The sequence below is a fragment of the Falco peregrinus genome, chromosome 2, assembly GCF_023634155.1.
Source record: "Falco peregrinus isolate bFalPer1 chromosome 2, bFalPer1.pri, whole genome shotgun sequence".
Classification (NCBI taxonomy): Eukaryota; Metazoa; Chordata; class Aves; order Falconiformes; family Falconidae; genus Falco; species Falco peregrinus.
The window spans coordinates 47295158-47540055 of record NC_073722.1 but is presented as its reverse complement, the minus strand read 5'-3'; the positions used below and the strand labels follow the sequence as shown (position 1 = coordinate 47540055).

The window sequence follows — 244898 nt, the reverse complement described above, 5'->3', positions numbered from 1 at the left end:
TCCTATCACAAGAGGCAGGCACCTTTCATGGGTGATCATAGAAACGTATCTGTCTGGGGAGGCAATCTCCTGGGGATCTCCCCGATAACCTCCAAGGAGATGAGGGAGTAAGGTCGCAATGCCAAGTAAATGCTATGGATCATTAAAAACCAAAGGGAAAAACAAACACTACACTACAGCACAAAGAAAAGAGTAGGGCTGCTTATGAGCAGTGTTAAAGGCTTAATGATGTTTAACGAGTTGTTCAAGTGTCCCTCAGCAGCCAGCAAGCCAGTGTCACTGGTGAGGCAAAACAACACAAGCTAAGAAGCTCTGACCTGCAGGGTACCATCACATCTATGAATAAATGATCCCTTGATCCTGGTAGGGACTGTGGTAGGACTATGGAGCTCACTGTAGCCAGTGGTGGTGGAAAACTGTGTTATAAAACTCAGATGCTGCCTTATGGTGAGTGTGTACTTGCGAGTGCAAAGCTCAGGAGACCACTGCCACTGGTGCTGGGATCTCTAGAATAACAGAGCATTAAAGTTTTACACCCTTTGGCTCCGCAGCCATCCATGGTTGGGGAGAGTCAGCTGCATCATGGTTCCCAAGCAGCTCTGCCACTGAATGGTTCAATGTAGTGATGCTGAGCTGAGGAGCCATCAGGTCTCGAGATCCCCTGCCTTTCAGGGTTTTGTCAGCTTGCTTGTATGCTTTGGTGCTCACCTAGGCAGCTCTGTTGGACAATCAGAAGCTCCTGTACTGTGGAAATGGTGACTTGCTATTGTGTCTCAAAGAAATTAAGGCAACAGTTGTTCTGATGGGCTGCTTTCCTCTCCAAAGCACCTAGGTCATACCCCTTGGTTCACGGAAATGCAATGGTTACAAATCACGATTAGCATGCATTTAAGAGCTAAATGTTGAAAGTTTTATTTCCATTGACCTGTTTTGTTTTTTGTAGTAAAGTCAGGTTGGGATCAACACTGTTCAAGTGCAGAGACCTGAAAGACCAAACATACTTTCATAGCACAAGTGAGACAGAATTGGCAAAAGCTTGTTGAGTGGGGATGTAAAATGGTTGCTGATGTGTGGATCCTCCCCCTGGGGAGGATGCACTGACTGCATACAGAGGTGTGTTGGTGGCCTAAACCTGGGAAGGCTGAAGTTCTTGCATGGTGTCCAGCTAAGGCAAGGAAATTCAACAGTAAGTACTTATGGTTGTAAAACACCTTTACATGTTGCATCCATCCACAGCAGTTAGGGTTGTTGTAGTAACAAGAACTATCTTGCTTAGCTTTCCATTGCAGTCCATAGCAAGCTATGCCTGTTGGAAATGGGCAGATCTGATGATTTTCCGGGTTGGCCAGGCGGAGAATAGAAATGTAGGCTAGATCTGTCATGGCTGACTTTGAGGTTGGAGGAACTGTGTGAATGGTAATGCTGTTTCTGATCCAGCTGAACCAGCTGTGTTTGATGTGTTTCTGCACAGCTATCCTTGGTGCTGCTCTTTTTGGAGATACCCCAGCGAAAAACAGGTAACAGCAAATTCTACTTTTTAGATGTTTTTTTCCTTTCCCTCGGGCTTGTGCATTTAACAGAAGATCATCACATAACTGGCTTTGGTGAGATTTGCTTGTTTGCTTTTTATGGAGTAAGTGAACTTAGTAGCCAAATATTCTTTAGACGTGTTGGATGTGACATGGTGAGACCAGAAATGGGTTTCATCTTGCATTCCCTACCAGGCAGTTTCCCAGGGAGGCTGACTGCTGTCTGTGCAGCTTAGGTTGGAAACTTTGGGGTGGTGGGAAAAAAAATAATCCCCAAACCGGATTCCCTTCCAGCTTGCCAGGTGTGCCAGGCGCCTCAGCTGACTCACCAAGGCGGAGGTTTCCAGAATGACTAATGACTGAGCAGGCATTGATTTTTGCCTGTCTGATGGGATGTGTCTTACAAAGTCTCCAGTTTCCAGACTGGGTGGGGTGCTTGCCCTTTGAAAATCAGATCCATGTATTGTGTATTGAGTTGGCTGCCCCAAAAAAGAAACTGTAACCTTGAGATCAGGTAAGTGTGTCAGTAGTAGGCTTCAGGCTGCCAACAGGAAGGTGCTGAGGCAGCTACTAAAGCTGCCCTCGCGTGCTCCCATGCTTCACTGTTGACGTGAGTAGGGCCTGAATTACAAACTAGATTTTTTAAAGCCTCATGTTCTGATGTAAAGGGTTAATATACTCTTTAAAATGGAGTTTGTTTCCTCCCACCCCCCGCCAAGGGTAATATTTGTTCTCCTGTTGCCACCTTTCTGCTCTTGAAGAACACGTAAAATTGCCTCATGCTTAGGCCTGGCCGCTCAATGAGGCTTGAAGTTGTTCTTGATCAGTAGCTCCATGTCAGCTCCACAGGAGGCTGGAGCAGACCCTAAGGCTATTGTGAAAACAAGAGCATTGCAACATTATATGTTATTTCTCATGGTGGCTGTGACTGTTTACTCCTGAACTAGTGTCACAGAAGAAATACAGAAGTTAATTAGATGTCTTCCGATGCAGAATGCGCTGTTGAGCACTCACCTGGTTGACAGGAGTGGCATCATACCTGATCCAAGATGAGGTATTCAACTGGTGTAGGATTGGGGAAAGCCCAGGTCTGGCTTGTAAATCTGCTAAGCAAATCTGCTGCCCTACATGGTGATCTCCCCTAAGGAGCACACATTGGGTGTGAGGAGACGTGGCTTTGCATTATTTTTGGCCTTTCTTATATTCTGCTTCGTTATTCTCTGAAACTGATTGTATGCCACAGTGTGCGTGTAGTTTCCCTGCTCTTTGGTGGCAGCCATCAGCACAGAGGCATCCCGCCATCCGGGTTCTCTGCCGTTTCACAGGGCATGGCAGTGCTGGGCTGCCGTGGACCTGGTGGATGCTGTCCTAGGAGATGCGCTGGGAGGCAGGTGGTTTTCCAGCCCCATCTGGGGATGTGTGTCCTGCTTGTGAGGTGGGTCAGTGGGGCTGGGTGCTGCTCCTCGTTTAACCCTCCTTGGGGCATCCAGGAGCAGCTTCTTGGCCCTAAAACATGGGACTATCTCCCTGTGGAGAAGAAACAGGGCCTGCTACTGTAACCCAAGAAAAGGGTCTTTCCACTCCTCTGGACTCACAGTCACCCTGTAACCAGCTGTCCATTGGATTCCAGGGTCAAGTCCTTTTTGGGTGTTTTAAGACTAATTTTTCTGGGTAGGGACAGCAGGGAGAGTTTGGCACAGTCACTGTGGACTGATGATACCAAAGGCATCTAAGTAGCCTCGATAAATATAACCGTGATCAAACCAAGCAGTGTTTTGTGGTCTGTGCACTACACCGGCTACAAACACATTGCTCATCAAGCTCACTTTTTCCTAGGAATAAAACTCCAGTCTCAGGCAACGGAGGATGGAGAGAGCATTAGGCTTTTAAGAAGCAGACTTCAGACACTGCATCCTCAAATTTTCTGCCATTTAGAATGTTTCCCTAAGGTTTTACCACACATAAATGAAATGATAATTACAGTATTTTAATCCAATTAGCTCCCTTCATGATCTGGCAGGTGCAAGTTGGAGATGGATCAAACTTCTTCTTACTGTGGATTATGCCTGGAGCCTCCTTAAAGCTGTTGTCTGCCCCTGTGTGTACATGCTGTACAACGTGTGTTACGGGGGAGACTGCAGCGAGGTCCTAAATTATGTATAGCATATGAATTATTGCTGAAATGCATCACTAAGACTTCACTCATCGAATGTTTCCAGATCCATGTGAGCAGCATGGGAAAAGCAAAGAATTTGCTTGCAGCATGGGCAAGGTTTTCATTTGCATGGATTTAAATGGTGTGTGTCACTGACAGAGTCACAGGTCACCCAGAGTTAACTTAATACATGCCCTTATATCTTGAAGGGAATGTATTTTTCAAGCTTTCATCTGATTAGCATGGAAATTACACTGGGACGTCTCTTTAAAATGGGTGCAGAGTTGAAAAAAGAGATAATCTTGATGTGCTATTTAAAAAAAAAAAAAAAAAAAAAAAGTCTTTGAAGGCCAGTGCAGCTGCCCTTCCACAGGCAAATCTCCAGCTCACATCTGGGAGAGCATCCCCCCTTCCTCCCGCCCACTGAAACCGAGCAGCGAGCCCACCCTCTGCAAGGACAACATGAGGGGGACACCTCTGCAGCCAGAAGAACGAAGGTGGAGGTGGCCTAAGCCAGCAGCATCCTATGGAGGACAGTTTCACGCTGCTTTTCCTAACACCTGTGGATATGGCTAAGCCACAAATGGTGGGAAACTGCCTGTTAAACCCCCAGCTCCAGACAGTGTGCATAACAGTAGGGTTTTCCTCTCCCAGTGCTGTCCTGATGTGGCCGTACTGCCTCAGGGACCCCCACAGCCCATGGAAAGGATGAAGAAATTGTCTCTTGACAAAACCCATGTGACAAAACTGAATGGGGCCATTTTGACAATGTTATATCTCCCATCTCTCAACCTGAGGCAGGAACAAAATGACACCTTTTCTTTTACTGTTTTGTTTTCATTTGTTTTATGGAAGAGACTTTTGATGAGGAATGACTAAACCTCCAAATCAGCCAAGTTATATGGTTCAACTGTCCCTTGAACATATGGGTCTGTACTGGCTGGGCACCCACCTTTTACCACATGGATGCAATAAAGGATAACTTTCTTATCTTTGGCCTATTTTGAGTGGAGAAATATTTGTTTTGCCATTTAGCTTCTGATTTCCCCCTGGAGAACTGCTGTCAGTCTGCACCAAAAGAAAGCTCTTATGGCATTGGAAATCTTCACTTCTTTGAAAAGGACTAAGCAAATATGTGTCAGAATGAGGTTTCTTTCGATAGTTGCTGTTCAAATCCCTGCATGCTGACTGTATTACACGTCCTTTATGTTGCTGTACAGCCATAATCTCCCATCTTCAGGACAGGTGGAAAGGGAATTTAAAGCTGCGTCTCCTTCAGTGTTAGCACCGAGACCCTGACTGCAAAGGCACCGCTTGCCCGTGAAGGAGGAGGAACCAGTCCCAGTGAGATTCTGAAGCTGAGCTGTGAGGGGTGAGCCACAAGTCACATGAAATAATAATTAAAAAAAAGGTACTAAATAGTTTAAAACAAACTGGAGAAAGTGTTTGCACATTAACAGTCTGTGAACATAAGGTGGTAAAATCCTGCCGGCAGTGGTTTAATCTGCTGTCAGGTGTAGAGACGCAGCTGCTTGGTGTGAGAGGGACTGCAGCGGCGCTGAGGCGAGCGGGGAAGAGGTGTGTGTTTGAACAAGAGCTGTACCATTAACATGAGCAGTGGAAATGCTGCAGAAACCCTGGGACAGACAGGAAGGACTGTGCCTTAAAGGCTCTATATAAGTTTATTGCTCAGCAGAACTGTGCACGTAGGAATGTATATTGAGGGGGGAGCGAAGTACCAGCTGGAAAAGATGTTCTGGGGGGCAAAGTGCACCCTTTCATGCTCTGTGGTGCAATATGGTTCTACCTTTCATTTCCAGGGGATGGAGGAATGCTGTCACCTTGAGTCGGGACTGAGATGGGGGTAGTCTGTTACCTGGTTTGACTTTGTGACTTGACGTCCTCTGCTTCAGCTGAAGTTCCCCTGTCTAATGTGGGGGTCAGACTGGCCACTGCTCTGACCATCCAGAGATGAGGTGCAAAGTGGGGATGTCAAGAAGCAATTGTGGCTGAGAAGGTCTTTGCTTCTGCGGGAAGAGTTGCGGTGGTGAATGATCAGATAAAGATTTAGGTTTGCAGTCCTAAACCACCCCATGAGGTTGGTCGGTTTGAGTTCAGCTCCTTATCTCCACGTGAATTTTTTATCACAAAAGCACAGACCACAAGCAGCAGAATCCTTGGCAAACTGAGGAAACCCATCCAGGAGAGAAGGAAAATTTCCCATGGTTGGTGAAACCAGAGTCAACAGAAACTAGGAGCAAGGCAAGGGGCAAGGGAGATGAAAGGTAAGATTGCCTCTAGGTAAGGCCAGTAAAATAGTCAGATTTGAGTCCCATAACCAGTTTAGTGAATTTACTTGATGGCTGCCTAAAAACTCATGTCCTTCCTAATTTTAATTTGAAAATGAAAATGAGGCAGATCTGGAAAAAGCTCTTTTTTTTTTTTTTTTTTTCCCTCTCTGTTTATCACGGTGGTCTATCCCAGGCCTCCTGCTGGGAGGGCCTCTTACCTTCCTGCTGTGCCAGGCTATGAGGAGGTGGATTAAAAAAGCCTCTCCTTTGGGAATAGGTCCTTGTCGAGTCATGCCAGCTGTGAGGTTTGAAGGAAACCTTTTACTCATCCAATGTTTTGAGAGTGTGGAATAAATCTGTTCTTTGGGCAAAGAGAGAAAGAAGTGGCTGCTCCTTTGTTTGCCAGGCGATGGCTTGCAATGGCTCTGCTCATTTGGGGCATCTCCTTACAGACAGTGGCTGAAATGTCACTTGTGGAGTAAGGCACAGCCCGTAAGGTGTGACTGTATCGGGGTCCATCTTCCCCATGTTGCGCGTGAAACAGAAGTGGATGCCAAAATGGTGGTGTTTCCAGGGACCATGGAGATCCCACAGTCACGCTTGCCTTTTCCCCACATCAGTTAGTTAGGAAAGAAAAATAAATCCTCGGAGCCATTTCTGTGGGAGCAGCCCTTTGATAGAGGCAGCTGCACAGGGGGCATCTCCCAGTGATGCCCTCTGAACACGAGAGGCTGGTGGTGACTGTTGGCATGTGAACGTTTGAAGGGCTTCTCATTCCTGTCACAGACCTGTGTTCTCCTGGGAGGCTCCTCCTTTCCTTGCCCCTCCTTACTGCTGCTGAACTGTGCTTCCAGGTGTCACAGAAGGACCAGGACACGGCTGTGGTCACAGAGGTGGAGAAAACACCCCAGCCACTACACCAGGTGAGGTGGCAGGAGTAGTAAGCCCCACGACAACTCCCTTCTGCCTTCTTGCTCTGCTACTTTGCTACCCTGAACATCATGCAACAAACCAGAGCTGCTCTGTGTATGGTAAAACTAATCCTCCCCCAGGCTGGGCAGAGAGCGCTACCTCTGTGCTGACGGGGCAAATTTCTTGGTCGTGTCTTTCGTTTCTGCCTCTTCTCTGAGTTCTCAGGAAATCTGAGCAGTTCGGTGTTTGTGAGGCTGCTTCCTGCGGCGCGCCCCGCCTGACGTCGGCCAGCGTGGGCTCTGACGCACCCCGGCAGCCCTCTCGCAACCCCTGGCACCGGAGGCTGATGCCAAGACTTCTGCAAGGCTCACGCTGAAAAAAGAAACCAGATTCTGGTACCGACCAGAGAAAAGTCGGTTAAGGATGAGGGGTTTTGTGAGGTGCCTGTGGTCACTGGATGGGGAAGGTGGAAGTGCTCTAGGTCCTTGTTCATTTAACAGTGTCACATTAGTGGGGAGAGGGGGGTTAGGGTCCCACCTGGACCTGGGCCTTGGAAAGAAAAGTCCTGAGAATACTTTGGCTGAGTTTGGGCAGCAAGTAACCAACGTGCTCCCTGACTAAAGCCTTAAACCCAGAGAGGCCTCTGGCACAGGGCTTCTGCTTAACTGGGCTGCCAGAATTGCCATCTCCTGACTGTGTGACATGGCTGCATAAATGTCCTACATGACCGGTCAGACATCTCTGGAGCCTGCAGTCCATCTCATCTCACAGGCGCTTCCTTCCCTCCACTGTGTAGGGAAACTGGGGTGCCTCCAGGTGGCAGCCCTGTCCACTCAAAAAGAGGGGTTTGGTTTTCCCTTGAGATGACAAGGAGACATCGGTAGTGGAATTAGCTTGGGATTTAGTCCACCTTAGCAGCATGTTGGTGTGATGATGCTGTATGTGCTAGTAGTGATACTCCCTGCTTTCATACAATGGTCCAGCACCTGTAGGACTTGTACCAAACCAGAAGATGTGGGGTCTGCCAGCCCACGGACAGGGTGGGCAGACTGACCCCCCAGCCTCTGCGGCAGCCTTGGTCCTGCCTGGGACCTGCTGGCAGGAATCATGGGGGCAGAAGAACGAGCATGAAACCAAGCACAGGCTTTAGTAATTGCAGCATTTAATTGACTGGTTACAGACAGGAACCTGGAAATATAATGTAAAAATATATTTAACTAAAAAAACCGACAACAAACCATTGAGAAGTAAAAACTGTGGTGGTCTATAGAAGCGATCGCTGCCACTGGCAAACAGCCTTCTGGAACTGGCTGGTAAGGTCAAAGTCTTCTGTGCTTGGGGCATACCTAGCAGCTATTGGGGAGAGAGGTGGAAAGCTCAGGCTTCAGCCATCTCTGCGCCACCAGGATTTAGGTGGTTGGGCACCACAAGCAGGTTCTTGGTGAGAAGTCAGATATCTACAGGTGGCAGCTGAGAGGCTCTTTGCAAAACCTGAGCTTGATCCCCTTGATCCAATCAATAACACCTTGAAGGACTTCTTAAAGGAGTTTAAAATAGCAATAAGTTGACAGCAGTAATGAAATTTGGGTGTTCCCAATATTTACAGCTCAGTTTCTATTCCCCAAAAAAGGATCAAAATCCAAATGTTTTAAGGATCTATCTAGGTCATTGCTCACAGGTGCTTTATGGTATTCAGGAAAATGCCCTGTTTTCTGACCAGAAAGAAGACTTGTAGGTTGATCATGCAGAATTTGAAGTTTTGCTTTAATGCAGTGAAAAAGCAACACAAAGAGCTGGTGTCTGAATTCTGGTTAGTCTAATGATAGAAGTCCCTTTTATTCATGCTTTTAATTAAGGATGAGGTTTTCTTTCTGTCACAATGCACAGAATTATTTCTAAATTGTATTTGAGGCTTCTAGCAGAAGAGGTTAACTAACGCTGTGAACTCATCCACCCAGGGGAGCTCTGAATTAATATGGTGTTTGAGTGGGGAGATCAAAGCACTGATACCAGATGAAATGCTATTAACAGTTTTGCACAAACAAAAATCTTCCAGAAATTTCAGTGCAAGACATTGGAACTGAGCAATGGCTGTGGATGGGGAAAAGGTGGCTCCATCCCAGTGCTGGCTTTATTTGATGGTCAAAGCAAAGGCTGACGGGAACAAATCATTCACCAGTTGTGGATGTATTGGCCATGGTCAAGTCTGTAATGTATCATCGGAGAAGTTGCACGGCAGGAGCAGAGGCAGCATGCTGTGCTGTCTTCTCCCAGATTCCCTGATGAAGACAAATGCTGAAATGTGTTGCTGTAGTTTGGATGTTCCAGCTTCCCAGCTTGTACTACAAGCCTCCTGCTTATTTTCCCACATTGTATCCCACTAAACAGTTCAGGAAGCTGCTCTACCCAGTGGTCGTTGGTGGAGTTTTTTCCCTCTTTTTAACTAGAAAGCCACCCATCTGGCAATGTTCCCTTCCGTTTGGCGGTTCTGCTGTTGATAGTAAAAGTCAAATTCTTTAAATAAGCTGAATTTGATTGCCATCCTTTCATCCCTTGTTGCTTTGCTAAAAAAAAAAAAAAAAGTGTTCCAGATAGAGACTCTGCATTTTTTTCAAAGCCTGCATATCTATCTTACGCCAATATTTTCCTAACTCCACAACTGAGATCAAATCAACAACTTATAAAGGTAGGCTTAGGCCAGTAATTAAGCAAGTACTCTAGGAAAGAATTAAGTGGGATCTACAGCATTGGCCTGTCCTTTTTCAAATGCCGAGTTTATATACGTGACCATGCATTTCAAATGGGTCAAAAGAGCTTGGTTGTAAGTACCCAACACATTGTTGTGAATTAATATTTAATCAAATGTACAACATAGGGCCGAATATTAAAGCTTATCTTTGATTTTTACTTTAATGATTTTCTTGGGTTTCTAAAACCCTCTGAAAATACTTCAGAGTATTTTCATATTTTATGTTATGTAATTATATAATATTTTAAAGAAACTAGATTTCATAAGTTTTACTCATATGATATATTTCTTAACTGCGATTAAAGCTACTGAGAATGTAAATCTACAAAGGGAAATCTAAGCATGACCTCATCAGCATAAAGTATGTGGGAGACTAATTTAGTTACATCCCTATTAGTAATGGCAAATCAAATTGTTCCTCCTGTTAAATCACTAATATAGCAAGGTTTTGCAACTCAGCACATAGCACACACAATAAATCAGTTCAGGCTGTACACAAATACTGATGACTGCTTTATATCTGGGTTAGTTTCTGCTTCCAAACTACTTCAGTGCAGTTCAGTTGAGCCATCCTAGTTCCCTTAATACCCGGAAAGAAAAAAAACAAAGTTAATCTCTACTCCCATGTACCGTTTATTAAGCTCTCAACATCTATAAGCCTGTAGCTGATGGCTTAGCAACCTCTTTGGGAGGCCCAGCTCACCTGATGCGCTATCGGCAGCTCTGCCGTTACAGGGGAAGCGGGTGGATGAAATGAGGTCAGGCAGTGTAAGCTTACCCCGCGCCGAGGGGCGTTCGCTCCGCTCCGTAATGAAATTAATCAAGGTCGTTTAATTTGATCCTGTTTTATTGTTATAACATGAACCTATAATTTGAGGTAGCTCAGAGAGGCACAGTCTTATCTGTAATTATACCTTTATAATTACATTTATATTTTAAAGTAAACATTTTCATGTATTGCCGTAAATAGACTGTGTATGATAAAGAATAATGTTCTCTCATGCTGCTTTTCAGCCAGAGCTGCCTTACTGAAAACACGGGCTGTAAATGAGATGGGGGAGCGACTGAATTCAGTCAGTTGTGTGCTGTTTAATTTGGTTTCATGCGAGTGTTTTATGTATCTTACGTGTTAAGGATAAAACTGAGCTTAAACCCCTATGCAGGCCCAAAATCAAAGGCTAGGACAATTGAAAGAGACAAAGAACAACTGCTGTTTAGTCACGTTAACTTTTAAAAATTGCAAAGCCAAGGCAAAGAGCTTGTCTTCAGCTGGCAAAGCTCTAGGAGTTTGTGGCGGCTGAAAAACCACGTGCTGGAGACACCTCCAGACAGATGGCTGTGACAGCGGCGAGCAAGCAGCGAGGGACCAGCCCTGCCGATCCTGCAGGTGATGGTGAGGAAAAATTGCATTGCTTGTTCTGTGTTTAGCATCTCACTTGGTGAGACCACGATGCGGGTATGAAAGCATCTTTTGTCTGCACAGCCAATTTGGCTGCCTCCATTCCCCCCTGGGCTCTGCTCACCAGCTGTCTCTGCGGCATGCATATGAGCTCCCTCCTGTCTCCGCTCTGGAGCAAACCAACTGGTTTATCCCAAGAAGAAACCTTGACATAACTGACGGTGCTTTTTTCCAGGGCTGCCCAGACAGAAGAAGCTGTGATGAGCTGGACCAGACTTTACTCTGGACAGTCCTTCAACCATCCCAGGGGACCTCATGCCCACCAACCTCCATGCTCTGCTGCAGAACCCAAAACACCTTCAAATCCTGCTGCAAAAACATGATGCTGACAGGCTGCCACCCAATCCTTTCATTGTTTGGAGAATTTCTAACTTAAAAAAAAAAAAAGGTAAAAAAAAAAAAAAAAAAGGTCCTTGATAAAATAATTATTGACCAAGGGTCCATGGGGCTCTGTAGGGAGCTCAGAGGAGACCCAGGCCAAGTGCTACACAGTATGAAGGTAACCATTGCCCTTCAGAGAGTGCTGGTCCTTAGCGGTGTGGACACATGCCAGCCCATAGCAATGAGCAATGAGTTAATGGTGCCTCCCAGGCATTTTCCTAAGCGGCAGTGAACAGCAGCCTTTGCCAAGTAGCCAACACTCAGCATTTCCTTTCTTCTCCCTGAGATATTTCTGGACTTTGCAAACCTCTTCTTCCCTGTGGCTCGGTGCTCCAGCAGAAGAGCGGTGAGGACTCTGGAGCTGTACAAGTGGGTGCCGCAGAGGCAGGTGATGCAGCAGGTCCACGAGGACAGGTCTGCAGAGGCAGAATAAGGGCACCAAGTGTGGGGAGCCCAGAAGGAGGGAAACAACAAGCCTGTGCAGGAACCAGAAAAATACAGTGACGTTACTGGAAGAAAACAGCTCGGACATGAATCCCAACCCTACTCCATTTTGAAGGGAATCTCCTGAAACATGTAAGAAAACTAGAATTTATGCTGAACAGTTGAAAAGAAAAAGTTGAAATGTTTTTAGCGTGGTAAAAACTGAATTCAGAGATTTAGTGAGAAAGGGGGAGTGAAAGGGTCCTGAGTTCTTTACTTAACAATAACCTTAATGCAGCTACCAGCAATATCTTGAACGTATGTCGCCCTCCGCAAACTAGTGCCAAAACTGGGCGCTAAACTCTGAAGGGCACAGTTGACACCGCCCTCAGGTACCTCTGGCTTAGCTCTCAGCAAACAGACATTTTCCATTTCTCATCTATATTTACTTCATATTATATATATAATTGTAACTAAGCATCTGTCTATACTTGGCTTGTTCCCCTCTCTATTTAAACATGTACCTGAGAAGACTCATGAACAATTTGCAGTGAAGCCAATCATCTGTCACCAGCAATAAAAGCATTGATAGAAAATGTTCCAGTACATCCCTGCAAAATGAATATGTGAACACAGATTTGTAAAAGACGGACTAGAATTGAATGACAAGGGACCCGAGAGGTGCTGCATGAACAAGCCACACAAGAACCTCAAGGCCCAGCCATCAGGTCAGTGTGCCTTCTTTTAGCTTGCCACAGTATTTAGAAGTGACACGGTATTTTTGCAACTTTTATTTTTCAGTTTCTCATTTGTGATGGTTTTATATGAGACCACTGCTATAAAAATATTTGCTCACCTCCAGATAAGAAAAGAAATTGGCTTCTCAAGATGTTTCAATTTGAGCACCCAAAACCAATGGTCATGCCTGAAAATTTTGTCGCCTTCACTTTCTGTGTTGTCCCAGGATCCTTCAGAGCAGATATCCCCCCTCCAAAAAGTTGTGTAAACACGTACAGCCAAGTGACGGGTAACTGGACTCCATCAGAAGAAACTGGAAGGGCTGGAAAAGCTTTTTGTGCCTTGTTTCATACAAAGTCTGGGCTGGTTGGGGTGATATCAGTGGCTTCACTGGCACCACCTCCCAAACTGAAACCCATGGTTTCCTGGTCACTCTTACTCTTCTTCAGCATCTCTGGTAACAACACATCAGCAGCAACCTTGGCTGTTTGAACAGAAGTCTCCTGTCTGCAGTCTGTTATTAAATTCTCTTATGTCTTTATTAGATATCAGATGTGATGAAAGAAGGTGATGTCTCCAGGGAAATCTTGCATGAGGTGTGGAGATGGGATGCTAATGGACTGGGGAAGACAGAAAGTCTATGAGTATAATGATCTACTAACACCCCTGTGAGAGTATCAAGATCCAGATCTCTTTTTTTGGTTGTTGGTTTTTTTCCTCCCCAGTGGAAAAGGCACTTGGGCAGTATATAGAACAAAGTACTTATCTCTCCCCCGCTCAGTAGTGCTCCTTCCTATTTTAAGGATGTTTTGGTGTCTTTGCTTTTTATTATTTTGCCATTCTGCGATCTCGATTCCTTTTATGTCACCTATTGGTACAACCGATGAGTCTTTCTTTCCATGTGACAGCTTCATTTCTGAGAAAAATGGCAAAATGACTGCAGAATCAGCATTTTAAGAAATAGTTGATTAAACAGGAGAGGGAAAGAAGGATCCAGACTGCAGGACTAAACCCTGAGGAGCTGGTGTGTGGGTGCCAGGCAACACTGTGGGGGCCTGCCCAAGGCAGGAGGAGCCAAACCCAGGGTAAAGAAATAAATAGGTTACAACATTGCACTGCATTGCATTTGTATTCCTTAATTTTAAAAATGTTAAAATAGAGGTAGGGTTGAAAGAATGTTTTTTGAATTATTTAAGGGCATGTGCTTAAAAGCTCAGAAAATGCAGAGATAATGGTTAAATCTATATGGTCAGGAATGTTGTGTCTACGTTAACCTCAGCCCCTACCCCTCCTGGCATGTCCTGGATGCATGCACACGTCCTGCTCCTTCCTCCTTCCCAACAGGCTTCTTGTGAAGGTCTGCAGATGTATTTATGATACCGGTAGTGTTCATAAAGGCCACTTTTCATGCCAGAAACTCTCCTTTCTTTCACCATGGCCACAGGCTCCCCCCATGCCATTGGAGCTCACACCAGGTAGGTCCTGCCCCCCCACCCCTTTGCTCTGGGGCTGCTGAGGCCAAGTCCCAGGAACACCACGGCTGTGCTTGGGAGCACAGGGCGAGAGCGGCTGCCTGGGAGAAGGGCCATTCATGTGGGCTTCTCCTTAATGAACCCTTGCAGTTTGCAGTATGGCCCGAAAGATGCCTTTTCAATTGGGATGAACATTAGGCAATGTCCCTCATTCTTAGAAGTCTGGGATGTATTTGAGGATTAAAGTGAATTAAAACACCCTGGAAGTTTAAACTGGGTTTTTCTTTTATTAAATATCCAGGCAACCAAAGGGGAAGGAAAAAAAAAAAAAAAAAAAAAAAAGACTTCTTAAAGATCTCTTTAAACTCATTTTTAGCTGTAAATTAATTAGAAATTTGTGGCTTTTTCTAACCTGGAATGCATTCTGCACTGCTATGCTGCAGCCCAGGGAAGGATGTGCTCTGCTCTGTCTTCTATATACGATAGAAAAAGGATCTTCCCCTTCAGTGCAAATCCCAGCCAAAGCTACATGGGACGAGGACAACTGGTTCTGCAAGAGAAGTCCATGTACTCCAGGATCGTGGCTCACACCCATCTTGTCACACTTTCAGGTCTGGCTCCAGTTTGCTCTCCGTAAGCAGCTTTCCCCTGCGTCTCTCTGGGTGGGTGCACATGCTCACAGTGCAGTTGGATGCTGCGCACACACACACCCCTCCCCTTCTTTGGGAAAGCAAACTGAAGTGCAGTTTGCTCTCAGAATACATCTACATTGCAGCTGTTATTAGCTGGCGCTCGGGCTCTTCTGAGCTCAGCAGTCAGAGGCAGCTGCTCGTTAACTGCACAGAAACCTGTGCCTTTACGAGGAAGGTGTGTTGTCGTTGGCCGGGTGGGCTGTGTTTCTTGGATTGCCTCAAAACTAGTTTTCTGCTTTAACAGACCTGAGTGGCTGGTGATCTTAACATTTTCTCTAATTGCTGTTTAACTTCAGAGCTCTTTTAATGTGTGTAGCAGTAGTACTTACAAAGAAAATATTCTACCAGAATTTAAATAATTAAAAAAAAAAAATTATCCCAAGCCTTTACACATATAGGGAGAGACTTTAACAGGTGCGGAGGTTTTTAGGCACTGGGTTTAAAACAGCATAAGCACAGAAACAACAAAATTGGCCATAAGGGCAAGAAAGGTGGTGTCCTGCGACCCAGAAAGCAAGCAGTCTGTGCAAATTTCTTTTTAATGGATTTCTTAAGGTGTTGAAGGAGACTTGTTGGTTAATCTAACCTAAATCTGAGTTTAATTCCTGGTTTGCTACAGCTTATGATGATGATGATCAGGAGCTGATGTAGGATTGCTGGAAATGGATAAAGTGCTAGTAAACCCCATGACGTTTTAGCTTTGATTTGCCTAAGCGCAGGATCAGTGCGTTGACTGCTGAGCTGCAATTAGGACCTGGCTCTCTTCTTGCAGGAACCGGCGTCAGGGTAAATCTCTGATTCAGCACAGTATTTTGGCACAAGCCGAGCACTAAATGCACAGGCAGGACAGTAAAGTCTCTTACTCCTTTGTAGCCCACTCACACTGCCCGGAGCTCTGTGCACACCTCTCCACAGCTGTCCCTTATGTATGAGGCTTTGCTCTCCTGCCTTCAGACCTATGAAGAGTTGGGAGATGCAGGAGGGGTGGCAGACCTGCGGAAATCCCGGTCCTCCCTCCTGTCCCAAAACCGAGAGGGAGCACCTCCAATGGAGGTGACTGATGTTATAACCCCACAGCAGAACCGTAGGCAGGCACCTTTTCATAGCCTGCCCAGGCTGCAGGTAAGACAATGACCAAAATTGTCCAGATAACATCCAACTGGAGATGTAAGGTTTTGGCTTAAGGAAACTGTATGCCCAGAAGGTCTGCTGGGGAACAAAAAAGCCCAAGAAACTACAAAAAAACGTAGGCGCTCCACGGTGACATAATTGTGTGACTTAGCAACAGGGCTCCCATGGGGAATAAGGAACGCATCCAAGCAAACCAGTCATTTATTGCTGCAAACCCTGGCATGGGCACAGAGAGACCTGCACTCCTGCAAACAACCCCTCAGCAGGGGCAGCTCTGCAAATCTTGTCATCTTCTAGGAAATCAGTCTTGTGTCACGTCAAAAACCCTTCCTTATTCCTGATGCCACAAGTCAGTGGAGGCCAGAGGATGAATGGGGCATTGCTCTCCACCAAAGCATCCCCAGGGGTCTGTGTCTGCTGGGGCTAAGCTGAGCTGTGATCCTGCCCTTCGGGGAAGCGGAGGAGCTCGGATCGGTCTCAGCCTGGCTTACATCTTTTTGCACTACCAAATACATGTATTCAAATTTTCCGTGCTCGGATGTCTACAAAATAATACAACACCCCTCCTCTGCTCGGGTTGTCTTTTATAAGCACTCAAGAACAGCGTAAACAACTACCCCATGCTTACCATGAATCATGCCACAACCGTTCCCCTGCAGCAATACAGATAAGCGCTCCTGCTGCAAGCCCTGAACACAAATTTATCAGCCAAGTTTCTCTCCGTTGGCACGACCCTTTTGTGATATCATACATGAGCCAAATTAGTATTCTTGGGATGGCAGGAAGTGCTTTTTTCTCCAAGTATTTCCGCGAGCAGCCAGGCTCCGGTGGTGCGACCGACCCCACCGAGCCCTGAGCACAAGGAACAGCTTTTCCTGATCTCCTTCATCTGTGGCTTGGCTGAAGGCTGGGGTTGGCAATTGCAGGCATGCTATGCCTTTTTTAATTTATTTTTTTTTCTCTGGAAGAGTTGATTTGGGATCTTGCTTCTGTGTTTTCAGGGTCTCCACATGCCCTTCCCTTTCTGGCCATCAGCTGCCAGCAGGGCTGCAGGAGCTGTCTGAGACACGGACTCCTTCAACAATGGAGCAAAATGATTTTTTCCTAAGTGAAGGCCTACCATATAAAGTGAGACTTACCTCAGCCGCTGAGTTCCCTTGTGTTTTGGCTGGCTTTTAAATGTCTTGGGATGTGTATCTTTATTTGCAAATAATTTTCACTGAGAAATGACTGAGGGCCTCTGGATACAGCTGTTCTCTAAAATCAATGACACTTTTGAGCCATCAACGCCTCCATCCCAACTGTAACTCAGCTGTCCTGTAGCAGTTAAATGTAACCAGGAATTAAAATACTGGGTTTGGGGGGGGGGGGGGTTGTGTGTTTTGGCTTCTTTTGGGTTGTGGGTTTTTTTTTTAAATTCTCACTGTGAAGCACTGAGACTTTATGTCTTTCTATCTTTGAGTTCAAACTAATGCCAAGGGAATCATTCAGTGAATGCTACTAAATATTTGTTCAGGATGGGAACCTCCAGCACTGCTTCAACTGAAAGATTTTCTTCTGTGCAGTCTTGACTGACAGAGTTGTCCTCTCCTTTTGTAAAAAGCATATTTTCATGCTGTTGTTTCAACAAGACTTGAAGGTTTTGCATGCCTGCGGCCATTGTGTAGCTGCTGGAGCTCTGCTCTACTGGCAAACTTTCTTCGCTTACAGGTTATTAATACTTTCTTCATTAGCATTTTAACATTGCAAAATGAAAACCGCATACATCAGTGATGGACATTGGAGATAAGTTTGTGAATGTAAAGCATCATCAGTCATGACAATGAGCAGGTAGCAAATGTCTGCTCTCTGCTCCACCCCCAAGCAGTTGCAGGTGGTCCAGCTGTTCGTCAGCCTGGTTTGTAAAGTACCAGGTAGCGGTATCAGCCCAAAAAGTCTTTCATCATAACATTTAAGATCCTTTCTCAGGTGTGTCTACTCTTTTTGTCACCCAACACCCTCTCCTGATTTGTGTGTGTCTGTAAAAGTGTTAATATGGCAGCTCATACGAAGATGCCCACAGCTTTAAAAATATTTAACTGCCCTTAAGATGCTAGCCTCATTCTAGGGGGGAATCACCTTCTTTTCCGCTTTCTCTTGTCTGTATTTACTCTGTGTGGGCTCACCAAAACCTGTTAGCAGGAGCCATCATCTCAGGAACAAGGGCATGGGAGTGGACACATACCTACGGCTGAACATCTGGCAGAACCTCTGGTGCCAGCTGTGCTGGCTCGCAGGTCCTTCCACCACTGGCCAAGCCTTACAGGGCTGGCACCGCCAGCCCCGTTGTGCAAGGGATGCGGGAACTTGAAGGGGAACAAAATGGAGGTAAACGCCTTGCAGATGTGAAGCAGAGCAATCAGAGCAAATCTTCATGGGGCTGCATCTGTTGGTACCACAGGCCAGCATGAGCAAGTGTTTCCATTTCTCTGCTGGTGTGTCTGATGTTCAGATCTATCTTATGCAGCGCAATGTCTGCGGCAGTGGAGCAAGTATCCACACCTTTCAGCAGAGGGTGTCTAATTAAGCTCGTGAACACTAATTGCTTAGGCTGAGTGCGGATGGTAAGACACCCTTTTGCTTGGGAACCATAGAAAAGTTACACGCTAGGGCTGTGCAAGCTGAGAAATGTGTAAATAGAACAGATAAATTATCCTCTAAGTTACAAATGGGCTCAGAAGCAGAGCTGCGGCCAACCTTTGCATTAGATGGGAACAGCTGCATACACCAAAGCCTCCAGATTTCCATAGAAACTTGGATCAGCCATAGATTATCTTCATTTTGTAAATGTTTTAATTATTATACTATGATACTGTTCTGTAGGGATTGCAATGCTGAAGCCAAGGCTCCGTGGAAGCCACATTTTAAAAGCAGTTTCCCTAGACCATATTTTAAGGAAAGCAATGCTGCTTTAGGATTAAGACTTATGGTTTCTGATAGATTCTCTTTTTTTTTTTTTTTTTTTTTTTTTCATGCTGCTGCATCCACTCTTTTAAATAAATAAACTCCCACTGAGCTTGCTACTCCAGTGGGACTGGATTGAACTTCCCAGGCATGCATGAATTATAAAGTCAGATATATGTTCCTGCGGAGAGGAGAATTACTTGCAGAAACCATCTACTGATGCACGTAGCCTGCCTCAGTCCCTTGAAAAATAAAACCCTGGGTGCGTGCGGGTGCAAAGAGCCAGTGCTGCACCCGGACGGGAACCAGCCCTGCATTGCCCCACAGAGATGTGTCACTCCCCGGGTGTTGCAACCCCTCTGCGTTGTGGCCGGGGAGATGGCCCTGCAGATTGCGAAGGGGTTGACAGGATGTGGCTTCTGCGTGCGCGGCAGCTGCGCCGGCGCCGATGTTTGTAAGATCAGGTACCGCCGTGGAAGCGGAGTCCGGCAGGCGGCCCCGGGAGATCTGGTTAGATCAAAGGCTTTCCCACGGTGAGGGCTGCCGGCACGGTGGCAGCGGTGAGCGTGTCACCGATTCCTCCCCTGCGCCCTGGGGTCTGTGCGCACCCCAGCACCAGTGGGCTGGAGAGGTCGTCTTTGCCTTAGCTTTTGCAACAGCAGCCTGAGGATCCAAGCTGCAGGCGTTGCTGTTGCTTGATGCCGTAAGGTGTATACAGGTTGTCCCGGGGTGGTGCAGACACAGGTGTGAAGGTGCCCGTGCGGCTGGGAGCATGCCCCCAGTCTGCCCTGCCTGCGGAGAGGGGCTGGTTGGCTCCAGCAGTGGGTGCCGCCACCAGCACTGCCCTGCTGGTGCTCTGCCCTGCTGGTGCTCTGCCCCTGCCGGGCTCCTCTCCTTGCCCTTTCCCTGCCTATCTCCCGGGGATGCAAGGTCCTGAGAATCAAACCTACCCCTGTGCTAGAGAAAATGCCCCTTAAATAACATATCTGCCTGGGACAGAGTCAGTCCAGTCTCTCAGACAAAGTGAAGCTTTTTTTTTTTTTTCCCCCTCATAGGGGATAATTTTGCTTGCCTTTCCCTGCGGGGCAGGTGGGCAAGGGGGACCTGAGCACCAAACGCCCAAGCCTGCTGCTTCTGACAGGTTTTGAGCCAACCACAAGTCAGTGGTTCTTCGTGTGCTTTCTCTATAAAATGTTGTGTTTTGCTGTCCTGCATTATAAGGAGCAGAGATGCTGGCGGGTGGGCGATGGTGCAGCCAAGTGGTCACATCCATGTTTCTGCAAGAAGGTTTTTGCCCAAGCTCAGCAAACTGTGAATCAGAGTACAGCTCCTAACAAAACAGAAATCCTCCTAGCCTGTGCTTTGTTAGTCATTGATTGAGGCAGTGTGATGAAATACTTGGCCCTTCTCGCTGTGATAAGCGCTTTATTTTTAGACTACCTTTTAGCATCGCTTCAGCAGCTGGTCCTGCAGGCTGGGCTGTCGCCTCCAGCTCTCAATGCACACGCAGACCCTGCTGTCAGCACGTGCTGGACTGTTGCTGAGCCCTTCCAGCTCCTAATTTACACTCCGGGACAAGATGTCGCTGTAAAACATTTGCTTTGTCTTGCCTTTGTCTTTCTCTCACCTTTTGCTGCCGTGCTGTATCTTGCCATGACTTTTTGCAGAAACAATTTTCTGGTCAGCTCCCCAAAAAGCATCCTACATCTTCACTTTTCTCCAGTTCCTTCCACCAAACTGAATATTTTAGGGGCACTTGAGGGTAATTTGTTAAGACAAGAAAATGCCTGGCAGGATACCGTTCTGTGCAGAGGCAGCCGCGTGTGCAGCGCCCTACGGCTCTGCCTGCGATGACAGAAACCAGCCGGCTGCGTGTGCCTGCTGACAGGGCTCTGGGTGAATGCTTAGGTGTCTGCTCTGGGTATCCCAGGCGATCCCAGTGTGTCCCAACCGAAGCCCACGTCAGCATACGGGGGCTGACCGTTCCTGAAAGCTGCCACCAGCACGAGCAGCTGCAGATCCCTAGCTTCTCCAGCCTGGGATGCTTTGGAGCTTTTCTGGCGGCAGCGCAGTAACAGCACCAGGGATGGGAAAATTTGGGACCGCTATTTTTCTGCTTGGAAATGCCGATGTGTTGAGAAATTAATTCTCTTGTAGAAATGGTTTGAATTGGACAAAATTACATTTAAATAGGAAAAACTGGTAACAAGCAATTTCAGTTTCTATTTTGGAATGGTTTGATTCAATGTCTTTCAGTCTTATAGAAAAAGATAGCATATGATTTTAAAGGCCTATATCAGATTTCATAGGCACCAAACACTTTGATGTACCTGAAGTTAAACAATTTTGGAATTGCATTCCATGGCAAATTCATTACCTGCTTTTGAGTGGAAAACAAATTCAAAACCAGCAGATTTTTCCCATAAAACAAAAAAAAACTTACACCTGTCTCCCTTCCAGCTCCCCATTCAGAACAAAATATGTAGCTCTGTTCCCTGCAGGAACACAGAGCTACATTTATGACCAGGTTCATCCTTTTTGCCCTACATCTCAGGCTGCTGGATTTACATGTGGGATTTCTTAGACATGCCAGGTTGACCAGCCACGTGCTGGGCAGATGCGTTTCACTGGGGCGGTAATTCAGAGGGGTCCAGGACCCAGCAGATTTCCTGAGCCTGTTCCCATCTCCTGCCCTTTCCCAGTGGCACAGCAGTCCCTGTACCTTTGCTGCCCCATGATTTCTGCTGGCACTTTGGAGTGTTTCAAGGTCTGCACCAGCCTGTGAAAACCCCTTGGCAGCAGAAAAGGTCCTTAAAGTCCAGCCAGACAAACTTTCCCAACAGAAAAAAAGAAGTTTCCCTGGGGCGATAACTTAAAGGCATTCAGGCACAGCATCCTCATTAAGCACAGGTGAGGAGAGCAAGTCTACCTTGTACAACACTCACGTTTTCTCCCAAGAGCTTTTCCGTCTTCCCCTGCTATAGCTGGTCTTCCTCCACCCTCTTCTTCACCAGTAATTAGATGTCAGACTACAAAGGTGCTCGTGGAAGGACTCTCAGCCACCTCGCTGCATCCCGCATGCACTGGGGATCATGCTCATCATCATTATTATTGTTATTATTAGTACAGTAGCATCTAGAGAGCTCAGGCATTGTGGCAGGCATTGTGCAGACGTGTAGGAAAATGTCAGTCTTTCCCTATGGATATGCAATCGAAAGCAAGATTCAACAAGAGGGAGGCAAAATTAGAAGGAAGGGTTGGTGCAAGGGATGGGCAGCCAAACCGACCACTGCTGCTCGCTCTTTGAAGCGTTGGATAAGGTCGATAAATGGAAATGGGCTCCATAAAAAGTCATTAAATGTTTTAAAAATTTAGGCTAGTTATAGCCTTTATTTATTTACTTTTCTCAGCAGTACAATTTTGAAAGGCTTTGAAGTCCGGTTTTCTGAAATCGCTTGTGCAACCAAAGTCCCAGAGACTTTCAGGGCGATGGGAACTCCTGGATCCCTTTGCTGCTGTAAGAAGCATCACAGTGTTTCCTCCTTTACATAAAGATTTCTGAATACTGCAGCTGGGGACAAACTTTTAAAATTAAGATATGTATGGGTGGAGAGAATGAGGGTGATGCATCTAAAAAAATCCCAAAACTTTATCTAAAATTTTCAATTTATATGGCATTTATGACTTTTTTCAAAGGTGATGCTGCTAAGCTCTTTATAGACCAGTAAAATGAGAGTTTATGTGAAAATGATTTTGACACTTTAGATATTCTAACAAAACATTTCAGCCTATATAGGTCTCTGCCCAGTTTGTGTGTTTATAGGTATTTTGGGGGGAAAAAAATAGCTGCTTTTAGCAGTATGTGAATCTCTAAGGACCATGTTCACTAACACAGCTTCTGTAATCAGCCACGATGCCCCTGCGATCAGCACCATTCTGCAGCGTCGGTGTGCCAGAAATCCCCGTCAGTGTCCAGGAGGGATGACTAGGAGGGGTTACCGCATGTTGAGCCGCAACTGAACAAGAGCTGAGGTATTTCCTCAGCATGATCTGTAATTCTTACAGAAATCAAAGCTAATGTGTGGACAGGTGGAAAAAACCCAAACCCTCCATGTCTTTGGAAAAATCACCAGAGTGTTCAGGGCCTGTATTGGAGAGTTGTTTTTCAAGGAGCCTTAATGTGGTCCTTTTTTGACAGCAGGAGATGTTCGTGCACATCCTCTTCAAGCGCTGATGTCCGAAATCTGCCCATCAAAGATGCAGTGCTGTCAAATCACAGGAAGCGGCAATAAGTTGATCTCAGTAGGTGGATATTTTCCATGCAACTAAAAGTACGACATGGGAGCTTTGCAGAACTGCAATCCTGAAAAAGCTTGACCGCTCCCATTCAAAGGCAATAAATAAGAATTTTTTATTTTGTCTTTACCACTGATAAAGGGCTCGTGTGCCCCAAGGGAGAAGGAGCAGAGGGAGAAGCACTTGAAAATCTGGCTTCAGTAAGTTGTTCCTTAAATTCAGTGAGTCATGATTTTCTTTTGGTGCATGTGGCGCTTTGTGTATAAACTCCAGCCCAGTCAGAAAAATATCTCTCAATTATTCGTGAGAGCTAGTAATGGTTTCCCAAGGATTAGTTCCTCCTAAAAGATACTGCCTGCATTCCTTTGGAAGATGCCCTCCCACAGGCCCTCTCTTACAGTGCTGCACTAAAAATAGTGCTCAGAGCTTCGTTGCGACAGCTCCATGTTGCAATTTTTATGGTTAGGTAGGTGAAATGACTTTAATTCAGCCAGCTCCATTCACTTAAATTTGCATGATAATGTCGTTAATTATCCATGTATTTCAAACCCAATAATGATTTCACAAAAAGATAAGACAGGGTCCTGTTTTTCTTTCCTTATATTTTAAAAATGCGCATAGACTTTGCATAATTAAAATGCTGCTCTTTTTTTTCTTTTTTTTTTTTTCCTCCCCTGGAATGGAGATTCGTATCTATTGCAGGTTGAAGTGCAAGCTTGTCTGCGTGCTGGGATGCTGTCCTCCAGCTGCTCGCTCGGCATGTGTGCTCCAGCAGATCTGACTCACCGTATCTTGCTGCCACACTGGTGACTGAAGGAGGCTGCTGGGAATGTAACTCTGATCCAGGTTAATCGTCACTGCAAAAGGCTGTGCAAAATGAGCTGCTGCCCGGCTCCTCTGTCACTTCGCTCCAGGGTGGCATTGGTGGTTGGGACGGGCAGCAGATCGCTGCCTGGAGAGCAGATCTTTTTTTTTACCTCTGCGCAGATAAACCAGCTGATGGCAAATGGCGCTTCCTCATGGGCTGCCACTGTCAGCAAATTCGGTCAGTCTTTGTGGCACATTTAGTCCTTACCTTTCCTGTGGTCTGTGTGGATGCAGAGGTTGGGGCAGGCTGGAGCTCCTGGGTGGGAGCAAGTGCCCTCGACAGGGATAGGGCAGGTAGCACTGGGTGTTCCTCAGCCACCGCGGATGTTCAGCCCTTGCCTAACCACACACCCCTGGAGCAAGGCACTGCCTTAGACAGCCCCAAAACCCTTCCTGGCCCAAAGGAATAATGAACACAGGGGATATTTTTCCACCCACCTTTTCTTACATCTCTTTTTAGCGCATCAGCCCACAGCTTCAGAAAACGTAAAGCACTCTGTCTTTTCTGGGTGAGAAAAGAAGCACCTTTTTTCCATTTTAAAAATGGCCTTGTGGAAATGGCGTTGTGCCCCTGCTTCTCGGTGGTATGGCTTGGTCTGAAGTGCGCTTCTTGTTCCTGCTCCAAAAACCAGACAAGATGACCAAGGACAGAGGAGCGCTCCCTGTGCAGGAGCAGGCCAGTGCCTAGTCTGGATGCCAGGTAGATGGTTAATGAGATTATGGCATTGGGGGAACTGAAACTATTTCCTTTGAAAAGGCAAAAGATCAGCTCTGCTGCTCCCTTTCCACTGTTGACTTTGTTTGTTTTGCATAAATGGTTACTTGGCTGGCATGTGGTTGAGTAAAAAAAAGGTCTCTTGGCCCTTCGAGATGAGGAAAGACATCCAATGTTGAAAGGAGGTTGTGAGGGGGTTCAAGAGTTGTCCTCCCCCTGGGAGAGGGAAAGGATGCTCCTGTGGGGACCTGAGTAGTGCCCAGCACTCCCGACGCATCTGAGACAGACAAAGCTCCATGTCTGCTAGTACTTGAACCAATGTTAATTAAAGCATTTTAATGAGGATGTTTTGAGAACTGCATGTTAGTCTGTGCATGCCCTTCGTGAAATATTAAACATCTCTGCCCTTTCAGCAGCGTCCTCCTCCCCAGAAGGTCTTCCTGCAAATGGGGTTTGACGCTCCTGATAATTTCACAGCTAAAGAAACCTGGAGAAATAATCTTCTACAAAAATCTTAATGTGATCTTTGATGTTGCAGTCAAAGAAGCACATGCCAGAAAATGTTTTGCTTTCTTCAGTTCATCCTCTGGTAGTGTTTGTTGTTATTTTCCCGTCAGGCATGACAACAAGCAGCTGATTAACTCATTAGCCAAGAGCATCAAAGTGCAGGGTGAGAGCATGAAATCTGCTCCTGTGTCCTCCAGCCGCTCCTTGCAGCTCGGTGGTTTCTGCAAGGCCTGTCTGAGGCACAAAAAGTTCTCTCAGTTACTCACGGGCAGAAGCATGCCCTGTCTTTCTTGAGTTCCGTCTCCACACTCAGGGACCGTAGCTGTGTCAGAGCATCTCAGCCTCTGTCCAAGAGGACAACCCAAGCTCCAGCCCATGTGTTCATCATCTAGTGGTCAAAGGTAGCCCCACAGAATGCTGCACACACCCCAACCCGCCCCTGAAAAACATTCTACACCCTATGCCAGGAGCTCATCAGGCCACATTGCGTGCAGGGTCCCCTATGGAGAACCACAGCCATGGGACAGTGAGGGAAAGTGCCACATGGTGATGCTCCAGGTTGAGAGACCAAACATCACTTGGTGGGCAGGTGATGTAGAGAGCACACATGCAGTTTTTCAAAACTGCTCCTAACTATGCAGCTCTCTGGAGCTGCAGGAGCAACTGGTAATGTTGAGTTTCTCTTGCAGGTCCAGGTCATGTGGAATCATACTCAAGGCAGTAGTTTGCACCTGAGTGCTGCTGCTTTGCGTTGAAAGCCACCACGGTATTTGCTCCCCTAAGTGGTGTGCTCCATCTCAGTGTGGCTATTGCCCTGCCTTAAAAAGACCAGCAATGCCCCAGATCTTGCTGGTGGAGGGTAAGGTGAACTGTCTGTCATCTGTGTACACCTGCAGCCCTTCAGAAGCAAAGGATCAGCAGTTTGCTGCACTCATGGTAAAATCTTGCAGACCCAAGGATGTCTACGCAAGCCCTGCAAGCGTGGCACAGGAGCACAGCAAGCCCATGGCCTCCCAGAGCGCTCCTGCACAGCAGACACGGGAGAGATCACCAGCAGGACCCACCAGGTACCCGATGTGTCTTGTTTTCTACCTCCTCTCACTCCTACCCCAAGGTTATGGCCTCCCATCCTCTCTCCCCTTCACTTCCAACGCAAACTTCCTTTTACACCCCACCAGCTTCTGCCTCCTCCTTGCTTGCACACCTTGACCCAGCACCTGTCCCCCAGATGTGCAGAGCCCAACAGGACCAAGCCAGCTCTGCCCAGGGGCCTCACCACACTCTGCCAAAGCCTTCTTGGCTTTAGCAGCCTCCTAGAACTTCCACCACCCATTAGGCATGGAGCGTCCACCCCACCCACAACCACCATGGTTCGCCTGGCTTCCTGAACACCTCTTCTGGCAGGAATCACCACAGTCCAGTGGGGCTTGAACGGCGCCCAACACCATCCTGCAGCTGGATGTCTGGGACGTGGGAGCCTCCTGAGCTGAAGAATGGCCAGGATTTATTGGCAAGGCTGGGTTCAGGTCCCTTATGTGTGGCACTGTCACAAAGGGAAAGGACCAGATCTTGCAACTGCAGAGCTAAACGGGACTCACAGCTTAGCACCGTGGGTTTCTCCTCGAGCGAAGGTCTTTGCAAGGACAATGCTCACATTGGCAGCGCTGGGGGATGGAAGCTGTTCCTGGAGAACTCATCAGCAAGGTTGATGGGTTGGCAGTGTAACCAAAGGCAAAATGAAAAAGAGGAGCGTGGCAGGATTAAAGCATTCTTACATGGCTGAATCCCCTGAGTCCCAGCCCTGGCAGCAGTGCCACTGCTGAGCTCCTGGTTCTCCAGTGATGCCCTCGCTCCCACAGCCTAGCCGTCCTGTGGCTTATTTAGCACCAAGCAAAAAATCCAACACTGAGGCCCTTTATTTTGCAAGTCTGCAACACCAACACGCCTCTTTGCAAAGACCAGTGTGCACTTGCACACCCACCACGGGCTTCATCAGCACCTGAAACCCTTCCCTGACATGGTGCTCCACAGGAGGCATAAGGAGATTTAATCCCACATGAAGTGACGCAAGGAAATGGTTATATTTTTTTCCCCTTTACATAAGGAGCTGCCACAGTGCTCCTGAGAAATAGATATCCAACGGCAAGCCGCAGGCAGTGTCAGATGACAGATACATGTTTAAATAATGTCTTTATTCCAGTTCAGCTGAAAAAATAACTATTGAATTTGGGTCTTAAGCCAAGAAGTACCTTTGTTTCTGAGTGCTCATTGATTGAAACATCTTGTGCTTTCAGCTGGGTTCTAATAAAGACATTGCATTACCCTTCACACACAGTATTCAAATAATATCTTTATTTGGGAGGAGAGAGGAATTTAGAGAGTGACCTTAGTGTTTCTTGAGATTTGAAGAATTTCACCCAGCCTAGAGAAACTCCTAAACTCAGGGATTTCTGCTAGAACAGGAAGTTTCTCCCACATTGTTATCCAGCAAAACGAGGTCTGGATTATATTTAGCCCCATTCATTCAGCACAATGAAAAGTAAGACTCCAGCCAATTTCTTTAAGCAAGTTTATTAATAAGTGGTAGCTGTTTGGTGGCTGGTCATTCTAGGTGGCTGGGGAAGAGGATATATGCCGCACAACCTCCCTCCCTCTGGACGAGGTTCCCCATAAATTGGACCACTTGAAGCACTTTATAACCTCTGTGGGTACCTGTGCACGCCTGGCAGCCTGGACATTGTCCCAGGTACAGCTCCCAGCCCCGTCCCACTCATTCCTGCTTGCTGGCCCCTGCTTCACTGGAGCTGCAAACAAACCATCAGGGACAGTTTAGCAGCTTTTAAACTGGAGTTAATCTTCCAGGAGCTCCTAACTAGAGCCTCCAGGTGGCTCTGTGTAGGACTGTTGACCGTGCGGCTGCTGAGCGAGGAAGCCCCGCTCGCTGCAGGTACTGCAGTAACGGAGAGACCCAGCGTATGGGAGCACACAAAGGTCAGGAGCTGGGGTCAGTGAGGGCACCTACAGCCTGGCTGTAAATTCTGGCTTCATCCGTTGCTTTCTGTCTATCCAAAGACAAATCGCTTGGGGTACATCTCGGCTGAGGGCTAGAAAACAGAACTTACGGTAGTTTTATGCACGACAAACTTCATGACCCCATAACTTCACCTCAAAGTATCTGTAGCATGTTTAGGATGTGCTGAGCTCAAAATATCTCCTGCCTGTGCCCAACTAATTTAGACTATGTCACTTGAAGTTTGGGCTTGCCCTAAAGGGCTGAGGTCCTTACCACCTGCTTCCATTTGTAGTCATCAAGGGGAGAGGTCTGGAGCTGAGTGTCCCTGCAACATCTGCAGCAGTGGGATATACTCCCCTTGAGGCCCCAAACAAAATTCAGGCAATACGATGTCTTGGCTTTGCTTGGACCGGAAAAATTAGTTGCTTTCCTCCTACAGGGAGTGATAGTGGAGGCGACCTCTGTGCTTCTGTGAAAGTACAGAAATATGTGGCTGTCCTCTCTCAATCTAGGAGCCATGGTAGCGTGCCTTCACAGGCTATGGGTGCAAGGGAAGAAAGGACCCAGGAAGCAGCCCGTGGCAACCACAAAACAATGCAGCTGGAAGTCAAATGTAGAAGAAGGAGTGGTATCAGTCTAACTTCTCCCTAAAAACCGTAGATGTCCATGTAGAAGAAAGAAAAATTCTCTGGTACTCTGGAAACCAAACATGAGTCCTGGGAAGGTGGTGGTCAGCGTGGTCTTGGGTTCTTTACTGAAACAGCTGGAGCAGTTCATTCCGTCGGTGCCCACCTCACCTTCTTCAGCACCCATCACATCAGCATCATGGCACTGAGACTTCTCAAAGCTCAGCAGTTTGCACAGTTCAGCCTGAAAACTCAGGCACTGCTGTGAGCCATGTTTCAGCCAGATTTGGAAGATCTCGGCCAAAAATACTGCAAATGGACTTAACTATCTCTAAGGACGGCTGACACTGTGTGCCATCAGAGCACGGCGTCTTCAAAATGGGTACAAGGTAGATAGGTAAGGCCACCTAAGCCAGCCAAAAGCAAGTTATAAAAGTACTAAAACATTAAGCCACAGAATTTCTTCGAATTCTAGCAATTTTTATGTATGTGTATGGTTGGCGTTGCTCTGTTATTCCTGCCAAGCACTCAATTAGCACTTGAGTTAATAAGATGTTTTAATGGCTGTTAAATTAATCTCTGACAGTAAACCGAAATCTCTGAAATTAAACCCTGACAATGCTTTCCAGTGTTTTCCCAGGGAAAGATATTCTTTCAGCCCAATTCCTATGTTATCTTTGTCACTAATTATTTGTGTTTATTCTCTTTACTACGCTTATTTGATTTCATTTGAACTTAGATGCAGCGATAGGGGATGTAATTTGGCATTTTCCTCTAATGTGCTGAACAGATGAGGATTAGGGCTCTGTGGCTATGAGAAAATGAGTCCTCATAATCATTTGTTCAAACAGAAATCACGGAGACTTTTTGACGACTGTCATACCCCCTTTGATTTGCTATTCATCAGTGCTTTTCTGAGTGTTTCACAGAAACCTTTGCCAAAATGAAAATATTGCCAAGAGAGGTGAAAACATGGAGCAGCCCAGGAATACCTGGGAAAACGTTTGGACTGACCTGCACCACAGCTGTTTTCTTCTGATGGTCTGACAGTGATCCAGGCAGGAAAAAACCAATATTTTGGGTGTTAGCTCATCAGTCACTCAAAACAGCTAGTGTACTATAAATAGAAGGAAAAATGTCAAGTAAAAGCAATATGCAATATGTCCAAAACCCAGGGTTTTAGATTGTTTTGACCTGAAAAAATCAAAAGAACAAAAGAAAACCCATGATCTGTGGGCAGTTCACAGTTCTCCCCTGGCTGGGGCATGGAGGGTGACGGTCTCCTGCCCAGGCTGGGAGCAGGGTTGGTGCATGGTCGGGTTCTTGTAGGTCTTGGTCTGAGGTATCTCCCTGGCTTCGTTCAAACTGATGCTTCTGCTGTGAGTGGAATAGCCTAGGGCTGGAGCTGTGCTGACAGAAATGAAAAGCTTTCATAAAATTATGTCATGCGCTGAATGTGCCAGCTTGTCGTGTAATAATAGCTAAAACTTTCTGTAATTAAAACAAGTAGCTAGCTATGGTGTCTGACTATGATCAAAGCTCTTTTGTCTGCTTGGACAGTTGGCACGTGAAAGGTTTTGGCTTACATGGAAAATACTGTTGCGGTTTTTCTCTTGGTTTGAAATGGCAAGAAACATACCATCTCGGATTATCCCTAAACTGAAAGAAAACAGTAACGGGAAACTGAGAAGCAGAATGTGCATGACGTAAAATGTCTACGATTTCTGGCAGAAGCAGCCCCCGTGCCCAACCATCATGCCTTCAGAGCGGCTGACCCGCTGCTGCAATGCAAATGGTTGAATCACGCCATTTTACATTGCTGCGGAGATGGGAATAAAGCTCTTCAGAACATTCCCAAATGTCCTGCATTGCCTTTTTAAAATAAGAATTGCTTTCGCATAACAAATATTTGTCTGAATTGTGACCAACCAGTCGTCTCCCCATTAGATTTTTTTCTCATTATTTGGATTGTGATTGTTTTGAGACATTTTATGGAAAAAAGCCACCTTTCTGCTCACAAGAGAAACCTACATTATTTTCCCATATTCATGTCTGGTTTTCCTATTACAAAATAAAGGGCTTGGTGAGTAAATATAAACTGCTTCTGTTCTCAAATTCCTCTTCATCTCAAAAAACCCCCAAACTAATCCAGTATTCTGTTGGCATCTCTGGAAACGTCTACTTCTGCTTAGAAGTCTCTGGGAGGATAAATATGAAGCAAGTTTTGAAATAAAATAGATGGGAACTGATTGGCTGAGGAGCATCAGCCAATAATATAACCTTTAAAATATTAGGTTAGGCAAAAAAAAAAAAATCATCTGAGGGAAGTGGCCAGCAGTGTATGGCTGAGCATTGGGATTTTTTCATCCCTTCTCCTGAAGTTCTGAGGCATATTGTGGGAAGATTTGCTTCTTCCACATCATGTGTGCAATCATGCCTTTTTTGTGTTTCCTGTAATTTCAAGTTATATCCTGTGAACTTGGTGGGCACAGGCTGAATATTGCCCCAAACTGAGCTATGTTTGGTGTGGGTCATCTTCTGTTCTTGGGCACGGCTGACAAAATGGGTTCTACCTTCAAGTGTCACTCTGCATGCAAGAGTGCCTACCCTCTGTCGCTTCTGACCAGAGATTTTTCTACCTTTGCAGCTTATCAGAGACAACAGGCAATCTTTTTTCCTCCTGATTTGGATATCTGGCTAATGAACTGATCATCTTGGGCCACCTCTGTGTCAGAGGGCAGAACTTCACTGTGAATGGTCTGAGTCCACCTCTTCAGCCTGTGTGGTCCTTGAAGCAACTCCAACTCCATGGCTGGCGCTTTTGGACCCGGAGCAGATTGCAGAGCATGCAGGACCCACTCACCCCTGGAGGTTTAGCAACATCTACTGGCAAATCCTGCTGATGTCTGTGAGGATCTCCAGTGGTTTGCATCTTGGTGATGCCCCTTTTTAGACTGCACCTTCTCCGCTTGTCATCTTGGTTCCATATAGTACTGTCTATAGAGCAACCCATTGGTTGCGTGACAATTGGTTGCATGCAAGACAACCTCTTGGGCGCGTGACAATTGCTTTTCTGGTGTATGAGCAGATGCTTCCCAAGCATGGAGACAGCCATCCAGGATGCTAGTAAGATGTGCCCACATGGGCATTTCAGTAGCACAAGATCTTTGGTCACTACAGAAACAAACCTTCATCTCTAACTTGACAAACCACAGCACCGTGCAGGCTGCAGGCAAAGGTGTCATTAACATATCCAGGGACATGGCCTCCAGGTGACGACAGACAGCATTACCAGCGTGTGCAATAGCAACAAGCAATGTGCTGTGACATTCCCCCATCCCTGGCAGGAAGCTGCTGACCTACGGAGCTTTCCTATTAGATTAATTTATACACAGCTCACCTTCAGCAAGTGCTTTTAATTGACACCCTGACTGATCTGCCTCCCAGGGAAGATGAGCGCTGGCATCTCGTAGACTGGTTTCTTGGACTGGAGATATTTGGAAAGAAACACGTTTACTGCAGATGGCAGCGCAGAAAAGTCCAGCCTGCCGTCCTCTAAAAGGAAGGTGTCAAAGGCTGTGGCTGGAGCTGTTTCTGCTTCTGTACTTGGTCTGATTGCCTGAAAGTGGCCACCTTGGTCCTGTGACTGGGATTTCCACTGCCTGTTTCAAAGAGCTCTGTGGAATGCCACCTCCCTTTGCTGCTGTCCCTGTGCAGATCTCTGTATCCAAGCTTGTCTGCAGCTGCTTATGGCATTCGCACAAGGCAGCTCTCACCATTAGGACATGCCTGCTCCTCTCTGCAAAGGAACTTTTCACTGCCAGCAGAAAGGGACAAGAAACATTTACCTGGCACAAAACATTTGACTTTCAGTTGGTGATCTTACATGTTACAGGTGAAAACTTGAGTATCTGCTGCAGCTCAGTTAGGGTCTGTATGCAGCCTCGAATAGATGGAGCATTGATGTCTTTACATCCCTCCAACTGAGATCTCACAAATGGTGATGGTTGTTATCCTTCTGTCTCTGGTACAGACAGGAGGGAAGGGTCCCTCACCAAAATCCCCATCATGCTGGTGGTGTTTGTCTACTCACTGTGCTAATGGGCATGTCGACTATACACATACCTCCAACCTTGCCTACCATAACCAGCCTCTCTTTTTGCATACGCAGACTTCTGTTGAGTTCTCTTGAGTCCTCAGGGATTCATTCCAATTAATGAAAACACAAAAGATTTGTGTTACTACTACTGTAGTTTGAAGTGTTTCTCAATATTGTATCATCTCACATCAGGATATGGTTAAGTAAAAGATGGAAGCTGTATTTTGAGCTGGACTGTAATTTTCATGGTTGCACAAGGTACAGGAATCCACTGTGCAGCTTAGCACCTTCTCAAGCTGAGAAACTCTAAAGCAGAAAGGTTCCCTTGAAAACCAAAAGCTTAAAAAATGCTGCTATTTTGCACCATTTAAATTCTTAGGTGATGTGAGCGTAGTGCGGTTAGGGTGACGCAGTTCTAGCGGGCAGGACTAGGAAAATGGTATCTTCTGTGATGGTAACTGAATTTTTTCTGATATTGCTTTCTATATTGATTGATGCTTACCTTTCTTCCTGCATATATATAATATATATATATAATGCAGCATATATATTTTTTTTTTTCATTCACGCTTGTGTGTATGTATACATGCAGACATAGACAAGTACATATGCATGTGTTTGTTACATGTACACACACACATGGCCTGGGGGACCTGCCTATGTCTGCAGAAATTCAATTTGAAATCTCAACTCTGCTTACATTAATTTTAACTTTCAATGCTGATTAATGGATGTTTCACAGCAGAAGAATGATCTCAGCTCCAGCTCAAGGCATCAAGGACCATCAGCACTGTCCTCTGAGCACTTGGCTTTTCATGTGTCTCTTCTGCTTGGAAAAAAAGAACCGAAAATCTCAAAGCTGAGAGAAATAAAGGTATCAGATCCTACTGTAGAGGGGGGCAAACAGCACCCCCAAAATGAAAAAACTTTGTCTACAACCAGAAGACTGCGTGGAGGCAGGTGAGCCACAGCTACATGCCATTTCTTGAAAGACACCGGTCCAAACCCCTAAGGACTCAAGAAGCAGTAAGTACTCCCGGAAAGGGAAAGGCATTTAGGTATTTATTGGTTTTCAGAAATGTTTTTATTATTTGTTGGACTTTATGAGCATAAAGCAAAGGTGACTTTAAGAAGTTCCTCTGCAAAACCTTCATGTACGTTGATCCGTCACACAAGAGTTCCTAGGAGGGTGAAACTGGAAGAGTCCAGAGGTTTGAAAGCACTGTGGCTCAGGTGGAGCTGCTCGTAACATCCACAGCCTAAGAGTTAGATGGACCTGTTATAAAGGACCCTGTAAATAAAGATTTCTAAAATGAGTAACATTACTTTTAAAGAAAACCAGATGTATAACATTAGAAGAATATGCATTTTAAAAAAGCTTAATCTTTAAACCTCAAAAGCATACTCCCATGGGAGTCACTAAAGTGATTGCAATATAAAACCCCCAGATAAAATAATAAAAATGAAGAATTCCTGCAGGGAGGGATCCTGAGGTGCTTTGCAACTGTAAAGTGGTACAGAAAAGACTAATAATTATCAGTTTGCTGTGAACCTTGAAACCCCTGCAGTGAGGAATGGGGTAGGTTTCCCAGATGTACATGAATTACTGCTGGTTTGATATTTCCCTCCTCCTGGGTGTGCATAGTTTGATAATCTTCTACCAGCTTTTCCAGCAAATCCTTCCTCTGCTACATATGTAATTCAGTCTCTCCTGCTCCTCAGCTGAACCTGGTCCTACTTGCCTGCAAAATGACTAAGTCCTGCAGGTGGCTCAGAAGGCATTAGCTATGCTTCAAGGGTTTCTTTTTCAAAACTTTTGATTAAAATATATATAGTTTACCCAGATAAAATGATGGGGCAGTGGCATAAGGACCTGTAACAAACATGTTAGCAAATGCTAGGCAGGTGTTGTGGTCTACGTTACCTCCTTATAGAAGAATCAGAGTGAAGGTGACGGGTCATGTCTTTCTACCTCTGACTTCCACAGCCAGCTGTACTGTGGCATCTCTCCAGCTTCTGGCAAAACATCTCCCACCCAGACAATTGTGAATATGTTTCATGTGGTCAGAAAGTGCTGGAGAGACAGGCCAGAAATTCACCCTGTTATGCTAAACCCAACAAATACGAAATTATCTGCATATAAATACAGTTTATGCTTTTCCACTTGAAAGGAAATCCCCTTATCAGCTCAGTCTCAGACGAAAACAACCAGGGACACCGTGAGCTGAGCCAAGTGCCCTTGCTGAGAGGAATCAGTGGCCTTCCCTGGCAACCGAATCCATGCCTCTGTGGCCCTTTGGGGAGGCAGTTTTACCATATTGTGTAAAATAAGTTGCCAGACAGAGCTGTTGAAGGGGAAAGTGGAGCATGGAGATAGCACATGGCTGGTTTGCTCAGTCAGATACTGGGAACTGATGCAAAAGCAGGGAAGGAGATGTGAGGTTGGAACACATTTGTTGGGTCAAATGCCATTTTTTTTTTCCTTTTTAAGTATACTATAGGCCTGCTGCTACTGAAATCAATGAAAATGTTGCTATTAAATGTCAAGAATGTAAGAATCATTGAAAACTTTTCCTCATTGCCTGAATCTTCAAATTGTAGTCCTTCCTCCATTCTCCCTTTCTATGTATTTTCATCTCAAAATGCACTAAGACTGATGATGTCCTTCTTATACAGGTGAACACTACGCAGGTATAGGTGGGATAAAGCACTTTATTTAAAAAACCAAAACAAAATCAAAACACCCCAAAGTTCCCTGCTGCAGTAACACAAGGCTGTCTTAAAAATGAAAAAAGCAACCCAAACCCAAACATAAAGACCTCCAAAACCAGTTTCAAGGATTAAAAGGATGGCATGAAGCCCTGGTTAAACCCAGTGCTCAGAAATTCAGCACGACCACATACAGAAGTAGCTCTCTGTGTGTTCATCAAGAAGCACAGCCACCCCTTTAAATCATCCTAGGTCACCTCCAGGAAAGACACATTTTTCCATGTTTTCTGATGGCAAGAAAGGTGGTTTTCACCCCGGAAGATCAATGACGTGGCTGATACAGATAGAATTCAGCAACACCCACCAGTGGTCTCTATGCATGTCTCATACAGGGCTTGAAATGTAAATTTTGTCTGCAGCCAGCGTGGTCTGACAGAGTCAGTATAAGATCAGAAAGTGGGAGCTGCTCTCCTGGAGCTGTCCTGCACCACTAAGCCACCTCCTTCTCGCCAAGGCTGTGCTCTCTGAGGGCTGAGCAAGTGCAGGCAAAGAACAAGACTTACGCAGATTCCCACTGGCCCCATCAGGATGGTTTTTACAAGCCACCATGGTGAGTTGCTCTGCCCCTCTGGGGTGACTCCCATGCTTCAGAGCGATGCCAAGGACCCTGCGCTGGGAGCCCAGCCCTGCACCGAGAGCTGCTGAGCAGGGAAAGAGCAGCAACTAAACAGGACTGGAAGGAAAAATGCGCTGATGGCATGTTCAAATTTCCCTTGAGCTGCTGCCTACAGTTGAGCTATAAGCAGCATCAATCGAGCACAAACGTGCCTTTCCCAAGCAAGGGGAGCTGGGTGCCAGCTCCCCATGGGACTCCAGTGGGAGCCACGGCCCAGCAGCATCACCCGCCCTGAGCACTGACCCGCCTCCAGGTAAGAACAAGGCTCGCATGGCATTTTCACCATCCCTGGTGCCTGCCAAATCCTCTGGGCTGGCAGAGCATCGCTCTCCCACCCCAATCCTTCCCCAACGACCGGAATTAATTTCCCCCAGTTGCAGGGGGGAAGCGTCCGACTGCATGAGCCCGAAGAAACAATTTTTATATCTGGTTTCTGCTGAAACAGAATTGTTTTCCTGATGGCATGAGGTCGGTGAAAGTTCTCCAGCTGTGTCGCAGAGGTTTTTTTCCACAAAAGTGGGGGTGTTAACCGTGGTGGTATGGCACAGCTCCAGCTCAGCGCCCACTGCTCGGCATTCCCCCTGCTCCAGCAGCCGGGCAGAGCATCCCGCACTGTTTGAACAGCTGCCCTTCCATTTGGGAGGGGGCTGCCCTTCAGTCCTGGGAGAAGAGCTCATCTTCGGGATAGTTTGCATAACAATTAGCATTTGTCAGCTGAGATACGCCTGGTGAAAGAACACTGTTTATATTTTTGGGGCTGGAATATTTCTTGAACCACAAAAGCTAAGCTGAGGTGGGGACCAAGCCTGAAGGTGGGCTGATTTCATACGGCAGGTTGAGGAGTTGCTTTTGCATTCAGCTCAGAGGTAGACAAGCAGAGCTGCCGTGCAAGGGGGGATTCTTTAGCTCATAGAGATTTAATTCAGTTGTTCCAATGAAATAAATACATCCGCCTTAAACAATTGAAAGAGGTATTTACTGCCTGTGGTTTAACAACTGTATTAAGTCAAAGGGACCAGTCGACTAGAGCCTTATAATTCTTTTCTAAAGAGAGGATGAGAGAAAAGAATGAGACAACAATGCAGTATTTATAATAAAGATGAAATGAGTGGAACTCAGTGGCGCCAGCAGCCCCGGAGCTCCTGCTGCTTGGGTTAATGCATTTTGCATTAGCACGTCTGGATATCTGGCACTGGAAGGTCCCGAAAATGCTTTTACAAAATAGTGGCATTCTTACGGCAGCAGCATTTCTTCCAAGCACCACCGCTGACTGGTGCAGCTGGGCTGGGCAGCCCCTGCAGCTGGGTGAATCACCAGGAAGGTTTCAGGTGACTTGAGACCTATTTTCCACTTGCCTTCTCACAGCCGGGCTGCTTTTTGCTCTGCTCACCTCTGCATGTTGACAAGTGATTGCACCAAAAGGGCTGATACTCTCACAAGGCACCTGCTCAAGTAGGGGGGGGTATGGGGCGGGGGGGGGGGGGGGGGCTGGGGGATTGGCCCACAAAAGCAGCATCCCTGCCTTCTCAGGTTGTACTGGGGGGCTACTGGGCAGCTAGACATCATGGTGAGCACGCAAACACAAAATTACAGCTGTAAGTAGTTTTGCTTTGCATTGGTTAAGTGAATAACATCTCCGTTACAAGAACCCCTAGATCTGTATCCTATACTACTCCGTTACTCCAACAGTTAATCTTATACTTGCTTCGGAAGCAATACAAAATCCTCAAAGGAATTAATAGCCAGCAACTGCATGTCACTAGAACAATTTATTCTTCATTCTTTCCCCCAACAGACTGGACAGATACATGTCTCTCATTTCTTCCTGAAACCTGGATTTGAAAAACTTTGGGTTGCTGCATCTTCCCCTAACCTGGCAGAAGGGCAACATTAGCAGTAATGAGCAAAGCACAGCAGCACCCCAGGACAAACTCAGGGACAGGTGGAAAGACCACCTGGGTGTAGTGTCATCACAAGCAGATGGCAAGTGGTACCTCCTTTTTAATAACTATGATGATAGAAAGGGGAAATTCAACACCTCAGGGTTTTCTTTTGGTTTTGATATATACAAAAATTTCTTGTCCTAAGAAATAAGTGATACCAGAAACTATTTCAATAATTCTTAAAATGTGGATCTTGGATTTTTGTTATTCCTTCTGCCTAAGCTTCTCTCACACAAGGTTATCTCTGCACAGAAGCAGCACATTGGTCTGGTGCTAGAGGCTGCCAAAAAGTGTGGGAACAAGTCAATGAGGAGCGAGACGGGGAAAACAAAATAAATTTATGAAGCAGTTTTCCTGATGCTCGAGTACAGCTAAGAACAGGAGTTCTTCCTTCCAAAAATAAAGTTAATCTCAGCCGCTGACCCCCAAGTGCTAGAGCAGCGGGACTGGGGTAGCAGCTACAAGCTCTGGCACCCCAATCCCAGCCCATACTGAACCTCATTTTCATGGACACATTACTTTTGGCTTGATTTTTCAGCAAACTCTTTTGTTCTCAGTAGGACATGTTGGCACTTCACTCTACAAAATCTACTCTTAGTATCTTGATTTCATATATGGAAAATACTTATTAGCCCCATAGGATGTGGGCAGGGTTGTTTAGTTATCATAGCACAGTGCCTAGAAGCCATTCAGTGGTGGTAAGCCCAAGCCAAGCTGTTTTTCTCTCCTCACCCGCTCACACACTGAAGGAGAATGAGCATGTTGACTTCACCCAAACTGGAAGGTGAAAAGACATCAACACCTGCCTATCTTTTAAGACAACCCTGATGAGACGTGTCTTGCAATGAGTTCCTTAAACAAAGACAGGCAGAAACCTTCTGAGAGAACGACAGCACCACGACAGAAGCCTGGAGATGATAAATTAGTGAAAGTGTCTTCAAATACCACAGGTGGCAATAGCTCAACACCTGGGATATCAAGCAAAAGGGTAAGTGTCCAAAGCGGGCAGAGATCCCAGGTTGTGACACCCCACATTTAGGCTGTTGAGGCTGGTCAGGATACAGCTTGGATCTGGAGGTGAGGTCTGGACTGAGGTTTTGACTTTACTTGCTGCTAGTCAGAAACGTTCCCCAAGGCAAATGTAACTGAGTAACCTCCTGGTCAGGTTTCCAGTTCGTCTTTGAGTCTTGATTGGTGTCTGGCAGGAATGTGAAGTATTTAGCAGCAGGGAGTGTCCTGCTTCCAGGAGGATGTGCCACTGGCCTCGCTCCACGGGTTCCCTGGGGACGGGCTGAGCTTTAACTAAAAGCTGCTCTAAATCCTGCAGACTATTTTAGAGGAAGATTGGACACCCTGGGACTGCAGGAGGTGCACATCAGGGCAAAGTTCTCCACTTCTTCATACAGAAAAGCCAAAATGTTGGCTCTGAAATTGATGCTAAAGAAAGCAGCTCTCGGAGCCTGTTCTGGGGTCTCAGGAAGCAGGACAGCCCCTCGTGTTCCTGCCGTAACACAGCCTCGGCACAGCTTTCTAGTGGGATGCATTTTAATGGTGTTTTCCAGCATCAGTGCTTTTTTGCCATCTCCCCATCTCCTGCGTTACTACTTCTTTGCCTTCTTTCTAGTGCAACCACTGCCTCAGAGAGTCTGAGCTGGGATGGAGAAATGGCCATGGAGGCACACGGTCTGTGACAGGTTATTCTGATTGATGCCACTTGGTGCTGTCACACAGGGCTTTGAAAACAACGCGTCCCAGTGCAGCCACATTTATTTTGCTGACTGCTGTTCTCTGAAGCCTGGAACAGCTTAAGGCTTGGTACGTAGCCTCCTCCCCTTGGGACAGCGTATCCTGATATTGCTAAAAGGCCTTTTGACAACATGCATTATTATCCTTCCTGTGGGGGATGCTGGCGGCAAATGGTCAGTCACTGGTCCAGGCTGAGTAGATGTGGCAACAGGCTGTGCTGCGGAAGTTTTAGTTTCCCACCTTTGCTGTTCATGGTTACTGGGTGAGCTGGGGGCAGCTGGTTTCCCTTCCAGGCCGTACCAGGAGCAGCAACAACAGATCTGGGAGTGAAAGGTCTTGAGTGTCACTTGCTGTCCCCTCAGCTTGAAGAACAGTAACTCATTCCTTCAGTAAAAAAACAATCCCAAATAGCCCCTTATGATTAAATTGGCCTCGAGATGGGACAGCAGGAAACCCAGTGGTGTGATGGATCTGTCACTGTCCCCAGAAGTGACCCATGTGGATCCCACCAGGGAATGGACATTGTGCAGGAAGGGAAATCTCTGACATGCAGCTCTCCCTAGAGGTTAGAGAATCGCCCAAGGAAGCGTTTTGAAGAAAGCCTAGAAGAGCAGGAGCAGTGGGAATGCTGCATGGGTGGGATGCTGGGGATGGGGCACAGGGAGTGAAAGGGAAAGGTGCAAGATGGCCTCGTGCAGATGTGTGCTCCTACAAAGGAGACCCAAAACGGGGCTCCTGCCTCCCCCTACTTGCTGCACAACACGACTGTAAGCAGCTGTACCCCAGGAGCAGGGCGCTGCCGTGCTCTCAGGGTGTTCCCAGCCAAGCGGCCACTTTGTGAAGCTTTGGCAAGCCAGCAGATCCTGTGTCCTGAATCCTGAGTGGGGAGGCAGGGACTCTGTCCTTCAGAGTGCGCTGTACATGATGTGAACCGACCATCAGAGGACACACACGGTTGTGGGTAGGTGTCGGCTGCGAGGGCAGCCCCAGCTTGGGGTTTCCCTGCTTTGGGATAGGTCACTGTGTTGCCTGATTTGTCTCTTTTTATGTTTTTGCACGTATTTTCATCACTATGTGCTTTGCTAATGCAGTCACGTGTAAAAAACAGGCAGGATATACTACATAAAAACAGGAAAGATCTTTAATCTTAGGGTCATGAGAATGGCACTTGCTCTAGCAAAGCTACTTGTCCAGTCGCTTTACTTCTAACATACTTTTTTTCAGTACTGACAGAGCTTCAAGCCTCTGGATTTCAGCAGTGTCTCCAGCTATGAAGTTTTAGGTGACTGATGGGTCAAAGTAGGTCTTAGGGGACTGCAGTGAACCAACAAATGATGCCATCACAGAAGAGCTTGGGATGTGCTCTTTCTCTCTTTCCATCCATTTCTCCTTTTGTCTTGAAATATGTTCAAGAGTCCCTTAATCAAATTGGTGTTTTTTGGTTCATTGCTCAATTTTGTTCAGCTAGTGAATATTAATTCCCCTATTGGGTGAAATAATTGGAATAATGCAAATAGATCCAAATAACAGCTGCAAACTAAATGATGCTTTAAGCACTTTATAATAAACAGAGCAAAATAAAATGAATACATTCATTTTAACACCTGAATTCATTGTATAAGCAGAATTAAGAGGCTGAAGACCAGAAGGAATGTTAAAAGTCACAATGATTCTAAATCTTGGGTCATGCAATTTGAACTTTGCTATTGGAAAACCGTTGCACACGTATGCTGTGCTTTAAAAATGACACTGATGACCCCGCAAGAACACTCAATGGATCAACTTCCCAAAATTGCATGGTAAAGTCTGTGATCAAAATATATCACTTCAGGGAGTGACTACAAGGCACAGACATCACTTACGGAAGTCTCCAAACCTCTTTAATGGTGCCTAGCCTTTACAAGTGCTTTTACTTCTAATTTACAGGATAGGATCACCCTTGCACAGGGTTGCTTACCCCACTTTGTCCGAGGACCAAGCCAGCTTGCATTTGACACGAACAGGGAATGGGTACGGGAGAGGAATAACATCTACACCCTGCTCTGCTGCCTGCTAACTGCCCGCTCTCACCAAACTCCAAGAATGCCACTTTGCAGTGTCAGACCACATGGAGCTTTTCTAAAGTTGCATTGCAGGTGAGGAGCAGAAACCCCTTGTTTCAGACTGCTGCATTATCAGAAAACTTCTAGAGTTTCTTAGGCATTCACCGCAGTCCCACAATCTGTCTGACCAAGGAAGAATGCCTCGCAAAGAGATCGGGTTTTATCCAGCGCCAGGTATGCTGATAACCCTCCTGAATCAGTCGCCAATCTCTGCCTGGTAAAAGCACTGCCCGTGGTATTTTTACGGAAGCTATTTTTAAACGACAGTGTGATATTTTGTTTTCTTTCACTCGTTTGTCAACTGGCTGTGCCACGCATCTGCTCTGACAAGAAACTTCCAGTTATTTTTCTCCAGCCCATTCCAGCTGGGATGGAGGCAGGGCTGGAGAAAGCACTGGCTGCAGGCAGGGTGAGCCCAGCAGGGAGCAGTGACCCTGCGAACCTCTGCCTGTCGGGGTCCCCCGTGTCAGGCTGTGGGAAAAGCCTTCCAAGTTTCTGCTGATTCTGGTGTTGATGCCGCTTTGGGCTGGTTTTCGCAATTCGGGTTGTGCTATGTTTAGTTGGGCTGCTGCTTGCATGAATGTTTGGATTTTGCTGGTTTCGTTTTTTTTTTTTTCACCTGAATTGCATTAGATTTTCAAGGAATTACATTTTGAGATCTAGGTTCTGAACAGTCTCAAAGCATGAGCATCTAAAAATTGAAAATTAAACCCTGAAATGTCCAAAAGGTGTCATGTGTGGACAATTCACGTTTCATCTCATCAGTTTTCCCAAATGGAGATGTAACTGATTCCACCCCTTGATTCAAGTGCCTGGAAATTGTTGCATGTTCCATAATGGGCTTTACATTTTGTTTCTCTCAATAATGCATTACAGAGTGACACTGGTCACTTTCCATCCCCTGGGGGTTTCTTCTGGAGAAAGGGTATATAAAATGCCTGCTGGAATTTTGCTGATTCCCAAGCCCTCCACCCATAAGCACTGTTGGATCACAGTTGTCCCACAGTTTTATATCAGGATTGTCTAGCCCATCAAATCCAGACACAAATGGCTCACAGCAGATAAAACCCTACTGAGAAATATGGATTGTCTATGTGTGCGCAGTTATTGGATATAAAACATGCCTAATTAAATCCTGGGAAATTGCATCCTCTGGTTTTAAGTCCTCTGTCTGTACATGGGCCCAAGATTTCTGGTTTTACGCCTCTGAGTAATGTCAGGATTCATTCCAACACCTTCTCTTAGATATAGTATGTACAATACTGCCTCCCTGCAGGGCTAATCCCACAGACTACAAAATCACTGCTCAGGTAGCTCGGATACCTTTCCATCTCAGAAATGGTGCCAGACCCCGTCTCAGGCGAGGTGCCTGTCTCGGGGGTCAGTCCTAGGAGCAGAACTAGATCTTTACCAAAATTTTCTGCCCTGATCCAGCAGGTCCAGCAGCTGGAACAAGAGGGGGAATTGCATCCCTGCTTAGCCTGAGCTCTGCCAATTCCCACCAGTTATCGAGGCTGTTCTTTTAATCACAGAATCCAGTAGAACTGGATTGAAACCAACACACTTACTTTCCCATCAAGAATCTGACAGATATTCTAAAATCTCTTAAATTTTCTAGTTTCTAACCCAAAAGCCATTGGGAAGAACAGCTATAGTTTGATGGGGTAGATTTCAAAGACCCTAATAATTTCTTCTGCCTTTGGTTAAGATCCCTGAGGAAATAATAACAGAAGCAGTAAAAATACGTCCTTTATTCATCGTGGCTTTACGTCAGGAGATTACTGCTCTAATCATTAACTAGCCTGCTGCATTATCTATGAAAATTGCTCTGTAATATTTATGAAATGTGACCTTTGTTGATTCAATGTTACAAAGTGTTGGATTCATTCTGTTTGCAAGTGGAACAGATTTCCAAATCACTCTGCAATTAGTACAGTTTGATCTAACCAGCCTATCTCTGCATGGGGTAGCCTTCCACTGAAGCAGCAGGATCGCTGTCAGAAATGAAATGTATTTTCCATACCGCTGAAAGTAAGGCTGTAACACCTGCTTGCACTACATCATCTTTGGCAAAGGTAATTGCTGAATGAATATTCCCAGTAAGGGAAAACAGTAACCAGACTTAGAAAGCTTTTTTAATGAGAAATATTTCAATTAAAAAAAAAAGTACACGGCCAAAAATGTTTGCTATTTGTAATATTGTAAGGGGAAAGCAAAAGGCAATGGAACGATCTCAGGCCGAAATGGGCACTATTAGCCACTCTGCAATAGATACAGGTACAGCAAGTGACAACAGGAGGATTCATGAGCCCAGTGGAGTCGAGATGCTCTGGTGCACAATTCTCTATGTCACTCCCAAGGCCACCATCAGGAGGGGATGGTAAGTCCCTCCCCACCTAAAAACCACATCTCTGTGATCAACCTCATGCTACCATGAATTTCCAGTTCTCACAGCCATATAGGACGAGCTGTACCACTTCAGTGTATGTGGTATTTTGGAGGAGCAAAGTTTCATTGGAGCGACAAATGTGCCGGACGAGCATCACGCAGTGAAGCCATGTGGCACCACTCAGTGGCAGATCACTAGGACTGTGTAGTATCCCTAGAATTAATATCACATTTTTCCATTCCCTGAGCTCTACATGGTCAGTGTCAGCACTCCATTTTCATCACAGGGTAACTGACACTCAATCCAGCTGGGACTGCCTCACGTGACACACCACGTCGTGACACACCACGTCGTGACACACCACGTCGTGAGCAAACTGAGCAGCTTCTTGCCCCTGTGTTTGATCCCTGAGCTTGTTCACTAGTGATGGACAAAATTAGCATTTGGTTTGATGAGCCAGGTTAAGCCCTGATGAAACCCCTGCATACACTCGTAAAAGATCCCAGCTTGGCCCCGTGTATATCTGGTTTTTTTCCCTCTAGCATGACATCCAACTGTGTTTTCCTTTGCAGGAAACAAACATCCTCTTGGATCAAGCAGGGACTGGAAAGCCACAGAGACACCACCCGCACGTTCTGCTCCCTGCGTGGGATGGAGAGGGAGGCTGGGGCCGAGCTGGGACTGGGCAGGCAGCAGGTCCTCATCCAGGACAAACTGGTGCAGCCACCCCACAGGCAGCACGGCTCTGCCAGGCCAAGGGTACTTCTCAGGAGGAAGGTATTCAGGTCCTCACCATGGTCCTGCCTTTCAAACTGCTATTTTAGCACTTTTTTCCCCCACATATGAAATGGAAACCGTACTAACCTACAGGACACGAGCAGTCTGATGTAATGGCAGCAGCACAGGCAGCAGAGAGAAAGTCCTGCCCATGCTCCGCTGCCAGAATCAGTCTTCCATGGTTTATGATTTTGTCCCCAAATTCAAAGCTGCTTGCAAGCCTGGCCAACAGTGCCTGATGAACCTCTCCTTTCCCTGTGACCTTGACGATGTGCTCGCAAACAAAGGAGCTGCTAAGGAAACGAATGCGGGCTGTGCCTGTGAATGACAAGGGTTTCTTGGCATCTGGCCGAAAATTGTGGCACTTTTTCCCAGAACTCGCCAGAATTGGGGAATCCTCCTTCCTCCATGTCACACACATGGGAAAGGTAAAAATACAGACGTTTGAGCAATTAAAGAGCAAAAGAGAAACTAAAGACATGTACAGGCTTTTGTGTTATGGGAATTGGGGAAAAAAGAGGCTCCATAAGCACTGTTACCATGAGCTGCAGCATTGCCTGCTAGCAGGGGTGGGGAGAGGGACCCTGTGACAGGCTCCACTCGCCACCAGCCCACCCCACCCTGCAGGTGTGTTTCTTTGGATGCCTTTTCCATTCCCCAAAATGTGGAAGGGATTATCTCACGTGCTGTGAACCAACTGGCAAGGAGGAGAATATTTGCAAGCAAACATGTGAAACCAGGAGGAAGAGGAAAGAGCAGCTGCTCTGGTGGGATGAGCTCAGCCCCTCCAGGTGTCCCAGGAACACAAACGCGCCCTGCCAGCCATGGCAAAAGCAGTGGGATGGGCAGTGACTGCTGCACTCAGAAGCAGGGCAGCAACAGCACGGGCATAGCTGCCCTCCAGCTTCTTGCTGAGGGTCAGTTACACACATTTATTGCAGTTGCAAGTGCCTGCACTGGTGCAGACTGCGTGAAGTCTTTGGAGGTCTGGTTATCCCACAGCTCTGAGGCAGGCACAGATCCATGGAAAAAGGAAGGCTGAAAGAGAAGAAGTGGTCTGGGCAAAAACATGTCTAGAAATCCCCTGGCTCTTGCTGGAAAGCCCTCCTCTCTCTAAAGGGCACTGCAGTGCTTGCTGACCACTTTCTCTTCCTCACCAATGTCAGCAACATTTTCAAATCCCTTCCTGCATTGCAATGTTTGCCACAGAAGTGTTTTGTTGACTAGGAGGTGTTTTGAACATCTGTGACAAGGAAGACGCATGGTAGGTGTGAGTGACAGTGGTGAGTTTGGTGCTCCCCATCAAGGCTGGTCGTTCCCATTCAGCTTCGGTCCTACCTGGGCTGGAACTGCTGAGCTGGGGAAATGGCAAGCAGGTGGAAGGCATGCTGTAATTCAGCAGCGCTCATTTTTGCAACCCTCGTTCCAGCTGTCAGAAGGCGGCAAAGTTCCTGTATGAAAATGTTTTCAGTTGAATATATCACAAAAGTAATAATAGATATTTCAAGATGTAAACAGTAGCTCTTTTCCTCCAGAAAATAAAAACAAAAATCACAATTACAGCCTTTGCGTGTCACGTAGCTGTTTACTAACATGTAACATAACTCTAGGGATCAAAAGTGGGGGAAAGAAATTAGATTAAAGGAAATGTGTTTTGTGTTTTTTTTAACCTAAAGTGTTCTCCATAAAACTATTATGCTGAGAGGATGACTAATGTAAGCAGTGTGTGTATTGAAGTGTGTCATGAACACTTTTTATGCTTTCTGAAAACACAAAGAGAAACCCCAGGAGAGAATTAATTTACAAATCTGATTAAGCATAGTGCCTAAGTGGCAAAAAGCATCATACAATAAATAGTAGACTCCACAGGTAAGCAAAGCTTTTAAAAAATAAACATACTCTACAAAGAGCCCAGATATGTGCATTTTGCATAATTTAATGTGTTTGACTAGATGTCAAAGGTACAGACAATGAAAGCAGAGGTCATGCAGAGGTATTACCTTTGACCTCTTCATTAAGCCATCATACTGCCTGTCAAGTGTAAAGCATCTATCTTAATTTGGGAAGCGAAGGCAAGCCTGTGAACAGAAGAGTGAGTCATAAAATAGGGGGGTTCTACCTGATGTCAAGATAGACTTACAGTTTTGTCTTCAGCCAGTCACAGTGGAATGAGTTGGGGTGGACCAAGAACCTGCCATCTCCCGGGAATTTTCTCCCCCACCAGACACAACCGATTCCCCCACCGCTGACCCACACGGCAGGGCCAAAGCACCCCAGTGCCAACACTTTCCCCTTGGGTGCAAGATCTGCTGCTTTGCGCAAGGTCCTGCCCCAGCCTTCTTTGGGCACAGGTCCCAGCTACCCGAGTCTCGACAAAAGCCACCTTTGGTATGGGTTGTGTCAGCCTTCATTCTTTCCTATTTATAGAGTCGTTTCTGATAGCATTTCGGAAGTAAGCAATAGTGTTGCTCAGCATTCAGAGTTTACCTGTCTTCAGGGACTTTCTGAGTTCATGGGAGTCCGGATGTTAATTACAATCCCTTCCAGCTGTAGATCAGAGGTGCCTTCAAACTACAGATGGATGTTCATTAGAAGTTAACGCTTTAAGTCTCATCAGTGCACCTCTGAACATTACAGCTGTCTTTTTTATGTACCGGATTATACTTCCACTAATGTCACCCTCCGGGATAACTGCCAATATACGTAATGCTTTTAAACAACCCTCATCATTTAATTCAAAAACGGAAAGGTGACAGGGTGACTTGGTATGACTTAGACATTCCCACGTGCACGAGTGAGTGGTGAAATGCCCTGTCCTAGTGCTGTCATGGCAGTCACCTGATATGGGTCTACCTTCCACCATCCTTAACACATCTGAATGGGAAGCAAAAGTGAAAATCATGCTTGCGTTACATTGGTCCCTGTGGGGAGAAGGAGAACCATTTTGTGGTGAAAGCCCTGAAATAGACTCGAGTTACTATAGGTATCTCATTACTTCTGGTAGTGAGATCTGGGATTTCTCTATGTCTCTACTTCCCTCTGGATAGGGAAGATTTAGTCATAACAATTTTCTCATACCTTTGTCTACTTTTTTCATGTTGACTGTAAGGTCTTCGCATTAAAAAAAAAAAAAAAGCTCTCTCCCTGTGTGTAGATCATCTAGACTAGTGGGGTCTCCTATAGATACCAAGAGCCCAGCAACAATGAAGAAGAGATGAAGAGCTGCCAGTGTCCTGACAAGTTAGAAAAAGGGGAATTCATTAAGTAATGCCCTGAAACTTCTTTTCTGTGGGCTGGTAAAACATACACTCACTTACACAATGCAGACATTGTCAGCAAAGCAGGAAGTTTGTGTCCTCAGCACTGAGTCTCTGTGCCGTAACTGCAGGGAGTCCCACACCTTGGACGTGGCTCAGGCAGAGAATCTGTGTCACACGAAAGGAGAGGAATAGAAACAGCATGAAACCATCGGCAACAAAGGAAGGCGAACAAAAACAGGACAGACAGGATCAGAGACACAGAGCCAAGTACAAGGCAAAAAACCAGACCTGTGGAAAGCTGGAAGGAAAACAAATAAACCAAGTCAAATTCTCCGTCCCGCCCCCCAGCTTCTTCCACCTCACTTGTACCTTGTTACTGAAATTTTCTCCCAGTGCTAAAATTGGTGCATCAACATGAAGGACGTGGCACCCCACATGACACTTGCATGGTAAACATCTGCCTGAGGATGAAGATTGCCCTTTGTAATTTCTGCATTTTGCAGACACCACACTTAGCAGACAACACATTTAGCAAACACGGTGCTGTGTATGTCCCACAAGGCTGGGTCCTAACCACTATGTGCTACAGCATCTTAGATTCTGGTCTCCAGACAGAGCAACCTGAGTGATTTTTTTTTTTTTTTTTGTATGCAAGGCTGCTTTCAGCAAGTTGTGCCTTTTGACACCATTCCTTTTCCCCTCCAGACCATCACAGAAGTGTTTTGGGGTCCTTGAACAAAGATCTACCCTTTGCTGGAATTCAATGCCTCAAGCAAAGCACCAAAATCAACACTCAGCTTGAAGATTTAGCTGGGAAGTATTAATGGGAAGCACCACACACGATCATTGTCGGCTAGACCTACGCAGCCTCCCACACATGATCCATGAAAAAAGTATTCGCTAAATCAATATCATCCACACAGCGATAGCTAGAGTCTGCCAACACTTACATACTCATTAGCATGATTGATTTCCCATTATCTAATTAATTACTGTAGATTTCACATTTTTACTTTACCTCCTTTGCCATTTGTTCAAGAGCAGCAAATGGCCTGTCACCACAAGGTGACGGCACTGAATTTGTCTTTGTCCTGTACCTTGCATTTTCCCCCATATTGGTGCAAAACTCCAATAGGCACTGGCAAGGGAGGTCCAGGAGGTCTCTGGGTACTCCATCCCCTGCCCAAGGCTGAAGCCAACCCTCTTGCAGGTTTCTCGTGCTGGAGGTGCCAAAGGCTCCCCAGGTAACACAGCCCAGTCCTCACTGTCAGAATATCAGACGAGGTGATTGTCCCCCTGCACCTGGCACTGGTGAGGCCACACCTGGAATCCTGGGTTCAGTTTTGGGCCCCTCACTGCAAGAGGGACATTGAGGTGCCGGAGCGTGTCCAGAGATGGACAGCAGGGCTGGGGCAGGGGCTGGGGAACCAGGCTGATGGGGGGTGGCTGGGGGAACTGGGCGGGGGAGGGTGTTAGTCCGGAGAGGAGGAGACTTAAGGAGGACCTTATTGCTCTCTACAGCTACCTGGCAGAAGGCTGTAGGCAGGTGGGGGTCGGTCTCTTCTTTGAGATAACAAGCAATAGGACAAGAGGAAATGGCCTCAAATTGCGCCAGGGGAGGTTTAGATTGGATATTGGGACACATTTCTTTGCTGAAAGGGTGATCAAGCATTGGAACAGGCTGCCCAGGGAGGTGGTGGAGTCACCATCCCTGGAGGTGTTTAAAAAACACATAGATGTGGTGCTTAGGGACATGGTATAGCGGTGGGCTTGGCAGTCCTGCATTAACAGTTGGACTTGATGATCTCAAAGGTCTTTTCCAACCGAAATGATTCTATGGTTCTATGATTCTAACATTTTGCTGATATCTGTCCTCCCTGCTGCAATTAAAATGCTTTGCTTCTTCCTCTCTTGGATGCTGAAAGCCAACAATTTCCTGCTTGCACTAGCTTTTTTTTGCATAAGGAAGAGAGCTTGTTACAGTCATTCTGCCTGATTCTTCACTCGGTTTCCATACTTATACCAGTAAAAGGGAGTGGAAATTGTACTTGCTTTATGTGGAATAACAGACTGTGTAAGACAGTGTGAAATCAAGCCCATAATTTTTTATTCTAAACCATACGTTACATATACAGTTCCTCTAGAGTGCTCATTTAACATTCAGTTTCATTTCTCCATAGGAGTAATTAGCTTGCAATAAGGAAAATCATTTAATTAGGCCCACAACTGATTAGAGCCTGGTGCATAACCCATCAAAATAAAGAAGATACAAATTGATTTCAACATGTTTTGGGTCAGACCCAATCTTCTGGAGCAAATAGAGAGATAAGACAGCATCTGCTGGCTATTCACCTGCCAAGCCGTTGCGCTGATCTCTAATTTTAGGTCCTGCAGGCAACTGTCCAGGTTATTTACCTCCTGGGCTGTTTTGATCTTCTCTCAAACATGTGTATTGATGTACGAGCTCTCTTATCTCTGCCATGATAATACTGGCCCAACTATACTAGCAGTATGAGGTTCAGGATCAATACTGATTCCTTCCTCATTCAACTGAACAGCATTTTATTTACCTGATTACTAATATCTATTAGTGGCCTGAACTGGCAAATCTGGACTAAGCAGTCTAAAATGCGTGAGTTGGTCATGCTACAGAAATACAGAGTATTATCATTGCTGTACAATATGGGATGCACATATGATCTTCCCGTCACAGATTCACTTGGATCCATCACAGCTAACACAAGTAGAATCCTACGGCTGGTAGTAGATTTGCCTCAGACACATTAGGCATTAATTTTTCCCTACTGAAAACAGAACTCAACAATTTTCTTACATACTTACTGTAGGCCTATAAATGTGTTATAGATACCCATTTTGATAAACCAAAGTCTATTCTCCCTTATATGTACGCACATAGCTTGGCTTCTAGAGAATGGCTGTATGAAAAGACATCAGGAGTCCACCTCTAATTTCCATCTCATCTCAAAATCTGATTTACAAAATCAGCTTGCAAGTCAGTTGATTTGGATGTCTAAGCACCCAGGTGAGCAATCTTCCATGCTTAAATTTGTAAATATAACTTTCTCTTTCTTGGTTCCTCATCTGTAATAAATATTGTATAAATTAATGGCTGCTAACTACTCCATTGGCCTCTACCATTGGACGCATGAACTCATTCTTCCACATCTAGATGGATTTTCAGACCAAGGAGCAATACAAATTCCTTGGAGCTTCTTCCTATAAACTCAGCAGACACGATTCACAGATACAGAAGAAGGTAAGCTGGGTAAGAAAACGTTATTTTTTTATGTTCAGAGGACAGATGCCATTGAGACTGTGTTACCACTGACTGATTTTATTCATAAAGCCCCCAGCTGCCTCCCTGTCCTCTTAAAGTGGACATTCTATTTGCCAAAGGCAGACTGGTTTCAATTCCGTTTGCTAGCACGTGTGCACAGCCCTGCTTTGTTTCTCTCTCTGTCCTGGACTGCAATGGTGGTGCTAAGCATCAAAGCAGCTTAGAAGATGATCACAGCAAGATAGAATATGCTTTTAATGCTATATGATGTGCTTATAGCAAAGTTACCCAACAGGAAGACCTGACTGCAAATTTTATTGGACAAAGGAGAAATGTTTAATTTATCAGCTCATTCAAGCAGTGACCTCAGGCAGATGCCTATGCCCCACGAAAGCACGCTAACACAAAGTGGGTCTGAGTCATGGTTTCTTCAAAGCCTCTTTGCACTGCACTACTCTATGTATTTTGTGGAAGCTTAATGCAATACAAATGTACACAAGGTCCCTTTCCTACACCGAGGGAATGTAATGAGGCCATGACATGTCTGAGATTCAGATGAAAAATCTTATAATAAATCCTTCCTCTGCAGTGTATCATAATGACAAACATGCCAGACTGGGGACTGGGACACCTACTTATTCTCCCAGCTCTTCTCCTGCCTTTGCTAAGTGACACTGGTCAGTTGTTTCCCCTAAGTCTCATTTCTTTTTTGTCTTCTAAAAATGAAAGCAGTGATACCATTGCCTTTTGTAAAGTGCTTTGAGCATGGCAGCATCAGAAAAGATTTTTTGGACGATGCTATCCAAAATTGCCAGGCATACGATAGGTGAAATAGAGTTGAGGCAGAGCAGGATGATGGAGAAAATCAGTGTCTCCCAAGCTTTTCAATCCATGCCTCACTTGAACCAGTTAAGAATAATTTCATGCCTGATCACAGAAATGGCTGCAGGGCCTGGCGGCAGGGTACTGCACGTCTTGATGATCGGGCAGCGCTGGCGGAGAGGGACATTCAAGATCTCTGCAGCCAAACTCTCAAGGACGTAAAGGTACAAATGTCGTCTTTCATAATACAGCAATTAACAAGAAATGAACGTTACAAGGGACTGGCATTCGGTTTGGAGTACTATTTTTGTTTCAGATTTGACTTTCAAGCAAGTCTGTTCCATAGCATTCCATAAACCCTCACTAAATCCCAAACAAAACCAGGAGAAATTCAATTGTTTGGGGAAAGCCAGTGATTGAAACAGTGCAGTAAACAACTGGTGTGCTAGTATCACATCGAAAGCCCACCAGCCCAAATGTGTGGGTGTCACTCAGGTCCATAGGACCCCACAGTATCTATACCGTTTCTTTGTTGTCATGGTCCTTGGACAAACTGCCCTCTGAGCCTACACTGAGGGGCATGACAGGTTGAGGACCAATCCAGAAGGCACACTGGATGAGGCTACATAGACCTGACTCCTCCACACTAGAGTCCCTCAACATTGTAGCAGCAACTACTTAACCCCAATACTCCATATACCTTCCTGTCACATAATCTCAGCTTCAAGCTCTGAAAGCAGCTCTCTGACAGGCTGCCACACGTCTTCAGGCCCTTGGAACTTAAAAAGCCCACCCCAGCTAAGAGCAAGCTACACATAAAATAAAGCAATGACAAAAAGCCACATGTACACCAGTAGCAGGCCAAAGGAGACACAGGGCCAAGCAGCTGCAGTGATATCTGCCATCTGAGATCAGGGATGGAGAATGGGTTTTGGTCCTACTTTATTTGGCAGGGCAGATAGAATCAGAGTGTCTGAAACTGGGCTTGGGCACTGACAAAATTGTTACTTCTGAAACTTCTTTCTGTTCAACTTTCAGGTGTTTTGGTTTCTACATCTAGGAAACAGAGTTAATTATCTGAATCACAGGTGAGATGAGAAATTAAATGGGATTTGAGATGTTGAGACAGAGCTGAAACTCGTCAGTGCCAGCTCTGAGTGCAGATCCCCTCCTATGTGGGAAGACAACTAACCCTTTGCTAATTACCCCAAGCCTTGCAACAACCAAGGAAACAGGGGGGTGGACTCCAAGGAACAGTGAAGAAGGTTATTTCTGGACATAGTGATAAGACACAGTAAGGAATTTTAAAAGATGGAAGAAAGAAACATGTAGTAGCTGCAATGAGCCAAATCTGAAAAGCATGAAAAGCATGGAAGGCCTAATTATTTCTTTAAGGCTGTATGTGGGGAATAGTGAATGAAGTTCCTTGAATTATGGATCCTCAACTTTAGAGCTCTGCCCTCACCACAGCTCAGGGCAGTCAGCAGTTCTGGTCTCACTGATCTCACATGCCATGTCATGCCACAGGACAGATTTTTGAAAAGAAAGGCGTTTTAACATTTAAAAACGTAAACACTACCAATCACAAAGTGCAGGCAGTGAAGAAACTGCAAACATTTCAGGTTTTGGGGTGTGGCTGCTGATGGTTCTCCCTTCTGCTTCTAAATATAAAGTTTTTCAAATTTTGCGATAAAGTGACAGCTACCCCTTATCATTGAAGGCCAGCTGTTTCTTTAGCACTCAGCTGCTCCTGCTGCTTGCTCATAGAAATAGAAAATAGCTATTTAGAGACACAAATCTGCAAAGCCTTTGAGCACATGTATATCTTAAAGCCTGTCCTTCAGTTCTCAAAGTAATTTGGTTGATCTTCTTTCACACCCATTTTATACCTCTGCACACACGCTGACACCACCAAAGCTAGTCCTCCTGGTTCACTACCATCAATAAACACAGATCCAGAATGATTCATTCTAGGTCTTTTAAAGTTTTTATTGTGCCTCCTGAGAAGGATTCAGTTGAATTCACTCTAGGAGAAATAATCTTGGTAAAACTACTTGGCACTCTCTAACACATCATTGCACACTGTACAGAAAGCTCCTTTGATGCCACTGCAGGTAAATGTGTGTCAGCACTTGTTTGGTGTGAGCCAACCCATATACCTACCTAAATGCATGTGGATTTACTCCAGATTTCATCTGCAGGGGCTCTGTGGGGTTGGGGGTGTGTGGTGTGTGGGGAGGTGCATGTGTTTACACACATGCTTATAGTTCAAGAAAATTATTAGTTTATGACTTCTGAGGCTGAAAGCCACCATGAACAGAATCAGATGGCTTTTTTGATTGCACTGGTCCCTGTTTTGCAGACCTTAACAGCGCTGCATGAAACCTACTCACGCACACAGTCCAGCTGGCTTCAGTGGCCCTTGTCTTCCCAAAGCATCCCTTCCATGCAAGGAAGCGTGGAAGCACAGGGCCCTGGAAAGTGACAATATCAATGTGAAAATGTGCTTGATCACCTTAAAACAACTGTCTTCAAAATACTTCTGTCCACATTTAAAAGCAGAAAGAGGAATCACATTGAGTCTGATGGCTTTTACCCCAGGAGTGGTTAGAGGTGCTGGGTTTGGGTCCCAAGGAGTGCAGGGGCGGGTGAGGGCAGCTTCAGCCCAGCAGTCAGATTGGACCCAGAGCCTAGGAGTGTCTGGTGAAGGCAGCACTTGGTGGGGTGCGCAGCACGGGCTACGCACCCTGACAAAGCACTGCCCCTGCACAGCGCTGTGCTTGTTTGGAATCATGTGTTTCTAGAGGCAAACAGTGTGTGTTCATGCTGTGGTGGGGAGGAGTGGAAAAACCTTCAGGCCTTCAGAGCCTCAGTAAATCCATACCTGAAGCCTGGCCTTTCATACAAGCATATCCCATTTTCACCCAGGTTCATTTATACACCTAGCACTCCTCTGGACACATGACTGATTCCACAGCGCATATACAAAATGATTTAAGATACATTTAAACATATATACAAAGAAATGTAGGTGCTCTGAAAAGCTGAGGTACTGCTAGATTGCTGTGGCTACAGTAGAGAGCAACGGTGACTTATCTGCACGTCTCTGCATTTTTTTTACTATGTGCCCTATGCATGTGGTCAGGCAAAGGGAACCTTCTTTCCTGTGTGGACAACACAGACCTATGCATATATGGTTGCATGCTATTTCGTAACAGAAAGTGATGTCAAAGTGTCTAAACCTACTTCCAGTTAAGTCAACAGCAAAACTGTCATAGATTTCAATGGGTTTACAGTGAAAGCTCTGTTGTCTCACCCACATGCAGCAGAATTTCAACAGTTCAAGCAGCAAGTGGAAAATGTTACAGTAATCTTTTCACTGTTGCAATCTATGCACCAAATTCTCTTCTGCCTTGCAATTCATGGAGTCAGACTTTTTCCAAACCAATATAAAATTCTCTTAAGTTACAATCACAATGCTCCTTCCTTCATAGCCTTGTATTTTGTCTTATCCCTGATGCCTGGACCAAATGGCAGTAAAATGCGATCTGTGTTTCAGCAATGTTCAAGAGCCAGATTACACTTGCGTATCTGAGGCAACAGAATACAGGCTAATAAATTATCAGGTGTGACGTATACGTAGTTTTACCGCAATCCTCTAAGAAGAGTAAAGCATAATCCTTATTTCAATCTGAACTGCCATTATTCTCTTTAAAGGAAACTGTAGCCGACATCTTTTGCCAAGGAACAAACACACAGGACAATATTCTGCAGCCCTCCTAAACACTGAACAGCTCTTACACAAATAGTTCAATTAAAATCAATGGAACCACTCGTGTGCTTAAGTGCTATTCTGCAGGACTGATTACAGGCTTCAGCATTTTTGGCCTGAAGATGTACCTACCAATGTGTGATCACAGCACAGCTTAAAATGTGCCTATTATAAAAGTACTTGCTCATGTTAAAACCAACCAGTTTTAGGCAACAGCTGTGCAGCAGCTATCTGAGATAAGGATGCGAAGTTAGCAGCACAAATAGGATGGTGTGGACAGGAAAGGTGCTGAGCTTCTTCCTGTTCAGCCTGTATGCCAGGAGGAGGCTATTCTGGTAGATGGCTTCTGTGTATCCAGATGACGAAAGGCAGCTGAATATGCTGGCAAGGGTTGGGAAGCTGGCAGTAACTCTGACTGCACTTCTGACAGCTTTCCACCGTTTCTTTTTTCAGCAGGTTTGACTATTGTTTAGAGTTTAGCAATTCTTTTAAATCTCTGCATGTTTTTACAGTACTGCCATCTTCCTCTCCTGCCTGCACACTCGAAGGGGTCACGGATATATGTGCCAGACACATTTTTACAGCATCACTGGCATCCCATTTCTATTGCCTTTTTCATTCTGATTCATGTCTTGCCATACTTTCCACTATGATAGCAGTCGTCTTTCCCTTCAGTTGCATCCATATGCCAGCATTCCTCTGCCTTACAGCCCTGATGGCAAGGAGAAACGCAACTGAAATCCGCTCGGAACGTGAGCTCGCTGCAGGAAACTCCTCACGCATGGGCGGTGCATGGCGACGCCCAAGGGCCCTTCATTTGGTGACACCTGGGGCGCAGGTGGCATGTTTTGCCCCCAACACCTGCCAGCCCCCCTGGCCAGCGCCACGGAGGCATCTCCTCAGCACCCGCTGCCCCGCTTACTCGCCTGCCTTGCAGCGGGACCTGGGGCTACCAGGGCTCCCCGCGGCCCGGAGCGAGCAGCGCGTCCCTGTTTACAGCCCAAGCACTAACTGTGCGAGACCCGCCCGACGCTGAGGGGACAGTGGGCGCTGCGGCGCGGGCCAGCGGCTGGCACGGCTCAAGGCCGCTTCCTCACCAGCGAGGGGGCGGCGGCGACGGCGGCGGAGCCCGGCCGGCACCCCCTCGGCCCGCCGCTGTTCGGTGAAGCAGGCCCGCGCCCCCCCCCGGCCGGCCCCACCGCCCCCGCGCACATGCGCAGCCGGGCCGGTAGGAGCGGGGCTCCGCCCGCCTTCAGCCCCGGCCGCGGGAGGGACCCTGGGAGGGAGGGAGGCACTGCCAGCGGCCCTGCCCGGCGCGGAGAGGCTGCGGGTCTGACCCGGGCCGGTACCGAAGGGCAGGGGCAGCGCCCTGCGGCCGGGGGCACGCCAGGCCGGGCAGCGGCTCGGCGGGGCCCTGGGCGGGCGGCTCCTGCCGCGCCGAGGGGGCGCGGCTACGGCGGCACCGGGTCCCTTCAGAGCTCGGCGCTGCCCGGGCCCGGCTCCGGCCCTGCCGCCTGAGGGACTTCCAAGCCCCCGGTCATAAGGCACTTCGCTCAACCTACATTTGACACACAGGCCCCCCGCCCCCGCCTCTTCCCCCCCCCCCCTTTTTTTTTTTTTTTTTCGGGCGTTTCTCCCTGTCCCGCGAGCGGCGCCGCTGGCGGCAGGTTCGCCGCTAACGTCAGCGACACCCCCGGCACCGGCCGCCGTGCCCCCCAGCCCTGCCCGCGTTCGGCGCACGGCGGCGTGTGAGCGCAGGGGCGGGGCCGCGGGGGCGGGGCAGCCCGAGGCCCCGCCCCTCGCCTGCCTCTTCCTCACGGCAACGCCGTGCCTGCGCCCGCCCATTGGCTCCCCCTCCCTGCCTCCTCGCCTCCCGCCTCACGGCACGCGCGTCCGACCCCATTGGCTCCTTCCCGGTCCTCATTTGCATGGCATTCCGCGCACCAATCGATGGCCTCTACCTGCTTAACATGCAAGGAGCCGGCCACTCAGCGAGCGCGGGGGCCGGGCCACCACGTGCTGTTGCTAAGCTTCGGCTTCTAAATTGTTACTATAGTGGCCAGCCAATCGGAGGTCGAGATGGGGATCTGTCAACATTCCCTGCCCCAGCCAGAGGAAAAGGGGGGGCGGTCTGGCTGCCGGTTGGCCCGGCTGCTTCCCTTCGTCCTGCCCCCGCGCCTAATCGACATTTCCTATTGGTGGCGAGGGCTGCCCGTCGCCTGTGTGTCAAATGTAGGTTGAGCGAAGTGCCTTATAACCGGGGGCTTGGAAGTCCCCCGCGCGTGAACTCGGCGCGGTGCGCGACGCGGGGCAACGGGGGGCTCTGGGCACGGCACGGCACAGCACAGCACAGCACAGGCAGCCATGGAATTGAACTCTCTGTTAATTCTCCTGGAAGCGGCCGAGTACTTGGAGAGAAGAGACCGAGGTACTGGGCGCAGGCGGGCAGTCAGTCACTCACCCGCAGGCGCTCCCAGCCGCTTTGGCCTTTGTTGTGTGTCAGCGGCGGGCGGCCCGGGCCGGGGGAACCAGCCCCGGGCCGGGGGACCAGCCCCGGGCCCTCACCTGCCCGGGCGCCGCGGGACTGGCCCGGGCTTCGCCAGAGGCACCGCGCTGGGGGAGGAACAGTGCTCTTCTCTTGGCTTTTAATTTTTCTTGGTTTTTTTTTTTTTTTTAAAAAAAAAGGGTTATTTTTTTTGGTGAAGCTCTGGATGGGGCTGGTGCGTGTGCGGCAGCGCTCAGGATCCCTCACACTTTTCTGTGTGTGGCAGTCGTTAATTGTATGGCAGTGCTCCCCTCCCCCCCGCGCAGCGTGACAAGGGTTTGCATGATCCGCCTCGTTTTTAATGTGCACTCCGATAATCCTCCTAATTTCGGCATTTTTTTTCTTTTTTTGGTTTACCGAGTTGTTCTATTATTTACTTTTTTTTGTCTCGCTTCTTTAAGAGATGCCAGAATAAAATCCAAACAAATCAACCGGAAAAAATTCTGTTCTTTACCCTAGTGTTCCTGCAAAGGAGGAAAAAAATGCATGGAAAAAATATATTGCCACTAATGCTGACTTTGTCCCTAGAAGCAGAACATGGCTATGCATCAGTGTTACCCTTCGATAGTGACTATTCCAGAAAGAAAACAAAGGCAGGCACCATGGCCAGAAAATCCCAGAATAACAGGTAATAGACGCACCGCTTTTTCAGAATGAATCGGCAGCTTTTCCGATGTGTCTAGCTTATGTGCAGTGCATACATTTATTAAAAATAATAACTAATCCAGTGTCTTAGTTTCCCCCATCCCGGTAGTCGCCATTTTTTCCCTGGATGGGCTTGGCTCTGTTTTGATCTCTCATATAAACACTGCCACGCGTACACCATCTCCTTAGTACTCACTGCACTTCTAAACCATCCGCCCTCATCGCTCCTTCTGCTCCACGCTCACCGGCAGCGGCTTCTAGTGCAGATCTTAACACCATAATCGCCACCCAGACTTCTCTTTGCATGGCACTAATTTCCCCCCCTGGCATTTATTTATAAACCACAGGCAGCGAACCGACCGCCTCCCCCATCGCAGCCGGAGCAGATGCAGCCTCCGGTTGCAGCGTGGTGCCGGGCTCTCGGAAGGGGAGTGTGTGCAGGGTGGTGGGGGGAGAGCCACCCGCGCACTAGAACTTATGTAGGTATTGAGTGAGAAGGTGCTGGAGTGAACTTGACCTCGCCAGGGCTTCTGCTGCACCGCCGGGTCTCCAGCCTGCCCACCCGCCTGCCGCATGCGGATCCATCAAAGTGCATGACTCGGTTGTTATTTATCGCGATTATCGTCTGCCTGTTTGTCACAGTAGTGGTGGTTTTGTTGTTTTCCCCACAGCCGCTACCTGTGCTGCGATGGCATGAGCGGAGGGCTGCTGTGCGCAGGCTCTCTGCAGCTTTGTTTGCTGCTCGGGCAGCGGCTGTGTACGTGCAGGAGGCTGTCTTACAGGGACAGTGCCGGCCCCTGCCTGGGAGCTCCTCCAGTCTGGTGCTGTGCCTGCTCTGCTTTGCTCTTCCAGGGCTGCTCCGGAGGGGACCGAGGACCGTGCCCAGCTGGGCCTGCTTTGCCCTGGGGTGGCAATGCTCTCCCCAGCACAGGCTCCGCTTTGCACAGTTGTGCTGGATGGTGGCTCCTGTAGAATAGCCTAAAATGAACTCGGTTCGCACGTGACTTGTTTTCCAAACGAGCAGGGAGTCTCAGCAGGCCCGCTCCGCTTCCACTCCTCCAGCGGGCATCCCGCATGGCAGCAGGCAGCTGGGTCTGCTGGCTCTGGGGAGCTGTGGGGCAGGCAGGCAGCAGCTGCTCGTGGGGCACCGGAGGTGCAAACTGAAATCAAAAGCTGACGAGCTGCCTCCTTGAGAAAAACACAAACTGGTGAGTGCCCTGCTCGCGCCTACTGTGGCCGAGCAGTGTGTCTTGGAAGATTAACTGAGGGGGAGCGAATTGTTCCCCTATGCCCCTGCTCCGAGCAAGGCAACCATTTTTGGGGGTATTAATTGCAGTACTACATTTCTTGTAGATGAATTCTTTGTCTCATGTTGGAGCATAGAGGAGACGTCAGTTCATTTTAAAAAAGAAAGTCATCAGGAACGGGAGGCGTGTCTTGTTTCCTGAGACACTTTGCTCCTGAAGATTTTTAATTATATTCTTACAAAGTATGCTCGCTGCCTTTAAAGAAAATACACAGTTAACCGAAGCAGGTCTCCTAGGATTTCCAGCTGTAAACTGCTCCTTGAATTGTGCAGATTTTTTCTTTTCTGTCTTCTTGCATTCAAGAAATCTGTGTTACTTACAGAGCTATTATTCCATCGTTTCTGTTCTTAGGTCTCTTGTCATCCGCTGCAAAATAGTTACTTGTCTGAACCGTAAGCTGCTTTCTGGAGTTTTTAGGAGAGGATTTGTAATCTATCAAATACAGCAGAATTAAAAGATTTCTGCTTACAGATTTGCTAGCATTATGAAAGCTGAGGCATACATGTCTACTTGCAGTTACTTTCCTGCTTTTTTTTTTGACCATAGATTTATATTTACCTGTTCAGTCCTTCACTCTGATTCTCCCTCTGTAACAGTGGCAGCCTTCAAAAATGCCATCCTGCGGTATGCAATGTGTGTGTTTACTTACACTTTCTATTCTTCTAGCTGCAGTGATTAGATGAGGGATGGGTCATTTCTGTTACAAGACTGAATAATGCTTGTCAAGAAATGGTTTCAAGTGTGGCCACCACCGGGGACGGTGGTTTGCCTGGTTGAGCACAGACACTGGGCTGGCTCACTGGTGTGGCAAACAGGCGCATTGCTTTAATGCAGCACCCTGTTATTTCAGGGACGGAGGTATGGCAGCAGGGTTGTGTGGGCACCCCTGTACCCACGTCTGGCAATCGCTGCTCAGGTTTGCCAGTGAGCTTAGATTTGAGGGGGAGAAATTATCCTTAGATTTGAACTTCAGCCTAAAATGCAGGAGGTACACTGGCATCACTGGTTTATTATTCTTTGGAGCTTGCTGAGGCTATAGGGCCAGAGCACCAGACTAGAGTCTGAATTTTTGGTAATACAGTTAAATCTTCTAAGCAACTCAAAGATTAACAGAGGGAGACGACTGGCCAAAGTTCAGAGGATCTGGAGTCGTCGTGGGTGATGCGAACCACTGGGCAAAGTGTTTGTATCGTTCCACTTTAACCACGTTCCAGACATGCTGGGTTTGGAGCATTGGATGCAGGCAGGCACAGTTGCGTCCATGTCTGTATTTTATGCCTCATTATTGCATTGGGGTTTTTTACATCTAAAAATATATACTTAAGATTGGAAGAGTAGGAAAGGAGCAGGTAATCGCACGTTTCAAAACTGCAGGGGCTTTGTTGTTTTCATTATGTATTTTTGTATCCTGCTGCTTGCAGCATCTGATCAGATTAAAAGATATATGTATGTATTTTATTTTTTTTTCATGCTTTGTGAGCTATACATATATAAAAGCATGAAAAACATCTTCCTCCTCATTCCTGGAAAATCAGAAAAGAGGGGAGGAGGAGAAAAGCTGTCAGATGTGAGGAAACCTGGTGTGCTGTACCCTTCTTCTTTGTTCTGCGTTTTCTCCCCCATGTTGCCTGCCTGAGGGGAAGGAAGAGCATCCCCTGTGTGGTACAGGTGTGCTGACCACAGCCTGGGGGACCGGGCAGGGATGGGTTACAACTGCCCTGTTGTTCAGCAAGGGCGCTGATGGACACCTCCTTCCTCTGCTGAGGGGGTGGTGGTGGTGTTCACGTAAGACCTAAGACGTTTTATCTTGAGACCTCCATCCTCTCGTTGAGGGCTGGCGAGGCCCAGACCAGCAGGAGAAGAAGGGGAAGGAAGGCTGCCTGCCCTTTGGACAGGATGCTCAGGTCTGGGCTAAAAGCTTGATGTCCTTCCGACTGTGATTGAGAAGTAATTTTGGGTTCATGCAGGGAAAAGACCAGCAGAATTGCATTTAATTAACAAAAATCTGTAAGACTACTCTCCACCACAGGAATTTAACATTTTTGCTTTGTCCAGTGATAGCTTTGGATCAAAATTGGAAGTGGTCATTAGCAGTTTGTTGCTAAACAGTTTTCTCGGGATTATTGGTAGCAATCAGACATGATTTTGAGCCATTTCTTTTTCACTTCTACATTGCAATTACTTGATTTTATGGGGTTTCTTCTCATTCAGTTCCCTGTGATGTGCCTTTTCCCAAAACAAACCACACACAAACCAAACTGCTTTGTTTTCTCTTTCTGGTTTGCCATTCGTACCATGTCCTCGGCTGAGATTCAGACTTGTTCCCTTCCAGTAGTTTGGACCAAAATCCTCCAGCAAATGCAGCTGGATTCTTGTTTTGCAAAGAGGACGGGAGATTGGAGAAAGGCACAATATTGTAATTAGGGGGGAGGTAAGCCTAGGTCACATATTGTTACACAAATACATTCCAGGTACTTGACCACAGTGTGGTAAACATCTGTTCACAGAGCACTGGCTGTAGTTCCTAAAGCAGTGCCATGCAGTCTAGTAATTCTTGTTACTGTGTAGTTGGAATTAAAGAAAAGGCATAAAACAAACAGCTGGATTTAGTGCAGTTGTGCCTTGGAGATGTTAATAACAAGTATTCAGAAGTCCCCCTAAATTTACCCTAAGTTTGATCCAAGGAAATGGATAGGTAACGTGTGTGCGATGTGCCGGGGAGGAATACGATGCAGATCTGAAATTTGGTGACGTCTGCACACAAGGCAAGGCACTTTGACAGAAAACCATGCTAGCCTGCAGATAACTGGGCTTGCTTCTGCCCTGCCTGTGATGACACTCCCCAGGTGTGGGGTGGCTTGAGCTGTGTGTGGGAGTGAGGTTCATGTCCACCCGTGCACGGAGGAGCTCAGGCAGCCGCTGTGCCACAACAGGGTCAGAAATACAGTAAAATGAAAACTAAAATCTCAGTGTGAGATACCAGTCTACTGAGGTCACAGTTAAATTTACTTGCAGAGAAAGGAATTGGACCTCGGTGGTGCAGTGTGTTTGGGCTGTTAATTTAGAGCTGGTTTGTTGAAGGAGGGGGAGCAAAATAAATTCCAGTTTATAAATATATCTTCTGTATCTATTAATTAATATTTTTGCTCATGTGATATATAAATAGGCTTGTACTTTGTACTGTGTTCTGGTGAAGGGTTATATCTAGAAAAAGATGAAAGCTGCATTTGATGTTTCAAATGAAAACAGAACTTAATGTCTGAATTACTCTATTGATGTTGGCTCATGGTGAGGGTCAACCTGTGACCCTCAGAGTGAGCCCCTTGCTCTCTGCAGATGTTATTCTGTGCGCACACAAAGGAGCTTAGGGATCAGAGTTTGATTTTTATTTTGTTTTTCCTTTTTTATTTTGGGTTTTTGTTGTTGTTGTTGTGGTGGGTTTTGGTGGGAGGCTGAGATTAAAGCCCTGCAAGCCAGACTGTACAGACATGGCTCCTCTGCTTTTTTGCCTGGCTTTCTGAATTTGGTAAGATTCCTTTCAGTTCGCTTTCCTAAAGCTGATGGCAGAGGGACAGCAACTGATATCACTGCACTTGTTTTTAAAACTGATGCATTTTAGTCCTGATAGAATAGATCTCACCAACTGGTCTGTCACCCCTGAGGAACTGCAGTAAGTCTGCGATGCTTGGGAATTGCAGTGCTCGTGCAACTGAGGAAAACAAACTGCCACCGTAATAGAATTGTGTTTGGACCTCACTACTGCAAACGTGTGGCAGTGCAAACTTGAATGAGGTGCTGGAGCCAGAGCTTTGCATCGAGGCTGTGCCAGTATGCCTGGTTCCCAGATCCCATATGAATCTGCAGGGCCGGTTAAATTTTGCTGCGAGGAGAATGCAAAAATAATTTCTAATGGATTAATTCCATACAGGCTCTTTCTTTGACAGGCTGTAAGTGGTGCGTCTGGTTTAAAACAAATGGAAAATACCCCAGTGGCCCAGGAGCAGGGAATACTGGGCAGGATGTGTCCTTATGCTCAGGTTTAGTGTTGCACGACCCCTCATCTCTGGTGATTTGGGTGGTAGGCTGTAATATTTTCAGGTGCATCCCACGGCAGGTTATATATGTCGACAGGGAATTCCCTGGAAGTGAATCGTGATCCTTCCAGCAAAAAGCTGCATAGCAGTCGCATCCAGACAAGGCTGCAGGTGTATCAGTTGCATGCTCTTACATACCAGCACACTTGGGAGTGGGAACTGGATGCAGGCACTTAACGTGTAGCACCTTGTAAAACTTCTTGCTCTGTTTGTTCTTACTCTTCCAGCCTGGACAAAAGTTGAAGTGCAGGCAGCGTAGTTCGCACGTGGCCCTCCAAGTGACATACAACCTGAGGTGGAGTTGTGTCCTCTGCACATGGGTTGTACAGTACCCTGCTGGCCCTGCCTGCACCAGAAAGCCCTGCCGTGGGCAGAGTGCTTGCCACCGTTGTAAGCACTTCGTTGACTAGCCTGCTTTGCTCCCTGTAGCGCTCGGCAGCTGGTAGTGTACTGGGGACTCATGGTCCAGACCTGGCTCCTGTTAGCATCAAGGAAGAAATTTCAGCAGCATCTGAGTTGTCTTATGTCCGTGCTTTTGTCAGGAGCTGTGTGGGTTTCCTGCTGACGAGATGCACCGCCTGGTGGGGCAAACAGATGGAGGAGTTGGGGAAGGTGTCTTAATAATGGAATGGGCCGTGCACCATGCATACAGTGAAATCTCAACCCCGTACACCTGTGCGCAGTTCCTGCTGGCTCACCCATTAACTGGTAGAAAGTGGACTTTGAGGGGCTTGTCTTTTCTGTGTTAGTCTTATTATCTCAATTAGCACCTGTCCTAATTGCTTAGGTGTGTCTGCTGAATGTTGCATCAACCAAATGCTCAAATCCAATAGCTAGAATTCTTGTTTAGGGGAGTGAGGGTGGTGGACCGGTACAGCTCTGGGGATATGCTGTTGGAAGTGCCACAGTTTGCAAGCCAACGTCTGCATTTGCTTGGCTCCTCCCCCTTCTTTCAAATGTTCTTTTGACAATGTATTCACAAGGAAAATTTAACTGCTACTTCATAGCCGGTGAACTTCTCAGCCTTTGCTAAATGGGTATTAGGGCTGTCTCAGGTCAACAATGTGGTCTAAGCAGCAGCGTTCCTGATCTCTTCCTGAATCTATGATTTTGCTCATGGTTTTTTGTTGTTGCCTTTTTTACCTTTATTTTTATCTGAACCTTTTTATTGACACCTTTCCTTCATCACTGCTACCCCCAAACCCCCCACATTTTGCTTGATACAGAACCCAATATAGTGAACTTAAGCTAAACACCAGAAGTCTTCCTTCTCTTGCAGCTTTTGAAGGGCTCCACAGACTATTTGTCTGAAAACGACTGTTGTACATCTTTTTTATATAAATATATACATCCATATATCTTCTTAGTCTTGGCCTACATCTTCTCTCTTACTGAAGTAATAAAAGAGTCCATTTTGAAACAGAAGTAGTGCTTGGGATACTGGTTTGTGTGTAGGCCAGTTCTTACAGGGTTTTTTCCTCACTTTAGATTGCATGAAGAGCAGAAGGGGATGGATATTCTTGCAATATACTGTGCTGTAGACAGTGAAGGAAAGAATAAACAATGGAGAGAGGTTAATCTCTTCTGAAAACAAACCCAGCAAAAAACCTAACCTAGCATCATGCTTGTAGTGGGGTATTTAACTTGCTTTGTAGATGGAGCAACTGTCAGGTAAATGTCAAAATTCTCGGTTTTGGTTCCTGGATAGGGCTTGATAGTTGAGACGTTAGTCAGTGTCCCCGCATCTCCTGAAATGTGTGGCGGGTGCCAGTGTTTGCATACTGCAGGTGTCGATGAGGCTTTTGTGTCCCTAAGAGCTCTGCAAAGAGGCACACGTTTACCCCTGCTGCATTTGGTAGCTGGCATAACCGGGGCAGGCATCTGTGCCCCTCCAGAGCTGGTCTGGCAGGACATATCCCAGGCCAACACCAGGGTCACCCTTCATGAACCAGAGGTGCCTCCTAGGTGTGCTGCATGCAGAAGGATGTCCTTCTACACACTGCATCCTCTCTTAACCCAGCAAAATACTCTGTGCAGGCTGAATTTCTTGACCAGTACTTCTGCTGGTGCAGTGGTCACCACGCATGAGCTCCGCTGCAGCAGGCAGCTCGGAACCGGCCAGTTGCAGCGATCATGTTCATCTTTGGGTATACTTGCTAAAAACATCAGGGAGGCCATGCCGTAGGGATGAATCTAGACCAGCCTGTGTTTCTCTTCTGGAGTGCCCTGCAAACAGTGTCTTTGTGCCTTTGACAGGCCTGTTGGGCGTGTTTACGGAGAATCTTTCCCTCCTGAACTTACTTTTTGTGTGTGTTTTTGTAAATGTTGGCGAATTTGGCATAGTGTTTGTCCCTTTTTATGAACGTCGGTGTGGATAAACGTTCATGGAGAAGAAGTTTGATCTCTTTCTGTGTGTGTGGGGTAGAAAATAAAAACAGTATCTCCTAATTATGGTCAAATGGCAAAGGCAGTAAATCACAGCAAACCCAGCCCACCCTGACCTATCCATGTAGCACAGAATATGTGTAAAACACTTCCAGTGTTGCTGCATTGGTCAGGAGCACTTACATGGCACTGTAGGAATACATACCTTACCTGATTGTGGCTTACTTAGATTTAACATTTTTTTTTAAAAATAAAGAATTCATAGGCTCTTCAGAAAAAGATACCAGGTAATGCTTGACATAGTTGATGTCTAGGTAACAATGCTGGGATGCTTTCCAGTGAAAGTGGATTAGCATCAGTGCTGAACCTTGTAAGCATCTGAGTTTTCCTCTACCTACAGAGGGGCAGTTTGCTTAATTCCTTGTGGGATCTGGAGCTGCATTGTCCTGTAATAAATTGCTTGCGGGTTTGTTCATTGGATATTTCTTTGCATGGAGCTTTGCTTTCTTTTTGCCCTCTCTATGGCTGGAGAGATGCTTTCATCATCAACACCTAGGTATGCTGCAGCAGCGTGCAGCTGCATGCGCATGTGTGGCAGAGGCAGAGCAGCTTGCCACCAGGCAGGTTGTGCATTTGTGGAAGCCTTTCTCACCGTGTGATGTCTGCTCACTCAACAGACTCTGCACCTGTACCTCCACAAAGCTGTCCTGGTCAGCACATCGTGCCCGGATGTGAGCAGGGGTTGCAGCACGTTGTAGAACTGCTTTGACATAATCTGCCAGCCGTAAAACCTGCCACTGCCTTTGTATCTTTTGATCCTTACGGGCTGGACGTGTTTTCAGTGGGACAAAACTGAAAGTCCAGGAAGTTGCTGGTTTTGAAATGGCGGCAATAACTTCATTTTAGGAATGTTTTTTATCTGAGCTGTATAAATAAATAAAATCAATATTTCCAGCTGAATCAATTAAAAAAAATAATCCTCCGAGAAGTTAGGGCTGCCTTCTAATGGCAAAAAGCCTGAGGCATCAGTTGAGGGGAAGAAAAATACCTCGAATCCTAGTAGACTGGAGAGAATAGCATACTGATGTGGTCAGTTCAGGGACTGTGATTTTTTTTTTTTTAATATTTATTTTTTCTGTTTTTAGACTCAGAAGAATTAGGGGGATTCCTCTTTTTTGCCATTAAGATGCAACAGCAACCGCAGTGGTTAGCTGCTGATTTTTCTTTCTGCTTCTTCGTGGGCTTGAAAGCTGGCTTTTTGGGTGCTTTTTATTCTTACCTTTAGACTTCTTTTTAGATCTTCTAACACTTTCTGCCCCCTCATAATTTTTCTTCACAGATAAAAATCTTGTGGGCTGTTTTTATTACTAACCTGCTCAGTTTTTATGTCCAATTCTGTCTCTGAATCTACTGAACGCTAATAAATGCAAATTTATTATAATTACACCCCCCAAACTCATGGTTTACTCATGGAAATTAAGTTGATACCTTGAAGTAACTAAGGGATGTAGAAGTGAACCAATTCAACAGTAAAGCTGTTTTATAATCCTTATAAATACATGATTCAGAGAGCTCTTTTGCAACTTATGCAGGTGTTGGGTTTAAAATATTCTAAATGTTGGTTTATTTATGCTTTTCTCTAATAGTTCTTTTCTCTTTTTAATAGGTCATCACACAACGAACTAGAAAAACATAGGTAAGTCTTCAGAAAAAAGCAAATCAAAAGATGTATGGCTGACAGAATTATAGTGCTTATTGAAGAATATTTTGTTGAAATTGTTTTGATTCTGCACTGAATAGTTTATTAAGTGGGGGCGTTTATCAACTCTAATATGTATAATATTATTTGACTTGTTTTCTATTGTTTGGTATGCTGTTTTTGAAACACCTCTGATAATTAGCTTTGGACTCATTAATGCTGTAACTGGTTAACCATACTGTTACTAATAAAGAATCTGATTGCAGCAACTGTTTGCTAGACGTGTTAAATGCTGTAAGTACAGTTAAAGTATTTTGTGATTAAGGTGGATGATTTTGGGGAGCTATATGTCACACAGGGTTATTCTATGGGATTTTTTAAGTATGCCTAAAGTGCAGTTCATTGTCATCATGCATTTAAGTACCTATAGATACCTTTTTCCCCTCCGTCTGCATCTTGCTGGTACGTGTCCGGAGAGCTGTGTGTGAGCTAGAAACGACCAGCTCCTGAGCTGCAGCTCTGGTTCTGTGTATCCAGTGCTGTGAAAAGCTGTACTTACTTACCAAGGACATTCATTAGACCCTGAAGATCTGATTTTTAAAGAACTCATGTTTGCACAGTTTTGGAGGCAGTGTTTACTAGCTATTGTATCTTCTCAGAGTTTGTTTGCAGGTGGGCTTTTTAGCTGTAGGAAGTCTCCTGGGGCACATGGCTCTGAAGGTGCACAGAGAGAGCCGCTGAGTGCGAAAGGTGCCCGTCTTCACACTGACTGTTGGTTCCCCAGCTGAGCAGCGCTGTGGCACCCTCACTGCAGGAGGGCTGCCTTTCATTTATCGTTCAGGCAGCAGGATAAACTCTTTCGGGTAGTTTTTTGTTCTTTTTCATGTAGCTTGTGGTCTTTTGGGTTTCATGCATCCAGAGAAAGCAAGGGGTGTATGTGTGAATATAACCTAAACCTATTTGCATGCTTCTAAATACATGAAACGTGACTGATGGCACAACAAGATTGGACTAACGGTGGGGTGGGGTGGGGGTGGGGGTTCTGTGTTGTTCTGTGGCCACAGTTACGTAGCAGCTAGACCATCACTTCCCTTGCATGCCTACATGCTTTCCTGTAGTTTAATTGTAATATGAGTAAACTATTGCTCTGCCTAATAGCCACGTGGTCATCCTAGAGATGAGAGGAACTGGGGAAGGCTCAAGCTCACAAACACAGGCCTGGCCTGCAGAATGCAGTACGTTGGCTAAGGCACTGAAATCAGCTGGCAGAAGTTCTGCTGACAGAGTCTTCAGGAAAATAACTTCATGCAAAATTCTGTCCTTTGGTCACACTTCTTTAAAAGTAAAAAAAAAACCGTCTTTAGCCCCAGCTGTGTTCTTTCTCACTCTCATTTTTTTCCATCCTCTTTCTAGATACTCTGTTCCATTGCTCCATCATTACTGACTTGTCATCCAAACTGCATATTCCCCATTTTTTTTTCTTCCAGTTGTTTTTGTAACATGAGCATGGAGTTGCCTCTTCTTCCCTCTGCTCTGCCTTAAAAGGTTCAAGCACCACAGTAAATGAGGTACAGCAGCATTCACAGCAGATGCAGGGGCAGAAGAAGGATCTATTAGTTGTTCAGTCTGTTCTTACTTTCAGTTCTGTGTTGTATCTTTGTAGTAGCTGGACCATATAGCATTTGCCTTGCTACTTTTTCTTTCTCTGCCATCTCAAAGTCAAAATAGGTGAACTGCAAGGTATGTCTTGTGATTATACAGCTAATATTTCTAACTGCTGCTGCTTGTTGTACCTCCTACACTTGGACTATACTTGAAGCCACATTTCTGTTATTCCTGGTGGGAACCTGTGAATTAGTGCAAGATCCTTGTATGTGCAAATGGGTGTTCACAAAAGCTGATGAGGTGTGTACAATTCTAGCTACCTAATGTATTGGTGCAAAGGACTTTTGTAATTGTAATTTTTTTTTAACAGCCTCCTCCTCCAGCTTTGTGGGTGTATGAGCTGATAATACCAATCATACTGTTTCACTCTGTTTTCCTAAGATTGCATTAAAATCCCATCGAGCCTCTTGCAGAGTTTAATGGAAGATTCACAGCCGTAGTGTGTCTCTGTAGCATCTGGTACTTGCAGCAGAGCCTGTCCTCTTACCCTGGCGAAGGCCTGCCCTGCCGGCTGTGAAGCACTGGATGTTGATTTTGGAGGTGTATCCTTTCCAGGACCATGCCTTTTACTCACCACTGCCATGATGCTTCTGGCTGAGACACAACTTGGTTATCTCACAGGAGCCTGTCGAGGAGGAAGAGAGGAGATGGCTGCTCATATCGTTCTTCTTGCCCGGTCCCTCACGTGGTGTCTGTGGGCTGGACTGAGCGCTGAAGGGCAGGGAAATGGCTTCCTCATTTACAGGGCCTTTGTGTGCTGGGTGAGAGTGGCCAGAGCTGCCACTAACCAGAAAGCCACGGTAGCTGTGTGCTGGTACACAGTGCTTTTCAGGTTCTGCATTGGTGTTGCACGTAAAGAGGTTTTATCTCTGGTTCTGACGTCAGTGAGAATGGCAGTGGCTGATCTCACTGTGTGTGCAGACTTGGCCGTTTGGCACCACTACTTCAATTTGCATTTTCTACTGCTGGGTCTCTTTTCTGTATGCTCTTGAGAGGATGCTCAGAGGAGGACAAATGGAAGCAGAGACATAATTCCAACAAAAACTCTCGTTACATGATAGAATTCAGACTACAATTATGGTAGAATGTTTGTCAGCAATTCAGACATAAAATTCCTTTTCCTTTGCTTTAAGTCTCCCTAAAATACCCTGCTCAGAACTTCAATGTGTGTTCATTGTAGTGAAACTCTGTAAGGACTCATCCCTCTAACAAGCAGTCCTGTTTTGGTCCTGTGTAATTAAGCTTTGCATATCAGAACCATGAAACAAGAAACCACCTAAATAAAAAGTAGGAAGGCAGGAAATCTATCCTAAGGGCTGATAAGGTTTTAGAAGGTATTTTAATTGCAGACAGGTCAGTCAGAATGGCGCTCGGATGTAAGTAGTTTATAATGGCAAATATATACATGCATATTCACGTATATATTTTTTTGTTATTATATCCAGCCAGACCGTTACATCAATAGGCTTTCGGAGAGCAATGTAAATAGCGAGTACATTGGTAGTCATGACTTTTTGCAAGGCATTTTTTAAATCAACCTAACCTGACAGCTGTACAGAGGAATTCAACTTCCATAGTGTAAAGAACCCCAAGAATCCATGAGACACTCCAGCTTCTTAAAAGGACACTCAAGCTTCTTAAAAAGCATAATCTAATTTATTTGCATCAATTTATACTAGTTCTGCATTACAATGTAAAAAACAAGGTATATACCCCATGAAGATTGTACTGAGATCTTCATACTACTCTGTGAAGGCAGTGAGTTATCTGCCCTCTGCTATTCATGTGTGGACTTGTCCCCCCAGCATGCACAGGACTGTGGGAGGAAGTGGCACCTCCCTGCCTTGGTCCATCCTTCCTTGTCGGAAGCAGATGGAGCCTTGACGAGGGATGCTGGCACCGACCTGTCAGGGCTCCTTCGGTAGCAAAGTCATTTCGCTCCTGCCTGGTCGTGCGGAGCTCTGCTGCAGGAGGAGTTCAAGATCTTGTCCTTTCTGTGGCAAAGCCTTTGAAAATAGCTTGTGAAACTTACTGAATTTAAAGAATAGCTTTTAAGAATTAGCGAGGAAATTAATAAAAGCATCCCTCCAAATTGGCAAGCCACGTGCTGCTGTCCCTGAACTGGCACCACGTGAGCTGAACCAGCTGCCTTGGCTGGGTGACCATGTTACAGCTTGATCTAGATGGACAGTTATCTTCTGCCTCTGTCAAACCATTTGTATTATTCTTTGTGGGGCTTTCATGGGTTTTTTTCATCAAGAGGGGGGAAGGGGCAGATCAGCAGTGGTAAAAGTTCTCCTGCCTGCATTCCACAGAATAGTAAACTCCTGGCAAGCAGTGGGAGTATAATTAGAATGAGGAAGCTCTTGAATGTCTTCAGGCAGGATGGGCTGGTGATATGGAGCATGGTAGTGCTCAGCACTGCAGCATCTGACTTGCAGGTGTTCTCCTGCTTGGGGGAATTGACAGATCTCATCCAAAGTCCCCAGTCGTAGGTTTGACAAAAGTTGGCGAGCTGAGCCAGGTGGAGGTAAAAGCCAGGTGTTGCTGTTGGGAGAGGTGTGCTCTAGGGGCATTTCCCTGCTTTCCTATGGAAGTTGCTCCAAGAAGCAGTGCCCAAGTGTTTAGCTCAGTCACTGGGTATTGGGTGGGACAGGGAGCAGTTGCATCTTAGTCAGGGCTCACCAGTTGGTATTGCAGCGAGCCGACTGCTGTGGGGATGGCCTGGATCAGTTGAGTGGGACAGCCCTGAGTTTTCAGTGCAAGACCACGATGGGGAATACATGACACCGTGACTTGCAAAACCTTTTAGAAAAAACCCAAACCTTTCCTTCTTCCCAAATGAGCCTAACATATGCATTGTTTAGAGCACTGATCAGGGAGGGACTGAAAGTGTTGCTGTGCATGCAGAAAGTAATGCTGTCCTGAGGTTTGGGTAGTGCTTTGTGTAGTCCTCCTTAAACCTAAAATCTTGCCAGAAGAAGATTGCTACATTACATCATCATGTGTATAAAGTAGATATCTGTACATAAATGTAGGATTTGATGAGAAAAAAGGTATGTTTTGACGGGAGTATTATGACTTACAACATTAGCTGGTAAGTAGAGTAGGTGCCTCTGAAGTGAAGTTCTAATAGTCAAGTTTTCTCATGAAGGCGGTGCAGATGCCAGGAGCACAGTTACATTCAGTGGTACATCAATTTCACCCACCAGAGTTACTTGCAGTTTAAAGTTTATATAAGCTGTGAGAGACTGCATAGATGGATGTCTTGAAATTCTCTCTGTGGCTCTTCATGTTAGCAAATTGCAGGGTTAATGAAAAGCATGTAATTGCCAGTTGCTGATAAACTTGGAAGTTTTGAAACAGAACTGAAAGGTCATTGAAATAACAGCATACCAAAACAATGCTTAATGTTTATTTTTATTATGGGCTGCCTTTTCAAAATCGCAAATTACCATTGTGGTTAGTACTGCTATGCAGCATAAAGATACACTGCATTGATCCATCACGTTAAATGGCTACGGTGCCGCCTGTAGCCGAGGAAACCCCAACTGGTGCTGGAGGTAATAGACTTCCAGGGAAGGATCACCCAGTATGTGTCTCGCTGCTGCGCTTCCATCACAAGTCTAACCCAGCCTGGTTGCACGCCGCTGCCGCCGGGTCCTGCTTCCTGCAGGTGCAGGAGGGTGGGGAGGGAGAGGCTTGCTTCTGCAGCCAGTTCATTTTCCTGACCCAGCTCACTGTCACAGGCATACCCTAATGCCAGCACAGGGAGAGGGTGGGATTGCTTCTTTGAGTGATGGTATTAATTTACAGTACAGAGCAGTACAGTTCACTTCTTGGGCAGTTTAATGTTTCTCCTAAGCATCCAGTTTTGGCTGCTGTTGTCTGGAGAGTGCTGCGCTGGATGGGTCTTACTGACTTGGTACAGATCTCCTTGTTATAATGGGTCTATAAAAACTGCTGTCATTTCCAGGACTTGTCCAGATTATACATCAACCGTCCACATAAAGTGACTCCTGCATTAGTGATGGGAACCACCTCGTCTTACTAGCGGAATTTAACTGCCATATTATGTCTGTTTCTTCTGGTTTTCCCGTCAAGTAAGGAACTTTTTATACCATCTGATTGATGTGGTTTATTGCAATTCCAGTGAATTGCAATAAACACACCTTTGCACTGCTTAAGCAAGGTGATGTCTTTAAGAGTCTGACTTGCCATTTATGAACCGAGAGGCACCGTGGTTTAGGCGTCTGCTCCGCCCCGCTAGCTATGACTGCCTCTTTGAGGGTGCCACCTGTAGTGGTCAGGCAAACGGTGTTGCCTTGGCCAGTGCAAGGCTGAGTCTCAAGACAAACCCCCTTTTGCCTGAAATTTAACCTCAGGTTTCTGACAAAGAAGCAAAGTATATGGTGGCATTTGTTTCTTAAATTGGTGTAGTAAGGTTGGGTTTTTTTGTGGAGCTTCTTTAGCAAAGTCTGTAAAGAACTGGACCCATAGAACTGAAAATTTAGTCCTGTGCTTTTGTTGATATGTCCTATGTTTCTGAGTCTAATGAACCCGTGGAATTAAAGTAATTAGGTTTAAAAATTTGTGCTGAAATGCTATTCTTTCCTCACCTTTTCCCCACCTCTAGGCAGTCAGCAAGTGACCAGACCTGTGGCTTGTCCTGTATTACATGCTGCAATAGCTGCTATAAATGCCCATGCACTGAACTGCTGTCTTTGCAGTGCACACAGCAGCTCACCTTATGATGCACTCCCAACAGAAGTGTCTTCCCACCTAGACTGCTGGTTCGGAAAGGAGGGATAGATTAAGCAGACGAAGCTTGGAAGTTAATCTGCTGGGGAAGTTATTTTCCCGGTGTCAGAGATGTACACATCCTTGTGCTTAGGACAAAGCTTTTATTTGGCAATGAAAAATGGACTGAAATACAGTCTTCAACTAGATTTTAATGTCCTTTTTCCTGCTGAAGTCGGCTTTGAACTGTGGAGTCTTAAGTGCAGTCCTGGGTCTGGGCTCCAGAAAGCCGTGTGCTTCCTGGCCAGCCAAACAGGCAGCAGAAAGCAGATGGGCGAGAAACCAAGCGCATGCGTTTTTTCCACTTGAATTTGTTCATCCCTCTCTCCAAACAAAAGTTCATTGTGTGTCGGCCTCTAATGGACTATGTGAAAGGTGGTTTATGTTCTCAGCATCTGCTAATTGACCTGGCCAGTTCTTACCTGCTGTGGTAGAGTGGGCTGGTCTTATACAAAATGCAGATAGATGGGCTTCCAGGTATTTTCAGACTGTATAGACAACAGCTAGAGGCTAATTTGCTGCAAATAGTGGAAGGGATGCCTGATGGTGACAGCTGTCTTGATCAGAGGAGGAAAAGATTTGTTGAATTAGGTATTGAAAAAAAATGTTTTCCTTTTAAGCTTGCTTAGCTACATTTAGGCAAGTGAGCTGGAACTTGATTTTTTTGGTTTTTTACAGGTATTTAGGCAGCTAATGGGCTTTTAAGAAGTTGGCCTATGCAATGAGTTTTATGTAACACAAGGGGAATCCTTGGCTGAATCCCAACCAGTCAAGCCTGTGGAAGCCCACAGACGGAAACTGGGTATACAGAAGTGGTACCTGCCATGGTTTGAAGAGGTGGCAAATGCACCTGAAAGCCAGCAGTGCAGCTCCAGCTGTTCAAGGCAAGGTTGGCTCTGCACTCAGGATTCCCACAAATCATAGAACCATCTGCAGGAGGCAGGATTATTTTCTCCCACGTGTGTCATGAGCACAAAATGACCCAGTGTCCCTGGTTGGAGTAGACACTAAGGGATCAACTTAGGCTGGAGGAGATGGCTTTTTCTGTCTTCCTCCTCTCCCTGCCTTCATGCTGTATTGGCATCTCTAGTTCTATTTTCAGCGCTGCTTTCTGTGGGCTGCTAACCCCATTTGAGTATTGGATATACCGTGGCCTGATCCCAAATTCAAAAGGTCTCTTTCTGGATGGAACAATGTGTACTTTCCTGTTACAGCTCATGCTGCTTTCCCCTCGTGGTCTCTGTCAACAGACACTTGTGCTTAGATTTACTACACAGAATTCCTCTGCAGGTCAAGTAATGTTTAATCTGTTTTTTCCCCTCGGTACCCATGGTGGTTTAGCATGTGGCAGGCTGTGGGCACAATTCTGCATCCCGCTCAGGGGGTTTCAGTACAAGTTCCACATGCCTGCTTGCAAGCTGAACCCCACACCCCATCCGGACAGCTACAGAGGATGCAGTTAAGGTTCCAGAAACTGTACTGAGCATGAACTTTTTTAACTAGTGGATCATAAATGTGAAAAACCATAATGCTGTTCCTTCACAGCAGTTTAATTTGGGCCTTTTTTGAGAAGAAAAAAAAAAACCAACACAAAAAACCCCAAATAAATAAACTGCAAATGAAAACTCCATGCATGTGATCCAGTTAAAACTGACTTTTCTTGTCCTAAAGAACTGTGCAATTCACAAGAATGGCTAAGATAGCCGCTGCCCACCGCCCTGATATTTGGAAGGAGAGGGTTGACTTGGGACTTCCATAGGGTGCTGTGTTTTGGAATGGATACTGAAACGTGTATACTGCATTATGTACCATCCTGCTAGAACAGAGCAGAGTGACAGGACTTGTCAGAGGACACCAAGTGGCTAGTATTTTTAATTCTAGTTTATGTTACGCAATTTTTTTAAAAATACAAATTAGCGTAACTAATTGTGTAGTATGTGGAGGTTGGCATAGCCAACACAAAAGAGGTGTGGGCTTGAATGTATGTATATGAGGTCATCTGTTGCAGTGCTCCTAACTTGAAAACTAATAACTACATGCCCTACATTAAGAAAGTCTATGTTGGATTCTACCTTATAGCAAGGAGGAGAAGATTTGAGGAACAAAGACTACATCTGAACGTGGTAAAGCATCTCTAAAAGGTTGGAGAGCTACTTGCAAGTCATCTTCTCCTAACTGCCACCTTGGGATTAATGCCTAACAAATTGATCTGCTTTTCTTTCATTGAAATTTTAATTCAGGTAACTAAGTGAAGGTACAAGGTGCTAAGTAAGTGGCCTGCCTGGCATGTAATCGCTGCCAGAACTCAGCAGCTCCTGTTGAAGTTAGGACTAACATCAGTGTTCGCAAATACCGGCTGCACAGACATTCATGTGTCTTACCACATTAGCTGGTATTTACAAAACATAAAGGTAGCAAACCCTGTAATTCCCCCAAGAAAGCTGACTTAATCCCAGTTGGTAAGCACTGTTACGTTGACTGCTGAAATGAACAGCATGGGTGGAGCAAATAATTTCTGCTAGGGAGATTTGGGAGCTTGTTGTGTGTGTTTGGCTAGAAGCAGTTACTGGGTCTAACAGGTATTTGAAATAGACTGTCAGGTGTCTTGGTTCCCACTGCCTGGCTTTACATACTCACAGAGCAAGTGGGCCCAAGCTTGTGGCTCTTCCTTCTATTGCCACATAACCTCAGGACGCTACACTTAAGAAATCTGGGCTGAGTTTTGTGGGAAGAAAGAAGGAGGAAAGAGGGGAGAATTTTGAAAAGCTGTTCCATACCTCTACCCTCCCAAAATGGATCATTTTCAGGTTCTGCTCGACTGCACCCTGTCTGGCGCAGAGACAACCAGCTTTGTACTCTTCAATGGAAAGGGAAATAGGACGGAAATTAAATTATAAACAAGGCACTATCTGTGCTGTGGCAAGCTAAATCTAAACTTTGAGGCAGGACTGTCAGACAGCTGCAACTCTCCATGGTCCCGTGATGCCAAATTTTGTCACTGTTTGAGGGGGAAATATTACGTAAGTGCTGTTCAGCTTTTAATTCATATGAAAGTAAGAGTACCCATTATAGCCTTGGAAAAGACCATCTTTAATTACAGTCAGTGCATTTAATCCTTCCCCTGAACTTGTTTATATATACACCTCATCCTGTCTTTTATATCCACCTCTAATTACAAGGTTTCAGTGATGGAGTTGGAGACGTACAGCAAGGCATTTGGGGATGTGTATCCTTAATTACTTCAGGGTGATTTCTTTTATTCTTTCCCTTTGGTGTTCCACTTGGGATCTGAACCAGCCTTTGGTTGGCTGGAACTGGCACTGCTGTTGTCCCAGGACCCCCCAGCTGTGTCATTGGAGGACATCTCAAGTATCTACAGTGGTAAAAGACAGTAACACCCACCACCTCCTTCCCCTAAAAAGCCAATTAACTTAACTTTGTGCTTGCTCAAGCTGCCACCATTAGCTACTCCCTCTTAAGATGGCCACGAAGCTTGGTAGGTACAGGTGCTGAGGAAGTACTAGCAAAAGCAAAACTGCAAGTAAGACATAGCACTGAACAGCCCCTTCCGATACTTAATTTCCCAGTCAGAGCTTAAAACTTCCTACTTCTGAGAATATGAAAGTGATTGTTGAAGCGCTGAACTGGAGATACAGTTGCATTAATTCTGATGAGGTTGTAGAACTGTGGTGTGAATTGCTGCTGTTCTAGTGTCTCGTGCATGTGGGAATGTGGAGTCCCTCAGCATTTGTCAGGCTAGTTAAATTGGATGCTTCATATTTACTTGGCATTTGGATATAGAGGTACAACAGCGAATGAAACCAGTCTCAGGTATCCAGTACTGCAGATGTTAATGCCTCACACTCTTCATTTAACTTTTTGCAGGAAAAGGCTGCTTAATTCCAGCTGTCTGCTGTCCCAAGGCCTCACATTCAGTGTGTGATGGCAATGCATGTTTTTAATTTAGCTAGAATAATTCAGCTTGACTTGCCTCTCCTTTAATTTGGCATTGTACAGTGGTGAAAAAAAAAATAAAATCTTGAACACATTTCTCCCTTTGTTTGACATATGTATAAAATAACTAGGTCTATAGGGAGGTTTAAAATTAGGCAGAAAAAGCTCACTAGGTCTTGTACTGTGCTCCCTTCACTTAGTGCTTTGCTACAGCTCAACATCTCTAGCCTTCTCTAAGCATTGTAGTCTCACCCCCCCTCACCCACCCCCACCCCTCCTTTTTTTTTTTTAAAGATCCTTCCTGTTGGCAGCTGTCCTGAGACACGATGTTCTTGCATAGCATTTTGATGTGGGGAAACAGTCTGATAATTAAAGCCGGTTTCAAGCCATGAGTTGATTTGTAAGCAGCGACTTGCTCTGGGGTGTTGTCAGTCGATAAATGTGTAGCTTGCATGTGCAGAGCTGCGCTGCACCTTGTGCCTTAAGCACCACGGGAGAGGGACATGTATGCTCCCGGGAGCCGCTTGTGGGGGAGACCGACCGCATCCTCTTCATCCACCTTCTGGTGAGCTGTTGATTTGTGGAAAATTATAGTCACCATCCTGTTCCTGTCTATGTGTAAACCCAGTGCAAACCTGTTGTTACCCAGCTTTTTCTTGTTTAAATAAATGCAGTTCTCTTAGACCTACACTCTACAGTCCTCGACAAATTATTTGAAAGAGCACCATGAAAGGTGGCAGATAAAAACACACCTATTGCAGAATTGCAGATGGATGTTGTGGGTTTGGATTTGTTGTGTAAATTTGCTTTGCGGTGGTCCACCGCCAGCGAGGACCAAAGTGTTACCGCACTCATTCTTGGGGTTTCAGTGGGGAGCGTGTGGAAGTAGTGTGTACATCCATGTAACTTCAAGTGGGAATTAAAACTGCTTGATACTGTAACAGCATGATCTTGCAATGACACTTTTCTTATCTAATTGGGTCTGACACTATTTGGAGGTAACAGACAAACTTAAAATTTTAAGTCTCCCTGCAGTGTAATCTAAGAAACTTGAATGCCAGTAAGACAGATGGGTTTGAAAGGTCTAATTTAGGAGGACTGCTAAGTAGCAATATGTGCGTTTTAACATGCGAAACAAATGGGTGGAAGGCTGGATGAAAGAAGTATTAAATAAGTTTATTAAAAGCATGGCTGATTATTTTTTTGCGGATGCTGTTTTCAAGTGTGTGCAATGGTATTTCCATCATTTGTGTGTTTCCCCACAAGGCATTGTTGTTCATGTGCCTGTGTTGGGTAGGTACTGTGTGATGCTGAGCTTGGGATAGTAGGTGGTACCTCTCTTGCTATTGCTTAAAAGTATTTGAGAGGTTAAAAGACAATCAGTAGATAACAGGCCTAAAAACAGAAGACACCTGAAACAGAAAATCTTTTTCTGTAGGTGTAAGAATTGTTCGTATTTATCTGACATTAGCTTTGAAGATTTAAAATACAGAAAAATGTTCTTTATAGATGAGCAGAACCTAAAGGCTGAAATGCTAAAATATAGGTTGGAATTTCTTTTTTTTTTTTGTGCAGGAGAAAAGAAATCCATACAATGGGAAAAATGTACTGCAGCTGTTTCCATAATGTTTGGTTTCTGTTGCCTCAGATTTTTGCAAAGTTAGAGATTTTATTGCCTCTGGCCAAAGAATGGAGGATCCTATACATGTAAATTTGAGATGGTCACCATCCAGGAAAGACAAATGGTATCCAGCTGCCATTATGTTTGCTTGTGATGCTTCTGGGAATCCCTGTACAGCTTGTAAATTCCTATTGATGTTTCCTGTGAAGCACATCTCAAATTTCTGCGTGTTGCTGTTACTTATGGGCAAGACTCGAGACGATGAAGGACTGTTAAACCTTTTGTGGCTGCTCTTCAAATAAGAGCAGCTTAAGATGGTGGGATGGCTGAAGGCTGGGGAAAGCAGTGAGGGCAAGCCTGGCTGCAGGGAGAAGTCTAGAAAAAAATGAGAGGGGATGAGGGTGGTCACATGGGTCCTGCAGCTCTTAATACTGTGGAGCCAGAGGCTATGTTCCCCAGCAGTTAAAACAGGTACCAGTCAGAGCTGGTGGTGTCCCACCTGCCCCAGAGTCCTCGCTGACACGGTCCTGCCTGTGCATTGCCTTGCGTGAGCGCTCCTCTGCGTGCCTGCCACGAGCCCACGAAGGAAAAAACTGGTTGGAAACAGAGCCCTGTATTGTGGTTTAGTCGTCTTGCTGGGTTGGTCTGCAGGCAGCTTAAGGCACATGGATGAGCATGTGGTGGGGTGGCAGTGGCTGTGGGGACACCTGTGTCACACCTCGTGTGCCACTCTTGACAGCTCGTGCTCACTCTCTGTGGCAGGAGGAGAACCTGAGTGGGTGAAGGTCAAGGAACAATAAGGCAACAGCCACTAACTGTGCCATAGGGATTTTGTTTCTTCTGCTGGCCAGTGTCAAATGTTACTCTAGGACCCTCATCAGCCTGCCTGCTTCTGCTGTCAGATACATGCCTGAAGGGACAGCACGTGGGCAGTCTGGCCAGCCACCAGCCGCTGAGGCTCTGGTCAGGTCTCTCTGTGCTGGTGTTCTCTGAGTCGCTTTACAGGGTCGTTCTACCCCAAAGCGAGCCTCAGGAGTTGCTGTCATTTGCCTGTCTTTGCTGCCCCTGGCTTACAGCAGTAAATGGACCACCACAGCTCACCCTCCAGTGGGAACTGGAGTACGAGGAGCATCAGAGTTGGCTTGTAGTCATTTTGAGAGATGAAGAGACATTGATGTAGCCCAGAGCTGGTAATTTAGGACAAACAGCTGTGATCGCACTCAGCAGGGAGCTACTGGAGTGATGGAGAAATGAGGGAGAGGGAAAGAGGGCAACGTGGGCAGCAAGGTCTGCCAGGCATCCTCTCTGAGAGTCAGCAGCTTCCCTCTCACAGACGAGCCAGGTGAAGACCTGTCTGCAGCTTGCATCCCAGCTGGCTTTCTGCACGCTGCTGCCAAGAGCTAAAGCTGGCCAAAAATGCATACATTTGTGGCACTTATGTTTACTGAACATGTAGGAATAAGTTCTGGTTTCATGCATATGTTTTAAAATGTGAGCAGGACGCAACTTTTGGAAAGTAAAAAGGTAAAGTGTGAAGTCTTGACTCAGCAAGTGGGCTGAAGTGGTACTAAGTGAAAGTAAATAAAATGCATTGTGAATGCTGGCTTCAGTGTGCGTTAATATGTAGTGAAATAGAGAAATATTTTTCAGAGTGATAAAATGCACAGAACATTGAAATGGTAAGCTGTGTAACAGGAAGCAGAGGTTTTCCTCTGTCTTACTTTAGCATTAGGACCAGCACCAGGATATTTCTGAGCAGTATTCCCATGAAAAGTTGCAGATGACTAAGTTCATAGCAGCACTGGCTCTTTGAAAGCTAGTGATGGTAAGATACACTTGCAGCCGTTGCCTTCGCAGGCAGTTGGTATCTTGTGTTTGCATACTTCAGAGGTACACCAAGACTACCAGCTAGCTCCCTGGCTGCTAAAGCTTTCTGGCTGGTTTCAGTTTAGCCAAACAGATCTACAAAAATATTCACACTGAAAATACATATAGAGGATGAAACTCCTAGTTAATTCTAAAATAAATAAAGCAGGCCGTTTGCACTGATTGTAGGGCTGTTGCGTTTAATTCACTAACAACAATCACTGCAATTAGGCACTCATAGCTTTATCTGCCTGTTAGTTGCCACTGCCTTCCCAGGCTTTGCCGATGAAGACATGTGGAACAGCCCTTGGATGAATCTTCACCTGCAGCACAAACTTCAGGCTTTTGTTTTCAATATGGAAGAAAAATAGCATCTATTGCAGAACACTGGTGTTTTGCTTATCTTTTCTGGGATAATAAATAGCCAAGAGGTTTGCTGTAAGGGCGCTACTGAATTTTCTGATTTTGACTCTGAGGCACTCAGCTGTGAGCAAGCATTTCACACATCTCATAGCGACTGGCACACTGGGTGCCTTGCTATGGTACAGTGCTTTAATACTAAGAGGTTTTCTTTCCTTTTCAATAAAGCAAATTTGTTGTGTAGTTGAAATAGATTGTGCAGCTCAAGTATGAGCTAGAGCCTCTTTTGGGGAAAAAAACCCCAAACCTATTTGAGGTATCCTTTGTAGAGCAGAAAGTATTTAAAGTGTTTCTGCCTGAAATAAATATGAAAGGGACAGGAGTTTATACTTCAGTGGAGTGTTGTTAGCTTCCATTGTATTTAATATTTTGCTGAAGATGTGCTGAATTTTGTCCAGACCACTAATATATAGGCTTTTTCAGAACCATTTTTAGATGATAGAATTTCTATGGTTTCTTAAGATGGAAGTTTATATATAATCTCCTTAAACGCTTTTATAAACAAATGTGTTTTAATTGGTACAGAATCATCTCCGGTAGCTTATAAAAAGTATTGTAGAGCTGTAAATACATCGTTCCTGACAGTTCAAGAAAACTGTTAGCTTTAGGAGGAGTAAGGAGTATGCTTGAGTACCAATTACTACTAAGCAGAGTGAGGTATAGAATTACATGTTTACCTGCATTATATGTATGGCCATGATATCCAGGAATATACCAAATAACATGAACATATTTAATTTTCAGTACCATTAAAGCCATTTGCAGTAAAATTATGTCATCACTCAAGAGCTGAAGTCCTTAAGAGATCTTGCCTTGCTGTGTCAGGCTCTGCTAAGAAAGGGTGGATGCTGGAGTCAGAAGGCAGGGAGTGTTCCTCTCTCTGATTTTATCTTGGTTGCAGGTGAATCCTGAAGTTGCAATGGGAAGTTTTTACTGCTGGCCTGCATTTCTTAAAAACTTGGAAATAACGATACGTTTATGAATAATGATGCTGTCTGTGTGCATCCTGACCTGTGCATGGCACAAGGGATCCAGAGCTTCTGTGTTTGCTGGTTATCTCTGTCTCAAACTTGAGTGCTGCCTGTACACAGGTATTTGCATTTCATAAATAAAACTGTGAAGACTCTTCCTGTAAAGAGATGCACATCTTACAATTGCAGTTAGCTTACTAGTGTATTTTACACTGAATTTCATGTCTGGTAGGGAGGTGGAATCACCTTTCTCTAGGGAGAAAACACAACCACTAGTTCACTGCAGGGGTCTCTGAGCCAGAGTTGTGGGCTTGGCCTGGACTGCCTTGGTTCACAACGTGCCAGGAGAACAACTGACTCCGGAAATGCATTTTTGGTGCAGAGGTTCTTCTCTGACTCTATCCTATTTACATTATTAAGCCAGATTACACAGTCATTGTGCAACAACGAAAAATTTTGTAATTTCTCTGGATTTAAACCTTTGCATATTAACTTCGTTGCACAGTACCAGGACCAGGATAGGTTTGAATGTGGAAAAAAAATGTGAAACATGAGAGAAGGAATCTGAAATGCTTTGGAAATTCTGTGCAGTTTTTAATAATATGTCTTCTAGATTCATTTAAAATAGGTTCATGTTCTTTGAAGTGGGGGTTTGTTTGTATTAAATTTGTACTGAAATGGCCTTGTGATAGGGTCTGAGTCTGTCTTGCTTTTTGAACTGGAATGGTTAATGTACAGAAATGACACATTTTTCATTTTCGCATCTATTTCAAATATATCTGTGGTTCTCACTAGTATGGCTTGTAATGATTGCATTTTCAATGTCATTTGAGTGTTTGATCTATAGTGTCATTTTCTTTTCAGAACATCACCAAGCAAGTATATTTAGCAATTGACTTGAGAGTATGTCAACCTCCTGTACACAGAGCTAGTTTAGTAAACTAAATTTGGGACATCTGAAGTACAGACACATGTTCAGCCATGCAAGCGTTTTGAGCATTAAAGCATCTTGCAGAAAGCACAGTTAGGGCCTTCTTGTGAGGCAAGCACTGTTCCATGCCCTTGCGTGCTTCAGTGATGCACTATAGTGTGACAGGTATGTTGGGCTGTGGGTGTTGAAGCAACACCACCCTGTCTAACCCAGCCAACTTATGCTGGAGCCAGGATGAAGGGAAACTCAGAGCATGCAGTATGGGAGTATGGACATTTAGTGGCTTTTTGTCCATTTCCTAGCCTTCCAGATTGTTGCCACCTCTCAGCTGGAAATGCTGCAGCTCTAAGATGCCCCCCAGTTAGCAGGGACAGCTCCATGTCTTAACTGGGCAATATGCTAGTAGGAGGGAGTGGGTGTGGACCAGACAGAGCTGTTCTGGGACTTCCCACAGAATGACAAACTGATGGTAAGAGTTGCTCCTTCCCTTCTACAGCCAGCTGTGGGTCAACAGGGAACGGGTATACGTGAGAGAGTTGTCATTCTAATTTGGGGAGGCTGTGGACTGAGACCTTGAGGATGTGCAAGGTGAACACTTGTCATGAATTTGACTAGTGAGTGTTATGCTCTTGCCCTTGATTGATGAGGAACGCAAGAGCATGGCCCTTTTGATGCTTTCTCAAGGGGTCTCTGGCAGTCAGCACCACCATGTCAACAGCAGGAACTGTTTTCAGGTGCAGCTTCAAGGAAATGCCTACCCCATGCTACCTACCATAAACAGGCTCTAGGCAGCATTGTCTGCATCGGTTGCCCAGCCAGGATGGCAGGATTGACAAGTACATTTATCACATGAACACGATGCTGTCACTCTGTACCGTGAGTGTCTGTGGCCATTTAATTTTGCCAAGGCCTGGCTGAGGCATGCCATGCTGAGAACGAAGCAGCTTGTTTTGATGTGCGTTTTGCCTTTCCAGCTGACTTTGAGCAGATCAGTGGCCTCCAAATAAAGTCTCTAGATTTATACTTGAATGATTGAGGAAACACACCTTTGCTGCTGTCAAAAACCTGTGCAACTACTGCCTGAACAACTGTCTGCTGTCTGAGTAGCTGCAGGCCATTTCTGTCTGCTGTGCTGGACCTAAAAAAGCCCTGGAGAGGCCCTGTGGAAAGACTGCAAGTGGATCAGGTCACTCCACAAGCCTACCAGCACTTTATCAATCAGACTGGTACAGATGTAAGTTGCACGGTTGAGGGTGTTTTCCTGTTAGATGAGTGGGAGCAGTCCAGTGAGTTGGATGCTGCGGCTTTGTAAGCAATCTTTGATTTATATGTTCATAGAAATGTTGATTGGAGGGGCCTCTGAATGTCTATGGCTTTGTCTGGGTAAGAAAAACCTCTGAGGACTGCACTTCTGCAGCCTTTCTGGGCAACCTATTCTGGTTGTGCACCACTGCCCTAGCAAAAAATTTGTTTCCTAATGTCTACCCTGACCCTCCCAGTGCACAGCCATTGCCTCTCGTTACATTATCTGGCCCTACTGAGAAGTATTTTGTTCCCATTGCAAGCACCCATCAAGTAGTTGTAGGAATTTCTTGGAATTGTTGCAGTTTCCTTGGAATGAAGATTATCCAGTGTGAACAATAGGCTTTTTTGTTTCTTTCTTCTTTTTCTTTTTTTTTTTTTCTTCTTCTTCTCTGCATCTTAGTAATCCATTTCTTGGTGTGCTAAAATTGATTTGCATTTGGGACTTCATACATACAGGGGAGTGTATTGATTGTTATTTAATGAACTCATTTAACACAATTTTGAAATTGGTTAGAGTCAAAGATCTTAATTTACATTTGCATGGCAGCCTTTTTTTGAGAAGTGGTGAACCATAGCTCTTCTGGCCAGCATTGCTCCTGCCTTTTCATAGCCAAGCACTAGTGCAAACTAGAGTCTGAGGACTGAAGGCAGTAAGTAGTCTTCAGATGGACTTCTGATGGGTGTCCTTGTAGTATGGGGAAATTCTTAACACCACTGTTGTGCTGCTTTGTCCCTCCTAGTTCTGGGGCTCCAGGGTTCATTTTGCTACCAGTTCTGAAATACCCAATATTGCCGGTAATGGCTTACATGGATTCAAAACCAGTTCAAGGCAATTCCAGCTGGTACCCATTGCGTTAGTTGTCAGCAGGTTGCTTTGTCCTTTGCGTGAACGTGATGAATCACCTGACTGCTCCTAGGCATGGCCACTGCTGCGGAACACTGACCAAGTCTGTGGGTTAGTAATTCATTTTTATTAAGCATTAGAAGAGCTATAATGCAGATTTATAGGGCCCTGTTGTGAGCTCACTTGTGGAGAAACACTGAAGTCTTGAACATCTGAAACCTTTTTATCATCAGACACAAAGGAAGACGTAAATCAGAGGCAGGTCACCCATGCACCTCTCCCCATGCATGGGGCTGTACCCAAAACAGAGGCTTGAGGATTCAGATTTTTGGATGGCTGTTTTTTTAGATCCTTACTTTCCCTGATAAATTCAGTGCCAGTGATGAGGGTGATATTTCTGTGCATCTGCATGAGGTGAGAAAGGTGTCTGCTTCTGTAGGCAGTGGTGTCCTGGCCTGACACCATGCTTTGTGTGGGCGGAGGTGCAACCGTCGGGTTTTGAAGCTGGAGCAGAGCATAATTACCCAACTTCAACCGGATTTTATGCAGAGAGATCATTACCCCGTTGCTCTGAGATGAAGCTGCTGCCTCATTTTTTGGTTTGTTTTTTTTTTTTAGCTTATTTTTTAGGTAGAATTTAAGGCGTTAGCTGCAAAACAGAAAGCAGCTCCGGCTGTGATTACCTCTGTGAGTGCCTTTCCCTCCTCCAGTGGTCACACTCAGCCGAGGAAAAGTGAAAGCTGTCAGGTCCTTGCAGAAAAAGAGAGAAATTAGTGCTGGCAGAGTCTGTACACGACAACATATCTGCTGTGAAGTTTGAGTCCCTTGTTCCTGCTGGTGTGATCTGTTAACATAACATGCCTGAAATGTTTTCTTACATTCTTTACAGTTTTTTCTAAGATGTGCAAAATGAAAAATGTGGAGATACTTACTCCAATACCACAGGAATTATGGTGGGCAGGTTTTCCTTTTTTTGCATTCACAATCTATGCCATTGATTACATTGTTGTGTTATAATATATGAATTAGCCACATAAACATGCCTGCATTTATGTAAAGATCTACATAAAGCTTATGCTTTAAAATCTGTAATGGGTTCATAGCTGCTGAGTAATTAAATGAAAGAAAAAGTCCCTTTACAAAAATAAAAGGTAATGTTAGAGCAGGTCTTTTAGCAAGTGTTTTATTACATTTAGTGCTATAAATAGTGCCGAGAATGCCTTAAAGCATATTTTTGTAATATTTAGCTTTTTAAAATTCTTCTCATTGGCCAGTTAAAATAGTCTTCTTAGCTTTAGTCCCATGTTCTTCATGGCATTCTGTAAAGTCCTCCTTTACGTGGCTGGCAGGTAACATAAAAGAATTAGTGCTTTTAAAAGGCATGCAGGTGTGCCCTCTGGATCTTGGTAATGTTTCTGTTAACTTCCCAGTTGATGGTAAGGAAATGCACTAAGTCCTTGCTTACCACAGGGAGAAAGCAGACTTTCTTCAAATAGTAATAAGAGGCAGACAAGTTGAGTACGTAGTCTGGTTTCATTAATGTTTTCCAGGATTACAATTAAGTAGATCTCAGATCAATGGTTATCTATATTCCTTATCAGACTTTTAATAGCTCCAAGAATATTGATTGTTCCATTTCAATGTATTTAATTCTTGATTTACTACTTGGATACTATTCTTGTCCTCTTCCTTGCCTCATCCTCCTTTATCTTCAGTCTCCACTTTCTTGTCAGCTGTCTAAATACAGTTGCATCCAAATTGTGCTGAGTGACGCAGATGACTGCATGTGTGTTTAGAGGCCATTTAAAAAACAAACAAAACCCCCTTTAATGTAGTCCCTGAAGCAAGTTTTTTTTTATTTAAGACACAAAACCAGCCAAGTAGTTGTTTGACATTACAGACACAGAAATAAAAATTTACCTGATTAGGATTTCTGTATAAATACCAGTGGTCCCTAATTCTGGCATTTCACTATTTTAAAGATCAATGTCCCAGTTTACACATTTTTAATTTACACATTTACCCAATTACCCAGCCACAGGGGTGCTCTGCGATCTGATGGGGCTATTTCTGTGAACACCTACTCAGTCTTTGTTGCTGCTGTTTAAATAAAACCATTTAGATGGTTTAGAGCCTTGTACTGGAAAACAAACCCCAGGCCTAAACAAAAAATCTGTCATCAGTTTTCTCCTGAGAATCACATTTTCACCAATATTCCTTTTTCCCTACGTGGCTTGAAGAAAGAATTAGCAGTTTTATAGAAATACTCTTTGATTTCCTACCTAATATGTTGCTCATTTATAGGCAGCCAGAATGAAATGTGTGAGTGTGTAGTCATTACTGTGCTGTATTTAAACTAGATTTTATTTTGCTTTGGAATTTTTCTCCATTAATTCTTAGGTTGTTTTCACATTACACTAATCAACCCAATTACACATGTGTAATTTGTCATTTGGTGCATATTAAATTTTCTTCAGCTGCATTTCAAACACTGATGCTGAACTCTGGATCTGAACTGGTTGTTCAAAAGTAAGTTCATTCTTGACCTGAAGCGTTAAATTTCCTGCAAAGTTTGTTTCCTTCATGCAGCATCGAGCAGATTTGAAAAAGATGATTATTCATCTCTCACTTGTGATCCGCTTCACTTATGGTTAGTCCTTTGTGGGGGATGTTGGCATGCTCCAGGTCATTGCTTTGTTCAATCTCTTAACAGGCTGGCAGGAAGGACAGTATTAGAGCTGTTGCTCATGTAAGTGCTTCTGCATCCATTTCTATCTCATTGCAAAACTGTATGGGTTCATGTTCAAGAATTGTGCATTAAACCCAGGAAAAAATGTCTTTTGGATTTAACTGTAGAAACACACGCACACACTGTTCCTTGGTTTGCCACTGCCTTGTTTTTTGATAGTTGAAGCAAGTGTTTCCTAGACAGTACTGCCAGCTCCTTTCTCAAAGACAAAGTTTGGAAACTAAGTATCTGTAGAAATACCACTCTGTTTATCCTCTTTTTACTGATAGATTTGATTAGTCATTGGCAGAGGAGAGATGGCTGAGAGCAGCAGTAGTGATACTTGAGTAACAGAGAAAGCAGGACCCAATATGGCTGAAGTATTTTCTCTTGTGTGTTTATAATAGAGGTTATGGTGGCTGTACAGTGAGAGGAGGAAGGAATGTCTCCTTCTCGGGGGGCACTGTGGGTCAGTAGGTGGGAGGAGAAGGGCCATCAGAGCCTCCCTGTTGCAATATATTGATAAAACCACGGCTGGAAGCAGCTCTGAGCTGTGCAGAGCTGCATGAATGCCCTCACCATGTGTAGTAGGAGTGTGTCCTACTGCATCAGGCAGGGATAATGGGGGAGAAGGGAATCAGGGTGTGCAGCCTCCCTGCTCCACCCCCCAAGCTCTGTCTCAGCCTGCAAAAATCAGTGGCTTTCAGTGAGGTCCCAGTTTATCTTCCTTACCCAGCCATAGATGCAGCCTTGCCTGGATTTCTCAGATCTCTGAGCGTGCTCCCCCTTCGTTAAGATGGGACTAACCAGACTGAGCAAACTGCTTTGAAATATAGGTATGAAACTACCATTTGAATGTGCCAAGCAACATGACTGCATTTCAAGTGACCTTTCGGTCTGAAACTTTGCCAAAGGGAGGGAAAGGAAGCCACCGTTGAATCAAGTTCTGCACAGAGATCCTGCAAACAGATGGTATTTGCATATAGGATATGCTGTTGGGGTGCAACTTTACTACAACGCTGTTTGTTTTTAATAATTTCAGGCGGGCTAAACTCCGGCTATATTTGGAACAGCTAAAACAGCTTGTGCCTCTCGGGCCGGACAGCACCAGACACACCACTCTAAGTCTGTTGAAAAGAGCTAAGATGCATATCAAGGTAAGAACATTTATCCATATTTTTATTTCTTTTAACGCAGAATCTTCCAGAATGTCTATCCATAGAGAGGAAACTAATTTTCACACAAAATCCATATCCATATGTACAATCTTCTGGATATATATTGGCCTTTATTAACTGCAAGCGTTTCAGCTGCAGTAGCAAGGTTTTATGTTTTTCAATTTACCCTGCAGTCTCAGATACATACAATGGTGATTTTGTGATTTTTGCTTAGTCACTAATGGCTTATATTGTATTTTTAAAAAAATGTGTATCAAAGCTGGTCTTTGTGAATATATTTGTTTTTTAAGGACTGAGGAAAATAGGATTGTACTTGGATTGATTTCAGTGTAAAAAGCCAGATCCATTAATGAATGAAAAAACTGATGGAGTCAAAGAGATTATAGCTACTAGTAAGCCCCATCCCACATCTAGATAGCCAGATGCTGGAGCATTTGTCAGTTGTTTAAAAGAAACCAAAAAAGAAATGCAGTTTCCTGTTAGTTGCTGCTCCCCTTGCACGTTTCATGGGTGTAACAAATTTAAAACAAAAACCAACCCAGTATCTTGCTTGTGATACAGCAGCAGTGCCGGTTATACGTTTGCACAGGTAATTCAAACGAAATTGTTCCTCGGGCTTCCTCTCTCCTAAGACACCTTCACTCTCATTTTCACTGTCATCGTTTTCAGGGGAACAGGGTTATATGCAGAAATAAGGCAAACAGGTACTGAAATCAGCTGCTGTGTCCAGGACTGTAATTGATGCATCTGGCATTCTTGCAGTGTTATAGGAAAACAGGTCAAGAAAAGAGTCAGGAGGGGTTGGACACTGCCAGCAATCTTGTAGTATTTTGGGTAACAGCCTGCTGTACAGCATTAAGATTGACAGCAGTTGCAGAAGAGGGTGTAATTCATACAGAGAATTAAAGATTAATTTAAGCAAAACCATTCTTGTGAGCAAGTTTACTGAGCTATTTCCTCAGCTCTTACAAGCACATTTACCCCAGCTGGGCAACCCCTGTTTTTACCATTTGAGATTTTGGCCTCTTGTTTATAATTCAGGCTAACATGCGTGAAAGGCACTGCATGTGTTTTTTGTCTTGGGCTGCCCCCCTATCATGGGCTTATGCATACAAATTGAAAAGCTGTTTTTACAAGTGGCAAGTGTGAGAGATTAGCCATGTAGTTACCATTTCAACTCCTGATGAAAAAGGCCAGGAACACATTCTTTCCAAGTCCGTTGTGCACAGTACCAGGTACTTGTTTTCTGACAACTGGAACTGAAGTTTAACTTTCTTTGTAAGATTTTAGCTGAGCCTACCCTAACTGGGTTGCCACTTAATTGCTCTCCTTTGTCAGGTCAGCTACCTCCCCACTGCACTGGCAGAGCACGTCAATGTCTGTCTGCGATTTCTAATACAGTCATTACTTTTGAACTTTTCACACACACAGACACACCAACCCACCCCCACACACACCCCTCACACCCCCACACACCCCACACACACACCACCACCATCCCACACACACACACATACACCCACACACACACACCTCCACCCCACACCCCATATATTGAAACTTGCCCCTAACATTTTGCACGGTTTCGACTCTCCTGGATATGAATCACTGAGTTCACTCCTAAAATAGTTGTTAGAGTTTGGGATTGCAGCCAGGAAAATACAGGAAAAGGAAATCTGATCAATTGGCCACATTTGGTTTGTTGTGTACATGGATGTACCAACCCCTTTTCTTATTACAACATTGTGTATCCACATATGATGCATATCTACGTAGCATATTGCCTGGGAGGGGGCTTAACATGAGGTTGCAGAGTTAGATTTCATTCAGCCAGGAAAATTCCCAGTTCAATAGTGTCAGTTATTTTTTCAAAGATAAATACTTCTGCTTTCAGGCTTGCATTGGAACAGCAAAATCTCTGAAATTGTTTTGCCTTGTGGTTTGCTGTGCACTGTCCCACCCCACTCTCCTCAGGAAACCAAGCATAGATTCATTCAGAAGGCAGGAATTGCCAGCAGCTGCGTTCACTCCCTGCACATCTCCCAAATCTCAGTGGTTGTGTAAACACAGTTCACAGAGAAATTTGGTCTGTCTTATAAGTGCTTTTACGGCTACAACCTGTAATTTACTTCATCAGTTAGGTAATTTTTTAAAATATTGTAAGGTGTTTTGATTTGTGTGTCCTTCCTGCTTTTGATCCCATCATACTCATTACACTTTCTTCCCTAATTGTATAGTAATTTTTTTTTAAATGGCTATCAGTGATTTCAAAGAGGGTTTGGTTGAAATGTCTAAAGATACTATTTCTGTTACTGCATTTGGACCAACAGTGCAGCACATTTTACCAGGTGTGAAGTATTTGTTCTATTTCCAAAATTTTCCTTCTTTTATTCAAGCAGAGGGGAGATATTAGGTAGATCTTCCACAGGCAGCTTGCTGCGAAGTTTTGGATTAATACCACTGATGTTGAAGGAGGTTATCACAGAATTATCATATTTGCTCTGTGAAAATTGAAGGAAAAAATGCAAGAATAAAGAGAATTGTTAGTAAATTCCTCCTACTATATGTAATCAATACTGCTTATTGCTAATGAAGCTTTTTAAATGCTAAAAGTTTCCATGGCCTATAGTAGAAGGGAGAGCATTCAGGAGGCTCGCAATGGCTCCTTTATGGTGATGTCTCTTATTCCACCTAAGGAGGCGTTACGTTCTAACTGCAACCTGAGCTGCACGCTAGTTACCAAAAATGATGCCAGTTTTGCCTGACAAAATGATTTAAATATTCCCCACAACCAAGGCAACAATAATTCCATCTTAGCTGAGGAATGTCTGCTAGTGGCAAGAGAGTCTCTGAGGGATTTCCCCCCTCGCCCTCCCCTGTATCCATGTATCTTCTTGTGAAACAAATTCAGCTATGGCCTAGCTGGCTTAAATTGCACTGACCTCTATAAAATGGTAACAAAAAAATCATAATTTAAAATGTAATTTTAATTTTAAATTAATTACATAAATTGCTTTCAAATTACTGTTTATGAGAAGATCTTGTTACTTACTGTTTTAGTAAACATTTAGTAAGAATTGTCAGCTTACTATTTTTCTCTCCCTTTAAGAAATTGGAAGAACAGGACCGAAAAGCTCTAAATATTAAAGAACAATTACAGCGGGAACACCGCTACCTCAAACGCAGATTGGAGCAGCTATCTGTGCAGGGCATGGAGCGTATCCGCACTGACAGTATGGGATCAACAATATCCACTGACTCTGAACAAGGTAACTGAATAAGGGCTTCCCAAAGGGAGTTGCAGGAGCAGGAAGGAAAAGGGAAGTAGGGAATCAAGAAGACATCATTTAAAACTAAAATCAAGCTTTCAGCAAAACCCAGACAAAATTGTTCCATTATGTGATTTGCAGAATAAAAACCTACTACATCTTTTCTACAGACTTTGAAAAATGTTTTTTCTAATCTGCTTTGAAGCTGTTAATACTGCACGTATTTTTAAAGCTATTTATACTGCGTGTGTTTTTGCCAGTTTTTTAAACAATTACCATTTAATGTTCTGAATTTTTAGTGTAATTATTGGTAAGGCTGGAATAATATTTTCTTCTTGGAAGAAAGAGATCTTATTGGTCTTAATTCATTTGTATGAATAAATTAATTCCACATCATTTATTGTGAAATTTTAAAATATTTTCTGTGTAACAATCACCGAGTGTTCTCTACATTTGGTTCTCATTTAAGACAGAGCTCTTCAAGCTGCCTGTCACCATTTCTTATTTTCTCATTTGAAGTTTTTCTGTGCCTGAACACTAGCACAGGCTGACTTATTCGGGGCCTGTGGCAGATGAGTTGTTGGTCACGGTGCAGTTACTGGTGCACAGATGGCCACACCACAGTCACTACTAGCTGACACCTGTATAGGTTGGAATTACTATGAACAGTGCTGCAGTACTATGGCCTTTGAGAGTCGGTTTTGTTTTAGTTTTTTTAAATCAGTGTCGATGCACAGGTTGGAACAGTTCTGGGACAGCATTTGGTATTGATGTCATGTAGTATATTTATGTGGATGAGGACAGAAGGGATTTTAATTCTCAGGTGGACAAGGTGATCCCTTCCTCAGGAATTACTGTTCTAGTTCCTTTGGTTTTTTTAATTACAGCAAATGAAATAAGATTCAGGTTTCACCCGAACGTTGATTGACACTGGTCCATGATTACTTGCTACAATCGCTCTCTTTCTGAAAATGTGCCTTCTTATGTTTTCTTTAGAAGTAGACATTGAAGGAATGGAGTTTACTCCAGGTGAAATGGACAGTATTGGAAGTGCCAGTGATGCTGAAGACCACTACAGTTTGCAAAGCGGTTCAAGTGATGGAGGTTACACACATTCCCGCAGACTGAATGCCAGGCTCTCATAGTGCCTGAGTTACCCGTTCAACTCAGGACCATCTGACTGAAGCACTTATATATGAATATTCCAGAGGTGTCAACTGCCACTCTTCCGGGAAACCCCAACCACAGTACTCTGACATGGAGGTTTCTTACCCACGGTTCCCTGCACTGTAACCACAATATTAGATATTGTAAATCATGGGTATGCTGCAGAGAACTGTGGTTAGGTACAGTTGTGACTTAAAGCTAGCTTGATGTAGCCATACTGCAAATTAAAGAAAATAAATTATGTCATTCCATTCAAAAAGTATTAAATTCAAACTGTTGGAAGCACGGCGTAAGGGAGTTTGACAGTTATTTTGATTTTGCAGAAACCATTTTCAAACATGGAAGTATAAATGTAATCTACAATGTATTAGGGATTCAGAGATACAAAAACCTGAAACTACTTTTTGTGGTACCTTTTTCATGGAAAAAAACCAAACCCAAAATATCTTGAACGCTGTATAGCAGGCTTTACAGAGTAAATTCTTTCAGCAGTTGTTTGGGTGAAGCAGGCAGATAAATCTTCAAATCTCAGATGATCTTTAGAAAAGGTCATATTTACAAGTCACTACTGTACTTCAAAACGGGGGAAAAGCCAGCTCTAATAATGACTTCATGTGGGATGATCTCAACTTTCTTTTGCTTTTTTGTATTCAGTATCCAACCAGCAGCAAATCATTCTATCCATGTTAATGGGAGTAGTAGAAAGCAACACTGTAAGTTTAACCTGTTATCGTGGAATGGATGACATTTGAAGCATTTCAGTTGTTTTTTTGGGTTGTTTTTTTTCATTTCTTTGTCTGAAGAATACAGAACTCAAGTGATCCAGTTTGTGATAGTTAATCTTTCCTTGCAAGGAAATGAAATCTCTATTTGCTTGTATTTTTTTTTCTTTTCTTCTATTTACACATGTCAATACATTTTTATGGAAGGCATGGCTTAAAATTACAGTATTCAGCTAGAAGATAATTAATTTTTTTCTTTTGCACACTATAATTGCATTTTCTATTCTTAAAAAAAGTGCAAAAAAATTAAAATGTATGCTGTAAAACAGCAAAGTTTATTTAGTACTCATCAAGCTGTTCAGAACATATTTACCCAAATTGTAGCAATACTATGAAGATGTATTTTAATACAACTTCTGCTTAGTGAAGTCATTAGAGCTTGGCTTGCCGGGTAAGAAAAAAATGGACCAGTCTTTGCATTATCTGTTTAAAGAAGGTCTTTTAAAAAAAAAAAAAAAAGAAAAAAAAAAAAGGAAAAAAAAACTAAAAAAAAGAAAAAAGCTATAAACACTTTTAGGGAAGTGATTTTAGCAAGTGTAGTCTATATTTCCTGTAAGAGATTTTGTATTATATTTTCCTAAATGTTCTCATTTACTTGTATAGGGAGGGGAATGGTACAGACCCAGACCAGAGTCTCAGGGACTCTTCACCTTTGTCATATTGTGCCTTGGTGACCATTTATGTATGCCTCTCCTTTTCATTGTTTAAAGGACAACTAAGCTTTGTTTCAAGGCCCTCTGTTCGAATGGTCAGTTGTCCACCTTCTTATGGATGAAGCAGAGAGGTGTATTTATATCTTCACCCTCTCACAACAGATTCAGTGTGGCTTTAAGTAAAATCGTAAAATTAGGTTTTGGTGCGAGGGTTAATTGTCTTTATATGAGCCCTCCCTTGGATTCTTCAGCACCCAAACCTATATTTTGTTAGCTTATAAAGTCAGGGTCTCTGTGAGACCAGTGCTCAGTGGCTAGGGAAACACAAATGTACTGTGTAAGGCTATGGGATGTCCAAGTGTGGTGCCATTTTTAGCATTCAGATACAAGACCTCATGACAGACTGACCATAATGATCAAAAACAAAGATTCAGTTGTTCTTTCAACATCTGACATACATGTCCTCCCTTTGGCTCTTACAACACGGAGTAGAAATATGAATACATTTTGTGGCAGCTTACAGATCCTTGTTTGCACTCTCGCTTACTGCTTGGAACTTGCCAACAAGGAAAACGTACACATTTAATTTACATAACCTAATGGATGGCCACTCCTACTTTGGCTCTGGGGAGGGGCCTAAGGTTATAAACTCTGGCAGCTGAATAAGAAAATAATTAACCTTTTCTGTGATGCAGGTTTTGGTATTACATGCTATACACCTTGCATATTACTAAAATCCTCATTGTTGGGGAAAGCACACAGCAATATACTCATTGTGTGTAGCTGACAAGCAGCAGAAATTACTAGCTCCTTTGGTGCATATGTAACTAATTTCCAAATCATGGAAAAAAAAATAAGAGTTTACTTTAACACACGACTGTTAACAGGAAAAAAAAAAAGGCTAGTATATTGTTGCTGTTCATTTATTATATAATGAACACATTCATGAATTGTAAAGTGTTTCCTTTCATGACAAGCAGCTCTTGCACAGAACCTCCTAATGAAAAGAGATTTGAAACTTACAGAAGGAAAAACGAGATTTTAAATTGAACATTATTGTACCTTAGGTCGACCTGAAATTTTCCTTTTAAAGATGAATGTGCTAACTTAATGAGTTCTTCCACGCTGGGTATCCATGGCTTTGTAGATCTTATATTTTCAATAAAAATTACTCGAATAATCTTGAGTGGAAATGAAAAGGGTTTATTTGTTTTTACTTTTTCAGTTATTACGGCTGGGGGCTGTTATGCCAGTAAAGAAAAATGACACTGTGCTGCCTGTGTCATTCTCCCTCGAGTGCAGCCCAGGTTCAGGTGGTGTTTCCAGGCACAGCTCACTTCTCTGCAGCATGGACAGAAGCAGCCCAGCCCAGCCGAAGGCCATGGCACAACTGTTTCAAGTGTGGCTTTGGCGGCTGCTTCGGGTGGCCACCTGTCCCCTGAGCAGTGCTGCAGTCCAGTCCTGCCCTGGGCAGCCCCCAGTGACAGCTGGGGCTCTGACATTCCTTTAGGGACGTGATTAATCTGCTGCTGAGCAGCCACTGCAGTGCTACCTGTGGCCATAGCACCTTGGGATGCAAATGGTGGTCTATTTTTATTAATTTTTTTAAGCTGCGCATTTGTGCATGTGCTCTGTGTGTGTGCATGCATGCATGCATCTGTGTGTGCGTGTGCAGCTCTTTCTCTGCAATCACAACATGACTACAAAAAGCATACTGCTTGCTGCAAGATTAAATGCTACCACTGCCTTGGCAGCTCTGCCATTTTGTGTTGTGGCTGTGCTTTTAGCAGGTGAGGAGATCGCACTGCACAGTTAATCTATTTTTCTCTGCAATTGCCACATAGGAAAAGAAGGAGTAGGCACAAGATTACAGGGCTGCTAGGTCTTTTCCTCTGTGGAAAAGGCTCTGGAGAGATGAAGTCATCAAGAAGTTCTTTTTATGGAGACGCAGAGGTTTGGCCTGTTTCCTGAGGGGAGAAGAAAGGCAGGGCTTTCCCTTGCAGCATGCAGGTGTCTGCAGCATACACGCCTCTTCATTGCTCCTGGGTTAGCTCTTCCTCTAGCTCCATGAGTGCACTCTGTCATCACAGGAAACAGCCACAAAAAACAGCCTAAAATGGTTAGCTTTTTCTGCAGATTCTCCACCGCAATTAGGAGGATGAATCCTCCCTCACACCCATCCTTTCTCTGCCCGACTGATAGCCCGCAGCCCGTTGCAGCTGATTGATTTCTCCTCTGAAAAGAGCAGGGTTTGGCCAGCAGAAACAACACATTGCTAACCAGAGACCAGATCCTGTATTGTCTTGTACAAAAACCAAACTCAGTTCTGAGTAAGTTTTACCAGATTAAAGCAGGACTAAAAAGGCTGCCCAAAATCAAAGAGAAGGACAGTTTTTCATCTGTTGTTTATAGACGAGTTTCTATCCTAATTTTTTAGTGTGAGATTTGGGGAGGAACAAAAAAAATGTAATACAACTTGCATCTAACTTGAAGAATTAAGACTTTTTTCTGACCTTAAAACGGTGTTATTTTTTTTGACATGGATGACTATGGGTTCAGCTATACCCCACACAGCCTAACATCATTTTGAATTTAAAAAGAAAGTTACTTCTGCTGATCTACAAATAAATTACTGTGATAAATACCAGGGCTCTGAGCATCCGACTACACTCTGCATAATCCATTTCAGTGGGTGAACTTAAATGCCAGAAGAAGAGAACTTGGAAAATGGAGAGGTGAAGTTGTGTGTGCGTGAGCTCTGCCTGCAGACCTGCTCCCGTTGCGAGCCCTGGGGCATGTACTTACGCTTTTCTTGGAGGTATTTACAGCAGTCTCTTCTATGTGACAAGAGATTCTTTCACCATTTTACCAACTTTATAGCAGACTGGTAATGAGCGGTGAAAGTTTTCATCCTTGCAATCAAAGAAACACGTTTTTGAAGAGCAGCACATCATCACAGCTTTTAATCAAGTAATATTAATTTTATACACTGCATTTTATGATGGTGTTGATAAAGGAACATCTGCAAAACATTACTATTTCAGGAATCTTTTAATTTTTTTTAACAATCAGAGGCCATTGGTTGTGTGTGGTAAGAGCCAGTAACAGCACTGATGGCTAATCCACTAACTTGCACTTTCCAGAATTGGTGGAAGGAGAATTAAATCCCTTTAGATACTCTTTAAGGAAAAGCTGTACTCCCTACAAATACGAATGGGGCAAACATCAGAAATCAATTTCACCAGCAATTAAATGAGCCAGCTCGCTTAAGTGACTGACTAAATGCGCTGTTGTTAATTGGTAGCTGCAAAAGAAACATCCAAGTGTGTTGCATAACCTAGAATTAAAATGCAGGGGATATATGAAACAGAAAAGATCAGAAACCATTTGGTCACCTTGGCTGTTCTTTCTACCGAAAGTATTGTAAAGCAACCCCAGCAAAGGATTCCTGGGGAGGCACATCCAGCCAGAGACTCACCCACGGGCAAGTGAAGGCGCTCCAATTGCAGAGTTTCTTCCTTCCGTTTTGCACCAGAGGCGTAAAATGTGGTCACACACAATTTATGTCATTGAAAGGGTCTGTGCAATCCGGATTTCTAAGTGATGAAATTTTGGTGCACATGAAGCACTGACAGAGAGCCTTCTGCTGTTTACCGGTCAAATTGTTACCTGAAGGTGTTTGCGAGCAGGTTCTGTGCCAGAGCCACTGGGTCCCAGAGCCAAAGGAATGGTTTGTAGTCTGTGAGATGTATTATACTGTACAGATTCATTTGTACGCACGTACATGGTGCTTGCTACATTCTGTAGCACACAGGGTATTGTGTTGTATCATTATCTCATCATAATATAAATACAGATTTTTATACCATTTTGTTGTGGTTTACATTTTTTTTTAATTTTTCATCATTTGGTTTTTGTGTACAGCATTTCTTTTTTGCAGATCTTTACGTACAGGCTTAATGACTATTTCATAAGGAGGTCATTGAGGTTTAGCAATTCAAATTAATAGTCTGGTATGAAGGCTGGAGTGCTATTTAAACCTAAGTTCTTTTACATATGTAGGCCCAATGCAACCCCAATTGTCTCTAACCATAGGTGCTGTATAAATTTCCACTATTACATTTCTGAAAACAAACCAACCTGTAAAACAAAGTGCAAATTGAAATGCATTAGTGTCTGTTCTAAGTAATTATACTTGAAATCATTCCAGCTCTGTACAAGACAGGAAAAAAAAAAAATCATTAAAAGGCAGCCTCCAAGTTTTGTGTGTGTATTTTGTCAAATACAAAATTCAGATCAGAAGTGATGTACAGCCAGACAAAAATGAGCGTTTTCGTTTGGGAGAGATGAGAGGAGGGACAGAACTGAAATGCTTTTGCAAATTGCATTGTTATACTCAACCCTAGTGTGTGACATCCACTGGGTTTTGTTTCAGTTTGTCATGCACATTGCACTTAAATATAGCGATGTCTTAAAAATATAGAAATAACTGAAATCATAGCTCGTCAATATGTTTATATTTGATTCAAATATGCTGAGCTGCTGAATCAGTAAAAATATTCACGCACAAAGTATAGTAATCTATTTTTTATCACAGCTTTCTTTGAAATTACTACTATCAGAGAATAAGTATAAAATACAGTCCAGCACATTACTAACTTACTATAAATTAATTAATCTCTGAAAGGAAAAAAGCTGTAATAAACTTCTAGCAGTGCTATATTTTGGGACAGCACTTAGCACAAGAAAGAACTGCATGGGGTAACAGAATTATGACAAATGTGGCAGCACTATTTTTGTAAATCCTGCACCGTTTATGACCTGTACAGCTTCTTTTACATTTGTAATGTCTTATGGTTTGTTTATAAGAAAAGTAAGTTTCATCATTTTGCTCATGATAGATGTCTCAAATTTAATATTAAAAGTTCAGAAGCTTGCCTTGCCTATCAGGATGAAAATGTTTTGTCAAAGCCTACTGAAATGGAAAAGAGCCTTAAATTATAACCAGATTCATGATGATATAACTATCAGCTTGCTCTAAAAGAGGTAGTTTAAAGTGGTTTCAACGGCAAAATTCTCAGTTATTAGTATTGCAGAAACTGTGAATTACCCGGTGTTTTTAAGGACTGTGTCATGGCAAAAAAGGTATGATTATGGTGTGGCAGACAGAGGAGGAATGGCGGGCTGGCACTGCTGCTGCCAGAAGAGCTGGGTTTGGAAGAGGAGGGATTGCTGCTGGTACGAGGCCAATTTCCTCTCACCTGCTGTGATTTTACACGCCTCAGTCTGAGGACACAGCTCTGTAAAAGCCCCGGAAAGCTTGCTCTCCTGTGTCAGTGCTGTGCAAAGGAAACACTGCCCCACTGGGGAGGAGCTGGCTGGAGCCTGACTCGAGAGAGGGAGCAGAGCAAAGAAGCAGGAGGGAGCAAGCTGGTGCTCTGCAGTCCCTGCTGAGGCTCCTGCTGAGTCCTGGTGTACATTCCCACACAAAGGTTCCGTTTCTAATGAACAAAACTCATTTGCAGACAGCCCAGCTGATCTGCCCCACCCAAAGTTTTAATCCAAAATAGGGTCAGAAGAGTAAACAATTTTCTAGGAAAAAAAAAAAAAAGCACCTTGTGCATCATATATCTAAATATACTAGGGGTGTTAGCCCAAACATGTATGAGCTTCTTTTGTATTTACGGCATTGAATCCAACAAAGCTGAAGAAAACTAATCACTTTGACCTGCTTTTCTGGGAATACAGGGTCTCAGAATGAAATCTACCATTCCTCTAGAGAGAAGATATATGTGCTTGGGAGAGAAAGCAAGCTGGTGCCAAATTCCTGTCTTCTGACTTTGTTTTATAAAAGTTCACATGGCACTTCAAAAGCTGTGCTTAATTCAGAAGATAAATTTGTTTAAAGCAATCAATTACCGTTTAGGACAAGGTGTTTCCAAAGAGTGGTTGCTACTCTAGCAGTCTGCAGCAGGGACCTTAACATCCTGCTGCTGCTAGCAGATGTGCAGTATGATGCAAAATGACAAAGCTTCTATACACTTACATTTCACCAGCTAAAAACTTACTTCTGTGTCTCCTCTGTGGTTTGTTTTTTTTTCCACACAACAAACCAGAACAAAACCAAATCCTAAAGCAGTAATAAGCAAACCATTTTTATAAGTTTTTAATCTGACAGATGTATCCCAGTGGGAGGGTTTATACTGGCCAGCTGCAATGCCTATATGGTGGCAACTGCACTGCTTGACTATGTTCTACAGCCTTGGCTAATGGGTAACCGATAGCTTCTCTCTGAGGTATCAGGCACAACAATGTCATATTTTGCAGTGGAACAAATGCAACATAGCATCGATGGAATAGTGCAGAGCTTGCAGACATCCTTCCAGAAATGTCTATGTCTTAATCTGGGGGAATCCACCATAAAATGGCTTGTAAAGGCAATACGCTATCCAAGCAACCCCTCCAGTTCTCGGACACAGATGCAAAACAACTGCTCCTAGAATGCAAAAAAAAAGGGTAAGGTAAGCCTTTAATTATATTTTGACTAAACATGACCAAGAAAAAAATGAATCAGAGAAAAACAATCTTGACCCGTAAGAGGCTACAAAAGCAAACACTAAAGCACATGGGGCTCTGGTTGGGTGGGGAAAGGGGCTGTAAGAAATTTTGAAGATGTATTTGTAGCATGTTTGTAGGGCAAGGCTGTTGTTTCATCTCTGCCCTAAAAGCTGATCAATTTTCTAACAAATGAAAATTTGTTTCCCATTAAAGGCTTGTTCTTTCAAAATGAGAATTTTAAGTGCATAATGTTCTGACCTAAAATATTTCAATTCTAGCCTGAATTCCTATGCCAGCGGGGATTATGAGATCATGCTGTCTGTCAGCTCCTCTTTTGTCCATCTGTTCCCCTCCTCCTTTCCTTGATAACTTTTGAATCTTCCGGCTAATTTTCACCAAATTTGTCAAAGCAGAGATGGGATGGAGGCTGCAACAATAATCTGTGGGGAAAACTTTCACGAAAATTCCCTGTCCCGGTTGAAAGAGAAATAAATTATTTTCTGCACTGAACGTGCCCAAAGGCTGGCCCAATTGAGCTCTTCACTGTTTCCGAGAGGTGGCTACTGTCCAGCATGTATATAGCTCCAAACCAGCTACAGAATGAGCATATATAGTCCTGCTTGCCCTGCCACGCAGATGGAGATGTAGGTTTTGTGAAGGGCCACGAGGGAGGAGGGATCTCATATGCATGTGAGTTCAGAAGGAGGGAGAGAAACTGGTCACACAGGGAACTGGAGGCATTAGTTGCTGCAGTCCAGATAGACAATTTGATAGACAAAAGATAGACAATCTTTTATCAGCCGTGTCTTCTTTCATCTAGGATGTGGACTTCAGTAGCAGAGCTGAACTGATCTCAGGACAGCAGAATTTTAGAAAGTTTTCTAGGTGTTTAAGATTCACTTTTACTCAGTCATTTTTTAAATGAGCAACACTGATATTTATGTAATGGAAAAAAAAAATTACTGTGAAGCATAACCCTCCAAAATACTATTGTAGGACAAGCTGATTTTAGTGCAAGTAACTGACTGAACTGAAATGGCATAGTCTTATGAAATAAGCTAGTGAATGCTTTTGTTCCTTCCCCATCGGAAAAGATGCAATGCACTCTTATCTGCAAGAGGATTTGAAAACTTCAGCTAGCCTAAATTGCAGCTGCATACCAGGCTGTAATCTGATGGGGAGGAATTCAACACTACAGCTCTTTTTACCCATGAGAACTGACTGTCAGGTCAGGGTTTAATTTAAAAGTCTTGCACAGACCACATTATACCAGAAATCAACATGCTGCACTTTGCAGGCGATACAGGTGCTGATTTTGATCTAGAAAACCTCATGCAAGATAGTCTTAGCTCTGCTCAGCTGCAAGGTTGCTCATTTCCCTGTGTTGATTAATTTCAACAATTTCATTAAGTGAGATTAGAAAACCGCACATTTTGGACATGTAGCGGGAGGGCTCAGCCACCCACATACTGACTGGGTCAATGCCTCATCAGGGTGAAATGGAGAGGTAACATTTCTGGATGCAATGAATGATTTCTTTCTGGAATGACTGGCCTTAGGAACCACAAGAAAAAAACTCCACTCGGAACTTAGTCTTCAGCAGTGCAAAGGACCTGATTCAAGAGCTATTACTGGCTGAGCTGCTCCATAGTAGTAACCATAATATAATTAAGCTTAACACTGTAAGAAGACAGCAAGACAAATAAAGCAAATGGATACTCAATTTTAAGAAAATGACCTATGCAAAAATGGGGGAAAATGCCAGAAAACCCTAAATGAGCAGTTCAAAAGCAAGAAGCCTACAAACACCCAGAAGACTTAAAAAAATACTGTACTAGAAGCCCAGGTAAAACGTCTGCCACAAACAGAAAACAGTGGCCCAAACCTCCCCCTACACGACTCAATGAGAAAGTTAAGGAGGCTATTGCAAGGCAAGTAGGGGAGCCCAGAAAAATGTGGCACGCAAAATGTAAACAGGAAATGAAGATGGCTAAACCCGAAGAGTGGCTGGTAAAGAACGCTCAAACTGTTAAGTGAAAAATTTACATGATGCTCGACTCAGAAGCAGCCCTCACAATGCACAGGAGGTCCCGCAGTCATTACTGAGAGCTTTCTGATGGCTGCCTGGGCAGCAGCGGCCAAAAATCCAAGAAAATAGGGAGCATTGTTAAGGAAGAGTATTGGAAACATGGGTTTTGTAGAAAACCTTGGTGCACCCACACCTTGGGGACTGCATGCAGTGTTGTCTCTGCACCTCAAGCAAGGCGCAGTGATGTTGTAAAAAGTTCAGATGGAATAATGGAGAGAATGGAGCCCTTGTTTTGCAGAGGCCCGGTTTTGGAACTCTCCAAACTGGACAGGACAAAGCTGAAAGGAAATGTGCTGGTGGTTTCCGGATTGCTGTGAAGGCCATAGATAAGGTAAATGCACAAGTGGCATTCACCAAACCCCGCAGTGCTAAAGCCAGGAGTCATCTGACGGGACCGAGAGGGTTAAAAGGCAATCAAGGAAGTGCTTTTTTAAGCAGCAGGTATCGGTGTTCTGGAATTTGTTGTGGAGTTTTGCGGGGTATCTGCAGGTTCTGAAAGGTGTTAGACCAATTACGTCCGCGAACAAATACTAGAAGGCTACGCAGGGGTGGATCACCAATACAGCAACCCAACCGTGGACACAGAGGTGGTACCAGTGGCCTCCATTAGCCACGTCTCTCAGCTTTGGGCAGGCTGGTGGCCACGCAGGTCTGCGGCCCGGTTTTAGTCAGAGGCGAGTAAGGTCCAACCGCAGCGAGGCCTCCTCCATCCCCTCCCTCCCACATGCCGAGCGCACCAGGCCCCAGGCCCAGGACAGGCTGCGGCTGAGGGGCGCGGGGCGGGGCGGGGCGCGGGGCGCTGGGCGGGGGGCGGGGCGGGGGGGCCTGAGGCCGGCGCCCTGAGGAGCACAGCTGCCCAGCCGCCGCTTGCCCGCCCACGTGACGTCACTGGTAAGCGGGCCGACACCGCCCAATCCCCGCGCGGGAGGCGCGCGCAGGCGCACGCGGCGGCTGAGCGTGGCGCTGCGGCCGGTGCGCAAGGGAGGCCGCGCGAGAGTAGCGCGTGGCGGGCGTTTCGAGCGGTTGGCGCGGGGGCGCGGCCCGCGCGCTCCCTCAGTCTTCCCGCCATTTTCTGCGCCCCTCCCCCCTCCCCTCCGTGCAGTCGCTGAGGCAGAGCGCTCTGGTGAGTAGCGGGCGGTGTGGGGTCGGGGCTCGCTCGCACCGGGAGGGGGACAGCCGCCGCCGCACCTCTTCTCCCCTCCGGCTCCTCACCCTGCCCTGTTCTGCTCCGGGACGGCTCTTAGCCGAGATCTCCTTGGGGTTGTAGGGCGGCAGCTGCCCCAGAGCTGGGACCGGGCCGGCGGGCGTTTGGGCTCCTCGGCGCGGGGAGAAAGCTTCTGGAGGCCCCACTCTTGCAGGCTGGTCTGGCTGTGGCGGTGGGGCGTCCCATGCTGGGGACGGGGATCGTGGGTGGCTTCCTCAGAGGTCCGAAGATACTCTTTGTGGCGTTTGGCGGCTTGAGCGGCAATGTCAGCGGGCCTTAATGGTCTGCATACGCAGCGCTATGTGCGCGCCTGTTTATTTATTTATTTTAACGACAGCCACTTTTTAGCATGGAAGGCAGAGGGCAGTTGGAAGACTGACTAGTGATGTGAAACTTAAGCAACAAATTATTTCTTATATAATTTGGAACTCTTAAGCTATATAAAATACAGAATTTTAGAAGAATGCATTTACTTGTTAAACATTCATGCCCTCCAGGCTGTCTGGCAAACCGGGGTTTTCTGGTGGAATGTATGCTCTAGAAACAAAGTATTAAGTAATACCAGACTGGTGGAAAAAAAATCCAAACCAACCCTGGATATTACCAGAGTATTGCAGACAAGGTCTCCTGACTGTCTTGATAATTTATCCTATTATTTGCTGTCTGTTGCTCTCACTTTAGGATCCTGAAACTGACTGTTGGTTTGCTGTTTCCCAGCAAACAAACAAATTCCTTTTTTATTGTAACTTTTAAGTTGTGACTGTTGTCAAAGAGTGTTTACACTGATCTTAATTTTTTATAATTGGTCATAACCCCGCATTATTATGTTGACATGTTTTTATGTCAGAGGATTTCTTGTTCCATTTTCAGAGGAAACTTTGAAATGAAGGTTTAGGAGACAAGATTCTGCTTGCTGTTGAAGTAAAAAGCCCTAACTTTGTAAGCTTGAAGTGCAGTGTGACATCACTGTAGCTTCCTTTTCAGGACAAGCTGAAATTTCCTCGCGTTTTGGAAGAGGTAAAATGATTGTGAGTGGGGTTTTTTATTTCACGTGAGTAAAACTATATAAAGTAAATCATTTTTTCAGGCTAGTGAATTACTCAGTATTTACACCTGTTGCTTTTAAATTGGTGGTAGTATTCTATTTTAATAGTAAATTTATGTGAATTAAGCAAAAACATAAAGAGATTGCAAAGATCAGCCTGATTTGATGAACAAAATATATAGAGGTATCCCTGAAATAAAAACGGGTTTCTAGTGTTTGAATAGCCACTCTAATCCAGAATAGCATGCTGTTTTCTGGTGTGATCTGACACTTCCTTTTTCCTGTACAGTCTTTTTATTAAAATACTGAATACTCATTTTAAATAACAAAAAAATTACAACTGGAATAATACCTCAATTTTTTCATGCATTTGGATCTTTTCTGATTACAAAACTATTTGAATCATGAGCTGTGGAAATGATTTTGTGAAAACTCTTAAGAAAATTGGATATCCAAAAGCTGATGAGCTTAATGGAGATGATTTTGACTGGCTGTTTGAGTCTTTGGAAAGCAGGTTGTTTCTGGAGTGGTTTTGTGGAAATGTAAATGAGCAGTATGTGGTATCTGAAAAAGAACTGCAAGATTTTGATAATCTTCTTGAGTCTGGCAAGCCCATTTTGGAAGGAAGTGCGCTGGATGAAGCCCTTAGAACCCTGAAGCCCATAGATTCAAAGGACAGTAGTCAAGAGGAAGAGGAGGAGGAACTGAAGAAATTGGAGGATGAGCTTCAAACTCTTCAGAAGTTAAAAAACCTTCAAATACATCGGCATAATAAGCTCCAAATGATGATTTCTGCAAACAGCCATGTGTTAGAAACATTAACAAGCAAAGAGAAAGAAGTACATAAAGATTTGAAAGAGGGACTGGAAGCGTTTAATGCAGCAAATAGTAAGCTTAATAATGAACTGATCTCTCTTATGGACGCGGCTAAGAAACTAGCTTCCTTCTTCACAGCTTCATATTCAGAACAAGGGTCAGATCTGCATCCAGTGTTTTTTTCCCAACTTTCTTTGGACAAGTATTTGTCTCGGGAAGAACAAAGCACTGCAGCACTTGCCTCGTACCTTGGTAAGAGTGGTGGTTTATGTATGTCTGAATGGGTTGAAAATTCACATGAAGGCAGCTTTCAGCTTGTAGATACAAGCAAACAAGTGGCTTGTGATGACAGTAATGAAGTTTGTGAAGAGAGTCAAGAGATTGCCAGGCTACAGACAGCATATATTTGTGCTCAACATCAGCTAATTCGGATGCAGTCTGAAGAGGAGAGTGTGAGTTCAGCTATAAAATGTGCAGAGAACATGCTGCAGTCCTTAAACAAGGTAAGCTGCAAAAGGTGGTAGAAGGTAGTGAAGTTTTAATCAGGCAGGCGTGTTCAACTAGATCTAGTAAAAGGAATTGCTGAGTTACTGTTAACTTCAACTGTTTTTACATAGGGAAATGGCACTTCTTATGAAGTTTTAGTCTTGCCCACAAAACTCTTGTGTAATAGCTCCAGTTTCTATAGTTAGAAATTCTCAAGTATGGTAGAGTACTTTTAATTCTGCTTTCCAGAATTGCTGCCTTTATAACCCTAGAATTTGTTAGTACCTTTCTAGTTTAACTTTGAAACTTCAAATTATAACTGACTCTCAGTTGTTTGTACAACGAACAAAAGCATAACTTTGGTTGAAATTTTGTGGTATTGAGGAGCTAAGATGATAAATGTATTCCTGTTTATATTCTGTGGCATAAACTGAAAAGTTTCAGTTCACTGATTCTCTAGAAGCTCAAGTATTTGTACCAAATAAATGAATCTGGTATTTGAAACCCCAGAAATCTCTCAACAAGTGAGTGATGGGCAGATATAGCTACTGTCATTTAAGAATGTGACAGAATTTTAACAGAAAGGAAGGTATTAGCTTAGGCCAATCGTGGACTAACTTGAGGCATTATGTCAGTTTGTATATTCTCATTTATGAATGCCTACCGTATAGGACTTGATTGATTAGTCATTTAAAGAAGATTGATTCTGATAGCAGTGTTGATAGACATCCAACTGAATATAAGAAATTATATTTGTGTGTGAGATTTCAGTTAGGCATGCTTGAAACCTGGGTGCTGAGTAAAATACAGCTCTTCTGTTTTTAACACAATAAATTGTTTCCTGTCCCTGCAATAGAATGGAATTACTGTTTACTGAAATACATTTATTTGGTATCTACTTTGTAAATCTGTTTGCCTTATGTTGTAAAGTTCTGGAAAACTGCTTGTGAAGTTTTCATTTAGTTTTGTAGATAGAAAAGATGTAGTGATTTTAATGTAATGTAAGTACATGAATCTTGTGTGAACTGAAAAAAATGTGTAGGGAAGTTGTTTGGAGGGAGCCATGAAGAAATTTGACAAACGTTTTGTTTTATGCAGGATGTTGGAAAGCAAGAAAACTTTGCAGCCAGAATATCTAGTTTCAATGATGAAATTTCAAGAATTAAACAAGATATAACTCGGATAAGCAATGAAGAGCTGGTTCCCCTTGTGAAAGAGAATGCACAACTTCTGATCACACCAGTGGTGAAAGGATACTTGGATCATCAGATTGCTCAGCAGGGCTGTTATGCATCAAGACAAGATGAAATATGCAGGCATTTGGTAAGACAGAAAGCATCATTTGAACTTATTGAGCTAGCCTATGAAATGGAGTTGAAGAAACATAAAGAGATTTGCTGTCAAGTTGAGAGTTTGGTAGAATCTCTGAAACAGAGCAGTAATGAGTTGCAGCAGAGACTACATCTGATAACTGAGCCAACTCAACACGCAAAGCCAAGAAACACTATTAGTTCAAAGGATGGTTTCTCTTGCAGGTAAGTGTTATAGTCACTATTGAACTTTGACTTAAATTGACATAATATGGGGGGGGCTAAAGGCTTAGGCAAGCTAAGCCTTTTCTGTTGCTGGGTTCTTACTTACTTCCTGTAACTAGTTAGTAGTTTGAATTCTCAAGAACTGAGGTCAAGATATGAGACTTGCCTCTTGCTTGCTCGTTGAAATTCTTTTCAGGTTTGCCTGAGTAAAAACTCAGTTCAATTACCAGTCTTGTCAATATTGCTGAAGCATTACTGAGCAATGTCCAGAATGTAAGGTATATTTAAAGCAGTGCCTGTCTGACGTGGTGCCCTGATCTAGGACCTCTTGACAGTAATTGTGGAAGTATAGATGTAGAGATCTGTTGACAACAGTGATTTCCCAGATGATGTGCATGGCCTCATCAGCTTAGCTTGCGAAACCCCCGTGTGGTAGAAGAGAGGAATGACTCCTTCAATACATGAAATTTGTCTAGCTCATTTTTACTGCTTGATTTGCCATGTGGCTTAAGTGTCCTGTCACCCTTGTAGGACTCTGGTTTTTCACCTTCTATTAGGCTTCTGTCACCTTCTAATTAAGGCTCACTGTAGCTCAGGTGATACAGTAGGAATGTGTGCTGTGTTGCTGTCACTTCAAGACTTTAACACACTTAATACAATATACCTCATCAAAAAGTTTAATGTCAGACTTTTCCTCCTTTAAAAAACACTTAAGCACCATTTTAATATTACTAAGTGATATGGCCTTGCGCAGTGAGTAACTGCAAGATTTAGGCAGCATTAATTTTTGCTCCCATTGTGTGTTTGCATTGACAACATAACATGTTTATTATTAAGTCTCCAAATCACTGTTGGCTGGCTAGTTTTTCACTTTTTTTCTTAAAAAGGGGAGGGAAGTTGAAAGAGTTATAAATCCTAAAGGGTCTGTAAGCAGAAGACACTTGAAAGAAACTTGGTTACTTTTGGAATAGAGCTTCTGCTCTTATTAAAGCCAATCTGATTCAATATTGGGGCTCAACTCTTGAAGATTTTAATATGCAAAAGTGGTAGCAGCAATTGAGCAAGGTTATCTGTAATCATATTTGAACTATTCCTGATGCAGTGTAAGGGTACAGTTTGATATAGCAAGTATTGCTATTTTGCATGACTTGTAACTATTGGAGAATTTCTTAGCCGTCTCTTCAAAGATAAGAAATGGGAAATACTCCAGTAAGCTTGCAAATGTGATAAAGATTGCTCTTCTTGTTGGCCACTGAAGTCTTGCTGTTTTTCAGCACTTAAAAAAAATTGTATCTTTGCAGTTATTGAAGTGTTGGAAAATAGTTGGCAAAAACACACTGTCAGCTTCTATTTGCATTCGTTGTGTACTTACTGTTACTTTGGTATTTAATTGCTGTTAATTTAATATTGAAATATTTTGGAATCCTATTAATCTTGTATTAGCTATATATAGATAGCATCAGGAAATCAGTGTGAGATACAGCCGTAAAAGTACTCAGAAGACTAGTAAAGGCAGTACTGCTCAGACTTCTCAACATGAAATCTTCTCTTGCCTAATGTGACAGGAGTGCTTAGGAAACTTAAAAATGCTTCTGTGTCTAACGTCTTTTGTTACAGGCTGTATCAGCTTCTGGAAGGAGAAAATAAAAAACAGCAATTGTTTAAGACGTATGAAAGCCTGGAGCAGATGGCTCAGAAGTTAAAGCAGGACTGTGCTACAGTACAAGATCAGCTAGCAGCATCTTCTCAAGAACAGTCTCTTCTTTTGTCCAGACTAAAAAGTGATGTAGAAACCCTTCATGGTGCTCTGTATCATGGAGAAAATCAGATACAATTCGGTAGTCGGGTAAGCCCTTTAGATCTAGTTATTCAAAGTATTACATTAATGTGTGCTATATTCTTTTACTGAGAAATGTACGAAAGCTGTTGACACCCGGACTAGCTCCCACATGTCAGCCACAAATTTATTAGCATAATGGCGATGGGCACAGTATTTACATTGTTCTTAACAAATGTTGGATGTTGTGAATGGTGGCAGCTAATAATTTTTTCTTTCCAAGCAAATTGTTGTGTGTAACTTTATCTCTTTCAAAGGTGTATACAATCATATATTGCTAGTACGTTTATGGTGTGGGAAATACATTGTCTGGTTATGGTGTCACTGAAAAACTCATTTAATTTTGTCTTTATTTCAGACAAGCTTTTCCCCCATTACCTGTAACACCTGAATTGTATGGTTTTGCCCCTTAAAAAGGCTGGCCATGTGTGGCTCATTTGGACAAAATAATACAGAATTTTGAAGGACAGTTGTAGGGTAGTCCTGCTACAGACCTCCCAGGTCTTGGATTTAGAGCCTGTTTTAAATGGGAATAGGGGTTGTTAAATGCAACTTGTTCTGTTTTTTAAATAATTGTAGATGGCTCAAAAGTAGATTGAGGGAAGTCTTTTATATGTATATATTTTTATATATATATTTTTATATATTTATATATTTTTATATAATATATATTATATATAATGTATATAAAAGATATATATATAATATATATATTATATATAAAAGACTATATAATATTTCCTTGGTTAAATACATAAAAATATACTTAACACTTCCATCTGTCAATTGAATTTGCAACATATAGAACAGTTTTTAATAAAAAATGAAGCTTTGTAATAGGAACAGTACGTATTTAGGGATTACATATTATTAAATCAGTCCAAATACTTTTAATCAATAGAAAGTTATTTCCTAAAACATAGTGACTTCTCTTTCTATTGCTTCAGTATTCTCAATAAAAGTAATTGCTTTAGTAAGGAGATAATGTGCAAATAGATGACTAGCCTGCTTACAGTGAACCGTGATAAGAATGACAGTTGAGAAAATTGTAGCTGGTAATCAGTGATTTAATTTTAAAATAGAGTTGGCTTTTGTGGGTTTTTTTGGTTACCTTTTAAGATTTGACTAGCTATGGAGACCTGTAATTGATTGAAAATGTCATTCAACCACCTATGTAGTTGAGGGCCAGATTCTTAGGGTCTTAACTTGTCTGGTAAACTAGTAAACAAGTAAATGAAGTCATATTTTCATAACTTGATGCGAGTACTGTTACGTGGAGCTCAAAAATTACATTAATTGAATGGAATCCCTTATCACCTGCGTTTCTAGTTTTTGTGATTACTTTTCACTTAAAGTGAAAATGGCTTCCAAAAGCAAAAAAGTTTTTTTATTTCTAGTTCCACTAGTATATTAACAATATAAAAGTAATAATGTTTTGTCTTGTATTTTTTGTTAGGAACTTACTGAGCAGTTTAATCAACTGGAAGTTGATTTAAATAAACTAAGTCAACTCCTTGTGGATCTGACGGCCAATGTGAAGTCAAAGAGAAACTTTTTGGAGTCCAATAAGCTGCATCAGATGGAGAGAGACTTGTATATGTATTTTTTCAAAGATGAAGACTACTTGAAGGAACTGGTGGAGAAGCTTGAGCAGCAGTCTAAGGCTAAAGCCAGTGGTCTCGACGATGAGTTTCACCACCAGTGGAGTTCTTAATGTTTAAACTTCAATGTATTCTTAAAGGAAAACATATTTATGTAAACTCCCTACAAGTTTATGGAATAAGTATTAGCTTATCAAGGGTAACATTTATCTATCATTGCAATGTATGTTTAACTGCCACAGTTACCAGGTTTGGATTGTGTGTTGCTTTTATGGCTTTTGGCATCTGCCCACCAAGTTCAAATCTCAGAACTGTCTTAAGTTCTTTGCTCTGAAGTAATACATAGGCTATTTGAGTGAGTTACATTCAGGCTGCTCTTCTTTTAGCCTGTATGTTGATTTCCACTGCACACAGCATAGCACAGAAAGGAACATTTCATATCCTTGATATAAGTTTTCTTGCATGCTGAGAACCTTTGATATGGGAGCTGAAAAATAGATGTGGAGAAGATGTTTGAATGTGAATGTAGTGTGCTCTTTCTGAAGAGGAGAGTTCTCCAAGGCAGATACTCTGTGACTGCTTCCCTTACAGTTCTTCGAAGATCTGGTTTTGTTAGAAATATGTTGCAATATGTACCAGAATCTGTTTCAAGTACCAAGACCATCTGTTTGTAGACCATTCAGATCTTCTCCATTTAAACCAGTCCATACATAAAATGTCCATCCATAATTTTGGATTTACCTTTTGGACTTCTGAGTTTGTTCTATAATTTATGATAGGCATTGCAATTCAGAGTCCTGAGGCTTTTGTACTTACTCTTTCATGTGCATTGTTAGCTTGTTTATCAAATCTTTATATAGCTTCCTAATACACCAATGGACCTAAATAGGCTTTTATGGTATGATAACTTCCGTTCTTTTATATTTTGATGGGATCAGCTGCTTTTGCTTTCAAGCATTGTAGATATTGATGAAGGCTAGTAAATTAACTTCAATAACATTAGTCTTAAAACTATTTTGATGGCAGGCTTAGCTTTTATGTGAGTATAACTTTAAATTGTTTTAAATATTTTTTCTAACTTACTGGTTTGGATGTCTTTATATCTGGATTTCATGCTGTTTAACTCTGTACATTGTGTTTATTATTAAATGCCAAACACTAAATTCAGTTCAATGTTGTCAGTATTTATGGTGAATCTGTGTGTGGGTTTTAGGCCTATTCTCATGTGTACTGCCTTGTTTGTATCTCATTTACTAGGTTCTCATTTTGACTGCCCCTGAGGCTTTTAGACTGCTACCTCCCATCCTGAGAAGTTGGAGTATTTTTGCCCTGTGTAGGAAAGAAGTGTTGCTGTTAATTATATATACATATATAAAAATATATAATTAGGAGAAGTTATGCAGGGGAAAAGATTATACTTCTGACTTCTGGAATGTCAGGGAAAAGAAAGCCATTCTGCCTCTCTCTCCCTTTTGCATGCTTACTATAAAATTTGAGTGAGATAGATACGGGCAGTACTAATGCAACCTGATGGATGTTCCTCCTTGAATCTGGATACAAATATTTGTACTTGTGAGAATTCAGATTTGCAATCTGCCTATGGTCTTGAGCTAAGAAAAATATTCCCATGTAAGCAGAGGAAATGTTGTTTGCTTGATAATTGACAGTCTGCTTCTGTGCTGGATTTAGTGGGAGAAGACCAGAGTAACAGGACTCCAGTTATAAATTGTGTAGGAATATTTTGCTGAACAGCAGTTTCAGTAGAGCAATTGACTTGTACAGCTTGAATGCTTTTAAGTATTTTGAAAATGTTGGATATTTATCTTATGTTTGTGGTAAGTTTTATGCATTGTTCTTGTCTAACTGTAAAGATAAGTCATCAGTATGGACACTGTTGTTTCTAATTCTCCCATATGTGTTGTATTTAGGGACCCTCTCAAGTATTTGTGTGTGTTATGGAATATGGCTACATGCCAACTGGAAAAGCAACTGTTTTTCAAAAAATAATAAGATTTAGAACAGTAATAAGTGCAATCAAACCTTGTAGAGCCTTTAGATGTTGTTGACCAGTTTCTTAAATTGACAAATAGTAACTATTTTAAAGTTACTAATATTTAATAGTAATTGAGCACATCGATTATACAAAGTTTAAAAAGTAGGTCTGTTATGATTTCTGAAACAACATGTCACTAATGTTTCTATGTCATGATAGTAATACTGTTACTTTCATCTTGTGTTGGCTGTATTTTGGCAGTTACATGTAAGTTAGTTTTGGTTTTTCTTGATAAAATCTGAGCATTAATAACAGTAAATATATGCATATGCTGGATACTTCCCCCATCCTCAACATCTTTAAATTAGTCAGTATTTCAGACAAATGACAACTACTGTTTAATTTATCAGATTTTTTAATTAGAATTTAGCTGTACTTAGTAGAACTGCTTAATTTTTTATCATACTATTAGAACAATTTCAAGTAAGGTTTTGTAAATTATTACAATTTGCTCATTTTCATTTACAATATGTAACTGATAGATGTGTCAGGGAGGAGGTGTTATTTCAATTGAGGAGAATACATGGCTGAATGTTCACTATATTTTGTCTTTAATTTCAACAGAGTGTAAGTACAGACTGTTCTGTGGCCCTGATATAATGCATAGTTTGCATGTGTTCTGTGTTTAGGTTTAGTCTTAAAAATGGAACGGTGCACATCATACATAGGATGTGAGATTTCTAAAGTGCCTTTATCTGATACTGCTCAGAGGATTATGGCGGCTTTACAGTCTGTTCCTGTAGAAGTTCAGAGTAGCAGAAAAAATAACCAGCGTGAGTAAATCTTAGCTAATTTAAGTGTTTCTATTTTCAGTTGAAAAATTGAAACCCAAACAAATAAAACGATGACAAACGTGTAGTCCCTATTTAAAAGGAAAAAATGTGAGAGTTCAGATTTCCAGGATTAGAAAAGGAATTAAACTTTAACTGTGACATTTGCTGGGAGTTTTCTGATTAAATAATGTTATGTGAGTGCAAGGATCTAGAGTATTGCCACTACCCTCAATTTCATTGGGGTTTTTTTCCCCTCTTCCTGTTATGTGGTATAAAAGTAAATAAGAATGCCAAACTGTTAGTTAATACTGTAAATTAAATGTATACATTAACTTTACCCTGGAATAGATACTTAAAGATCATTAGGGGTACTGGGAACTTGCCAGAAGGCCTGTGAACTTTCCAGACTCATGTCTGTCCTTTAAACACATGTTTGGTACAGCGCACTCCGTGTTAAATTCTAGGGGGAAGAGTGAACAAATTCCTGCTGGTAGAGAAAATTAGATAATGTTAAAAGTGCCTTAGCAAATCTTTGACTTGGTCAAATCTTACTTGGAATGTTGTGGATACTATGGAGGTTTTGCAAATGGAATTTTTATTCTCAAATCTGTGCATTTCATAGTCTGCCAGTCTTGTATCTCTGTAAAGAAGTAGATAGGAAGTTAGGTTTGCTGAATTTTGGTGTGGTGGGTTTTTTTTTTTTTTTGTTGTTTTTTGTTGTTGGGTTTTTTTCCTCTCCTGAGAACTAGATCCTGGAACGTTAGCTGATTGATGGATTTAAATCTAGCATTTGTTCTTGTGGAGGTGGTGTTGCAGCCTCAATTTTATGTAAATAACAGTTCAGGCTCTTCTTTCAACAGTGAAGTATTGGATCCATGGAGCCTGGTGGTGCAGCAGTGAAGAGGGTAGTAATTAATTGCTGTCTAAATCAGTGATAAACATTTGAAGAAATATGCAGTGGATTAATTTTAAAATGGCACATTTGGACCAAAATCCAGATTATTATAAAGAAAATCAGATTTCTGTTCTGCCTAATTTTAATTGCCATGCTGCTTCTCTTGCTACCTTGTCATTCCCTTCCTTAATTTTTCCTGTGTGATGTTTTTTGCCTTAGACCGGGGAACTCTATGTACTGTGATATCTGTATCGTATTATGTTATCTACTCTTAATCCATTCACTCTCTGTCAAGATGTAAAAATTACGTAGTCTGTTTTTAAAAAAAAAAAAATACACCCCACCCCCCCCCCCCCCCCCCCCATGAAAATGTCTGGTATCTTTAGCCAAATTAACTTGCTGTTGTCTTCGTAGTGCTGCTAAGTCTGTATTCACTGGGGAGTCAAAGAATGGTATAAGCATTTAGTGGCAGCAAATCGCATGACTAGCTTTTCTTGCACTTGTTTTCCATGTAGTAATTAATCACAATTGTTTCTAGTGTAGGCTTAAGAACAAATTTATTCGAATTCCTTTAGGAAACTGCCTGTGTATGTAGCTTTAGCTGATCAGTGTGGATCTGGAGAAAAGGAAAAGTTTGCCTCCCTTAAAAAAACCAAAACCTGACATGTGTGGTCTGTTTCAAACTATTAAACTCTATTTTGTGGATAATTCCTCAAAGATTAAATTTTACTTACAGGAAAAACTGTGTCTTTAGAAGGTAAATATTGGGTTCAAATAGGGCAAATATCTGCAATGTTGAACTAGTGGGTGAAATTGTGTGGTTATCTTGGCAGTAGGGCTTGTAATGGTTCCATCTGCCCTTGAGTTTGAAGGAAAGGATGGGTTTCTACTGCCATCTGGTGATACGAGGTTGCATAGCTTTTTGGATACTTGTCATACTGAATATTGTATGCTGAAGGAGAGAAGTAAAATCCTCATCACTTCCTCTGGAGGGTGAATTTGTCAAGGAAAAGTAGCTGTGACACAATTAAAAATACTGAATTTTTTGAATAATGAAGTAAAAGTGCTCAGTTACTATCTTTCCTAAATTTATAATCTTGTTGTAGGAAGTGTCAAGAAAACCAAACCTAAAATGTTTGAAGCTAAAAATACCGCTATGCGATATTCACTATTCTGACAGCTCAGATTAGAAGTCTGAGCTGGAGATAAATAACTGATTATACACATATAGTAACATGTAAATTTGGTTTCTTCTGAAGGCTAAGCTTGTTACTCTTTGAAAATGTTTTTTTTTTAGTATTTTAAGTTACAGGATGCTGGTTTGCCTCGACAAATTTTTTTTTTTTAAACTTTCAGTAAATAGAAATGGATCACCTCATGCTTTGTTTGACATTAGTCGTAAGTATAAGCACATTAGATTCAGAAAGTGTCTTGCTGGCAATGCAAATTTCATAGCTGAATACATCAGTGGAATATTGTGCTTGGTATGGACCAGGAGTTAGGAGGGGGCAAAACCATATTTTGCTCATGAGGTGTCTCTTTCCTGGACAGGAAAACAATCTAGAGATAAAGGGATCCTAACTAACTGCAAACTCTGGAAAGACCTGCACTTCAGTGGAGTTTTCTTTTTTCCCCGTTTCCTCTTCCTGTCAATACTCGGTTTGTAATTGCTGCTAGCCTGTTGCCATTTGTGCTTTTATCCCAGTCTGTACTTTCTTCTCTTCTTTTTGGGGCTGCTGGGCAGTGTTGAGGGCAGAAAAGAGAAAGTCTGTCCTAACAGTTTGATTTAGCGTGGTGCAAAGTGCTGAGGTGCATTTACAAAGCCTTCCTTAAACTACAGCATCTGTCTGCTTTCAGAGCTGTAGGCTGAGTATCACTGGTAGTTCAGTGGTGGGCCCAGGCTAACAGTGGTGCTGTGGCCCAAGGCTCGGTCTTAGACCCAGCACTGATAGCCATCCTGCTTCTTGGGGTGCTAGTTGTTACCTTTCTGTCAATTTAATAAGTCTGAATTCTTCTTGCTCTCTGTTCTTGTCTGATCTTGTGATACCTGTTCTATCACAAGATGAACAATGTGAAAAAATTATCCTCTGTCGATGAAGCATGATCAGTTCTCTGTAGGGTGTGATGTGCTAAAGATGTATATGCATATAGTGTTTTACTGAAGAAAATTATTGTGGAAAAATGCTGCCTAGTTCCAAGAAAACAGTTGAACTATGTGACGTGCATAGAGTGTTTTTTGCTTTTTATTTTCTTTTTTTCTCATTTTTTTCCTTGCCTATGCCCCCACCTTTACTTTGGCCAAGATGGGATGTGTTTTCTTGAAAGACAGACATATGCATATTTATGGTATTATAGTAATGCTCGTTCAGAATACTGTGGAAAATGTCTGCTTTGTCACGAATTTGAATTAATTTTTCCTTAATGGGGACAGAGCATGCTTTGCATATGCATATTGAGGAACCTACAGGGCCTTTTTAAGCATGAATGATACTAATTTGAGGAAAATGGTTTTCATGGAAAATTTTATTGCAAGTATTTTGGGTTTGGTAAAAGTGTCTAATGTAACCCTGTATATAACCTAAGTTTTATGCAGTGCTCTCAGATTAATTTGTAGTGTAAAATGTTTCCTGTTCTTTTTTTAAAGGTATAGAGAAGTCCAAGGAAAATAAACTAGGTCATAAGGATGCACATCTGAAAAATGAAAAGGCAAGCATATTGTAAGATTGAAGACTACTAAAAGCAGTCTTTTTATAGCAGGTTTGAAGTTGTTATAGATTGCCTGTTTCATAACAAGCTTTATTACAGTATACTGCATACACTCATAGTTCAGGTAACTTCCCTGTGTCTTATTTTGCACTTGGCATCTAATTACCTTGAGAATCTTGGCCGCACTTCTCTTATCCTTTTTATGGGAAGTTAGTCTCTTGTGGCAGATCGATCAGAAATAAATGAGGTTGCCACCTTTAGATAGTTAGCAAAGTTTAAAAATGTTCTCAAACCTCTGTCGCTGAACAGTCACTAGGACATAATCATAAAGTGAGCTCATTCATATGAAAAATTACTTTGTATTTGGAAGTTTAGTTTTAGGCTTAACGATCTCTCTGAATTTCTGGTTTTGTTGTGATTTTAAATGTGAGTGCGAGTGAGTGCCAGTGCAAGAATGGGAATGGATAACTGCAGCAGCCCCAACTTGGGCTGTGATTGTAACATCCATTGAGTTGGTCAATGAGTTGCAGGTACTGCAAGTGTACTCCTATCACAGCTGCAAATTTCATAGCCTTCCTTACTCTGGTGCATGTGGCACACTTCGGCCAGTCCATTCAGCTTGCTGAAGATGCAGAAAACTGGTTTCTTTTGTGGCGTGGGATAATTTCCTACAGTTGGCTCATACATAGATGGGCAGCTGTTGGGTGCACATGAATAGCAGTGGAACCCCTTTTTGTGATGATGTGCTAATTTTGACTGCATCTAGTGAAATTTCCTATATCCACACAAATTATGAAGCTGCATCCTGGGAGTTGTTTTCTCTACTTCCAGCCATGTAATTATTTCTAATAGAAGATCACTTCTTCCTGGAAGGTGCTGCTTCTCTCTGTGGTTAATTGTAGTTTCAGCTGTATTATTCTGACTTGATAATTAAATTGCTTTGTTCTTATTTTTGAACTTTTAAAAGAGAATTGCTTATTCCTGATTCTCTAATTACTGATGTCCTAATTCAAATTTTGCAGTGTTAAACAATAAAGCTATTTGCAGTTTGACTGGAGAATACGCTTGAGTGAATATAGTTGTCTTTCTACAGCTCTTAAACATTTTGTCCTTCTGTGATATTTTCCACTTATGGTAACTTTTTATAGTGTCAACTTTTTGATTAGCATTGCCTCATTGCAATTAATTTGTCTTTGTTTGGAACAATCACTGCTCTTTTTTGTAGTAGCAAAAGCTTAATTCACTCCCTTTTTCTGTTTACTTGGAACCTGTTAATTGTACTTTTGCTGTAGAGTTGATCCTGTGAAGTATGATCTCAAGTAAATTACTGGCTTTGCAATTCTGGCTTCCTCTGTCAATACAGATTGAATAGAGATGGCCAATATCCTCTGATCAGTGAAAACTGTTGTCTTATGGAATGGATGGGAGCCCTGCACAGCAGTAACTTGGGGTTCTTTTGAAGTGAGAACTCCATAGTTTTTAGAATGGTAGTTACAACAGACATAATGAAGGAGACTGGCTGTGCTACAAGAGCTATGAGAGGCTTCAGTTACTTTTCAGTGGAGTGGGTGAATTTGACAGTTATGCATGATGCTGAGGCTAAAAATCTGGAGACAGCTGCTTTGTGGAAATGTTAGAGAACTCGGAAGAGAAATTGTTTTTTATTTGGTTCTGTGTGGGATCGGGTTCAAAATCTTCCTGCTGAAGGATGCTCTGAAAGGGACTGAAATCTTTCTGAGGCATTAGAAGGTACATAAGTCGCTGCAGGAATGCTTCATTTCAAAAAAGGAAATTATGTAAAGTTGAAGGAGCTTTTAAAAGTAAATACATGGAATTTCCCCTCCAAAACTGAAGCATTTGTAGGTAGTATAGGGATTTATTCAAAACAGAATATTGGAGACTTAAAACAAATATTAAAATCTGTGGTTAAGTGACAGTATGAAGATGACTACTAAAAAATGTCATTATGCAAAAAGCTGAACTTACCAGATTTTGTATTTTTATAGTTGCCTCATTTGAGTAAGTTAAATGTAAATATACAATAGTATAGTCCAAATAAACTTACAGTGATGCTTGCAAATGCATCACTAATAATACCTCATTTTTTCTAATGCCTCAGGAGTCGAAAGCTTGCCAGCTCCTATAAGACCTGTTGATCAAGGCATAAGAGGCATATTGAGGGAAGATAAACTCTGTATATCCGAAAATATCTCAACATATATTTACCTTGGGGAATCTTGTAAAGGTTGCCAGTTGCCATTCCAGAGTTCTTGTTTACAAAATCATGTCTCTCAGCTGAAGAGCTTGTAGAAGAAACTAGCAAAATAAACAGTAAGAAAATACTAGGGTCCATAGCATATCAAGAGAATTCCTGAAGAAAATCAAGGATCAAGGAATAGAATTTTAATGTTACCATGCAACTTCTTGCTTAATGCTATTTAATGGCATACCTCTGAAAAGGGATCCTGGGGACTATCTGGAGTAAGAAAGCTGTTCTGGGCATAGTGGATTAAACAGAGCAGAATATAATACTCATAGACCTGATAATACTACTTCAGTGCAACTTCCATTATTTTTCTGTTATATCTTACAGTCTTGTAATTTGTTTGAAGGCATTTGTGGAGATCCAGTTGACACAGTGCACTCGAATTTCCAAAGCAGTCATTATGGTCCCTTGCCAAAAGTTCTTTAATAAACTAAGCTGTCATTGAAAAAGCTCTGAATATTGAAGCTAAAGATGGAAGGGAATTGTCATTCCACTCTTCACATAAAGGCTACTAATAACCTAGTCACAGTAGAAGACAGGCTACTGGACTAGATGCGTCTTACAGTTGTTAATTTGCTGTCTTGAATATTGGACTAATATCCAAAATCATCACTGCTTTTTAAATATAATATAATCAATACAAATCAACAAAATAATCTACTGATGAATAATTGAATTTTGTTTCATGCAGTGTGGTTCCCCTAAACTGTTTTGTTAGTATCAGCATTTTTTATAGGATATCACTTCCTTCAAAGCTTATCTAAATTAACTCTTGTATGTTTATTTTTATTTCTGCTAATAAGCTGAATAATTGGTTCACTTAAAAAATTCCATTTTTTCCAGGAGATTAATGATTCCACAATTTTCTTGTTAAAAACATCTGCCAACCCTGAAAAATGTACTGCTGGTCAGGTAGTCAGGACAGTACATGCCAGTGAAAGTCTTTGCTGTCAAGATACCAAAATTGTGTGCTATTACCGGGATTTAGACTTAACAACATGGGGATATCAAGAAAGAAATCTTCCAGGAGAAGCAAAAAACCTGAAACACGGTGAAAAGAAAATAGCTACTCCCCTTAAAAGAAAGCAAGATGTGCCTAAATATTCTTCAGAGAAAGCAAGAAGATTACCTATAAAGACCTACACTTCTTCACATGAAAGAAGATACAACGTTAATTCTGGACAAACAGAGTCTTCTAAAAATTGTCCTTGTGATATCAGGAATTTGGGATATGAAGAAAAAAGAGAATTGCTTGCAACTATAGAACAGGCAGTGGCTTTTGTAACTACTATGATATTTCATGATGGTTCTTCACAGCTTAACTCAGAGCAGGTTAGTGAATGATGTCTTTTGTTTAGAGTCAGTTTTGTAGAACCATTTGAACTGTGCATGTGATTGAAACATAAACCATGTTCATTAGGAGCCTAGAATCTGGACAAATTTTGTGTGTTATTGCTTACCAGAATATAAATGTAAAATGAGATAAACCTTAATACTTCTGACTACATTTTATTTTTCATTACCAAGTAAAACTTAAAAAAAGAAACTGCTTGGGCTAAACAGGCATTTGTATACTTTGAGTGAGATTGTTTGAATTAGAATAGTTTTTTCCTGCTTTTTACTGTGTCTGTCACAATGAAATTTTGTTTCAAGGCTGAAACATTTGCATGCTCCTCTACTGTGTCAATGATGTATGCAATAACTCTAGTATACATAATAGGTTTCATATTGTAAAATATTTGGGAAATATTTTTGTATTTTATATTTTTTTATAGGGTTGCATAAAATCTGTCACAAGAAACACTATTGTAATTATACTTAACAGGTCTTAACCTCATCAGTAAAAGGAGTTGTTGTCTTAGTGAAGAATCGGACTGCTCACCCTTGCCCTCCCAGTTACTCTTCAACTGATTATACTTGGAATGCTGCTAATGAAAATGATAGATTAATTTATTTACAAATTGAACGGTCATCTCTTTGGGAACAAGAACAACAGGCTCAAAAGAAATTTGCTTGGTGAGAGCATATAGGAAAAAATACTGGTTTGTTTTACATAGGCTTTTAGCAATGGTGATGTTGGTTACTTGGCACAGGATTAATCACCTTACATGTCAAGTTTGTTGAATTTCATATTAGCTGTGTTAGTTGTGTGTCAAGCCTGGGCTAATATAAACCAAATAAGAATAGACTATTCCTTTGGGCTCAGCATATTGCTAACTGCAGCCCTATAGAACTAGGCTGGGATTCTGGTAGGAGCTGTTTACATTCACCTAGAAATCCTTTATGGACAGAACACCTTATATATAGCAACAAACCTTACGTTTCATCCAGATTTATCTTTTTTGTATCTTCTGTTTCCTGAACTGCATTTCTTATCTAGTACATTTTTGATGGATGTCGTTACAGTAAACATCCTTTTGGAGCTTAGCAGATACTTTCAATTTTTTGAGCATAATAGACTTTTTTAGTGGCTTTTGAGATCCTTAATGAAGTTTTCCTAATGTTCAGTAATAATGTTACAAAGAAATTGCAAGATAGTTTTTTTAAGTAAATGCTTTGTGTATCTGTTTAATAGTTGGACTAAATTTTAAACTTCCAGTTAGTATAACCAAAATCCTTTTTTATTTCTCACTATTAACTTTGAAATAGTATCTGATAAAATGAGAATTGAATCTGATTCTTAGGTATAATAGTCACATAAAGCTTCATTAGAATATTTTGACTTTCAGTAGTAACTGCTTTATTGTAAACTGCTGAATTGGGGTTATTAAGAGCATTCATTTTCAAGATGTTGAACTTGGTTGTTAGGTGCATCTCTGCCACTTCCACTGTGACTGGAAACAAATCACTTCACTTACCTGTACTTCTCCAGCTGTAATATTCGAGTTATATGACAGCTAGTTTAATAACTTGTAGTATGAATTTAAGTTGGCCTGAATTGATACTAGTATCAATAAAGCATATACGTATGAACAGTAAAAATTTGATAATAAACAAGTTGAGTAAGTGGGGTGGCATTTAGATGAAATGTATAGGTAATTATTTGTTGTAAGAATGGCGCAGTTGTTTAATAGTGGATCTACACTGTATACAATAATACCTTATGATTGCTACAGTTTCTAGAATGTCCAAAAACTTGGTACTGTGGTTTCTACAGATGAACTTGAAAGCTCTATAAGAAAACAGTTTTTCTATATTGCCCAAAATAGACCTTATTAAAAATGACACAATTAGTAAATCTATATATAAATATATATAATTGGTAAAATCTCTTTAAAATAGCAAGGATGTGGGAACTATAGACACTTGCAAAAGGAGTGGAAAAATGTTGTAAAGATGAAACATTCTAGATATAAATAACATATTAGCACTAGGCAATGATGGTGATTTAGTTTGTCTAGTATTTTTTAAATCGTGGTTTTACAATACTAAATTAATTCAGAAGCCTCTGTGATCTTATTTGGGTGTATTAAAGGGGTGCCAGTTGCTGTTTCGGATTAAGATTGGATTCAATTTTGAGTGTCAAATCAAAATTGTTTTCTTTATGAATGCATGATAAGGCATACCTGCTAAGATGTTTAATTTATTATAGAATGAAGCTTCAGGTGTTACTGAATCGAGAATTTAATATTCAAATACAGTATTCTGTTCTTAGAGGAATAAAGACATGTCTTGTATTAACTGTTTAGTATTAGGTGCTAGTTAAATGTATAATGTAAATAATTCACTATATCTAGTAGCAATATAGTGTGTGTTAATGAACTACTTCTGTGCAGGCAAGTGTTGTTTCAAATGCTACATTGCAAAGTTCCAATTATTTGCTTCAATGCAAAAGATTTCCTGAGGACTCTACTTCAAGTTTATGGTAATGAAATTAGCTGGAAACAAGGTAATTAATCTAATCTATGATCCAATCCCATAATATCTGGCTTTTGATGTTTCTGTTAAAACCACTAGGTGTACAAGTAACTAGATTGGTGATTAAGAATTTTAGCACCATGGGAAAGACTACTGTTTGTGGGGGAGGCTGTGGCCAGAGGCTTGGCATGTCAAGATGATGTATTTCTTCTCAGAGTAGGAATCAAATAATTGAATAATTTAAGGATAGCTTCCAGTGGAAACAAAAGCTTTCAACGTAGTCATGACTATAGCTTAAAAAGTCAAACTGCTGCATGTTTCATGTTCCCTAGAAAAACTTTCTCTGCTCAAGAGGAAAGACTAAAATAAATACCAGAGGTGCTCATAGTTGTCAGAATTAGGAATTACTTGAATGAGTCCTTGGTTTTTTGATGGGAACAAGTAAGACACTTTTGTAGGGGTGTAAAAGCAACTACAAGCAGAAGATATAAGATGTAAATACCATCTTCTGGGTTTTTTTCTTCATTCTGTGTATCATACTACTCCAAAATAAGTGTGATCTTTCAGGAAGGACTCCTTCTATGGAGAATCTTCAGCTTGTGTTCAGCATCTGAAAAGTTTCATCAGTAAATCACAGTAAACTGATGATGATTTAGAATCTGGTGTGAAGATCTAGACAAAAGACACGTAGTCGTGGGAGTGGGAAGGGGGGGAAGAAATGTGATGGTACAGGCACTAGTGACAGTTTTATTTTCCTGTACACACAAGAAATACTAGGTTAGATCCTAACTGATGCATAGGATTTGCATTTGAAGTTTGTAGTGTCCAAAAGAATTCTTGCCTAGTTGTATGGTTTGGGGTTTTTTTAAGCTTTGGAAGTTAATGCTTCTTCACCTATTATTTCTGTATTGTAAAAAATAAAGAAATAAAACCCCAAAACAACCCCAAAAAACCCAAAAGCAAACAAAACCCACCCCAAAAGCAACACAAAACCCCTACTGTTTTAAAGGTAAAAATCTCATCGTTGTAAATCAAGCAAACACTGAAATTTCTCTCTATGTCAATATTGACTGCAAACAGTTGAATGATTGCCGTCATTCTGAAACTGGTGTACTAACCATTGGCATACATACATTAGCCATGACTAGGTATGGTATGCTTTGCCATTGAGATTCACTAATTTTTCTAAGTAGAAGGACAGGATTTGAGTACCATGTCAGTCTTGAGGAAAGTATGTTTTTATCAGCGCAGACTCCTTACTTACCCAAGTTTGATCCTGGTTTTGCTTCACTCCTTTCAGCTTTGTTCTGTCTCGAGTTTCCTCCTCCTCACCTTGCACATGTCTTCCTTTCTCCAAGACTGAATTGGTGGTGATGACTACCCTCACCTTTGGTGAAAATTGTACTTAGGAAGGAAGGAATGGATGGATGGTTGGGGAGTTTGATTCTTTATCCTTTTGCAGTTAGAGACTGTCTCGTGCTCATTGTAAATAGAGATATGAGAAAAGGATCTTTGAGGTATCTCAGAGACTACTTGGTAACAGGATTCTGTTCTTCCGCGTATCCTTTGTAAGGTGGTGGTAGTGGTGGTGGTAGAAAATTCGGTGCTCTTTTCATGCAGTCTTCTCTTAAGCTTATGAATGTCCATCACCTCACTAGGCAGAACCTTCCTGCAGCCTCTCGGCACTTTCCAACAGCCATCAGCTGTGGAGTGTTGCTGCCCATCAGTGAGGCCGAGTTGCTTAGTTTGCCTCTTTACTGTGCATCATTTGAGTTCACAGCAAATCTGTCTGTTATAGTTGTCGGAGTTTCATTTAATTCCTGTAGGGATTACTTCCTGTTCAAAAAGCAGTGGAAATCCCATGGACACATCCAAAGTTTTGTGAGTGAATGCAGAGTTTGACATACTTTACGAAGCTGCATGATTCCAGGGCTGAGACTGTCCTTCTGATCACAGAAGGACTTAGTGCTACTGTCGGGAGGGTATCCTTGAGACAATTTCCAAGGCTGTTCCTTAGCATCTGTTAGCTTTTGAGGTGAACAGCTGTTTGTATTCAGAGTATGTCAGGATAGCGAGCTACATGAAATCTTGGTATGAGACTATGCAGATGAAGTATCCTTTGGTTATCTGGCCACTCCAGCAGAGCTCAGGTTGATTCAGGGGCAGGATGTCTCCTTCCCTAACACTTGCTGAGCAGCCATATGAAGTTCTTTTCAGCAACAGTTATGTCAGTGGAGGTCAACAAGCCTGGTTGTCTTTAGAATAGTCCTGCAGCTGTAACTTGCATTATGGATGTTAAAGTTTGCTTCCAGGTAACTGAGTCTGTAAGGTTGTGTAGCATGGAGTTCTCTGTAAATGCACCTGTCAGCTGTCATTTGAACTTGGGGGATACTGAAGAGGCTGCTTAGACTATCTTTGAATAGATTACAAAGCATTCTAGTTACTAGTGTTTCTCTTTTCTTCTTTGTAATACTACAGTACGCATGTTGAGATTGTAGTTAAAAGGGAAATGAAACTGCACTAGGCTTGCTCTATCCAATGTATGTGAACATGAGAGAAAGTGCAGTATAAACACATACGATCCTATAGGACAAAAGGCTCAGATTTTTGGAAACAATGCATTGTGCATTGATATGTGAATTCATGTATACATTAAAGAACTTAGAAGTCTGATTGCTAGGAAGTAAATCTTCTCTCCTCTGACCCCAAACAGCAATTTTGTGACTATCAATCAAGTTAACAGCAACAACAAAATGGTACCAGAGGGAGACACTCTTAAGAAAAACTTTCAGTTTGTAATTTTTCAGCAGTAAGAGAGGCTTTTACAGTCAGTCTTAAGAACCAAAGGTTTACTTGCATTTTAAAACTTGAAAAAAACCAAACCCACAAAAAACCCCTCTTCAAAAATTTTCAGTATTGAACTTACTCCTATGTAGTCATGATACTATTTGTTACAGGCTCCAAATTCAATATTTTAACACTTTTGTAGTTTAAATGCTTGTCTGTTTGATGTGTATGTAAGGAAAGGCAACACTTTATAGGAATTTTTCAGTATGGGAGGTAATTTCAATGTTTTTATTCAGAAATAACTTATTTTTGTAGTTGCTGGTAGTGTCGTGTTAGATCCAAGGATTGCAGCATGGCTGATAAACCCCAGCGACACAGTTCCCTCTTTTGAATGTTTACTACAGAAGTATTTTGAAAAGCCTTTTTCTATGGAAACAGTAAATACAGATATGGGCACTTTGAGAAATGCATCAGTAAGTAGTTTGTTTTAAATTGTTTGCGCTTGGGTTAAAAGGGGGAGGAAATGATGAAAGAATTGCTTTTACTTACAAAATACTGCAAGAAAAAAAAAGACAGAAAATGCTTTTCTGAAGGAAGAAAGTTACTACATTAATATTACTTGTTGGAAATCTAATTTTAAAGAAAGGGGAGAAGGGGAAGGTTCACTGCATTCTTCCAAGATGGGGTCATATTCTCCAGGAACAGCTGTAAAATTCTCCTTTAAAAGTGGTCAGCAACAGTATTAATGTATAATCTGATTATTTTTTTTCCACTTCTCTGCTTTTCAGTTTTCCTTTCCAAAACGTTTAATGTCTTATTCTCTTAACTCCTGTGAACTTGTAGCCTTTATTTAGTTAGTTGTTACTAACAATTTTGCTGAATTTCACAGCTGGTAAAGGCACACATCATAGGCTGAGGTGTTCCTAGGGAGTCAAATGTGAACCTTCAAGCATGTGTTTGAAAAATCTGTAAATTGTTATTCTCAATAAGAGAATGCATGATGAACTTATCGAGAAGTTATTCCAAGCCCCATGGAAATGTCTTACTGTTTGTTGAAACTTATTTACTGAATGTTATGAAATGTTGATATTTGTATTTTGGGCCATGGTGATCTACTCTGGGCACATTAGCCTTCAGGGGTTGTTTAAATGATAAAAATAGATGTGTAGCAAACTAAACGGTGGTTTGGTGATTTGTGGTTTGGTTTTTTATTATTTAAGAAACCACCTACTTTTCAGAGACCTTGCTTGTTCAGGCACAAGTATTGTAACATAGGGCTTCTAGGATACAAATCCACAGATGTCAAGTGGTCTTAGAGCAGAGCCAGTTTACTTCAGAACACTAGCCATAAACTGCAGTTGTTCAGATGCTATAGCCTTTGTGGGTTAAGCTACTAGTGCAGGCAGAGGACAGGCAAAGAGGCAGAAGCAATAAACTTGGTTATTTTTATCTGTGATATCCCCTCCTGTGAGTCAGCATCCTTAATCTTGTCTCTTTCCTTAGCTTGACTCAGTCTTTTGTTCTTTCTGTCACATCTATTCTTAGTTAACATTTCTCAACTTTGTCATCGTGATTCCCAGCTCTGAGTTAAATACCAGAGTTTTATTTCCTTCCTGCCCTACTTCAGGTCTAGTTTGTTTCCTTGCCCCAAACATCTCCTAGTCTTTATGCTGACTTGTTCACCCAAGTCCCAGTTAATGTGTCCCTCTAACATCCTGTGATTATTCCACACTCCCACCCCTGATTCCTTATGCAATTACGTTATTCCCTGGACTCTCCCACTTTCTTTTCAGCTTCTTTGTTTGCTCAGTGGCTCCCAGTTCTTCCTGTGAATCCTAGCTCTTTGCCAGGTTTGTCTCTTCAGCCTTCTTGCTCTGACTTTGCTGGTAGAAGTTGTCTTCACTCCCAGAGAGATCCACTTGTGCCCCACTACTCTATTTAAGCTCTCTGTTGTATTGTGCTGGTCTTGTATACCTGGCATAGTACTTGAAACGACTGCTGTTTTATTCTGTAGCCTGCTGTTCACCCACACACCTCTCTAGCACAAAATATGTGCTACTTGCTGCTTGTCCGTATATTTGATGCTGTGCCAAAAGGCTCAGTAAAAGGAGTCATAGTCCATATACCTTGAAACCTTTCCTGAAACAGGTTCTAAACATCCCACTGCTCTTGCAATGGCTTCATTTGCTGATAAGGAATCTTGCGGTCAATTGAAGCCTGTCATTGGGCTTACTTCCACCTCCAGAATAGGGTCAAGTAAGCTCTCTGTTGCTGGAAGCATAGTATTTAACAGACAGCTTGTTGGTTCCAGAACCAGTGGGCATGGACAGTGTTTCCTGGAGACAGGTTGATGATTTTTCACTGGCCTGCTTCAATTAATCTGTCTGGTATAGAGAAGTCCTCACTGATAGAACTAGACTGTTACAAAACAAGGATCACCGCCGGTGGATCTGGGTGTTTCAGCTTTGAAGAGAGCCCTCTGCATCCTGCCTTCAAGTAGCCTACTGTTTCCTCAGTCTTGCAGTGTTCAAGTCTGCTGTAGGCCCAGGGGAAGCCTGTACAGTAGGTATCCGTATTGTCTACTCACCACACAAGTAGTGCTGAAGCTGTATAGGCTAATAGCCCTTGAGCAGATGGAGAACCCATGTGGGCTGTCAGTGGAATTCATTACCCCATTTTAACTCTTCTGCTGCTGGGATATACTTCCCACTAACAGACATCAGCTTATATAGAATCTGTACAGTTTTATCTGCTGTTATCTTGAGTCATATGGTCATTTCAAGATAAAAACAACTATGGTCCAAGCTTTAAGTAGCTAGTGCCCCTATGTTTTGTGGTATGTTGTAGGAAAATGTGTCTGTAGCAAAGATTACCCCAAAACTCAGGTAAATCTGTTTTTAGCATGAAACAGAACTTCTTGTAACTAATAGGTGTCTCCCACACTTCTGTTATGCTCAGCACTTCTCTTAAAAATTAGTTGCATCAATTTGATAAAGTTCCTGTGAAGGTTCTTCCTCAGCTGTGTACCAGAATGCATGCCTCTGTAGCAATGCTGTGTTATAGTTTATCTTAATACACACTAATTTTCAGTCAGTTCTGGTTCTGTTGTGTTTGTGCAGCCACAACTAATTTGAATTCCTTCTGCATTCTGTTTGGATCAAATAATGGATGAAACATTGCTCTTGTCAGTCTGCATCTGCTGTAATGCTTTGGTTCCAGACTTGTTTTTCATCGATTAATGGGACTGTTTTGCAAACAGTAGGCCAAAATTGTGACTTTTGTGTGCAAAACTTATTTTTGTACATTGCGGGATGGATTATGTTTACCTGTTGATTTACAGCTGACTCTTGCACTGTGAGGCCACAGGATCAAGTGTTTAGATGTACTGGTGTCTCAGTCTGTGCATATCCTCATTCCCTAGAAACATAACCAGGAGATTTTAAGAATCATCCTGAAGACAAGGAGGAGATAACGGCATCTAGTTCAGGGAGCAATTATTGCAAAAGACCCTGTTCAGATAGAAAAAGGTGTCCAGAGATACCTTCTCACAGACTCTGAAGGGAACTTACTTCCCTGAAGGGAGGAAGATGCTTTCGTATCCATTAATTTTTATATGAATTTAGTTTTTTTTTCTTTTAGATAAGTCCTTAATTCTGAGATCTATTTAGACTATATAGACCCTCCTTTAGGAAGGTTTTTGAAGATCTTCCAAATACTTTCATTATTCTTACCTGCTTTTGCTTCAAAAGAACTATTCTTCTAGCTGGACAGATTAAAAGCCCTGGAGGCCCATAGTATTATGACACCAGGCCTGTTCTTAAGAAAATACTCTTGGAAACAATCTCAGTGGCAATCTTTCTGTTTTAGTCCATCATTCATCCAGTATAGTGGAGTGATAGCACATCTAGTTACATTGCATATATTCTTTGAGATGATAAAATCTTAATCTTGTTCTTTACAAAATACTGGATGGTTCATTCAAATGGAAGCATTGTCTTCATTTTTTTATGCAATCTTAGAGGAGTGTAAATCTGATAACAAGTAGATAAGTCTCTTTTTTTTCCTTCTCGTCACAAAAAGACCAAAGGAAAGATTCTGAATATATCAAATAAAACCCATGAAACTGTGAAATAAGTAGCAAAGTCAAGTCTGGTAGCATAATTTCTGAGATGTTGCTCTGGTAAGGAAAACACTTTCTAGCTCAGTTTGATTGGAGAAAGCAGAATATATTTCTTTTGGAGCAGATTTTTTTTGCCCAACTGTAGGTATTTCATGAGAGCAGTAAGGTAAGAAACCTGTAGAATAGTTGCAATCTGTATAACAAGAACTTCTGCAGCTCATAGTATGAGAGTTTTTCTTAGTGTTCCATCAGCCCCAAGATACGAATGCAAATAATAAACTGAACATAGAATGGTTAGGATACCTTTAATATACGCATAGGGTAAATGACAAACATGAAGACTGGTGGCTTAAAAGATGCCCAAGGAACCCTCTCAGTGCTTTTCCAATTGAGAAGCTTTCCAAGTGATTTCATGGCCCTTTGGTTTCCTGTCAATATATTCTTCTTTTTTTTCTAAAAACTTTTTAAATTCTTCTAGACAGAAAGAGATAATTCATTTGGGAAGCAGATTTTAAATTTATTTTCACCCCTGCCTATGTGCATTAATTTAGCAGAAATGATCTTGGAATACCCTTTTCACCAAGTATTGAGCCAAATCGAGGTCAGTCTTTAGCAATGTGACTATTGAGGAAGAAACAGTGTTACCAGATTATCTTCTAAACTGGTTAGAGTTCTGTTGGCCTCAAAATTGATTTATGCTGTGATGATGAGTCCTCCATGTGGTGTACGTTACACTCATGTTGTCAAACATAAAATAGTAAGCTTCTACTAAAAAGTTCTACATGCTGATCTTTTTTTTTTAATATTTTTTTGTTTTCCAAACTGTCATGGACAGGAATCTGCAGTCAGCACTGCACTGTGTCTGGGAGAATTGTCTTGCATTCTGGGTTTCTGTACTTGCTCAAGATTCTGTAGTCTTACGGGTTTTCCCTGTCAGACTCCTTTTCTCAGTCTTTCCTTTCAGGGATTTTTGGTTTTCTTCCAGTTTCCTTCCTTTCTAGTACAGCTCTTGTTTTATATAATAATCTTTCTTGGAATTCTTAACTCCCCTTATTAAAATAATGCCTTATGTATAGTGAATCTTACATCTACCTTTTTTGGCTAGTCAGATGCTGAGCTCAGGGTATGGAACTCTACAAAGGATCTCACTAAATTGAGTGCTAATTGAGCATAAATTGAAAGTTATGTGTGCAGAGTAGTTTCAATTTACAAAGAGATCTTTGAGTCATTGTTGCCAGCTTTATGTTGGTTCAGTATGCAGCAGCAGCCAAAAAGCTAACAAAATGTAGGCACCATAAGGAAAGGTATTGAGATGAAGAAAAGGAACATGATTTTTTTTTACCAATGACAACCTTGGTGTACCCATGTCTTGAAGACTGCGCAGTTCTGGTCTCTGCATTTCAAGAAAGGCACAGTGGGCTTCTAAAAGGTCAGAGGATGGAACATCCTTTATTAAGAAGATGTGATAAAAATTGTGGTTATTTGAAATGGAGATGGAAAGACTGAGGGGTACTATGCTAGCAGTTTCCTAAATTATGATGAAGACAGTGGATAAAGTGAATGCAGTGGTACTACTTGGCAAATCCTGCAGCTGTAACTACAAGTTGAAGAAACTAGGAGGAGATGGGGTTAAAGACACGATGAGCAATGAAGTCTGCAATCTAGAGATAAACAAAAAATATTAAATACATTTTTGAAGCAATCAAAATGTGGACTGTCTCTTAGAGATGCTAGTCTAACTTCATGAAAAAATGTAGTCTGCAGATTAAGCAGGTTCCATTAAGCCAATTGTTCTATACCTAGCGTACATGAAAACAATATATATATGTTCTCTTTATAAAAACTGTTATGATCCCCTCCTCCAACTTAGTAGTCTAAACTAAATAAGCTTAATTTATTTCTTTGTAGGTCATGTTTTCTAAATTTACTATTACTTTTTGTTCTCTTCTTTAGCTTATCTGGCATTTCTTAATGTCTGTCTTAAAGTATTGTGGCCAAGATACCCCAATATTTCAGCTATATCCTCAGAAGTATTTATCAACACAGAGTAAATGCCTCTTTACACAAAGAACCATTAGTTAAAGTTCACTGTTTTACACAGAAAATGAGGAACTATGATAACATGATGCTTAATTCCATGTAACCTATTTTACTACCTCCAGCACAGACCAGGGTGTGATTCTTGGGGAGGATTATACCAACAGGCAAGTGCAAGTCCTCTAGAATGCTGTCCTAGGTTCTATGGTTTGTGACCCAGGAATTTTGCGGGACAATGCTAGTATTTTTGCACTTAATGGCTTGGATGTAAATTTATTCCATAATTTTGATTCTACGGTCATTGTTGATGATATAGGCTACAGGAAAGAAAATCTGTCTGCAGCATTTTTCACATTCCCATCTTTCCTCACAGGAATTTAGTAAAGAAAAGCAGCACTTTGTTTACATTTTCTGTATCAGCCTGATAAATTTCATTGGTTAACATTAAGTTTATTTTTAGTGATCATGTTCTCGGAGCTAACAATCATATTCTTAGTGTCTGTATACACTTCAAAATGGTCTTCTAGCCAACTGAAGGAGGTGGCATGGCTCTGTACAGAACACCTATGGAACAGAAGGGAAGGAAGTGAATAGTTCAGGCACAGAAGAGTGGTAGTACTGATAAGAGAAAGAAAATTGCAAGCAATTTTTCCTTACTTTACAAATAGCAATAGAATTCTGACGTCAATGTAAAAGGCAGCGTAGTGATACTATTTCCCCATACTTGATCTGTGCAAAAGATAAATAAAAGAACAGGTAAACCTTGAATATTCATGATCTGTACTGTTCTTTAATTGTGTTTGTCAGAGATTTAAGAACATTACTAAAATGTTAAATATAACAGGAGACATACAGAAAAATGGTTTTATCCCTTTTAAAATAAATAGTATTCTAAATATTTTCACGTTAGCACTAAAATTATTTTTTAATTTTTTTTTATAGCAGTATCAAAACTTAGGTGTGAACTTGGAGAAGCTTTATAATGTAATGATGGATCTTGCTCATGACTTGCAGGTAAAATACAAGTAGGAGTTACTCAGATACAACTTCAGAGGTATTACCATTAATTAAAGAGAGTTAATGATGTGCTGCTCATTCAAATCGGAATCTTTTCTTGAGTTAAATAGAAGGCTTCAGTCCATACTGGTTTACAGTGCTGGTCAACATTTAAAATAAAGTTGCCCATCAAATTTGCCATTTTTTCCTGGACAAAATGGTTAGTCTCAAAGTTAATCTTTAGAAGAAACTTTCCTTTGCAACAGTTAACTGTTAACTAAGAACAGGCTTTGTTTAGAATATTGTGACTTTTCTTTTTGTATTTTAAGCCTATATGAAACAGTCTAAAAAGTGTTAATAGAGTTAAAACAGACCGTAGCTGGGTTTTTTTTTATACGTTCCTTTGGTACAAAAGCTCTCAGCATATCTTTTGCTCTAGATTGTATTAGCTGCATGCTGGTCAAAAACTGTGACAGGCATCCTAGAGAGGTAGTTGATGCCCCAAGCCTCTCAGCGTTTGAGGCATTTGGGCAATGTCATTGATAATATGCTTGTAACTTTTGGTCAGCCCTGGAGTGGTCAGGCAGTTGGACTAGATGATTGTTGTAGGTCCCTTCCAACTGAACTATTTCATTCTATTTTAGCCCTTATTGCAGTTCAGAATGAATCTCAAGAAGTCTTTTACTGGTTTTTTGCATGTGTTTGTTTTCTCCCTGTAGTCATATACCTGATAAAGTGTCAGAATTTAGGGATACACTCAGGTTCTGGTGAAAGGTACATCACCGAATTCTAGGCGGTTTCCTTGAGATTGATGGTAGTAAGTGTAGGACTTAAACCATCAGTTGATGGAGCCATGTTAATCTGGATATCTAAGTGGCCCAGCAGTATGATGAAACAGTCTGTGAAGGAAGGCAATAGGAAGCATCAAAGGCACAGAAAATGAGAGCCAGCCTACAGGAAGTGTTTAGGCAAGTGTTGCTGTCTGATTGCTTCAGTGGTTAGAGAAAAAAGGCTTCCTGTTCTTTGTAAGTAAATTGGGTGCATAACCCTATCATCTTTTAGTCTTTTCCTGATGAAAACAAAGTTATGAATTCTGAATGGCTGTTTAATTGTTCAGGTGAGTAAAGAAGAAGGGATAACTATGTTCTGTTATAATGGAGCTTGTTCCAAAAAATGAACCTTTTAGAAAAACGGGGTATGTATATTTCTTTATTACTATACCTGTACAAAATTATTACTATTAGAAAATGCATTATGATTCCCCACAAAATGAAGTGATAATGGCCTACAGTATTTAGATACTACAATTCACACTAAATAGTATTTCTTTCCATGAGCAGTGTTGTCATATAAAAAGGGGTTATACAGAAAGTGAAATACTGCTTACTGGAAAACAGATCCACATAATGACACCACTGTATGTTTTAAGATTAAAATTGGCTGATACTGAAGAATTTATTTTTATCTTGCTTTACAGGTTCAAGGTTTGTGGAAATTATTTTGCACATTAGAACTTCCACTTATCAAAATTCTGGCAGGTATGAAAGTTCAGTTCAAAATACAAATCTTTACTTTTTTCACACAGCTGCTGCCTATGCTCAAGTAGAATGTTGTGTGATTTTAGCTTCATAACAGCAGCGCTGAGTTTGTTTCCATCTTACAGATTAAGAAGCATGTAAGATCAAAATTATCAATTTTAAGTGTTCTCAGTATATAATTGTATTTACAGTAATGGAAACACACAAAATACACGTGAACAAACAAGAACTGAAAAAAACATCAGAGATTCTGGCGGTAAATGTCTTTATTTTTTCTTTTGGAGATTGTATAGCATCATCTTTCTGCTTTTACGGAGGGTAACTGATTAAAAAGAAGAGGAATATTTTTGTTTCGTCATGTTCTACATGACAGTTTGGGGCTTCTAGTATTTTTATTGTTATAACTAATATTTACATTTTTAGGGTACTTCCATGTTTATTCAGGCAAGCAAAAAGGAGGCATTTGCTTCAATTATTCTTGTCCCAGAACTGAGATTGCTTTGCAAAATGCACAAGTCCTTTTGTGTTACGTGTTGGAGCGTAAAAATTGTAATGACTCTTTTGAACCTACAGTTACCAGTAACCATCTTCCTGAGAAGAGATAGATATTTCTATCTCTTTGTCAATAAAACAGTCTTTACAACTTACATGTTCTGAGAGTTCCAAGTTTGCCATTTCCCCATGGATAAAAATAGCTACAGGAGAATCCTATTTTGTAGCATAAAATCTAAGTAAGATAATCATAGCGGTCTGACAGATTACTGAAGACTATAGAGATGTGTAAGAAACACAACTATGCAAATTATTCTGGTAAATCAGTAATCTAAATTATTTTCCCACAATTCTGGTACTTTCTTCTACAGTAAATTCCTTTCCCAGATCATGAAGAAATGTAGACTAAAGAATATATATATATATATATATATATATATATAAAAGCAGTCTACTAAACAAAATGTTCATAGCCATCAATGATTAGACATTATCAAGTACCCTGTTTTTAAGTAGAAGTTCAATATACTCTTTAACCTAGGAAGTAGCAGATGTTGAAGAAAATAATAATGTAAACAGAATAATTCTGATGTACTAATTTATAGTTGCGACTCAAAGAGCTTGAACAGGAAGCCCATCAAGTTGCTGGAGAACAATTCCTTTTGACCAGCAGTTATCAACTCAGACAGGTAATATTTATACTATTATTATGCAAGTTGTAAGTTCTGTAAATTGTTATTGATGCAGAAGAATTATGAAGCTTATAAAATTGTCTTTACAACTTCAGAATCCTTTTGATATTATGTTATTTTCTGATTTTAGTGGACACATCCATTTTTCTTAAATCTAGCAAAGTTTGATAATCTGTATTTGAACGTGTTTACATGGATTATGCATTTGATTTTAGCAAATACACTTTTTTCAATAGCTCAAAAATAAAGATTTGATCTTTTCATTTCTGTGTTAGTCCTCTTTACTACAGTATGTTCTATTTTCCTTGAAGTCTGTTTTCTAGACTTAAGTTCAGTCACCAAATAATTTTCCTTTTTGTTTCAGCACTTGAAACACTGGAACATTTCTCTTATGTTTGTCTTACTGTAGGTACTATTTGAAAAGTTAAAACTGCATGCACTGTGTGAGAAAGTTCACAGAACTGAAGTACAACAACTTGTGTCCACTTCAGAAGTTGTGGTGAGATGGGGAGGGGTTTTAAGAGTCTGAATGATTTAGCAAAACTCCCAAGTTATGTTCCAATGAAATTATCATTTGTCTAAAGTTTTTCTAACCATCTTGATTTATTTTTGTATTGTACTAATCACACTTCTTTTACTTAAGCCAGAAATGAAAGTTGCACTCCATGATGGGGAAAACCAAACTTTAGCTATAAACAAGGGTTAAAAACTTGAGTAACCAGCATGCATGTATGACCATCCTCCTCACAGGAGAGAGACTTTCTTTACTGGTCAGGTTTTGCTAGCTCAGTATGACTGACTGATTGAGTGAAAGAGACCACTGGTGAAAAAGAACTTTAATGTAAAAATCTGCTACTGAAGGAAATAACAACCCAGACTTTCTCTTTGCTGTCAGGAGATTTGGGCTAAAACCATGTTGTCATCTTTTTATGGACCCTTAACTCATTCATTCATTCATTCATGTTAAGTAAAGAGGTCTGCAGGCAATTATTTGATACCTGTGGTTTGGATTGGGAGTTGTCACTTTCTTTGCGTGGTCTTGTTTACTTGTTGTGGGCATGAATTTTCTTCTGGCTTTTAAAATTTATTTATTTTTTTTTTTTTTTCCCTCCCTCTGTGGAAGTGCTTGTCCTCAGTAAGAGCAGTTGCATTTGGAGTCATATTTGCAAGACCTTGACAGAGTCTTGTTCCCCTAGAGCAGTAATGACCAAACAGTTTAGATATTTTGGTATGCCTGTACAAGAGATCAAATGTATCTTCAGATGTAGTGCAATAAATATTGCACATATGAGGCTTCTCCAGTTCTTTCTTCTGTTAGTGTAGGAGCAAATAAAGCCGTTCATGTGTGATCCCACGCAAGTGGAGAAACCTGCCAAAAACATTTGTCTAAAAATGAAGTCAAGACCAGACTGCGGACTTCTTGGTAACTTGAGGCAAATGTGGTTGCCCCTTCCTTTTCATAGAAATTTAGATTGGAAAAGACCTTTAATATCAAGTTTAAGTGTTAAACAAGCACTGCCAAGTCTACCGCTAAACCATGTCCCTAAGTGCTACCTCTACATGTCTTTTAAACACCTCCAGGGATGGATGGTGATTCTATCACTTCCCTGGGCAGCCTGTTCCAATGCTTGACCCCCCTTTCAGAGAAGAAATTGTTCCTATTGTCCTTCTAAGCCTCCCCTGGCACAACTTGAGGCCATTTTCTTATGTCCTGTCACTTGTTATCTGGGAGAAGAGACCAACCCCACCTGCCTACAGCCTCCTGTCAGGCACCTGTAGAGAGCAATAAGGTCCCCCCTCGAGTCTCCTCCTCTCCAGGCTAAATAACTTCACCTCCCTCAGTCACTCCTCATCATTGTTCTCTAGACCATTCACCAGCTTCATTGTCCTTTGGACAAGGTCCAGCACCTCAATGTCTTTCTCGTAGTGAAGGGCCCAAATCTGAACACAGGCTTTGAGGTGTGGCCTCACCAGTGCCCAGCGCAGGGGGACGGTCACTGCCCTGGTCCTGGTGGCCACGCTATTTCTGATACCAGCCAGGATGCTGTTGGCCTTCCTGGCCACCTGGGCACATGTTCAGCCGGCTGTTGACCAGCACTCCCAGGTCCTTCTCCTTCAGGCAGCTTCCCAGCCACTCTTCCCCAAGCCTGCAGCGCTGCAAGGAGTTGTTGTGACCCAAGGGCAGAACCCAGAACTGAGCCTTGTTGAACTTCATACAATTGACCTTGGCCCATCAGTCCAACCTGTCTGGACCCTTCTGCAGAGCCTCCTGCCCTCAAGCAGATCAACAGTCCCGCCCAACTTGGTGTCATCTGCAGACTTACTGAGAGTGCACTCGATCCCCTTGTCCAGATCACTAATAGATCATTTTGTTAAGACAATAGGAATGGAATTCCTTCTTAGAAGAGAAGCCTCTGTGCAGCTGCACCTGTTTCTGACTTGGTGCTGAAACTGCATTGTTCTAGTTTACATTGAAGTTAAAGAACACAACTCATTGGTGAGAATTAACGCCCTGTGGCAGGCAGAAAGGTAATACTTGTTTCTCATGTGTTAAAAGAGGACATTCAGCTTTTGGGCCAAGTGTCTGAACTACCATACGCGATTTCTGAGGCAATGCCAACAGATAACTATAAAACCCACACACTACTCAAGGAGAAGGAGGTTTCGTAGATCAAGTATGTAATCTCGGAGAGGGACAGAGTGCCTTGGGAGATGTGAGGGATCCATGAAATAGAATGCATGTCATCACTTTGTGGGAACATAAGACTTGTTGCTGTAATCAAAGCGATGCTTTTATCTAGTCCAGTACCCTCTTTAACAACTGCTGAGATGTGGTTAAAGGTAAGGTGAAATCTTCCAATAGATAAATACTAGATAATTAGTTGTAATATGATGTTTTTCCCTGGTAGCAAGAAAAAAACATATGCTTTTAAATTTCCATTTTGGTACAGTTGCATCTTTTTTTTTTTTTTTTTTTTTACCCTGAACTGTTGAAGTTCCAAATATTTTTGTAGCATTTATACATATCCGCTCTCTAGTAATTTCATTCTCTTTCTTAAAAATTTTATGGCAATTTGCAATCAAGGTAATCAGAAATATGCTTTATCTTACTGCTTTTGGATTTGACAATTTCAAGGTTTTTTTCAAGGTCTCCTGGAACTTGTATTAGGGGATCAATAGGATAAATTATCTTGTTGGATTTTGTGTGTTTATGTATAAATATGTATATGTGTATATATGTATTGTTTTGTATACTTTTATCATGTTCTCTCTTGCACTGATGCTGTCTAGCACAAAAAATAAACAAAGGTCCATAAGTAATGCCCCACACCCATGTCCCCAGTGTTTTTGAAGTTGTTGTGGAAAAGTTTTTATGTCTGCATGTCTTTTTGTCCCTGTCTGGGACAGGAAGGGAAATTAAATGGGAAGGGGTAATCTCCAGTCCTCCTGATGAAGACAAGAAAGAATGAAGGTTTCCTTTGGCTTAGGGTGAGATTGCTTGAAGGACATTATTCATTAGTCTGTATTCTGTCCATTCCGCTTGGCAAGAAAATGTCTTCCTCCAAAACTTATTCTGTTAAGTTTTATTATTTAATAATATTAACAGAAAAGTATACTAGTGATTCACATTCTTTATTTTTCAGCTGAATAAGTTGCAAGAGCTTCATCCTTTGCCAAAGATAGTTTTAGAATACCGTCAGGTGAGCTGATGCTTTTCGCATAGTGTAGTTGTACTGACACAAAATTAGCAAGAAAGATAACATATTCACAGCTAAATAAATAAGAAAGTTGGCTTTAATGTAAGTTCATTCAAATATTCAGTTAAATTTTGAAGTTGTAGGTATTCTTAAGAATTTTTAAATTTAATGTTTACTTCTGCTTTGCACTGTGTTAAATTATTTCTAACAAACAACTCTTGCAAAAACAATTGGAAAACTTCACTGTTAAATTTGCCTAGTGCTATAAAGCACACTATTAGGACAAAACATTTATTTTTTTGAGTTCTGAAGTGAAGGAGATGACTTACAGGTTTTTTTTAGGTGACGAGCCTCTTGAAAATCCAAAGCAACCTAGTTAGTTTGCTCTCACACTTAATGTTTGGGTTGTCAGTGGATGAATTTCCAAGATTTAGGAAAAAAAAAAAAAGTGTTAGGGTGGTTGGGTAGGTTCTTTTTCTGTGCATGTGTGGCTTTTTTGTGTAGTTTATTGACCTGCGGATATAAGATGTAGAAGAATAAATTCCCATAGTTCATTTACTAGCATCTGCAAAGACCTGGCTTTAGGGTATAACTGAGCACTCTACCTAATTTATGCTGTTAGGTCAAGCTATTAGTGAGTATACATCCGTTATTTACGGAGATAAAACTGTCTTTTAAAAGAAGTGTACAAGTTAACATGCATTTGGAAATTAAGATCTTTAATTTGAAAAATATCTTGGTTTTTATAAATAAGCATTTATCTAAACTTTAATATAATTTAGGTTCATAAGATGAAATCAACTTATGTGGATGGACTACAAACATGCATGAGAAAGGTAGAAGTATAAAAAGTATACTGTAAGGTACTGTATTTCAAGTAAATCAAAAGTGTGAAATGATTGCAGTGTTTACAGATTAAGAATTTTTGTATATGTAAAAGGATAAAATATTTTTTTATTTTGTAGTCCTGATTACAGTAAGTTATTTTTCTTGATGTTTACTTTAAATAAAACTTAACTGTGTGTTTCATCCTTTTCTTTTTGGGAATTTTTACTTTACTTTGACTACAGGGATTTATTTCCTCTACATGGAATCAGACAGGAACTGTGACTGGCAGGCTTTCAGCCAAAAATCCAGTAAGTGAGGCTATTAGAAGATTTACGTTTTAGTTAGAATTAAAAAATAGTATTATTTATATAAAATATGTAATATTTTTAACACATGAAATGTTCATTTTTACTTAAGTCTAGCAGTTGCCATATTGTTTGTAAATGGTGGATAGAAAAAGCTTATTAAATGTGTGTTTCACTCTCAAACATTTTTTTTATTAATACTTTGTTATTGTGGATCAGAATTTAATATTATCTGAAATTTAAAATTACCTGGAGTAAACCTGTAGAATCTTGAGCCACATGGTCTCTCTAGACTTTAACTGAATACTTCTTTGTAATAAATTCCTGGTGTTTGTGAACTATTCCTTGTTAAGGGATTGGTAAACCCTAGAAGGCACCCTGGGGATTATTGGGGAAAAAAAAAAAAAGCAGCTCTCCTGAAATTTGGCTTCAGGCCTCATAGTAGTGAAGGGCTAAGCTGGCTATGCTGTTACTTTGGAAGTCTTGCCAGATGCTTATATAGCTGTGACACTTGGGTTCTTTCTGCTTCCTTGCTTGTCTTTGGCTATGATGATCTTGATGTACATGCTTGTGGCTGGAATGTGATTTATTTGACTTTCTGGACCGCTAGATGCTTGGGATTTTTTTTCTTTCTCTCTTTTTTTTTTTTTTTTTTTTTTGCTAAAGTGGTCTTTTTAAGGGCATATTTGAATATATTTTATTTTATTTGGAGCTTAGGAAGCATACTGACTTGGCTGTAGGGACTGGTGAGGCCTTTTGTGTTCCAGTTCTGTCACAGCCCATAGCTGTGTGGATGGGCGTGCAGAACCTGGTGTGGGAGGAGACAGCTGCAGACTGCTTCAAGGGCTCTAATCAAGTCATAAGCAGGGGAATAACAGTAGACAAGTAGTGACTACCTACCTGCAGAAATGTTCTGTTTGGTTTAATCATGGCCTTTCTCAACAAAGACCTGACCTCTGGCCCTCTGGGAGAGGGGGAATAGATGCAGAAGTGGGACTTGGCTCATGAAGGCTAGAGGGAATCCACAAGGCCACTGTCCTTTTAACTTGTGCCCAAAAGTATTGTCAGTTCTTATCTGTGCAGCTTTGAGTACCGCTTAACTGTCTAGGCAGGTACTAGCCTTAAGCTTTGTGGGTACAAGTGGTATTAGAATCTTTGGGCAGTCTTGGGAGAAAGACCATGGTCTTCTACAGCTCTTACCTAGGAGTAGAGATGTTAGATGTAACATTTATGTTTGACTACTTTGCATGGGTGGGCTCATGTGGCTCCTTGCAGGTCCTGACTGGTATGGTGACTTTTGGAGTCCTGGCAGAAACTTGTCCTGAGAGGTTCTCATCCTCACAATACTAGTGACTTCCTTAGCTCTTCTTTTGCTTGTGTTCACAGTTCAGGTTTCATTTCTATCTTCCTACCTTCATGGTACATATTTCTATACAGATTGTCATCAAACAATTTATAGGAAGTGCTTGTACATTTTCCTGAGTAAAATCCAGTGTCTAGGATTCTGAATTAACAGTGGAAAGGAGGAGTGTTATGCTGCTTTTGCTTCTCATGCATCCAGATGGGGGAAAGTGATGGGAGAGAACAGAAAAGATGATCATGAAGGTCAGTTTGCTAAATGTTCTGATGTGATGCAAAGGCGTTTACAAGTTTACAAGAACAGGCAGCTGTCATGAACAACTGCATACAATACAAGGTGACCTTTGGCCCATCATGCTAATAATGACACAAAATCTACTTTTCTTAAGGGTTGTTTTTCTCCAAAATAATGCTGCTAAGGTTAGCATGCAGGGTTGCCTAAGGCTGCGTTTTCCTTATAAGGAAAAACATTGGCATAGCTTTTTTTGTGTGAAATGTTTATGGAACTTATACCATCTGTTTCTGAATCATTTATTGATATAGAAGATACATTGCAGTACCCAGTCACTCTAAGTGTTAAAGGATTGTGAAGATCCTTGCCAGAAATCATAAATATTGTAGATATTTTTGCAGTTACTATGATGTTATGTCAAATTTCAGCTGAATATTTGCTGAGGTAGTTTATTTTTAACCATGTTTTAAAATGCCTTAAAGGGGTGATTAAAGCAAAAGACAAGTGTAAATCAGATAAAGTGAGAATTCAAATAGAAAAAAAACCCCATCCCCTTTGCTGCAGTGGTTGTGGGAGATGGAGTTCCAAACAAAGGTTTCTTTATCTTTCTTTTTTTTTTGTGAAGGTAATGGATCTGTCAAGGTAATGGATCTGTCTGTCCTTTTTCCTTTAAGGCCTTAAATGGAGTCCAGGAGGGATTTACTCATAGGTTTAAGGAGAAATGACCGGACATTAGGTACAGAGCAGGATTTCTTTTTCAGATAAACTCTCCTGTGATCTTTCAGACAAATTCACATCTGATGTATGGATGATGTGTATTTTTGGCTTTATGTGGGTTTCTTTCTGTAGATAAGCTTATTCACATGAATTTTTATGACTTATGCATTGCAGCAGCTTAGAGGGGGCTTCTTGATACAACTTTACTTCAGTGGCTCTCCATGTATTCATCTATTTTAGTTTAACTGTGCACTCAGTCTCATTTAGTTTCTTCTTCTATAATGTGTGCTGCATAGTTAATGCATTTTTCACGTTCAACAGTGTTATTTATATTGTAGTCTCCTGCTATAGCATTTTAACTATTTTCTACTCCATGAGAACCTGTGTATCTGAGTCCTAAAAGTAAATATAAATGCTAAAATTCTTCAGTCAAATTACTTTGTAATATACCCACAGTAAGTCATGAGTGAGGTGGAAAAGCATAAAGCCAATTAAGGTCAAGCCTCTTTGAGAATGAACAGAGAGAAGTCCTAACTCAAGATATAAAGATTGCATATAATTGGATGTTATAATTTGTTATAATCAGTGCTAGAATCAGATATTCTGTATTAAGGTTTCTTTCCTCCAGGCTTCTGCAGCAGAAAGAACTGAAATGCTACTAATGAGTTTACACTTCTGTACTTCAGAAGATGTTTTTATCATTAAACTAAAAAGCATAAAGTAGTGGGCTTCAGGGGGCATTTCCTTCCTTTTAGTTAGAACAGGTTATGCTGAAGATAAATAAACTTTGTACCTTCCCAGACCAACTGAAAAATAAATAAAAAAAACCCCATTCCTATTTCTCCCCAGGAGAAATGCTTTTACTAGCTTACCCAAAAAGGCAAAGAAATAAAATCATTTAACCTGTCAATCAAAGCAGTACGTTAACCTTTAATTTGGAAAGCAGGAATGCAATTTAAAAGGGAAACTAATTGGGGCATGTTCAATGTTAATGTGTTCAAAGAAGGACCGTAAAGAACCTGAACTATTTAACATACCTCAGTCTCTCTAACAAATATAAGTAATGTTTTCTGATAGTGAATGCATGATAAGAGAATTGCATGCTTATTTATTAGAAAATGGGTGTTCCTAATAGTGTTTGAAATATGAATAATGAATTACCCATCTGGTATTCATTCTAATGGGGGAGAGAATCTCTTGAAGTAGAGACCCCTCCAAGCAATTGCCATCAAAAATCAGTCTGTTAATTAACTTAGCAAACCAGTTTTTCTGATTATCCACACTGTATCTCTATTACTTCTCTTCTGAGCTGTCTTCTGGAGTGAATGGACTACTTACCTATGAGATAAAACTCAAATGTGGTTTTGGAATAGTTTTGGGATTGTCTATGGACAGTGTGGGTGAGATGCTGCCTGTTTGTCTCCCTTTTCATAACACTATCCCAATGGGGTTTACATCTTTAGCATCCCCACATGTGCACACCAAACAAGGTGGACTGTCATAATCATGCTATCAAAACTGTTGTGATAGCTCTATAATTTCAGGCATTTTGTCCCAGGCATCATTAAGGCTATAGGGTGATCTGTGATACTGCCAGTACTCTTTCTGAAAGTTTGTAGTCTATAGTCACAATTGGATTCCAGTACAAACAGGGTGTTCTACAAGGTATTTCAATAGTGATGAGCTGCTGTGCATATTTGAAGTGTCCTGTTTTTTCCCTGTCCCTTTCCTTCACAGCTTTTAGAAGGCTTTGGCAGAGCTGATGCAACGTAAGGAGCCAGACACCGAGTCTGGGAGCAAAGATGTGATTGCATCTTCCTATTTTTTTTGCAGAAATGAACCAATGCCTTGGCTGCTTTTGAAACTGCACTGTTAGCAATGTAATTTTCGTAAGCTTGTTTTCGTACACTGTCTGCTGAAATGAATGTTGACTTAAAATAGATGGTACGGGTCTTAACGTTTGCATTGATTTTACATGTGTGCTTTCTATGGTTTTTTTTTTAAAGTATGTTAATTGGAAAGCACTGGGGATAGAGACAAGTCAGACAGGTTCATATATAGGAGACTTTCGACAAGAATTTTTAATGTCATCCAGGCTAACAAAATAATTTTTAGCTAATTATGCTGTGATGTTGGCTTCACTAAAATAATGGTGGGTTGTCTTAACAGAGATTACAATGTTTATGCATTTTCTCAGACCTTTGCATCAAAGCCGTTAGTGTCATATTTTCTAGTCAGTAAAACCACCTATAACTAAGATGAGTCGATATGCTCCTAGAGAAAGTCAGAGTGTGCATGCTGTTTGTTATGGTTGGTCTGTGTTCTCTGAGTATCTCTTGCATTCAGAATGCATTTTTGTGCCATGTTTCTTTTCAGTATATTTATTCCAATACTCTTGAGTCATGTGCCAATTTTGACTGTACTAATAGCACTGAAGTATCTCATTTTTATGAGTATTTATAGAGTTTTGATGTTTTTAGAATCTCTTTTGGTTTTGCTTTATTTTTTTTAGAAATATTTTACTGAAGGCTTTAGCATTTAAAAAAACTGTTTACAACATTGGAGACAGAATTTCTCTATTTCCTCTCTTTCTTCCTTACTCATCACTGTTTTTGTTTTATGATAGGGAAAATTTACTTAAATGAGTGAATGAGCATGTTGACAAGACTTTAGTTCAATTTCATTCATGATGAAAATTTACACAACTTTAACATTACAATGTGATGCTCTTAGTTACTGGTGTGACAACTACAGTGTAAGTCACTGTTAGCTGTATCATAACACCCGTGTCTGATCCTCCAGAACAGCATCTTGTTCATGTAATACCCAAATGCAGAAATAAGGTTTCTGCATCAGAGACCTTTGTTCTCTTAGCATCTTGAGTACACATAGTGTCCTTTTCTATGATATATGCATGTCTTTGGTATTCTCTGTACTAATGCTCCTGATTTGTATAAATTCATGAATCTCATGGTATGTGTGGTGTATCCTATACAAGGACTATATTTTATAGCATAATATTTTCCATTTAGCTCAATAAAGCTTGGAGGATCACCTGGGCTGTAATTCTGTACTAACAAGAGCAGTTCAATCATGTATATAACTATACGCTTCTCTTCTATTTGGGATTATCTTTGTATGTATAATTGTTCTATGTGTTATTTAAAGAAAGATAATGTGTAGCTAGTATAAATCTGCTTCTATGCAGTAATCAACATAAAAATACTTGCATTTTATTTATATGTAGGGTAAGATAGGGAGTCTGTTATTATTTCTTCTGCAAACTAAACATAAGCACAGGAATATATAGATTAATTAAAATTAACAGCTCAAAAATGAAAGATTCTATACAACTTAGAATAGTATCAGCTAAAGTATTTTTAGCACATTATGAAATATTGACTGCGGAGGCTGAATTCCTCCTTCACTCTCCTTCAGCTTCTGGCAAAAAGCTCCTCAGAGGAGCTTAGACTTGTAGAAATGGGAGGAAAAAAAGTTCCTGTAAAATTTTCCTGTGTTAGAAGATAGCACTGCATACTTCCAGTTGTTTCATTAAAATTCAAAGATACTATGTTTCAATACACTGTAAGTTAAATTGTCAGTACTTGAATGCCTACTTGAATGCTGTCAAGTGGGCTATAAGGTAGTTGGTTATATTTTATCCTTTGAATGGCCTTTGCCAGCAATGTTTGGGAAATACTGCAGGTAGAAGCCAAAACTATATACTTATCATGCTTTGGAAATCCATGCCTGGAACACAGCTAGTGCTACTGCCAGTTTGTTTTTTGTCTAATATGAATGTGACTGAAGCACACAGCTAACAAGAAATGAAATTAGCGTCATTTTTGCTCAAAACAAGTTGTTGTTTTTTTAGCTGGGTAGGTTTCACTATTTTACAAATTAAAAGGTGTTTTAAAGTAAAGTAACTATAGTAATATCTATTATTAAAGTATTCTGTTAAAGAAATTAATCTATACACTGTGTTGTGTCTTTTTACGAAGTCCACAGAATTTTAGAATAGTTTAAGAGCAATTTTAGCATGGTATTTTGGTTACAAGAAGCAAGTGATGCTATTCACTTGTCTTTCACAGTCTTTATTCTTCCACTGTTTATCCTCACAAATTTCAACTCCTGGCTGAGCACTTTTTCCTTATGGTTAAGATCGGCATATATTAGCATCCCCTGATGTCTCTGTGTGGTCACAGTTATTGTGCCTCTGTACTGAAGAATTTAATAGAGCCCATGTCCTACAGAGTTCGTTTTCACTGTCCTCATCCATAAGATGGTTGCTCAGCTTGAATCTTGAGCAATGTGCAGAAATGCATCTATGATCTTTATATTAAATATATATACGCCTATTTATTATGAAGGTGTCTGTTGATACCTCTTGTGAGTTGATTAATATTCTAGAAATTCTGCTTGAATTTTTTATTCTTCATATGAAGTATTCTGTTAATCCGATTTTTAGATGTACGCTTTTAGGAAATACTCAAAGCTTGGAGACATATGTTCTGAGAGAACACACAGATTATGTCTTGTCTTGCAAGCTCTCAGAAGTGAGAGGTGTTAGCATATTCCTCTAATGGCTGAATTCTTTTTTGCAAGGGCAAAATATAGTTGAATTCTGATCTCAGCATAGGTTTTGTTATGTTTTAACATAATACAAGTATTTCTATAGTTTATTTTGCTATAGTGTTCTACTATACTTTGTTCTCCCATTCTGTATCTCAGTCAGCAAAAATTACTTCAAAAAAATCTGACAAGACAAAAAATGGAGGAGACAGAAATGAAGAATGATAAAAAAAGATTGAATAAGAATAGGTGAAGATCAAAAGTTAGTACAGCAAAAGAGACTTCTTATCTTGGGTGGTCCAGTTTTCAGACAATACTGATTTTCAAAAGCTTTGTCATTGGCATCCCAAAGAATTTCAGGGAAATTATGTCTGTAGCTCTATATCCCTATTACATTCAGCTTTCTCCGGTGACAGTTCTTTTTTTCTGTGTCAATGAATGAAAGATTTGCCATTTCTTTATTTTCTCAGCATCCTTTCAGAAAACCTCAGGAAACTTTAGCCAGAGTTTTGAAGATGGATGCACTCTGTCAGATTTGGAGCAACAACAAATAACATTGGTTTGTATAATGGTCACTGAAGATAGAATAGGACAGAGGTCATCTTGCTGACTCCCACATGGCCTTGTTGTCCTTAGTTCTCCCATACTGACATGATCATCTGCTGGCTGTGCCTCTTAGGATCTTGTAGTTAAGGACCACTTCTGTCAAATCAAGAATTGTCCTTTCCTCACTGTGATCATGAAAGAGACACTGGTTATTTAGTTTTCCTTTAACTCCCTTAATTAGCCTCCTGTTCACACTTTTTGTAGCCTTTTAAGAGGAATTCCCTGATAACATATGCTCAGTAAATTCCTCAGTATGTGAAACTATCTTGTTTGAGATGCTAAATTTTACCCTTTCTTAAAACAATTGTTATATCTTTTCTTTAGAAAGTAAATTCCTCCAGCCTGGAAATCTTGTAATTTTTCCTGTGTTTAAAGGTCTAGTATCTGTACTTTTTGGGCAGTATTCCCTTGACAGTGTTTACTTTAAAGCTATAATATACAGCTAATATACAACTAGTACAATATTTACTAGCTCCAACTGCCACTCAGAGCGTTGTCATCTCTATGCCTTAAGGTTTTTTCACCAAAACCAAATCGTATCTTCTTGGAGTTCATCCCAGAGTTTAATAGCCTCCCATATTAATGAGCATTAGTTTAACAAAGCTTATGTTTTGAGTATAATTTTCTTTAAGGAAAATGAAATAAGTAATTTAAATTTAGTCAATTATATAGGGAAACAAAAGAAGTCTTTGTCTCTTTGAAAGATGTGTAGAGCTGTGTATATACAAACTTCCTTGCTGTGTGAAGGTTAGTAATCTGTCAGTATTTAATCAAGCATCTGGGCTGAACCCACAGTTTGACAAAATAATATATCACAGAAAATGTCAAAATCAGTAAGTTAGTAAAAGACAGTATTTTTATTATTTTCAAAATCACTCATTGATTCCTTTGTCATGTGCTTCTAAAATATTATTTATTACCGGAGGTCATTGCTAGGTCTAAATTTCAAAGAATATAGCAGAAAGAGGATTAATCATAGGAAATCAAATGCACTATTCTTATGGCCAACTCTCTAAAGTAAGAAGTCAATGTTTTTGGTTGCCCTTTTCTTCTTTGCTTGTATTCGCTTTGAAAGCTGCTTAAGCTTGTGGGAACATGATGAATACCGCTAAGTCTCCCACTTGACTGACCTCTAAATCCTTGATAATTTTGTGCTGCTGGATAAGGGAAAAGGGGAGTGCATTACCTTTGAATGGTTGTTTGCTGCTGAAAAACAGTAACTAGTGCAAAAATGAAGAAATCCTTCACCAGAAGTTTGTATGTTTCTGTGTGTTTGAACACAGAAAACAGATCTCTCATTTTTAGCTAGCCACTAGGTGGCAATTGCAGACAAGTCAAGATTTTCTTAGAAATGCCTGTACACATACATACCAGGCTGGTATTGCTATGGTGACCTTGTTCATTTTTATTTTCGCTGTTTATTAAGCTACTTGCTAAATTTTAAAAATTATATCTTCAGAATGTCTTGAAATTCTGTTTTGTAGAAGTCACAGAAAATAACTGTTTATTCCTTTACAACAAAAAATAAATGCTGCTATTGACAATAATTAAATATGGCAATTTTCCAAAAGAGAAATCATGAAGGGTTGGGGTTTTTTAATTTTTTTTTCTGCTGTGTAATTTGCTCTAAGTGAGTTGCCACTAACTTTGGAGGTGCCAGACAAATTGAGTAAATTTGTTATTGTGCATGCCCTCAGGACTCTGAAATCTTGTTCTGCGTTGCAAGAAGACTGTTTTGGGCAGTGTGCAGTTTTCCTTGCCATTTCTCCAGCACTTTTGGCCTTTAACAGAGGAGCAAGCAGAGTGCTGATGGTTAAGGAAGTAGCTCACTGAACCTGTGCTTATATTTCTTCTTAAATTGATTAATTGAGCTATGAGAGCACAATTTATCAGTAGGTGTCATCCCATGTAAAGCAAGAGAAGACAACTGATAAAGAAGGAAAAGGAGTGAGAAAATTTTGAAGTAAATAGAAAGAAATCCACTACAAGAATAAAAAGGAAAAAATAAGTGGAGTTATATAATATAACTCCACTTTTTTTTTGCAATGAAGTCTAGTCTGTAAGACCAAAGTATTACTTCTGCTCCAAAAGTAATAAAATGCTAGCCATCAGACAGATGTCATGAACTTAAAAGCTTATGTTGTGTTTCGTTGTGTAGAGCTGAGCTCTTGTTCAGAAAGAACAGTCTGGCCTAATTTTTTTTCATAAACTTTCAGGAGAAGATACCAAAAGAAACACCAGACACTTTTGGATTTGTAATGCTTCAGTTTTTCCTGGAGTGCTACATTTCATGAAATAAACTAGAATTTCACTGCTCTGAACTTTTTTCAAACAGAAGAGAAATATTTGTGTTTTTATCCAGTATTGGGAAATTATTAATTTCCAGGAAATAGTCTTGCTTACAAGAAATGCAGCTATTTTTTGCTTTTTTCTGGCATTGGTAGCCACAGTAAAACAATGTTTAATTCCTCAATTGTCTTTATTTTGCTCTTGTGTTTGGCACTGTGCCTCACTGTAACAGCAGGTGGATTAGCTGCCACATCAAAAGATACATACATTGCAACTTTACCTGGTTTAACTGCTTCCTTATATCTGCTCAGTCTAACTCCTTGGCTGTTTTTGCTCTTCCCTTGTGACACATCTATACTGTATATATTTATAAGTGGATACTCTTACGTTAGTCGTAAGTTTTGTCTCTGTTATTTTTAAGTCAGTCATTAGATCAGCCCAGGAATTAATCAGAATCAATTGGCTATAGAGGAGTCTGAAGCTACCTCCATGCATTCTCATTTATTTCAGGAACTTAACTGTTGTTTTTTCCCTATTCCCCTCCCTGCAGTTTGTAGGTCTTAAGACAGCCATATATTGTAGGTATTTAGAAATGCAGATCTGAGCAGTTCGTAGGTTAATGAGACATTTTCTAGAAAAAAAAGAATCTACGTATGGCTATAGATGTGTTTGTATACCTATATAAACATCTATTTCTAGGGAGTTATCAGGGTTGACTGAGGTTATTTGCTCAGAAAATAGCAACTTATGCTACTGAAAATGTATGTAGAGAGGAAGAGAGGTATGAGTTAACTGAATCGATATAAATAACTGAAAGGGGAATTTAACAGGAAATATGATCAATGATTTGACTTGATATAGAGTAAGAAATAATTAAAATGCACCACCAGCCTCTGTGATTAGGTGGTCCAACTATACTGACTTCAAAAGTAATTTAGCCAATATATATCTGAATGCTGTAATCCTTTGAGAGGACCAAAATAACATGCTGTTTTTTAACCGAGGAAGGAATAAAAAATCAATTGCGAATGTAGATGTAGAATGGAAAGCTCAACAGAAAATACATCTGACTAAAATAAACTCATCAAGCTGGGAATTACATATTTTTGTTGGATTTTGATTAGGTTTTGTTTTCATTGATAATTCTGCTCCTCTTTGATACAATGACTTTCCCTATGGATTAGAGCATCCTTTTTGCAAAGCTTGAATGCTTCATGAGAAAGCTGTGTTTGTGAGGCTGTAACAGAGACATTGAGCCCATCAGTTCTGAGTCTCCTTGCCAAAGTGAAGTCTGTCATTGTTTCTCAATGGCTCTGTATACAGGAGCTAATGGTGCAGGCAAGAATCTACACTGTCTCCACCTGAAACAACAGACTAAAAGTAGAACAACTTTTAATAGAAGTATTTTCAGAACCAAGAAAACAGATTTCTAACCTTTGCTAAAACACTGGACTAAGGGATGCATCAGGATCACCAGTCAGGATGGATTATAGTGGCAAAAAAATCAAATTATGGAGGTAGGAGGAAAGAAATCAGCAGTCTCTTTTTTCAACATGTATTGTTTTAATCTAGTGTTCCTACTGAGATTGTTTTTTTCCTGCCATGCCTATGCTCCCTACTTTTCCAGCACAATGTTTTCTGAAGAGTTTAGCTAAAAAACCAGTGATCCAACAACCATCCAGATGCTGGGGAAATGTGTCAAGTACCTGAAATTCTAAAATAGGGATGTAGCACTCCATCAATTCATCATCTGTGTGGCAGGTCCAGTGCCAAAGAAAGGTGTCAGCTTTGGACACCCAGGAAAAAGACAGTCAGTCTGAATTTATCACACCCAAAGTGACTTCAGTGCAGATAAGATTCAGTGCTTTCTTTTTCTTTTAAGTTTGATAACTGTATTTCAGAATTTAATATTTAATGATTTAATGCTTGGGCGGCGGTGGTGGTGGGACAAGGAGGTTGTAGGCATGTAGGGGTCGGTGCCTTCTCCCAGATAACAAGTGACAGCACGAGAGAAAACTGCCTCAAGTTGTGCCAGGGAAGGTTTAGGTTAGATATTAGGAAAAATTTATTCACTGAAAGGATTATCGAGCATTGAAAAAGGCTGCCCAGGGAAGTGGTGGAGTCACCATCCCTGGAGGTGTTTAAAAGATGTGTAAATGTCACCCTTAGAGACATGGTTTAGTGGTGGACTTGGCAGTCCTGGATTAGCAGTTGGACTCAACGATCCTAAAGGTATTTTCCAACCTAAATAATTCTATGATTCTATGGAAAACATTTTTAAAAATAGAAATTTCCGTTTATACAATCAACTAGTTCTCATTAATTGTGTTGCAGGTTTGCCAAAATTATTTATGCATCTTAGGTGTACATTTTTGCATGCATTTTCCATAATCAAGATAATACAATCTTTTTTCTGAGGGTCTGCATAAGACATGATGCACTAACTGACTACAGTTTCTGCAAAGTATTTGTTTCTGTCTTTAATCTTTGAATTTTCATGTTATGCTACAAGTGTAGCTACATATATATCTGTTAAATATTTTTTAAAAATATGTATTTTTATTAGATTGCTTTGGAATGAAACCAGAATCTGTCTTTGTCTTTCCACTGCCTCATACCATTGAAGGCTTCAATTCTGTCTCAGCCAGAAACCATGTGGAGTAGAGAGAGTGAGATGGATTGACACTGGGATATATAAATTAATCAATTACAGTAATGTTATAAAACCAGAATCATAGAATCATAAGACAGGTGAGGTTGGACAGGACCACTGGAGACTATCTAGCCCAACCCCTCCCTGCTCAAAGCAGGGTCCACTAGAGCGTTTTTTTTTTGGGACCAGCAGGTCAAGAGAGGTGATGCTTGCACTCTGCTCATGATGCCTGACACTGGTGACACTTTTCCTGACACAGCCCAGGATGCTGTTGGCCTTCCTAAGTACAAAGGCTCACTGCTGGTTCATGTTCAACTTTTTTTTTTTTTTTTTTTCTTTCCACCAGAATTCACAGGTCGTTTTCTGCAAAGCTGCTTTCCAGACTGTAAACTCTGTGAGAACCTGATAGGCCATTTCTCCAGAGCTGAGGTTTCTCTGAATCGCAGAGCAGCCCTCTGATGTATCAACAACTCCTCTCAGTTTTGGATTGTATGCCATCTTGCTGAGGTTGCGCTCAGTCCTGTTATCCAGGTCATTAATGGAAGTGTTGAGCAGTATTGGCCACTGGGGTACTCGGTGAGTGCCTGCCCTCCAGCTGGTCTTTGTGCCATTCGTCAAAACCCTTTGAACCTGGCAGTTCAGCCAGTTTTCAGTCCACCTCACTGTCCACTTATCTAGCTTGTACTTCATCAGCTTGTCTATGAGGCTTTTAAGAGAGATTGTTTTGAAAGCCTTGCTGAAGTCAAGGTAAACAACATCTGCTGCTCTCCCTTCATCCACTGAGCTAGTTGCTTCATTGCGAAAGGCTATTGTTGGTTAAGCGTGATTTCCCCTTTGTAAATCCATGCTGACTACCCCAGATCATCTTTTGACTTTAATGTGTTTGCAAATGTTTTCCAGCATTATTTGCTCCATCACCTTCCCAGGAATTGAGGAGAAGCTGATTGGCCTGTAGTTTTCTGTATCCTCTTCCTGGAAGAAAGGAGTGACACTTGCTTTCTTCCAGCACTCAGGAACCTGCCCTGGTCATCACAGCCTTTCAAACATAATTGAAACTGGGATGTTGACTTCATCTGTCCTTTTGTCCATTGGAGCCTCTGGAAATGAATTTTGGATTATGGTGTTGTTTTTTTAACCAATGCTAGTGTTTTCCTGTTAATCATCTACTAGAATAGCCTGACTTTTTTTTTTCCCCCTGCCTTACTCAGAAACAATGAAGAGAAGTATTAATAGTTAACTTTCACATCCAGCTTTTTCATCATGTTCTTTCAAGTATATTCCTTCTTGTCTGTTTGAGCATAATTGTTCAGAGAGAGCATTTGTTTCTTTACAACTTCTAATAAGATGTGGATGCCCTTTTCTAGTGGTAAAGGATAACAGTCACATCTCAGATTGGATCTGTGAAGGTTTTGCAGAAAAATACTTGAAATAAATACAGAAAAGCAAAACCACAGGCTGTATCGTGTAGTCCAAGGTAGTAATAATCATTGACCAAAGTTACATCAGTCTTCCACTTTCGATACATAAAATTGTCACCTAATTTGTAACTCAAGCACATGAAAGCTTTCCATTTGGAAGACTTTTCTGAGATTGTCTCCTTATTTCTCCATCCTTTGAAATATATAAAGTAAATTTATCTCATAAAATTTGATAATCTAAATCTTAGAGAACATCTTCAGGGGAATCTTAGGTCAACCCATTCAACTCATTCTAAGTATGTGTCATATACAGATAGGAATCTCCAGCAGGTAGTTAAATCTGTCTTTGTCTACTGACTATGGAGGGATTCTAGACAGCTAGTTTACACCAACGGCTAGCCTGAAGACATCTAATTTTAGATGAGTGGAATCTATTAAGCTATTCCAATAGCTTAAAGATGAGCATTACCACTTGCATGTTTCTTGAGTTACTTTGCTGATGATTTATTCAAATTATGAGTTGTTAACTAATTTACAAGTGAAAGTACATTTTGCACTTGTAATTACTTACTAGTGTTTTTCAGAATTATTAGTAACACTTCTAAAATTGCATTAAAAGCAGACTTTCTGCATATGCTGTCAGTGAAATCAAGACAGCAATATAATGATTTATTTTTACCATTCTGGATAGATTTTGAAAAAAAAAATTATTTCACTTTGTTTCAGGATTTTGAAGCAAATGAGTTAAGGAACAATAATCAGTGAGAGTATCTACAAACAACTCTTTAACCTGTGCTGGAGGGTATCCTAAGTACATCTCAATACCAATACAGAGCCCAAGAAGTCCATAGGATGATCTCTACCATTAAAATTATTCAAGTCAGAATTAAAATACTGTGATTTTGTTTTTAAATGTGTAAGATTAGGCACATTCATGTCCAGGTACATAATAAAGGACTTAGTTCTCTGAACTTCTGAGGATCTGCTAGCTTCCTGGCCACTTAAACCGCTTATTATTCATATGAACAAGCAGTGATCCTCCTCAACTTGTTATCGCTAGAAATTGATAATTATCAATAGAAATTTTAGTTTTGTGCACAGGTTAAATAACCACTTATTTCAAAATATGGTTAATAGCATTACAATAAGCATTGCCACAACTGTATTTTTAAATGTTTCTAGAAACTGAAGAATAAAATATTAAAGATGGCAAGTGCTTCTTCTGGGTCAGACTTTGCATTGATACATTGAGAGAAGTGTTCCTAGTTTACCCACGGTGTGAAAATAATATGTATTTTATGTGGTAGTTTCCTATCTCTTTGTGTGTGGTGCTGTGGTGGGCATTCACCTTTAATACATTTAATTGTAGATCTTTAAGTGTAATACTAAGACTAGAAACTATACTGTTCTGTTTTGGAGGTCTTGTTCTTTTGCTTTAAATTTAAATAGCTTTTGCAGTATGATTACATCCCTCTTAAGTTTAATATAACAATTTTGAGTTTAAAATTACATAGAAAATGATCATTCTGATTTGGAAATTATATAGCACTATTTCCATCTCCTGAAGTCACAGCATTATATAATAGTAGTATGTTCATCTAATTCCTTAACCACTTGCAAAGTAATTGTGTGGAATTACGAAAATTGAGCTTGATACACATGACAAGAATTGTCTTGTCATGTGTTATCTCTCTAGATGAAGAGACGTAAAATAACAGAAGGAAGCTATCACATGTCATTTCTCATTCTTTACTGGAGGTGTATGAACTCAGATCTTTAAAGAAAAATCTTTTATTCCTAGTCCTGCATGTTTGTTGATAAACTTAGTTCTCACTTTTAATTTTGACTGATGTGCTGTAGTTAAGAAAGAGCTCCTTCTTTATTTTGGCATGTGTTTAAAGAAAGTGGGAATAGATATTTGAAAAATTTCTAGAGGCTGAAGAAGAATTTGTTGCCTTAGCTGAAGGCAGGGTTCACATGCGTTCTTTTTTTGAAAGTAATGCACCATATCTAAAAAATAAGAAGAAAATTATTTTTATTGGGTTATTAATTATGTTCTATTGTACATCTAGAGATTAGGATTTGGAAAGGTTGCCAGTGAGAAATTGTTCTTACAAGCTTCCAGTTTTCAAGGAAGAGCAAATATTCAAAAGTACCTATAGATACAGAAGTATGAAGATTCTTTTGAAAGGCAAAGTGGTTAATCTTATTTATTATATGGGGAAAACTTACTGGCATTAGTATCACTAATTTTCTTATGCTGCTTCATAAATGTGTTTTCATAAACTTTAAATTACTAAGCATTTTTTTTTCTTATTTGTAGAACATTCAAGGTATCTCTAAACATCCAGTTAGAATTACAAGGAAACAGTACATAAAAGGTAAAGTGTGTTTTTACTAACAGGAAAAGGCAATTTTATCTAATTATTTTACTGAGTTGTATTTTAAAGCAGACCAATAGCTCCAGTATTAAAGAATAGAATAGATTATTGAAAATTAGTTTTACATTCTCATTTAAACCAATTGCTTTTTGCTGGGCATTCCTGCAAAAAAATTTGCTCTTTCAGCACTGATCTAAATAGTCAAAAACTCAGATTTTTTTCTTTCCCTCTACTATTTCACTGTTCCTTTTTCCAGATGAAATTACACATCTTAACTCCATTAAATATCCTAGGGACAAATTTGAGTGCATTCTGCTTGTAAGGATTTGCCTGAGATAGATGTTAAAGCTGGGTCATTTTAATCAAACTCACAACTGAACACCAATACTTGGTCAGATGTGTTGTTTTGGTAACAGAAGTGGCTTTAAGGCAGATGATTTAGAGAGAACCAAGGTAAACTGTAGAAAAGTGTGACCCAAGTGATGAAAAGTGAAACCCACAACAGTAGACTCAAATACAAGGGAGACATTTGCCCACATAAGCTCTCCTTCTTGAACACCTACAGCCGTAGTTGGGAAATGCTGCTCATCTGTTGCACTTGCTTCTCAGATAAGGGCAGGCTTGCCTTTTCACAGCTATTCGCTCCCTGCATTTGAAATAATACAGATCATAAAACAGGAGTCTGTGGAAGACAATGTAAAACTTCAACAGCAGTTTTATCTACCTGATATTTTATAAGTGTTTTTTTTAAAGTTTTAAATAAAATGCATGAGCAGTGGCTGAGTAGACCTGAGCTGCAATTTGCAACTGTGGCACATAGGTCTTCATGGGAGCAGTCCAATCAGTTTTATCCATGATCTTATAATATGTGCTTCTCAAAAATATATTTCTACGTTTTTAATTCCTGTATCAAGACACATGTTTTTTTTCCCCACTTTTATGCTGATCAGATTAATTCTGTTGTATTTCAAGCAACCATATCTTTCTATTCCTAGACAAGTGGCGTTCCCAGGATGCACTGAGTTTCTAATACCATGTCAATGTACATTATTGCTTTGTGATATTACAGGGGATTTCTGTCATTAGAATTTGGATGCCTGTATCAACTGTATGTCCTCAATATTGTATTCCCCTACCACCTGTAAGTCAGAATTTGGTTATTACCACAATGCTGTGGTACGTTCAAAGATAAGAAAAAATATTTTTTTAGTTTGTCTCTATAGACCCTTTCTTATCTGAATGCCTTCTTTATTAAATGATCTGTGAATAGTGTTAGTTATTGAAGATATTTGTTAGCTAGTGCTTTGGGAAGAGTTTGGGTTTGAAAGAGGAGGAGAAATGGTACCGCAAGGATGGCAGAGATAAAAATGCTGTACATCACTGATAAAGAAAAATAATTGTGGTTCTGGTAGTTGCTCTACTAGGTTGCTTACATTAAGATTTGTGTGGTTTTAGTTGTGTGTTAGGTATGTCATTTACAACCTCCTATGGTTTTTAACCCAATATTTTTTGGATTGGGGTTTGGGACGTAAATGTCTGTCTCCTTTCTAGGGAAAGAAGAGGAAATAGTAACTATTTCCCCAAGAACATGGTTTGTTTCGAAAAAGGGATATACATTACTAGCAGCAGGTAAGATAGTATGTATTATGGTTCTCATACATATTAATGTTCACAGTTCTGTCCTCTTTTTCCCTTCTCCTTTGGATGACGTATTTTACAAGGCTGTCAAATCCTGTAGTATCAATTCATATTGTTATATTATGTATACTCCTTAGTGTGCTTTGGAAATGGGTGATATGTAAGCCTTGTCAGTAGAAACAAAGAGCTAATAAGATTAAGTTGACACTTGAAGATAATGAAGGAATCAGACACCTTGTGATCTGTGGCTGGAATGTAATTCCTTCAGTATAAGCTTTTTTACAGGCATCTGGTTTTTTTGAGCACGAGGAAATGACTGAACAGTCTGGGCTTGCATTTTAATTTGTGATAGTTTAGTTAAAATGCAGGTGTGTGTGTTTATTTTAGAGCAGTAGATTTATTTTAACACTGTTTTCTAGATTTTTCCCATATTGAGTTAAGGATCCTTGCTGACTTATCATCTGAACCAGAACTTTTGAAACTGTTCCAAGAACCTGAAACCACTGACATCTTTTCCACACTGGCTTCTCAGTGGTAAATGTTGCTTTTTAAATTTTATATAGTAATTAGACAATATAATAAGAATAAATTAAACTGTTGTATTACTGTGTAGTGATAACAAAAGACAGTATTTTGCTACGCTGTCTATTGTTAATGCTGTTTTAACACTGTAGGTTAGAATTCCTTTCTGATATTCTGAGCCTTTTCTTCTCTGCAGTGGTAATTACCATATGTCAAAATGTTGCAATCCAGTTGACCAGTATGAGCTTTGTGACTAAAGCTGGAGCGATAATATATTCTGAACAGTGCATGCTGATAACTTTCTCACTGTATTATTGTTCACCAATTCTTTTTAAAAATATAGAGCAGCAGTTAAATAGGTTATCCACCTGAAAAATTGCAGAGCAACTTTTCTCAGTAAAAGTTAAAGGCATTTTTGAAACCCACTTGGCTATCCAGTAGAGGTACTGGAATCAAATTACATATATACAAGAAACAGGGAGTCCAGAGCTCATGGGATTCCTTTGAACTCATAGAGTTTAGTGCTTCCATCTTCTGATGGATGATGTGATACTTGGTAAAAGTGGTACTTCAGTAATTAAAAACAATATTTCTTATCTCCATTCCCATATTATTATTTACTGATCTCTTTGGTATGCAGATCAAAAGATCAAAGAGGTGGAATGTTAGTTACTTAGCTGTTTGAAGGTATTTTTTTATTCCTCTTTGTACTGTGGTGATGCCTAAAAATCTTTATTGAGACTGGGACTCCCATTGTACTCAAAAGTGCACGAGCATTCAGTAAGTGACAGGATATATGCCAAGAAGATTACAGTTTGAACAGCTAGGACAGAAAAGATTGAATAAAATGCTGTAACACATAAGGAGATTGAATGGAATGATGTCATGTAATGTAAAGCAATTTTCATATTTTCTTTGTTCCTCTCTCTCTTTTAATCTTTTGTATCTGTTTTTTGTCAACAGATTGTTAGCTGAAAATGAAAGCAAAAATAGATATGATGAATTCATCAGTCCTGATCTAGCTCAATTACTATCCTACAGTTTCTAAATTTTTGCAGGCATAGCTTTTGCAGCTGCAGTATTTCCTACTCACTGCAGTATTTGTTAATATACTCTGAAGTAGTATAAAGAAACAATGGAGGTCAAATTGTAATTTTCCTGTTACCAATAACTGAATTGGTGTTTGTGGCATGTGCATTCTGGGAGAACACAACACAAGGTCACAAACATAGGTATGGAAAGATCATCTTTCACTTTAGAGTCTCTTAGAAGATTCTATTGATATTATAGTCAATTCTTAGCTCTAACATGATATCACTAGGACCTTGTGATGGAGTGAAATCCTTAATTTAGTTTGGAGGTATATTGCAAATGTATGCATGAAGATGAGTCAAATTTTGTCTCAACTCTGGGCAAGGCTCCAGAAATACCATTCTATTCAGCAACCTCACAGCTCTTGGCAGCTGTCAACCTCTTACAGTTGCTACACAGTAACTTTAAATTTAATTAAATATTACAGGCAAATGTTTTTGTCAGTCAGAAGTGTCATGTGTGTCTACAAAATCATTACATAATGATTCTGCTGACTCTTAAGCTTTGGGAAAGCTAATGCTTGGAAGTAACTTTCTATTGATTCTATTATATGACTTATTAATTACAGAAATACAAAGAGTATGTTAAATCTCATCTATTCTTGGACATCTGTAATATATCTAAAGAGATTCATTTTGCCTGTTGTTGATGTCCCCTGTGTAATAAGGTCAATTGCATATTAGAAGTGTTGGCTTCTCACCATTAGATACAAAATAGGTCTGGGGTGGCCAGCTTGTATGTAGACATCTGTGTACCTGATCAGTTCCTAGTGAATTCACCTTGGCTTTGGAATTTTGTCCTTAATTTATTTAGCGCCAAAGAGAAGACATAAAATCACAACCTTCACAGATACTTTCCCATTCCAGATACTTATTCATCTCTCATAGTCCACTATTGATAAATAAAATCTTTAGGGCAAACAGTTAGTTCTTTGACCTTATTGTAGTTGGTTACATCCTGTTGGTATTAAAACAAGCTATGAGAAGGAGGAGCAAAATAAACAACAAACCTTTTATCTCCTCTTGGTCTCCTGATTTTCTCTGGGTCTTAATCTAGAATTTGTATAAGTGATACAGCAAATGTACCAAGGATTACCAAATGTTTTATTCTGGTTTAAGGTATTGCACATTGTTGGTATTTGTAAATCTTTTCTAGCACATTTTGTACAATTGGAAAACCATGACAAAAAAGTCTTTGTCTCTAAGAGATCAATAAAGAATTAATTACGTTCTGAAGTTCCCTCCAGAAGAAAAAAAGTAAATTAATGTCAGTGTCTGATAGCATTCCAACTTCTGAATGCATGTCAGTTGTTCTTTTAGCAGGTTTTCTGCATGTAGAAATCCTTAGACTAATGGATATTAAATCATAAATAAAGAATATTATTGGACAAAAATCTGAGCCACACCCCAGAGTCCACCCAAGTTTTATACCAGTTTGTTCACTTTCTTATTTTCTAAGCTTCACGGCTTCTCCACTAAAACATACCTTCATTTCTTAGCTGTCCTTCAGGCTAAAACTTTGTCTGAAATCCAGCCTTTTGAAACACCTTTACAGGATTTTAATAGCATTTGTCAACATACACATGGTGGGCAGTTTCTGCGAAGAGATTAGCTGTATGAGCTTCTGATTGAATTAAAATACCTTATGTATAAAAGCTTTCCTTTCATAATTTGGTTAGGCACGCTGTACTGTGATTCAGTCTATCTCTGGAACCTTGGAGATGCATCTCTCTTGGAAAACTATTGGATCCATATTTCTATTAAACATCATTCTTATGGAATCTTTACACTGGTCAACAGTGTAGTGTAGTGATACATAAGTACATGTCAACCCAAACTATGACTATACATATTACAGCAAAAGGCTGAATGGAGGTACTAAATTTCATTCTAAAATTCAGACTCATGCAACACCATACCCAACACAATAAACCTAGCTAAGAGGCAAGACTGAGCTGTAATATTGTACTTCTATGGCTAGTTCACAGAGATGGCTCATTTCAGAAGTGACACAGCCTCCACCAGTCTGGGCTTCCCTGTGCTATGCTGAACTGCTTGCTGTAGAGACTGTAGTTACTGCTTGCTGTAGATAGCTTTTTTAGTATTGTGTGTTCTCTTTGACAGAACTGTCTTGAAATTGCTATTCAATTAAACCTCTCGGAAGCCGGTGTTAACTAGTCACTTAATGTGAGTTTCTGGGTAATGTCATGCTTGGTCTTGTGTTTTATCTTTAAAGTGCTTTTTTCATACAAGAATGAAGTTCATGGAATAAAAGTGGTGACTGTTGGCCACTTTGCAATAGATTTGCAATAGCTTCTATTGGCTGTTCTTGTCAGTGAAAAGTCCAAGCTCATCTCTGCCTTGTGCACCCAATATATTTTCTAGTCTTGGAACACAGTTACCCCAGCTAAAATTAAGATGCCGTAAATAAATTTTAATTTTCACTTGGATATGCTTAGTACTATTTCTACTCTTATTCTATCCTGTTTGTAGTAATGATCATAAGCTGTTAAATAAGCATTATCTTACAGCAAGTACTGTGTTATGACCTATGAATAGTAAGCCTTAAATGACAGGTCAACACGTGTTATTACAAGAACATCAAGAGTGCGTTACATTAATGACCTGCTTGCTACTGAGCACATAGTAAACTTCCAAGGCTTGTCTAAACTTTTGAAAATTTATGATGTAATGGATTCCAGCTACCTGCAAGATCACCTTGTGTTATATTGTCTTGATGTCCATGACAGTTACAGTCCTTTGAAAGCCAAGTCATCATCCCAGTGCTGAAGATGATGAGAAGCATTCAAGTGACAACAAATCTCAGAATGACATTGCTCTCACTTCTTTAATTTATCTTTTACACAATAAATGAAAAGTAATTGTATTTAAAAGGCTGTTGATGGGCATATCTTAACATTGCTTTTAAAGACAGAGGCTGAAAAAATAATTTTATGGTCTTCTAGGTAGTCTGCAACTTCCTTCTTAATTAGAGGTGCAGTGACTACAATCTCTTTTGAACTGTTAATTTTTCACCCTTCTCAGTAGGCTGTTATTCCTCTGCCATAGTATATACTGATATTGACCATATTGGGTTAAAATCCAGGAAAAGTATCTTGATTTAGCTAAGGACTTAAGCATACCATAAATACATGATTTCATCTTACGTGACTGATGCCTGCTTTCCTGCCTGAGTGCTTTTTTGAATTGGGATACTGCTGCTTCAGAGTTCCTATGACTCAAGCACTAAGCTATACTTAAAATATTTGGGTAAGTCCTTTCCCCTGCTTCTTTAGAATTTGCTCTAGAGAACTGGAGATCCATGGTAGTGATGAGTTCAGCTGCATGCAGCGGACCACAGCGATACCCTCCCTCAAGGATCCCGAGGGCAGCCTAGCTGTACAAATGCAACTATATTATTTATGGCTTTGGAACTAGTTTAGTAATTTTTATCTTGAAGATGATGTCACTGTGTTCCAATGTTTAATACAGACATCTCTGATACCTGCAAATTATATTTACTTCTTACATTTTAGGTTCCTGAACCTGAAATAGAACACAAAACTCAACATTGGGTTGCCAGGCTCCATGTATAGTCCCAAAGTATGCATCTCAAAGGGTGAAAGAGGCTATATGCTAACCGCAGAGCCATCTAGAAGAAGTTAATGAGAAATTCTAATCACAAAAGTTTGCATTCTGAACTCCCCTCATAAAGCTAGAACAGAATGACAAGGACTGTCCAAAGTTCATATCTGAAGATGACTGCTAGATAGGTAGTGTTCTTTGAAAAAAGTGAGCAAGATTCACTTTTTCCAAGTGGCTGGCTTTTATAAAAGAGCTAGGTGCTTGGACACCTCAGTTCAACTTTTTAAATCTTAAAGAGTATCCAACTGTACATCTGCCAGGAAAATATAAAGCAAGATTAGACTTTGTATGTTGCCACTGAGATTCTGTTCAGCAAATGCTGTAAACTTGAAATAATTTGATTTGTTTCATTGAGAGAAAACATGGTTTAGGAAAAACATTTTAAGTGTCTTCAAATATGTAAAAGATTATCGCAGAGAGTGAACTAAGCATAATGAATGGGCTTACATTGTTGTAAGAGGTGTTTCAGTTAAATCTTTTGAATACTAAAAGCAGATAAAAATGGAGATGGGTTACCTGTGCAGGCTGTGAGATTTCCATCACTGGAAGGAATGAGACAATTAGACAAGTATTTTCAAGGATAGCTAAGGTGACTCTCAGGCTCTCACAACCATATTTTTATGACACTATGATTTTATTGCAAATTGCTCAGAGCGTTCAGTTCAAAAAGGGATTTCTTTATTTCAGTCCCATTTGTGGGATTACTTGTTTTTTTACTTAGTGATTGTTTAATTCTGTTTGGTAGTAGTAGTTAAAGGAACAAAAGTCAAAGATTTATCACTCTCACTAAATAGAGTACCCTAAATAAATAGTGAGTATTTTCATGTTTACTTACCTTATGAACACATGAATTATGCCTTTGTTGGTTTTTTGAGGTGGCTTGGCATTTTGTGGGGGTTTTTTTGTTTGGTTGGGGGGGGGGGTGGGGGGGTGGCATTTTGGGTTTTTTTCGCACAGTAGTCCTGTTTCTGTGTGATCGTGGAGGATGCCAAACCTAATTTCTGGCCTTGTAATTAGAGCATGCTTTAATTGCATGTCACTGAGAGGCAGAGTTGTGGAGGCAAATCCCATCAGGTGAAGAGAGAACTGAGTTGCAGTTCCTCAGCAGCCAGGCAACTGTTCCAGGGTGGTACCTCCTCCACCTTGTACTAAGAAAAAGCCAACAAAAACAAACCTGATAGCCAGAAGCTATTAATGTGAATAATGATGTAATGAGATTACACTTCTTAGGTTGGGTCCTCCAGGAATCACAGAGGAGGTCAGGTGGGCTCACAGTCGGTCTGGGATGAGCATGTGCACAACGTACAGTTTTGAGAGCCTGTTGAACTGTCAGGAGGGAAGAGTTCCCTGAGGTACCTAGAGAATTCAGGAACATCCAGGATAAAGGGGCCACTTAGTGAAGTGAAAGGGCTTGGTTTGGAGTTTTGGATATAGGCATCCGCATTCATTTAATGAATTTTGTCTAGGCCTTACAGTTCTTTATGGAATTGGCATTATAGATTTGTGAGAGATTGTCTTCCTCAGAGACTGCGTAATGGAGAGCTGGTCGAAAATAAATGTAGGGTTACTCCTCTGAGGTGAGCATAATCACAGTGGCAAAGTCACTTAATTTAAGTGGGTAGATTGAGCTTCAGGTGCCTGCTTTTTGTTTCAGTCTGTAGAAAATTATTACTGGGTTATGCTTTTATCTAGTGAGTGATTCGTAAGGCATACATTGGCAAGCACCAACAAAGTATTACAGATACATTTGCAGCATCTAATCTTCTTGGTTTCTATTTAGATGTTTGTCATAAATGTCGTAGTAGATTTATAAAAAACATTTAGCTCTTTCTAAATTATAACTATGAAATAAGATATTCAAACCTGTAGACTATAGATCCTTATAAACCAAGAGGTTCAGAGGAAGAGACCCTATAAGCAGATTAGTCAGAAATGGATTGAAGTGAAAATCCAGTGCTTTATATCTAGAAATTTAGGTATGGGAATACCCAGGTGATTTGTAGTCTCTAGGAACAATATTAGCATACGAAACACAGAACATTCTCTTGAACACATTGTCTCTCTGAGATTAAATCAGTGCAAGCTTAATCTAGAAACATTATTAAATGGTGTCTTTTCAAGGTAAATATACCTTTTCTGTAGATGATATTTACTATTTGAGAAGGGGAGAAATTCAGAAGGGTCTTTAGTAAATTGTTTACAGTGTGATATGATTGAGAGCATAATCTATTACTACTATAAACTGTGTATTTTCATTTCTGTGAGAGCAGAAAGCTAACTGTCCCTGTGCACAAACTTCCATGCAGTGATAAATTACATAGGTGTTTTCTGTCATGTATTCTGTGTCATGGGTTGTCTGTTGAGCCAGTGTAGGTCCAGTGTAATGAAAACCACGCTGGTCTGTGCCTCAGGAAAATCCCTTTATAGATAAGATTTGGACAGTTGTGACTTAGTATTTTAGCTCTTGTACTATGTAACTTTTCAGTTTGGAAATCATAGTATATGAATCAGAACACAAAAATGTTTGCTGATATGCAATCAATTTTCCTTATATTCTGCAGCTAAAGAATAAGAGTGTAGAGAAATTTTAATAATCCTTAATAAAAAAATACTTAGGTAGTACTGTGTAGTGGAGGAATATCTCTAATGCCGTTCAATATGCAGAAGTGTATTAAATGATAATTATCTGAATAATCTGATAACTGCTGCCATTCCAGTATGAAAACAGGCATTATCTTTAAACTACTAATTTCTACCTCTAAACTATAATTTAACCTGTACACATTAACTGCTGATGGTGAATTAAAGTAACAAGGTAATTAGTGGATACTCTTTAAGGGTGATATTTACTCCGATTATAACAATGAAGGGATGATTTGTGACAGTTGTGTATGATGCTTACACCCAAGGCTATGCTTGAAAGAAGGCTGGAGAATTTGATAGTAGTCTAGTTGCTCCTGTTTCACTTTGAGATCTGAGTTTTGTAAAATCCATACCACAAAATATTCCCTTCTCTCTCATCTATCATCTGTTTCCTCATGTTCATGCTGTTAGTGCCTTCTTTTGTGTGATGGTGAACAGCATGAATATATGTCCTTCTTCCAGGTATTGAATTTATCTTCTTGTAAGTACTGGACGTAATAATTGTACACCCGAGTCTGTGTGGCTTTCAGAGACTTAAAAAAAAAGGCTGCAGAATAAGAGGACTTATCTTGTTATTTCTTTGTAGCAGTGGCAGTTGATGTCTAAAACAAGGAAGTGTGTAGCTATCACAGAATTCCAAAGGTTTTGTAAATTCTTTACCATAAATAATATTGAAAAACATTCAATTTTTATAGTGTGTGCTTGGTTGGCTGACGCTTGAAGACATGGAAGGGTCTTCAGCTTACACTATCCTTGCCAGAATCAGAGGAACTTGAACACTTGATTTCCAATAATCTTGGGAACTACAAGCTGTTTATAAAATGTACTGACCAGTAAAGTCCATCTTTCCTCAGCTGATGTGTGTATGTGGGATCATGGTAATACTGTTGTGAACCAGTTTGGTAAGAGACAGACATGCTAATTTTGGAAATTGCTCAAGAAAGAGCCTAGAGAGAAACAAAGCACAAAACTACTTGGGATTACCGTATTGAATGGACAAAAGCTTATTGGTTTGGTTTGGTTTTTTTCTTCTTGGGAAAAAAAAAAAAGTTCAACCAGATTTGAATAAAAAGACCACAGTGCAGAAAGGTTTGTTTTGTTCTTTGCAGACTGTCTTCCTCCAGTAAGTGAAGAAATTTTATTTCTTTACTGCCTGCCGAGCAGGGGACTCAAGGAACTGATTGTATCTAATAATGGCAAGGTGAGCCAAACTGTTGCACGCTGGTAGTTGGTCCAGCAGGAACTATGACAAAATAGGGGCTCTTTTTTTTTTTTTTTTTTTCTTTCCAGCCACTTGGCAATTCAGGATACTTCCTGCCAATAGCGCTCTCTCTTAATATCTCACTGAGTTCTGAAGAACACAGGAAATAATCAAAGGTATTTTGGATATTCCTGAAGTAAACCAAAATAAGTCCTCATGGGCTGAATTATACAAAAAGATAGTGTACTGGGTCTGTTTGAAAAAGACAAGGTCAAGTATGCACAAATGCTTGGTGATAGGCTGACTAAATACATATACACTTGCCCATACCTGTTTTATACAACCTTGCTTCTGATACATTCTTTGTATGAAATAGATTAAAGATTCATCCTCAGCAGAACACTTTTTTTAATTCATGTAAATGTATGGTATATCAGACACGGAATTCAGTTAAGCTGCCTGCTCCCTTAAATAGCAAGAGCAAAGGCCAGTAAGTCACGAATGAGAGAGATTTTTGAGAAACAAAACCCACATCTGTAGCTAAACTTTTCTTAAACACTTATGAATATTGTGCTTCTGTATTAATTTTATGAAAATAATATCAACAAGCTCTTGAAAGAGTCATTATTAATCAAGAGATGTTACCTGGCTGTTTACTAGGTGATTAAGGAATAATGAAATAATGATGCTTATCCAGGTGGACTTCTACCAAGGACACAGGAAGAGCTTTGGCCCCATTAGCAAACCCGTGTTTACAAGGTGCAGCCACAGGGTTACACAGCTCCCTTTCCCCTGGTTAGAGCTCTCTCTGTTTTGTTCATTGTCTAAATAATGAGATACACCAGCTTAGGACTCTTAGATCTTCAGCTTTGTCTAAAGACTTTTTTAGCTAGTCCAGGCTGTTCATGCACTTCTAATCAGATATTAGAACATGTAGTCTGTTGGATTAATTTCTCCCTTTTATGAGCTTAGTGTCAAGTCTAAAATTAATTTGGATTGACTCATTTCACTTCATACATTGCAAAATAATGAAATCTTTGGGTTTTGGAGTTGCAATGAAGAAGAGACATTCCATGCCATTGAGCACATATAAGATCATGAAACTGTTTTGCAGGATTAAGACAGATTACAAACATGCCTACTCTTCACCATGGAGTACTTAGGGTTACTTCCAGAATCCTGCCTTTGAAGAGAGTGGAGAAAAGTTTTCATGTTTATTATCTGGCAGTCCCCTTAAATAAGTGTAACTGAGTATCCCTACTGGAGTCTCTGTTCAGGGGTATGTGACTGTTGTGATCTTTCAGCTCTGAAGCCTGGCTATGTGACTCAACCAGTATTGCTTTGCTGTAAATCTAGAGATCCTAAAATCAGTGCTACCTGCCAGATGTCTCACTAAGGGTTAACATAACTTTTCTTTCATTATCATTGGATTACCTGGTTTTGTGGTACTGTTACCATTTTTAGTTACAACGCTTCTGCTTATTTTTCTTTTGTAAAATAGATTCTGAAGAAATAATCTCTGCAGTATTTTCAACTGAACAAATTTTAGTACTTATCCGTTGTCTCATTGTTTATGTATTGTTTCTGTTCTGATCAATATCTAAAATATCTCTCATTTTGTATCTTGTATCTTTTTTTTTTATTCAGACTATTGCTGATAAAAAGTGAGGAATCAAGAATTTGTTTCATATATGCAGTTCAGAGAGAGAGACAATTTCAGTTTGAATGGGAAGGCACACTCTTCCAAATCAAGTCACATTAGGGACAGGTATTCTGTGGCAAAAAGTCTAATTGGGCAGATACTACTCATTAGCAATCTGGTGTTTAATAATAGCTTATTTGGTAAAATAGTTGTGAATAAGGCTGTACCACTTGCAGCTCCTGCTGCTGTATCACTGCAGATTTCTTAGGAATCTTGAGAATTTTTTTAAACCGATGAGGTGCTATAGTATAAGCTTGAATTCCTGTGAGAATAAATGTGGTCTCTTGTGGTAGGAAAAGATGCTGACAAGGTGACAGCAGTTATTAAGAAACAGAGAAGCATTCAGAAGAGCTCTAAGAAAAAGAAAGGCAGAATCTCTCACACTGCTGGTTAGTGCTTTACGTTTGGCAAGAGTATGCCTGGTCTTTCACAGGAGTGTAAGACTAAAAGGACCTTTTTGGTCATAACATTGTTTAAGGTGACAATGTCATAAATTCCCTTTCATAAATTGGTAGTGTCTCAGCTTAGAACTACTTTTAACCTACATACTGCTGTTGAAGAGCTGTTGAATTCCCCATTCCTCTTTTGGCTTGAAAACTCCTTTTACTTTCTACCTTATATTTATTTCTACAGTTTATATACTGTATTTATTATTCTTGCCAATGTTGCCCATTAGCTTTATTAGCTCTCCTCGCCCCCCAGTGTTTGCTTTGTATAAATGCTTCAGGAAGGCAATCCACAGTGTTCTCAGCTCTCATTCTTTAAGGAAACAAAACAAACTTTCTTAGGATATTTGTCATCAACATGTATTAATGAACTAGTATTAGGAGAAGCTGGTTATGACTACATGGAATTCCACATTCATTAATCTGTATTTCTTCTTGGCAAGGAAAAGAAGCCTCTGTGGCACTGAGGGGCTTTTTTCACTAGACTGCTGTATTTACCAAAACTAGCTTTTTCAGCTACCTCTGAAATCTCTTCACCAGAGCACAGTCTCAGGAATACTTGTATCATGGGTCAGAAACGTAACGTAATTTTGGAACAGCCATGAAACTGGGCTAGCAGAATGATGGATGAAACAAAGAAAGATGACTTGAGAGGCTACCTTCATTCTAATAAACGTAGTGTCAAGGATGTTTGTAGTTGCTGGCACTCAAAAACTGGCTTGGTAAATTTGTCCCTATCATAGTCATGGCTCTGGAACAAACAGTTCCTGGGCACAGTTCCTGAATTATCATGGGCCAGGGATCATTTCCACCACTCTGCTGGATGGAGCATCATGTTTGGATAGTAAGAGAGATTTGAAGTATGCATATGTGGTAGTGTTTTCCAGTTAGCCCCAGTGCTGCAGAATATTTATGGGCAGGTTTAATTTCTTAATATTGACATAGTCAGTGTCTCCTTTCACATGGTTGATTTTTTTTTTTTTTCTCTATTCAATATTCTGGTAGCCTACCACCACCAAATTAACGTTTCTTGAACATAGTAACCAAATTATGCTAACTACCCCAGATAAATCTCACCAGTATATGGTACAGCAGTACTGATTTCATCCTGTCATTGGAAACAGCTCACCTGACATGTCCTAAAATTTTGTGTGTTTTTCCACAGCCGGACTGCACTGTTTCCTAGTTGTTCCATGATCAATTATTACATCTTTTCTCTGTTTCTAATTCCTTATTCCCTACTTTATACAAAATTTCTATACTTTAATAATTCTTATTTGCAAATATAATAGCTTGCAGAAAAGCAATAGTGCCTATTATTCTTTAGACTATCTGAAAGGGTTTATTTCTCAAGCTGTGCAGCATGTAGGAGTAGATTCACAATTACTAGAGTCTGGAGGGGGGAAATGGTGTCAGGATGCTATGTAATTCTTCTCCCCTTTGCTGTGTTGAAGAAGAGTTTGTTGTGAAATAGCTTGGAAGACAAGCTCTAAGATCTCTGTATATTGCATTACTGTTTCTCATTCCTGTCCTATTATTATACTCACTTTGGGATTAGACAGTCTCATATCTGCTTGAAAACATCATGAAGTCAGATGTAATTGTATCCTCAGATTGTGTCTCCAGTTTTGGTGTAGGAGTTTTTAGCCTAGTATGTCATTAATGGTAAAGTTCATTACTTAAGTTTCTGTAAGGCTAACAGATAAAATCGTTGTTCTGAAGAAGCATCATTATGTAAATCAGTCTTGTTTGCATTAGGCAACAAGGACTCATTCTACATTAAGATTTTCATCCCTCTCAATAAGCAACACTTGTGAAATACGTCTGTTTCATAATGAATGCTTGTAGTAACTGTTACATTTTTGCATAATAAAAGAATTGTACTGAAGGGTACTCCTCAGAAGATTCTGACAGGAAACTCTTGAAAATTGTGGCATTTGCAAATATAATGTGCATGATAGCTGTAATAATTTTTGTTTTGCCTTTGTAATAACTTTGTTTGGTAGCTCTGTCTCCTCAAGTGAAGGTTTAAATATATATGTATATATATTTGATTTTTTCTGTGGAGATATAGAAGACAGATTGAGGTTTTTGGCTTGTGATATTTAATTATTGCAGTATATTTTTTCAAAGAGCATTCATGTCTTGGCTTAATTAGCTATTGCTTTCTCTACCTACTCCCTTGTCCCATACTTCACCCCTAAAAGAATAACTATTATAAATGCTGAAATTTAGTAAAAGGGAGGATGTTCAGTTTGCCTTCTCAGAACCAGAGTTTTAAAATATTTTAAGCTCCGAGTTCAACACCTTATGGGTGTTGGTGTGGAATCTGTTAACAGTTTTACTTTTGCAGCAAAGCAATTTCTATCTGTTTTGAAAGCTCACTTGCAATAGTTGATATTAATGAAATTTAACACTTGTCTTACTTTGCACTGTGACAGACTGTCTGTATGGCAGCTTATGGAAATTTCACCTTGTAGTTTACAGTCCCTTGGAGAAGTACAGCTGTGACATTTGTTTAGACAAGCAGATAATAAGGCAGAGGGAATAAAGTCTTCAGGAAGCATAATGGCTTTTGTTTTCAGAAGAACTAAACAACAGCTTTAAATAAACTGGGTTGTTAACTACAAGTTTAACCAGTAAGCTTCATTTTGTCACTGGAAGCTTATTTTTACTGCGTATTAAATAGTTTCTTAGCATTCTAGTATAAATGAAAAGTAAAGTTTTAGAATTGTCACCACCGCAACTAACACAAAAACTAGTAAAAAAGCAAGCTCTGAGGAGGCTGGACAGTCTTCAATTGTTTTGTGGTGTTGTCTGATAAGATTTGGCTTTGCTAATTTCATGAAGAGGCTTTCTTGTTTTTCAAAAGCTATCTCCAAATAGTCATCTCCTTCTAGAGTGACTTTGGTAAAATGCTGCATTTTATGAAGCACACTCCAGAGCCTTAGTAAAATATTTCCATTTATTTCATTTAACCCAATTAACATTAGCGTCAAGCTAAATCTTGATGAAGTCAAGAATGCAAAGGCAATTCATTCTTCACTTTTACTTTTGCCTTTTGTTCACTGTAATCGTAGGCATAATAGAAATTTAAGCTGCAAGAGATGTTTTTAGTGAAGATTGAAAGAGATGGGATATGAAGTATCACATTCCTCTCTGCAGAACCCATTTGGCCAAGACCCTCATATGTAGCATGACTGATTTCTTCCTCTTTTGCTTGCCCTACCAAGATATTTAAAAGTCTGCTTATTTTTTTTCTGAACTATGTGGATGCAGTTTGACGTAGTGTGACATCTCCTCCCTTCTTCCCCCGCTTGTTCTTCCTGAGCAAACGGTACATTGTTGTTAACAGTACTATAGCTCCATGTTTTGTTCCATGTAATATCTGAGATGGCAGTTACATCATCTTTTGATCATATATGAAGAACTCTGTTTCCTTCTGTTTCACTTTTCTAGTATATATCTAAAGGCTGCTCTGAAGGTCCATCTATTTCTTTATAACGTTACGAGACTTCTAACAGATTCAAGATGGGTATTTATTTGATACTCTGCTACAGCTACCTGTATTATCTCCCAAAGTGGCTTCTTTTCCTTCTTAACTGTTTTGAAGCCTCTTAGAGAAAAGCTTGAAAAATATAAGTGGCAAGTGAAGAAAGAACTCTAAATGCACTAATTTGCATTTGATCACTGGCATCAGTGTTTTATACAAATGGCCTCTGACAAATTTATGTGATCCCAGTTTGTATAGACCCCTTAATCTGATTACATTTATTTGTTCTTTCAGTGATGGTGCTCATCACTGTTGATGTTGATACTGGCATCTGAAGCTGTGAGTTACTTACCCTGACTTCCTTTTATTCTGTGCTTGTAGACCTGAAGACCGTCTCGTAAATTAATTCTTTCAGCAATCACAAGTATCACTTGTCTGTGTAATTCATTATGTAAGAGAGACTAGAAATGTGAGAAGAAAACCTTTTTTTGTTCCTGCAGGAGTGAAGGAGTGAAAAGATGAAGGCTGCAGGATTGAATGTGCTCTTTCAAGCACCTTCATCAATGTCAGGGACTTTCTGTTCTGACAGATGTCCAGAATTGTGCATTTTTAAAGAAAAATCTCTAAATTACCTTTTTTGTCAAGAGCACTGAAAATAGATGCTAGCTAATTTATGTCTTCAATAGCCAATATGTGGGACATCAACATGCAGGTAAATATCTTAATAAAGATAATGCATCACTGTACTCCCAAACAAATCTTTCAACCAGTTGTTACTGATGATAGCTATAATTTATGACATGACTTTGTTGCAATTATCTGGTTCCTCGCTCCTTTAAACAGGAGTAGTAAAATCAACAGAAGACTTTTGGCCCACAGAGCAAGCTGCAAAGATGTGTCTTTATCTTCTGTAAAATACATGAAAGCTCTTTAAAAGGAGGTTGAGGACTAATGAAATAAATCTTCATGCAATAGACTATAGAGGCTACTCAAATTATTTTATGATTAATCACTGGAAGGACTTTTAAAATCCTAAAGTGCTTCTGGAGTCCTGCAAAAGAGTTTACAGGGGTTATAAAGCTTTTCCTGGTGCTAAATAGGTATAAAACAGTTTAAAATGCAATGTGGTAAGGTGGCAGGCATACAAAGAGGGGAAAGACGCAGTGACTAAAATGTTGCAGAGCTGGCTGTAGTACAGGAAGGATGACATCAAGCTGACAGTGCTGTAGTCTTTCATTCAAAGAAGTTGAACACAACTAAAAGCTTTTATGAAAACCTCTAATTAAATAAAACACAACTTTAAACTCCACAAGTGGGAAGTTGTGACCCTCTACCCTCAGTGTTTAAGTACACGACCCCTATATTTACATGGGAGATCCATGCCAGAGACTCTCCAACGTGTGCAGTGGCCACTGGAAGACAGCTGTGCCTTTCCTGATGCCAGAGTGATTACCCTTTAGATAAGGAGAAGATGCCTAGTTTGTTGATTCATTTATTGGTGCATATCCTTGGGTGAGGAGTTTCTTTGTATTCTGTAACCTTTTATCTCACTTCATCAAACCAGGTTACAATAAAAATGTGAATACAAGCATTAGATGTAACATCTGAATCAGACTTGAGACGTGTTTAGAAGTGACATAGATAAAAAAAAAGAATAAAATGACTTTATATATACTTAGGTTACATCAGAAACGTCTATCTTTGTTAGCTATTTCACCTGCTGTTTCCCTTCTGACAAGATGTTAGCCTGTATTTCAGAATCAGGCTGCATCAGAAAGATGCTTCTTTCCTTTTCTGAGAAAAGTATCTTAACTTTATTTCCACTCTTCTAGGCAGCCTAGACAAATTCTGTTTTTCATTCTGATGGCTCTGTGCTCTTCTTATGAGGAAGACAATCCAGCTACTTTTTGTTTAGAACATAGTTGTATAAATGCCTCAGTTATAGAAGGCATATATACGTGGTTTTCACTGGACATTCTGTATCAAACCATACATTAAAACTGTACATGATAAAAATATCTAGATGATTTATAATTGCATGTACCTTATGCCTGGCTCTTGACTGACATGTGAGGCAAAACTAGCGATCCGTTTTGGTGTGACAGTGGCTTCAGGAAAACTGTTTCCCATCCTCTTCCTTTTCTGTATTTTGTAACAGAGATTAGCCAGGAAAAAGTTGTTCCAAGATTGTTTCCACATGTTAACTTAAAAATGTCTGAGACAGCTTACGCCTGAGCCTTGTCAGCATTTTCCTTTAGTCACGGACTAGCAGCTTTCAAAATATTGCTTATTCTTATGCATTGCGTTAACAGTGAACGGACTGGGTTATGTGTAGCCAGTCTGTTCTGTATGTTTAGGATGCTCGCATATATTGTGGTATATATTCCGCTTGCCTTAGGTATAGTAAGGCCAATGTACTTGAAAAAGTAAGCTTTCAAAATTTACCTCCCACATGATCTATCCCGTGATGATACCTCTGTAAAACCGAGCTTTTCTAAAGCTTGCAGTTGTCACTAATGACGTAAATTGTACCAGTTTCGTATGCCAACACAAAGTTCCAGGCACAAACTTAGAAAATATACAACCCCCATCTGCTATTTAATAGCAAGAGGTGATTAAAAATGAGAGATTTGTATAGTTCACTGATGAAATTAAAAATGGCTGTAAAAAGTCAGATGAACGAATGTGTGTTCACTCATATATTCACTCATTTATTGGACATTAATGACCATGTATAAAATGAATTTAATGGCACTCCATCTCGTTTCCCACATCAACAGCTCACAGCTAGGACTTGGATTAATTGGCAGATGCAGGAGAGCAGCCAAGAGATTTGTGGCTATTATGACTGAGCTTAGCTTGACTGTAATGTAATGCAGATCAAGGCAACGCATGTCTGCCAGACATTGTTTGAAAGTTTGTTCTGCCTTTTCCGGTACATAAACAGACGACTTCCGTCACCATACATTTCCCAGAAATGTCTTATCGCATTCTTTTAAAACTAATTTCCTTCCATTTCTCCAAATCTACCTGTTCTCAAAGTTTTATTGTGGGTTTGCTCAAACTTTATGCCCTGTGGCCTCTTTGATTTTTTTTTTTTGTGTTTGTATACTTTATGCTGTGTGTGCTCATTCTGTTTACTAAAATTGGCATTAATTCTTTCCTTTTATTATTCTGTACAGGTTAAAAATATGTCCATCCAGATCTCTACTCTGTATTAAATGTGTAATTCTAGTTAAGCTTTTTAAAATTACAAATACGATTGCTGTTCTTTCTTGGGTATAAGGAAACTTGGTATTCATATGTTTTAAGGACTTAAGACTTAATTCAGCAGGAACTCTTTGAGGTGTCCATAAGACCCCAGTAATATATGAAAACATATAGTGATTTTTTTAGAAATCACAGAAAATATTCAAGATATTATCTCTGTAAAAGTAATAAGTTCCATGCACCCATTAAGTTTCATATCTGCACTGTATGTTTCTTACTAATAACTTGATGTTATCCTTCTTCGCTGTTTTGCTAGTAATTTTTTCTCCTTTTTTTTCACTCAAAGAATTAGGCAGCTATTCCCTTTCAGACATACAGCCCAGTTTTTAGTAGAACCACCTCTTTGAAGAGTTTGTATATCTCTACTCTCACTATGTTTGTTAGATTTTTCTACAGTTTTCAGCTGTAAGTTGTTCTGCTGTCCTGATGGACCTTTTCAGGTTGTTTAGCTCTGCAAACTCTTCCAAGAATAATGAGATCTATTAACCTGAACATGTTTTTCAGCACTGAAGTCTGTTCTTTATTCCATCTAATACATATGTATCAAAGTACTATAAAGCAAAGTACTTGTAAAGCAGTACTAAATGAAGAAAGATGGACAAACAGATCAGCTATGTGGAAATAAACATGCAGGCAAGGACAGGAATGTAGGAGGTGAAATACTGCACATTTGGAGATGCAGATCAGGAGGAATTTGAAGATGATGATGATAATACTGATTACAAACTTGAACAAATAGTGTATTTGAGAGAGAGTAATGAGAAGGATGTGATAAAATGGAAAAATAGGTTTCATGCTAGAACTAATAACCGCATATATATTTCCTGCACGACTTCAGAAATTGTGCTATTTCCACAACAAAACCTGCACCAAATTCTTTCTTCTCTTGAGTTTTATTTTCTGCATCGATTTCTATTACATTGCATTAATGTTCTTCCTGTTGCTCCAGGCGTACATGCAGTACTGGGTGAGCTGAAGTCTGCATCCGTGTCACTGCTGGGGCCCAGCAGCTAAGGCTTTTATGCCCAGTCATCTTCCTTTTCAGATTCAAGTTTATTCAAAAACAATCCATCGCCACTATAGATCTGTTTTACATTATACTACAATTCAACGCTCAGCATTTTGTCTTACACAAGTAAACAGATGACAAGGTCTCCTTTTCAATATCATGGTATTCCATGATGAGTCCAAAGCCAAAATGAAAGTTTTAACTTCAAATATGTTCTCACAGTACCCATTAAAGCAAATAAATTACCACAAATATAAATTTGCTTGTAGAAGAAACAGGCTGAAGAAGAAAGTCCACTGGGCATTTGTAATATAGCTGCTGTGTTTCTAAGAATTAGAAACCCCCAGAAAAGCCCCCACCATTTTGTTATCCAAAGGAATAAATAGTCTTCACCTCACACTGCAGGGATGCCACCACTCTATTACAGAAGGAATTAAGCATCCTAAGTAGAAACCAATCATTGTCAATACAAACAGAAAAAAAAAAAAAATTTTCATTATTAGAAAAAAAGGGATAATTTTGATTAATGACTTGTTTGCTCAAGCACTTTTGATTTATATGGCAATTTCATACTTTATTATTCCGGATTCTTAAACGTGGTACATAAATTTACAAATGTACAGAGTGCTAGGTGTAATGCCTCTCTGCCAAGTCCTCCCATTTCCCACTCTGACACACTAGGAGGTGTTGACTGACTACTTCGGTTTTAGCATTATATTACAAAATATTTTACATAAAACTCTGAAATTTTAATTGATTCTCTTGTATTTCATGACTAACCAAAGATCAGGAAATGCTAAGTGACTGTCGTGATTGCCATGATCGTATGATGCATGTACATCTGCACCAATAACTGTGTAACACAAGGTTTTGTTGTGATTGCTTACAATGGAAACACAGGATCCTCCTCTTGACACTGCCTATCATGATTACAGCAATAAGTCTTTTTCTGTTTTTCCCAGTCAGACCTTTCAAGTGAGAGCTCGGATAATGCAAAATCATCCTTAAAATCCTAGCAGTGGGTCTCACTGTGCACGTAATCAAGTTCTAGCGTCTTCTTTCACTGTTAAAGCTTCTCTCAAACCACCAGTCCCTCCCAGCAACGCTCTCGTTTTGTGTCTTCCTCAGTACCATGATCTGATGAGTATGGGTGTTCCTCTACAAATCTCCATGACTTCTTACCCACTGTTTTCTTTCTACTATAGCCCTTCTTTTTCAGAGAAGTGAGCAGCTAACATACCCCCTGCTGACTCCTTCCCTCTCAGTTATCTCTAGCCTCAGACTTAAGTAACTCTGCAAATAAACTCTTACTGTATTCCTATCTCTTGCCTTCTCCAGGCCTCTAGTTCAAATTATGCAGTATTAGGAAAGCAGTATTACATTTTTGTATTATTTCCCTAGTTTCAGCATTCTTCAGTCTTGATTCTTTGTCTCAGAAAGGTCCTTAGGTAAGATCTACTCTCTTATCAGATTCTATTTTCCCTCCTGGTTGTGGATAGATGCTTTCTCAAGTGTATATGTAACTTTCTGCCAGGTTCTACAGGAAATTCCTGTGGACTTTCTGCCAGAGGTTGCTTCAGGAAATCCTTAATGATGTCTAGTTTCCTAATTCTGTTCTTATTAGCTTTGATTGCCCCTTTGTCCTCTTACTCTGGTACATTTGGGAATCCCAACCTACTTTATTCAAAAGAGCTGTGAACTTTTGACCATAACTACGAAGGTAAATTATAAGTGTCTCCAACTACCAACATGGTTGACTTAAGTGGGAATAGTCTTTGTTACAGCTGGAAAACATGATGTATTAGATTATCCGGTTCTTCATCTTTCTCAGCCTAAAATGAGCAGTGGAAAGTCCATTTTATCTATGAGCAATTAGTAGCATTCAAAGGAACAACGCGTGCTTCTCCAAACTGAAGACTTTTTGCTCAGTGAAGGTTTGCAATCATATTCACTTTTATTTTTTCTCTTCAAAAAATCTGTACTGCTGTAAGGATTTGCTTAAATCTGATTGCACTCTTTATCTACCTGTTTATCATTCAGAGGGCCTAATTATACCAGCACTGTGCATAGGCTTGACTAAAACCAATGTATGGGCCAAGCAAAAATTTGTGGCTGTGCTGGTTTTCTAGGTGTGTGAATATCATAATAATGGTGGAAGACTCTTCTTTGAGAAGATACACAGAAATATGCCATTTTCTTAAAGGTTGTCAGCTAAAACTTCCACAACAAAGCATCTTTCATGGCAAAAAACTTTCATAACAAAGCATAGCAAACTTTACTTTTAAAAATGTAAACAAATCATCATGAGCAGACTCATGAGGAGACATTAACAAATGGTGCATATGTCAGCAAGTGTCTCTGATAAAGATGAATTGCTATGTTGTGTAAAACTTGTGTAGGTATTTGTTTTCAGAGCATGAGTAGATAATCTAGATTCTCCCCAATGCACTTCCATTTAAACTCAAGAATCAAAAATCTTCAGTGTTTTCAGTTGTTGGTAACATCAGTATTCTTTTTGAAGCTTTGGGTAAGGAGAACCATAGGTGGCACGTACCCAGTTGCAGAGTCCTAGCTTTTGATTTGCAAATTGCTAGATCTATTAGCCCTTTCATAGGACTGTTTTACATCAGTTGGTGAGTGAATGGAAACTGGGAAGGATGATACTTTGCTGGTAGTAAATTGGCTACGCTCTCTAGTTAAGAAACAGCTAGTGCTGCTGTTTTATGAAGCATCTTCATCGTGGAGCTGTGTAAGACATATGGAGAGATTCAGTGCATGCTTTTATCAGTCATCATTCCTGATAAAAGGTTGGATATTCCTGTTAGTGAAGCCCTGATACAACCTTTGTTTAAATAAGCTTTAGGTCAGACTTATGCTTTGAGTCTCTATATATGTCATGTCTTGAAGAAATGCTGTTGCTGGAAAGATTTAATTTTTCTCATGGGTCAGTACTGAATTCTCTTCAACCTAAAGAACTAAATAATAAGGTAGTAGGATTTTTCGTAGCCAAGAATTTGATTGAAAAGAGAGGGAAAGGAGAAGATGAAGACTAAAATAAAGTTTAATTTACTATGGGCTATCACTACTAAAATTTATAAAGAAGTTTTGTATTCCTGGATGAAGACAACATCCCTTCTTCCCTTCTAAGTGCTTCTGCTCGTATCTTACAAGTCTGTAGTTATTAAATGGCTACTGACTTTAAATACATTTTCTGAGGGGATAAAAAGTTATACATTTCAGTTAAAACTAATTTGATTTTTGTTTGCTTGTTTAGGAAGGGGATTCCAAGTGAAGAAGTGAAACACACTGACAGAGAGCAAGCAAAGCGTATAGTTTACTCGGTGGTTTATGGAGCAGGTAGGCATTTTTAGAAGAAGCACAGTTATAGTAGATTCTCACTTTATGCATAACATAAATAGACTGAACTTCTAAAGATTAATGAAAGTTTGTCAGAGTATTGCATTTTTATTTTCATCAAGCATTATGAAATGATCTACTCAGTATCAAAATTATCAAATTAATGCAGCCACATTGCCATATACAAAGACTACTCTGATTTTGTATTTATTTCCTGCTGTGTAACTGAAGCATTTGTTTTTAGCTAAAATGAGTTTAATTTTGAGTGGACTTTGGATTCTGCCAGTATGTAGACAGAGGTGAGAATAACTGCAATAAAATTATAAAGAACTCCAGTATTGTTTCAAAACACACTTACAGAATCACAGAATGAGGTTGGAAGGCACCTCTGGAGGTCATCAGATCCAGCCCCCCTGCTCAAGCAGGGATGTCTAGAGCTGGTTGCCCAGGACTGTGTCCAGATGGCTTTTGAATGTCTTCAAAATGGAGACTCCACAACCTCCCTGGGCAACCTGTGCCAGTGCTCAGTCATGCTCACAGTATGAAAGTGTTAGATCTTAGCGTTTGCTGCTGTTTCTTCACAACTGCAGAAAACATGCAAAAAAATCCACATTGTCACTCATTCTAAGTCCTGCCTTGATTTGTCTAGGACCAAGGCAATCTGCATATTTTCTAAAACTGCCTTCCGTTTCTTAAATGATGCCCAATTCTTCTTATGCTTCCTGTGTGTTTAGAATTACCTTTTCTGGGAAGACATACGTATCATCAGCCTACAAGCTCTTGTGAATTCATTTTAGTGAACAACTAGCTAAACTTTATGTAGGTCTTCTGGAGAAGTCCAAAAGCTCTAGAGAAGATGAGTACTTGGAAAACTCATTTAGCATATCAAAGCCCTAGGTTGCAGGCTTTATTTAACTTGGAAGCACTTAAAACTATGTCTTGGATTCCTGGGTACAAATGCTTTCTAAACCATCTCTTGCAGTTGGTCATCGATTGTCCAAAACCAACACCAAAGGCAGAGCTGGCCAAGGCCATTCAATTTCTTGTTCAGGGCATTCAACTGGGAAGGGGAGAAAAACACTCCAGTTTCAGCTCTCCAGAATACCTATTTTATGTATAGTGGTGAGTGTAGCTTATACACACACGAAAGAATAAATACATATATATACATGTACATTTTTACATTAAGCTGTATTGCATTTTAAACATCTGTGTTGCAAATTTGTATTAAAAAAGTCCAGGACTAGCTCTCTGCAATGTAAATTCAGATCTTCCCATGCTGAGACTGGAATCAAATCTCTCATTTCCAGCCTGTTTTCATCACTAGATTATTTCACCAAATGCAGGCACTAGCACCCCTTGCCCCTTGGCCCATGCCAATATTACACATTTCCTATCTGTTCCCTCCTCTCCGGGTGGAACAGGCAGATATTTGACGTTCTCAGACTGAATCACCACCGGATTAGTGTCCTGTAGTTCTGTATATAGTCAGTGTAGAAAAGGAAATGCCTGTTACAGGGGCTAGAGCCTATGTCTGTCTAGCCATGCTGTAGAGGATTATTGGCACTCCCTCACTTGCTCTGTAGCAGGCACTAAATATTTCAGTGCAGCAGTGCTTGATTTAAATATCTTCATTTGCTTGATTTAAATATCTTCATATGCTTGTTTTTGCTTTGTCTCTCTCTTTCCCAAATGAGGTTATTTGAAGCACCTGAAAGATAATGAGATGCTTCAGTTCATTAACAGTGTGATCAGATTCTAATTAAGACATAGCATGGAGCGATATAAAACTATTCAGATTGAAACTGGGCTGACATAAAATAATTGTTAGATATCTGAAACTGATGGACTAAATTCCACCCACCATTTGTCTCCCTTCAAAAGATGGCTAACTTTTCATTAAGGAGACATTTTGGTAGAAGTGAAGAGTATGAATAATACTTATTTCACTTCTTCTGGGACTGAAAAATAGAGAAGCATTCCCTGAGGAGCTTGCCGGTATTAAGCTTATAGAAGTTAATGAAAATCTTGTAGTAAATAGTAATCTTTTTTTCTTTTTGTTTTCTTGGCTTTAGGTTACACCTGATTCATATTTTGAAGGACTTTTTCTATAATCCTGGAGGGTAGAAAATAGTATATAGTTAGCTAAGAGTTGGTATTTTAATAAATACACCAAATAGTGAGAGGGATGACAGTATTGCAGTCTTTTGCTTGGTTTGGAGCAATTCACTTCACCTGCTACTGCCTCAGTCATCTTGTAAAACTAAAGAACAGACAACTTAAACATCTGTAAAGTAAGAAATTCCATTCAGTGGCAGTATATTCAAGCCCTGAATTGACACAGAGGGATGTCAAAGTGTTTAAATGAAAAGCAGAGAAACTAATGGTATTTTCAGTTTTGAAAGATGATATTACAGAATGGAGAACACTAAAACTCATAGGCTGCTGCTAACAATTCCCCTGGCACGGATAACTCAAGGAGAGTGCTCAGGGAGGCTTTAGTCTGCTCCTGAGCATTGCTTTGCATGGCCTATGCTCCTGCATTGTGGAACGTGATCTGACACCATTCCATGGCTGTACTTTTCCCCCTCATTTTGCTTCCCAGGAACTGCATTTCCTTGGAAACTTTCAGACTTCTTTGTTGATATTGCGGCTTAATTTTCCTACCATTTTATGCAATACTTTGTCCTGTATATCAGTAGTTCTTTAAATGGATAACATGGACTAACTTAGATGTTGCAGTTCTCTAAGGAAGCCACAGCAGTTTCCTAGCTTTTAACAGTATGTGCTTTAGCAGATAGATTTGTCATTTGGTGACCCAGGAAGAAAACCCAAATTAATTAGATGTCAAACGAAAGTACAGGTCTGTAATGGCTCAGCAAGAGTCATTGTGGATGTCTTGTGAATTTCTTCTTCTAGCACCTTGTCCAGAGTTGTGCAGCTCAATGCAGATCCTGGCACGACTGAGAAAAAAATGCTACAGAGTAGTTCTGAAATGCCCATCAGACTGACAGTGATGGCATTTAGGTGGCTGAAATCTCCCTTTCAAAAATGCTAGATAATTTTTCTTGACAGTATTACTGTGACAATAACTATTCTATGCCTTTGGTGCCTTTAGATATTGCTTCTTGGTTTATGTTATTTGCAGGCACAGGGCTGGCTTTGTGTGGCTGTGCAGCTGACATAAATATATCTTTTTCAAACCTCATATGACTAATGTTGATATAAGTTTTATTTTTACTGGATCCGTTTGATTTATAAATGTGTTTAAACTTCAGCTCAGCTTATATTTTGACACTCCAGAAAACTCTCTTCAGCTTCTTTCTACCTTATCTTTAAAATTATCTTAGATCCAACATAATATATGTTGTGCACTGATATCCTATCTAAAAGCTGTTACTTCTTTCTCTCTGTTGAAACACTTTTTCTGTTGGGTTTTTTTTTTTTCTTTTTCCAACCCTTTTATCTCACAACTTGGACCCAGATTTTTACAGACATTGAGGAGCCTAAGATTGTTTGAAATCTGTGGGACTCAGACTCCTTAACGGCCTTTCTAAAATCAGGCTACTTGGGCTGGTTACTTCAGCAGTTAGGTTTTGCTGTGACTTCTACACCAAATCCAAAGCTTCTAGCTAAACTCAACCAGCTCCATCTCCATCCTTTTTTAGATCTTCATTCTTTTAGATCTTCGTATTTGTGTTTGTTTAAAATGGTTTTCAAACTCTTTATCTGCTCCTCAAAGTTTACAGATTTCAGCACTGAACTAGTAATATGCAACAAAGTTATTCTGTGAGCAAAAGAGATTTCAACCCCATTATAGGTACAAATTATAACTAGGAATTTCTTAATTATTTCTTATTAAATATATTCTTAATCCAGTAACTTTGGTAAAACATTCAAGCTCAAAGTTAAACATTTGCTTTGTTAAAATATGATTATAGTATATCAGATAGAGATAAGTAAATTTGACTAATTCCACTAATTGTGAATCTAACAGTGCTGTTGTATGTAGTGGATTTCTGTACTGCTTTATTGCATAATAAAGATAATTTCTTTACCACCAGGTAAAGAACGTCTTGCTGACTGCTTGGGAATTACTCCCCTTCAAGCCAGTCAATTTATAGAGAGTTTTATGCAAAAATACAAGAAATTACATGAATTTACAAAGAAAACCATTGAACAATGCCGAAAAAAAGGTAATACAAAGTCTGCAAGAATATTTTTGTTTACTGGTCAGCACTGCATGACAGTGGTGAAGACAAAGATTCAGCTCGACTCAAATTCTGATAGTTATAGGACAAGAAAAAAGACCAAATATAATTTCTTGGTGAATTAGATTTTTTTTGTTGTTTTTTAACCCTAAGAGAAGCTAGTTAAATCTGTCTGCCTTTTCTCAGAAAGATGCTAACAGAGTAAGACGTTTGTTCTCAGAGTGAACCCTACTTAATGTCAAGTTATACTGCATCATTTTGACATATAATGTACTCCAACACAAAAAAGCCCAGGGAATCTTTTACTTAATAAATATTGTACATGGCTGCTGGACCATGGAAGTTCAGCCATTTAGTCAAAGAGCCAATTTACAGAGCTGATTTTTTTTAAGCTGTGTTTTTTCTTTGCATCCGTCAGAATGTATATTCTTGAAGTTCAGGTGGTATCTGTGATGACAGATGTGTGCAGAGTGCTTCTTGGAGTCAGCAGCTGCAAACTCTTCTTGCATCAAATTTGTTGTTAGTCTACGTATTCATTTACATTTAGTGAATCCTAGGAGGGCAGTAACTTGAGGAGAGAAAATGGAGCTGTTTGAAATATTGTCTTTTAAAGGCTAATTAGCAGAACTGTCAAAATAGCTTTCTTTTGTTTCTTAATAAGGTATACAGTACTAAGACATTTTGTAGAAATAAATAGTAAATTTGCAATATAATATTACCCATCATTGTATGGATGAGTGTCATGATAGAAACATCCAATCACGAAAATTAATAGTATTCCTTTTTTGTACTTTGTAGGGCTTAAAAATCTACCGGAAGCATGAACTGGCATCGTATCACACATTTGCATTCCTTTGTTCATTAATATTACTAAAGAAAAGTTAAACTCTTTAAAATCTATTTTTAGCTATAATTAAGCCTCACATTGCATATCTAGTAAAATATTACACATTTATTGTGCACTTCTGATCTATTTAAAATAACTTAGCCTTCTTTTCTTAAAGATGAATGAATTTCAGTAACCAGACTTCTATTATCAAGAATCTGGTTTATGAGTTTAGTAGACAAGAGTGTCATAACTATTGTCCTTGATTGTCATTGAAACACACTTGTCTAATTAGTGCTCACTGCTCCTCTCTCATCTATTAACCATTTATTTTAACTGTTAGCAGTAGAGGAACAATCTGTTTTGATTGTACAAGCTCAAAAACTCTGCAGCAGGTCAACATGTTAATCTACCTTAGATTCCAACTTTCCAATAAAAACATTCCAACCTAGTGAGCTCATTATAAGGTAACTTTACTTATCTGAAGTTCAAAGGTGAGCAGCACCCACCTGTTCACAACACCATGACAAATATCATTGAAGTGTTATAAATGTTGTTTTATTTAGGTGTTGTAAATGCCTGATACTCCATGTAGACATGATAAGCATATATCATATGATAAGTACATGTATCATATAACAAAAAAAGATATTGTTAGTGTATTAATATATGTGTTATTATATTGTTGCAGTTTTTTGATGACATTATCAACATATTTAAAAGATTACATTGAGACCTCATTCAAATATGTATTTGCAGATTAATCTTTGAACACAGAAGCATCCTTTGCCACTATTATATGAAAGATGGTATTTGTTTGGGGAATCTAATCAGCTATCAGTATTGCAAGGGTGATTCTGTTGTGGAGACACCCCACAGGAATAAGGAAATTACAGTAAATCTGTCTCTCCCTAAGAATCTATTGTTTTAAGATTCCCATCTCTAGATACTTCATGGAAAATCTCAGTTAAATTGGAAAAACTGATTTGCCAAATAATATCCTAACCTCCAGATAATTCAGTGCCTTGTTCCAAAACTGGTACTTCTGGCTCCTGGAATTACAATAAATCACAGAAAGCTGTATTAATTCAGCATAACCATCTTCATCCTCTGCACATAAGTGTGTATGTGTTGCCCATAGTAAGGTCATAACTTGGTGGCTCAAGAGCCTCCTTACCACATGTGCTTGAATATCCTGGTTGCCAAAGAGGAGGTGAAACTCTGTGACACTTTCGACTTCCGTGGTATCTAATGAAAATTCATGGATAGTCAAGGTGATCAGAAGTATAAGGAAAGATTTTGTAAAGATTTATTTTTAACATGGATGATTTTAAAGTTTAGTTTTGAAGATAAGCTTAGATGAAGTTTTGTGTGTGTTATTTTGACAAGAGGATCCTCACATCTCTTTTTCTCTCTCAACTCCTCTCACTTGCCCTTCGAAATAGTTGTTTTGGCAAAATACATCATTAGGCCTAACATAAAGCTTTAACTGTGTTTTCATATGCTTCTTTTAAACTAAAAAAGCCCACCACACTAGAGTTAAGGAAGTTTGCCTGTGAAAGGAACTCGAAAATACCACATAAAGAAAATGGGAAAAAAAAGATATCACTTTGGGGGGTTTCCCCAAAACTATTTGATAATTTTGGGAAATATTCATTAATGATTTAATTACTCTACAAATTGATTTTTCTCTGCTATTCCCAAGCAAACTATTCATTGCATGGAAAGCTCTAATTATGGCTACTAATAGATAGCTAATTCTGCTAGGTATTTATAGTTGCATCTCCCACAGAGAAAGTTTGATGGTATATCATTAGACATTCCTAATGAAAATACAGCTTTAATGAACAGAAGTTTTCCTTGTGTAACATATACCAATTCTCTGAATGAAATAATTCTTAGATCAAATATACAATAAACATTTAAGGTTTAAATAAGAGAAGCTCTGACTATTTTCAGAAGGCAAAATATTAAATTGACTCAGGCAGCGTATCATTACAAAAAATATCATTACAAAACCTACAAATATTATTTTAAAAGGAATTTCTGAAATGTAATGCTAATCACTCTAAGAATGCTAATTTCTATTTAAATCCTACAAGGTTATGTGGTTTCCATAATGGGACGTAAAAGACCACTGGCTAATATCAACGCACAGGATTACAAACTACGTACTCAAGCGGAGAGGCAGGCTGTCAATTTTGTTGTTCAAGGTAAAAACCTGCCTGCCTACCTTCCTACGTACCTCCCTATCTCTTTATCTGTCCTTGGCTTGGATTTAGTGGACAACAATTCTGATAATCTCAGAAATGTGAATATTACAGTAGTCTACTAGAGTAGACTACTAAGGCATGAATTCTACTGTGGAAGAGAAGTTTAAATGATGTATGCTGTCTGCCTTTGAAATTGCCGGTAAACAGTATAATAGTATAACAATATCAATGTTCTAATACACTCTAGTGCTCTGTGGTAGTTAAATAATAGGTATAGATACAAACTATGTATAGAGGGAATATCTAGAGTTTAGTGCTTCAGATGTATTGTTGTCTTAAAAAATTTTCCTTTCTGGCTCTGATAGTTTGTTACTCCAGGAGGGTTTCTGTGATTATGCTGCTTACAGATTTTAACTTTTATTTTGCCAGATACCTTTAGTTTAAAAAATATACATTACAAGAATCATGCATTGTTGCAATTTGTTTTGAAACCCAACTCATTCTTTGTAATGAACATTCAAACTTAATTCTGTGGAGGGCAAAAAAAAAGGTGTTTTTTCACAGGAAAACATTGCAAATTTGCCATATAAGTTGGAAATGTAAAAATCAGTATAAAGTGCTCAAATATTTGTTAATCTGATGAATTTAGCCACTTAAAGAAAAAAATACAAACTGAGCTGGCAGTCCAAGACTGAGATCTCTCCTACCAAACTACCCCTTGGAAGAATTATTTTTTTTATTTGGTGATGCTGACAGGGTTGTCTTTAAGTTATATTGGAAGCATACAATTTACAGGCAAGTAAAAAGTGCTTTCTAGATGTGATGGCATGCTTTTTATAAAGTGTTTTGAATTTTCCTTTTGAAAGGATCATGTGTTTTTTCTCCTCCCCCCCCCAACATTATTCATTTTAATGTTTAATTTTTAAAATTACTTAAGTATTTATGTCATGTTTGACATTCCTTATAATTAGCAACTGCATTTAAGTACTGTCTCTGCAAGGAGATGTACAGATCTAGAATTCTAATATATACCCTGTTGTTTGAATAGTAGTTGTGCTCAAGTGGTGGCTGCCTTGCTGTAGAAGACACCCAACTGTAGAATTTTAAAACATGCTTATAGAACCTGCAGCAAAGCTTGCATATTTGTAACACTGGGCATGCCTGTAAAACCTTATTCAGAGACTTGTGTTCAGTTTACCTGGGTTTCTGTTGAGCTGGCCAGCAGCCCTCTCCAGCTGAAGGCACAATGCTTGAGCTAATATAGCGAGTCCTGCTGCGTGGACAGTGTGGCATTAATAAAGCTACACAGCCTTCTGAGCAGCACTTGCTTATGTCCATCTGTCCAAAGAGCTTGGAGCTGAGGCAAAGCTGTCACAGGACTGTCTACAAAACACTCGCTTCTGTGTAACTACAATAATAAGATTATCATATTTCATTGTAGGTTCAAATAATACTGGAGGACAAATCTGATGAAAAATAGTGTCTTTTGAAAATTATTCAAAACATGTAATATTAGAAGGTGTGATGAAGCAAGGATTAAAAACATTCAAATATTCAATATTCCCAAATATTATTAAAAAAATCATTCTGGACTACAAGAATTTTTTAATTTCAGGATTTCAGCTATGAGATAATATTTTAAGACCATAAAAACTTTGTGAATTATGCTAAAACATTTCATCAGAGTTAGTGTAGGAAACTGCATTTAATATGTGTTTTATAATGATACCTAATAGTCTAATTTAAGCAGTTTGCATTTTTGTTATGGTAGCAGCAACTGATAGCAGAAGACCTCTTCTAATGCATGACAATATTGGGAGGAACTTAGAGTTCCAGCTTCAACTTACTACAGCTGGATTTCCCACAGTTCTTTCATAGGGTTTTTTCTCTTTTTGAATATTTCCTAGTTCAATAGTCTTTACCAGTGTACAGCATAATATTTTTCGATTATAATTCAGCTCTACCTAACTGCATACAGCAAGCCATTTATTTCAATATTTATTATTGATTTATAATTGTGGCAAAATCAACCAGGAGGATATAGTTATTTTCTTTTAAAATATTTTAAATAGCATGTATCTAAAAATCATATCTCAGAAAAAATATATTTTGATAGTTCTTTTGTATTTTGTGAATTTACATTGTTTCATTAAGAATATGTGTAGGACATATGTATTGTGATGAACTGAATGCTTAAGTGTATTATTTTTTTTCTCACAGTCACTAAGAAGATATTTACCTGACCTTTGCTGAAACATCCTTTCTTTTTATATCAGTGTGTCTTTTTTTGTGTTGTGTTGAATCACTTTGACACATCATTCGAACAGGAAGATAAGATAGGTATTTGAGGCTAAACCTGCAATTAAGCATAGCCATCTCAATAATCAGCTGTGGATCTGCACTTGATGTAGTTAATGGGTAAAACAGAGTCTGTCTGGGATTCAGAGGAGGCAGTTTGTCATAGAAAACCATGAAGAAAGAAGAGATGTTAAGTCCATCTCCTCAGTCTCTTAGTCAAAGGGGTCAGTTGTGTCCCGGGGTTTATCAAGCACAGCCTAGTTAGCTGGTCAGTGGAGGTGAATGTCCCACTCTACACTGCATCTTGAGTTCTGTGTGCAGTTTTGGGTGCCTCAGTGTAAGAAGGACATCAAACCATTAGATTGTGTCCAGAGGAGAGCAACCAAGATAGTGAAAGGTCTCCACAGCAAGCCTTATGAGGAATGGCTGAGGTCACTTGGTTTGTTCAGCTTGGAGAAGAGAAGGCTGAGGGGTGACCTCATCACTGTCTCCAACTTCCTGAAGTGGGGCAGCAGAGCGGGAGCTGCTGATCTGTCTGGTGGTCAGCGATAGGACACAAGGAAATGGAATGAAGGTGCATCAGGGGAAGTTCAGGTTGGGCATCAGGAAAAAGTTCTTCACTGAGGGGCTGGTCAGTCACTGGAACAAGTTCCTCAGGGAACTGGTCACGGCACCAAGCCTGTCAGAGTTCAAGGAGCACCTGGCTGATGCTCTTGGTCATATGGTTTAGCTTTAGGTAGTCTTGTGAAGAGCTGGAAATTGGACTTGATGATTCTTATGGGTCCTTTCCAACTTGACATACTGTAAGAGTACCCTTACCATTTGCCTACCTGGCTGTTCTTTATCCCTACTCTGGAAGCTGAACCATTTGGAAGAAAGAATTTAAAATTCATGGAGTTAGGGGGTGTGAAAAAGAAGATACCTATGGTCTAGTACATTTGGAGTATCTGATTGGCCAAGAATTATGGCTTCCAATCCTTAATTAAAGGATTGATGCTGTATTTTATGTGATAAATCTTATGTAAAATGTATTAAACCCCTGTTGCATGGTTCAGAGCATACCCCTTCAGCAGACTGCAGGCCTGGAGAATCATTCTGCTTGCTGATCACCAGAAATGCATAATCCATTATGTAACATGACACTGTTTTATGCACCACTGCTCTTAACACTGTAATGTGATGAATATACATTGCATACACATGGAAATATGAAAAAGCATAAAATTAAGTTTCCAAATAGAAATGTAGCACTGAAACAATGTTCTAACCCTGTGTGACATTAAATTTTAATTGATTTATGGGTACATTTTAATTCCAATTTAGAGTCAAATGATTTTTTTTATAAAAAGCAACTTTTCAGCTCATGGCCGTGACTGACAAATTCACCTTTAGTTAACACATAATTTCATATTACTATTTTCTGGTTTTAATTAACATGTAATTATTTAGTTTGTTATTTATTAATCTTATGATCTGTTTCACATATTACATGAATTGAATCTGCTAGTTTTGCAAATTCTTACAATTTAGAATCTTCAGATGTTTTTCATTCCTATGCCATAGTTCCAAGACAAAAATTTTCCTTTTGCATGCTTTAAATTGAAAACAGATCACTTTCTTTTGCAGGATCTGCAGCTGATCTTTGTAAAATGGCTATGGTGGAGATTTTTACCTCTGTTGTCATTTCACCAACTTTAACAGCCAGGTTAGTAATAAAGGACTGCAAAGCTGTTTGATTTTAAATCAGATTATTTGAAATGAATGTGTTTCTGGCATTTCCAGCAGCTGTACAAATATCATGTATGCCTCTGAATCATATAACAGGCAAGGGCTTGTGGGATGGTTTTATACATTCAAAGCTATATCTTTGTGCTTAAATGGTTGGATCTGTAAATCCATCCCAAGGCGATGAAGTGCCCTGGGGCCATTTAAACTCAGTCAGATCTAGTTCAGTGGTAGTTTCTGATCTTTGAAATCAAGCCCACTGATCGTATCCTTCCTGTATTTTGAGCGTATTGTACAATGGGAGTTGAACATTCAATGGGTTGGGAAAAAAAACAGGAATCAGGAAACCAGTGCTCAAGCAAAAAAAAATGAACATTTTTTATTCTTGTATAGATGGCTTTCCTTCGCTAAAATAAAGCTAGGTCATCATGATTTTCTTCTGTTGTAATGGCTCATAATTGGTAGGAGATCACAGAATGTCCCTGAGATTTTTACACCCCTAGCAGAAATAATGAAGTCTACTTTTCCTGTAATAAAGGGTGGAGGGGATGATGCAGAATCTATGAGCATTATTATTTGCTGCAATACAAAGATACTTTGAAGGCAAACATGCAGCAAAATCCCCAAACAAATGGATTCTCATCTTTTGTAATGCTGTAGAAAACAGTCTAGTAGGACGTGAATTTTTGCAGTAGTTCAGATAAAATCTGAGATAGCAGGTAGTGCAGAACATCAGTGTTTCTGTTGTCATCCAGAAGGGGAAATCATAAAAACTTAGCTGTAGCAATCATGTATTAAGGACTTCAGTTTGAGTTTAGGTCAGTACAAAGTAACAGGGTTTGATCTTCCAAACATACTTTGCCATTATCACCAATATCTAACACTGTAAATACTCTCTGTGTGTTTGTGTGTGTAATGTTTACACACAGTAATGCTGTCTTATTTGATTAATGTTTCACAATGTAATTTCTAATTAGAAATATAAATCGCGTGTGTTGAATTCAAAGGTAGAGCCACTCCTATGCCAAAAATAAAACTTGTTCTAAGTAACACTCTTAAGTGTTCCTGCTACTTTTTGAGCAAAATACCGTTGAACTATTACAAAAAAAAAAAAAAAAAAAAAGTGGCCCACTAATATAAATCTGAAATGGGAAATAGTTATTTGGTGGAGATACTGCAGATTACTGCAGATAATGCATTTAGACAATGATACATTATGTATTAAATGTTGGATGACGTACTATAACATATTGCATTGTACATTTTGGAACAGATTCTCTAGGCCAATTTTAATTCTGCTGCCTGAGTTGTATGAAGAGACTAGAATCTGGCAGCTGTGGCCTGGTTGAAAATTTCTGTAGCAGATGTAACTTTGAGATAGATTAGCAATAGAGCAGCAGCTTTCTGGTACAAGCAACCAACCAACAGTCTTTAATGGAGGAGGCAAGTGAAGATGGTGAGAGGACAGAGAACATACTCCCTTCTGCAGTTCGTACCTAGCACACAGATCTTTAGGTTCAATAACTAGCTGTTTGTTGTAATTCTTAGCAAGCCAAAGTTTTTTGCAACTAATGCCATGTCTGATAAAGCTCATGAATATTTTCTTCTCTGAACAGAAAAATTTACTTGAGTTGTTCAGTTTCAAAACTATTTCTTTTAAAGAATTAGTGTCACCAGATGGCTAAAGAGGTAACAGACATGGGGAAGTATTGAAGTTTTACATGTTGAATTTCCTTGTGTTATGAAAGCATAGGGGAATGGCTACAGCAGACATACAGAGAATAGTATTACTGCCTGTCTTTCTTACTCCTATCATAAATGTCACAGCTGGGAAAGACCAAGACTGCAAGAGCATCTAAAAGAGACAGACTGTTTTAAACTGGAATTTTGAACTCCTGCCAGCCATTAACAACTGGATGGCTTTGCTAAAGGAGAGCCTTTTAATAGTCACTAATGTCTCCTTGCTGTAATATTTAGTAGGTACTTACAAGCCAGGCTTGTCAGAAAAGCATAATCAATGCCTTTATATATTCTGTGAACACTCACCTGATTGGACAGTGGCATTTGAAAGCATCACTGTGGTCTTGCCAAAAGAGTACGGGACCGAAACTTGAAAATTTGTGTTTCCACTTGTCTGCCACGTGACATTCAGTTAGTTAGTTTTTCAGTGGTATTTTTCTTGATTTTTGTATCAGTCAAGTCAGGATAATGATCCTAACATCCTTTGAAAAGCGCTTTAAAAATATTGTTAAAAGGAAGTGTGTACATAATTGGTGCTGTTGTTGTAACCATAGGAATGCACAGTAACTCTTCCAAAATGAGAAATATCATCATCCTTTTCTTAATATCAGATCACATTCATTCCAAAGACAGCATACTACTAACTTTTCGTCTATGTTCACCCCCTTGTAAGTATTTTTTTTCCCCTATTAGAACTTCTATTTTTGGAAACAGGGTTTTCACTTTGAACAGCATATCAAAGAGAAGTATCTTTTATATGTGCCTTAGAAGTGATTATGAACCCCACATTTACACTGGGAGACAGTATCCTATCAGGCATCACCAAGTAGTGGCTAATGCTCAAGATTTTGTCTTCCTTACCTTGGAAATGAAATAAAAAAATACAGTAAATTCTTAAAGGTTTTAGTGTTAGTTTGCAGGTATGTTTGCAGACTTCGCTGACAACACTGCATTAATTTTTCATTCACTGTAAGCTCTTCAGCTATGAGTAAGCTCTGACCCAACAGTATGAAGCTTCATTTTTGTAGGACTAGTAGTTGGTAGATTTTCAATTATTATTTTCAATTATTGTTTTCACTTGTGACACTGCATTTGGAAGTCAGGGAAAGGTGATCAGGTTACATTTTCATGATGCTTCATCAGAGGCCCTCTTGATGAAACAGTGTCTTCCACTGTGACTGAACAATGGCTGTTCTGTCAACTAGCAGTCTCATTTTTCTCTTTCTGTTTCTTCATCTTTTAATTCAAATGCCAGCCTAGCAATTTATGTTGTTGATAATAAAGAAAGAGTCAATCAGTCACTTGGAAATAATTTTACAGAAATAGGGAAAAGTAGCATTAAATGCAATACATATGATAAGGAACTGATGGTAATATGGGTTAGCTACTGGCATCAGTGCATCTCTGCATTTTGTGTTGCACTGATGAGTAATCAAAATGATCTCTTCAGACTTTTTCCATATTACCTAGGTCTTTGCTGAGACGCTGTTTTGCTGCTGGTGGCCAAGCTGCTTACTGAAAATGTGCTGCTGACATAAATTATTCAAGTGCCAGCTTTTACCTGTCTGATACAATTCACAGAACCTCCACAAAATGTTTCCTGCAGGCAGATGATAGTGAAGAAACTTCTGAAGTGAGATCAAGGCATACAGTAACAGCTGAAAGAAAGATTTATGGAACTGAGGAAAATGGAAAGGTACTCAGTGAACTCAGAGGGACAGATGTAGTTACTTTCAGTGTTTAAAACATCATTGCAATGGCAGATGCATGGAAACTTGGTGAGAAAGAAGAGTGCTGGCCAATTGTGGAAGAATTGCTGCCTGTAGCAATTCTTCTAAAAATTATCACTTTGTAAGCTGAAATGCACTGCTGTTACCCCAAGTCTACCTGGTGCTACACGGACTTCTCAGAAAGTCATTAAAGATTATAATATCCCAACAACACACAAATTCAACAAGTCTACAGAACCATTGCGTAATTTCGTGTGATTCCAGCAATTCTCCTTTCTCACCAATTTATTGTTCCTTCAACACTGGACCTGTGCCACCAACACACAGCTTTACTTCTCAGCATGTCCGGAGCCTAGTTAAAGAGACAGGTTCAGCAACAGGCCAGATAAAAATGAATGATCTGAAAAGGAGGAGCCACCAGAAAATGCAAGGGAAAGGCATGATCTTATTTTCTTGGTCCTAGCTGCTTTTCAATAGCAGCGGATGGTGGAGGTTTTGTATGTCTTCCTCAAGGAACAAACACTTTAATCGACCTAATGATTTTCTGAGTTGGTGAACTGTAAATGCAGCTTGCTTTTACACAGATAGCTAAATTAGTGACAAACAGCCCTAATTGTCCCAGAAACAAGCACTGTGTTATGTGACCTGGATTTTTTTCAGATACAAATCATGTGATAAATCACAAATGATTTGTTTGTTGGAAGTGTCTTTGATTTTAGTTAGGCACAAGAACCTAGAGGCATTTTTATAAGGTGTATAGGGATTCAAGCATTAGTACTTCACTGATTGCTTATCATTTCTCAGATTCATACAAAAGGACATACTAATAAAACCAACTTCTTGATTACATTATAGGTTCAACTAAATACATTCAGTAAATCGCTTAGTGCTGCTACTATTTGTGATGATTTTCTTTAATTCTGGGCATAAATCTTGTGTCCCTTTATCTGTTTCTTCAGAAATTAGAGAACTGGGTTTACTCATGTTTCTTCTGTAGCAGTTATTCAGGATTTTCAAGTAAACGCTTATTGTTCTGGTACTCTGCCCACAGTTCCCAGTATATGTTTGCAGATCTGCCCTAAGGGGTTAACTCCAGCAAGATTGTCAACTTTTATCCTTAGCCTAATACTGGAGAAATAGAATCACAAGGAGAAGATAAAAGCTTTGGATTCTGCTTGAGAGGAGAATAAGGGTTTTTTTCACAGACATCTGCTTTTGTTTCAGTAGCAAGGAAACATCCTCGATTATACTGCTGTGTCAGAAATGATGGTGAGCTCTCCACAGCTGCTGTCCCAGCCCCAGTACATAGCTCTTTGCTTCCCAAAGTGGCCAAATCACATTGTATTTCTAATTGTGCCCCAACTTAGCAAAATCATTACTTTCCTCAAACAGTTCAAAGTAGTATTTAGCATGTATCCACAAGATGGTGAACTGTTACCTGAACACTACATGCATAGTGAGCCAGAAGAAGTCAGAATGATTTATTCTTTATAGAAAGAGCTAATTATATTTAATATGCTTAAATATCACAGCCAAAAAGGACATTCAGAGGTAGCAGGGGTTTTTTCAGTGTTTCTCTATGTGGGTTGTTCAACACAAATAATTTTCATTTATAAAAACTTTTTGTAGGTCATCTTTTAGATTGGTGTGGTTTAAAACACTCTGGGTACATGCAAAAATTCAATTCTCTTTCATTAACCATCTGTTCGGCTTCCTGCTCTTTATGATGTAGCTGCTGAGAAAACAAATTTCACAAGTTAGCTGGATTTTTATGGTTAAAATGTCAAAATATCTTGGTCTTCATTATGGAAACACTGAAAGAGGTAGCTTAAAGTTAATGCAGGTAACATCTATGCAGATGTGATATATCTTAAGCTATAGCTTTTATACTACTGCATTCAAAATCTTTATAGATGCAGCTTCAAAAGAAACCTGAAAAATCTACAAAATATTTCAAAATTATCTTAACCTTGTTCTTTAATTACATGACAACTTAATAGGCATTCTTTCTACTGGAATCTATGTCCTTTTGGGGGAAACTGTCATGCAATTAAATAACATGAAGTATTAGTAGTATCAGAAAAAAATTAGTACGGTTTCAGTGGAGGGAACATAGAGATTTCTAAGAAGGATCAGCTCCAACATCCATCTGGCCCATTGTTGCTGAGTGTGGCCCACAGCAGATGCTTCAGGAGGAAGGTGCAAGATTTGTAGTAGGATAGTCTGTCTGTCTGCAGATTTTCATCTTGCTCTGATTGTGGGGACAAGTCTGAGTTCTGAAGCAGATTTAAAAGTCTCCCCAAAAATCATTGCGTGTCGTAATTTCTAAATGTTCTTGAAATCTATACAAGTGTTTCTTACATGATCAACCATTCTGGCTTTTTTTGGCAATGTGTTTCATTATATTCCTTTTAAACCAATATTTTGTTTTATTAAACTTATTAAGTGTGAATTTCTCAAGTCATGAAGTTCTTTATTTCAATTACAGAGAATAAAACATCTTTCCATTTGTTTAAGGTTTTTTTTTTTTCATATTCCCCCATTTATCTGACTTCAAAATATCTTATTCTTTTAAACCTTTTTTTTTTAACTATTTAACAGCTTTTATGCTCTTTTGGGATTTTTTTTAAACATCATTATATACAAAGCTTTTATCAGGTACCCCCATCTGCTATTTTGAAGTCTCCTATTATGTATTTAGAGGTTTCAGATTCAAAATGAAAAAACCTTGATGTCACTAGTTGGATGATTATTTTATTGATCATTGATTGATTTGATTATATCAAAAAAGGGGATAACATAGGATGACAGACAAGTGTATTAATATTTGAGATATAAAATCTGATACTGTTATATCCAAAAATGGTATTAATTTCAGTGATCAGGGACATACTGCTTTATTAAAAAAGAAGAGAACTATGTGTGAATAGAAAATGACTGATTTTTAAAGTATTTCTAAATGTTTATTGTGCTACCAAGTGATCATTAATACCGTTTTTAAAGTAGTGAGCTTTTAGTAATTTTTTAATGTTTATACATTTTTTATTGTATCTATGTAAATACCTAACTATGAACATTCTTATGTTCTTAAGTAATGCATTATGGGATTTATTTTTTAAGTTTAACTAGAATTTTTACTCAAACAAATAAGCTATGATGTATTTCAACTAACTCCTCTTTTTTACTCCTTCTCCAAAGACAGTCCTTTGGCTTTAGGAAATCTCTTGTTCAGTTATGATTTAATTCTCAGCTTGTCTTCAAATCAGAAATAAAAAGTGTAATTTTTCATGGAAATTTTACACTTGCGTACACTAGCTCAGAATCAGACAACCTGATGGTGCCACATCATTTTTTTTCTGAAGATGTAGAGCCTAACCAACAGGAAGCATCGTAAATTATTTCAGTCCGGGCTCTCAGCCTGGTTCTTAGAAAAATTTGCCCTTATTTCCTTATAGAATCATAGAATCAATTGGGTTGGAAAAGACCCTTAAGATCATTGACTCCAACTGTATTATACATGACAATTGGACCCTCTTATTTAAAACTTCCCCGGTTACCCAATTTTAAATTTTATTTTCTGTTCAAACTTTTAAACAAGCCAACTTAATGTAATATGTGAGTTCCTCTCAGATATTCTTTAAGCAATAGACTTAGCACCTTGCATGTATGGCTTAGCCTGTGTCATTCCCTTCCTTCATGCTGCCTGTGCTGTTAGACCTCCCATGGGAATGTTAGGGACTGTGCTGAGGGAATTGAGTACAGACAGCAATGGAGATTGAGTTTTGAGGGGTCTGGAATGGGCATGTGGTGGGTCTGGATTGCCAGCTGCCAAACAGTGGAGTAAACTCACTGGCAGTTAGTCTGTAGAAATTCATTGGTGGTCTATATTTTGTATAATCTTCATGCAGGCCAGTCTGGAAAACTAGACCATGTTATGGTTTAAATGTGTTGTTAACAACAGTAAAAATTTCCCCAATGATACAAAAATATATCACAAAAATGTGAAGAGGACTGTTCTCCGTGTAACTTCAGGTATTAGGAGGTGGTACCTCCACAAAGTCAGTGCATAGAGTTGGGGTATTCCAGATGTCAATTCAGAAGATCTAAGTCAGAGCCTAGCTTAGTCCCTCGACTATAGAAGGAGCATGAATTTAATTAGTTTGAGCATCTCTTGGCACATTGTAATGGCCTGAAACACTGCACATGGCTGTTAAAAAACTGCTTCTGAGAAAGACTACTATGATGATCTTGTTTGGGTTTTTTTTCCTATCCTACGCTGGCCACTTCTATGGGATATTCCTACAGCTGAGTCTGCAGCATGTCATGCCACTGCACTCTCCTTTGCAGTTCAGACAAAATGTTCTTTCCTTTAATGGTAAAGAAATGCAGTTGTTCAACAATAAGGTAATAGCTGTTTTGTTGAAGTCAGTTCAATAGTGTACTTACTTCTCGGCAACACATTTGAAGTAGTCACAGAAAAACTTGCAATTCTGTACTTTAGAACAGAGAGGTTCAGATCTGGAATACATTGCTTTACAGTAGCAAACAAAATCCTCATTTGTTCTTATATTAGACAAACTGGCCTGGTACCAAGAATAAATAAATATAAGAGGCAATATGGCCTTATAAATAGAATACTATGAAAAAAAATATCTTGATGGTAGTTTAATTTGGTTTGGCATATCTAAGTCAGTAATATAATTATGATGTAGTAATAACTGGTTGGATCCATTGAAGGCCTGAGAAGTTTAGTCTCTGTGTTGCTTCACAGGAAACTGGAAGAATGATGAATGTAGTGTTGAAGAGAATAAAAAATATTTTTGTTTTAAAATTCTACAGTGCAGCATAATAGTTTAAGAAGGATATTGTGTGCTGGGCATTCTAAACTGCTGTCAAAAGCCATGTTCAGACTAGCAATCACAGAAATACTTCTCCATTTGAAGGTGCAGGTTGTAACAGTATCTCCTTTCCACACCACAGTCATACTCAGAGGCAGGTCATGTTTCTCAGGAAAAGAAATCATGTGTGTACTCAAAAAAATATGGCTAATCAGCAGGCAATCAAGAAAATAGTTAATAAAATCTTAGCTTGTAAATCAAAAGCATTCTTATCATCTGTAGAACAACAAAAATACTAGTCTGTTCCTGGTTTACAGTTTCTAATTAGTTTACCATACCTTTTAGCAAGAGATCATGAGAGGAGCTTGCTATTTCGGTATTCCTTTAAAGTGAAGATGATTCTATTAAGCACAAGTATAGGATTTTTTTCAAACTTCTTTCACTTATAGTGTGCAATGAGTGGGTGGGTGCATGTACTGGAATGGTGAGAGCTTTGAATTTTGAATGTATAAATTGCTTTGATTTTTTCCTTCATCTGTATTAATATCAAATTGAATGCTTCCTTCTGTGAAACAGCAATTTGCATGTAAGTGTGATTACTTTAACAACCCTGAAAAAATACAGGTGGCATTGTACTGTAAACCTGCAAAAGTAGAACCCATTAAGTGATGTGAAATGGATAAGAAAAAGTTATAAGAGGTCATAAAATAATACCTAACTTGTTTGATGAACATTAAGGAGGAGAGCATATATACTATTGCATTTCTCATCATCAAGTTAGGAAATCATGTTCAATATTAATTAAAACTTAGGTAAGTTCTTTATGTGTTAGAAATACTTATTTCTTAGATCTAGCATCTCTGAGGTAATTACTATCCCCGTTTTCTAACTGCATGTGCATTGCTTAGCAGGAGAGTAGCAGAACTAGACAAAGAGCCAGCAATGATAATTTCTAATTCTGTATTTTAGCAGACAGAATATTGTCCTGCACTTCAAATTAATCACTAGATGTTTAAGGTGGGATAGATGTAATTCTGCAACACTGTGCAATTCCTCAGTTAATGGGCAATGTAACCGAGCTGGTAGGCTGCGCTGTTCAGGATGGTAAGCACTGAGAAACAGGGTCCTTTAGCACAGATGGAGAACCAAGCTAAAATAGCTGTGCTGCTTTCAGTAGATGAACCGGAACATGTGGAGTTGTGTCAAGTCTACTGGGCTGTCCAGACAGAATTTTTTATTTCGGTTCACACTGCTTCCACAGTTTTACTTCCACAGGTTTTCTGACTTACATAAGGTAGTGCTGACCTCTGGTCCAACCCTGCTCCTCCTGAAGTTGGTTTTACTTTTAGCATGATGTGATCAGTTAATCAAATGCTGAGTGATTTTGAAAATCCAGTTCTTTTTCCTCCATTCCTAGATCCTGATAAATTTATGATAAAATTTTTGATGTATATTGTAAGTTCTTCTAAGAAAGGACTTTTCCTTACCAAATATTCAGAATATATGGTGCTGTAATCCTGACTGAAGGCATAAGACTCTATTCTATTGCAAATAATAACCAGTCTATAACATTTTTATTGCATTGATTTAATCAATGCTATTATTTTCACTTACTTGATTGGTTCACAGAATATTCATATTTAATGATCACAGTTCTTTCTGATTTATATCTTTTTACATGGCATTTCAAAGATTATGAGGAATCTCTTGCTTTAATTAATTTACTTGCATTGGAAATTATAACTTCTCCTGTAACTGTATTCTCTTGCTACAGATAAACCTGGTCTTTTCATCTTTTTTTTTTTTTTTTTTTTATCCTGTGCCCCAATTTCCTATTAGAAATATGTTAATCTGTTTCACTCTGCTTCTGACTGTGTTGTAAGTGACTAATAATTTAAGATCTATTATTAGAGCTCACCACACTGTTAGTCAATGTCACATTGTAATTTAAGGCAGTGTGAAATTATCTTAGGATATTTTCCTGAAAGCTGTGGAAAGTTGTAAGTAGTAACCATGTTGATGTTTCAGCCATTTGTAAAGAATTATTTACTTGAATAACTGCTAGGTATTAAGAAAAGGCTACAATGGGAATTTAATTTAAATTTTATATACAAATTGCGAAGCAATTTGGAAATAGGTGGTACAGTTTCATGACAGACAATAAGAGGTAATAAAATTAACCTAGTAGGAATACAGTCTAATCAGATATGCAGTATTTTTCCTTCTTGAGTGAGACCTACACTCAGGGATTGTATGTGCTAATTTATGTCTATTCTGCTGTGGACTTGATTCAATCAAATTTATTATTTCCATTGTGTAAGTACTTTTCACCCAAACCAACAGTTCAGGGTGCTGTTCCTGTAAGCACTGAACAACTAAGTCACAGTCCATGTGCAAGAGACCTATCAATATAGAGCTAATACAGACAAAAAGAAAAACAAAGCAGAAGTATATAAATTAATTACAAAACAGCTCTAACTGAAGAGCTCAGGTATATGTTGTTGCATGGCTTTCAAGATGTTACTGCTTTCAACTATACACTCTGTCCTTATGAAGGCAACTGTCCTGATAACAGAGGGAACAGATCAGGTTGTGTATCTGTGCCTACGTTTTAATTCTTTGACCCATTTGTTTGTCAGCATGAGGACACCCTACTTTGCACTTAAGTGAAAGGATTATTTCCTGGAAAGGACTCAAGTCACTGGCCAACTAGGAGTTAACATTGGTATACCAGTGAGCCAAGTACTCTTACTATTGACTGTTGCATTAGTAAAACCGCACATTTGCAACCACGTTTTTTCCAACTCAACTTGACAAAACCAAGCTATATTGACAAATCAAAGTCTGTCTCTATAATTTCTTGCAGTTTGCTGCAAATTACATTGGTTTTAAGTAATACCTTGTTACCTCATTAAATCCCTGAATGACATTTGTAAGCTAGCAAGCACAGTCTGGGTTTACAACCATTGCCTTTATGTTTTCAGAGTATGTGGAGTGGCAATCCTTTTAACTCTATTGATTATTTTCTCATTTTTGTAGGATGTTTATTTTCATTTCAACGTATCCATTGTGCATATGACAATTAGTTGGTGATATGAATGGAAAGCACTGTTAGAAATTTCTTGCAAGTTATCTAAAATGTCTGAACATTTTCAGGTTAATTGCCCAGATTCATGATGAGTTGTTGTTTGAAGTAGAAGATTCTCAAGTTCAGGAATTTTCAGGTAAATACAATCTCTCTTGCTCTTTCTCCCCCACACCTTTTTCTCTCCCTATAACCTGTAATTTTTCAGATGATAAAGAATTAAGGTAACAAGAAGTAGCACATTGATTCTCATGATTAAAAAAATGTATACTAAGCAGATTTTTCTGAATGTTTTCCTCCACTGACTCTTAGTAGATAAAACATGATATACCCCTCATCTGGAGTTCATCAACATGATTATTTGTGTTTAGTTTTCTTATCAAGAAAACTGTTCCCTCATGTAATATGTGAATCCTGTAAAGCTAAATAATAATACTTTCTCCGGCGTTTCAGAGGGTTTTAGAAGGAAATAAACCAGCTTAAAAAGAATGGCTTGGAAAGTAACTTCCTAAATACTTATTAGTGGGGCCTGTTACATAAAGAAGTGTGAAATTCTTAATGTAAGAATGTAACATCCTGTAATTTCTAAGTTAGTTTACTGCTTTTTTTATATTAAAAGAACTTTATGATGGAACTTTCAAGGTTAAGGGTTAGTAAAAGTGCCTGCCTACATTTTTATCCTCTCATCTGGCTTACTTCCAGGCATTATTTCCTAAGCCAGAGTTTGTCTCAGCATCTGGTACAAATTTAGCTAGCAAACGAGGGCGCATAGGAAGCTGTTAGGTCTCTTCTCCAATAAGTAGTGGATTTATTGCTGTAGGTACCAAATGTTTATTCACAAACTTTGGTCTAGTTTGAAGCCCAACAATGCCTTTGGCTAAAACAATTAGCATGCTGTCACGAATATTTTAACAGAACCAATACAAGAAATATCTTCCATTATAAACTAAGCATCTAAGAAAAAATTAATTGCACCTTCCTGTGTTGCATTCATTTAAACAGTACATTTTGCCATATTAGTCTCATTTCATCACTGATCCCTCTTGTGGGTATTAGTTCATAATGAGAACATTAAACCTCCATCTAATCAAAACAAAGAACCTGAGAAATATTTAAGTTCAATATATTAGGGGCATTATAATGAATTAGGTTAATATATTAACATTTGAACTCTAAAACAGGAGTTCAAATCTGGTTTAAATTAAAAAAAACTGTACAATTTATGAGAGATTGCAGTATCTACTCAGAAAAGGCCAATGTCTAAAAGTGCCAATTTCAGAGTTAGTAGCATGTTGAATAAGATCTACAAGACAGCATAGAAGAATCTTTATTATCTTATTTTAAATCAATTTGCATTAAGTATAGAGCTAATATTATACCCAAAAGATAAAAATTATTCATGGTTGCTTACACATACAGAAAATCACAGATGCTGCCCTCATTGGGTCAAATTCTGATCTCTGCCACTAGTATGAATTTGTAGTAAATTCAACAGAATCAATACTTTGCCAGTATAATGGAAAAAAACTCTAGCCATTGTGTGAATAACAGTAATAAATTATCCCACTATAAAAACATGATGACTAGAGGCTTTTTTCAGAAAACACAAAAAGAGTCCAGTTGAAATACTCAAATGTGTCTGCTCTACACACCACTATAATTAGATGGCATACCTCCATGTTTAGCTGCAGTGTGCAGAAAAAACATAACTGTAAATTCCTTCTTCTGCTTCAAAGCTATCACCATGTAATTGAAGTTGCTAAGATGACCTTTAGGAAATGGACCTGGGCAGTCTAGAGGTCTGAAAAATCTTGGAAATCATCTTTGCACTTAACATAGACTGCCAAGCTTGAGTGTTCAAGATGGAATTCCACTTTCAATCTGCTGACTGAAGATTGATTTTTAGGTTTGTCTCTACTTTGCCCTAAGAGGCAAAGAAAAAAAGAAAATTCTGCATTACAGTAACTTTCAGATACACTCACCTCAGAAGAGTGATACCACTTTTCTTAACACTAACTTAACAGTCTTTTTCTTAACACTAAAGACCAACCCAAGACATTAATTTCCTTCTTGATTTCTTCATTCATTTATTTCCTTCCCCTTTATTCATCACTGGTGAGGTGAAACCTGGAGTACTGCATCCAGTTCTGGGCCTCCCCAGTATAAGAGAGACATGAACAGACCAGAGAAAGTCCAATGAAGGGCCACAAAGGTGATGAAGGGACTGGGGCATTTCTTCTATGAAGAAAGGCTGCAGACTGGGACTGTTCAGCCTGGAGACAAGAAGGCTAGGGGGGGTCTTATTAAGGTATATACATACCTGAAGGAAGGGGGCATAGAGGACAGAGCCAGGATCTTTCCAGTGGTGCCCAGTGACAGGACCGTAGGCAACGGGCACAACTGAAACACAGGAGGTTCCTTCTTTTCCTTATGAGTGTGATTGAGCACTGGCACAGGTTGCCCAAAGGGTTTGGAGAGTCTCTGTCCTTGGAGATACGCAAAAGCTGTCTGGACACGGTCCTGGGCAACTGGTTCTAGGTGGCCCTTCTTAAGCAGTGAGGTTGGGCCAGATGACCTCCAGAGGTCCCTTCCAACCTCAGCCATCCTGTGATTCTGTGTTTTGTAAACGGTTCTGCTACTGGCCACAGAACTAATCCAGGTTATCTTAAAAGTGACTGAATCTTGCTCTTTCTTCAGTGTCATTAACGAGGATTTTGCTTGATCTGAATAGGCAGAGAAAGGGTGCATCTGCACTAGCATGTAACTTCCAGTCAGAAGGATGTTGATGAAGCAGATCTCCCTATTGTCCCCAGTCCATGGTGTGAACAGTTTTGGTTCACATCACAGAGCAGTCTGAGAGCGGTTGACCTAGATTCCTTTCAGATGAAACTAAATAGGAAGACTCCTTTCTCCTAGTCTTTTCCAATTATTTCAGGAGCTGCTAGCTGAGGTAACAGATTAGGTATGTGAGTTTTAAACCAAAGGAGTGTCAGTAGGATGTATGCTCCTAATTCACTTCAGTGCTTTGAAATGCCAAATATGTTTTTTATCCCTTTATCCAAAGTTTTTTTTTTTAGGTCCTTACTCTTCTTACCTTCATTTGCCAATATTCTTTAGCTGTCAGCTTTGTCTTTACATATCTAATGAGCTTTTGTCCATTCACAAACTTTAAATTACAGAATCTGCTGACTTGCAGTTTCCAGCCTGCAGCTTAATGATCCAGAAAGAAATCTCAGTTGTACGCTCACAAAGCTTGGTAAAGATGTGGACTTAAAGCTAAAGAGTAGTATTTGATGGCTTTAATGGACTACAGTTCAGTGCTGTGTTAGTCTCTTGCATTTAGTGTGATCCAACAAGCAATGGCCTACTATTCTGGTACTGCATTCTGATTCTGGTCATGCTTCTGGTCTACTTTTTCAGGAAAGCAAAAACAAATACATGTGTCTCAGTTTTCTTATTTGCAGAATGGATATGAAATCTTAAAATAGATTTATAAATGAAGAAAATAAAAGTAAATAGATTATTTAAATTAGATTGCAGCACAGAACATAAGCTTCTCGGCAGCATTTCCCTTATGGAAGTGTCTGTTTTGTATTGTTTTACAACATGAAAATGTCTATTTGCTTCCAAGACTCTCTGGAGTGGAGGCTGAGAATTGTCGCAAGGCAATCATAATGCTGGTGCTTTCTCTATTCCTGCTTAGGACTTCCTAAGCCACAATAAGAATTTTCAGCACTTTTCAGTATACAGAAATCCAGTTTATAGTGCATCTAATAATCTGTGCCCAACAGATGATTTTGAATCTTTTAAATTTGATGAACAAGGGGCAAGCAATAAGATGTTCTTTTTTTCTAATATCTACTTTTGCACAAAATACTGCATGTAACTTAAGCTACACATTATCTTAGTTTCAGAAGAATACCTTCTTCAAACAGAATCCATCATCCACAGTTTTATAGTATGCATACAGTTCACTCTGCATGGACAAGGCAAAACATCATTTATTTATAACAAGGCTCTGAATGTCCAAGCTTTGACATTTTTTGGAACACAGTAAAGCATGTACTACTCTAAATTGTGTGATTTTCAACAAAAAACGTGGCATATTATTTGCCTCTATTCTCTGTTTAGGGCAAGAACAAGACAGCAAAAGAGCGTTTTACAAATCCTCATTTTCTGTTAGAGGGTGCCTGGAAAGATCAAAACAAAACATTTGGCAGAAATTGGTTCAATTTTGGCAGAAGACTGTCAGCTTTACCATCAATAATCTGCTTGGTTTCTAGCCAGCTTGCCTGTCTGGTTTCCTCACATTCTGAGCTCTCCAGCAGCCCAGGAAGCAGAAAGGCAGATGATATTTTGGGAATGCCAAAAACTGGCCTCTTGGATCTGAGAGGGCTCAGCATCTCTGAGTTCTGAAGTCTGTGTAATCAGGTAGACAGACTGTCCCCAGATCAAACTGTGAGTCTGTCTAGGGACACTGGAAGAGTGCTCAGGAATTGCTGCAGAATCCAATTTTTCATTTTCTGGAGGCTATTTCTGAGACTACCTCTCCACGCTCTAGTTAAAATGCCTCTTTGCCCTTGGATTATTGTGAATGTATTACTGCTAAAAGGGGGAGCACACTTTGAGGTAAAGAAATGCAGATTTTTTTTTTTTTTTACAGTACAGAGATACTTATTGTAACAACTGCAAGATTTGGCTTCTGATGTGTATTCCATATATACCTGGTCAATTTGAAAGGTGAACTTTGCCAGTGATGATTACTGTGCGTTGTTCCCTGTCACTGTGCTTGCTTGATTGCATACATTAGTGGGAAAATTAAATCAAAAATACGTGGTACTTGAAATAACATATTTTGTAGAAATATGTGCATTCACTACTTTGTATTCAATTTCACAGTGCATTAAGGCAATTTTTAAAGGTGTTTTTTTCTAACTAACTTATAATCATACATTATTGATGGAATTAAAGAAGTTAGTTTCTGCACCTGTTCTTACATTTGCCACATATGTAAAACATATAGTTTTAAACTATTCTTCTGGTATTTTACCAGATATAAAATATTTCAGCTGAAATACTTTAAATGTAAGAACACTAAAAGAAGCAGTCTAAGAAAAAAAATCAAAAAAACTAAGCCTAATTATTTTGATATGAAGATCAGTTAAGATTATGACTACCTAAAGAACAGTATCTTAGATTTTTTAAAAATCTGTCAATATGAATTTGACTCATATACAAATTTTTGACTCATGTACAAATTCCATGAAATTTCATTTTGTTCTGCTACAATTTCCCACTTAACGGGTACTGAGGCAGTTGCATAAAAAAGTGCACATGTTCAAAAGGGGACTCAAGTAACAGAAGGACAAAAGAATGAACTAGTCATCACAAGTTAGTGACATTTTCTGTCCTCTGAGCTGCCTTTTTCTAACTTGAAAAACACTGGTGCATAAACTAAAGATGCCTCCAGATAGCTTTCCATTTGCAAAAATCCCTATTCCATAGATCATATGTCTGGCCAGCTTTGACATGCTTCTGGAGTCATAATTTCATAGGTGAGTGAGCTTGAAAAATGTCTTCAGTTCAATAGGGATAAATAAGCTTTTGTTCCACAGCAGGCATGCATGTCTTTTCTTTGTTCCTACTCACAACACTTTCAATACGCATATTTATTCTGGCCAGTCTCAAGAAAATCTAATATATGTTAAAACATATGTTAAAATTTCAGCTCCTTTATGATCTCTTCACTTCACTGTCACTAGTTTTATTTTATACATAGTATTTTAACATAACATACTTAGCACTTACAAAGCATTCCAGGATGAGTATAATCAACAAATCTCATAATTGCTGACTATGGATTTTGAGACAGAAGTTGCAAAGGTTGGGAGAACAGCATTTTACAGATTGCGGTATATGGCTGGCTGCAAAGGAACATTTGAAAATTAATAATTTATGTGCCCTAGATTTACTAGATTCTTGACTGAACAGAAATAATCATTATCCCCAAAGCCTCCAATATAAATCTTAGAAAAGAAGCAAAAAATTAAGAGTGGTAGAGACAGATCTCTCTAAACATTGTGGTCACTTTTGTTAGTGACCACACTGTGTAATGTATATGAGATAAAGAAGATACAGTTGTGTATGTCTGGATTGTTTATTTTGAGCCTTGAGAAAGACATTTTCAAGGTGATGTGAGAGAGTAGCAGGAGAATCAGATATTATATACATAGGTCTGAAAGGAACCTCTCCTGCAATTACATACCACCATGGCATATGGTCTCTTTTATAAATGATCATCTCCGTACAAAAAATTATTCCACTGGGAGACTGTTCCAGAGTTTCATCTCTCCGAAATCTAGAACTTTAAATTTCCAGCCAAAAATGTATTCAACCAACTTACCTATTTATTTTTGTGCAAAGACTTATTTAATTTAAATGCTTCCTTCTTCACTGTGTACTGTCTTGGCAGACTACTGAACAGGAATGGTATTCTAGCTTTTCTTGATATTTCTGCTATCATATATTTATTATTTCATTCAAAATCTGTTGTAAAGTAGATGTAGGCAAATCTTTTGGATGCTTGCAAAGGTGTGATTTCAAAAGGCTGAAATGCAGGCAAAACAGCTTCAGATTTCTTGAAATGAATGGCTTTATTATGCCACTGGCTAAACAGTGGGAAGAGATGGAGAAGTCAGGGTGACAATGAGAAAGAGAACATGGAACTGAACTGACACAGAAAAAAGCAATGTACAAAATGGAGCAAACCCATAGAGAGATTTTTAATGGGTTGTCAAAATGAATGAGGAACCATTAAGTTTGTTCACTGATGTGGCCACTTTAATATGAGCTTTTTAAAATTAAGAGTAGTTAAGAATGCAGCAGAATTCTGATTGTGCCAGATGCCTTAAAGTGAAAACTGTGTGAACCAAGAGAGACAAGTGTTGCAATCATTGCTGCCACCATGAATCCCCTTTTAGGGATAAAAGTTATATGGGAGAGAACTGGTCAAGTTCAGTGGTCTAGAGAACCAGGGGGAAACTGGTCTAACTCAGTGCATATGCAGACAGCATCCTTTATCATACCGCTCACAGCTTTCAATCCATAAGTAGATGCTGCTAACTCATGTTCCATCTTTTGTTGTCTATTGGAGCTCTTTTTGTCAAAAAGTCATATTCCTTCTGTTGCCCTGATACTCTATTGCTGTTTATTTGTCTAACAGCTCAAAAAATAGTAAATTGTACAGAGCTGAGTGTGCCCTTCCTAAGTGCCTTGGTGCGACATACAGAGCTGAGTGATTCTGCATGAGAAGTGAAGAATCCAGATGTTAACGCTCTCACAAAAGCTTTGTGCGGTCGTAGCCTGGTAGGGAGCTTACCGATGGAAAAAATGTTTACCCAGGGACTGACTGGCAATCCACTTAGCCTTCTGAAGGCATGCCACCTGGTTGGAATGCCCTGACGTCTGCTGCATTGCTGACCTCCTGGAGCTGGCAGCTTGTTTAAATTCAGAGTGGGCTTCTCAAGACGGAGACAGTCCAACATTTCTCTATTAATAGCTATGTCGACTTGGACTGGATTTTACATGGATAATTACTTGGGTCAGCGCTTCCCCTTTCACAGTCTGTGGTTGCAGTTTTTGTTTCTGCTTTCCAAAACTGATGTTACGTTCTACACTGGACCATAAACTACCTCAAATCCAACATGAAGCAAATATATAGGTATAGCTGTACACAGATGTGTCAACAAATGTCTCTGTTTCCTCAGCTTTGACACTTCAGCCACTGATCTTTTGTGTTACTACATAATTTGGACTTCATGGACAATCTTATGACAGCTCATTAGCATGGAAGTCAGAGTGAGCCAGCATGGTCTGAGCACCCCACTTCTGTTCAGGCAGGAGCTAGCTATCCTTAACATCATCAAGCCACCCTCAGCGTCACCGATGTAACACAAAATATTGCAGACTACTTTTCATTGCTGGCATCATTAGAAAAGGTTTTGGCAGCAGCGGGAGCAGCAACCATACACAGCTGCTTAAGAGTTCTTGTCGCTCCTTTGCATCTAACATCAGCTGCAAAAGAACTGTGATGTGCATTGAGGGATAACTTCAAAGAAACCTTCCAAGTAATCATGTGGGTTTCGGTCTAGCAGTTACCACCACATATTGCATAGTTCTCAGTTCTGTGGGGCACATGATGACATGTATTATTTAGTCAACCATTCTGTCAGAGCTGTGGAAATTGCTTTATAACTTTTGTTCTAAGGCTGCCGGGTATTCCTATTTCACTTTCGCTAGCCAAAAGTTACTTCTCTTTTTAGATGCTGTTTATCCATTGATTCTCTTTTTGATTTTTATTAGAACAATATTGTGTTGCGGTAGCGATCTTTCTCAAGCAAAACACTAATTGGCATGACCAAGGATGACAAATATGATCCCAAATGATTGATTTGGAATAATTATAGATGCATTTTCACAGTAATAGTGAGCATAGTGTTATGACATGATGAGTTGTTAAGTTACATAAATCATAATGAAGTTTAATTATTTGGATTCTTGATAGCTCCACTGTCCCACAGAGAGGAGTTTTTTACATTTGGTTCTGATCCTTTTACTTTGAAGAGTAATATTTTAGACAGTTCAGACTTCTAGTATTTTTTTCCTAGCTTTTTTTTTTTTTTTTAGATTAAGTTTTATGGCTGCACAAGAAAATTGAAATACATAAAATGTAACCAAACATATAAGTACTGAACTTGAAAGCTGAAAAATAGAGCACTCAGACATGCTGTACCTCTATTTAGAACACATTAGTGCTGTATTTATGGGATATGTAAGTTAAATACTTCTTTGAATTTCACCCTACACCCTAAAAATCAATTTAAAATAAGAAATTGAACCTTCCACAAGACATTAAATTTAACTTTAAAAGAATCTCAAAAAATATTATTTTTTTTTAATATAGAAATGCGGGTATTATATAACAGAATATAAAGTATGTAAATTTTTTTCCTCTATAAAAATTCTAACATGGAAAACAAAGCTGAAGGTTTCCAAATTTACCTTACAGCACTGGTAAAAAGAACAATGGAATCCCTGCAGCAAACCACAGCCTTGGAAGTGCCACTAAAGGTAGGGACAATTCTGAATTTCCATTACCATCTTAGGCATACTTAGCTTTGTATGTTATCTTCATATTAAGAATCTAGAGAACTATTTTCCCTTTCACTTCAATAGTTTCATTTTCATATTTGCTGGTAATTGATTTTTTAAACTATTATAAAAATTCTAAAAGAAAATAACTGGAAAAAACTCTCAGCTTCCATTTTGCAAAGTGTGATTGTTGTCTACTCCTTGTCTTAGCAATGTAGTATGGTAATTTAAAAATCTATTTTGTTTATTGCCATGAAATTTCAGTTGGGTGTGGTAGAGTGAGAAATATCTGCCTTTAAAGACTTTCTAAATGTCCCAAGCATTCATTACTGCTGAAAAATTATTGCAAAAGATCTTTCTTCAGTAATTTTCACTTAGAAAACTGGGTTTTTAACATTTTTTTGTGGATGCCTAATGCCTAAAGCAGACAAAATCATTGGCCACTGTTTAAAGTATAGGACATCATCTACCAGAACATTTGTAAAAACTGAGTAGATAGCTACACAGCTAATGTATCTATCTAGTTATTGGACCTCATTGTAATTATTTTGTAAAATAATTACATTTTTCTCTCTACAAGACTGGTACTCTTTACCCTAGCCTACTGCTCAGTTTTTGTTGTTTAATAAAAAATTATAGTTCCTGGGAATCCCTAAACTTATGGTTTCCAGTTTCCTGAGAAATGGAGTGCTTGCTGTTGCCAGACCAGTCATTCAGCAGTATTACTGAACAAAATTTGGAGGCAGAAAAAAGTTGATGCAGTTTGGTTTGGAAACGTACACGCTTGCACTAATGGAAACGGTTGAAAAAGAAAACTACGAGATAAGTTCTTGCTTATATTTCTTCCTCCAGATGTTCTATATCTATTTCAGCATCTCGGCCACTGTGTGAGGCTTTCTCTGGAGGTCTTACATATTTCTGGGTCCCTATGGAGTGCATCTTTCCCCAAAAAGTGAGGCTAATGAGGGGTATCTGAGATCAAAATTACTCTTTTTCCTTTCCACACTGGAATCCCCCCCTCGCTGTTCACTTAACCCGTGTAAGAACTTGTACTCCTGTTTAACAGATTTGGCCAAGTGAAACCTTTTGGCCATACTGGGATTATACGTTTCTTGCACTGATACTCCCAAGCTTTTAAACCGCATTTTTATAAGTTGCTTACATTATACACCTGTGCTTGCCTAGCTTCTTTTGTTACAAACTCCTTGAAAAAAGAAGTGAGACAGCACACCGTGAATAACAGTATCTAAATATTTTTAATGACAGTATCGGACACCTGGTAATCATGCTGCTGTAACATTCATTGAAATAATCAGATATGGTATTACTGACGGTATATAAAGTGAATAGCAATGCTGAAGTCCTTCCTTGATAGTTCTAGGAGACGTTTTGGTGACTTTGTCAGAGGCAACATTGTTTATACTTTGCTTGAGGAAGTCATTGCCACGAAATAAAATATGAACAATTTAATAGGTTTCTAAGAAAGACAAATGTTTGCATGGTTAATGAGAGTGTTCATAGTTACATGGGCAGAATATCATTTTAGTGTTATGTATTTCAGACTAACCATGAACTGGCAGAAGGTTTCAATGTCCTGTGGACAGAATGGGACACCATCTTAAAACACAGTTTCTTTCACCTCTGTCTGTCTACTGTCACACACTGACAAATTCATCTCGATGCATTAGCAAATGGATTCAATGTGGCATTCCTATAAGAACAGTAATTCTCTGTTAAACAACAGCTACCTTTTAACAGGTGAAAAGAAACACGTTCTTGGACAATAGGTAGCTGTCTGGGGTTTTCAAAGATTAGGACTTTCTAATAGGCACTAGAAGTATTTGGAGATAAGTGTTTCATTACCCTTGCTTTGGTTTCCTTTTCCTGAGCAAATTACTGTAGGAGTCATGACATACTTTTACTCCTACTGTAGATGTATCATAAGGATACTCTAAGTGAATAGGTCATGAATGTATTGATGGCAGAGGCCAGATAGACAACATGAAGTACCAACAGCTTGATCTCAGGGAAGAAATTGAGAGGGATCTTTAAAAAAAACCAAAAAAAAATCTGCATTTCTGTTCATGTTGTTTACCCTTCTATACAGTAAGAAAATGTCTTTAAGGGTTAGAAGTGTTGAAGATGAAAAGATTTTTGTGAAGTGCTCCTGCTCTCCTTCAGCACACTTGCTTCAGCTAAATATGTATTATGTGTTCTGTTAATATGAATATTATTTTTTAACATGGAGGAAAAATGTCACTAAAGTAGAGCACACACACAATCTTAATGGGAGAGATTTCTTTTTCTTCTTTGAGGAGAAGGTTGCTTTATCTTTGAAGTAGCTTCTTTTCCAAAATAGAGTCCTTGCTAATGAGGCAGCTTTCATGTCAGAACATCTACTGTGTAACAGAGCACCAGTAACTGCAAAACAAACTGAAATAAAACCAAAGCAACAACAAAAACACCCCAGAATTGGAAAAGTGGATGATAAAAAAACCCTAGTATCTTTATGCATTACTAACAAGGTTGCTGATTATAAACACTCTTGATTTTGTAGGTCTTTTGAGAAGTGTAGTAAGATGAATTTTACTTTAGCATGTTCCTTGCAATTCAGTAGCATGTATTTGCAATTTCAAAACTGAAGTTTAGTCTTAATTGTTAAGGTATTTTAATTAAAATTGTAATGATAATTAAGTATTAATAGATATGAGGGACATTTCATATTGGATAGGCATGTAGTCTAAAGCAGTATCAACATCCAAATGGAAAAGCAAAAATAGTAATCTTACTATATGTGATGTATTTGTTTGTTTAATTTTTTTTTTTTTTTTTCTGACAGGTTCCGTTGAAAGTGATTCTTACCACAGGGAAATCATGGGGGTGTATGACAGAATTGCAGGAGATGTAGAGCAGTCATCGGGGATGTTATTCAGTACCCATACACCTCATTGGCCTATGCTGATTCCTCACTGAATCACTAGGCAACAGCGCTGCTGGATCTTTCATAAGCACCTAATACTCTGCATGTGAATTTTTTTACTTCATTTTGTCTGTAGCCCTAGGCAACAGCAGTGAGATAAAACTGGTTTTTACCAGTTCATTGTGTTTCCTTTAGCCAAGGTAACCAGCAGGGAGCTGCTTTTGTTCAGAGCTAAATTACTACATGTAAGAAATGAAGCAAGACAACATTAACCCTTTGGGAACATGGCAAATATGTTTGAGTTAGATGGATGTTTAGACTTTAATGTTAAATATTTTCTGAAGAGCTTGCGTAAAAATACTTCTAATCTGGCACTATTTGAGCTGTACCAGCAAGTGCTTAACTGTTGTGTTCGGCTTATTTTATATTTTGTGAGTAGAAGGCTCAGTTTGCATCACATATTAATTGTTATGTTCCACAGACTTAAAAAAAGTTCTTTGGAAATGAAGAGTCTCCAACTTAATTTATATTTAGGATTTTGGAGCAAAACAGGTAAACAAAACTGGGTGCCTAAAGGCATGAAAAATAACCAGATTGTTGTCAATCCAATTAATTTCAAACTCAGTTTATACACTGTAGCCTTAGCGTACTTTAGAGGAAGTAGTACAGATTTGCCTAATCTATTATTTTTATTACTGATGTAATGCTAAATATTGTTAAGATAAATTTGGGGATTCAGCCTTATACTTTTTAGTATTCAGGTTTCTACTTTAATGTTTGGATTTGTTACTGATATACGGGTTTTCTGTAGAATTTATTCTTTAAATGGGTTTGTTTCATAACATTACTGGTTGCCAAATTCTGCCTCCATGCTTGTGGAATATGAGACTGTCCTCCAAAAAAGTCTACTTGTTATTTAGAAGCTGAAGTCAAGCACAAAACTTTTAAGCAGTGTTCAGTATCTTTCAGCATGAGACCTCAAATTATCAAAGTAATATAATTTAAATTTTAAAAGTCTATTGTTACAGAGATTTTGCAGCAGTTTAAAGTTGTATCATTGAACAATTCTACGTTGCACTTAAAAGCACTGAACTATTAAACATTGTTTTTCTTATGTTGCATATTAATAACATGTAACCTGCCAGCTCAAATGAGCCAGTCAGCTCTTAAAATTAGTTCTTAGCAGTGGTCATGCAAGCAAAGTCAGAACCTTCTACATATTAATTGGTAGTCAGCTGTTCAGTTGGGGGAGAGTCCAGCCTGCATGGCTGTGACACTGCACCAGGTCATGCGAGCAGAGGGTCTGATTCCACCTTTCCAACAGAGAAGAGATTGTACAAATTTTCTTCTGCTTTTTGCCATTTTCAAGCCTTCTGTGTTTGCAGTGGCATTGAATAAGTGTGAAATGTTCTACTCTCTCATCTGTTTCACTCCTCTTGAGGACCTGCTGTTTTCAGGGGGCCTGTACTAATTAAGCCTTGCTTCTCGAAGGCTACATTGCTAACCTTTCTACTATATGAAAGAAATCAACATTTCTGTACATTTCCCAGCTGATTTCAACTTTGTGTATGTTTCTTTGGATGCAGATAGAGAAGCGTATTTTTTCAAGGCCTGAGCAATACTAGGCATACCTTTCAGCCTACCAAAAACCAGAGACACATTTAAGGACATGGAGAATCTCGATCATGTCCAGTGAATTGACTTCTGTTCAAATATGAAGCTACAGAAATGCAGAGGTCACCATACAGAACAAATTTTCAAACACAGCCCGTCACAGAAGACTGCCAGTCACAGTTCCCCAGACACATGCACTTTGTATAGATCGTCATACAGTAGGCAAAGTTAATATTTTGTTCTCCTTGTGTTGCAGAGAAGAACTGCGAGCTCCTCTGGGCACCAGGTTTACGCCTTCTACTTTTACAACTTTTCTTTCTGGTTTTAAATTTACAAAGAGTCAGCTAACAAAAGGACGAGAACCAAGCAATAAGGGCATCGCTTTATCACATGTGACTGAGGGCTCATTCTGCATACACTGGTGTGAGAGCAAAAGGCAAACTGGCATAATTTTTAAGGATTGGTGATGACCAAGATCTCAAGACTTGGTGCAGTTTGTGTCCCCACAACTTACAGGATGAGTACCATGAATTCAGGTTATCTTTCCAGTGCTACAGATTCTTCAGTAAAGAAAATGTGTTTTCTTCTAATTGCAGCCTGTCAGTGAATTACCGTATATAGATTTCTGGCGTAGCTAGGTGAGGACCAGAGCTCTTTGGTGTACGTACAACCAGTATCTGCTGTACTATGAATTACAAATACTGTGACATGTTCTCTAATCTTTAGGTTCTGTTCTGCTTGGATAGCCAGGTGAGTATCTAGTCTTCTCTCTCTGCCCTGTGCTACTGTGTTAAGGTATAGATTCTGTGGATTATTAGATTTCTGAGACCTCTCTGAAATGCTTTGGCTTCAAAGTTCCTTAGTTTTTAACTCGTAAGATCCCAGATAATGAGAAGAATGCTGTGTCTTTGGGACAATTTCTTTTACTTCGCAATCCATTCCCACTGCCTTCCCAATATAGGTTTTGGGAACTGTTGGATTTTTTGAATTGTGGAATTGTAGAAGTAAGTATCTCTTTAGCATGGCAGTAATTTCCTTGAACAAGCTGGCTGAGATAAGGTAGTGTTTGCAATTCGTTTCCCAACAAGGTCCTCTGGACAAGGCATCAGTTTTACCACACTTGTGTGCTGATCTATATATAACTATAAAATGAAGGCAGTGCAGTTTTTCCAAACCCTAGACAAGCTACCCTAGAGCATGCCTGAATCTAAAGAGCCTTTATGGGAAAGCAAGGCCAGTCCTGACCACAAATTTCCTCTGAAATAAATACAGGTGAAAGTATTATGTATTTGAGGACTGCCAGGAATTCCTTTTGGGTGGCACAATAATTTCACACCAGAGGACTCAAGACCCTTATTATAATAAATGACCACCTTTTCAGGTTATTTTGGTTCTGCATGAAAAGGACTGTAAAACATGGATAAGCTGGAGCAGGAGCAATCATAAGAGCCCTTTTCAGTCCTTAAAAGTCTCAATTTGATCTCTAAAATTATTCCCTTTTTCTTACAACCTATGAAGAGGTACTGGGAGAGCAAGAAACAGATCTTCTCTTTAAGTGCAGAACCCTACAAAAGTACTGATACAATGAGTGTGGGAGATCACAGGATAGATGGGGAGAGGGGAATAGCTGGGTCTCCTTAGTTTCAGTTATCTTTTGTGGGCAGAAATTTCATTAATTGATTCTATGAACACAGTAATAACCCCTTTTGAACTGATTTGTGTCTTTGGGTTTTATTTCAGTTGTGTCTTTGGTGGCCTGAATCTTCCCTTAGAGCATCTGTAAATCTTTTCATTTCCCATGTGGCGTAGTAGGGAAGGAATACTATTTGAAAACACTTTAACTTGGTGTCTGTGAGAAGTGCAAGAGCACAGCTATTTTCTGGCACTTGCATAGGCATAGCATGGCAAATACATACCTGCTCAGGACTTGGATCTTTCAATGTCCACATACCACCATGGAATGGCAGGACTCTGATTTTGAATGTTGATCCAACTTGATAATAACCATAGTTCAAATACTGGTCTCAGATTTGATGTGAGCAAGACATTTTAAATGTGAGGAGAGAAAAAAAACCCTCTCAGTTTTTGAAAACAGAGAGTAGATTGAGAGAATGAATCTGCTAGAGCATCCAGGACATCATTTGTTCTTGATAATGATCAAGAAAAAGCCCTTAAAAGTAAACTCATTTCATTTTGGGGAGTTGACAGAACCTGTTCCTGTCATTTTCTTATTTAATCTGATTTGAAAAGAGGCCAAAGAATGGGTTGAAGGTTGTATTATGCCTTCCTGATACATTTCCTCAGTGGCCTAAAACATCTCTTCTCTCTTCGCCATTAGAAGATCAGACTGGAAAAATCCTCGAGTAACCTGGTCTTGACCTCATAACCCACCTTACCTCCTGAGGTCCCATCCAGCCTGAATTTTCCTATGATCCCGTGTCATTCTTCAGCTGAACAACAGCAGTCATCTGGTTGAAAGACAAAGCAGAAATGCCTTTCAAATATTCTGCTGAACCGCATTAAAGTATACAGTGCCATACCAGAAGAAGCCCCAGAAATGTTTTGGGATTTCATTCCTCCTTCCCACCTGTGTTGCCTCATTCTCTGCCAGAATTTACTATATTCCCTGGCTCGCGGGCTCACTTTTGGCTGGCACACTTCCTTTTGGTCTTAGCAGGTTGTCAGAAACATTCAAGGCATGGAAAGGAATCAGTTCTTATTTCTGCCGTTCTGCAATAGTTTTAGTGGGCAGGTTGTCTCTGGGATTTAAAATAAGTTTCAGTCATGTCCTGTCTTTGCCTTCCAGGGAAACTTCCCCAGCCTGATTGGCTCATCTCTACTGAAACCAGCAGCCTACACTCAGCGGGTTCTCTTGAGACATCTTTGAAGTGCGCTTCTACCACCCATTTTTTGTAAGACCTTTTCATGTTACCAAATGTGTCTTTATTACTCATTGTAAGTCCAGGCAATTTGTTATCCTCTCTGCTTGTGTTTTGAATTCTGGAGGTCCAGCTTCCAGCCAATGTTTACATATTTTTGGTGCATTTTCCCATGTCACCTTTTCCATTCAAGGCTAATTAGTTGGATAGTTTTTAGATCCTTTCTTCCTCAGCTCTTGCTGTCTACCCTGATTATTTAATCCATATCCAACCTTTCCCCTGTACTTCACAGATACTGTTATTACTGATAGTAAAACTCTCACTATTAATTGTCCACAAGTTAAAAAAAAAGTTGGTTATCTTTCTATCTCTAACTCTCAACTTGCTTCCTTCTACCATTAGGCACGGCATTTATGCATTTATGGCATTTTGGAGACTTTTCTGGCAAACTATATTTTTACTGTAGTTGTTCATTTCAGGATCCATTTTTTCATGGTATGGTATGAAAAATTTACTGTGGAAATTCTCTCTCCCCCCCCCCCCCCCCTTCATTTTTTGGCAGATTCATCTGCTGTGCGCACTGAATTTCTCACTTCTAATTATTCAAAAGTGTCATGCATCAGATTACAATCCCATTTCCAATTTTTGTGTTAAGTAGAGAGCTATACTTACAGGCTCCAGAGAATCAGCCTCCATCCTCCCCATACGTGGCTGCTGCCTGTTAACATTGCATTTCTGTACAGAATTGGCTGAGGCAAAATTAAATATCTCCCTGGATTACCTTGGCCTCTTTGCACTGATCCATTAGTCCACATCCAGCTGAGACCCAAAATTAGTTAATTGCTGATTTATCCTAAATGTCTTGTTGGTATCTGGTTAGGTGAAGAAGACAAGTCTTCTCAGGACTTCTGCCAGAATTTTTTTTCCCTCTCTATTTAACTCTAAGCTGTGCCCCAAAGCCAGCTCAGACTGACGATTGACTCCAAAATGCATGTGAAGGACACCTATAAGAACTTAATTTCTTCACAATGAATAAATTCTGCAGCAGTTTAAAAGCTGGGCCACCCTACTTGCCTGCCAGCAATTCCAGTCTTTATTTATCTTCCCATCCATTCATTTGAACTGTGATGTTAAATTAAATAAGCTTCCCAGGAAGGTTTTCCTTTAAATATAATGAGCTTTTGTAACACATGAGCTGGGAGAAGTCAACATCTTCCCTTGGGGCCCCTGTAGGTCACAGATTAGGTTAAAAAAGTGTTGTAAATGTTGGGCTTTAGTCAAATTCTCTGGCCATGTTGTGCTGCTTCTGATACTATGGCTTGCGATAGATTTGATTTTTCTTTTGGAGCTGAATTTTTTTAGTCCTTTCACTTCTCATATGTGACCTAAACCTTAACCTTCTCCTGGCATTCTCTGTATCCCTTAACACCTTCCATTTTCTGGTAATCAGGTTTGTAGTCACTTCTTTAATTTGTCTTATCCCTCCAGTCTGGGCCATTAATTCTTCAGACATTTATAACTGCACAATAGAACAAATATTTATCTGATAATGAGTCATCTCTTTCTTTTCTGGGAGCTTCTGAGTCTTGTTTATATTGCTTTTGTAGAATTTAAATCTTGCTTTAAATCCTTCTGGCCAACAGGTTTATAATTCAAAAGGATTTTAACACAGTGGAGTAATAGTATGAAATGAATAAAAAGAAGTGATTCAGTGACAGTGAGTGCAAAGCTTCACACATAAGCAAAACCAATTAGCTACCTGAATGTAGGCAACATATTTCCCAAAATATAGGGAACAGCTAGTTAGGTATCAATTTCAGCAAAAGACCTGGGGATTTGTAGTTGTTTGCATAGCGATTAAGAATAGTATAATCAATCCCTCTGCTCACTTCAGCCCCATCAAGGGCTCAGCTGAATGCTCTGCCCTATTTTCTGAGCTACATTTCAGAAAAGATGTGGAGCAACAGGAATCCATAGGAGAGCAACAAGAATGATCAGAGCTATACACAATATCACCTATGAGGAAAGACTAAAAAGAATTTAAGTCATTTAACCTTGAGAAGCCTGAGGAAAGATCTAAAAGTCATCCAGTATGAAATGGGCTGTCATAAAGATGGTAATAAACTGCTCTACAGGTCCCTCGGAGATAGAATGAGAAGATAGGGACTTACATTTCAGCAAGGTATAACTAGGGAAGATGTTAGGCAAGCCTTTCAATGGAATGCTAGTAATAATTAAGCATCAATGGACTTGAATAGAGCTTTTGGATCTTTATTACTGTATATTACTTTACATTTCTAGAACAGCATAGACAAATCTGTGTCACAATATACTTATGATTAGTTGATCCTGCTTCAGGACAGGGACACTGGCTGAGCAGCCCACTGGGATCCTTTCCAACTCTAGTTCTGGCTTCTGGGGTTAAGGCCTCGGGAGCAGTACACATAGCACCAGGAAAGGTGCCATTTGATCTTCAATGTCACCAGCAAATGGGACCCTCAGTTTAGATCTCTAATGCAAAATGATGGTCCTTCCAGTACATTACTTGTTCTGGACAGGCTCTGTACTAAGTAAACAGAAATCTAGCTCCCTGCCATACCCATCTCTGAAGATGGCCTTGCTTTGAGCTGGCGATTGGAGTAGGTGACCACCAGAGAGCCTCACCAACCTCAGTTAGTCTGTGAGTGTAAGTAACCACCAGTAGCAGGCCTGCAGCACCCGGCTTTCCTGCTGAGTTATTCCCAGCTAGAAACCAGCCTGGTCCAGCTCTGCAGTCTACCTGGGTGGGTGTCAGGTTCTAATTTGCATCAGGGAAAGAATCCGCAATTCAATTTTTTTAATCACTGGAGTTTTACCAAGACAGAGAAACTGGAGTTTTCTGATGGAGTCTGTTTCAACCAGTGCAGATGGATTTTTCTTCATAGACTAAAATTATGGCTAAGGGTTTTCTTCTGACCCACCATTGGCCTTCTTGTTGTTTTGATCAAGCAAAAAGTAAAAATAGTAGTGTTCAAGATCTCCAGACCTCTCTTTGCTTTTTCCCCTTCCTCCCTGCACATCTCCCTACTTGCCAGTGACTGTTCATTGCCAATTCCTTATGGATAACGTGTTACAGGAATCACTGCAGCAATGTGTTGCTGAGCAGACTTTATTGGGACTTTGGAAATGGGTTACATCGCGATCAAAAAGCTTTTGGACAGGATGGGTGGTCACTGGATGAGGACTGGTGAGAGGAGTCCCTTCCACAAGTCTCAAGGAGGCATCTTCAGCTGGGTAAGGTGAAACTCTCAGAGACACTCGCCGTTGAAACTTTTACCTGTGTCTTTTGTATGTGACTTGCTGTTCAGCTGGTTGAGGTTTTGACATGTTCCCTTACCCAGTGTCACGCTTTTTATACATAACATCATAAACTATATGGTTGTTTAAATACAACCAAGTACAAATTAAGGTTTTTTCCCTAGAAACAAGTTACAAGGTCAGCAAGTCATAAAGACAGAAAAAGCACTATTCCTGGGTTGATTTGCAGACAATTTCTTAAGACTGGGCAGGGAGCAAAGTTCGCGATCATCAGTCTTCCATTAGAAATTGCTGGGCTTCTTTCAACACTGGGCAGCACCTTGATGTCTTAAAATATTATTTCCATGTATCCCAATATGTTTAAGGTACATGATTATGACTTTAGACGTTATTTTTTTCCCCTGCTTCACTTTTGAGAAAAACACACCTCTGCAACCTGCAAGCTCAAATTACAAAATGGGCATAAAGGCTCATAGCACCAAATGCAACACGTGGTGCATCTAGTAGAACTCATAACATCACTGTGAGGCATCTGCATGTTGGGGTTTTTTCTCTTTTCAGCCAGAAACAATGAACTTTTTCTGTCTGAAGACCCTATTCAGAACTATTGCTGTCACTTCATTTGGGAGCTTGGAAATAGCAAAACTACATACCTGTGACTTAGTCAAAGGTGAGCATGAGGATGGATCCTTCGAAAAACCATCAGGACCTGACAGGCCCAATCTGAAATGTATTAGCTTTTGCTTTCTTTCTGTGCAATACAGTGCACTTTACACTTTCCGTTGGCCAAAAGCTGCATTTGTGTCTCCCGCCCCAGACCCAGCACTCCCATTTCCTGCTCATGCATTTGGTGTGTTCATCCTTGCCACGCACAGAGCTATTCCAGTTGTAAATGACCCACTGAGCTGGTCAGTTTATCTTTGCTTATCTAGAAGTCTAGCTTGGGTCAAATGAATGAATGACTCCTCTTTCTATCAGCTGTTAATAGCAGGATTACTGAGCATTACTCAGTCTGGCAGGAGTAGCAGGAGCTGGTAGACTGTTAGTGTCGTGCAGCATTTTTGGGATCAGATATGCACTCAGCACTCCATAAAATGCCTAAGACCTATCCCATGTTTGCCAGCCCTCTGAATACCTAGGGGGCCTGCACAAAAATTCTGCACAAGGAAGTGTGATTGATTCTGCCCCTCTGGGATTTGAGTGCTGCCTTCTGGGATTCACCTCCTTAGGACTGATTTTCACAGCTTTTCGTTCTAACACTGAGGAGGCGGTTCCTTTGTTCAAAAGGCAGCCAGAGCAATGAGTGTTGCTGCTGCTCCTGTCCTTTTACCTACAAAGTGTAGGAAACCTTTCTCCCTGAAAGGCTTTCAACATCCATCATCCACAGGAGTGTGTGAACCACCAGATTACAGGATGTTCTGCTGAGGAGCTTTCTGTTCTCCCTCTTGGGGCTGGCCACTGTATATGAAGTAATCAATATTTGCCCTGCCAGAGAGAGCTCAGAAAAAAATAAAAGGAAGGAAAGAAAAAAAAAAAAGGGGCGGGGGGAAAGGAAAGAAAAAAAAGAATAGAGCATGACTGTCCAGCCTCCAAGTTACTGTATCCCACAAAGAGCCTAGACTGTCTCCAGTCTGGGGAATGCTTCATGCTTCACGGCTTTAAACATGTCATTGTATGTAATCAGAACAAAGCAGCATTAACTCTGTTGTGTAATTGCCCATAGGTACAACCAACTGAAATGCATGTCTTTTGGCCTTAAGCTGGAAGGCTTTTTCCTTTTAACATCACTCCTGCATTATGCATCCTCCATGTCCTGCTTCATGCTCCACAGAAATGGTACAGAGACAGGGTGCACTCTCCTGTCCCTGCTACTCCTCCGTCATCTTCCGACCCAAGAGTGAGCATTTAAGCTATTTTTGTGTGATCTTTTGGTCTTACAACTAAATTCTAACTTCCTTATATTTCACTTCTTTCAATAAATTATTTTAAGAGTAGGTGTTATTCACTCCCCATCCCATTCCACCTCCTGCTCATTTTTGCTCGTTGATGCTTCTGTACCTAACAGTTGCCAATGACATTTTGTATTTCTTAGCCCAAGGACATTCTTTCCCCAGCAACAGCAAAGTGTATACTTGGGGTTTTTTTTCCAAATCTGCCAGCTTAAAGTATTGTCCTGTTTGTGATGCAGTTAAACACATTAGTAATAGTGAGGAAACTGTGGAATTTAAATCCTTTTACGGCCTCACATTGTAGACTAAGTGTTTAATCCCTAGGTATTTCCTTTCCCTGCCTCAGAGAAATGGAGAAGCAAACCATCATGTTGCCTGGTTCATAAAGCTATTTGACTAAGTCAGTTTTTAAAATGCTTCTTGATATGCAGTTGAACAAAGTGGGTTCCCTTCCTCAAAGACAAATGATGTGAGAGCATCCAGCTGGTAAAACAGAGGCTAAAGGAAACCTCATGGAAAACCTCAACTCAGAAAGCATGAAAATGTTGCAAAGAAGTCTGTGTCTTTCTGCTTCCCACAATTAAGCAGCCGAAAGGTTTTGAACCCTTTGGTACTGATAACTTTGAACTTGGACATCAGTGCAGAGTTCCAAAGTCTCAAGCCTACTTTGTAGCTTTAGTGTCTGCAAGAGGTTTAGAGAAGAACCACAATGTACAATTTACAGCAGCCTTCCCAATGTGTATCTTGAAGTGCATCACGATTTCTTGCCTGATGTTGTTTGAAATTTCATCTCAGCCATCAGGTCTGTATATCACTACTTACTGCTTAAAGGTCAAGGCATTCCTGCTCACTATGTATGTTGGGATAGACCTTGATTTTTCCTTACAGAGAACCAAGGTTTTCAGATCAATTCCTTGCGCAATGATCCTCTCATTCCATCAGGGTGTGTCACAGGACTGTGAAAATGCAGCCTCTGGGCAGTCAGGGCACAAGTATGAAGCTATTACCGAGGCAGGCTGTATCAAATAGGTTTTATGGGAAATGGTCTTGCATTTCTTGTTTCCCTTAAGACTCTGATATGCCTCATCTCTAAAGACTGGTTTTGGAGTCGCCTGCACTGAACACGACCTTTGACAGTCCGTCCCACAGGACTTCAGTGCCAGAACCAAACAGATTCTTCATCTGTAAACTCAGTGATGACTGGAAATTGAACCGACCCATTGGAAGATCTGGACCTGTAATAATTGGAATAGTTTTCAGGCAGAAGTCATAAATAGGTGTTATTAGACCGAGCAGGATGGATAAAATGCTTGGCATTTACAAGTATAGATGTCTAATCCTGGTAGTACTCCCAGAAATAGTAAGTAGGAATTAAATGGCTTTCTTAAATGAAAACATTTTACCAGGAAAATAACACTGACAGGTATGTCACTTCCAAGAACCATGTCCCAGTAAACTAACCAAAAAGTTACTACGTTAAGTTTCAGTTCATGCTCATAACAAGAGTTCATTCTTAGTACAGGTTCAGTAGCTCAGTGGTGTTGCAACAGCAGGGAGCACAGGCTGCCAAAAACCATTCCTGAAGGTACGTACTCCACTGAAGGTCCTGGAGGAAGCTCTGCACTGTGTTACTTCCTTGCTGTAACACCTCCTTCGGATACATAGACCCAGAGGAATCCCTTTAAAGCCTTGCTCCATGGGTATTCCTGAAGGAAAGGAGGAAAGACTGGCAAAGATGCTCTGGCCCATCTCTTGAAATGCATGCAATTGGCAGAGTTAGCCTCCCCATGAGTCAGGGAGCTGCATTCTGAAGACTGCATTGCAGCAACAACTGCGGGTTTAGAGCATCTTGTTCAGAGCTAGATACACTAGAGTGAAAGTGGCTTGAACTTGTCTTCATCAGCACTACAACATGTAAATCATGCAACCTTTATTAAACTCATTAGCAGTAAAGTGAATGTAAACAGATGTGTGTAACAAGCTCTAATTTAGCGGAAGGGGAACAAAGAAACGATCTTGAGCATTGTTCCTTACCTTGACCTCATTCTTCACCTAATACAGATTTTATACAATAATATGCAACATTGCAAGCAATAGCTCTGCAGCCTCTGGCCAGCCACCCAAACGCTTACCAAATGAGCTTTATAGCCCGCAATTAAACATGTATTAGTTTACACACAAGGAGTATTAGGCTATTGCATGTCGATGAAAAAAATATTTCTTCAGTTTAATTATACAACTTTTAAAAATAGTTTTCTAAGAATGAGTTTTCGAGTACAAGAAGGAAAATAAGCAGACTTAGATATATTATTCTATATTAGCATTCTTGAAGTATGTTCAATTCACAGTTCTTACACAGCTGACATGGCCTTTTGTAGGGCCTGAGCTTCTATGCTGTTTTCCCTTAAGACTTCTTTATATCTGCGAAAAATACTGAAAATCTGTGTGGAAGCTCTGGTGACAAATCCTTTGACACTATGACATGATGAAGGAACAAACCATTTCAATGAATAATTTTGCAGTTTATTAGCATATTGAAGTGTTTCGATTAATTTTGCTTAAGTGAATGACAAAGGAACTGCTTTATCATGTACCCTGCTCATTTCACTATTACTTGTCCTGTTGAAATCTATCTTTAATTATGCATAGGCGGGGCACATTCCTAGGACCAGAGGTGTCATGACACTGATATTAATTAAAAGGCTACTGTAGAAATAGTAGATAATCATGTGATTGAGTTGTGCTTCTCAGACTTCCAGAGTCTAGGAATACAAACAATCCCTTAGGGGAAAAGGATATTTATTTTTTAGGCTACATAACTTGCAAGTGCTCAAGCTATATGTGTGACCTGTTCACATTTGCTATGCAAACATAACATATAATAAACCTAAATGACTCAGCATGAGAGTAAGGGAGAAGGCAACAATATTGCTCGCCTCTCCAGCTTATTAGCTCTCCCAAAAGCAATGCACACAGTCTGTTGGGCTCACTTCAAGTCATCTAAACATAGGGTGCCTCAAATGATACTAGATCCTTATGTTTAGCCAGATGAATCCATGTCCATTGTATTTCTACAGAGTATTACTATTCATATCGAAGTCTCTTGTGTTTCTGTTAGAATGAAGGTTAAAAACCAGCATCTGCCTTCCCTAAATGCAGTATTTCTGCAAGTCACAGCGAGGGAATCTTGCCAGGATGCCCAAAGTCTCAAATACTGGTTTTAAACACTGTGCAGACCTGGAGCACGAAGGGGAATTGCAGTCCTCCTCCCAATGGCCAGACTGAAGGAGTCTGTGTGTGATAATCACAGGTATGATCTCACATTTAGGAGACTAATACTGCAATGATAATAAGTTCAGAGCTAGCATCAGTGAGAAACACCTCAGCCTTGTGAAAATTTAATAGCATATCAAGGACGTTTTTGCTGCAGTTTAATGTGCCCAAGTACCAGCTGTGAAAGTTTTTGCTGCCTGGGAACCAAAGTAGCACAACAGCTACTGAAAAATTGTTATATATTGCATTTGTAGAAATCAGGTTTCAGTTTGACTTCTTTCTTTTCTTTTTCTTTCTTTTTTTCAAGGCTTTTTATTTTTTCATTTGCTTAACCCTTTTTTTCAGCCCCCCATCCTTTTCAGGACACTGATGTCCCACTTCATCATATTCTATTTCAGATAATGTTAACACAGCTTATTTTTTTCTTCTGTATAACACCTACAAAACTTAATGGGAATGGAGGTAGTGGTAGGTCAGTATAATTTTCCCTGTCATTTGAATCCCATTCCCCACACTTTGCAATGCAATCTCCAGTTGGGTTCTTTCTTGCAGTGGACTCAGTGGTGGATGTATAATAGTACAGTCATAACTGAGAAAATTCTAGCTTTGTTATAGAAATACACATTTTTATGAGTTGTTAGATGAATTGACATAAATACACAGGCTAATAATAATGAAACGTCTGCTTTAGCCCTCATTCTTGCATTAGAGAATATTTTGAACAGAAAGCTAATCTTTGCAGTGTGAAGCAGAATCACATAAAATATAATGTGATTTTTGTTTCACCCTGTGGTTAACCTCAAAGTTATTTTAGGTGATGTTTTGCTGGATATACTGCACTAAAAGGAAAGGAATAACTGCTCCTCTGTCATGTATTTGTCTCTGCGTATATCCACGATGGGATTTGCCTGCAGTGTTAGCTGGAGAACGTTTGCCTTAGGGCATCCACAGTGGCAGACATAACCCTGCTCCCACAGCATATGCCATGCAATCAGCTTTAAGAGGCTTGGCACAGAGTCTCCTGATTTTGGTTCCTCTCACCCAGCTTCTAAGATGGAGGAAAAATTTAGCTATTTGTGCAGTTTTTACATGCAGCATGAGGCCATTTTTCAAAGCTGGGATCTTTTGTGAGACCAAAGCAGTCCAAACAGGACTAACTACCCTGCAAGCACCTCTTGGATTACTCAGCTCCTCTATATCCATGCGGGGGGGAAAAAAAAAAAAAAAAAAAAAAAAAAAAAGGAAGGAAAGAAAGAAAGAAAAAGAAAGAAAGAAAAGAAAAGCCATATCTGAGGAGAACATCCAATCCTAAATTAATTTTCTGGTGTGATCTCGGGTTTGAAAGCTTGACCTTCCCCTTTTAATGACTGCAGTAGCTCTAAGCCCTCCCAGCCTTTAAGAGCAGGAGGAGAAGCTCCTTACTTATGGGACATCAGAACAGTTGGTTCTCCACCTTACATGCCAGGCAACGGCCAAGAACAAGCATTTGTAACCATGTGCTCATCCCTCCCTCAAACACTCTTTGACACTGCTAGTGGGAACAGCCTTCCCTGGGATCCACTTGGTGGGTCCTGGTCCTCCCCTCGGTGCTCTGCCAAAATGTCTTCCTAGTGCACAGTACTTAAAGGTTTTTCAGTGGTCCACTGACTTCTAACTTTTTCTTCTGCTCCTTTATATGTTCCTGAAGAAGTCACAACCTGTAAGACTATCTACTTTTTCCTTTATTTTATTTACCTTTCTGCAAAGAAGAGAACACAAAAGATTAATGTTGGAAGCCCATCCATCATACAGACCGTTCTCTCCTATACTTGAGGAACAAGGACTCTTCAGTTTAGAAGGATGTAGGAGCTTCTGTTTTTAGAAATAAGCCCACCAGTTGTAAACCGAAGTTGTTGCCAAACAACTGAATTAAAAAAATGATCCTGATTTTTTTCAAACAATTAGTCTTTACCACAGCACCAAACTTTGATTCTTTAACAACCAGGAACATAGTTCACTGTTAAGGCATTAAGGCTTTAAGCTTTGGTGAACGAATACTACCAGTTACCTTTAAAGCCTCCATGAATGTTTGCTGAAAAAAATGATACTGCTTGTCCTTCAGCTGCCCTGAGTCCTCAGGCACAGTTAAGCTTTTCTACAGAGACGTCATGTTAGGATTTATCTCATCTTAGGTGTTTCTAGGATAGACATCTACTGCTGGGCTGGTCTAGACTCTAATGGAAAGAAATGAGCACTTCTAGAGCATGATTCATCTGACCCTGCCTTTGACATCCATGTGAGAAGATTAATCTCTCTACAATGCTCATTCCTCTTCTGTTATAACTGACCTCAGGTGTTGAATTTACTTTACTGAGTTTGCAAATGCTTTCAAGCACAGAAAAGAATGAAAATGTACCTCAAAGAAATTAATAGGTTAATTTCTTGACAAATTTTATAGGAAATTGTATTAGCACAAATGACCATAAATACAGTCCATCTTCCTCTCATACCAATAGCTGAAATTCAAACATTTTATACATAATTGGCAGAGCTGATGATAGCTCTACAGATTTCGCCTCATAGGAAGATCAACTGGAAAATTTTGGTGGCAAGAACTGCCAGGGCCTGAATGCGTCCTGACACTAACGCGTAACAGCTGTGCCAGACTGTGGGCTGTGAGGACCTCAGGGAGTCAGGCAAACACCCTGCAGTGCCTTAGCTTGCTTGGTGAGGAGCCCATGTCAAAAGGAAGCTTTCTTTGAGGTCTTTGCTTCCCAGAGGAGTGTGGCCACACCTTGAGATGATGGGACAGTAAAAAGCTGTTTTGCTTTTCTTCTTTGGCCAGTAGTGCTGTAAGTAACTGCAATTAAAAAAATTATTTGGGATGGGGCACCTTCACCCTTATTGGAATACATGAGTTTTCCCTATTTATTAAAATGGAAGAGGTGGCAATTGTGGTACTTAGATTCATGTAAGAGAGGCAGAACAGGGTGTTGTGAACCACGGTGATGCTTAAGGGAGCAGAGATAGCGATGCAGCAGCAAGCTCAGTGGAAGACTCCAAATAGGTGCAGGTGAGAGGCTGACTTCTACACGCCCTCAGCAGCACTCCAAGCAGACTCTGGCTACTGCTGGATTTAGCAGTGGCTCCTTCAGCTGAAGCCAACTAGACATGTGAGACCTTTCCATAAGACTGGCAAGTGGTGGCAGGATGGCTTGTAAAGGGGAGCCGCTGATGGAGTAAAAACACAGCCTGGAGCAGTGAGGCTGAATGTCCTGCCATGTGACCAGACCACGCGTCCCACCATGGTGAGCACACTCTCCATATTAGCTGCTACAAGTGCATCGTATCCCAAACATAGCCTACCTGGCATACTTAGAAAAGCCCTAAGCCTGTACTAAAAGAAACACAGCCATGGGGCACGGTCATATAATCTTCCTTGCTGCTGGTCAGCCCTTGCTGCTGAGATAAGCATACGGAGGTCCAGTTTATGACTCCTGGTGAAGCCTAGATAATCCCTGCGGCTGTGGGGACACAGGGGAGACTGGAAGAAAGTCAGAGGCCCCCAGAGCTTGCCACAGCACTGTTTGCTCAGCCTACCTGATAGACAAAACCTAGCCAGCAGCCAGGAGCTGCCTGGGTGAGCAGTGGGCTTCTGGTGGACTGTGGTTGGGAAGCTATGGCTGGGGACCTAACAGCTCTGCCTCTTGGCAAAAGGTGGCCAGCATGGATGGGGGGGATGGTAGATAGGTGGACAGGTAGGTAGATAGAGATGGAATGTTTTGGTGGCTGTTTGCCCAAGTTAAATGGAACTTTGTGGGATGGATGAGCTCAACTGTTAGACCTGGAGGCCTCCATTCTCTTGGGAGAGCACCAAGCCACAGAGGGGAGGCCATGGTTACAGCAGAGGGTTTATGTTGCTGGTTTGCTTTGGCTTTTTAGGAGGCATTAAGGTGTATATAGGTGGTGGGTGTGCTGGTGAGCCTGCAAGAAGGGAAGGGATCACGAGGTCCTGTCTCATCTAGAGCATGAGGCATGTGCCTGGGAACACAGGGCATGGGGGCAAAGTCCTTGTCTTTTTATCTGAAGCAAGCCACCGTGAAGGGAAAGAAAAGGAGCCCAGGACAGTGATGTGTGGCTTGTTTGTGGTGAGTTAGAGACCAATTAGCAGTTAATTGAGGCGCTTTAAGGCACACAGCACACCCACAATACACCTAAAAGTAGCAGCTTTTGTTGCTACTTTCCCCTTATTTCAGTAAAGCAGTTTTTGGGTGGGTTTTTTTGGGGGGGTAGCTATGGTATAAAGCTCGTGCACATGCGAGAACTGACAGCTGCTTCCCCCCAGACCCCCCCGAATCCCACACCCCATCACTATCTGTCCCAGAGGTGCATTATGTACTCTTCCTCTGGGTGAGATACTGCTATCGGGTGTCTGCACATCTGGATAAAGTAGACAAGTGATAGAAGCCGGATCCACATGGCAAATGCGTTAACCTTACATTCCGGATCGCTGCCTGACTGCTCAGCCCGATAACCCAGCAGGTCCCAAAGCCTCAGCCTGCACCGCTGGGAAACGACAGCACCCAATGCCCTTGCTGGGGAGCTGCTGGGGTGATCTCCAGAGCCAGTTTGCCAGGGGGTCTTGCCTGGGTGTCCCTGAGCTTCTGGCTGGCAGGGCTCCCCTGGCATCATTTGTAATTGCCACCAAAAACTGATTTTCAGGAACAAACATCCCCAGAGGCTGTTTCAGCAGCAATCAGTTTATTCCAACTGTACCTTCTTGGGCCGAAGGCTGGAGCCTCCTTTCCCCTCTCCAAATCAGAGGCAAGTGCTTCCCTGCTCACCGAGATGCTCAGAAATGGCCTTGGGCAGGTCTGAACACACAAACGGTGGGGAACAGCCCATTTATGCTGTTTTTTACCTAAGGAAATGCACAAGGCTAGGGAAGAGAAAGGGGCTTGTGTGGCTTGGGGAACCCCCCACAGCTGCATCTCCACCACGAAACCATCCTCACCAACGCTCACTCTATAGCTTCATGTCCTCGGTGGCAGGAGGAGGACACCACATGGTTTTCTTTCATCCTCTGCTCCAAATGGGACATTTCTCAGGGCTATCTCCCATCTCAGGTGGGATTTTGGTAAATGGAGGCACATGGTCCTAGGTAGACCTGTGTGGCTGGCCAGGGCAGGGCAGGGTCCCATCGCAGGGCAGTGCCAGCAATGCAATGCCTGGGGGCGGCTCCACGTTCGCTATGTGCAGCTCCAAGAAGGCCTTTTTACACTTCTGAACACGTTAGCATTAGCCAGCGAGCTGGAACAGCATGGAAATATAATCCAAGGACATGCATGACACACACATAAAGATATCCCTATTTATCAATGAAAACAGAACGAGTGGTGTTTGCTCGTGCTGGAGCGGGAGCTGGAAAAGATGCAGGCACTGTGTGCTGTGGTGTCAGTAACTTGACAGCAATACAGTTTAGGAAAAAACTGACATAAGTTTTAGATTTTATTCATTCGTACATTATTTACAGCAGTTGCTTTCATATTACAATTCTCTTTCATCTTTTCAGTTTTCACTTATAAAAAATTAACCAAATAAACCTTATATAACCAAATTTATCACAGCAGGTCTGGTTAATTTTCACAGTTACAGCGGCCATCAGGAACAGAACTTAAGTACCTACAAATCATTTGTCCAGAGCACCTCGCCTGACCCTGCCCGAGGACACCCTGCTGGCCCTCGAGAGCTGGCCGGCTCCCGGGGCTCTGCTGACGGACAATGGAAAGACCACGCTGCATCGGGATAACGCTTTGTAGGCTGGAGCTCAACTGCCTAGAGCACACCAAGGGCCAGCTCGCACACATCTTAACACGTCCTGCCACGCTACAGAGGAACCGGCTTGTATTGATATGCCTTGACGGTATGCAAACAGCTTTCCAACAGAGCTGACTCCTGCTTCCCTCCGTGAGAAAATTGTATTAATGTATTCTATTTTTTGCTGTTGTTGAGCCCCAGTAGTGCAGCAGCAGAGTACGCTGGGGTACGAGGCTGCGGCAACGAGCATTTGCCTTCCTCTGTGTGACTCTGACAGCTCTTTCTTGTGTCTGTCTCTCCCACTAGGAACTGTATTTGCAATAACTCACCCTTAAAACTGCAGTGAAAAACCTGCGCTGTGTGAGGACTTCCAACGCCAAAGAACAATTCAGGCGGAGGGATCCTACCTGGGCAAGTTCTCTGCCAAGGTGAATCCAGTCCCAGAGACCGATCGCCTTTCCCAGTACTTAATCGTGCTCCCCAGGTGCAACAGCAGCACTGACGCCAGTGTGTTCCTAACGGTATCACCTTCATTAACTGTCTCCCTGTGCTCCCTCCCACGTGCTCATTTGCTTTACAGTGGTAATTATTGCTGTTTTAAAATATGTTTGTTTTTCGTAGCCACTTCCCGTTACAAAGTACAGTACATACTATGCTGAACATAGAAAACACAAGGCTAATTTCACATTGGTCTTGTACAACGGTAAAGAGATGCAGAGTAAGAGGCTGTTCAGGGGAATCCAAGTTTCTATTTCGGCATGAGTCTAGCCTGTAACCCATGAACTAAAAAGCCACTGCCTTAAACATGAGCAGTTCTAGTAAGCAATTTAGCCCCAGTTTGGGTGGTTTGGTTTTTTTTTCAACTGACATTGGACAGTTTCCGAATACATACCACACATCTGCTTAACACTACCAAAAAAATATTTTTTTCCTTTACCGCATTTGTCTCAAGAAGTCTTAATTAATAAAATAACACAAGCACACAAACTGCTTAAAGCTAACGGCCCAGCACAATCGAAAGTACAACTCACAAAGCAACAGATGCTTTGTTAAACCTAATTACATTTTGAAAAAAGCAAATATACATATTACAAGTCAAAAGGACTAAGCTTTGGAGGAAAAGAAATTGAAAACAATGTTAGCTATATGTTCATTAAGCTTACATAGCAGTAGCTGCTCCTGCATTCAAACATGTTACTCGTAAATAAATTTACAGTTGCATTATATATTTGTTATGCTCTTGGTCTCAGCAAGTCTATCTTCTACTATTCAGATGTTAAAAGCATATTCTCGTCCATAGCTGACCATGGTGTAGTACAAAGACAGCAGTGAACAACGATTTTAAACTGGTCAAACTCCAAATGCTGACTTAGAGCCTGTTGTTTTAAATGGTACTGAGTTTTAACTAAATGCTCTGTTGTTCACATTATGCTCTTATTTTATTTTCAATGAAAGGTACTCCAAATGACCATTCAGGCATCAGTTTTTTGGCGGGAGATAAGCGTAATCTTTGTGCATAGTCTCTATTACTGAGGGACGCAAGAGCGCACCATTTTTTTTTCTCAAGATTCTATGTGGATCTATTTTGAGGGACAAAAAAAATAGAAAATTATCCTTTTGCATTTTAAAGCTTATTTAACAGTTTGCATCCCTTCATTTTCTTTACGTGGTACAGTATATTCCACTGCAAGACTCCAGTTAGCATGGAATTAAAATGCCTATATTAAGCTTTAAATAGAGTGCATACCAACAGCTTCACACTAGCGCTAATGAAACATGGGCTCAGAGCACATTGAAATGAGATTGTTAATTCAGAGGTAACTGGAGCTGGTTCCTGCCTTTGTGTGTTTGGCAATTTGGAAATCCCTGCGGTCAGTCTCTATCCACTTGCACCTCAGCCAGCAAATCTGGCAAATTAAAAGGCAGCAGACCTGCATCATGGACAGACAAGGTTCAGCGAGCAACGGGCAGCAGCAAGGATTGTGACGAGGTTTTGTAAAACTGCAATTCCCTTGGGCATTCTGACCACAGAACTTTCTGTTCTCACAGTTGGCCATAGGAAGAAAGGGGCTTGATCCTCCCCCCAGGCACCGAGCGCTTTGCGTTCTGCTGCAGGGGTGCAGCACCAGGACCCCAACAGGCACATCCAAACCCCAACAGCCACCTGCCGGCCCTTAGTCCTGATTTTCCTACACTGGGACTATTAAATTCAGACATAAAGACCTAAAGTATCACCCTTTTTTCCCATGGGGACGAATACAGGGGGGAAATGACCGTCCAGGTTCCAGCCCCAGGATGGACACCCTCAGAGTCATTTACCCCTTCCATTCATTGAAGGGTGATGCTGAAACTAGTCAAGATGCGGAGCTGGCCCTTGGGATTTTAAGCATTTAGGTGCCTCAGTCTTGCATGTATCAGAAGAACAACTTGTGCCCTGCGAGCTGTGATGCTGGCTTTGGGGGTGCAACTACCTCTGCAGCATTCCAAATGCTGGTCCTGCTCTGGTGCCCTGTGCCACCCTCATTGCACGCTGCCAGCCAGCTCAACCCTGCAGTGCTGCTGCGCCTCAGACCTGAAGAGCAAACTCACATCGTTACGGCCTCCTTATAACAACATTGAACCCATCTTGCTTCTGACAAACGTCTTTTAAAACAAGCCTGCTTCTCCCTGACGGGGTTGACTATGCTGCTACCTCTCTTTCCACGATGGGCAGACTGAAATGCCCCACAGCCAAGGTACCCTGTGGCCACACAACATTCCTCCTCGAGCGGGCAGTGCCCTGCAGCGCTCCCCGGCTGCTCCCCAAGCCACATGTGCCGCGGAGGCAGGAGCAATAGGCCACACAGATGAGAGCCCAGCTCCCGAGGCTTGGTCCTGCGTGTGGGTACAGCCTGCAGCATGCTCGGGGCGAGGTAAAGGCTTGCTCAGAAATACCATCCCAATACTGCACGGTCACAGCGAGGTAAAGAACAGCTTTTGGCTGACAGCAGCACCCCACGCTTTTCTGCATCTCACCGCAGAGATGAATTACAGCTGCCCTTTCTAAGCATCTTGCAGGTGCTATCTGCTTCACGGAGGGAAAACATGGCATGAATTTCCAACAAATACCAGTTCAAGGATTTCAAGTAAGATTAGAAACCACTTTGTTGGTTTGATTGCTCAGCATTATTGGCCTGGGTCCATGCAGGGGCCAAGCTTCCCACAGAGCTTATTGCCAAATATTACATGTGCTTGAGATGCCAGGTTGCTCAGAATGTGCAGGGTGTTCCCACTCACTCCAGAGGGAATGGCCCAGGCAGTGCCAGAAAGCTGGGATAGCCCCAAGGCTGTGGACTTTAGTCATGGCAATGCTAAGTTTCCCATTTTTTCCATTTTTTTTTTTAATTAGTATTTTTGGACATCACACCTGGTGCCTTTTGCAGCAAGCAAGGGCTCTGCTGCAGTCCCCTCCAAGCAGAGGGCACTCGAGCAGTGCCCACTGTACAGGGGTTAGCAGAAAAAGCCGCGATGCCAAGGAGAGCTGCCAGGTGAGAAAACTGCACTCTCAGTGCCATGGCATGGCATGCCATGCAAGGGCAGCGGGCTACCGCAACTCACCTGCACAGCACAGTAAAAGCAAGCGCCTGGCACAGCTGTGGGAAGTTCCTCCACATCTCCAACATATCCTCCACCTACATCTGAAGCAGTCTCACTAGCCATCCCATTGACCAGCTGAGGCTAGAACCCAAGAGATGCTCTGCTTTTCCCAGCACTCCAGCTAGAGGTGTCCTTGGAAGAAGAAAACACCAAAATAAAACAGGAGCATGCCCTTGCATCTCACCCTCATGTGAGTCTGTTGGAATTAAGACTCAACACTGGCAATAGGATCTCAAGGAGTTTCTGGCAGCAGGTCCAGATCACAAGCTCTTCTGGTTAGGACCAAACCCACAATCATCTTGTGCCTCTCTGCACCCACCCAGCTGCTGAACTGAAGTGGGAAGAATCAGGAGGTGATGCTGAAGCCCAGAGAAAGAGGGGTGACGATGGTCATGATGCAGGGCTGTGCCAACTACAGCTATCTGATGCAGAAGCAGCAAGAAGTTCCCCAAGGGGGGCTGCAAAGCCAGTACTGGGAGGCACAAGCAATGCGCTGTGGGAGCTTTTCCACGCAGCATTGTTTAAACCAATGCACCCTGAAACAGGCAGAGAAGAGAGATGGATCCGCCAAAGGCAGTTCAGTCCCAACACATCACCCCCCGAGCTGCACCACGGTCTACCAGAACGCTGGCCCAGGCAGTGGGAGGCAGGCTGGATCCTGGGGGGCAGTGGGTAAACCCCACGTGGTCCTGAGCCCAGCAGCCATGGAGACCAGTGACCTTCTGGCTCCAGAGCTGAGCCTAAGCTATCATATTTAGGGAAACTTCCCATGATTGCAGATGAAACAACAATATCACTTGATGCTTTTAAGCCCAGCCTTCTCTAATCCTATTCAGAGCAGCTCTGGGTGGGTGGGAAAGCAGCAATAACGCTGGAGGTCCTGGACCCGCGCCCCACTGCTACTACCGGGGATGCAGCTTTGGCAGACACGCGGGCTTCCCAATAAAAACCAGTGCTGAGATCAGTGGCATTTCACCTTCTGAGGAGAGCAAAACCCAGCCTATTTGGCAGCCAGCCCTTTCCTTCAGAAACGAGCTGTCCTGACTGGAGAGCTGGGAGCAACCAGCTGGATTTCTTCCAAAAAGCCTGGTCACAAAGCAACTGGCAGAAGCATTAAGGGAATAAATTTGCTTGGCAGCTACTGGCCAAGCGGCAACAGCTCAATCCTTATCCGTGCATCTCTGGCATCTGGTGTGCCTGGGGAGGAATGCAGTCAGCACCCCCAAAGCTGTACCTTTCTAAAGCACCTCTTCTCCAGGCAACTCAACAGGTATTACGATCAGATACTGTAATATCATCAGTTAAGATTTACATGTTTTAAAAGAAAATACTGGTAACCTGATGGTACTTCTGTGTCTGTGGGATCTGGTGGGATTTATTCCAGGTTTGGCTTTTCTGACAGGATGTGGAGTTTTATTACAAAGGCACAGGTATCAAATAAAACCAGCAACATTCTTTTAATTAAATATCCCAATAAAAAAATTAATGCTCAATTTAGGCTTTACGTATTCCTCCCTTATTAAGAGACTAGTTTTGTTTTTTTCCCCCCTCTGGAAAGGTTTTAGTGCAGTGATTATATAGCAACAGAAAAATAAACTAAAAAAGGCACAAACTGTTGTTTTTTTTTTCTTTCAACTTTTGCTAACACTTTATATTTGTCTATTTTACTTCGGTTAATAAATCACTGAATGCAGCAAGAAAATATTCTGCCAATTTCTGTACACTATACAAAAACCCCTACCAACAGTACATTATTTCAGCTTCAGGAGAAATGTACAGCATAGAAAGACTTCTAAAAATATAGTGCCCCATACAGAAATTTTGTTAATTAAACTCACGGTCTCTTGCTACAGTGCCCTTCACCATCCTCATTTCCCCCTTTATTGCTGGGACACACACTGGGACTCTGCCCCTCTGGCTCCACACAGGCTGGACCAAGCCCGAGCCCAGCACTGAAGCACTGCCAGGGTTGTGCCAAATGGCTCCTTCATCCCCAGCACCAGTGCCCAGTCCACGGCCCCGGTGGGGATGGGGCGAGCCTCCTCCCCACTGCTCTCATTCAGCATCACTGGCTGCGCCTCAGTGCTGGGAAAGCTTTTGGCTGGAGAGGAAAGGGCAGCTCCCGGAACGAGCGAGATGCAGGCAGCACCCCACACGTGGGTCCATGCCGTCTGTCCCCCCGGCCGCTCCATGGCTCCTCTCCCCCCCTGCACGCCCCACGCCGCCTCCCCTTCTGGGGCTCTCCTGCTGATGCTTCCATTGTGTTTGCAAGTGCAAGCGTGGTTAACACATGCTCTACCCTTTCACCAAGTTCATCATGATAGGTGGCATTCCCCCCACCCTCCCCCTGCATAATACTTCATAAAATAGTAACTTTCCCCCCACCCCAGGAACTAAATTAAAGGGGTTTTCCCTTTAAATGTATTAACAGAGCTGAACCCCTCCACCCACCCCAAATGAAGTGCGGCCAGAAATGGTTTTCTGTATACTTCTGATACCACGCTTTAAAAATTAAAACCTACCGATCTTCTTTTCCCCCAAGATGTAATTCATGCAAAGTTGCTATTTGTTTAAGTAAGTTATAAAAGTTGATATCTCAGGCTAGAAGAAGCTGTAGTCTTGGTTATTCTTTAGTTGGCAGGCACTGTACATACATACCGGGTACAGACACATGCCGGATCTGCTTTGCATTGCTTTTTGCATTGTACAATTCACAAATCTGACATCATTAAAGCAGTTAATTACCTTTGATGGAAGGCTGCAGTGAGGCCATCTACATTTATCAAACAAGCAGCTGGTTAAGATAAGTACGCTCCCCCCCACCCCACCCCAGCGCTCCCCCAAATGCTATTATCTGTCACACGTTGCTTCTCTGAAGTGGTTAGATTTGGTGCGCACATTAATGTGCAAATGTGTTGCCATAGGAACTGCAGCCTCC

General features: G+C 40.8%; 3 protein-coding genes and 2 long non-coding RNA genes across 11 annotated transcripts; 4 read left to right on the top strand and 1 right to left on the bottom strand.

The window, feature by feature from the left end:
- Window positions 1-7215: 7215 nt before the first annotated feature.
- On the top strand, window positions 7216-17075 carry LOC129783963 (uncharacterized). 3 transcript variants are annotated; one of them, XR_008746172.1, is made up of 6 exons: window positions 7216-11029; window positions 11271-12052; window positions 12432-12627; window positions 13982-14112; window positions 14553-14720; window positions 16934-17075. It is a non-coding gene; the product is annotated as an uncharacterized LOC129783963 (long non-coding RNA). The 3 variants fall into 3 exon arrangements; XR_008746171.1 differs by having other exon boundaries at window positions 12864-14112; XR_008746170.1 differs by having other exon boundaries at window positions 12432-14112.
- Window positions 17076-33661: 16586 nt separating this feature from the next.
- Window positions 33662-58372, bottom strand: LOC106112707 (uncharacterized). 2 transcript variants are annotated; one of them, XR_008745589.1, is made up of 5 exons: window positions 56625-58372; window positions 48658-48765; window positions 46679-46791; window positions 34923-35072; window positions 33662-34289 (listed from the first exon to the last, which is right to left on the bottom strand). It is a non-coding gene; the product is annotated as an uncharacterized LOC106112707 (long non-coding RNA). The 2 variants fall into 2 exon arrangements; XR_008745590.1 differs by lacking the exons at window positions 33662-34289; window positions 34923-35072 and adding an exon at window positions 45691-46378 and having other exon boundaries at window positions 56625-58371.
- Window positions 58373-58405: 33 nt separating this feature from the next.
- On the top strand, window positions 58406-98507 carry MXD4 (MAX dimerization protein 4). 4 transcript variants are annotated; one of them, XM_027791167.2, is made up of 6 exons: window positions 58747-58920; window positions 59569-59665; window positions 69135-69164; window positions 91315-91429; window positions 94560-94719; window positions 95716-98507. In XM_027791167.2, exons 1-6 carry the CDS (start codon window positions 58857-58859, stop codon window positions 95862-95864), a joined length of 615 nt encoding a protein of 204 aa, XP_027646968.1. In that variant the 5' UTR covers window positions 58747-58856; the 3' UTR covers window positions 95865-98507. The 4 variants fall into 4 exon arrangements, with proteins under 4 accessions (XP_027646953.2, XP_027646968.1, XP_013157323.1 ...); XM_013301869.3 differs by having other exon boundaries at window positions 59497-59665; XM_005229828.4 differs by having other exon boundaries at window positions 58749-58920; window positions 59566-59665.
- An 8403-nt stretch (window positions 98508-106910) lies between these two features.
- Window positions 106911-115659, top strand: HAUS3 (HAUS augmin like complex subunit 3). Its single transcript, XM_055795446.1, has 5 exons — window positions 106911-107091; window positions 108043-109536; window positions 110618-111054; window positions 112672-112900; window positions 114348-115659. Exons 2-5 carry the CDS (start codon window positions 108622-108624, stop codon window positions 114603-114605), a joined length of 1839 nt encoding a protein of 612 aa, XP_055651421.1. The 5' UTR covers window positions 106911-107091; window positions 108043-108621; the 3' UTR covers window positions 114606-115659.
- A 139-nt stretch (window positions 115660-115798) lies between these two features.
- On the top strand, window positions 115799-222000 carry POLN (DNA polymerase nu). Its single transcript, XM_055795448.1, has 24 exons — window positions 115799-117318; window positions 120858-120919; window positions 124029-124517; window positions 125011-125201; window positions 126962-127074; window positions 130146-130303; window positions 136933-137001; window positions 138461-138521; window positions 138713-138777; window positions 139619-139702; window positions 140115-140204; window positions 143350-143406; window positions 144186-144239; window positions 144474-144539; window positions 160706-160763; window positions 162315-162392; window positions 162821-162935; window positions 184698-184780; window positions 188845-188976; window positions 191920-192030; window positions 195955-196033; window positions 207518-207585; window positions 216514-216575; window positions 219436-222000. Exons 1-24 carry the CDS (start codon window positions 117189-117191, stop codon window positions 219502-219504), a joined length of 2544 nt encoding a protein of 847 aa, XP_055651423.1. The 5' UTR covers window positions 115799-117188; the 3' UTR covers window positions 219505-222000.
- Window positions 222001-244898: the final 22898 nt, after the last annotated feature.

Excerpts from the sequence above, each read along its gene's own strand:
- MXD4 (XM_027791152.2), top strand. The coding sequence starts at position 58,421 with ATGGCATTCCGCGCACCAATCGATGGCCTCTACCTGCTTAACATGCAA. Across the intron at positions 69,165-91,314 it reads AACGAACTAGAAAAACATAG|GCGGGCTAAACTCCGGCTAT; the intron begins GTAAGTCTTCAG and ends TAATAATTTCAG. Across the intron at positions 94,720-95,715 it reads ATCCACTGACTCTGAACAAG|AAGTAGACATTGAAGGAATG; the intron begins GTAACTGAATAA and ends TGTTTTCTTTAG.
- HAUS3 (XM_055795446.1), top strand. The coding sequence starts at position 108,622 with ATGAGCTGTGGAAATGATTTTGTGAAAACTCTTAAGAAAATTGGATAT. Across the intron at positions 109,537-110,617 it reads TGCTGCAGTCCTTAAACAAG|GATGTTGGAAAGCAAGAAAA; the intron begins GTAAGCTGCAAA and ends TGTTTTATGCAG. Across the intron at positions 112,901-114,347 it reads AGATACAATTCGGTAGTCGG|GAACTTACTGAGCAGTTTAA; the intron begins GTAAGCCCTTTA and ends ATTTTTTGTTAG.
- POLN (XM_055795448.1), top strand. The coding sequence starts at position 117,189 with ATGGAACGGTGCACATCATACATAGGATGTGAGATTTCTAAAGTGCCT. Across the intron at positions 139,703-140,114 it reads GCAGTTATCAACTCAGACAG|GTACTATTTGAAAAGTTAAA; the intron begins GTAATATTTATA and ends GTCTTACTGTAG. Across the intron at positions 162,393-162,820 it reads ATATACATTACTAGCAGCAG|ATTTTTCCCATATTGAGTTA; the intron begins GTAAGATAGTAT and ends ACTGTTTTCTAG.